A 251,199-nucleotide genomic window follows, 5' to 3' on the forward strand; every position below is an offset into this window, starting at 1 on the left:
CGACAGAAAATGACCAGTTTTGCTGGATAATAGTGTTTAGCCAATGTTTTTGGTGTGAATACAGCCGACAATAAACAGTTTTGCTCGATAAAGAGACCGATGGACTTTTGACGCACACTTAACAACAGTCTAGCATTAAGTTTTGTGCAACTTAAGGGGGAACTTTAGAGTATTTCCCCCCCCCAAATTCCAAACCTTACATATAAACAACTTATACAACTTTAAGGCCTTTGACTTAAGGAAACAAAGTTGACTTTCTGGTCTGTGTAAAGGGTGAGTGTTGACATTTCATTTCCTCAGACGAGTCCGGGCTGAGAGTATCGTGCAAACTCATCTGACAGGAGCATGAAAGCAGAAAAAGGCAGGCAGCATGAACGCAAAATCCAAAACGGACCACCCACAGGTGAAGAACATACAAAACCCAAAACCAGTGAAGTTGGCACGTTGTGTAATTTGTAAATAAAAACAGAATACAATGATTTGCAAATACTTTTCAACTTATATTCAATTGAATAGACTGCAAAGACAAGATATTTAATGTTGGAACTGAGAAACGTAATTTTTTTTGCAAATAATCATTAACTTAGAATTTAATGGCAGCAACACATTGCAAACAAGTAGCTACAGGGGCATTTTTACCACCGTGTTACATGGCCTTTCCTTTTAACAACACTCATTAATTGTTTGGGAACTGAGAAGACCAATTTTTGAAGCTTTTCAGGTGAAATTCTTTCCCATTCATGCATGGTGAACAGCTTAAGTTGTTCAACATTCCGGGGTCTCCGTTGTGGTATTTTAAACTTCATATTGCGCCACACATTTTCAATGGGAGACAGGTCTGGACTACAGGCAGGCCAGTCTAGTACCCGCACTCTTTTACTATGAAGCCACGCTATTGTAACACGTGACTTGGCATTGTCTTGCTGAAATAAGCAGGGGCGTCCATGATACCGTTGCTTGGACGGCAACATATGTTGCTCCAAAACCTGTATGTACCTTTCAGCATTAATGGTGCCTTCACAGATGTGTAAGTTACCCATGTCTTGGGCACTAATTCACCCCCATACCATCACAGATGCTGGCTTTTGAACTTTGCGCCTATAACAATCCGGATGGTTCTTTTCCTCTTTGTTCTGGAGGACACGACGTCCGCAGTTCCAAAAAACAATTTGAAATGTGGACTCGTCAGACCACAGAACACTTTTCCACTTTGCATCAGTCCATTTAAGATGAGCTCGGGCCCAGCAAAGCCGGCGGCGTTTCTGGGTGTTGTTGATAAATGGCTTTTGCTTTGTATAGTACATTTTAACTTGCACTTACTGATGTAGCGACGAACTGTAGTTACTGACAGTGGGTTTCTGAAGTGTTCCATGTGGTGATATCCTCGCCCCATCCTTGTTTGTGAATGACTGAGCATTTCATGAAAGCTGCTTTTATACCCAATCATGGCACCCACCTGTCCCCAATTAGCCTGTTCACCTGTGGGATGTTCCAAATAAGTGTTTGATGAGCATTCCTCAACTTTCTCAGTCTTTTTTGCCGCTTATGCCAGCTTTTTTGAAACATATTGCAGGCATCAAATTCCAACTGAGCTAATATTTGCAAAAAATAACGGTTTTCCAGTTCGAACGTTAAATATCTTGTCTGTGCAGTCTATTCAATTGAATATAAATTGAAAAGGATTTGCAAATCATTGTATTCTGTTTTTATTTACGATTTACACAATGTGCAACTTCACTGGTTTTCGGTTTTGTAGTAGACTTCCCCTACAGTACTTTTCTACTTTTTTAATTCACCTCCTGAGAAATGCCAAATATCGGAATGCTTTTATTTCTCTCATTTCCACAACATCAAATATTTATTTCACTTCTTTCAACATTGCCTTTTTTCCCATAACCAAGAAGCCTGAGAACGCTGACAAATAAATAAGTAAAATTTGGAGCAGGGAAGCTTTTCTCTGGAAAATAGCAGGGTTGAAAGAGTCCATCAGGAAATGGATGAAAAGTCCGAGTTGGACAGGAAACAAGGGCTAAACAGACAAATATTTGACAGAGTAGAGCTGATGATCTTGTAGATACTTTGCACAGCGTTTGAACTTGTCAGAGCAGGAAACTCAAGTGAGAGTGTTTCATGTCAGCATGTCAGTAGGCCGACTCACTGAGACACGTGTGTTCAATTACATCATGGAGGTCAGCCATGTGTTTTTTTTGTTTTGTTCCCTTTTCAAGTTACAAATGTGAGAAGAAACCGGTTGTAAAATCTGAAGATGCAAAACAATCAACTGCTAGCTGTTTTTTTTCACTGCTTGACTTTGTTTTTTTGGGCCTGGAAACATCCACTGCTGACTGCTAGTGAGGATGCCAAAGACAGCATCAAAAACAGCAAAGTTGTGGGCTGAAATTCAGAAAAAATAAGCTTTAAAGAGCGAAGTTTAGTAGAGCAGAAAGGAACATTTCTTGTCTTAGTTTGAAATATAGTTAAGAAACAACATGAACTGTGAGAAATGTTGACTGACTACACTTTAAAACATTTTATTATGTGCATATGCGCATCATAAAAATCCCCTCAACTCCCCCCAAAATGGATTAACTCACTGGAATAAAAAAGACAATATAACATACATCCATAAACGTGGACGCATGTGAAAAAGTGCAATATATTTATCTGTACAGTAACCTATTTATTTATTTATATATGCACCTTATTGCTTTTTTACCCTGCACTACCATGAGCTAATGAAATGAAATTTTGATCTTATCTGTACTGTAAAGTTCAAATTTGAATGACAATAAAAAGGAAGTCTAAATCTAAGTCTAAGTCTAATATATACAGTTTGTTCCTTTCCCACTTTTGGATAGCTGAATAGATAGCTTTATATTCAATATTTATTGTAACAATCTGATGTGCCAGGACGCAGAGACGGCAGGTGAAGTGCAGGTAAAAAATGTATTTCATGACAAAAACAAAGACACGTAACAGGGAAGTGCACAAAGCTCAAACAGGCGTAGGAAGCGCAAAACACAAAGCAACACGTTGCGGGTGAAAGCAAAAATGATAAGAAGCATCCTGATTGGCAACCAGGGACAGGTAAGACAGCCAGCGCTCAGACTAGAGGTACAAAAGTAAAACGAAGTGAATATATACAAAATACAAAAAAAAAAAACTAATCATAACCGCCATGTGAGATCATGACATCTATTTAGCTGAACAATAGAGGATAAGGCATTAATTGGAAGTTATTTTTGTAATTTGAAAACCCATAATTTACCTTGATGATTTGGAATACATGAGAAACTACAAATTAAAAAATACGTATTTCTTTGACCACATGGGTATTATCAATGATCAAGTACATTATACAACACAGCAGAGCCAATGGCTGTAGCTGTGCTAAGCAGTGTCAGTGAAGTCATTGTAAACAACAGCACAGTAAGGCATACTTGCCAACATTCCCGATTTTCCCGGGAGACTCCCAAATTTCAGTGCCCCTCCCGAATTTCTCCCAATTTCCACCCGGACAACAATATTGGGGGCATGCCTTAAAGGCACTGACTTTAGCGTGCTCTACAACCTGTCGTCACGTCCGCTTTCCCTCCATACAAACGGCTCAGTCACATAATATATGCGGCTTCAACACACACACACAAGTGAATGCAAGGCATACTTGATCAACAGCCATACAGGTCACACTGAGAACAAATACCCAGAACCCCTTGCAGCACTAACTCTTCCGGGACGCTACAATATACACCCCCGCTACCACCAAAACTCGCCCCCCCAACCCCGCCCACCTCAACCCCACCCCCCACCCCCATCTCCCGAATTCGGAGGTCTCAAGGTTGGCAAGCATGCAGTAAGGGCCTGATCTACTAAAGATTTGCATTAAAACACGTGTAAACTTGATCTACCTGTTAGGGCTGTGTGGTGTGGATCCCAAAAACGCAGAGGCGAAAACCAGAAAGCAATTGATCTTCCTCTTTATTGCGAGGGAACACAATAAGGTTGATAACAAAAGGCGATTTTGGCTAAAACTAGAGCAACATGGAAAATAGAAAGTGAACCACAAAAGAAACTAGGACGCTGGTCAGGTCCGTGTACCTTCCGTTCATTCTATCTCGAAATTCTGAAACACAAATCAAAAAATAAAATTAAGGCGGTTTTTCGATTTTTATTGGATATGGCAGAATTTAAAACAAACAAAAAGGGGTTGATTTTCATTAAAATGTTGCCATAAAATTGGATTTTGTGCGGTTGTCCTTTTAGGGATTTTAATTTAAACACATAAATCTAAAAAAAAAGTTCATCCAAAAATGCAAAAATGCATGGTTATCTGTGTGATGACAAATTGAACCGGAAGCAGTATTTTAGTTTTCCATTGCTTTTAGCATGTTTTTAGCATAACGGTAACATCTTTGTTCAGCAGGAGTCCTATTGTCATTAAAAAAAAAAAAGTCATAAAATAGTTGTCCAACTTTTGTTTCAGAAATGAAAATAGAAAAAATGGTCCGAAATGTGTTTTTTGATTTGCATTTCAAATAGAATGACCGGACCGGAAACATAATTTTTCCAGATAAACACAAAAATTCAATACATGTTCATCCAAAATGCAAAACTGCGCGGTTATCTGTGTGATGACAAATTGACCCGGAAAAATGCTTTTTCTTTGTTTTTAGCATGTTTTTAGCATAACGGTAACATCTTTGTTCAGCAGGAGTCCTATTGTCGTTTTAAAAAAGTGTCATTAAATAGTTGTCCAACTTTGTTTTCAGAAATGAAAATAGAAAAAATGGCACAAAATTTTGTTTTTTGATTTGCATTTATGAATTGGAAATAGAATGAATGGAAAGTACACAGACCCGTGTACCTTCCGTTCATTCCGGGCCATTTTTTCTAATTTCATTTCTGAAACAAAAGTGGACAATTATTTTAATGACACTTTTTTAAAACGACAATAGGACTCCTGCTGAACAAAGATTTTACCGTAATGCTAAAAACATGCTGAACGCACAGGAAAAGGTAAAATACTGCTTCCGGTTCAATTTGTCATCACACAGATTACCACGCATTTTTGCATTTTGGATGAACATATATTTGATTTTTGTGTTTATCTGGAAAAATAAAAATCCATAAAAGGAAAACAGCACAAAATCAAATTTTATGGCAATATTTGAATGAAAATCAACCCTTTTTTTGTTTGTTTAAAAATCTGTCATATATAAAAAAAAATAATCAAAAAACGGCCCTAACTTTGTTTTTTGATTTGCGTTTAACAAATACACGGTACACGGTACACGGACCAAAACGGATGTTTTTTTTGTAGTCTGACAACGGAAGTTTTATTTTCAAAGTAAAAGCGGGGATACCACGGTACCTGTGTGTCTGGCTAAATGTCTTTGGAGCCCTACACAGAACATATTTTAGACATGGCACAACGAGGTCTGACGTCTGCATATACAGACATCTACATGCACATATATCACGAAGGTGGAGGCAAAAAGGGATTCGATCGTGCATCATAGCACAGATTTTCTTACTTGCTGTCCTGTCTCTAAAATCACCACTTCCAGCTCTGGTGTTAGAATATGAAAGCACATCAATTTTGGTCTGCTTTTCAGTTTCAGTTTCTGTTGATATGTGTGTATTTATTTCTGCAGAAGTCTTGGAACTTGGCTAAAGTATTTTCTTTGCACGTTAGCCAGCGTAACAGGCACACGGTACTGTAGTAATTATCTCAGCTTTTCAAACATAATCAGGATTCCTACAAGGACGCTCCATTCATAACAACATAAGACTGTCATGGACATAATTGAATATAGGGATTTAATCACATAGGATGGTCTTCTGCTCTTCTTGGACTTTTATAAATCGCTTGACTCACTGGTGTCACCGCCTGCTGCCACCTTGTGGTTTGTATGCTCAGTTTTCCCTTGGTGCAGCAGACCTGGCTCTTACTTTTTGTCTTCCTCAGAGTTCCTGTGTCTTCCTGTGGGCGGAGCTGCAAGACGTGCACAGCTGTGTCTAATCTCACCAGCACTACTTAAGCAGCACCTGGCCAGCTTGATGGTACTCGGCTATTCCACTTCTTGACTCTGATCGTATGAAGACTCCTATGCTCCTTGTATTTTTGCTACGTTCCATCTTGGCTATTTCCAGTGCCATCCAGCTTGGTATGTACGTTGATAGTTTGCACGTCTTGCAACTTCGACCCAAAGTTTAGTTAGTTTGTATATTAGCTTTTGTTCTTTTTGTCATGGTGCTCTTTTTGTGTTCTCTTTTTTCGCACCGTCGCTTTTTGTTGTATTCTATTTTTGGATCATTGTTATGATCGCTCCTTTTGTTAAGTAAAGAACTATTTACTCACAAATCCATCTGCATCCTTGGGTTCCTCTGTTCCACATCTAATCGGATTGTGACAGAATAGCCGAGTCTATTATGGAACCCGCAGATGAGAATCAGATTCAGCTGGCCCTCAGGGCTCATGGCCAGCGAATAAGTGATCACGAACAAGCTTTGTTAAACCTGACCACACTTGTGCAGGAGATGCATACACGCCTGTTTGTCCCTCACCCGCTCCCAGACTCTGAGGCTGCTCAACCTGCAGCTTCTTCTTACCCCATGCCCTCAACATCGGGTTTTCCTATCCGGGAGCCCAGCATACCACATCCGCCCAGGTATGAGGGGGACTTTGGACAATGCAGATTTTTTTTATATCAATGCTCTTTAGTTTTTGCACAGCAGCCTCACACATACACAACAAACTCCGCCCGTGTGGCATATGTACTAAGTTTACTGGCTGGAAGAGCAGCTAGCTGGGCTATGGAGGTGTGTGAGAGTAAACCCGGACTTCGTTCCAGCTTACCCCTATTTTCCGCTGAATTGCGCAGCGTCTTTGATCACCCCGTGAGGGAACGGGAGGCAGGCAGCCGCCTCCTCGCTACACGCCAGGGGTCCTCCTCTGTCGCGGACCACTCAATCTCCTTCCGAATCCTGGGGGCGGAGAGTGGCTGGGGGGAGAGAGCTTTGCGGGGAATATTCCTGGCTAGCCTTAGCTCCCAGATCCAAGACGAGCTGGCTGCCCGCGACGAGACCCAGACCCTGGAGGAGCTCATCTCACTCGCCATCCGATTGGACAACCGCCTACGAGAGCGACACGCCCAGAAGGGTGTGGATCCTCCGTCCACCAGATGGCAGTCATCTACCTGGTCTACACGATCAACATCCAAGCCTCAGGTTTCGTCACTTCCGCCTTCTGACTGCAGTGCTCCGGAGGAGGGGCTAGAGGGGGCCATACCTATGCAGCTGGGTGGCAGTCGCCTGTCGTCTGCAGAGAGGAGTCGTCGGCTGAGATTGCGGCTGTGCCTGTACTGCGGAGCTGCGGACCATGTCGTTGTTCGCTGTCCTGCGCGGCCTACTAGGGGCCGTTCCGCGTCCACCCGAGACCTTCCGCAGGGAAGATTACCAACTTCGCTGCCTGCTCCTGTGGTGACGTCTGCTTCCTCACTCGTGGGAAGACTTCAAGTCGAAGGTACTCTGTCATGGGTGGGGGGTTCTTGTCCTATTAAGGCACTTATTGACTCAGGGGCTGATGAAAACATTATTGACAGTGGTCTTGTGGAATCTCTAAGGATTCCTACTGTGGGGATTGATCGTATTAAGAATGTTAGCTCACTTGACGGGCGTCACCTGGCTAATATTACTCATCAGACACATGCCACATCCCTCCTTATTTCTGGTAATCACCGTGAGTAGGTTAAATTGTTTATAATGCCTTCTCGTTCGGCGCCCTTAGTTCTTGGACTTCCATGGTTGCGACGTCACAGTCCAAGCATTGATTGGACCACTTGTAAAATTACCAATTGGAGTATTTTTTGTCATAGCCACTGTTTGCGCTCCGCTTCGTCTCCGGCTAACCTTGTCACTCTTCCTACTCTTCAGCCCCCTGATCTCGCGCTGATTCCTGAGGAATATCATTCCTTTAGTGAGGTTTTTTGTAAAGATCGGGCTACGACGCTACCCCCCCACCGCCCGTATGACTGTGCCATTGACCTTCTTCCAGGGTCGCCACTACCTTCTTCGCGGCTGTATAATATTTCGCGTCCCGAACAGCAGGCTATGGAGGAATACATTTCCTCTTCTCTCACCGCCGGACACATTCGTCCCTCTTCCGCTCCTGTGGCGGCGGGGTTTTTCTTTGTCAAAAAGAAGGATGGTGGGTTACGACCCTGTATTGACTACCGAGCTCTGAACAAAATTACAATTAAAAATAAATACCCTCTTCCACTACTGGATTCTTCGTTTGCTCCTTTGCATGGGGCAGTAGTATTTACTAAATTGGATCTACGCAATGCGTATCACCTCGTGCGAATTCGTGAAGGTGATGAATGGAAGACTGCTTTTAACACCCCTCTTGGCCACTTTGAGTATTGCGTCATGCCGTTCGGCCTCACTAATGCTCCCGGGGTGTTCCAGTGTTTAATCAATGATGTGCTCCGTGATATAATAGGCCGTTTCGTGGTAGTCTACTTGGATGATATACTTATTTTTTCACGCTCCATTGATTTACATCATCAGCATGTCCGTTTGGTTTTGCAGAGACTTTTGGAGAACCGATTATTTGTCAAATCCCAAAAGTGCACCTTTCATTCTCCCACAGTGTCGTTTTTGGGGTTGATTGTGGAGAGGGGGCAGGTTAAGCCAGACCCAGCTAAGATCCAAGCGGTTGTAGACTGGCCTACGCCGTCCTCCAGGAAGCTGCTGCAAAGGTTTCTGGGGTTTGCTAATTTTTACCGACGTTTTATTAGAGATTTCAGCAAAGTAGCCCAACCTTTAAATAAATTAACGTCCTCCAAGGTTCTTTTCGTGTGGTCTTCGGAGGCTGACCAGGCTTTTCGACGCCTTAAATGCCTCTTTACCTCAGCTCCTGTGTTAGTTCACGCTAATCCTGATCTCCCATTTTTTGTTGAGGTGGACGCATCTGACACTGGGGTAGGGGCTGTTTTGTCCCAGCACTCCAGTTTTGATCAGAAGCTGCACCCCTGCGCCTTCTTCTCCAAACGCCTTTCGCCTGCAGAGAGGAACTATGACATCGGGAACCGAGAGCTTCTTGCAGTGGTCCTCGCCCTTCAAGAATGGAGGCACTGGCTTGAGGGTGCCAAACACCCCTTTATCATTTATACCGATCATCGTAACCTAGCCTACCTCCGCTCTGCCCAACGCCTCAATCCCCGCCAGGCTCGGTGGTCCCTGTTCCTTACAAGGTTTGACTTTTGTATGACTTTTCGCCCGGGCTCACTCAATGGTAAACCTGATGCCTTGTCGAGAATGTTCTCTCCTCCTACAGAAGACACTCCCCCAGAGACTATCCTTCCTCAGTCCCGGATTCTGGGCGCAGTACAGTGGGAGGTGGAGAGACGGGTGTCGGAGGCTATCAAGGACTCCCCATCCCCTGCTGGATGTCCTCCTGGTCGCCTTTTTGTACCGAGAACCCTCCGTCCAGAGGTCTTGTCGTGGGCTCACACTTCCAAGATTGCTTGCCACCCAGGTGCCAGACGCACTGAGTTCCTGCTTACTCAGCGGTTCTGGTGGCCTACCGTTCACACTGATACTAAGAAGTTTGTGGCTGCATGCCCCGTCTGCGCCAGAAGCAAAGCTTCCCATCAAGCTCCCGCGGGGTTGCTGCAGCCCCTTCCCATCCCCTCTCGCCCATGGTCGCACATTGCTCTGGACTTTGTCACAGGTCTACCCATTTCCAGGGGGTTTTCTGTCATCCTCACCATAGTTGACAGATTTTCTAAATTCACACATTTTATCCCTCTCCGTAGACTTCCCTCCTCCCTGGAGACCGCCAAGCTTCTAGTAAACCATGTGGTTCGACTTCATGGGATCCCCATCGATGTGGTGTCGGACAGAGGTCCTCAATTTTCATCCGCTACATGGAAAGCTTTCTGCAACTTGTTAGGAGCCACTGTCAGTTTGTCATCAGGGTACCACCCACAATCGAATGGACAATCGGAAAGAGCCAATCAGGACCTAGGGGCGGCCCTGAGATGCGTGTGTCACCAGCATCCATCATTGTGGTCTACCTATCTCCCATGGGTGGAGTATGCCCGTAACACCCTAATCTGTTCATCTACCGGCTTGTCCCCTTTCCATGTGGTGCATGGCTTCCAACCTCCTATCTTCTCCTCTCAAGAGATCGAGTCCACTGTTCCCTCCGTGACTGCCTTCCTGCGCCGTGTGCACCATGTGTGGCGTGATACACGCGCTGCCTTGTCGCGGACAGCCAAACGGAACCAGACCATGGCTAATCGCCATCGCAGACCATCTCCCGACTACAAACCTGGCCACAGGGTTTGGCTATCATCAAAAGACATTACATTACCAGGAGAGTCGAAGAAACTGGCACCTAAATTCATCGGACCATATGAGGTGGAGCGGATGATAACTCCCGTCACAGCTCGACTCAAGGTACCCAAGTCCTTCAAATCATATCCTGTTTACCATGTTTCCCGCCTAAAGCCCGTCGAGTCGAGCGACCTTTGTCCTCCATCCGTGTCTCCCCCTGCTCCTCAGCAGGTGGAGGGTCATCCAGCCTTCACTGTCAACACCATTCTGGACGCTAGGAGACGAGGCAGGGGTGTGCAGTTTCTGATCGACTGGGAGGGTTACCCCCCAGAGGATCGTTCCTGGATTTCACGTTCCCTTATAATTGATAAATCCCTAATTTCTGATTTTTATCATAGATTTCCCGGTAAACCAGGAGGTCCGCCAGGTGGCGTCCGTTGATTAGGGGGGGGATACTGTCACCGCCTGCTGTCACCTTGTGGTTTGTATGCTCAGTTTTCCCTTGGTGCAGCAGACCTGGCTCTTACTTTTTGTCTTCCTCAGAGTTCCTGTGTCTTCCTCTGGGCGGAGCTGCAAGACGTGCACAGCTGTGTTTAATCTCACCAGCACTACTTAAGCAGCACCTGGCCAGCTGGATGGTACTCGGCTATTCCACTTCTTGACTCTGATCGTATGAAGACTCCTATGCTCCTTGTATTTTTGCTACGTTCCATCTTGGCTATTTCCAGTGCCATCCAGCTTGGTATGTACGTTGATAGTTTGCACGTCTTGCAACTTCGACCCAAAGTTTAGTTAGTTTGTATATTAGCTTTTGTTCTTTTTGTCACGGTGCTCTTTTTGTGTTCTCTTTTTTCGCACCGTCGCTTTTTGTTATATTCTATTTTTGGATCATTGTTATGATCGCTCCTTTTGTTAAGTAAAGAACTATTTACTCACAAATCCATCTGCATCCTTGGGTTCCTCTGTTCCACATCTAATCGGATTGTGACAACTGGAACATGACTTCCTTTTTTAGCGCTGGAACACACTGGATTTGGTATTAAGTTTCGGGAGATAATTAGAGGACTTTATGATAATATTTATAATTTTGTCTTACGAGCGTAACAGTTTGGAGCATGACAACATGAATGTGAAGGGAAATGGTGACAGCTGGTGGTATATGCAAAGACCTCATCTAAATAGGGTGCTTTGCACCAGTTTTATCAATTGTGCACACAGACTTAGTAGATCATCCGCAACACAATCACACACACACACAATCTTATAGTTTGCGTACACTATTTGGCTCTAATTGGAATCAGCCTTTGTAGTTCAGGGCCTAAGTGTAACACGCATGAGTAATACCAACAGCTGAGTACCGTATTTTCCAAACCATAGGGCACACCGGATTATAAGGCGCACTCCTGATGAGCGGGTCTAGTCGGGTCTTTTTTCATACAAAAGGTGCATCGGATTACAGAGCGCATTAAAAGGGTCATATTATAAAAAAAAAATTCTAAATGGAAAACACTTCCTTGTGGTCTACATAACATGTAATGGTGGTTCTTTGGTCAAAATGTTGCATAGATGATGTTTTACAGATCATCTTCAAGCCGCTTTCTGACAGTCGCTTCAGGATGCGCCGTTTTGTGGGCGGTCTTATTTACGTGGCTCCCGTTCGACAGCGTCTTTTCCCCGTCATTATTGTTGTAGCGGTGTAGCGTGCAAGGACGGGAGTGGAAGAAGTGTCAAAAGATGGAGCTAACTGTTTTAATGACATTCAGACTTGACTTCAATCAGTAACGGAGCAGCATCTCCTCATCCGTGGCTCATTAGTGCAATAACAACGCCGGAAATGTATCCCGTGAAAAACCGTCCGACCGGAACTCTCTAATAACTAAAGTTCCTTGGGTGAATAATTTAAACTCACTACACCGGTATGTTTTAGCGCTTTCATGGCAAGTTTACTGACAGATTTAAGTAAGAACTTTACACTACTTTTATATTAGAATTGGCAACAGCGGAGGATGAATGTCCCATAACAAAGAGATAGAGAAAAAGAAGAAGCTTACGGACTACAAAGGCGGACTTGTGCACTTTTAAGGATTTATGCAGATCCCAAATACAGATCAGCAGGTACCAGAAGGTAAGAGAAGTTGCTTTTGCATTATATTGCGAAACAAAACGCCAGATAAAATATCTTACCTTATACACACACCATAAAAATACTCGTATGTTGAAGCACAGTGCAATCCATCAAGAAGCGTGGCTTCATAGCTTACCAAAGTCATACTAAAACATTTTGATAGATTTTTGAGCGCCGTGTGCAATGTTCTATATCAGGGGTAGGGAACCTATGGCTCTCGAGCAGTGACGTGCGGTGAGGTTCATGGCTGGTGAGGCACTGACTTCATCACAGTCAGATTTACAAACATATGAACCCTAAAGAGTATCTTATTCACCATTTGATTGGCAGCAGTTAACGGGTTATGTTTAAAAGCTCATCCCAGCATTCTTCCCTGCTTGGCACTCAGCATCAAGGGTTGGAATTGGGGGTTAAATGACCAAAAATTATTCCCGGGCGCGGCGCCGCTGCTGCCCACTGCTCCCCTCACCTCCCAGGGGTTGAACAAGGGGATGGATCAAATGCAGAGGACAAATTTCACCACACCTAGTGTGTGTGTGACAATCATTGGTACTTTGACTTAACTTTAACTTTACACATACAAACTATAGCACACAAAAAAGCACATATAATTAAAAAAAAGGTTATTATGGTCTTACCTTTACTTATAAGTGCGGGAACAGTGGTGTTCGTGTTGGAGGAGTTGTGAATGAATAAAATATGAAATCCGTGCTGCAGTCTGCAGGTGTACCTAATGTTGTGTCCCTGCAGTCGTTCACGGCTCCTCCGGCGCGAGCATTGTTGTTTTTGAACTTTTTGGCTTCTTGTTAAGTGACTTTTTTTGGGTGGATTCGGTCTTGGAGGGTTCGGGTGTGGGCCTTGGTTGGTGTGGCGCTCCCGTCGGGGGGTGCATTCTGCGGCGGGGGTGCATTATCCACCAGGAGGCGGGATTACTGCGAGCCTCAGCCAGTGCGTCTTCGCAGCAGTTTTATGATTGCTCAGCACAAGAAATACTTTACACACATACAGTTGTTGACAAAATACACTGTACATTATATACCTCAGCTAACTAAACTATGGAAATGTATAATATAATTCACATAGCAACACGGTCTCACTGCACAGCAGGCCAGCAGTTAGCCGAGTCATTGCGCAATCCATGGTGAGGCACAACTGAGTGACGTGCCTCAACTGGCTGCTGATCACCGCACCGTCTCTTCTCAGTATTTGAACGGCAAATGTGAAAATTCAGCGATTTTGAATAAAAATAATCTAAAACTGGTGAAGTTAAATGGAAAATAACTTTATAGTATAATCACTGAATACATATAACAATTTAATAATTTTTTTTTCTTTTTACATTTTTTTTCTTTCCATGACCACCTCCAGTGACCGCACGTCACTGCTCTCGAGCCAGATGTGGCTCTTTTGATGACTGCATCTGGCTCTCAGATTAATCTTACCTGACATTGCTTAACACAATAAGTAATTAATAATTCCGCTGGTAATCACAATAACATTGGAAATATAAAACATTCTCATGCATTTTAATCCATCCATCTGTTTTCAACCGCACCTGTTCTAGAAGTCGCATTAATTTATTTATTGATGGTTAGCTTCAGAATAACAATGTTATTAAAAAGAATAAGAGACTTATTATACTCTAAAAATGTTGGTCTCACTTAAAAATGCACGCATTTAGTTGTATTCAGTGTTAAAAAATAGTATATGGCTCTCACGGAAATACGTTTTAAAATATTTGGCTGTCATGGCTCTCTTAGCCAAAAAGGTTCCCGACCCCTGTTCTATATTTTCAATGGAACATATACAATTTTACTTGAGTCATATTGCAGTCTACACGTATCTCTTATGTGAGACTTCCATCATATTGCAGTCCACATGTATCTCTTATGTGTGACTGCCATTATATTGCAGTCCATGTGTATCTCTTATGTGTGACTGCCATCTACCAGTCACACTTATTATTTCACCATGTTCCAAATAAAATAGCTTCGAGGTCGGTAAGCACAACCAAAATGATTCCGTACATCAGGCGCACTGTTGAGTTTTGAGAAAATGAAAGGATTTTAAGTGCACCTTGTAGTCCGAAAAATACGGTAACTATACCAATATTTTAAAGTACTGTGCATGCAGACGTAAAAAAAAAAGCTGCTGATGCCGACCACTCATGATACTCATGATGCAGTAACTGCCATTTTGTGGACTTAACAAAAACTACGACAGGAGGTTGTGTATATTTTTTTTAGAGAACCTGGTTGTTATTTGCTTCTTTTGACCACGTGCATTGCTGCTATTGGAGACTCTGTGGTTCACTAAATAGTGCTGAAACCACAAGAGAGTTGGCATTTTTTCAACTCTAATTTAACACCACTCGCTGGGGAAAGCATATTTTTGTCCATTAATGGTCATATTTTAATACAATGATATAAAAAAAGTGTGGTTGTATTGGTTGATTACATCAAATGTTGTTCGATATGAACTGATAAATGGACTTGATGGTTATCATCTTGCGTGAGTGTGGACAAATACCTAGAAGCTGGCGGCGAAGGGTTTCCTCACAGTGTTGAAGTGTGGGAGGTGAAGGGCTGAGAGGCTTCAGGCAGTGTGGGAGTCACACCGCTGACTCACAGTGATGACCTCATACTTGTTACATGTCAACAAAGATGGAATTATTTTGATAGAATATTTCTTTTCACCGCACAGTCTGCTAAACGTCCACTCGTGTCTGTGTTGTTTAGACATACCATTTGGTTGGGTTCACAGTCAATCGACTTTCATTACCGTCTTGCGGACAGGAAGCGTGGCTAAAAGGGATCGTTGTTTGAAGGGATTTGATGGATGTTTTGGTAATAGGAATGGAAAATTGTTTAAAAAATATATTTTGTATGAAAAGTTAATAGAATAAAATAAACAACTTTACTTTGGTTTTTCAAGATTGCTTATGATTTAGTTGAATGTTTATCTTGTATGACCTGACTGGGAATCAAACCATGGATGCTGGAACAAAAGACTGATGATATTTAAGCCAGGGTCCCCAAACTTTTTTACTCAGGGGCCAAATTGGGTTAAAAAAATTTGGGTTTATATGTATGTACCGTATATACTGTACACTGAACAAAAATATAAACGTAACAGTTTTGTTCTTGCTCCCATTTTTCATGAGATGAACTCGAAGATCTAAAACTTTTACTATGTACACAAAAGACCTATTCCAATGTCAAGTCACCACATGACCATTGCTGGGGAAATACTATACAGAAACACATTTACGCACTACTTTACATTGAAGCGCCTCAACTGTGTACAAAACGGGTTATCTTCTGGCGGATTTAAAAATAAATAAACCCGCATCAGCAATTAAAACATATCTTATGTGGTACTGTCAAAATTTAAATTACAAAAAACTAGAGATGTCCGATAACATTGGCCTGCCGATATTATCGGCCGAAAAATGCGTTAAAATGTAATATCGGAAATTATCGGTATCGTTTTTTAAATTATCGGTATCGGTATCGTTTCTTAATTTTTTTTATTTTTTTTTATTTATTTTTTATTAAATCAACATAAAAAACACAAGATACACTTACAATTAGTGCACCAACCGAAAAAATCTCCCTCCCCCATTTACACTCATTCACACTCATTCACACAAAAGGGTTGTTTCTTTCTGTTATTAATATTCTGGTTCCTACATTATATATCAATACAGATCAATACAGTCTGCAAGGGATACAGTCCGTAAGCACACATGATTGTGCGTGCTGCTGGTCCACTAATAGTACTAACCTTCAACAGTTAATTTTACTAATTTTCATTAATTACTAGTTTCTATGTAACTGTTTTTATATTGTTTTACTTTATTTTTTATTCAAGAAAATGTTTTTAATTTATTTATCTTATTTTATTTTATTAATTTTTTTTAAAAGTACCTTATCTTCACCATACCGGGTTGTCCAAATTAGGCATAATAATGTGTTAATTCCACGACTGCATATATCGGTTGATAGCGGTATCGGTTGATATCGGTATCGGTAATTAAAGAGTTGGACAATATCGGAATATCGGATAACGGCAAAAAGCCATTATCGGACATCCCTACAAAAAACATATTAAACGTGAAAAAATTAAGAAATAAAATATTTGAACTCACAATTTGGGGGTTGGCCGACATCGTCTCTCAAAAGATGTAGTTTCTCTTTAAATATCTTCTTGAAAATGGCCTTGCAAATATATATCTGCCACCTAATCAACGTTTTGTTCTCCTTCTTAGTGGGTTGAAAAAGTGAGTATCAGTGATTTCTCTGCTAGTTCGGTATGGCTACGGCGCAACACTTCCTGCCTCAGTAAATTGAAATTGCAACTTGTGATTGGTGACTCACTTTGGAATGACAATTGAGTATCCAATCACAGTCTCGTTAACATTATTCTACCTAGATAGGCTATTGACAATAACTTGTGATCTGATTGGCTATTGCAATTATTTATCAACTGTATGACAAGCGGTAGAAAACGGATGTATGTATGTATGTGCCCGTTCACTTATAGTGCACAGACGCCCGCATTGTTGATTCTAGGGACGGCGTGGCGAAGTTGGGAGAGTGGCCGTGCCAGCAATCTGAGGGTTACTGGTTCAATGCCCACCTTCTACCATCCTCGTCACGTCCGTTGTGTCCTTGAGCAAGACACTTCACCCTTGCTCCTGATGGGTCGTGGTTAGCGCCTTGCATGGCAGCTCCTGCCATCAGTGTGTGAATGCATGTGTGAATGGGTGAATGTGGAAATAGTGTCAAAGAGCTTTGAGTTCCTCAAAAAAAAGTAAGAAAAACGCTATACAAGTATAACCCATTTACCATTTACCATTCTGAAGGCCTCGGGCAGATTTCGTACAGCATGGCAACATAAGCTAGCTGAATTCTGATTGGATAAAAACTCTAAACTAAAAACAACAGCACTGGAAGGAGTATAATATGACATGAAGAGAATACAAATACTTTTAGATATTTAGGGAAAGTAAATTAAAAAATTACTTTTATCTTTAATTTCGATCATGATTTCTGGATATGTTCGGCCAGCAGAGAAGGCCTTACTGGCCCTGACCGCCCATCACTGATCTTTTCCAACCTCATGAAGGACAGAGCATCTATTATCTAAGTTGAGTGAGAGGGAGGGCTGGGATTCTTCCAGCGCATTAGGACGGCCCGCCTTGCAAGCAAGCTAAGAAAAGCCACAAGATTGGCAAAATAGATCGGCAATCAAAATGTTTGGAGGTACCACTCTGAAAAACGCCACTATGGGTGAGGGATTAATATGGACTGAGGTGACAGCTGAGAGTGAAAGTAACATCCGTCCATCCATTTTCTACCGCTTGTCCATTTCGGGGTCGTGGAGAGTGCTGCAGCCTATCTCAGATGTACACCCTGGACAAGTCAACACCTCATCGCAGGGCCAACACAGATAGACAGACAACATTCACATTCACACACTGGGGCCAATTTAGTGTTGCCAATCAACCTATGCCAAGGTGCATGTCTTTGGAGGTGGGAGGAAGCCGGAGTACCCAGAGGGAACCCACGCAGTCACGGGGAGAACATGCAAACTCCACACAGAAAGACCCCAAGCCTGGGGATCAATCTTAGGACCTTTGTATCATGAGGCAAATGCACCAAGCCCTGTCCACCGTGCTGCCCGTGACAGAAACACATATTTCCAAAACTGGGACAGGGCAGGGCAGGTCAAAACATATGGGTAAGATCGGTTATTCCTTGATGACAAGCTATTGCAAATTGGATCCAGTCCAGGGAAAATGCGAGTCAGTTTGCTTTTGGACCAGTGGACTACGGAGGAGTGGACTTGTTTCAAAACCTGGTCCCAGGTATCTTTCTCTATTTTTAGTGCCTAAGGCCATGTTGCATGCAAATCACCAGTCACTGTGAGGCATGTACTGATGTCTGTTTATAGTTTGGAGATATTGCCCTTGGAATATGGATTTAGCTTAAGTAAATAATCTGTCAGGCTTGCAGGTGGAATATTGGGAAAACCAGGGAAGTGCTTTCGTACAAAGTGCCTAATTTGCAATTATCGGTAGAACTGATTTCTATGAAGGCCAAATTTGTGGGCTAATTGATCGAAGGATGCAAATGTTTCATAATGTAAAGCTCACTAATGTATCGAATCCAAGAAGGCTCCCAGGCTACAAAGGCCATATCTATAACAAAGGGTGTAAATTAAGGGTTTAGTTCGTAGGCGACGAGAGAGGCACAGAGTGGAGTCAAAATGTCTTTTAAATTGAACCCAAATTTTAAGATAATTTTTAACAATTGCATTATCAGACTGAGCTAACAGTGACAAAGTCTGAGAAAAGCACATAAGAGACTTTAGGGTAGAAGAGTTGCAATTTGCAGCCTTGGTGGTGGTTTGTTGCTAACATAGCACCATTGTAGCATGCTACGGATGTTAACACCTCAATAGTAAATAAAACGTTTGGCAGAGACAACCCACCTAAGTCCCTGGCAAACTGCAAAGTGTTTTTCCGAATTCAAGGAGTATTTTTGTTCTAAATAAACTTTTAGATGGAGCAGTCAAGATCATGGAAAAAATGTTTTGGGATAAATATAGGTAAGCATTGAAAAAGGTACAAACATTTAGGGAGAAGATTCATTTTGATGCAATTAATTATTTCAGCGAGAGACAAGGGGAGAAAAGACCAACCCAAAACATCCTCATTCATCCTGCTCAATACTGGTAAAAGGTTTTTCGATATTAAGCTTATAACCTGATAACTTCCCAAACTTGTCCAGTAATGTCATCAGTGAAGGAATAGACTTACCAGGGTCAAACATTAACAATAAATAGGTCATTCGCATACAGTGACAGCTTATGCATCTGTCCTCCCCTCAAAATATCAGGCATTTGGCTGGACCTAATGGCCACTGCCAAGGGTCCAATGGCGATAGCGAATAATAGGGGAGACAGTGGGTAGCCCTGGCGAGTTCCACGAGAAAAAGGGAAATAATCTGAACAGTCATTGTTTGCTCGGACTCTAGCAAGAGGTGATGTATACAGAAGCTTGACCCATAATATAAATTTACGACTAAAGCCAAATTTTTGTAATGTTAAAAAATAGATAATTCCATTCCACTCGATCAAAGGCCTTGTTGGCATCCATTGAGATGATAACTTCTGGGATGCAAGATGTCGAAGTGGAATATAAAATATTTAGAAGGAGCCTGACATTGTCAAAAGGACTGTCTTTCCCTGATAAACCCAGTTTGGTCTGTAGAAATAATAGAGGACACAACAGTTTCCATTTGAGCTGCAAGAATCTTAGCTAAGAGTTGTACATCGGCACACAGTAAAGAGATAGGGCGATAGTTACAGCATAGCAGAAGATCTTTATCTTTTTTTAGCAAATAAGATATGGTAGCCTGGCACAGCGAGGGAGGAAGGTTATCTGTTTGGAGGGATTCATTGTACATGTTCAATAAAAGTGGGGACAGTTTGTCAACAAAGGTCTTATACAATTCAGCAGGACATCCGTCAGGGCCTGGACATTCTTTTGTAGGCAGAATAGGAAATTACCTGCCCACATAGATAAACCTTGGATGCCTCCGAAATTGTCGATGCGGAGACCTCTTCACTCACGTTGGTTGAGGTGAACAAGTCGATACTGTTATTAATAGACGTAATAAAATCTGACTCACAGAGCAAAAGGGGAATGAAGCACTAGGGAGAGCGGGACATTGACCTGCCTGGGAAAGAGATGTCGACAACAACTGTTGCATGATTAGAAATAACAATTGGACCATAGGAGCAAGAGCAGACAGAAGGTATTAGTCTATTGTCAATGAGAAATAAGTCTTTCCAAGAGAAGGTACCGTGTACAGGGGAGAAAAAGGAAAACTGCTTGGCATTAGGATTAAGTAAGCGCCAGGTGACTGAAATGCCATACTACTCCATAGAGGTCTGGATGACTCGGACTGATTTTGAAGGGTGGAGATTTCTAGTAGAAGAGCGGTCTAAGGACAGGTCAAGGCAGCAATTAAAATCACCTCCAAGCACAAGATGGGTAGGGTTTAGGGATGTCCGATAATGGCTTGATATCCGATATTCCGATATTGTCCAACGCTTAATTACCGATACCGATATCAACCGATATCGATATATGCGGTCGTGGAATTAACACATTGTTATGCCTAATTTGGACAACCAGGTATGGTGAAGATAAGGTCCTTTTTAAAAAAATTTATAAAATAAAATAAGATAAATAAATAAATAAAAAATTCTTGAATAAAAAATAAAGTAAAACAATATAAAAACAGTTACATAGAAACTAGTAATTAATGAAAATGAGTAAAATTAACTGTTAAAGGTTAGTACTATTAGTGGACCTACAGCACGCACAATCATATGTGCTTACGGACTGTATCCCTGCAGACTGTATTGATATATATTGATATATAATGTAGGAACCAGAATATTAATAACAGAAAGAAACAACCCTTTTGTGTGTATGAGTGTGAATGAGTGTAAATGGGGGAGGGAGGTTTTTTGGGTTGGTGTACAAAATGTAAGTGTATCTTGTGTTTTTTATGTTGATTTAATTAAAAAAAACAAAAAAAAACCGATACCGTTAATAAAAAAATCGATACCGATAATTTCCGATATTACATTTTAAAGCATTTATCGGCCGATAATATCGGCAGGCCGATAATATCGGTAGGCGGATATTATCGGACATCTCTAGTAGAGTTTAAGTTCAGACGGAAAAAAAAAACTTTTTGAAAAATTATTCGTTATCCCAGTTAGGACCATAATTATTAGCTAGAGTCAAATTGTTGCCACCAATGCTTCCCGTGACAATGACATATCTGCCGTTTGGATCCGATATAACTGTCGACATTGAAAATGGAACAGATTTATGTATGAGAATAGCCGCCCCTCTTGTCCTACTTGAGAAGGTGGAATGGTAAAGTTGGTCAACCCAGTCCCTTTGAAGCCGTGCTTGGTCAGAAGGCCTAAGATGGGTTTCTTGGAGACAGACAATTTTAATCTTCATTTTTTTGCAAATAAGTAATTCATGAATTGTTTGCTGGTCTAGCGAGTAAACGTCGCCGCTAAAGGCACCCCTCTCCCCCGATAATTAAGTTTGACATTGCTCGACAAGATGTGTATATGAATATTTAGTAGTGGCACACCAAAAGATAAGATAAGTCTCACGAACACGCACTAGAAAACACACACAAACAAAAAAGACAAAAAATCCTTCCCCACATCCCTTTTCCCCTTAGCTTAAACCGAGGCACAGCAGTAAGTTATACCTGAACAGCCAGGGTGTCAGTACAGCACCCAGCATATTCACTACTTCCTACATCCCTAACTCTGCTCTCGCATATGAAAAGCACTGTAAACAATATGCTAAAATAAATAAAATAACAAATAAAAATTGTGATAAATGTAGTACAAAATAATTCAATACAATTACAATTATACATGTACATATATATACACATATATACTACTCAGTGGCCTAGTGGTTAGAGTGTCCGCCCTGAGATCGGTAGGCTGTGAGTTCAAACCCTGGCCGAGTCATACCAAAGACTATAAAAATGGGACCCATTATCTCCCTGCTTGGCACTCAGCATCAAGGGTTGGAATTGGGGGTTAAATCACCAAAAATGATTACCGGGCGCAGCCACCGCTGCTGCCCACTGCTCCCCTCACCTCCCAGGGGTGATCGAGGGTGATGGGTCAAATGCAGAGAATAATTTCGCCACATCAAGTGTGTGTGTGTGACAATCATTGGTACTTTAACTTTAACTTAACATATTGGAAAGAGAATTAGAACCATATCTGAAATTAGCTGAAAGCAGGTATACGAAATAAATGCTGCGACAATCACGCAGCGCATATATCAAGTTTCAACAATGCCAAATTTGGCTGATAGTTGTAGTAACCAAAACGTAGGAAAAGTAGAACAGGAAAATAAATAAACCAAAACTGGTAAAAATTAAAATACCAACTTGTCAGAATACGTCCTCAGACTTCTTCTGTCCAGGTGAGATGCATGATTTATGATCTACAATAAACTTCCAGGGAGCAAGGAAACGACAAAACACCTTGCTAGTCAATCATGTCGAAATTGTACACAGGTTTGTGATCACGTCGGTGCTATAAATAGTTTGTCTGCGTTAGCGCTTATAATAACAATATCACTAATACTTGGTTAATATTCATATCAGGAGAGACGAGGCGAGAAAAGACCAACGCAAAAAATCCTCATTCATCCTGCTTAATAGTGGTAAAAAAGTTTTGGGATATTCAGCTTATAACCTGATAATTACCCAAACTTGTCCAGTAATGTCATCAGTGGAGGAATAGACCTGCCTGGGTCAGACATGACATTCAGTGACAGCTTATGCATCTGTCCTCCCCTCAAAATACCAGGTAGAACGTAGAAAGTAGAACAGGAAAATAAATCAAACAAAACAAGTAAAAATTAAAGTACTACGTCCGTAGTCTTAACTTAAGTCTAAAAAATAAAATGTATTGCAAAAAACACACTCACTGCAATTGTAATCCTAAGTGAAAAATCAAAGTGTACGATATGCCAACAAAAGTGCAGAATTTTAGAGCTAGATGAAATATCTGCTTACTGAATGTTCAGACTTTGGACAAATTTGTCAGCCTACGAGGTCGACAGGAGTCACCTCCTCTCCCCGCCAGGCATGGTGATGCGTAGTCGAGCAGGGTAAAGCAAAGCCGGTCTGTATCCTCGTTTGTAGAGTTCATTCATGGATGTTTTGAACTCGGTGCGTAGTTTGAGAACATTTGGGGTGTAGTCAGGCCCGGCCCTGACCAATCTGGCGCCCTAGGCAAGATTTTAGGTGGCGCCCCCCCCCCACATCGGCAGTGAAGTGTATATACTCACAAGAAACCGAATAGCTTTGTCTTTGACCTTTTTTTTTTACTTACAACTATACCTAATATATAAAGGGGTGGACAAGTGACTACTACCTGCAGGGCAAACATTAGCTAACCAGAAGGCAATAACAATGTAAACAAAAAACACCTGCTTAAAAGATCTAATACAAATGTCCCTGAGGAATGTAAGGTGGGAGTACAGTAATTACCTAACGTTACATTATTATTTTCCATAATAATTTAGCCCCCTCCACAATATTAACCCGACGTTAAAACAGAACTAGCTATTTATTGATTAGCAATTGCCGAATCATGTAATATTAGCTTAATGCTAAAAAGCCAGGTTACTATCACATTCTGTAACAGACAAATAATTTCATGTAGGCTAACGTTACCTACCTGCTACCTCTGTCTTTTCTCGTTTCTACTCCTCTTCTTTTCTCTTTTTTTCTTCCCTGCACCTGACAGTTTTGGCCGTTTTGACATCTTGTGTTGATTTTTTGATGTGGTGACGTCCAAAAAGACTCATGATACGGGAAGGGAGGGGGCGCACCGTGCGCGCGGGGGGGGGGCGTAATGTTGTAACAAATAATATTTCTATTAAATAGGCTTTACTTTGCATTTTAATTAACGTGGGATTATTTTTTGTATTTAGAAATAATAGTACCAACTTTTTTTTTTTTTTCTCCAACATTTGTGGCACTGGCGTGGCGCCCCCTGATGGACGGCGCCCTTAGCATTTGCCTATACGGCCTATGCCACGGGCCGGCCCTAGGTGTAGTCATCACAGAAGCGGATCTTGTGGTCGTTGTAAGTTCTCTCCTCTTGCGAGCCTCGCGTATAACCAGGTCCTTAACTTGATGGCGATGGAAACGAAGTATGACAGGCCGAGGGCGCTCACCTGTGGCCGGCTTGGGAGTGAGGCTACGGTGCGCCCTATCAATCTCAGGCGGCGAAGCCAGCGATTCCCTGCCAAAAACATCGACCATTAAATTGGCAAAAAACACAGACGGTTGAGTACCCTCGACTGTTTCTACTTTGTCCCTCCAGGTCGTTCACTTTTGCTTGAAGAAGCTCGCTTTGCTTACGTGCAGCGCAGCAGGCGTCCTCAAGCTGCCAAATATGTTGTTCCACGCCGGTGGCTGTTGTTTCTACACAGCTAATACGCCGGCTGTGGTCTGAAACAGTAGTATGAAGTGTGTCCAGGGTTAGAGCCAAAGAGTCAAACAAAGTTTTAAAGTCCGCCGCAAGAGCAGCACGCAGCTCTGCTAACATCGAGCTAATCTCTATCTTTGTTATGCTAGCATGTGGCGGCGGATCCTTTTCAACCGATTTTGTCTTCGCCTTTGACATGACGTTCCAAAGTCTCACACAAAGTGCAAAAAGATATTACCTCGCTGTACTTCAAATTACTAAATTGACAAGGTTTAAAAATGACTATGAAACGTTTGCTACTCAGCGTGGTCCATACCGGAAGTCTAAATATTTATTTTTTAACTTGGTTACGTCCCCTGGGCTGCATTGCGGATGCTGGCGGGCCGTAGTTTGGGGATCCCTGATTTAAGCCATTACACTACCAGAAAACACAAACCCGTCACCGATCCGTGGATCGATTGGTACCGGGCCGCACAAGAAATTAAAAAAAAAAAAAAAAAATATATATATATATATATATATAATTTTTTTTTTTTTTTTAATTAATTCAACATAAAAACACAAGATACACTTACAATTAGTGCACCAACCCAAAAAACACAGGTTTGTGATCACGTCGGTGCTATAAATAGTTTGTCTGCTTTAGCGCTTCTCGTAACAATATCACTAATACTTGGTTAATATTCATATCATTCACACAAAAGGGTTGTTTCTTTCTGTTATTAATATTTCTGGTTCCTACATTATATATGTCATGTCTGTGATCATGTTTTGTTTAAGTTATGTCCTGTTTGGTTTTTGGACTCTTTTTAGTTCCTGTTTGGTCACCATAGCAACCCATTAGTTCCACCTGTTTCACGTTTGCACTCACGCACCTGTTGCTAATTATGTTCACAACTATTTAAGCCGATAGTTGCCAGGAAGTCAGCCTGGCGACATTAACTCTGATACCTCTGTTACGTCTACTACCCATACTACCTCATGTTTATCATAGTTCATGCTGTTCGTTCTGGTCACAGTAAGTGTTATTTATTTCATGTCCATAGTTTTTGCCTTTGTGCTGGTTTTGTTTTCATAGCTAATTTGATCTCCGCCTTGAGCGCGCCTTTTGTTTGTTCTTTTGTTAGTGTTAAAATAAATGATGTATTTACCTTCAAGCCATGTCCAGTCAAGTTCGTTGAGGTCATGACAATATATCAATACAGTATGCAGGGATACAATCCGTAAGCACACATGATTGTATTTTATGACAAAAAAACAACAACAAAAAATACCATAGTCCCTCACAAGTTATTAAACTGAACTTGGGGGCCAACAGATATAGCCCACATGATGAAAAAGAGAGGACCTAAAATGGAACCTCAAGGAACACTACTAGTACAACTAAATACATTGAACAACTGACTACTGACAGCATCTGAATTAAAAAAGCTACAGCAACACATTACGATAAATGTGTAACTGCCAAGAAAGAGAGGACCTAGAGGGGTGCCTTAAGGAACACCTTAGTTATGTAAATCACAAGTTTGGACTCCAGTGTACTATGTTTGCTAGCAAGGATTAAATGTCAATGCAAATATATGCTAATGTATTTACAGTGGTCCAAGTTCCTTTATACCAGTGTTTCTAAACTATAGGGTCCATTCTTGTGCCGGGAGCGCCCCCAAATAATGTTTTTTTTCTCAGCCGTGGTCTGTATAGACTGCATCGATACTCAGTTGTAATACACCTTTCTACCACTTTTGGCAGTAATGACAATATCAAACAAATAGAAGAAGCCTAGAGCTAAAGTCATGGAAAAGTTTCTAAAGCGCAAAAAATATGACTAAAGTGGTAAAGCTGTATTTTCATTTGCACTTTCATTTTATTACAGTTTATTTAGAAAACATTTGTATTATTAATTTAGTTTATGTCATTTGGCACGACATAATTGCATGTAAATGTATTTTGTGTTAGTTATTTATCAGTCTTTTTTTATGTTGTATGTTTGGTTAGTACTTATTTTTCTAATCAAACTGACCTAAGCCTAAGGTTTATGCGTAAAATAAATTATATCCCATTGATTTGTTATATATTGTAATAATTACAAAATAATATAATATAATATAATATAATATATCAGCATATATTATATACTGTATATATAATGTTATATTTTATATTGCTACTATTGTACATTTTAAGTCTACTTTTTACCTTTTGTTTTCGCCCTCTTTTTGTGCCCTTGTGTGCATTATCCTTTCCATCCTCATCCTTTCCATCCTTTGTAACTGAGCTACTGTGTGGAACAATTTCCCTTGTGGATCATTAAAGTTTGTCTAAGTCTAAGTCTAAGTTTCATATCATTTCACTAGGTTATGTGGCATCTGAGCCAAGGATGTCGTTGTGGCTTGTGCAGCCCTTTGAGACACTCGTGATTTCCGGCTACATAAATATCAATCAATCAATCAATCAATGTTTATTTATATAGCCCTAAATCACAAGTGTCTCAAAGGGCTGCACAAGCCACAACGACATCCTCGGTACAGAGCCCACATAAGGGCAAGGAAAAACTCACCCCAGTGGGACGTCGATGTGAATGACTATGAGAAACCTTGGAGAGGACCGCATATGTGGGTAACCCCCCCCCCCCTCTAGGGAGACCGAATGCAATGGATGTCGAGTGGGTCTAACATAATATTGTGAGAGTACAGTCCATAGTGGATCCAGCATAACAGTAAGCGGAGACGGGTCGGCAGCGCAGAGATGTTCCCAACCGATACACAGGCGAGTGGTCCACCCCGGGTCCCGACCCCGGACAGCCAGCACCCCATCCATGGCCACCGGATCTGTGTGTCTCCCCTTCCACAAGGGATAGGGGGGAGCAGAGGATAAAATAAAATAAACGGCAGATCAACTGGTCTAAAAAAAGGGGGCTATTCAAAGGCTAGAGTATACAAATGAGTTTTGAGATGGGACTTAAATGTTTCTACTGAGGTAGCATCTCTAACTGTTACCGGGAGGGCATTCCATAGTACTGGACCCCGAATAGAAAACGCTCTACAGCCCGCAGACTTTTTTTGGGCTCTGGGAATCACTAATAAGCCGGAGTTCTTTGAACGCAGATTTCTTGCCGGGACATATGGTACAATGCAATCGGCAAGATAGGACGGAGCTAGACCGTGTAGTATTTTATACGTAAGTAGTAAAACCTTAAAGTCGCATCTTAAGTGCACAGGAAGCCAGTGCAGGTGAGCCAGTATAGGCGTAATATGATCAAACTTTCTTGTTCTTGTCAAAAGTCTAGCAGCCGCATTTTGTACCAACTGTAATCTTTTAATGCTAGACATAGGGAGACCCGAAAATAATACGTTACAGTAATCGAGACGAGACGTAACGAACGCATGAATAATGATCTCAGCGTCGCTAGTGGACAAAATGGAACGAATTTTAGCGATATTACGGAGACGAAAGAAGGCCGTTTTAGTAAGACTCTTAATGTGTGACTCGAAGGAGAGAGTTGGGTCGAAGATAATACCCAGATTCTTTACTGAGTCGCTTTGTGTAATTGTTTGGTTGTCAAATGTTAAGGTGGTATTATCAAATAAATGTCGGTGTTTAGCAGGACCGATAATCAGCATTTCCGTTTTCTTAGTGTTGAGTTGCAAGAAGTTAGAGGACATCCATTGTTTAATTTCATTAAGACACGCCTCCAGCTGACTACAATCCGGCGTGTTGGTCAGCTTTAGGGGCATGTAGAGTTGGGTGTCATCAGCATAACAATGAAAGCTAACACCGTATTTGCGTATGATGTCGCCTAGCGGCAACATGTAAATACTAAAGAGTGCAGGGCCAAGAACCGAACCCTGGGGGACTCCGCACGTTACCTTAACATAGTCCGAGGTCACATTGTTATGGGAGACGCACTGCATCCTGTCAGTAAGATAAGAGTTAAACCACGACAAGGCTAAGTCTGACATACCAATACGTATTTTGATACGCTCCAACAAAATGTTATGATCGACGGTATCGAAAGCAGCGCTAAGATCAAGAAGTAGCAACATAGATGACGCATCAGAATCCATCGTTAGCAGTAGATCATTAGTCATTTTTGCGAGGGCTGTCTCCGTAGAGTGATTTGCCTTGAAACCGGATTGAAAAGGTTCACAGAGATTGTTAGACATTAAGTGTTCATTTAGCTGCTGTGCGACAATTTTTTCGAGGATTTTCGAGATAAACGGAAGGTGGGACACCGGCCGGTAGTTTACCATGAGGTCAGGATCGAGGTTAGGTCTTTTGAGCAAAGGATGAATAACCGCTTTTTTGAATGCTAGTGGAACAGTGCCAGAGGAAAGTGATAAGTTTATAATATTTAGCACTGATGGACCTAATAATACAAAAAGCTCCTTAATAAGTTCCCCAGGAAATGGGTCAAGTAAACATGTTGTTTGCTTTGTCCCCTTAACACATCTTAACAATTCCTCTAATGTTATTTCATCAAAGAGAGAGAAACTATTTTGGAGGGCGGTATCCTTCGTAGATACAGTCGTATCTGTGTTAATAGAACCCAGTTGTAGCTGCGATGCATTGTCTTTAATCTCAATTTTCTTATTAAAGAAATTCATAAAATCATCTGCTGAGTGGGTGGAGCTACTGGGAGGAGTCCCTTGTTGGGTTAGCGATGCTACTGTACTAAACAAAAATTTCGGATCAATTTTGTTGAGGTGGATGAGATTTGAGTAATATTTAGCTTTAGCTAGGGTAAGCATGTGTTTATAAGTTATTAAACTATCACTCCATGCTTGATGGAAAACCTCAAGTTTAGTAGCACGCCATTTGCGTTCCAGCTTTCTACATGATAATTTATGGGCTCTAGTTTCTTCTGTAAACCATGGGGTGCGCCTTTTAGGGGCTCTTTTAAGCTTTAGCGGTGCTATACTATCAATGGTGTCGCGCAGGGCGTCGTTAAAGTTGTTAGTGAGGTTATCAATAGAGCCGACATAATTTGGGAATGGTGCCATTACCGAAGGCAGCAGGCCAGCAAGAGTCATCGTTGTGGCAGCATTAATGTTGCGGCTGCTATAGTAGTTATTATTATTAGTTTGTTGACAATGAGTCAGAACTTCAAATTTTATAAGGTAATGATCGGACATTACTTTAGTATACGGGAGTATCGTAACTTTGGAGGTGGTGACACCCCTGACCAGCACTAGATCTATCGTATTACCGTTGCGATGCGTAGGTTCATTTATTATTTGTGTAAGACCACAGCTATCAATTATAGTCTGGAGCGCCACGCACTGAGGGTCCGATGGGGTATTCATATGGATATTAAAGTCCCCCATTATGATTATATTGTCGGCGTGCGTCACTAAATCAGCAACGAACTCTGAAAATTCACTGATGAAGTCCGAATTGGGTCCTGGGGGGCGGTAGATAACAGCGAGGTGGAGAGGCAGCGGTGTGACAAACCTCATAGTAAGCACCTCAAACGAGTTATATTTATTATTTAGGTTCAGGGTAAGATTAAAGTTTTTGTTGTGTATGAGTGCGACTCCCCCACCCCTTTTAATGGGACGGGCAATATGCGCTCCCGCATAGCCAGGAGGAGACGCCTCACCCAGCGCAAAGAAATCGTCTGGTTTGAGCCAGGTCTCGGCGAGACCAATGACGTCAAGATAATTGTCTCTAATGACCTCATTAACTAATAACATTTTGGAAGATAATGATCTTATGTTTAAGAAGCCCATATTATAGGTAGTGGGCTGTTTTGAGGAGTTTTTGTTGAAATTATCCGTAGTAGCAATATTAATAATGTTGTGTTTATTATGTGTAGTGCACTTTAAATAATTTCGACCATATCTAGGAATTGATATGACGGGAATTTTCCGATTGTTTGCTTGATGTTGTGATAAACCGAACGCATCATAACTTGCCACCTCAGTAGAGTGCATGTCTACTTCTGACACAGAAAAAACATTTTTTGAGTTGTGTATTGTTCTAAAATAGTTGCTATGTGTGCAGGTATTATCCAGCCTGGCGCTGGCTAGTTCTATTTTAACAAACTTCTCACCCGGACTAGCGCTTCTTTGAGGATTAGCCTTTCGCTTTGTTGTTAGCCCCGCTCGGCATCCCCGCTTCTGCTTCCGCTCACACCGCTTACGTGTCTTCCGTTGACGGTCCCCGCTGGCACTTAACTCCGCTGCTTCAGAGGCCGCTGGATGTAGCCGGCGAAGTAATCCCATGCTAGCGAGGAGGTCGAAAGTACACGCATCTTTCAGCCTATAACGGCCCGATCTATCCACATCCAGAATCGTCTGTCGGTCGTATCTGATCACGAAGTGTCCACGCTGTGAGCCAGCCATGAAATAGACAGAATTGACGGGTATTTTTGCCAAATCGCTCTACACTTCCAAGAGCGTCTGCAAGCCGCTGCCATCAGGGCGCCGCCATCTAAAAAATAAACTTGGATTGATTGATTGATTGATTGATAGGTTGTAAACTATAGGTATGTTAAATGTAATTATTCAATACGAATAAAATTAAGTGTATGATTACTAGTTCAGTGTTAATATTTGAGTGGGCTCCGGGGCCCTCTGTAGTGGACAAGTTTGTCCCTGATGTCAAAAAGGTTAAGAACCGCTGCTCTATACAACAGGAGCATTGTAATGTTTTTATTAGTTTACTGCAAAAATGTTTGTCTCTAAAGTATGAAACTAAACTCTGGGATCGATGCGGTGTAATTGCGGGGATTTGGAGTTTAAATGAAAAAGCGTCAGTCTGAGGAGCCATTTTCTACATGGCGCTGGTGTTTTACTAGTCTCCATTTAATAGCAGAAAACTGTGGCTTGTACAAACTCCGTTTCCATATGAGTTGGGAAATTGTGTTAGATGTAAATATAAACGGAATACAATGATTTGCAAATCCTTTTCAACCCATATTCAGTTGAATATGCTACAAAGACAACATATTTGATAGTCAAACTGATAAATGTTTTTTTTTGCAAATAATCATTAACTTTAGAATTTGATGCCAGCAACACGTGACAAAGAAGTTGGGAAAGGTGGCAATAAATACTGATGAAGTTGAGAAATGCTCATCAAACACTTATTTGGAACATCCCACAGGTGTGCAGGCTAATTGGGAACAGGTGGGTGCCATGATTGGGTATAAAAACAGCTTCCCAAAAATGCTCAGTCTTTCACAAGAAAGGATGGGGCGAGGTACCCCTTTGTCCACAACTGCGTGAGCAAATAGTCAAACAGTTTAAGAACAACATTTCTCAAAGTTCAATTGCAAGAAATTTAGGGATTTCAACATCTACGGTCCATAATATCATCAAAAGGTTCAGAGAATCTGGAGAAATCACTCCACGTAAGCGGCATGGCCGGAAACCAACATTGAATGACCGTGACCTTCGATCCCTCAGACGGCACTGTATCAAAAACCGACATCAAACTCTAAAGGATATCACCACATGGGCTCAGGAACACTTCAGAAAACCACTGTCACTAAATACAGTTTGTCGCTACATCTGTAAGTGCAAGTTAAAGCTCTACTATGCAAAGCGAAAGCCATTTATCAACAACATCCAAAAACGCCGCCGGCTTCTCTGGGCCTGAGATCATCTAAGATGGACTCATGCAAAGTGGAAAAAGTGCTGTGTGGTCTGACGAGTCCACATTTCAAATTGTTTTTGGAAATATTTGACATCGTGTCATCCGGACCAAAGGGGAAGCGAACCATCCAGACTGTTATTGACACAAAGTTCAAAAGCCAGCATCTGTGATGGTATGGGGGTGCATTAGTGCCCAAGGCATGGGTAACTTACACATCTGTGAAGGCACCATTAATGCTGAAAGGTACATACAGCTTTTGGAACAACATATGCTGCCATCTAAGCACCGTTTTTTTCATGGACGCCCCTGCAAATTTCAGCAAGACAATGCCAAGCCACATTCAGCACGTGTTACAACAGCGTGGCTTCGTAAAAAAAGAGTTCAGGCACTTTCCTGGTCCGCCTGCAGTCCAGACCTGTCTCCCATCGAAAATGTGTAGCGCATTATGAAGCGCAAAATACGACAGCGGAGACCCTGGACTGTTGAACGATTGAAACTCTACATAAAACAAGAATGGGAAAGAATTCCACTTTCAAAGCTTCAACAATTAGTTTCCTCAGTTCCCAATCGTTTATTGAGTGTTGTTAAAAGAAAAGGTGATGTAACACAGTGGTGAACGTGCCCTTTCCCAACTACTTTGGCACGTGTTGCAGCCATGAAATTCTAAGTTAATTATTATTTGCAAAAAAAAATAAAAAATTATGAGTTTGAACATCAAATATGTTGTCTTTGTAGTGCATTCAATTGAATATGGGTTGAAAAGGATTTGCAAATCATTGTATTCCGTTTATATTTACATCTAAAACAATTTCCCAACTCATATGGAAACGGGGTTTGTAAAAGTGCAGGTAATATGTCCCCCTTAAATGTCACACTACTGTGACATTTAAGGAAACAGTGTTTACTGTGCATTTCAGGCAGAGGAACACACAATAATGCACAATGCAGTCAGTCATTAGACTGTTGAGTTTATCCCCTGCTGGGAAACAACATTTTCCTTTTTGTTTCTTTCCCACGTTGTTTTTGCTAAAAACACTTTTCTACTGCCTAGGCACTCATTATTAAGTAACAATGTGCCTACATCGTGTACATAGTTACTTACTGTTGCTGCACACACTTGTATGCAGAGTTTAAACCACAGATATCAAACTGAAGGCCCAGGGGCCACATCTGGCCCACCACATCAATTTGTGTGGCCACCGAAAGCGTGGAGATAATGTGTTAATAAAGTACCTTATCTTTTCTTAATAAATGTATAACAAAAATAAATGTACTGTGTGCAATTACATATATATATTACACTTTGATCATCTCTAATGATAAAACAAAATATTATATCATTATACATTTCAAAACAATGTTTTTGCTCAAATAAAGATAAATACTTAAATATCTGCTTGACTTATGATTTCAATCCAACAAATTGTTCATGCAAACATTTTACAGTAACATTTTTTTCCCCCAGTAAAATCCACTTTCAATATAGAGTAATAATAATACACTATAACAACACAACACAACACAACACATATAAGAACACCGCAGAGGCCACCACAGTGTATATGTTTTTGTTTTTGTTGTTGTTGTTGTTTTACTTTCGTGGCTGTGTGTAAAAGTGGCTGATTGCATTAGCTCTGCTCTTTTAATGTCTTTAATGTCCTTTGTGTTCTTTGATGTTTCCCTCTTACGCACATGTTTATGTGTGCTATGGATATGAGTTTTTTTTTTCTTTGGCCTCAGTCTGGACCCCCTCTGCAGGGGCACAGGCTAAGACTGGTTTTATTTTTTTATTTTAACGTAAAGAAAATAGTGGTACCGTTTTTCCATTCCATTTAATTTAATTGCATTGACTTATTTATTTTATATGCTGTATAAAAAAAAAAGCAAATATTACTGTAAAATTGTGGCGACTTAGCTGCCAGTTTTTAACAGCCCAATCTAAAGATTTTGTTTTGTACAGCGTACATAAAAAAATACATAATAATCCAATACATAGACAATTATATGCATGTTTTATTTATACACATTTATATTCATACTGTGTATCAGGGGTGTCAAACTCAGTTTAGATCGGGGGCCACATGGAGAAAAATCTACTCCCAAGTGGGCAGGACTGGTAAAATCACGGCACGATAACTTAAAAATAAAGACAACTTCATAATGTTTTCTTTGTTTAAAAATAGAACAAGCACATTCTGAAAATGTACAAATCATAATGTTGTTGTTTTTTTTCACTTACATGTTGAGGTTTATAGTATTCTATCTTTATTTGTCGTTATTAACACTTTATGATTAAATTACGTGATAATGTTCATCAGTCAACTCATTGGTGTTCATTTTCAATCTATCAAGAGAAATTAATAATATAAAAATCTAATTACAGGATGTTATTTATGTAGTTTGATAATTTTCCTCCACTAATGTACTAACATCATGTGTTTTTTTTTTTTTTTTACATATGTGTATATTCTACAAAGATACAAAGAATTGCTATTGCGACATCTAGTGGACACATTTAGAACAGCAGTTTCTTTCATTCCAAAAATTCTGCTTATTTTTATCCCGCGGGCCAGATAAAACCTGTTAGCGGGCCTGCGTTTGACACCCTTACTGTATATTATTCACTGTTAAAATCAGCCCTCTGAGGGCAACCATACCTGCGATGTGGCCCTCAGGGAAAACGAGTTTGACACGCCTGGTTTAAACAATTCAGTGAATCCATCCATCCATCCATCCATCCATTTTCTACCGCTTGTCCCTTTCGCGGGGGGTGCTGGAGCCTATCTCAGCTGCATTCGGTCGGAAGGCGGGCTACACCCTGGACAAGTGGCCACCTCTTCACAGGGCCAACACAGATAGACAGACAACATTCACACTCACATTCACACACTAGGGCCAATTTAGTGTTGCCAATCAACCTATCCCCAGGTGCATGTCTTTGGAGATGGGAGGAAGCCGGAGTACCCGGAGGGAACCCACGCAGTCACGGGGAGAACATGCAAACTCCATACAGAAAGATCCCGAGCCCGGGATTTAACTCAGGACCATCGTATTGTGAGGCACATGCACTAACCCCTATTCCACCTTGCTGCCCACATTGAATCCTACACATGCAAAGAACTCATTCATCAGTGGTGATCCACAAACAACACCATTGAATTAGCAATTTTCTACCAAGGCCTCCATGTGGCTGCTGTGCAAAAATGAATAGGTGAAAATGTATCAATTTAAAGGCTCAGTGGTGTGAAAGTTTCCTCCATAGTCCCGGGTTTTAGTATGTTTTCTTACCTCACACTGCCAGATGGATTTTTTTTCACCAAGCCACAAATCCGTCTGGGAAAGAGCCAATAGAAACTGTTTGGAAAAGAGCAAGCGCTTTTAGAGAACGTGAATCGACGCCAAAGTCAGGAGACACATTAAAACAATCTTTCTCGTATGAAAAATGTTGTCTGCTGTCATGGCTTATAAACATTTAGCTGACCTTGTCTTCCAACCACAATAGTATTGGTGCAAAAAAACATGGCACACTGGAACTTTCTCCCAGAAGTGCTCTGATGATTTGTGGACGTTATGTCTCCTTTGTCCTCCACAGTTGGGATTTATAGCCAAGGCTGCGATGGGTTCCATGATTACCTCGCTAAGCTGCACTGTACATGAGTGTGGTGTGAGGAGCATCCGTCTTGTGGAGGTGCACACAGAGACCATGACCTCGTAACTGCTTTGTGCATGCTTTCTGTCAAAAAAGGCCTTCAGTGCTTTTTTTAATGAAGAAATATTGCCTAGCTATGATAAAATCGCTCTATTTAATTTTGTATTGTCATTGATCAGTAAAAATAAGAAATATACGAAAATATAAACTGTGTATCGCGACAGATTTTTTAGGGTTTGTAGTTTTGTTATTGCGACAACCACAATTGTACTTAAGTAAGGAAACTGTTTTGTTTGGTTTTACTAGAAAACATATACAAACCCCGTTTCCATATGAGTTGGGAAATTGTGTTAGATGTAAATATAAACGGAATACAATGATTTGCAAATCATTTTCAACCCATATTCAGTTGAATATGCTACAAAGACAACATATTTGATGTTCAAACTGATAAAAAAAATTGTTTTTGCAAATAATCATTAACTTTAGAATTTGATGCCAGCAACACGTGACAAAGAAGTTGGGAAAGGTGGCAATAAATACTGATAAAGTTGAGGAATGCTCATCAAACACTTATTCGGAACATCCCACAGGTGAACAGGCAAATTGGGAACAGGTAAGTGCCATGCTTGGGTATAAGAGTAGATTCCATGAAATGCTCAGTCATTCACAAACAAGGATGGGGCGAGAGTCACCACTTTGTCAACAAATGCGTGAGCAAATTGTTGAACAGTTTAAGAAAAACCTTTCTCAACCAGCTATTGCAAGGAATTTAGGGATTTCACCATCTACGGTCCGTAATATCATCAAAGGGTTCAGAGAATCTGGAGAAATCACTGCGTGTAAGCAGCTAAGCCCGTGACCTTCGATCCCTCAGGCTGTACTGCATCAACAAGCGACATCAGTGCGTAAAGGATATCACTACATGGGCTCTGGAACACTTCAGAAACCCACTGTCAGTAACTACAGTTGGTCGCTACATCTGTAAGTGCAAGTTAAAACTCTCCTATGCAAGGCGAAAACCGTTTATCAACAACACCTAGAAACGCCGTCGGCTTCGCTGGGCCTGAGCTCATCTAAGATGGACTGATACAAAGTGGACAAGTGTTCCGTGGTCTGACGAGTCCACATTTCAAATTGTTTTTGGAAACTGTGGACGTCCTGTCCTCCGGACCAAAGAGGAAAAGAACCATCCGGATTGTTATAGGCGCAAAGTTGAAAAGCCAGCATCTGGGATGGTATGGGGGTGTATTAGTGCCCAAGACATGGGTAACTTACACATCTGTGAAGGCGCCATTAATGCTGAAAGGTACATACAGGTTTTGGAGCAACATATGCTGCCATCCAAGCAACGTTACCATGGACGCCCCTGCTTATTTCAGCAAGACAATGCCAAGCCACGTGTTACATCAACGTGGCTTCATAGTAAAAGAGTGCGGTACTAGACTGGCCTGCCTGTAGTCCAGACCTGTCTCCCATTGAAAATGTGTGGCGAATTATGAAGCCTAAAATACCACAACGGAGACCCCCGGACTGTTGAACAACTTAAGCTGTACATCTAGCAAGAATGGGAAAGAATTCCACCTGAGAAGCTTAAAAAATGTGTCTCCTCAGTTCCCAAACATTTACTGAGTGTTGTTAAAAGAAAAGGTGATGTAACACAGTGGTGAACATGCCCTTTCCCAACTACTTTGGCACGTGTTGCAGCCATGAAATTCTAAGTTAATTATTATTTGCAAAAAAAAATAAAGTTTATAAGTTTGAACATCAAATATCTTGTCTTTGTAGTGCATTCAATTGAATATGGGTTGAAAAGGATTTGCAAATCATTGTATTCCGTTTGTATTTATATCTAACACAATTTCCCAACTCATATGGAAACGGGGTTTGTACAATAAATAGTCTGTTCCAGGGTCAAATTGTTGCCATCATTAAACCATTGTTAACTCTAAACCAGGCCTGGGCAATTATTTTGACTCAGGGGGCCAAAGTTAGAGAAACAAATTTGTCTGGGGGGCCGGTATATCTGATTTTTAGGAACACTAATACAAAACCTCACAATAATGTATGTTTGAATGCTAAAACGTTATGACAGCCTGAAAAAACGGAATGGAATTTTAATTTTTTTACTGAATGAGACACCCAGAATGTACATGAAAATAAAGAATGTGGGATTTACAATATTAACTATGAACGATAAAACACTGAATATTGACAATGTAAGAACGTCACACCCCTCTCCATCGACAAATTTTACAATCAAGCGAAACGCAACAAAAATGTAACAAACTCAGCGAAATATCAACGTGAAGGGTAAAAAATAAACCCACCTACAAAGTGATATATCTGATATATCACTAAGCTTTAGAACTTTCTTGTAAAAATCTCTTTCCGGGTCTGTCCCTGACACCCGCATTTCAGGCTGGCCGCTCTGGAAACACTCTGTGGAAACGCTCCCCACCCACACTGCTTGGTGCCTCGTCTGAGCTGCTGTGACTTAGATTACAATCGTAACTGATTAGTAACTAATTTGATTACCATAGTAACTAGTATATCATGCAAAAGGGCAGATTCCAACCATTGAAATACTTTGCATAGTTCAAGACTATACGGCCATTTATAAAAACATCACAGCACATCATAATGGCAGCTACAGTTTCCATCTTAAAGATCTAAAAAAATTATTTGGGAATGTCCGGCGGGCCAGATTGAAAGGCCCTAATTTGCCTAGGTCTGAATATCTTTTTAAACATTCTTAACTGTCAAATATGTGTTCAACTATGCTAACAGGGGTTAAATTGGGGCCCCGAGCAGACTTGTATTTGGAGCCCACCCTTTTACAAATTTCTTTCTTACTTTTTTTTCATTTATCTCCAACAATACATGAGATAAGCTCCAGCACCCCCGCGGCCGCGTAAGGGACAAGTGGTAGAAAATGGATGGCTGGAATACATGTCTTGTACTAAACCAAATTCTTTGGAAAAATATTTTTTTGTGCAAAATATCAAATGTAACATAATTAAAACAAACATTTGAAAACCTTTCAGACACAATTTTAATTGGGGATGTAACCTACAACTACACTAACGCTGTAAATGTGCGCCGCAGGGCAAGTAAAACTCTTCTCGGAAATTATATTCTTATTAGTAACGGAATACGCTTGCAGTAAAATTTCCTATAAAGTGCCATACATATTTTCCTGGTGCCTGAGCATTGCTGTAATATTCTATCATTTTAATTTTCTTGATTAATTGCTTTTTTTGGTGGTATTTTTGGCCCGGTTAGAGCAACTTGTAAAAGTACGTGAATCATTAGAGCAGGCTCTAATTTCAAGAAGTCTTTCCAGGAGTGATGTTATTTGACAAAACTCAATTTTCTCATTGGGTGTGTTAATGTGAAACATATTTTCTAAAACGAAGACCACATCAAAGGCGTCCCTCCATATGATTCGATTAGGATTCTTTTGTCCCTTGCAGGTATGTGCTCGCTATTATCTACTGTTGTTCACACGTGTGTGGATTTATAGCGACAACCACTGCAGGTTCCATGATTACCTTGTGAAGCTGCGTGAGTATAACATCCATCACGTGGCGGTGCGAGCAGAGACCATGACCTCATAACTGTGATGTGTGGTGAGGTTCATGGCCGCTGAGGCACTTACTCCTTTGTAGGTGGGTTTTTTTCCCTCCAGGTTGCTCATTGAAAGAATAACAAGAAAACGAAGAGAGTAATTCTCTTGAAGTAAAAACTATTTTTCAAAAACATTTGTACAACCTTGGGAAAAAATGATGGAATCACCAGACTTAGATGATGTTCATTTAGATCAGGGCAGCTTATTTGCCAAATGTTACTATTAAATTTACATTGTTTTTTACATCATTACATTTTTAATGGAAAAACAGTACAAATACTTTTTTTTATTCTGGCAACTTAGCTGCCAGTTGTCAAGGCGTGGACTTTGGTGCGGTTTGTTTTCCCGTGGTGCAAAGCAACTGGACCAGACACGACGTGAAGGTAATGACATCTTTTAATTTTAACTCAAAAGCTCCAAAAAGGGTATAAACAAAAGGCGCTTACAGCGGAGGTACAAAACTTGGCTATGAAAACAAAAACTAGCACAAAGGCATAACTATGGACAAAAAAACGAAAACACTTACTGTGACAAGAAACGAGCATGGAAAAGAGCAGCATGGATCATCAGCATAAATAACAAGGGTGTGTAGAGAGTGATGTCGCCAGGCTGACTGCCTGGCAACTACAGGCTTAAATAGTGATGAGGTGATTGACAACAGGTGCATGAGTCCAACACGTGAAACTAATGGGTCGCTATGGTGACAAAAGAAACAAGAGTGCACAAAGAGTCCAAAAACCAAACCGAACATAACCAAAACAAAACATGATCACACAGACATGACACCAGTTTTTCTACCGTAAAAACAAATGTACTGTCTTTCCATTTACACAATATACACCGTTAAAAACAAGAACCGTAGATTTTACAGTCAAAAACCGGCAGCTCAGTCATCATAATTTTAAAACAAAAAACAGTATATGTATTACATATACTGTAATATTGTACTTGGTAATTGTTATATATTGTATATATTATATAAAACATAATATATATCATACACTGTATATATAATATGTAAATATTACATGTTATATTTTATTTTGCTACTACGGTACATTTTTAGTCTACTTAATATCCATTATCCTTTCCATCCTTACACTTTCCATCCTTTGTAACTGAGCTACTGTGTGGAACAATTTCCCTTGTGGATCATTAAAGTTTGTCTAAGTATTAGTTTTTTCCCAATTTACAGTAATATGCTGTAAAGAACTACATGACATTTATTGTCATTTTTATGAATTTGATGGATAGTTTGCTGTAAAGTTAAGTATTTTTATTTAGACAAAAACATGTTTGGAAATTATGATAGTATACTGTAATAGTTGTTGCAATATTGGATACTATTAAAGTTTAAAAGGCATGCAATTACAAGCAGTACATATATTTTTTCTGTCAAAATTAAAAAAATCTATTACATTTAGTGAGAAAATATTAAGTACTATATTGGCACATAACTTTTCCAGGTGGGGGCCACGTCTGGCCCCCGGGCCTTGAGTTTGACACCTGTGACTTAGATGTTTAATTTTGTAGAAAAAGAGGCAGATAACAGACATGATACAAACATCGTATTATTTCAAATGGCATCCTGTCCATGTCCTGGCTTTAGGAAACACTAAAATAATCAAGAAAATAAAATGCTCCAATGCGAAAAAAGTTAATTGAAACAAAGGAGAGGATTATCAAACTTCTTCAAGAAGGTAAATCATCACACAATGTTGCAAAATATGATGATTGTTCACAGTCAGCTGTGTCTAAAAGCTGGACCAAGTACAAATAAATGGAATGGTTGTAAAAGGCAAGCTGTGACGACCGGGTCACATAGTGATACGGGGGTCATTCTACCAAGATGCAGACGGACTTTGGACACAGCGTGAAGGTAGGAAATTATTTATTTTGACAATAAATCGGGTAGGAACAAACAAAAACGTGCTCATACGTGGAAGGCAAAAACTAAGGGGGCTAGCGTGGGAGCTAAAAAACAAAAGGAGCTTAGCGTGAAAGCTAGCATAAACAAAAGAGCCTAGCGTGGAAGCTAGTATGTAAATAGCAGGACTCAATACCGTCATCAACTGTTGCATGAAGCAAATTAGGAAGCCAGACTGACTGACCGGAAAAGGCAGTATTAAATAGCGCTCTGATCGGTGCTCGGGAAACAGGTGAGGGTCACGAACACCAATCAGAGACAGGTGAAAACAATAAGCACCCATGGTAACTGAAAACAAACCCAGGGGTGCACAAAACAGGAACTGAGGGAGTCCAAAAACCAAACAGATCATGATCTGGGCAGCGGATCATAACACAACCAAGGAAAACATCACAAACATAATGTTATGATCCGCTGCCCGGATCATCAGCACCTTGATTTTGTTTGTTTCTGTTGCCATGACTGCAGATTGCGCTCAGCTGCCTCTGGTTAGTGTTCGAGACACTCACCTGTTGTCCGGGCACTAATCAGAGGGCTATTTAGTCTTTGCCCTGGCCTCACTCGGTCTGGCTTCCTACTGTGACGACCGGGTCGCATCGTGGTGCGTGGTTGCTCTCCCAGAAATGCAGATGGCTTCAGACACAGCGTGCAGGTAGGAAAATGATTTATTAAGTAATAAATCAGACAGAACAAAGAAAAACGTGCTCATAGCACTTAAGACAAAAAACAAAGGGGCTAGCGTGGGAGCTAGCAAGAAAAATAGCCGAGAGTGTAAACTAGCAGGAATAGAAATAGTCGTCAACTGTTGCATCAAGCAAATTAGGCACCCACCTCCCATGTCAAACACTGCCATTAATTTGAAACTGTAAACAAGAGAAGCAAGACTATAAAGAAAAGAGAAGGTAATGGGGAAAAAGGAAACGTTGAAAATAAAAACCTGTGAGACACACAAAAACAATAACAGTGTACAAAAATATGAAGATTGGCATTGAAAACAAGTCAGGATACGAAAAAATGTCCGCCCCAAATTTTGTATTTCTGAGGTGTTTTTATTTATTTGTTGCCAAATTTTTCTACAATGTGAATTTTTTTTCCCCCGATACCCAATCTTACTGGTTGTGTTTTGACTCCATAGTCTGCAACACGCCCACTAATAATACACACAATGTTATAGTTTGCACACACTGTTTAGCGCGTGGTATTAGCATTATTGGTACAAAACCCAAAACCAGTGAAGTTGGCAGGTTGTGTAAATCGTATATAAAAACAGAATACGATGATTTGAAAATCCTTTTCAACTTATATTCAATTGAATAGACTGCAAAGACAAGATACTTAACATTCGAATTGGAAAACTATGTTTTGCAAATATTAGCTCATTTGGAATTTGATGCCTGCAACATGTTTCAAAAAAACTGGCACAAGTGGCAAAAAAGACTGAGAAAGTTGAGGAATGCGCATCAAACACTTATTTGGAACATCCCACAGGTGAACGGGCTAATTGGGAACAGGTGGGTGACATGATTGGGTATAAAAGCAGCTTCCATGAAATGCTCAGTCATTCACAAACAAGGATGGGGCGAAGGTCACCACTTTGTGAACAAATGCGTGAGCAAATTGTTTAAGAACAACATTTCTCAACCAGCTATTGCAAGGAATTTAGGGATTTCACCATCTACGGTCCGTAATATCAAAAAGTTCAGAGAATCTGAAGAAATCACTGCACGTAAGCGTAATAAACATTGAATGCCCGTGACCTTTGATCTCTCATCAAAAACCGACATCAGTGTGTAAGGGACATCACCACATAGGCTCAGGAACACTTAGTTGCTACATCTGTTAAAGTTAAAACTCTACTATGCAAAGTCAAAGCCATTAATCAACAACACCCAGAAACGCTTCGCTGGGCCCGAGCTCATCTAAGATGGACTGAGGCAAAGTGGAAAAGTGTTCTGTGGTCTGACGAGTCCACATTTCAAATTGTTTTTGGAAACTGTGTGGCACAATATGAAGCCTAAAATACCACAATGGAGACCCCGGGCTGTTGAACAACTTAAGCTGTACATCAAGCAAGAATGGGACAGAATTTCACCTGAAAAGCTTCAAAAATTGGTCTCCTCAGTTCCCAAACGTTTACTGAGTGTTGTTAAAGGAAAGGCCATGTAACACAGTGGTAAAAATGCCCCTGTGCCAACTTTTTTGCAATGTGTTGCTTCCTTTAAATTCTGAGCTAATGATTATTTGCAAAAGAAACCTAACATTAAATATCTTGTCTTTGCAGTCTATTCAATTGAATATAGGTTGAAAAGGATTTGCAAATCATTGTATTCTGTTTTTATTTACGAATTACACAACGTGCCAACTTCACTGGTTTTGTAAATTAGGCCCTTTGGTGTAGGAAGAATAACCTGAACACCACAACCACCAAGGAGCTGGTTATTGACTTCAGGAGGACTGACACAAACAGTCTGCCATTATACATCAGAGGGGACCGCGTTGAGGAGGGCCTAACCTGGAGCATCAACACTGTGAAACTGCAGAAAAAGGCCCGACAGAGACTTTACTTCATCAGGCAGCTGAGGAAGGACTGCAGTAGTCCTTCCACCAGTGTACAGTAGAAAACATTTAACATACTGTATATGTTTGCTTCATCAGCTGTACAGTGTCTACTTAAAGTTAAAGTACCACTGATAGTCACACACACCCACTAGGTGTGGTGAAATTATCCTCTGCATTTGACCCATCCCCATATTCACCCCCTGGGAAGTGAGGGAGCAGTGAGCAGCAGCGGTGGCCACGCTCAGGAATCATTTTGGTGATTTAACCCTCAATTCCAACTGTTGATGCTGAGTGCCAAGCAGGGAGGCAATTGGTCCCATTTTTTTGTAGTCTTTGGTATGACTCGGGCGGGGTTTGAACTCACGACCTCCCAGTCTCAGGGCGGACACTCTAACCACAAGGCCACTGAGCTGGTGTTATGTTGCCAACTACCAGTTACAAATCTCGCGACTTTTTCCGGTGTTATTGGAGACTTTTTTGTGTCTTGGAGGGTCTGATTTGAAAGCACGCAGTAGTTCCTCAATAAGCGGTGACGAGTGCTGCCGGACAGCTGCTGCTGCACGAGCAGAGCATAGACCCTCACAGGGCAAGAACTGCAGCGGTTCGCCATGCGCAAATCATTTGTCATTTGGAGTTTAGACTTTTTCATTTGTACTCGGAAGTCTTAATTTTCCAGTTCCGAGCCGGAAGTTTCGACTGGATTTTTAGATGTAAATGTTTATTTACTGTCACACTTGAATAAATCACAAAATTGTATTTGCCTACTGTACACAGCCTCGGCCACTTACTCACCTCGTCTCTGTGTGTGTGTCTTCGTGTGATAAAAGTTAAAACATCTAGCGAGCTAGCACTGTCATGATCCGTAGCCGGATCATGTTTTGTTTAGTTATGTTCTGTTAGTTTTGGACTCCCTTAGTTCCTGTATTGTGCACTTCTGGGTTTGTTTAGGTTACAATGGGTACTAATTGGTTTCACCTGCCTCTGATTAGTGTTCGGCGCGTTCACCTGCTGCCGAGCACTAATCAGAGAGCTATTTATTCACCTCTCTCGCCGCACTCGTCCTGGCTTCTCGTCCTGAATAACGTTGGTTATTCCTGTGATTCTTGATTCTTGTTCCTGCGCTAAGCTTCGCCATAGCTTCCCATGCTATCGGCCCGCTTTTCTGTTTATTCTTGTCTTTGTCTGTTTGTATATACGGTGTATGATTTATGAGAAATAAATCATCTCCTACCTTCACGCTTTCGTCCGGAGTTGTCCGTTCTGCATCTGGGAGGAACGACCCCGCATAAAGATGCGACCCCAACGTGACAGAAAGAAGCCAGCCCACAGTTCCTCCGCAACGGGCATCGAGGAGATGGACACAGGTACGTGGATGTTATTGAAGGCGATGGAGACGAAGACGCTCCGCTATTCCCCTGAGGACGCCGCCACACAGCAGTACCGGACGCGTCAGCGAAGACGGAAGCCGTCCAAAAGGGCTTCGCTTCGCTGTCAGGACGCGCCTCTCCCTCTGACTCCTCCTCCGGAACACAGCACGCCCCAACCCGTCTCGACTGCGCCGATGTACGGCAACCCGATCCATTATTTGGCCAAACAGTTCACAGACTGGGCTAAAAGCCAAATGGAAAACCGCGTCGAGGACGCCACTGCGCCGTCCCCCTCTGATGTTGTCACTCTACCGGTATTTGGTAATGACATCAGAGGGCAAGAATTGTCTTTTTCTACTGAGTCGTTCTGTTTGCCTCCCGCTGGGGACACTCCGTCTGCTACAGCAGACTACCGGAACAATTTTTTTCAGTCACCTCCGCCCCCAGTAACTCTGACTCCGCCCCTAAGGACTCTAGCCCCACCCACGTCACAGACTTTTTCCTCCTGTCCTCCCACACAATCTCAGGTGGGGGGGGGGGGGAGAAACTTTCTGGACAATTTAACGGGGAGTAGTCTACCCCCCTCCTGACCTATCTCCACCCACCCCTAAAGACTGATCCAGACCGCAAGGAGCGCGTCTGGTGTCCGCTTTTTGAAGGGTGGGGCTAGTGCCAGGAGCTGTGCGCCATGCCAAGACGCAACCCCCAGCTAGGCCACCTCCGCCAAGCTCATGGCTAACCTCAGCCCAGGTGGGCCTGAAGATGCCATCCTTTCCAGCATCTGAACCTGCTGTTCCAAGGCTAGCACCTGAACTTGCTGCTCCAAGGCTAGCACCTGAACCTCCTACTCCAAGGCTAGCAACCCTTCGTGCTCCAAGGCTAGCATCCCTTCCTGCTCCAAGGCTAGCAACCCTTCCTGCACCACGGCTAGCACCAGTCGCTGCACCACGGCTAGCACCAGTCGCTGCACCACGGCAAGCAACGTCTGCTGCTTCCACGCCTGCGTCGTCGACGTCTGCTGCTTCCACGCCTGCCTCGTCGACGTCTGCTGCTTCCACGCCTGCCTCGTCGACGTCTGCTGCTTCCACGCCTGCCTCGTCGACGTCTGCTGCTTCCACGCCTGCCTCGTCGACATCTGCTGCTTCCACGCCTGCCCCGACGACGTCTGCTGCTTCCACGCCTGCCCCGACGACGTCTGCTGCTCCCACGCCTGCCTCGCCGACATCTGCTGCTTCCACGCCTGCCTCGCCGACGACGCGCCTACCTCCCCGTCGGCCACGGATGTGGCCGTTCCCTGGTCGCCGCCACCTTACTCACCCTCACTGGTTGCGGGGACAATTGGTCTGGCGACCCACCGCCAAGTCCCCCCTCTGCCCTCCCATGACTCTTGATCTTGCCTTGTTTTTGTTGGACATCTGGAATCTGTCCTTAAAGGAGGGGGTACTGTCATAATCCGTGGCCGGATCATGTTTTGTTTAGTTATGTTTTGTTAGTTTTGGACTCTGTGAGTTCCTGTTTTGTGCACTTCTGGGTTTGGTTTAGGTTACCATGGGTACTAATTGGTTTCACCAGCCTTTGATTAGTGTTCGGCACATTCACCTGCTGCCGAGCACTAATCAGAGAGCTATTTCACCTCTCTCGCCACACTCGTCCTGGCTTCTTTGTTTGCTCCACGCAACAAGTTACGTTGGTTATTCCTGTGATTCTGGATTCTTGTTCCTGCGCTAAGCTTTGCCATATCTTGCCATGCATAGCAGCCCACTTTTCTGTTTATTCTTGTTTTTGTCTGCTTGTATCTACGGTGTATGATTTATGAGAAATAAATCATCTCCTACCTTCACGCTTTCGTCCGGAGTTGTCCGTTCTGCATCTGGGAGGAACGACCCCGCATAAAGATGTGACCCCAACGTGCCAAGCACGTCATGTCAGTGCAGAGAGGAGACACACGCCTACAGACTACAAATGAAATGCACATGTGCAAAGCTGCCATTTGTTCCGCCTTTGTTTACAGCGTGAGATGTAAATGTAAATATTTCTTCACTCTTTTGTCAAGCAACGTCATAATTACATCGTAGGGTTGTACGGTATACCGGTATTAGTAAGGTACCGCGATACTAATGAATCATATTCGGTACTATACCGCCTCTAAAAAGTACCGCTCCCACAGCTGCTGTACTGATATCAATATTTTGGTACAGGTACCAAAATATTGGTATCAGTACAACAAACATAATAAAACATTACTTACTGTTCAAAATCTGCTCTCACTGGAATGCCGACTGTTAAGATGTTGATATATTTCACATTTAGATGAAGAATGACTCATAATCTTTGCGAAGAAAAAAGTGGGCTGGAACGAAGCATCTTTTTTGCCATTAAAATGGCTGCCAAAGTGTACCAACTTCTCAGTTTTTGTCCATGTTATGTTACTATCCAGGTGAGAGACATGATTTATAATCTAGAACTAACTTTCACAAGCTGTGAGGCGAGAAAGCAGCTAACCAGCTGATGATGTCAATACAGCAGCATAAGGACACTAGATGTAGGTCCTTAGCGTTAGCGCTTATACTTGGTTAATATTCAGGTCCCAAAATGTAAATGTAGCATTGTTGGCGCTTTTTGGATGGTTATTTATTGGATTTTATAGTCAAAATAGACACCTTAGACCAGGGATTGGCAACCCAAATTGTTGAAAGAGCCATAATGGACCAACAATACAAAAAAAAATCTGTCTGGAGCCGCAAAAAATTCAAAGCCTTCTGTAAGTGATATAATGAAGACAACACGTGAACACGTGATATAAGTGTCTATATTAGTTATATTAGCCTACTATCAAAATGACTGTGTCGCAGGCTGACACAAATCTTTGTTGAAAGAAATGTTGAACTTTAATATTTATTCTACCCATTTTTACAACATTAGAAACCATTAGTAAAACGTAGGTTTCTCAGCGGGTGAGATAACTCCTGGAAATTACTGGCTCAGAAATGCCAAAGGTATAGATGTGTGTGTGTCCAAGTTAAAGGAAATGGGCTAGATTTATAGCTATGCATCTATGCAAGCTGGGTTACGTTTGCTGTGGTTTATAATGGCACACAAACCACTATCAGAAATGCAGGCAATATTACATACAGATAATATGTCATGAGACATATAGATATAAATTAAATACAAAGAGGACATAAGTAAAGGAAATTAAATGAGCATGCACTGACCAAATATGCTTGATAAGCACTCCATACAAGTCAATAACACCAACAAAGCTCACCTTTGTGCCTTCACACACAGCATAAAATGTTTGGTGGACAAAATGAGACAAAGAATGAGTGGCATAGAACATGTCTTTCTCTGGCATGGTTGAAGAAAGTTATACATGTAAACAAACTACGGTGAGTTCAAGGGCCGCCGAAATTAGTAGGAAAAAACGGCGCTCGCCGAATACTCTCATCAGAGAATCATGTTGAATATAAACCGTGGGATTTCTAACAATTGGGGAGGTTTGTGTCATGTTGTCCTCCTACAGAAACCCCATGAAAAACAAACATATATTTTTCCCCCCATCTTTTTCTATTTTCATACATTTTTGAAAAAGCTCCAGGGAGCCACTAGGGCGGCCCTAAAGAGCCGCAGGTTGCAGACCCTCGCCTTAGACGCGATGACGTTCTGGCTCCGATTGACTCCATTGTAAACTGACTTTTATTTACGTTTATTTACGAGTTAGAATACATTAAAAAACAACAACAACGTGACAAGCACGTCATGTCAGTGTAGAGAGGAGACACACGCCTACAGACTACAAATAAAATGCACATGTGCAAAGCTGCCATTTGTTCCGCCTTTGTTTACAGCGTGAGATGTAAATGTAATATTTTTTCACTCTTATGTCAAGCAACGTCATAATTACATCGTAAGGTTGTACGATATATCGGTATTAGTAAGCTATCGCGATACAAATGAATCATATTCGGTACTATACCGCCTCTAAAAAGTACCGCTCCCACAGCTGCTGTACTGATACCAATATTTTGGTACCGGTACCAAAATATTGGTATCAGTACAACAAACACAATAAAACATCACTTACTGTTCAAAGTCTGCTCTCACTGGAATGCCGACTGTTAAGATGTTGATATATCTGGTGTAACAATGGGAAGATAGATCACGTCACTGCTCTCCTGATGTTGAACTATTAACTATAAAATGCAGGCCATTTTATTTACCCAGGGAATTCAGTGCTATGATCTTCACAGTAGTGTACATTCCCCCCAGTGCTAACACCAAAGAAGCTTTGAATGCTTTGTACTGCTCCATCAATGAACTGCAAACTACACACCCAGAGGGAGTTTTCATTGTGGCAGGGGATTTTAATCAAGCAAACATGAAAACAGTTTCCCCTCATTTCCATCAATATGTGAATTTTGCAACCAGGGGTGGAAGCAAGCTGGACTTGGTTTATAGTAATATTAAACAGGCGTATAAATCTGCACCACGCCCCCACCTCGGCTCGGCTCCGTTCTGGCTCCGATTGACTCCATTGTAAACTGACTTTTATTTACGTTTATTTACGAGTTAGAATACATTAAAAACATTTTTTTAATTGTCTCTCACAAAGATTGGGAATGATAGGCAAACCCCCCCCAAAAAAATAAAAACAATTGCAGTTCCCCTTTAAGCGAATGGAGGCATCATAAACACTTGTGTCAATTACTGAAGATGTGAAAGAGTAGACTTCATGCACTATTTCCCTGCTGAGTATTCATGATCTAATAATATTGTTAGTCTAATGGATATGTAGGAGCTTATTTGGAAGCTTATAATAACACTCTGGATTTAAGTTATTTATGACTGTCTTCATTTCATTGCTTCTGTTAGTGCAACTTGTCATTTTTTTCAAATGGAAAAGGGTTTAACGTATCAAAGTTTCCCATTCGCACATTACTTTCACTGCTGTTCTGCAGGAGCAAGACAATATAGCGTTTCATTAGCGTCGGCAAAGTGGCTTTTTTGCATTCCAGCAGGTATAGTGGTCTCACTTTGCTGCAACAAGGAAGAACTTGTACTCAAGTGTTGTTCCAAGCTGAAAAGAAATGTCAGCATATTTCTCCAAACAACCTTAGAGCACAGTTGAAGGACGTAGTAAGTGCAGAGCAGCAGTTAGTTTTGCTCAAGTAGTAGCTTTTCTGAAGAAACACACATTTTTTAACGTCATGTGCATGGAGAAGAGGGGATTCTTGGTGTGTAATTGCAGAGAGGACAAGAAATACATCAGTTTGTTCCATAAACAGAATCAGCAAATCTTGTGTGCAGACGCTGCATTTCTACCCCTTAACTAGAGCTGCTGCAGAAGTGCACCCGTGCAGTAAAAGGGCAAGTGGAATAACCACCTTCAGCTATACACCATGCCTCTTCATTTTAATCAATAGACTAAGTATTACTAAGAAATTTAAGGGAAAAATAAAAACATGTTCAAATGTTAACACAAGTATTTTTAAAAAGTTATTTTCCCAAGAAAAAAGCCTTAAAAGGACTGGTTGTCTTTCATTCGGGGTGTAGAGATACAAACCCCGTTTCCATATGAGTTGGGAAATTGTGTTATACGGAATACAATGATTTGCAAATCATTTTCAACCCACATTCAGTTGAATATGCTACAAAGACAACATATTTGATGTTCAAACTGATAAACATTTTTTTTTTTTTTTAAATAATCATTAACTTTAGAATTTGATGCCAGCAACACGTGACAAGGAAGTTGGGAAAGGTGGCAATAAATACTGATAAAGTTGAGGAATGCTCATCAAACATTTATTTGGAACATCCCACAGGTGAACAGGCACATTGGGAACAGGTGGGTGCCATGATTGGGTATAAAAGTAGATTCCATGAAATGCTCAGTCATTCACAAACAAAGATGGGGCGAGGGTCACCACTTTGGCAATAAATGCGTGAGCAAATTGTTGAACAGTTTAAGAAAAACATTTCTCAACCAGCTATTGCAAGGAATTGAGGGATTTCACCATCTACGGTCCGTAATATCATCAAAGGGTTCAGAGAATCTGGAGAAATCACTGCACGTAAGCAGCTAAGCCTGTGACCTTCGATCCCTCAGGCTGTACTGCATCAACAAGCGACATCAGTGTGTAAAGGATATCACCACATGGGCTCAGAAACCCACTGTCAGTAACTACAGTTGGTCGCTACATCTATAAGTGCAAGTTAAAACTCTCCTATGCAAGGCGACAACCGTTTATCAACAACACCCAGAAACGCAGTCGGCTTCGCTGGGCCTGAGCTCATCTAAGATGGACTGATGCATAGTGGAAAAGTGTTCTGTGGTATGACAAGTCCACATTTCAAATTGTTTTTGGAAACTGTGGACGTCGTGTCCTCCGGACCAAAGAGGAAAAGAACCATCCGGATTGTTATCGGCGCAAAGTTGAAAAGCCAGCATCTGTGATGGTATGGGGGTGTATTAGTGCCCAAGACATGAGTAACTCACACATCTGTGAAGGCGCCATTAATGCTGAAAATTACATACAGGTTTTGGAGCAACATATGTTGCCATCCAAGCAACGTTACCATGGACGCCGCTGCTTATTTCAGCAAGACAATGCCAAGCCACGTGTTACATCAATGTGGCTTCATAGTAAAAGAGTGCGGGTACTAGCCTGGCCTGCCTGTAGTCTAGACCTGTTTCCCATTGAAAATGTGTGGCGAAGCCTAAAATACCACAACGGAGACCCCCGGACTGTTGAACAACTTAAGCTGTACATCAAGCAAGAATGGGAAAGAATTCCACCTGAGAAGCTTCAAAAATGTCTCTCCTCAGTTCCCAAACGTTTACTGAGTGTTGTTAAAAGGAAAGGCCATGTAACATAGTGGTGAACATGCCCTTTCCCAACTACTTTGGCACGTGTTGTAGCCATGAAATTCTAAGTTAATTATTATTTGCAAAAAAAAAATAAAGTTTATGAGTTTGAACATCAAATATCTTGTCTTTGTAGTGCATTCAATTTAATATGGGTTGAAAATGATTTGCAAATCATTGTATTCCGTATATATTTACATCCAACACAGTTTCCCAACTCATATGGAAACATGCAAACCAAGAGGCGGCGCTTCACAACATTTCACCAAGTGATTCAGAGCTTTTCTCCCGCTCACTCACACGCACCAGTGACCCGGGGACATGGACCCGCTGCTTGACAAAGTGTCTTAAAGGTTGAAAGCAAACTTGTGTTAGTCATGCTAATCATTAAAATAATGGTGGTCAATAAAGCGCAGTCATCCAAAAGGGCAGGGGCGTAGCACCAAATTCTGGGCCCCCATACAGAAAACTCTTAAAGGGCCCACCATCCTACCCTAAATCCAACGTCGCCGCCCGATTCACAAACACTTTGTTTCTTTACATGTATGTTTACATGCACTAAAAAAAAAACTACTGTATTAGATAATTAAACCATATCTAGATACCCCCCCCTAAATATTTTGCTGTTGTTTAAAAAAATAAAATTTTAGTTTTTCTAACAAAATAATACCAACACATTCAATATAAAGTGACCACATTATGAATTTTTGAAATAATACAATAGTTATTATTGAACTAAATATGATTTTAAATCGTTCAAGCTTTCTTTTACTTCAGAGTGTCAAGTTTTAGATTCATTTTTAATTATCCTCAATGAGTAATACGAATCATAATTATACAAAATTATTAGAGATGTCCGATAATGGCTTTTTTGCCGGTATCAGATATTCCGATATTGTCCAACTCTTAATTATCGATTCCGATATCAACCGATACCGATATACACAGTCGTGGAATTAACACATTATTATGCCTAATTTTATTGTGATGCCCCGCTGGATGCATTAAACAATGTAACTTTACCATGAATTGAGTAACGTGGACCCCGACTTAAACAAGTTGAAAAACGTATTCGGGTGTTACCATTTAGTGGTCAATTGTACGGAATATGTACTGTACTGTGCAATCTACTAATACAAGTTTCAATCAATCAATCAAAAACAAGGTTTTCCAAAATAAGAAAACAACTTCAACTCAAGTTATGGAAAAAACTGCCAACAAAGTGCATTATTTTTTTTAACATGCCTCAAAACAGCAGCTTAGAATTTGGGACATGCTCTCCCTGAGATAATCCTACACACACAGTGCATTATTTTTTATTTTTTTTAAACATGCCTCAAAACAACAGCTACAAAAACAATGAAGGCACACAGCTTCAGTCCAGAGTATACTAGAGCATACTTACCAACCTTGAGACCTCCGAATTCAGGAGATGGAGGGGTGGGGGGGCGGCGGCGGGGTTGAGGTGGGGGGGCAGGGTTGAGGTGGGCGGGGTTGGGGCGGGAGGGGTTTGGTGGTAGCGGGGGTGTATATTGTAGCGTCCTGGAAGAGTTAGTGCTGCAAGGGGTTCTGGGTATTTGTTCTGTAGTGTTTATATTGTGTTACGGTGCGGATGTTCTCCCAAAATGTGTTTATCATTCTTGTTTGGTGTGGGTTTACAGTGTGGCGCATATTGGTAACAGTGTTAAAGTTGTTTATACGGCCACCCTCAGTGTGACCTGTATGGCTGTTAATCAAGTATGTGTGTGTAAAAGCCGCAGATATTACGTGACTGGGCCGGCACGCCGTTTGTACGGAGGAAAAGTGGACGTGACGACAGGTTGTAGAGGACGCTAAAGGCAGTGCCTTTAAGGCACGCCCCCAATAATGTCGTCCGAGTGGAAATCGGGAGAATGGTTGCCCCGGGAGATTTTCCGGAGGGGCACTGAAATTCGGGAGTCTCCCGGGAAAATAGGTAGGTTGAAACCGATACCGATAATTTCCGATACTACATTTTAAAGCATTTATCGGCCGATAATATCAGCAGGCCGATATCGGACATCTCTGAAAATTATTATTATTATTAGTCTGTCTTTGAAATTTTCACTGATGATGATGATATCACAATATTCTAATAAGTATTGTAATTAAGTGGTAGTTTCAATGTATTGTGTATTGTGACATTGTAACAGCCCTATCAATAATATAGCACAACAATAAACACACCACGTTTCCTTTTAAAATACAATCCATGATTTATTACAGAAAGTGATATCCAAAGTATCTTATGTTACATTTTTTCTTTTTTACACCTCTTTTTTTTAAACATGTATAAAGGAACAAAGCAAAACGTATTAAAACACGTTATGTCACATTCTGTCGCTCCATTAAAATGTACGGCATGAACTTGCTCAAGCACAAACCTAACAGGAAGCTGAATGTTTTTCGGAGATTATAACCTAAATTGTGCTATTAGGAACACCTTTCTTTCACTGTGCACACGTCGAAACTCCAATTCAAAACAACTATGTCAATTTATGCCTTAATTCTTAGGACCTCATGCGATACAGCATATAAAAATAACCCAAACTCTGTAAAATTATGTCCCTCCAGGAAACATACCATATTGTCTGGGCCTCCAAAATTCCTCAGGAGTGGAAAAAGAGTGAGTGTGATATGTGTAAGATGAAGTAGGTGAAGTCAGCGCTGCTTTAAAAACAGATGCTAAAATCATGCAGACGGGACTGTACAAGGAGAACAACATGCATAGATTTCCAATGTTCACATAGCAGGGAACCTTAACTAGTTTCCTAACGGTTAAAATCTCTCTCGTGAAAAACAGACTTTTAAATGATGTGTAAGTATTAGACAGAATATTGTGACAGAAACCAATGTTATTGTTTTTTTTGTTTTTTACATATGTCAGATGGAATTCTAGAAGTTACTTTGTAGTGTATGACTACGCAAGGAAAAGAACCAAACGTGATTTAAGTGTGCGCACCTTTGCATATGCACCGCAGTGCAAAAATATGTTTGAGAAAGATAATTCTTTTGATTGTATTGTAGGAAATATGATTGGAAAGTCGAACATTCAGAGGACACCTGAGAAATGCAGACAGGAGACCTGAGGGTGAATACAAGAACCAAACAGAAATACATAATGAAATATATACTGTACATTGAAGAGCAACATAAATAGGTTATACATGGAAAGAAATCTACGATACAGACTTCGTTTTTTGTTTGTACAACGATATTTTTCAACCGTTTCTTTGACTTGTGCAAATTGAGGTTCACGTTCAACTTTCTATCATTGCCCATATAATAATGTTATTATGGTACACATTTCAACATGACAAAGTGCAAACTCAGCATACATGTAAAGCCGTCTCATTTCAAGTCAAAAATGGAAATGATTAACTCTGAATTTTAAAGCAGTAATAACACAATAACCTTTACTGCTAACCTCTAACACAGTGGTTCTCAACCTTTTTTCAGTGATGTACCCCCTGTGAATTTTTTTTAAATTCAAGTACCCCCTAATCAGAGCAAAGCATTTTTGGTTGAAAAAAAGAGATAAAGAAGTAAAATACAGCACTATGTCATCAGTTTCTGATTTATTAAATTGTATAACAGTGCAAAATATTGCTCATTTGTAGTGGTCTTTCTTGAACTATTTGGAAAAAAAGATAGGTTTTTATTTATATTTATAAAGGATTTTTTGATTGTTGCTATTTTTAGAATATTTAAAAAAAATCTCACGTACCCCTTGGCATACCTTCAAGTACCCCCAGGGGTACGCGTACCCCCATTTGAGAACCACTGCTCTAACATATTGTATTAACCCAAATATAAGATGCTATTTTTTTCCTGAGAAAAAAGTCAGACTTGTATTCAGGCTCTAGAGCAGTGGTTCTTAACCTTGTTGGAGGTACCGAACCCCACCAGTTTCATATGCGCATTCACCGAACCCTTCTTTAGTGAAAAAAAATAAATACATTTTTTTCAAATTCAAGACAAAGTTATATGTTTTTGGTAACACTTTAGTATGGGGAACATATTCTAAGTAACAAAGACTTAATTTAGAGTTATTTGGACACTAGGGGAACATCCATCCATCCATCCATCTTCTTCCGCTTATCCGAGGTCGGGTCGCGGGGGCAGCAGCCTAAGCAGAGAAGCCCAGACTTCCCTCTCCCCAGCCACTTCGTCCAGCTATTCCCGGGGGATCCCGAGGCGTTCCCAGGCCAGCCGGGAGACATAGTCTTCCCAACGTATCCTGGGTCTTCCCCGTGGCCTCCTACCGGTCGGACGTGCCCTAAACATCTCCCTAGGGAGACGTTCGGGTGGCATCCTGACCAGATGCCCGAACCACCTCATCTGGCTCCTCTCAATGTGGAGGAGCAGCAGCTTTACTTTGAGTTCCTCCCGGAAGACGGAGCTTCTCACCCTATCTCTAAGGGAGAGCCCCGCCACCCTCATTTCGGTCGCTTGTACCTGTGATCTTGTCCTTTCGGTCATAACCCACAGCTCATGACCATAGGTGAGGATGGGAACGTAGATCGACCGGTAAATTGAGAGCTTTGCCTTCCGGCTCAGCTCCTTCTTCACCACAACGGATCGATACAGCGTCCGCATTACTGAAGACGCCGCACCGATCCGCCTGTCGATCTCACGATCCACTCTTCCCTCACTCGTGAACAAGACTCCGAGGTACTTGAACTCCTCCACTTGGGGCAGGGTCTCCTCCGCAACCTGGAGATGGCACTCCACCCTTTTCCGGGCTAGAACCATGGACTCGGACTTGGAGGTGCTGATTCTCATCCCAGTCGCTTCACACTCAGCTGCGAACCGATCCAGCGACAGCTGAAGATCCTGGCCAGATGAAGCCATCAGGACCACATCATCTGCAAAAAGCAGAGACCTAATCCTGCAGCCACCAAACCGGATCCCCTCAACGCCTTGACTGCGCCTAGAAATTCTGTCCATAAAAGTTATGAACAGAATCGGTGACAAAGGGCAGCCTTGGCGGAGTCCAACCCTCACTGGAAACGTGTCCGACTTACTGCCGGCAATGCGGACCAAGCTCTGACACTGATTATACAGGGAGCGGACCGCCAATATCAGACAGTCCCATACCCCATACTCTCTGAGCACTCCCCACAGGACTTCCCGAGGGACACGGTCGAATGCCTTCTCCAAGTCCACAAAGCACATGTAGACTGGTTGGGCAAACTTCCATGCACCCTCAAGGACCCTGCCGAGAGTATAGAGCTGGTCCACAGTTCCATGACCAGGACGAAAACCACACTGTTCCTCCTGAATCCGAGGTTCGACTATCCGGCGTAACCTCCTCTCCTGTACACCTGAATAGACCTTACCGGGAAGGCTGCGGAGTGTGATTCTAAGTAATAAAGACTTAATTTAGAGTTATTTGGTTAGGGTTAGGGTTAGAGGGTTAGGGTTATAATAAGGCCATGCCGAATAAGGCATTAATAAGTACTTAATAATGACTAGTTAAGAGCCAATATGTTACTAATTTGCATGTTAATAAGCAACTAATTAATGGTGAATATGTTCCCCATACTAAAGTGTTACCATGTTTTTTTACTGGTGCATAAAATGAACCGTGCATGAACATCACCTTGTTCAAACAACAAAACCAACACAGTGCATAAACTCACAACCAATTACACACCTGCAAACCAGTCAACTGTTGCCGTATCCGTAATACGCCGATAGGGAGAAGTTTGTATTTACACGATGAGTCGGGTGTGTTTTGACCTCCGCCGAACCCCTGAGGCCGACTCACCGAACCCCTAGGGTTCGATCAAACCCAGGTTAAGAACCACTGCTCTAGAGCAAAGATATTCAATTTAATTGTTTTGGGGGCCACATTTCCAGAAAGCTCAGGACCCTGGGAGTTTTATTTTGTTTATTCTGGTGAACCAACATCCTTTATAGGAGACATTTGGTTGTTCATTTCACAATTAAAGGAGTGCTCTACTGTTTCTAAGGACCTTCTGCAAAAAAGCTAGGATGGCACTATAATGTTTTAAGTGTTTGCTGCAAATTTGTGAGTCTCTAGCAGCGTTTTTGAACTGAACTTGTGGGCCACCAGTTGAATAGCCCAATTGATGAAAAAGAGGACTAAAAATGGAACTTTGAGGAATAGGTATAGAAAGAAATCCTACAAATGACTACTGACTGCATGTGAAATAAAGGAGCTGCAGCAATACTTTAGTTACTTAAATCACATTACGAAAAAAAATTGTAACTGCCAAAAAGTAGAGGACTTAAAGGGGTGCCTTGAGGATCGCCTCCATTATGGCAATCGCAAGTTTAGACCGCAAGGTTCTGTGTTTGCTGGCAAGGTTAAAATGTCAATGCACAGTTCTTCCAATGTGTTTACAGTGGTCCTAGTTCCTCTATACCACAGGAAAACTCTTGAACTGAAATTGGGGGCCGATATGGTGTCATTTCCGGGCCGGATTTGGCCCCGACGACACCAATTGAATAGCCCTGCTCTAGAGATTTACAGCTGGCGCCAAACCCCATTTTTCCAAGGCAAGTCAGAGCTTTTCTTCTCTCCACTTACACACGGCCGCTTCAAATAATTGTCACAAAAGTTGGGAAAGTTAGCGAACAGAAGATGCGTTATGATGCTAATTTTAGGAAAATTGTCTTCAATGTTCTTCAATAGCTAAGAAAGATTATATATATTTTTTTATTGTTGCAATCTACCATTATCGTTATTTCACAGATATTAAAAGCAGGATTTTGGAAAAAAATATTTTTTTTTGGGGGGGGGTTTCTTACAAAAATTGTCTTATACTCACAGTCATCTTCTATGCGGGTCAAGGCGTTACTATGTCTCTTTTCAGTGCTAAGAGAAAAGAACAACATGTGTTTATCAAGCTGTCTGGAAGATATGTTGCCCTGCATTAAGACTTCACACACATACTTTCCCAACATGCATTTTACTTAGCCATCTTGTACTGAGCAGCCTAGACACCATGTGATGATGATTTAACTTAAGAACCGAATCATTCCTCAATATTTTTGGTTGATTTCTGAATTGTTTGACTGAAGAAAAATTGTTCCACTGTATTGAGTGGTTTTCCTGTTCGTCCAGCGGTTTTTCTTGTGTTTATTCATTTTTTATTGAAGTTTATAATTATTTAACCATTATTTTATAATTACATTATACCTGTATATTAGGGGTGTCCCCATCTATTATTGACATCGGATATTGGACTGATATCAGAAAAACAAACAAGGATTATATCGGCTTGTATCTAAAATCTGATATAAGCAGATACAGAAACATTATATATATTTTTAATTTAAAGATAAATGTATATACAAGAGATACAAGCAGTCCTATTTGTGCAAAGGTGGACAGCCAGTTAACAGTTAAATGTCATCCAATAGGCAACATTCTTGTATTCTAATAATAAGTCATTTACAAAAGGTAAACATGGCATGCTATAGACTACTAGGAGTTAGCAGCTACACAATAGCTAAGCACACAATAGCACACAAGCTAGACATATGTAATAAGTGTCCTTAATTGAACAATATTGCAATCCAACACAGCACAATTGTCAATATAAATAAGTATCAAATCTTTATAGTTGCATATCACTTACACATACAAAGTCTCCAAAGCAGAAGCCTATTAGAAAAGTAGCAAGCGTGTCCGCATGATTCAATTTATTGCTTATGACCTTAATTTTGAATTATTTTGGCTACTAGGTGTCGTCAAAAGCTAATTAGCACTCCACTACAACTAAAAGGGGAACTGCACGTTTTTGGAATTTTGTCTATCGTTCACAATCATTTTAAGAGACAAGTGGACGGATGTATCTTTTAGATTGCACTCAAACTCGTAAATAAAAGTAATCTTACAGTGAAGCCGATGGGAGGTCCTCTGTTCCGCCCACAAAGTCTTCTAAAAAAAAAACATACAAAAAGCGCCGAAAATAATGCATTTACATTTTGTGCCTTGACTATTAACCAACTATTAGTGATATTGTTATTATAAGCGCTGACGCAAACGATCTATTTATAGTGGCGCCGTAATCAGAGATAGCTAACAAGCTTGTGAGCTGCTTTCTCGCCTCAGAGCTCGTGGAAGTTTATTCTAGTTCATAAATAATGCAAATGTCTCTCACCTTGATAGTAGAAGAATGAAGACAAAAAACGACAAGTTGGACAAGTTTGCATCAAATTTAGACTCGGAAATGGTGAGAAAGACACGAAAAGGCGCTTGTTTCCTCCCCTCTTTTTTCTTTGCGAGGATTAAGAGTCATTCCTCACAGTCGGCATCCCAATGACAGCAGACACTGTACAGTAGGTGATGTTTTATTATGTTTGTTGGCTCTCATGAAGTCTGCAGTCAGTACTAATCAGTGATGTTGTCGAAGAAAAAGGCAAACGTTGTGATGCATTTTGCCGCCATATGCTTGAAATGATCCAACTACGTAAATATTACATGATATTATGAATGTGCCTTCTACTACATTACACATATACCTACAGTACGTGTATATAAAACATTGATGAAAAAAAAAAGTAATTTATATTGGGTTTCACAATGTAAAGCGCTTTGTTTCACTTGAGAAAAGCGCTATATACCGGTAAATATAATTCAATTAAAAAAATAAAAAAAAATTGATGGAAGTGTATCGATGTTTTTTTCAAGCGCTTTATCGGCGGGATAGAGCGACTCCCATAGGCTCCATTGTAAGCAGACTTTTTGATCACATTTATTTATTAGTGAGAATGCATAAAAACAGAAAAACATGTGTGCTTGTCCTACATAAGGATTATGAATGATAAACTAAATTTCCAAAAAAGTGCAGTTCCACTTTAAAGACAGCAAAAGTCCATTCTATAAAAATGTGACTCACAATTTAACTATTCATTCATAAAAACTGATTTTTTTAAAACTTGTGTTAGATTAAACACAGGAAGTGAACAAACACGTGTTAGCAATTGCTATGAAAAGGAAAATGGGTCGGATTAAATAAGATCTGCTTCTTTTCGGAATGAGAAACTGGAAATATGTGATATGTACCACATTGGAACTGTATCCATCCATCCATCCATCCATTATCAGCTGCATTCGTGCGGAAGGCGGGGTACACCCTGGACAAGTCGCCACCTCATCACAGGGCCAACACAGATAGACAGACAATGTATGTTCGAAATAAACTAAAACCCTAATCGTTACTCTCTTATAAGCTTAACTTAATTATTGTGGCCACTAGGTTCCGCCAAAAACAATTACCAGTCCATCCATCGGCCTCAACTTAAACATAGCATAAGTCTAATCCGTACAGTTTATAATGTTTAAAAAAACAAAGGCTGTTAAGGATGTAACAATAAACGGTTAATGAAACTCCAGACGGTTAGTATAATTGTTTTTAAATTTAAATTATTAACAAAACGTGATTGATAACTGCACTTTGATGAACTCACCGACTGGCACCAGCTCGCTGGCTTGAATACCAACATGAAAACAAGAGACATTAACATCTTTCGCCATTAACTAACAACATTCCTCAAACTAAACTTATACAAACACATTTTTGTCTGAGCAACTAAGCTATTCAGTTGTGTAAATTGAACCTACAAGCTGTGTAGGGGAGGAGAGGAATACAAGAAAGTGTTTTTACAGTTCGTTAAAAACCACTGAATAGAGTATAAGACGTCACAACACCTGCCAGAAACTATATATAATTTTTTTCCATTTTAATTCCAATAAATCTTAATTGTGCTATAGTACAAACCAATATTTAAAACAATAAAAGCTTAGTCATTAAAACAGATACAATACTAAGACTAAAGCACTATTAGTGAATGAAGCATAAGAAACACAAATCATGCAATTTTTTTTTTTTTTAGGGTTCTAACCCATAACCTTTTTATTCTGGTAATAAAAAAATAACCTGGTGAAAATATTTCAGAGTGTGTCTAAGCACTTTTTGAGCAGATTCAATAATACCACGATAATAACGATAATTTTGGTCACTATAATATGAACTTTTTCAATCATCACAACCCTACTTTTTCACACCTATTATTGTTTTCCGAGTAATTTCACCTGTTCAATAATTTTCTAAAATTGCACACTACAAAATAACAAATGTATGAGTCATGCTGATATCGTATCGCAAGTGTAGGGAACCGATGGCTCTCGAGCCAGATGTGGCTCTTTTGATGACTGCCTAAATCTTAGCTGACATTGCTTAACACGATACGTAATGGATAATTCCGCTGGTAATCACAGTGTCAAAAATAACGTTCAAAATATAAAACATTCTCATGCATTTTAATCCATCCAACCGTTTCCTACCGCACCTGTTCAAGAAGTCGCATTAATGGTAAACGTATTTGATCTATTATTGGTTAGCTTCAGAATAGCAATGTTATTAAAAAGAATAAGAGACTTATTATACTCTAAAAATGTAGGTCTTACTTAAAAATGCACACATTTAGTTGTATTTAGTGCTAAAAAATATATTATATGGCTCTCATACATTTTAAAATATTTGGCTTTGTTGGCTCTCTCAGCCAAAAAGGTTCCCTACCCTTGTGACGTATCGGATCAATATCGGTACCTTATCGCAGTGTTTTTCAACCACTGTGCCACGGCACACTATTGTGCCATGAGATATTGTTTGGTGTGCCGTGGGAGATTATGTATTTTCACCTAATTGGATTACAAATATTTTTTGCAAACCAGTAATTATAAACCGCAAATGTGCCGTTGTTGAGTATCTGTGCTGTCTAGAGCTCGGCACAGTAACCGTGTAATACTCTTCCATATCAGTAGGTGGCAGCAGGTAGCTAATTGATTTGTAGATGACCGGAACGACAATGAAAAGGTATCTAACGCTTAAACCAAAAATAAACAAAAGGCGAGTGCCGCTAAGAAAAGGCATTGCAGCTTAGGGGTGGCTATGCAAAATGAAGCTAAAACTGAACTGGCTGCAAAGTAAACAAAAACAGAATGCTGGACGACAGCAAAGACTTAAAGCGTGTGGAGCAGACAGCGTCCACAAAATACATCCGTACATGACATGACATCCATCCATCCATCCATCTTCTTCTGCTTATCCGAGCAGCCTAAGCAGGGAAACCCAGATTTCCCTCTCCCCAGCCACTTCGTCCAGCTCTTCCCGGGGGATCCCGAGGCGTTCCCAGGCCAGCCGGGAGACATAGTCTTCCCAACGTGTCCTGGGTCTTCCCCGTGGCCTCCTACCGGTCGGACGCGCCCTAAACACCTCCCTAGGGAGGCGTTCGGGAGGCATCCTGACCAGATGCCCGAACCACCTCATCTGGCTCCTCTCGATGTGGAGGAGCAGCGGCTTTACTTTGAGTTCCTCCCGGATGACAGAGCTTCTCACCCTATCTCTAAGGGAGAGCCCCGCCACCCGGCGGAGGAAACTCATTTCGGCCGCTTGTACCCGTGATCTTGTCCTTTCGGTCATAACCTAAAGCTCATGACCATAGGTGAGGATGGGAACGTAGATCGACCGGTAAATTGAGAGCTTTGCCTTCCGGCTCAGCTCCTCCTTCTTCACCACAACGAATCGATACAGCGTCCGCAATACTGAAGACGCTGACATGACAATCAACATCAAAATAGGAGCGCAAGACAAGAACTAAAACACTACACACAGGAAAACGCCAAAAACTCAAGATAAGTCACGGCGTGATGTGACAGTACGCCTACTTTGAGACAAGAGCTATAGTGATGCATGCTTGGTTATGGTTTGAATTCATATCCAACAATTGCGAGAACGACTTTTTATTGTTAATATCGGCTGCTTTGTTTCATTTTTTAATGTTTTCTGCTGGTGGTGCCTCGGGATTTTTTCAATGAAAAAAATGTGCCTTGGCTCAGAAAAGGTTGAAAACACTGCATTATCGGATGTGAAAAAGTTATGGACACCCCTATTATATAATTTATTTAATTACCATGATTAACTGTTTGCATATTATTTCATTGTGTGTTTTGTCAAAAAACCCACAGCTGTTTATATAAATACAAATCTCACGTATGTTTGAGTTTTGAAGATATGATTGGGACTTTTGGTGTGGAATGTGTTGTTCATTCACGCTGCCGTACGGAATTGTCGCTGTTGGGCAAGAGCCACACCGTGTCTTTCAGTTGAAGCAGCCACACTTCACAGCAATTACCATCAGAATGTGGCTTTCAACCGCAGCTGACCTAATATTCTCATCCGCCCCTTGGAACCTGTAAGTGCTTCTTTGCGTGTGAGTGAGCAACAGCGGTTGGATGTTCTTTGTGCAGCGAACATCCAAGCCACAGGTATGTCCAAATCATGCTTCAGACCTTCCAACAACAAATGGAAAACAGGCTATGGGTACAGAGAGAAAAGAGAGAGAAAAGGAAGCAGATTTGTGGCTCCTGCGTGCAAGCGTCACTCATAATGGGAGTCACGTTTCGGCGAACACTGTTGTTTCGGAGCCATTAGACCGGAGTAGGTACCCGACTGTGGGTGACTCACGTCAAAAGCAAACCCACTCAGGAGAAAGTTCTACACCAGAACAAGTAGATAAGAGAGGCTTTCTCGCACTTGAAAGCGCACGTGCAGCACAAACAGGCACACGTGATGTCGGCGCATAACTGTACAGTAGGCACGATCATGTTCGCACTCTGCAAACTCAAGCTCAGCTGTGGCACAACAAACACACACTGACACACACACCAGGCACCAAGAAGGAACACAACAACACTGACATGCACATTCTGCAGGCTTCCTCGGACAAGTCTCCATGATCACTGCTGCTGTTTAACACCAATAGCATCAGCATGCTTCATGGGGGCGATGTACTCTATTCGGGAACCGCCAGGGTTCTGATGACGAAAAGAAAACGACCAAAAAAAAACATGCAGCTGACTGCAGGATTCCGAGCAGACGAGAGCTAGCTGCCACACAGAAAGAGAGAGAGAGACAGTGCAAGATGGCTGACGAAGTGAACCGCTTCATCTGCATAGTAAACATTACAACTGTAATACAGCAGTGAGGCCATGACACAGCACACAGCAGAGGGAGGGGTTGTGTGGGGCTGTGTCAGCACGGGAACAGATGGCGAGGGAGGGGTCGGGGTGACGGCTCATGCTGAAGCAGCTTTGGAGTGTCATTAGCGAAGAGAGTGTCTTTGGTGAATCCGCTCAAATTCAAGGAGAGAAGCAGACAAAAGGAGGGAGGGAGGAGTCGAGGACTGCGTGGCGTTGAGAGGGGGAGATGTGAGGGGAGGGGAGGGGGGTAGAAAGTTAAGGCCACTCGTGGTGAAAACGCCGTCCGTTCTTCTTCCGCTCCTTCTGCAGGTGCTCCAGCTCGGCCTCGTACATCATCTCCTGCATCAGGTACTTCTCCCTGCGCATGCGGTCACACAGGTCCTTGGGCATGTCCGGGATGAGGTACGCAATGAAGGATTTGATGCCAAACACCAGGTGCTGGGGAAAGCAGTGTTGCAATATGAAGTTATACTCTCCTCTAATTGTAAATGTATTCTTCTTTTACAGTGGTCCCCAACCAGTACCGGTACCGGTCCGTGACGCATATGCTCCCGGGCCGCACAGAAACAATAAGTAATTTATAAAGTAAAGCATTTTCTCCCGCTTAAGTTTCGCCTGTCCAACTAAAAACACCAATAAGCTTGTTAAAAGATGTATATTACAACTCCTTTGTTATAGCACATGGGACAGTGCACATTAATGGACATATAAAATGTTAATGTGCCAGATTGTAGCTACAGGCTAATTTATCATGCTCATTTTTTTTGCTGTTTTTTTCTGCCAGCCGGTCCGTGAAAATAATGCATACATTAAACCGGTCCCTGGTGGAAAAAAGTTTGGGGAACCCTGACTTAGAGTACCGTATTTTCCGCACTATAAGGCGCACCTAAAAACCTCCAATTTTCTCAAAAGCTGACAGTGCGCTTTATAATCCGGTGCGCCTTATACATGGACCAATATTGAGCCACAACAGGTCTCGCAACTACGGTAAGCAGCCGCCGACTTAATTTTCCCTCGAGAAGAAGAAGCGCGCGGTGCATGCTGGGATATATGACTGCACGAGGCGTGCCGTTTCATTTCCATTTCTGTGTTTATGTAAAGACCCCAAAATGGCTCCTATTAAGAGACACGCTTACGACGCAGAGTTTAAACCATGGATGTCAAACTCTGGCCCGCGGGCCAAATTTGGCTCAACCGTGTAATTTCACTTGGCCTTTGAGGCGATATCAAATTAACACTAGAGCTGGCCCGCCGATTATATTCAGCGGCAGTGCTGCGGTAACACCGCATTCACCGCTAATTCTCATACTTGCCAACCCTCCCGGGAGACTCTCAAATTTCAGTGCCCCTCCCAAAAGTCGTCACGTCCGCTTATTCACACAGTCCAGCAAATGCTGGCCCAGTCACATAATGTATGCAACTTCAGCACGCACGCACACGTGAATGCAACGCATACTTGGCTAACAGCAATACAGGTTTACACTGACGGTGCCCGTATAAATAACTTTAACACTGTTAGAAATATGCGCCACAATGTGAATCCACACCAAACAAGAATGACAAACACATTTCGGGAGAACATCCGCACAGTAACACAACATAAACACAACAAAACAAATACCCAGAATCCCATGCAGCCCTAACTCTTCCGGGCAAGCAATATACACCCCCGCGACCACCAAACCCCGCCCCCCCAACCACACCCACCTCAACCGACGCACGGGGGGTTAAAGTTATTTATGCGAGCACCGTCAGTGTAAACTGTATCGCTGTTGGCCAAGTATGCATTGCATTTACGTGTGTGTGCGTGCTGAAGTCGCACATATTTTGTGATCAAGCCGGCACGTTGTTGGAATGGATGAAAAGCAAACGTGACGACAGCTCGTGGAGGACGATAAACGCAGTCACTTTAAAGCACGCCCCCAAGACTGTGGTCCGGGTGGACGAGATATAATGACTGATGAACAACTTCGTTCAATAATGAAGGTTGCCTCAGCTCAAAGCCTGAGCCCCGACATTAATGAACTAGCATCCAAGAAAAGATGGCAGGTATCTGGCTTGGGCACATCAGATTAGATCAGTGTGTTGCAAACTGAGCAGTTTAAAGTCCTGAATGGTTGGTTTATTCATTGTTATTTTATTTTCTAATTTATTAGCCTGTGGAAAAAGTTAATGTTGATATTTACCTCAGAAGGCTGCAAATAGAAAAGAGGCATTACAATTTTATTGAAATTGTATTTGATATGCCATTGATATTTTTTAATTATTATTATTTGAAACTCGATTTTGCATGTCACTATAAAGTTATACAAGCCTTGCTTGTTCAATATTCAATGCAAAACTTGTTTGTGTCCCTATTAAAAGGTTAATTTGTTCAATCTTGGCCCGCGGCTTTGTTCAGTTTTAAATTTTGGCCCACTCTGTATTTGAGTTTGACACCCCTGGTTTAAACTCAAGGCGATCAGTCACGCAGTAGAACGCGGGAATAGAGCAGCAGCGAGAGAATTTAACATTAACGAATCAATGGTGCGGAAGTGGAGGAAGCAACAAGATGACCTGCGCCAAGTAAAGAAGACTAGACAGAGTTTCCGAGGTAACAAAGCGAGCTGGCCACAGTTGCCTGGGCTGATAAATCAGTCTCAACTGTGGTTCGAGCTTTCAGGACGGCAGGAATTGTCACTGAACTGCTAGACAACAGCAGCGACACTGACTCCATTAATGACGACTTCGACGGATGCCGTATCCGCCCAACTGTTTAATTCGGACACCGAAGGAGAAGAATTCGAGGGATTCGTGGATGAGGAATAACTTCATAAAGTGAGCTTTACATGTTTATTTTGTGTGTTGTGTTGTGTGACAATAACGTTTGAGCAACGTTAAATTATTGATATATTGTTATTGCTTTGCACTATTTCGAGTGTTACTATATTGTGATTGCACTAACGTTTGATTTACCGTAACAGTATCAGACTGTTTGTTTCTTACGTGTTTATTGAATCGAGGAAAAGTTCCCCTCCACTATGTGATATAAATGTTGCACTACATGTTATACCTTGCTGTTGTTAAAAGATAAACGGAATATCATGTCACTGACTTTACCTCGGGTAAAATAATAAAACAGCTGTTTATTCATTTTGGGAGTGAACGGAGTTGTCAGAACGCTGGTTTGTAATCTACTAATAAAGTTTGACTGACCTATCTGACTTTTTTGTTGACATTCCCGTTAGCGCAGCTCCATCCAATGGATGCATAACGTAACCCCAGCCTCTACTGTAGCGTCTATTCTATGCGCTTTATAATGCGGTGCGCCTTATATATGAACAAAGTTTTTAAATAGGCCATTCATTGAAGATGCACCTTATAATCCGGTGCGCCTTATAGTGCAGAAAATACGGTACATGGGACAGTGCACATTAATGGACATATAAAATGTTAATGTGCCAGATTGTAGCCACAGGCTAATTTTTCATGCTAATTTTTTTGCTGTTTTTATCTGCCACATGTAGAAAGCCGGTCCGTGAAAATATTGCATACATTAAACCGGTCCCTAGTGGGAAAAAGTTTGGGCAACCCTGACTTAGAGTACTGTACGTAGGTGACCAAAGTATAAAAAAAAAATCTTATTTTTTTTGTGCTGTGAAAGCAAGCTGCTTTAGCTTTAATTTAAACAACTTGTGTTTTTAACTTTATATTTGCATTTTTTCTATTTTAATGTAAACATACTGGCTTTTTTGGGGGTTAAAACCCCTCAATATTTTGACAAGAACAAGAAAGTTTGATCATATTACGCCTATACTGGCTCACCTGCACTGGCTTCCTGTACACGTAAGATGCGACTTTAAGGTTTTACTACTTACGTATAAAATACTAAGTGGTCTAGCTCCATCCTATCTTGCTGATTGTATTGTACCATATGTTCCGGCAAGAAATCTGCATTTCTAAGAAGTCCGGCTATAGTCTGCGGGCTATAGAGCATTTTCTATTCGGGCTCCAGTACTCTGGAATGCCCTCACGGTAACAGTTAGAGATGCTACCTCAGTAGAAGCATTTAAAAGTCCCATCTTAAGACTAATTTTTAAATACGCTAGTATAATGGGACATAAGTAGGGGATTTTATTTTTTTATGTTTCATTGCCATGCATGTCTTAGTGTTTTTATTGTTGTGGATTTTAATTGCATGTTTTTATTGTTGTGGAATTTGATTGTATTTTTTGCATGTTTTTACACTTTGTGGACTTTGATTGTATTTTAATTGCATGTTTTTACTCCTTGTGGACTTTGCTGGTATTTTAAGACGTTGCCCCTTTTAGCTTGTTGCCCCTGACAACCAAAGTGCCAATCGAACGGCACCTGAGATCAGACTCACCTGTGGAGCATTAAAACTGCACACATTTAAAGGAGAGAGCGACCGAGAGAGGGGGACGGAAAAAAGAGCGACCGGAGAGTATCGACAGGCTTTGCCAAGAACGTCCGGGTGGACATATATACTGGCTGTAGATACTTTTGCGACTCACAAAGGTGGTCGTTTGGGCTTTGCGTTTATTAATTTATGTAGGCTATCATTTTGCTAGCTTTTACTGTCACTTTGTGTTCCTGTGACTCCAGCACCAGCTTGGCCAGACAGACGGACAGCAGCAGCCAGTGTTTGCAGCACAATGGCACCGGAGACAACGGAGGAATGACCCGACTCTGTGTCACGTACGGCTGCTACCGCAAGTAGCTCTCCTGTGTTGTAATCATAAAATAAGTAATGTCTAAGAGTGTTCTCATTCATCCAGGTCATTGTCATCTCAGGGCATTCAATCGATCGCAACTGGACTGTTTGGTTTGTCTTAGAAGACGTTTCGCCGCTCATCCGAGTAGGCTTCATCAGTTCGTGCTTATAGACTTAGATTGGTCAGATCTAGTCCAGCGGCTGGTGCCAAAACCCAAAATATTTATACTCCAAACCCAGGAGGGTGTACCTGGGCAAGCATGGTTTTGTCCTATCGTAGTGAGAAAAAACAACTGTTTTAATGCAAACGAGCAATCTTAACTATCAAAGCCAATGACAGTCGTTGAAGTGTAATTTCCCCTTGTTTGCATTGAGGTATTGTGTGGCAGAACGATCGCTGTGGATCGACTAATACCAGTCCAAAATAGTCAGAATCCCCACGTAAGTGTTCCATTCAGTTGTAAACAAATGGCACACATGGCATACTGGTCATCTTCTGTGACCAGAATGTTTCTAACTCCTGTTATTTGTTGGAGGCTAAATTGCAGTCTGTTTGGAACGGTTGAAAGGACAGTGTTGTATGTGGGAAACAGACCACCTCCTCTTTTCAGAGATGGTTTTTCAACCTTGACACAGACAGCTTCCTTCACTCCTCTTTCGTACCATCCGTCCTCCCTGTCCAGAATCTGTACATTTTTGTTCTCAAAGGAGGGCTGTTTCTCCCCGAGGTACAGGTAGACAGCTGAGTCTTTGCTGTGCCATGCGTCTGCTTAGTGGTTGTTTTGTTTCCCCAATATATATGATATATAATATATATCATTACAATGGATACCATACACCAGATTGTTTTTGTGGGTGTGGGGTGTCAGGTCTTTAGGATGCACCAGTCTCTGTCTCAGGGTGTTGCCTAATTTGAAGTGTACTGGGAATTATTCTGAGTTTCTCAGATAGACTTGATACATATGGAAAGACAATATTTTTGTGTCTGTCTCCTTTTTCTTCCTCATCCACTCTGTTCTTGTTATTTCTGGAACTGGAAGCACTTTTCACAATGATTAAATGAGTAATCAAACAAGAGTCAAAGTCTTTCGTATTCATTTTGATATGCTGGCATGTTTACAGTTAAAAGATCGCAAACTAAATATTATATAATTTTCACATGAAACTAATCTGGCTGTGAGGAGGCTAATTATACAAATCATATTTATATTGGGGTTAATCAGACTCACCCACGTCTTCTAAAGTTTTACGTATTATTGCAGCAAGTATCTTTTCAAACGGGGTGCAGCACTACTTTATCTCTGGTCCGCTCGTCTGTTTTGGCCATGCACATCCATCTTCTTCGTCACCTTCTTCCTGGCGTTTTTTTATTCCAGCCTGTGTGCGGTTATCGGAGCACACAGTTTTGACAGGCTTTCAATCTCAACCCTCTTTTGTACGCTCAAAACACGACTTCTACTGAATTCTGATTGGCCTGAGTGTTCAGATCTCAGGCGCACGAATTTCAGTATGATTTGTGTATTTATAAGGGGGTGCCTTGGCGTGGCCTGGCTGTGCTCAGCCACGCAGACATCTGCAATCTTTTCCAGCGTGATTGTGATGTAACAAAGAAATGTGCTTGTATTAGTGCGTGCACACACTTTATTACATCTGAATTCTTTCTTGCGTATGCTGTTGGCTGGATTTGAAGATATGCCAATTGTTTTGTCAGAAATCCACACAACACTTAATACACGAGACCACTGGCCTTTAAAGGGCTAAACAACACAAATATTACAATTCATTTCAAGCAGAAGTAGTTTTAAACTATTTTGTTGTTTGAATTGGAAAAAATATATATACAGTACAGGCCAAAAGTTTGGACACACCTTCTCATTCAATGCGTTTTCTTTATTTTCATGACTATTTATATTGTAGATTGTCACTGAAGGCATCAAAACTATGAATGAACACATGTAGAGTTATGTACTTAACAAAAAAAGGTGACAACTGAAAACATGTTTTATATTCTAGTTTCTTCAAAATAGCCACCCTTTGCTCTGATTACTTTTTTTCCACACTCTTGGCATTCTCTCGATGAGGTTCAAGAGGTAGTCACCTGAAAGGGTTTTCACTTCACAGGTGTGCTTGAAGCTCATCGAGAGAATGCCAAGAGTGTGCAAAGCAGTAATCAGAGCAAAGGGTGGCTATTTTGAAGAAACGAGAATATAAAACATGTTTTCATTTATTTCACCCTTTTTTGTTAAGTACATAACTCCACATGTGTTCATTCATAGTTTTGATGCCTTCAGTGACAATCTACAATTTAAATAGTCATGAAAATAAAGATAATGCATTGGGTAAGGAGAAGGTGTGTCCAAACTAATGGCTTGTACTGTATATGAATATAATGGCATTTATAATATAATATATAAAACATTTTTACAGCAGTTTTTCGAAAACTGACATTTTTGTCATTGGGGTCAAGTGGGTCCAGTTGAACACAAATTTTAAAACATATGTTTATTGTAAAAGCTATAGTAAAAAAATTAAAAGGCTTTAAACAGACCCTCTGTTATAAAGAAAAATATATAAATATGAAGAGTGAACAGACCTCAAAGACGATTATGAAGGCCAGCCTGGCAGCCAGGACGTGCCAGAACTGCAGAGTGAACTCGTAGGGCACCGTGCTCCAGGGCGGGGCTCTGTAATCTCGGTACCTGCAGTATTTGGACTGACTGCTGTTCTTCAGCTCGCTCATGTCAAACACTGACAGGCTGCTGTTCATGTAGCCTCGGAAACATCTGCAGAGTTCAAAGTTGTTTAGCGTACCAGCAATCCTAAGTCAATCAATATTTCACATCCTTTTTTTTGGAAAATAAGCTTACTCGTCGTCATGGTGGTACCCCTTGTCCACGCAGGGGCCATATTTGAAGGCATAAACAAAGCGGGGAATGTAGTCCGAGGTGATAGCGATAACAAAGGCGTTGGTTATGACGGCCAGAACACCGATACCTTCAAGGATCCCATGCCAGATACCTGTAAGGAATGCCATAAACATGTGGTTCTCAAACGCTTCACACCATGGACAACCTGAAAACATTGTTTTTGCTTCCCATGATGAGTTAGCCTTGAACATACGGATTGCACTTGGTTCACAGTTCAACTTCAGCAAATATTTGGTGAATAAATTAGTATTTGTATTATTATTTTCTTGTATTCCAAGAATAGACAATCTACAAAATGTAAACATTATAGGCTACGGACTACTAGGAGCTAGCAGGTACACAACAGCTAAGCAGCACACAATAACTCAAGCTAGACATACTGTATGTAAAAAGAGTCCTTAATTGAATAATATCGCAATCTAAAACATAACTTACTATACTATATATATATATATATATATATATATATATATATATATATATATATATATATATATATATATATACACACACACACACACACTATACTAAATAGTTATAGTTGCATATTACTTACACATTAAAAGTCAGACGTTTATCAGAAAGTATCCAGTAACAAACGTGTTTGCATCGTTTAAGTCACTTCTTTATGAATTTAACTTAATGCATTAGTGTGGTCACTGACTGTCACCCCAAAAAAAACAAAATACCACCCTACTTTAACTTAAAAACAGCACAAGTCCATTACAAACAGTTTAGAATAAATAGGTTAGTGTTTTTATACCTATTATTGTTCTTTAGGTCATTTCACTTGATCAGACCTTTTCTAACATTCCACACTATAAAAATATGTACTATGATTCGTATCGGATCAATATCTGCCAATACTGAAAGCTCCAATATCATTATTGTATCGAAAGTAAAAAAGATGTATCAGGACACGCCTTTTATATAATTATTTTTTTAATATTATTATTTACTATTTAAATATTATTTAATAATTTTTTAATCCTGATTCTGTTTTTTGTACTCTGGTTGGAAATTGTAGAAACACTGTTGTCACGTGGTTGAGTTTTTGAGAAACATGATTGTGATTTTTGCCACATAATGCAATATATATGTATATATTTCGAATACAAGTGTATTTTTATGACAACAAAAAAGCCCCTGGAGTCCACCTATTACCAATGGTACAGTGTTAATACCACAATTTGAATGGTGTATGGCCTTAAAACAAATTGAATTCAATATCTTTTTGTTGGTTATTTTAGAAAGTGCATATTCATTTCATGAACTGCCATTGTTACATGAAATGTCAAAAGTTTATTTTAAACTCCAAATTATGGCTTTCAACACAGAGAAAAATCCAGAATCACAAATAAATATGATATAAATAGAACATTCCATAGAACAAGTCAAAACCGTATTCATATTATCGAAAAGTACCATATAAAGCCCCGTTATATAAACATAAACATACACAGGCATAAACAGCTCTATCGCTATGTTTATAATATAATGACACATGTTTAATAGTTTCCAGAATTAATTTTAGGCTTGCTTACACACTTACATTCCCACATTTTTTCCTCGTCCTTGTCTTCAGTTAACATAAATATGCCAGACTGAGAATTAACACAACCAATAAATACTGGGATATTAAACACATAATTATAGATGATCTCTTAAGAATGGGATTTTTTCTCTCTATTGCTCAGTAAAGTTCACTGAAAAGAACCATACATCCTTTTAGTTTTTTGTGAGACTTATTATGATCATGAAATCTGAAAAGCAATTTCTAAATGTTCAAGGGTGACTGTTCAGTCATTGCGTTTCAATGCAGTTGTGTGTCGCTCACTTTGGCGCAAGTTCAACTCGTCCAGAACGCTGCTGCCCGAATAACCCCCAGACCTCCTCCATGACCTCGCCCTGCCATACATGTCTGACCTCTTACACATCAATATTCCTCCCCGACACCTCAGATCTTCCTCCTCCATCAACCTGACCGTGGGACCGAGTCTCCAGCTGCGCTTCACCTCGCCTCTGGAACTCCCTCCCCCCCAACATCTGGAACATTGACTCCATAATCACTCCTAAAACTGTTTAAACAGGCCTATGCCTGACACAAGTGTCGTTTTTTAATTGTTGCTTTGCCTACATTTTTATTTTCTATGCTGCTTTTATGTTTTTATGAGTTGTACGGCGACCTTGAGTGCCTTGAAAGGGGCCTTTAAAAATACATGTGTTATTGTTATTAGAGATGTCCGATAATGGCTTTTTTGCCGATATCCGATATTCCGATATTGTCCAACTCTTAATTACCGATTCCGATATCAACCGATACTGTCACGACATGGACTATGGCGGCGCAAATTACTGCACGGATTGCTTTCCCGGAATGCAAACGAACTTGACTGGCCATGGCTTGCAGGTAAAGACATCATTTATTTTAATACTAACAAAAAGAACAAGCACAAGGCGGAGAACAAACTTCGCTATGAAAACAATAAACTAGCACAAAGGCAAAACTATGAACATAAAACAAACAACACTTACTGTGGCATGAGCGGAGCATGGAAATTAACATCAGCATGAAAACTATGAACAGGCATGAATAATGACAATGTTGCCACGACGACCAACTGAAAATGACAGGCTTAAATAGTAGTGACATGATTGCCGACAGGTGTGTGAGTCCGAACGTGAAAACAGGTGCAACTAATGGGTTGTCATGGAAACAAAAACAATCAAGAGGGCACAAACAGGAACTAAAAAGAGTCCAAAAACCAAACAGAACCTAACCAAACAAAATATGATCAAAAGACATGATACCGATATATTGTGGAATTAACACATTATTATGCCTAATTTTGTTGTGATGCCCCGCTGGATGCATTAAACAATGTAACAAGGTTTTCCAAAATAAATCGACTCAAGTTATGGAAAAAAAATGCCAACATGGCACTGCCATATTTATTATTGAAGTCACAAAGTGCATTATTTTTTTTAACATGCCTCAAAACAGCAGCTTGGAATTTGGGACATGCTCTCCCTGAGAGAGCATGAGGAGGTTGAGGGGGGGTGTATATTGTAGCATCCCGGAAGAGTTAGTGCTGCAAGGGGTTCATAATAGAATGATAAATGACACAATATGTTACTGCATACATCAGCAGACTAATTAGTGGCCTTTGTTCGCTTACTTACTACTAAAAGACAAGTTGTCTAGTATGTTCACTATTTTATTTAAGGACAAAATTGTTCTTCGATTGCAATAAGAAACATATCTTTTAATGTACTGTGAGGTTTTTTGTTAAAATAAAGCCAATAATGCCATTTTTTTGTGGTACTCCTCATTTATTAAAGTACCTAAAAGTATCAAAATACATTTTGGTACCGGTACCGGTACTAAAATATTGGTATCAACACTAGTTTGCTGGTATAGAAGCTGTGTGGGTTCATGTGCACGTACCCCAGAGGTGTGGACTCGAGTCACATGACTTGGACTCGAGTCAGACTCGAGTCATGAATTTGATGACTTTAGACTCGACTTGACAAAATGTAAAGAGACTTGCAACTCGACTTAGACTTTAACATCAATGACTTGTGACTTCACTTGGACTTGAGCCTTTTGACTTGACATGACTTGCTACTTTCCCAAAACCCAACAATTAAAAAGTTATTTGGGAGCGCTCCGTATTTTTCATTTTCTTCGTCTGTGTCTATCAGCGTGTTGTTCCTGTCAGCTGGTGTGCTCGCAGTACAATAGCCAATCAAATTGGATCTACGTTGTTTTCATCACACAGCATTCATCCAATCAAATTGCAGGACAACCACCGAACAAGAGTTGTCAAACAACGCGCCAGTGAGAAACAATTATGCCAAAGTTGGTTTCGTTCGGGTATAAAAACTACGACTTGGTCAACAAAAAACGAATTGCCGTATGCAAATCACGCAGTTCGAATATTACAGACGGAGACGTAACAACTGGGTATTTGTTCTGGGTATTTGTTCTGGGTATTTGTTCTGTTGTGTTTATGTTGTGTTACGGTGCGGATGTTCTCCCGAAATGTGTTTGTCATTCTTGTTTGGTGTGGGTTCATAGTGTGGCGCATATTTGTAACAGTGTTAAAGTTGTTTATACGGCCACCCTCAGTGTGACCTGTATGGCTGTTGACCAAGTATGCAGCATTCACTTGTGTGTGTGAAAAGCCGTAGATATTATGTGACTGAGCCGGCACGCAAAGGAAGTGCCTTTAAGGTTTACTGGCGCTCTGTACTTCTCCCTACGTCCGTGTACACAGCAGCGTTTTAAAACGTCATACACTATAGACATCCCTAATTGTTATGATTACTTCTTTACACCTTAATTGTGCTATTTCTGTTCCTCCCACTTTAAGTGTGCATCCTTAGTTATTTTGTGCTCACTCCTTTTTTGAGTACTCTTTTTGTCATTATTCTTGTTTATTTTTCTCCGGCTAAGTTGATCCTGACACAACTGAGGTGTGCACTCAATGCACCAGCGTTGTCTGAGGAGCTGCACTGGCAAATAGACCCCTCTAACCAGTGATTGTCCACAGGTGTGTCTGATAATCACTAAACATAGACAGGTGTGTTAATTAGTGCGCCAGACTGGCTGTGATGTAGCAGAGGAAGCACACAGGAAGCGGAAAAAAACCGGGAAGAAGAAGCTCTGACACAGAAATAAACACAGGGAATTAATATACTAGGGGCCTGATCCACTAAACTGCAAACAGTCTTACTAGATCACACGCAACACGCCCACTAATAGTACGCACAATGTTGTAGTTTGCACACACTGTTTAGCGCCTGGTATTCGGATCTGAGGAGATCTTACTACCGGTAAATACTACAATGATGCCAACAATCTAACACTCTAAAATATTATAGAAATAGTCACTCCACTGGACAACAGACTAATGGAGTCATAGCATATCAGGAGCAAGAACATGTGCTATGCAAATAACGGCGTTTCAGTACACAGCAGGGGTGTCAAACGTACGGCCTGCGGGCCGGATTAGGCCCGCCAACAGGTTTTATCCAGCCAACGGGATGAGTTTGCTAAGTATAAAAATGAGGCAAAATTTTTGAATGAAAGAAACTGCTGTTGATTTTGATATTATTTTTTTATCTTGATAGATTGAAAATGAACACCAATGAGTTGACTGATGAACATTATCACATAATTTTTTCAGAAAGTATAAATAATAACAAATAAAGATCGAATACTATTAACCGCAACATGTAAGTGTAAAAAAAACCAACAATATTATGCTTTGTACATTTTCAGAATGTGCTTGTTCTATTTTCAAACAGAGAAAACAATCTGAAGTTGTCTTTATTTTTAAGTTAAGTTAAGTTAAGTACCGTGACTTTACCAGTTCGGCCCACTTGGGAGTAGATTTTTCTCCATGTGGCCCCCAACCTAAAATTAGTTTGACACCCCAGTGGAATAGGAAAGAAGTCCAACAATGTAAGGGGTTTTAAAAATAAGCTTAAAGAGATACTACACTTAAGTCTGTTTCCCCCCCTTTATTCTTTATTGTATATAATAACTGTTTTATACACAGCATTTAACAAGCATATCCTTTGAACTAGAGTTTCACTTCAACAGCATGTTGACTTTTTGCTTCGATGTTGTTATTGTCATGTGAGATGCACTGCAGGAAGGCTCGGGGCTACTGTGTAGCAACTAATAGGGCTCCATTTAAAATAATAAACACATTTGTGGCAAAAGTAGAAGGATGAAGGTGGGAATGTCACACATCAGGCTGACCTATATCAGTGGCTCGGGCTGGCATGGGTCTCCTCCACTGGGTGACAAACTTGTAGGCGTCAAGGCGAATCTCGATTATGTTGTTGAGCAAGGCGAGGAGAGGCGCCAACGGGAACGCTGCTACAAAGATGGTGGTGAACCCAAACTGCAGGACTGAGAGGAGAAGACTACAGTTAATGGTTTTCAAAATAATACACAATGTACTTTATTACTACAGACTATTGTTTTTTCAATCGTGTTTTCTTTTCCCGCTGATGCTCCCTCTCCTTTTTCAGTAAACCATCTGCCTATACCTGGGTTCAGCAACCTGCAGCTCTTTAGTGCCGCTCTAGTGGCTCCCTGGAGCATTTTTAAAAAATGATTGAAAATGGAAAAAGATGAGGGGAACATTTTTTGTTTTGTTTTAGTATGTTTTTGTTTGAAGACAAACATGACACAAACCTTCCCAATTGTTAGAAAGCCCACTGTTTAATATGTTTGTGTGTATGCTTTACTGATGAGAGTAGTTGGTGAACATCGTTTTGTCCTACTAATTTCAGTGGTTCCTGAACTCACCATAGTGTGGACTGTGACGCAACAGTTTGTTGACATGTAAAATCTTCCACTCCTTCTTTGTCTCATTTTGTCCACCAAAAGTGTTATGCTGTGCGTGAATGCACAAAGGTGATCTTTGTTGATTTTATTGACTTGTTGGAGTGCTAATCAGGCATATTTGGTCAGTGCATGACCGCAAGCTAATCGATGCTAACATGCTATTTAGGCTAGCTGTATGTACATATTGCATCATTATACCTCATTTGTAAGTATATTTGAGCTCATTTAATATTCTTTACTTTTATCCTCTTTGTATATAATTTAGTTTTGCATGTCTCATGACACATTATCTGTATGTAATATTGGCTGTGTTTGTGATTGTTGTTTGTGTGCCATGTTGTTCCAGACCACAGCAAACATTACCTAGCTTGCCGAAGATTGTAATAAATCTATTAAAAGAACACAGCCTGTCGTTTCCTTTAACTTGGACACACACATCTATACCTTTGGCCATTAAAAGCCAGTCTTTTCCAGGAGTTATCTCACCTTCTGAGTAGCCTTTGATTTACTAATGGTTTCTAATGTTGTAAAAAAGTTGTAGAATAAATATTACATTTCTGCCAAAGAAGATTTGCTTCAGCCTGCGATACATAGTCATTTTGATAGTCATGTGTTGCCTTCATTAAAAGACTTATATACGGCTTTTCATTTTTTGCGGCTCCAGACAGATTAGTTTTTTTGTATTTTTCGTCCAGTATGGCTTTTTCAACGTTTTGGGTTGTCGACCCCTGGCCTATACTGAAGTTTCCTATAGGAAACACCATAAATATGCATCGTATATGCATTTTCTTGCATGCCTGGCCATCTGAAGATTGAATACATTAACACATAAGTACAAAGATTCACCCATTTCAAGGTACTCGTCCACCAGGCCGTGCGTGTTCATGGGCTGCAGATTCCAGTCTTTATCCCACTGTGGGAGCTGATTTTTACTTTCCACGTTCTGGCCTCCACCAACAGCACCCCCTCCTTTCTTGATCTTCCTACGGGACCACCAGTTCTGCAGCAAACTGAGAGTACAGCAAGGGGTTATCAATTCGAAGCAATGCATTAAACACTGCAAGACTTGCATGTCAAATTCTGAAAATATTGCAACAAATTATTACTTACGGATAACCAAGCTCCATGAAGTTGTTCCAGATTTGCTTGAAAAACATGATGACGCCCATTTGCAGGCACAGATCAATCAAGCAGCCACTTGGATGACACTTAAAACATATTGAAAAAAATATTATTAGATTAACTTACAATATTTCACACCGCACACTTTATTTAATATCCGTTAAATTATGACAAAAAAAAAATCCTCATCCTTTTAACCAGGTGTCTATTCAATAAACGAATAATTCATTTAGTCTAAGCTACTCGTTGTAAAATACATATTAGGAAAAAACACTGCACTGAGTCACAGGTGAAATAATCACCCACTTAAGATGACGTATGCTCGCACTCACCTCCTCCAGTCGCCATCGATTAAAGAGTTTGTTGTATTTTCCAGGCCTGCCAGCAAACCTTAACAGATTGGAAGTGACAACTTTAGCTGACGATTTCAATTAGAAAAAACACATATGAACAAATACTAAATTAGGTCAAATATGTAAAAATGTCAGAGGAGGAAAACTGCTCGTTATTATTGCAAATCTCCTGATACCATAGGACTGTATCGGTAAATGCTGTAGAAAAAGTCCAATATTTCAGAAAAAAAACGTTTTTTTTGCATTAGCATTTTGCATTTTTCTTCTAAAATATTGTTAGTATGGTTATGGTTTTAGTGTCAATTTATTTCGAACATGCATACAATTACAATACGATTTATCACGTTTCCTGTTTCTCATTACAACATGACCGGAAAGAAGTAGGAAGAAGCAGATTTTATTTAATCTTACCCCTTTGTGTTTTAAAGTTAAAAAAAAGTTAAAGTACACACTAGGTATGGCGAAATTATTCTCTGCATTTGACCCATCACCCTTGATCACCCACTGGGAGGTGAGGGGAGCAGTGGGCAGCAGCGCTGGCCACGCCCGGGAATAATTTTTGGTGATTTAACCCCCAATTCCAACCCTTTATGCTGAGTGCCAAGCAGGGAGGTAATGGGTCCCATTTTTATAGTCTTTGGTATGACTCGGCTGGGGTTTGAACTCACAACCTACCGATCTCAAGGCGGACACTCTAACCACTAGGCCACTGAGTAGAGCCATTTCTAATGTGTTTGTACTCAATCGGCATCACAACAGTTAATAAATAAATAAATAGACAAATGAGTAAGTAAATAAATATCAGATACAAAAATACACAATAAATAAAGTTTTAACAAATTAGTTAAGTAAATTATGATTCACATGATGACATTAATAGGATAATCAAATTTTTCAGTAAGGTTGAAGATGTTTTTAAGGATTTGTCATAAATAAACAGTTTGAGTTTGAACAGTTTCTTAAACTGGATCATATTAGTGCATTTGCTTAATACATTCGATAATTTATTTCCACATACTGATATGCTGAATATCTTAAGTGTTGGAGGTGCATACAAATGTTTTAAGTTACATTTTTCTCTAAGGTTATATTTCTTCTCTTTTGTTGAGAATAATTGTTGTACATTCTTGGTTAGCAGGTTATAGTTTGCTTTTTACATAATTGTAGCTTTTTTTAAATGCACCAAATTATTGAATTTTAATATTTTTGATTAAATAAATAAAGGGTTTGACCGTTGCCCATATTAAAAGTTATGTATTATTCTAACTGACCTCTTTTGTAAGACTGATAGTGAATGAAGTGTACTTTTGTAGTTGTTTCTCCATATTTCTACACAATAACTCAGATATGTCAACACTAGCGAGCAGTAGAGACTGTAAAGTAATGGTATCCAATATGGTATCTAAGTATGACCTTGAATTACACACGTCTGAATGTCAATTCATACAATTGCCTACATTTCTACATACAATAGCCTTAAAAGAGAACTTAAATGTTTATTATATCAATAAATCATGTTTCTTTATGGTTTTATTCAAAGACAGAAATGTCTTTATCTAATACATAAACGAGTGAAAAATCACGCTTTTTCACTATGTTGTCTTTGAGTACCTCGAAAGACATTAAATAAATGTCATGGGTTTAGGATTGCTGTTAACGACTGTTTTAGTAATTTAGTTATCTATTAGTTAATTTGATTAAATCGAATAATGGGATGAAAAACACATTTCACTGCTTTTGACCTGCTCGGTGGACTTGTGGTTCGAGTGTCCGCCGTGAGACTGGAAAGTCGTGAGTTCAAACCTCGGCCGAGTCATACCAAAGACTATAAAAATGGGACCCATTACCTCCCTGTTTGGCACTCAGCATCAAGGGTTGGAATTGGGGGTTAAATCACCAAATGATTCCAGAGTACGGCCACCGCTGCTGCTCACTGCTCACTGCTCCCCTCACCTCCCAGGGGGTTGAACATGGGGATGGGTCAAATGCAGAGAATAATTTCACCACACCTAGTGTGTGTGTGACTATTGTTGGGACTTTAACTTTAAACTTTAACTTCAATGCTTATTTAAGGGAAATAGTTGAAAAAAACTAAATGTTTTCTGCTTGCCATATCCTTTACTCTTTTTTAATAATAAATGGGGGGGTTAAATCACCAAATGATTCCAGAGTACGGCCACCGCTGCTGCTCACTGCTCACTGCTCCCCTCACCTCCCAGGGGGTTGAACATGGGGATGGGTCAAATGCAGAGAATAATTTCACCACACCTAGTGTGTGTGTGACTATTGTTGGGACTTTAACTTTAAACTTTAACTTCAATGCTTATTTAAGGGAAATAGTTGAAAAAAACTAAATGTTTTCTGCTTGCCATATCCTTTACTCTTTTTTAATAATAAATGTACATCATCAACATTGAAATAGCACTTTAACATTGTGCATTAATTTAAAAAAAACACACACAAAAAACCCTGTCCTCTGTTTGCCGCGACACAGACCACAGCACCCACACATCACCGCTCTCACATGTGCTCTATTGCAGCGACCGTGCGGAAACTATGTCTGCGTACTTCCGAAAGCTCCATGCAGTTTGGATTTCATACATTTTTAATAAACAATTAATCAAAGCAACAGAATAGAGATCAAAGCTTTTTTTCACTAATCAAATTAATCGATTAATCGTTGCAGCCCTATATACAGTATGTGTTTTTATAATTTTGTCTTTTCATGCAGCTGAGATAGGCTCCAGCACCCCCCGGGACCCCGAAAGGGACAATCGGTAGAAAATGGATGGATGGATGACAAAATGTTTATATATGATAGTTTGCATGATCCCAAAAAATTGAGTTTGCATGTTCTCCCTTGTGTTGGGTTTTACAAATTACGGCCCGCGTCCAAAATCCAGATCGCGGGAAGCCCCAAGTTAAAACAATTTTTTTGTTTTGTTTTTTTTCATTATTATTTTTTTAATCTGTCCTTTCTAATCCATTGTCTACCGCTTGTTACTCTCGGTGTCTCCTAGCCGCTCAGGCAAATTATATTGTCTAAAAAGGCATTTCCCCATTGATAACGTGACATCATCAAGTGCGCGCTTTTTCAGTCAATTAGTGCGTGAGGAATAAATATATATACACATATATATGTATGTGTGGGAAAAAAATCACAAGACTACTTCATCTCTACAGGCCTGTTTCATGAGGGGTTCCCTCAATCATCAGGAGAAATCTCCTGATGATTGAGGGAACCCCTCATGAAACAGGCCTGTAGAGATGAAGTAGTCTTGTGATTTTTTTCCCACACATACATATATTGCGCTCTACTACGGTATCGAGCACTATTTTTTGGATAACCTTATTAAGACATATATACACATATATATATATATATATATATATATATATATATATATATATATATATATATATATATATATATATATATATGTGTATCAGTGGTTCTTAACCTTGTTGGAGGTACTGAACCCCACCAGTTTCATATGCGCATTCACCGAACCCTTCTTTAGTGAAAAATAATATGGTTTTTTTTACTGTTTTTATGTCCAGCACCCTCGAAAAGGATTGCTTTGCAAAGACTGGGGGTATCCATAATTCGCCGATAGGGAGAAGTCTTTATTTACACGATGAGTCGGGTGTGTCTTGACCTCCGCGGCGGAGGCTCAGCCGAACCCCTGAGGCCGACTCACCGAACCCCTAGGGTTTGATCGAACCTAGGTTAAGAACCACTGATATATATATATATATATATATTAGGGGTGTAACGGTACACAAACATTTCGGTTCGGTACGTACCTCGGTTTAGAGGTCACGGTTCGGTTCATTTTCGGTACAGTAAGAAAACAACAAAATATACATTTTTTGGTTATGTATTTACCAAATTTGTAAACAATGGCAAAACATACATATACACACAGGGTTCATTGCCAGGGTTAATGTGGTCAACATATATAAAATAAAAACTAAATAAGATAAGGCTCAGAATGGTTTCTTAACAAAACTTTTCTACATATAAAGTGCTTTTTTTGATTGATTGATTGAGACTTTTATTAGTAGATTGCACAGTACAGTACATATTCCGTACAATTGACCACTAAATGGTAACACCCGAATAAGTTTTTCAACTTGTTTAAATTGGGGTCCACGTTAATCAACATTAATCTGCCTCAAATTGGTGCTCAGATTAAATAAAATGACAAAACTTTTCTTCTACATATAAAAAGTGCAACATTAAACAGTTTCAAGTCAACTCAGCCTCAGATTAACTTTTCTTTCCCCCCCACCAGCCTGGCTAACTTGGCAGTAAGAGGTGGGAGCTGATTGCTCTTTTTTATCTTTGTTGAAGCGATGTTCACTTGGGGGTGGTGACGTTTCAAATGGGTTAGCATGTTTGACGTGTTGGCAGAAGCATGCCTTACCGCTGCTGAACAATGTCGGCAAACCTCCGTCCTCCGTACCGCGCAGCCGAAGTGTTCCCAAACGGGAGATCTTAACGAGTCTTCCAGCTCTGGCTCTTACATGTTGTCGTAGCACGGTCATTGTTAGCATGCCGTGTGTTGTGCCTCAGTGTGCATTGTTTACACAACGTGCGCTACGCTACTTAATATGTCCGTGTGGAAACTCGTTCAGTACACCTTCGAACCGAACCGGAACCCCCGTACCGAAACGGTTCGATACAAATCACGTACCGTTACACCCCTAATATTGACTGGTGATTAGTCCAGGTTGTAACCCTGCCTCTGGACAACTGGGATAGGCTCTAGCTCACCCGTGACCCTAATGAGGTGGTAAGTAGTATAGAAAATTAATGAATGAATAAACTTCCAGTAATACTGAAAACAAGTGTGCAGCTTTTCCAAAATTGCTAAGCCTGCGAAAGGCTCCATGGAAAGCTTCTGAAGTTTCCAGAAGTTAATCGTAAATGTTTTACCACAACTTTAGTGTGAATTTCTGCCTCTGGAGTGATTTCTGAAATGTTGGCACATATTCTGACATTTTGAAACCAAACACTCCCCGCAATCCGTAATTTTAGTGTTTGGGATCATGACGAGTGGCCTACCTTCCCAGGAAGAACGCGATGTAAAACGTGGAACTGTTCAGATTTACAAACTGAAAGAGGAACATCTTGAGAGCAAAGCTGTTCTCCCACTCAGACTCAGTCCGTGGATGCTCTGCATGGGCAGATAAGGAGATTGAGAGGCGAAAAGCTAAACATCTTGGTAAAGGGCTTTTCGACATTGTTGTGAATGTGGACTCTGCTCACCTAAATTGGTCAGCAGATAGGCCACCTTTTCATACACCTGACATAACACAACATGAAGAGAATCAATAAGGTAAAATGTAGCTGTGGATTGACAGTTTCCGGAACTTCTAAAAACAAACTCATGGAACATTTGCTGGACTTGAATGTGCAAACATGGCGAAGCAGACACCCACCACGTTGAGAGACATGATGATCATGAAGTTGATGCAGACGCCAGTGCCAGAGGTGGCAAACTGCCAGTTCTTCTTCACAAAATGCCAGTTGAAGGAGGCAAATTTCTCCATGGCGATGAGACGGAAAACCACCACTGCAAACACGGCGGTCAGGACCAGAGAAATCTACACAGATATTGCCGCTTTAGAGTGAATCTTTATAGTGTACATAGGCTAAATAGTGTACATGTGCTGAATACAAAGAGAAAAAGCAATCCAAAGTAAGCATAATGCTACTGTAGCTGATGCATATTATTACCAGCAGGGGGGGATACAATGCCACAACTGGCACATGAGATGATTCCAGTTGTGAGACACATAATAACATCATCACTGTGACTGTAGGAGTGTAAATCCCCATAGGGCAGATTATTGAGAGATCAAAGGGGTTTACCATGAAGAATATTCCGGACACAGACACCATGAGCCGGCTGAGTTTGTCTGAGAAGGGCTGGAAAGGCTCGGGTTTGCCAGATATGGGGTTTACTCTCTCCACTCTGGAATATTTGGCTTCGAACTGAGGCCTCAGCTCCTCCTGATGCACAAAAAGACACATTTCAGTTATGAATTTATGAAATGCAGTACCCTGATCTATAGTAACAGCCAGCACATGATGTAATCCAGTGTTTTTCAACCGTGAGATATTGTCTGGTGTGCCGTCGGAAATTATGCAACTTCACCGACTTGGTCCAAAAAATATTGTTTGCAAATCAATAATTATAATCTGCAAATAATGTGCCGTTGCTTAGTGTCTGTGCTGTGTAGAACAAGGCAGGGTAACCACGTAATACTCCATGTCAGTAGGTGGCAGCAGGTAGTTAATTGCTTTGTAAAAGTCGGAATGTGTCAAGTGAGACGAGGATGGTTTGTTCTGATCCCAATATGCAGACCACAGCGGGAGGCAGCGTGCAGGTAAAAAGGTATGTAATGCTTAAACCAAAAATTAACGAAAGGGACAGGAAAAGGCAATGGCTATGCAAAACGAAAGTAAAACCGAACTGGCTACAAAGTAAACGGAAACAAAATGCTGGACGACAGCAAAAACTTACGGCGTCCACAAAGTACATGACATGACAATCAACAATGTCCACACAAAGAAGGATAGCATCCGCAGAACTTAAATAGTCTTGCTTGCTAAAACAAAGCAGGTGCGGGGGATAGCGCTCAAAGGAAGACATGAAACTGCTACAGGAAAATACTAACAATACAGGAAGGGCCACCAAAAAAACAGCGCAAGACAAGAACCAAAGCACTACACACAGGAAAACACAAACAAACTCAAAATAAGACATGACAAACTGGTGGAGTTTCATTTTGTAACGTTTTCTGCTAGTGGTGTGTCTCCGTATTTTTTAATGATTTTTATTTGATGCTGATGCTGACTTACCTCCTCCTCCTCCCAGTCAATGAGATCCCAGTCGTAAGTCAGCTCCGCTCTCCTCCTTTTCCAAAACTCCAGGAAGACGGTGGCTGCAGGTATCCATCACATCATTAATCACACATTTGAGGAGCAACAAACACATTTGAGGGATGATTATGATTATGAGCACATCCTGATGATACGAAAGCTTGTGTAAACATGCGACACTCATCAAAGTCCTCAGCTCACACTGCTTCAGTCTGTGGTTTAAAGCGACGTCCATTGGGTTTTATGAGGAACAATCACAATAAATCTCCTTAGATTTTCAGTCTGGAGGCATTTTTGCTTTTGTGATACGAGCAGCAAACGATGCTGCTGCTGCTGCTGCTGATGATGATGTCTTCTGTTTTTTGTTATGAATTTCCATGGGTTCAGGATTAGTCAGTACACAACACCAGAAAAAAAAAGAGACTTTGGCTTGATGAGGTTTGACTGAAAGGATCTTTTAAGGAGTTCAAGGGAATTATTTAGTCATCAATGCAGAGATAATATACTGCATTCTAAACAGACTTGGCTATAATATGAGGTACTTGCTCATTATAATAGGATCCAATGCTTATATAAATATTTCATCTCTACGCAGATAATTATACTCATTTTTTTTAATTAACAACACGGGAAAGGTATTCATTAACGATTGTTGCAGTTTGCAATGTGTACATGTACAGTAGAGAGACGTTACAAATTCACAAAATACCCTTATTATGGGTTTATCGCTCATTTGTTCTTGATTATCGAAGTTTAACGCACGGCTGTGCTGATGCTGCTGTTTTGTATTGGGACTTGCTGGAAATCCCTCGCTTTTTGTTTGTTTTTTGTAGATGTTATTTTGGCCAGGGCTCCCCTTTAGTGCAGTGTTTTTTTCCCCTTGTTTGTAAACACACCCAAATACTTTCAAACTATGTATCTCTGTGGCATTGGACTTTATAAAACATTTTTGTAATTACATTTTCCTTCAGTTCAGTTCATCTCATTTTATTCGGGACATGCAAACCAGATTACATTTGCGCACACGACAGGATTAACAGTTTTCATTTCAACATGTCGAAAAGGAGTAGAAAGAAGCAGAGCTTATTAAATCCCACTGCCTCTCCACATCACAACACAACTGCTGGAAGTCCCAACTTATTGACCCATTCAGCAAAGAGTTCCTAACTTTTCCTCTTATCTTTCTTCCCAAGTGATTTCCTAAGAGGAGTCCATTCAAATTCATGACGTGTTCTTAAACGGCCAAATTGTTCCCACCTGCTGTTCCAATGCCAAATGGTTAGCGCGTACATGTCTATCATAATTTGCATTTAAACACACCCTTATTTCCCCAATATGCATAGGTAAACGCCCTTAATTCCGTAATTTGCATAGGTAAACGCCCTTAATTCCCCATTTATGGGCACAATTCTGGCGGAAAAGCCGAACATCAAACACACGGAGAAAACACAAACAGATGACAGAAGACAAATTCGTATTATCCCGCGGGGGGAATACATAATGTCAAATAAGTTTAAGAAAGGGGGGACTGCTGAGGATAGTCCAAAGCGTTCAAATAAATATTCGGCACTTCGAGCAAATAGGTCTACATGGTGGTGAAATATGCGCTCCATCCCCAGGGCACGATCTGCGGCATCTTGCAGTAGCAGCAAAAGCATTGCCATTGTGTGCGTGCATGCGTGCGTGTGTGTGTGTGTGTGTGCGTGTGTGTGTGTGTGTGTGTGTGTGTTTATGTGTGTGTGTGTGCGTGCACACAGTATTTTGAAATGTCTACATATTGCTCATTTTGCTATATGTCTGTCTGTCTGTCTTATCGATATCTATCCATCTATCTATCTATCTATCTATCTATGATATTAATTTAACATTAGACAATCGAAGTAAGGGAACTTGTCACACTTAGGAACAAATAGGCCACCCTAAAAGTGCTCTGGAGTTGTTACCTACGAACAAATCCCAGCTAAGAAAACATTGGTGAATACAAAAATCTCCTTAAAAACTTCGTAAGTGAGCCTAAGAACAAAATTTGTTCTTAAGAACGGTTGCTGAATGGGGCCCAGTGAGGGCCATCAATTACCATGAATTGATTTTACATGGGGGCTTCACGGTGGCAGAGGGGTTAGTGCATCTGCCTCACAATACAAAGGTCCTGAGTAGTCTTGGGTTCAATCCCGGGCTCGGGATCTTTCTGTGTGGAGTTTGCATGTCCTCCCCGTGACTGCGTGGGTTCCCTCCGGGTACTCCGGCTTCCTCCCACTTCCAAAGACATGCACCAGGGGATAAGTTGATTGGCAACACTAAAAATTGGCCCTAGTGTGTGGATGTGAGTGTGAATGTTGTCTGTCTATCTGTGTTGGCCCTGCGATGAGGTGGCGACTTGTCCAGGGTGTACCCCGCCTTCCGCCCGATTGTAGCTGAGATAGGCTCCAGCGCCCCCCGCGACCCCAAAGGGAATAAGCGGTAGAAAATGGATGGATGGATGGATGATTTACATGGACCCCGACTTAAACAAGTTGAAAAACGTATTCGGGTTTGGTTTTACAATTGACCATTTAGTGGTCAATTGTACGGAATATGTACTGTACTGTGCAATCTACTAATAAAAGTTTCAATCAATCAATCAAAAACCTTCTTCATGCCAAATAGTGAGCCCATATTTAGCTCTACTGTATTAAGTGTTGCAGCAGCTTGCCAAATAGTGACCCAACTCTACCTGTCATTATTACTCCGAATCAACAATTATCATGGTTCTAAACCAGAGATATTAAATTTTTTGTTTTGGGGGCCACATTTCCAGAAAGCTAAGGAAGGAGGGGCCGGACTTCTCCCTTCACTATTAATCTCATTTTGTATATTCTGAAGAACCAGCTTCATCTACATAAACATTTGATTTTGGTCTCTTTATTTTGTTACAAGAGCGCTCCGCAAAAAAAGCTGGTTAAAGATCATCTGTATGACAGCACTCATGTTTTTAAGAATCTGCTACAAAAATGTGAGTCTTAAGCAACTTTTTTGAAGTGCACTCGCGTGCCAGTCGTATAGCCCAGGGGTCGGCAACCCAAAATGTTGAAAGAGCCATATTGGACCAAAAATACAAAAACAAATCTGTCTGGAGCCGCAAAAAAATTAAAAGCCATATTACATACAGATAGTGTGTCAGATATAAATTGAACTAAGGGGACTTATAGGAAACTAAATGACCTCAAATATACCTACAAATGAGGCATAATGATGCAATATGTACATATAGCTAGCCTAAATAGCATGTTAGCATCGATTAGCTTGCAGTCATGCAGTAACCAAATATGTCTGATTAGCACTCCACACAAGTCAATAACATCAACAAAACTCACCTTTCATGCACAACATTAAGTTTGGTGGACAAAATGAGACAGGAAAAGAAGTGGCATAAAACACGTCCTAGAAAGTCGGAGAAAGTTATACATGTAAACAAACTACAGTGAGTTCAAGGACCACCAAAATTAGTAGGACAAAACGGCGCTTGCCAAATACTCGAATCAGTGAAGCATGTTTAATATAAACAGTGTGCTTTGTAACAATTAGGGAGGTTTGTGTCATGTTTGTCCTCCTACAGAAACCATATTAAAACAAAAAATAGATTTTTTTTCCCCTCATCTTTTTCCATTTTTCATACATTTTTGAAAAAGCTCCAGAGAGCCACTAGGGCGGCGCTAGAGCCGCGGGTTTCCGACCACTGGTATAGCCCAAAGGATGTAAAAGACAGGACCTAAAAGGGAACCTTAAGGAACACTACTAGTATAGCTAAAGAAGGTGAACAAATGATTACTGACTCTGTCTGAAGTAAGCAAGCTACAGCAACACCAGTTACATAAAAAAACTGGAGAGGACTTAAAAGGGTGCCTTGAGGAACGCCTCAGTTATGTAAATCACAAGTTATATAAATTACATTTGTAAAGTTACAAAAGATTTAAAGTTAGTACTATTTGCGGATGATACAACAGCGTTTTGTTCAGGAGAGAACACACAGAAGCTAATATAAATAATAACAGAAGAAATGAACAAATTAAAAATATGGTTTGACAAACACAGACGGTCCTTTAGCCTCAGTAAAACTAAAATAATGCTATTCGGTAACAGTAGAAGGGAAAGGCAAACACAATTACAAATAGACGGAATATAAATTGAAAGAGTAAATGAAACCAAATGTCCTGGTATAATGATTGATGATCAAATGAAATGGAAATCTTATGTAAAAAATATTCAACATAAAGTAGCAAGAAACACGTCAATAATGAATAAAGCAAAACATGTTCTAGACCAAAAATCACTTCATATTCTCTACTGCTCGCTAGTGTTACCATATCTGAGTTATTGTGCAGAAATATGGGGAAATAACTACAAAAGTACACTTCATTCATTAACCGTGTTACAAAAAAGATCAGTTAGAATAATACATAATGTTGGATATATACTGTAGAACATTCTTGCCCCAAGTGGAGGAGTTCAAGTACCTCGGAGTCTTGTTCACGAGTGAGGGAAGAGTGGATCGTGAGATCGACAGGCGGATCGGTGCGGCGTCTTCAGTAATGCGGACGCTGTATCGATCCGTTGTGGTGAAGAAGGAGCTGAGCCGGAAGGCAAAGCTCTCAATTTACCGGTCGATCTACGTTCCCATCCTCACCTATGGTCATGAGCTTTGGGTTATGACCGAAAGGACAAGATCACGGGTACAAGCGGCCGAAATGAGTTTCCTCCGCCGGGTGGCGGGGCTCTCCCTTAGAGATAGGGTGAGAAGCTCTGCCATCCGGGAGGAGCTCAAAGTAAAGCCGCTGCTCCTCCACATCGAGAGGAGCCAGATGAGGTGGTTCGGGCATCTGGTCAGGATGCCACCCGAACGCCTCCCTAGGGAGGTGTTTAGGGCACGTCCGACTGGTAGGAGGCCGCGGGGAAGACCCAGGACACGTTGGGAAGACTATGTCTCCCGGCTGGCCTGGGAACGCCTCAGGGTCCCACAGGAAGAGCTGGACGAAGTGGCTGGGGAGAGGGAAGTCTGGGCTTCCCTGCTTAAGCTGCTGCCCCCGCGACCCGACCTCGGATAAGCGGAAGAAGATGGATGGATGGATGGATGGCATTCAAACCCTTTATTCATTGAATCGAAAATACTGAAATTCCACAACATGCAAACAGCTAAAATGATGTACAAAGCAAACTATAACCTGCTAACCAAGAATGTACAACAATTCTTCTCAACAAAAGAGGAGAAATATAATCTTAGAGAAAAATGTAATTTAAAACATTTGTACACAAGTACAACACTTAAAACCTTCAGTATATCAGTATGTGGAATTAAATTATGAAATGGATTAAGCAAAGAAATCAAACAATGTACTAATATGATCCACTTCAAGAAACTCTTCAAACTTAAAGTGTTTACAAAATACAAAGAAGAAGAACCATGATAAACATTCTGAATTGATTTCAATCATCCATTCATTTTCTAGATAAACTTACTTATCTCACCATATGAAATATAATTTACATCACTATGTATAATTTTTTTATTTTTAATGTTATTAATTATGGAGTATATTGTGAATAAATTGAGAACAGGAAGTAAACAAAAGTGTTAGCAACTGCTATGTAAGGGGTAGGATTAAATAAACTCTGCTTCTTCCTACTCCTTTTCGAACATGTTGAAAAGAGAAACTGGAAATTGTGATGTATCATGTTGTATGCATGCATGTTCCAAATAAACACAAACTCAACTCAACTCAAGTTTGGACCCCAGTATTCGATGTTCGCTAGCAAGGTTAAATATATATAATCATAAATGTGCAGTGATCTGCCAATGTGTTTACAGTGGCCAAAGTTCCTCTATACAACAAGAGCACTCTAGTGTTTTTAGGCTTTTGCTGCAAAAATGTTTGTCTCCCAAGTTTTGAACTGAACTCGAGGACCGGTATGTGTCATTCCTGGGACGGATTTGGTCCACAGGCCGCCAGTTAAATAACCCTGATTTAAACCCTTATTAGGGTTACGTGTAGTGGTACCAGTGTTTCGGACTGGTTGACTGATTTTACTACAACTCTCACCATGAAGATCCAACTAGAATACTAAAACACATTGAAATTACAGCGTTAATTAAATTTCAATATTATCCATTATCTGGATGCAGATCTTGTATTGGATCCAATGCACATAATGTTGTGGTGAGTGTAAGAAAATTATTATTTTTTCCTCCAAAAGCCACCAAAAACACAACTCTACAATGAGAAAAACTGACTGCTGTAAAAGATGCTTAAGTTTAAAGGCCTAATGAAACTCACTACTACCGACCATGCAGTCTGATAGTTTATACATCAATGATGAAATCTTAACATTGCAACACATGCCAATACGGCCGGGTTAGCTTACTAAAGTACAATCTTAAATTTTGCGCGAAATATCCTGCTGAAAACGTCTCGGTATGATGACGCCTGCGCGCGACGTCACGGATTGTAGAGGACATTTTGGGACAGCATGGTGGCCAGCTATTAAGTCGTCTGTTTTCATCGCAAAATTCCACAGTATTCTGGACATCTGTGTTGGTGAATCTTTTGCAATTTGTTCAATGAACAATGGAGACAGCAAAGAAGAAAGCTGTAGGTGGGAAGCGGTGTATTGCGGCCGGCATGCAGCAACACAAACACAGCCGGTGTTTCATTGTTTACATTCCCGAAAGATGACAATCAAGCTTTACCATTGGCCTGTGGAGAACTGGGACAACAGAGACTCTTACCAGGAGGACTTTGAGTTGGATACGCAGACGCGGTACCGTGAGTATGCAGCTGCGCCTTCCAAACATTTTATCGCTTGCCCGTACGTGCGTGCCGCTATGTGCATGTCACGTACGTAACTTTGGGGACTTTGGGAAAATATATGTGCTGTATGAACTTTGGGGAGGTGAACGGTACTTTGGGCTGTGGGATTGAGTGTGTTGTGCAGGTGTTTGAGTTGTATTGGCGGGTTATATGGACGGGAGGGGGGAGGTGTTTGTTATGCGGGATTAATTTGTGGCATATTAAATATAAGCCTGGTTGTGTTGTGGCTAATAGAGTATATATATATGTCTTGTGTTTATTTACTGTTTTAGTCATTCCCAGCTGAATATCAGGTCCCACCCGCCTCTCACAGCATCTTCCCTATCTGAATCGCTCCCACTGCCCTCTAGTCCTTCACTCTCACTTTCCTCAAAAACAAATCTTTCATCCTCGCTCAAATTAATGGGGAAATCGTCACTTTCTCGGTCCGAATCGCTCTCGCTGCTGGTGGCCATGATTGTAAACAATGTGCAGATATGAGGAGCTCCACAACCTGTGACGTCACGCGCATATCGTCTGCTACTTCCGGTACAGGCAAGGCTTTTTTATCAGCGAACCTTATCGTCGATGTTCTCTACTAAATCCTTTCAGCAAAAATATGGCAATATCGCGAAATGATCAAGTATGACACATAGAATGGACCTGCTATCCCAGTTTAAATAAGAAAATCGCATATCCGTAAGCCTTTAATATATTGTAACTGGACCCTATTTTGTTTAAAGAGACACAAAAGAAGCTTAGATTGGCTCCCCTGGGCACCGCGATGTTTATATACCGGGATATAAATACACGCACGCACACAAAACCTCAAGTGCACTCTTGGTGCAGCGCTGCCTGTAGTCTATTCGCCACAAGCCTTAGTGCAAGATTCTGTGCTACAGACCACAGTCAGTGAGCCCAGACCACTCTCTAGGCTCTCCGGTTTACCTCAGTCTTCATTTAGCCCAAACATAGAACACTATGTGCCAAGTGTTCCCTCTAGGCACAGGTTGTTATTTGTCACCCTGGCAGTAAGATGGATGAGGGCCAGAAGCTGCAGTAACTTTCACACTCTACATGACAATGATGTTATAGCCGAGAAAGCTGCAATATACCATCACCATCATCATCATCGCCCTGTTTCGACCTGACGGTTGAAGGATGAACAGATTGTGTAAAAGAGGATGCGTCCTAAAAATGTTGAAAACAGCCTGTACCTACCCCAGATTGCCATGAAGATAGCGAAGAAAACAGTGCCACCATTGTCGAACAAATGGGTCACCTAAGAACACAACACAGGTTCAGTTCAATATGTTTACTCATTGATCACAATTTAATAAGATGTGATTTGTGTGCAATGTCCTGAATACAAAATGAATGTATAGTATTGAAGCGCATTGGAGTAAAACAGCACTTCTGTCATTTATTTTGCCCAATTTTCCCTATATTTGGTCTATGACAGGGGTGTCGAACTTGATTTCCTCGAAGGCCACATCGCAGTCATGGCCGCCCTCAGAGGGCCGCTTGTAACAGTAAATGTAAGAATATAAAAGTTTAATCGCCTCATTATATTATTGCACAATTGCCTATGCATTTGGTTATTTGATTTGTGTACGTACAAATTGATGGATAACTTGCTTTGAAATCTTAAGTCCAGGTGACAAGCAGATATTTAAGTATTTATTGTTATTTTTACAAACTATAATACGGTATAAAAAATTAGGGGTGCTAAAAAAATGATTTTATCACATATGAATTGCGATTGTAAATTGATTAATCCTTTTCAAAAAACAAATATATTTATTTTTTTGGACAAATTATGAAAAAAAAAAACATACTTACTTGGTACGCATATACACTGTATTGCCAAATGTATTTGGCCACCTGCCTTGACTCACATATGAACTTGAAGTGCCATCCCATTCCTAATCCATAGGGTTCAATATGGTGTCGGTCCACCTTTTGCAGCTATTACAGCTTCAACTCTTCTGGGAAGGCTGTCCACAAAAGCGCATTGGTGAGGTCACACACCGATGTTGGTCGAGAAGGCCTGGCTCTCAGTCTCCGTTCTAATTCATCCCAAAGGTGTTCTATCGGGTTCAGGTCAGGACTCTCTGCAGGCCAGTCAAGTTCATCCACACCAGACTCTGTCATCCATGTCTTTATGGACCTTGCTTTGTGCACTGGTGCACAGTCATGTTGGAAGAGGAAGGGTCCCGTTCCAAACTGTTCCAACAAAGTTGGGAGCATGGAATTGTCCAAAATGTTTTGGTATCCTGGAGCATTCAAAGTTCCTTTCACTGGAATTAAGGGGCCAAGCCCAACTCCTAAAAAACAACCCCACACCATAATTCCTCTTCCACCAAATTCACACTTGGCACAATGCAGTCCGAAATATAGCGTTCTCCTGGCAACCTCCAAACCCAGACTCGTCCATCAGATTGCCAGATGGAAGAGCGTAATTCATCACTCCAGAGAAGGCGTCTCCATTGCTCTAGAGTCCAGTGGCGACATGTTTTACACCACTGCATCCCACGCTTTGCATTGGACTTGGTTATGTGTGGCTTAGATGCAGCTGCTCGGCCATGGAAACCCATTCCATGAAGCTCTCTGCGTACTGTACGTGGGCTAATTGGAGGGTCACATGAAGTTTGAAGCTCTGTAGCAACTGACTGTGCAGAAAGTCTTTGCATTATGCGCTTCAGCATCCGCTGACCCCTCTCTGTCAGTTTACGTGGCCTACCACTTGGTGGCTGAGTTGCTGTTGTTCCCAAATTCTTCCATTTTTCTTATAATAAAGCCGACAGTTGACTTTGGAATATTTAGGAGCAAGGACATTTCTCGACTAGATTTGTTGCACAGGTGGCATCCTATGACAGTTCCACGCTGGAAATCACTGAGCTCCTGAGAGAGGCCCATTCTTTCACAAATGTTTGTAGAAACTGTCTCCATGCCTAAGTGCTTGATTTTATACACCTGTGGCCGGGCCAAGTGATTAGGACACCTGATTCTTATCATTTGGATGGGTGGCCAAATACTTTTGGCAATATAGTGTATGTCATATGTCAGCAACCAAAAAGAGGTTTTGTGACCTGTAAGCTGTTTTGTTAAGGTGTTATCATTATTATACCAAATAATACATTGCAAAAATCAGTTTGAATCGAGAATTGTGTTGAATCGAGTATCGATTATGAATCAAATCCTCACCCCAAGAACCGGAATCAAATGGCGAGGTGCCCAAAGATTCACACCGATAACAATTGAATATTTGTTGCATGAGCAGATAACATCAAAGTTTAAAACATATGAAATTTCCTGTATTGCAAAATGTATTTTCTGTCAAAATGGAAACAATGAAAACATTTAGTAAGAAAGATAAAGTATCAACATTATTCCCTGGCCCCCGGGCCTAGAGTTTGACATGTGTGCTCTATGAGAAGGTCAACATATTAAAATGAGCTCCAAGTGTGATGCAGTGCATCCCTGCAGTAATGCAAACTGCAACCACAGTAACAATAAATATATTGTAATATTGACAGGCTAAGACTGGAATGCTGTAGAAAAATTACCCTTCATTTGGTTATTTTGGCACCGCGTAGGCTTGTTAACAGAATTGTAGGACATTACACCCTTGCAACATTAGTCTTGCACTTGCACATAAAATTGGTCCCCTACGGTACACTGCTCTACATCCCATCTGCAGGAGACAAATGCACCGAAACTAAAGAATGACACTAAAATGGAGCGTTATTATGCATGGAAAGGAAGATATTGTGTAGCACTGCATTAGATCTCATTAGATTGTGCAAGTTTTGAGTAGATTTAGGGCCAGAAAACAGAGGATGGTCATCAATATAATCCAGAATTGCTGCTAACCTTTGCATAGACACAACTGTCACTTAGCGTCCACGGCTCGCAGGTTTCCTCGCACATCGGACACATGATAGTCGTGTTGGCTTCACAAATCTCTCTACTAGAAGGACAATAATTGAAGATTGTCAGTCAGAAGAAACAACAGTGCTTATGCTGCCGTGCAGGCGGTGTCAGCTGACCTGACTTGGCTGGAGTCCATGGTGAAGAGTCCGTAGAGGAAGACAAACAGGCCAACCAGAGCAGCAGGGATCAACATGCCCGTGTACCAGCCCAACCATGCAAAGTAAAGGCCGATTTTCTCTCCAAAGTAGCGTCTGACCGAGACAAAGCATGCAATGTCCAATATTACAGCTGTGGCTTGTTGGTAAAAAAAAACAAAAAAACAAACAAAAACAATTTGGAGGGAAAATGTGGGTGTCAGGGCGCGGTGACCTCATGGATCAACTACAAGGCCAGAGATTGGAATATGATCCTTTTATGGGAACCAATAATGCTTATGGGGTTTCTACAACATTGGCTATCTAAGGTTGTTCTTAATTGTAACATAGCGCAGCTCACATGCTTTAATTATGTTTGCCTAATACAGTCGTGGTCAAAAGTTTACATACACTTGTAAAGAACATAATGTCATGGCTGTCTTGAGTTTCCAATAATTTCTATAACTCTTATTCTTTTGTGATAGAGCGATTGGAGCACATACTTGTTGGTCACAAAAAACAATCATTAAGTTTGGTTCTTTTATGAATTTATTATATTTTTGTTTCATCTGACCACAGAACTTTCCTCCAGAAGGTCTTATCTTTGTCTATGTGATGTCAGATGAAACACAAATTGAGCTGTTTGGCCACAATACCCAGCAATATGTTTGGGGGAGAAAAGGTGAGGCCTTTAATCCCAGGAACACCATTCCTACCGTCAAGCATGGTGGTGGTAGTATTATGCTCTGGGCATGTTTTGCTGCCAATGGAACTAGTGCTTTACAGAGAGTACCGTATTTTTCGGACTATAAGTCGCACCGGCCGAAAATGCATAATAAAGAAGGAAAAAACATACCGGTATATAAGTCGCATTTTTTGGGGAAATGTATTAAAACCCAACACCAAGAACATACATTTGAAAGGCAATTTAAAATAAATAAAGAATAGTGAACAACAGGCTGAATAAGTGTACGTTATATGAGGCATAAATAACCAACTGAGAACGTGCCTGGTATGTTAACGGAACAAATTATGGTAAGAGTCATTCAAATAACTATAACATATAGAACATGCTATACGTTTACCAAACAATCTGTCACTCCTAATCGCTAAATCCCATGAAATCTTATACGTTTAGTCTCTGACGTGAATGAGCTAAATAATATTATTTGATATTTTAATGTAATGTGTTAATAAGTTCACACATCAGTCGCTCCTGAGTATAAGTCGCACCCCCGGCCAAACTATGAAAAAAACTGCGACTTATAGTTCGAAAAATACGGTAAATGGGACAATGAAAAGGGAGGATTACCTCCAAATTCTTCAGGAAACCTAAAATCATCAGCCCGGAGGTTGGGTCTTGGGTGCAGTTGGGTGTTCCAACAGGACAATGACCCCAAACACACGTCAAAAGTGGTAAAGGAATGGCTAACTCAGGCTAGAATTAAGGTTTTAGAATGGCCTTCCCAAAGTTCTGACTTAAACGTGTGGACAATGCTGAAGAAACAAGTCCATGTCTGAAAACCAACAAATTTAGCTGAACTGCACCAATTTTGTCAAGAGGAGTGGTCAAAAATTCAACCAGAAGCTTGTGGATGGCTACCAAAAGAGCCTTATTGCAGTGAAACTTGCCAAGGGACATGTAACCAAATATTAACATTGCTGTATGTATACTTTTGACCAAGCAGATTTGGTCACATTTACAGTAGACCCATAATAAATTCATAAAAGAAGCAAACTTCATGAATGTTTTTTGTGACCAACAAGTATGTGCTCCAATCACTCTATCACAAAGAAATAAGAGTTGGAGAAATGATTGGAAACTCAAGACAGCCATGACATTATGTTCTTTACAAGTGTATGTCAACTTTTGACCACGATTGTATGTACAAGCCATTGACCTTTTAAAAGGCCACTCATTTGAATATTAGAACATTTTGAATTCAAGAAAATTATTTTAAAAATAGAATATTTGTCAGTACCTATTTTTTACTTATATGATACTTATAAATTGTCCATTATTTTAATCACATGGTTCTATTGAGAAGTTGAAGTTCACTTTTAAACATTCACACAAAGCGCCAACATTTTGGAAACAAATGCCATACTAATAAATCTATCTCTGGCAGCATAGGAGAAAGTTATGTATAACTTTTCTATCTCATTGCCCATACATGTGGTGCATTCAAAGACCCTCAATTAAAGTTACAAACAGAAATGTCATCAGGTTTTAAAGACAGTGGGAGGCTTAATCCCCAGGAGATGCACCAATAATAATATAATCACAATAATAATGAGGACTCAAAGGATTATTATTATCCATCAATGCATCCATTTTCTACCGCTTGTCCCTCTCAGGGTCGCACAGGTGGCTGGAGCATATCCCAGCTGCATTCGGAAGGCGGGGTACACCCTGGACAAGTCGCTACCTCATCACAGGGCCAACACAGATAGACAGACAACATTCACACTCACATTCACACACTAGGGCCAATTTAGTGTTGCCAATCAACCTATCCCCAGGTGCATGTCTTTGGAGGTGGGAGGAAGCCGGAGTACCCGGAGGGAACCCACGCAGTCACGGGGAGAACATGTAAACTCCACAGAACCCAGAACTTTCTTATGGTGAAGCACCAGCACTAACCCCTGTTAGCCCCCCCACCCCCTCTTATCCACTCATGATAATTCTACTGTACATGAATCAGATAATCTCTGCATTACACTCTGAATTATTTAAAAAAATAATAAGTAAAAAATGACAAGTTATATCAATATTTAGAATAATATAAGGCCACTTTATATTGAATTTGTTTGAACTTTTTTGTAAAAAAAAAACAACAAGTAATTACTTAGGGGTGTTTATCCAGATATGTTTTAGATATGTTAATCCCATCTTAAAAAAGTAAAAAAAACGCATTCAGGTTTTTACACGTGTTTTAAAAAGCTGGTTTCGACCAAATCCATGCACTATATATTTTTTGTGTGTGTATGTGGCGGCGACTTTGGGTTTAGGGTGGGATGGGGGCCCTTCAGGATTCTTGTGTAGGGGGCCTACAATTTGGTGCTATGCCGCTGAGTGTACAAGGTCTATTTTGAAGATCTACTGTACTTGTCAAAAGTAAGATTGCACTGTACTTTATATATATAGATATACTGTAATATTGTACATGGTAATTGGGATTTGTTATATATTGTATATATTATATACAAATATAATATAATAATATATCAGTATATATTATATATTGTATATATAATATGTAAATATTACATATATGTTATATTTTATATTGCTACTATGGTACATTTATAGTCTACTTTATACCTGCATTATCCTTTCCATCCTTACCCTTTCCGTCCTTTGTAACTGAGCTACTGTGTGGAACAATTTCCCTTGAGGCTCAATAAACTTTGTCTAAGTCTAAGTCAAAGTCTATAAGTTTAAGTTACCAGACATGGTTACTTGTCGAATAAAGGGCTAACGTGAACATTTATTAAACATTATGAGGCAAAGGTATCACAAATCAAATCCAACTTTATTTATAAAGCGCTTTTCATACATAAAAGAAATGCAACGCAAAGTATTTTACAAAGTTAAAAACAATACCCCGATGACCCTGATCCCCCATTATCACGTACGCACGCACGGACACAAATACCAAACACAAACACACACATACTGGTTATCATTTGGAATGGGGACCAAGTTTTTGATCATTACTTGTGGGGACCACCTTTTCTACAGGTTGTGGAGGCATAAACATTTTTTTGTCAAATGGCAACTGGCCAGTTAGCTCATACACATCTTTAAATCTCTGGATTGATGAAGTAATGTGCTGATCATTCTTACTGGGGACCATGGGGAAAAAAAGAGTTAATATGGTTCATGGGGACCAAATTTTAATAATTTAGCATAATTCACACAAATTTGTACGTGACTACTGAGGACCATTTAAAAAAAAAAAAGTTCAAATTAAATATGACATGATCCTCAGAATACGGCGCTACAGCTGTCCTCTTATAGGAAGTTTCACCACTTAAATGTTAAAGCAAATCCTGCATCTTCTGTGACATTACTGAAAACTGCTATTTAGCAGTAATGAGCAGAGCAGCGAGTGCAGTACCAGCTACAGCCCGATGAGGGGGTTGCTGTGCAAATGTTTCACACTCAAACTAACCAGTAAATATGTTTTATGGGCCAAACCTTAAAAATCACTTAGGCATCTTCAGAATGGATCTGACCATCATTTAAAAAGGTCTCCCTTTAGGGGACCTGTTTTTTTGTCCCCATACCGTCAGAGGTCATCATTCATTTCATTTTTTCTTTTTTTTAAATTCCTTTCATGAAAATGCATACAGGTAAAAGCCAGTAAATTAGAATATTTTGAAAAACTTGATTTATTTCAGTAACTGCATTCAAAAGGTGTAACTTGTACATTATATTTATTCATTGCACACATACTGATGCATTCAAATGTTTATTTCATTTAATTTTGATGATTTGAAGTGGCAACAAATGAAAATCCAAAATTCCGTGTGTCACAAAATTAGAATATTGTGTAAGGGTTAAATTTTGAAGACACCTGGTGCCACAAACTAATCAGCTGATTAACTCAAAACACCTGCAAAGGGCTTTAAATGGTCTCTCAGTCCAGTTCTGAAGCCTACACAAACATGGGGAAGACTTCAGATTTGACAGCTGTCCAAAAGGCAACCATCGACACATTGCACAAGGAGGGAAAGACACAAAAGGTTATTGCTGAAGAGGCTGGCTGTTCTCAGAGCTCTGTGTCCAAACACATTAATGGAGAGGCAAAGGGAAGGAAAAACTGTGGTCAGAAAAAGTGTACAAGCGATAGGGATCACCGTGCCCTGGTCAAGATTGTGGAAAAAAAAACCATTCAAAAATGTGGGGGAGATTCAGAAGGAGTGGACAGCTGCTGGAGTCAGTGCTTCAAGATCCACCACCAAGAGACGCTTGAAAGACATGGGTTTCAACTGCCGCATACCTCGTGTCAAGCCACTGTTGACCAAGAAACAGCGCGAAAAGCGTCTCACCTGGGCTAAGGAAAAAAAGAGCTGGACTACTGCTGAGTGGTCCAAAGTCATGTTTTCTGACGAAAGCAAATTTTGCATTTCCTTTGGAAATTGAGGTCCCAGAGTCTGGAGGAAGACAGGAGAGGCACAGGATCCACGTTGCCTGAAGTCTAGTGTAAAGTTTCCACCATCAGTGATGGTTTGGGGTGCCATGTCATCTGCTGGTGTCGGCCCACTCTGTTTCCTGAGATCCAGGGTCAACGCAGCCGTCTACCAGCAAGTTTTAGAGCACTTCATGCTTCCTGCTGCTGACCTGCTCTATGGAGATGGAGATTTCAAGTTCCAACAGGACTTGGCGCCTGCACACAGCGCAAAATCTACCCGTGCCTGGTTTACGGACCATGGTATTTCTGTTCTAAATTGGCCCGCCAACTCCCCTGACCTTAGCCCCATAGAAAATCTGTGGGGTATTGTGAAAAGGAAGATGCAGAATGCCAGACCCAAAAACGCAGAAGAGTTGAAGGCCACTATCAGAGCAACCTGGGCTCTCATAACACCTGAGCAGTGCCAGAAACTCATCGACTCCATGCCACGCCGCATTAACGCAGTAATTGAGGCAAAAGGAGCTCCAACCAAGTATTGAGTATTGTACATGCTCATATTTTTCATTTTCATACTTTTCAGTTGGCCAACATTTCTAAAAATCCCTTTTTTGTATTAGCCTTAAGTAATATTCTAATTTTGTGACACACGGAATTTTGGATTTTCATTTGTTGCCACTTCAAATCATCAAAATTAAATGAAATAAACATTTGAATGCATCAGTCTGTGTGCAATGAATAAATATAATGTACAAGTTACACCTTTTGAATGCAATTACTGAAATAAATCAAGTTTTTCAAAATATTCTAATTTACTGGCTTTTACCTGTATATACAAGCCATATACAGTTGACACTTTCATTGTTTTTTTGTTTCTTATACATTTCCATGATCAGAAAGGAGCAGATGGAAGAATCCATCCATCCATCCATCCATTTTCTACCGCTTATTCCCTTCGGGGTCGCGGGGGGCGCTGGAGCCTATCTCAGCTACAATCGGGCGGAAGGCGGGGTACACCCTGGACAAGTCGCCACCTCATGGCAGGGCCAGATGGAAGAATACTATTCTTATATTTATCTGCCCCCTTTTTAACACACATTATTTAGATGACTTTATCACTGTTCCCTCCACCAACACCCGAACTCAAACATACTTTTAATTTTCGTTTAAGCATTTTCAAAATGAAATGTTCCAATCAAAATCAAAAATCAGTTTCAGTCACAGTTTCAGTTTCAGTCACAGTTTCAGTCACAGTTTCAGTTTCAGTTTCAGTTTACTCAGTCACCTAAAGGTGACTGTGTAAACAGAGCGATGTCCCCATTAAGTAAGCATTGCCAGAACAAACCCACCCACACACACACACACACACACACACACACACACAACTATATGAACAAATAAATGCATGTCTGAGTACAGACATGTGAGTAAACACTATCACATGAGCCATCTGGTATTGACACATTATTGTTTTTTAAAATTGTACTAACCCTTTTAAAATGTCTGGTTTTTGCACTGTAACAGTATACTGTTATATTACCATAATTATCTCAGAGACACTATATGGATTTAAGTGAGGAGTGGGGTAAGGTGCACCAAATTATGATTACTGGGAATAGATAGAATAGAATAGAATAGAATAGAATAGAATAGAAAGTACTTTATTGATCCCTGGGGGAAATTCAGCACCACATTTCGCTCACAATAAAGAGTAATAATAATCCATCCATCCATTTTCTACCGCTTATTCCCTTAAATAATATAATGTATATAATATATTATATATATAATATATAAATAATATAAATATATTCTACATATACTCTACATTTAAGTGCAGTCAAGGAACATATGCATTATACAGTCTGATGGCTGTCGGTATGAAGGACTCAGTCACAGAATCTCAGTCACACTGTGTTCCTTTAGTTTAAGGAATGAAACTTGTCCATTGCGAACACTGCAGATGCCTGTAGTTTACACTTCACTCTCAAACTGCCTTGCAGCAGTTTATTGTGCCATTCACAAATGTAGGACACACAGTGTTGTTCAGGTAGAAGAAGAAAAAAAGATGAGGCGGTGAAAACAGGTAAACTAGGTTACGCTTTGTCTCAAACTTCGTATGTATTCAAAGCCAAGCTCATTATTCAAAAGCACCAAAAGTACCTGATGAGGTCCAGAGGCTGGTACTTGTACCAGATCCCCCAGCGAGCCCAGCGCTCATAAAGGAGGTGTCTGTGGTTCTGGGCACCATGCGTCTTGATGGGATGTCTGCTCTTGTATCCACCCTAAAAAGATGAAAATGCATAGCCAAGCACATTAGTCGGCACTTGTGAAGTTTCTAAAAATTAATTTTGAACTCCTTACCTCATGTGGAGGGAAGGCAGCCTCATAGGTGTTGTTGCCCAATAATCGGTTGATTCCTGCCGTGCAATAAAGCATTCAGCTTAGGTTATGTGAGCAAGACCTACTGCGCTACAGTAGTGATTTACTGGCATATGCAAGTCTTTAACACATGAGAGCTGCTGAAACAATATGAATTTTTAAATAGCTGCCCGCCCTTGAAAATAACCCGCCGGCCAAGCTTTTGATTTGCACCTGTGTCATGATTTATGCCAGTTGCAAAATGCAGAAGTGAGTGTGATGCTTCAAATACAAAAGAGGGTGGATACTGTACTGTATGAATCACATCAGGGGTGAATTAAAAAGAATAATGCCTGAATTTGCATTTTATCCCCCTGGATGCATACAGGAAAAGCAGAAGGAGGGATGGATGACGCACAGGAGAATGGTCAACAGTATTAAATATTTATGTGAAATCCATTGAAGCTCCTCAAGGAGAGCTTTTGATTAGCAAAACCTGTTGGTCGTCGGACAATAGGAGGCGGCTTTCCAGCAAAGGAGCTTGCGGGATGTTTTAGGAAAAGACAGGGTTATAGGACTCTCACACTAACCAGATCCTATCAGGGTACGTTGTAAATGCACAAATCTTTCAACAAAGAGAGACGAAATGTCTGTTCACAAATTTAAAACATTTGGATGCATGCACAACACAGGGGTGTAAAACTCATTTTAGCTCAGGGGCCACATGGAGGAACATCTGTACACACGCGGGCCGGACTATTAAAATCATGGCATTAAAACTAAAAAAATGAAGACAACCTCAGATTGTTTTCTTTGTCTTACTTTGGGCAAAAATAGAACAAACACATTCTGGAAATATTACAATAAAAATGTAGAAAAAAAGACCGGCAGCGGTAAAGTTTAGCTCCATGACGTAAAGAAGAAAGTGAATGAATGTTTATAACTGAATACATAATACAAATGTGTTTTCTTCTGTATTATTTTTTTAATGAATTAAGTCACATTTATGACAACCTTTTTCCAAAACACAATATATAATGTGAGATATAACAAGATAATGCACACATGTATTATTTGTTTCCAAAACGGTTACAAAAAAGTAGAACCCCAAAAATGTACTGTGGGACCCCATTTTTATGACTTGATGGGGTCCCTGGGACCTAATTTTGAAAATTCCTAGCACCAACATTGATGGAGTATTGGTGCGTGCAAAACAGCAGCAGGTGGCTGTGGCCTGCAGGCCGGATATAATATTAATCAAATATCATCCCAGGGGCCATAGATCATTCATTCGCGGGCCAGATTCGGCCCGCGGGCCTTGACTTTGACACCCCTGCTTTAAAATATCAGTATGTAGAATTAAATTATGGAATGGTTAAAGCAAAGAAGTCAAACAAAGCACTAATATGATTTAGTTTAAGAAACTGTTCAAACTCAAGGTTGTTACAAAGTACAAAGGATAACTTTATAAATATTTTAATCCTTATTGAAAATGAGATCATCTTATTCATCTCAGTATGTTAATTACAACTTATTTAACTATTTATTTTGTTGAGAATTTATTTTGTATTTGTTATGGAGTTAAATTGTGTACAAATTGAGAACAGGAAGTGAACAAATGTGCTATACAATGGAAAAAGGGTAGGTTTAAATCAGCTCTGCTTCTTCCTACTACTTTTCAGACATCTTGTAAAGAGAAACTGGGAATTTGTGATGTATCATGTAACTGTAAGCATCATTCAAAATAAACTTAAACCATAAACCACCATATACCATTGATAATATACTGTATTGTTGTCATGTAGCCGAATAAAGTAACCTAACTATTAGAAACACAGCATAGCAGGAAGGTGGAAAAGATCAGCAGGACTCCTCTTCCTCCTATCAGGGAGATCACAAAAAGCCGCTGCCTGACCAGGACTGTTTTCACTGCTGGACTCTAGAAAGAGGTTCCACAGCCTCCGTAGCAGAACCTCCAGGTTCTGTAACAGCTTCTTCCCTCAGACCATAAGAGTCTTGAACGCATTATCATAATACCCTCAATTCCCTCCAAAAATGGATTAACTCGCTGGACTATAAAGACAATATAAAATACATCTGTAAACGTGGATGCAAATGCAAAAGTGCAATGTATTTATCTGTACAGTAATCTATTTATTTATATCTGCACCTTATTGCTCTTTTATCCTGCACTACAAAGAGCTAATGCAACAACATTTTGTTCTTATCTGTACTGTAAAGTTCAAATTTGAATGATAATAAAAGAAGTCTTAGTCTAAGTCTACACTATTGCACACTACAACTACTGTAGAAGCACATTTTCAATTCTTATTAGTAGGCTGTGGAGGGGGGCGTAGCCTGCGGGCCTGCAGCGAAGCGGGGTGTGCCAGGACCGGCCTCAAAATCAGCGACAGGTGCGTAGATGGCCCACCTGGGCCTGGTTATCTAATCACCTGTCGCTCTGTTATAAGCAGCAGCCAGGAGGAGAGACATGGGGGAGTGGGAGTTGAAGCTGGAGGGAAGCTGGAGTGAGAGCACGAGCGTGACGGACACAAATAAACACTTGCTGAAAAGCAACACAGAGACGATATTAAGGACAATAAATCTATATTGTGAACTTGAACCGGCCTCTCGTGTCGGTGATTGGTGGTCTGGAGAACCCACTGGGGGGGGCAACCTCCACATTGGCACGGAACGACCCTGAGAAATCATCATAATGATGCTCGATGCTGAACGGTCTGGACCTAGCTCATAAAATGTATTCTCACAGCGACATAGAATGCTAATAAGTAAAGATAGTGACTAAATATCACTGAAGGGAACACGCCATATAATTTGTGTTGCAATTTAAGCCGTATCAAAATGACAATACCTAAGTGTAGACAAGGGACAGCACTCGGGTCCATAATGGCACCGGTGACGGCGTAGACCGGGGTGTCAATCGTACGGCCCGAACAGGTTTTATCCGGCCCGCGGGAAGAGTTTGCTAAGTATAAAAATGAACCAAATTTTTTGAATGAAAGAAACTGCTATTCTAAATGTGTCGCACTAAATGCAATTATTTGTATCTTTGTAGATCATGCTACATATCTAAAAAAAAGTCGAGAAAAATTAGCAAACTACATAAATAACATACTGTAATTTGATTTTGATATACTTTTTTTATCTTGATAGATTGAAATTTAACACCAATGAGTTGACTGATGAACATTATGACATAATTTTTTTTCAGAAAGTATAAATAACAAATAAAGATAGAACACTATTAACCGCAACATGTAAGTGTAAAAAAAAAAAAGCCAACAACATTATGATTTGTACATTTTCAGAATGTGCTTGTTCTATTTTTAAACAAAGAAAACAATCTGAAGTTGTCTTTATTTTTAAGTTATCGTGCCGTGATTTTACCAGTCCGGCCCACTTGGGAGTAGATTTTTCTCCATGTGGTCCCCTGTCTAAAATGAGTTTGACACCCCTGGCATAGACGGTAGTAGCGAGACCGAAAAAAGAAGTCATTATTGGTGCCTCAGCAAGTGGTGTACTGTAAGTAGGAAAACTCAGTCTGACACTCTTTGTGAACTTAAATGCAACGAGCTGCAATGCTTGCCAGAACAATGCAGAGCACTTCCTTATTATGCACGGCGCATTCACAAACCCTGAAATTGTGAGCATAAACATTACAACACAAACAATACGTTTTTCGCACATACTCTGTTTTCTGTATTGTTGTATTATATTTAGTGCAATAATTATGACAATGTGCTGTGAATTTTATTTCTTATTTTTGAATGTATGATTGAGTTACTGTTATACATTATTGATGTCATTGAACCAATTCAAAGTACTATTCTGTTCAACTTAAATGTCACAACATTCTTTTTCTGTTTAATACTAACATTTCTGCTGGTTGTCATACCCATTTTTGGCTTTCCATCCTCATACTTTGTGCGCTGCAGGACATGGTGGACTATTCTGCTTCGGGTAGAGTTGGAGAAGAAGGTCTCTCTGTTGTTGATGGTGAAGCTGTGTGGTAATGAATGGCACAATCCATCAACTATTGACCTTTTGATTAGGTGTCAATATCATCCAATTAGCACAGTCTTCAAACTCAATGTATGCTGCAAAGGTTATTTTCATCTCAACATGAAGGTTCACAAGACAAACAGGAGGTGGAAATAATATGACTTATAGTCACAATTTTTCATCAGACACATCTGCACAATATTATGTGATCCAATGCAAGAAAAGTATTCAAAGTTGCACCTCTACAACTATAATGATACACAGTTCTATCTGAAAGAAATGAATAAAACACTAAGGGCCTGATTTACTAAGATCCAAATACCTTACGCTAAACTATGATAAAATAGCGTGTATCAATAGTGGGCGTATTGTGTGTGCAATTGAAAAGTGGTGCAGACAGCCTTATTTAAAAGAGGATTTGGCATGTACTATTTGGAGGATGACCACGGAGACACTGATATTTACTGCACATCCAGTTTATCATGCTCCTACCTGTGGCACTTTGCTATGTTTTCAAACAAACATGGGACATCTACAACTTGTTATGGGCATTTTAAAGGCCTACTGAAACCCACTACTACCGACCACGCAGTCTGATAGTTTATATATCAATGATGAAATCTTAACATTACAACACATGCCAATACGGCCGGGTTAGCTTACTAAAGTACAACTTTAAATTTTGCGCCGAAATATCCTGCTGAAAACGTTTCGGTATGATGACGCCTGCGCGTGATGTCACGGATTGTAGAGGACATTTTGGGACAGCATGGTGGCCAGCTATTAAGTCGTCTGTTTTCATCGCAAAATTCCACAGTATTCTGGACATATGTGTGGGTGAATCTTTTGCAATTTGTTCAATGAACAATGGAGACAGCAAAGAAGAAAGCTGTAGGAGGGAAGCGGTGTATTGCGGCCGGCATGCAGCAACACAAACACAGCCGGTGTTTCATTGTTTACATTCCTGGAAGATGACAGTCAAGCTTTACCATTGGCCTCTGGAGAACTGGGACAACAGAGACTCTTACCAGGAGGACTTTGAGTTGGACACGCAGACACGGTACCGTGAGTACGCAGCTGTGGCTTTCAAACATTTGATCGCTTGCCCGTACGTGCGTTCCGCTATGTGCATGTCACGTACGTAACTTTGGGGACTTTGGGGAAATATATGTGCTGTATGAACTTTGGGGAGGTGAACGGTACTTCGGGCTGTGGGATTGAGTGTGTTGTGCAGGTGTTTGAGTTGTATTGGCGGGTTATATGGACAGGAGGGGGGAGGTGTTTGTTATGCGGGATTAATTTGTGGCATATTAAATATAAGCCTGGTTGTGTTGTGGCTAATAGAGTATATATATGTCTTGTGTTTATTTACTGTTTTAGTCATTCCCAGCTGAATATCAGGTCCCACCCGCCTCTCACAGCATCTTCCCTATCTGAATCGCTCCCACTGCCCTCTAGTCCTTCACTCTCACTTTCCTCATCCACGAATCTTTCATCCTCGCTCAAATTAATGGGGAAATCGTCGCTTTCTCGATCCGAATCGCTCTCGCTGCTGGTGGCCATGATTGTAAACAATGTGCGGATGTGAGGAGCTCCACAACCTGTGACGTCACGCGCATATCGTCTGCTACTTCTGGTACAGGCAAGGCTTTTTTATCAGCGACCAAAAGTTACGAACTTTATCGTCGATGTTCTCTACTAAATCCTTTCAGCAAAAATATGGCAATATCGCGAAATGATCAAGTATGACACATAGAATGGACCTGTTATCCCCGTTTAAATAAGAAAATCGCATTTCAGTAGGCCTTTAAAAGCAATTGTGGATCTACATTGACACCATGTTTTGTTTGTTTTTTTCCAACCACTGAAAGCGCATGGGAGGACGGCTGAACAACTGTGCTCAAGACGCAAAAAAGGCAAACTTCAATAATGTTTTATTGTGTACTATATATGTTAGTAATACATATTCTATGTGGAAAAAATGAACGTCTTTAAAAAAATAATAAATGACACCAAAACGCATCAATTGAATTTGCTTTAATCAGCCCCTTAAGTTATCCAGCAGCTATTAAATTATAAAATGATGTTGCTGAATAGGCACATTTTCTAATATGTTTTAATTCTGACTGTCCCAATATGCTGAGTGTTGAGACAAAACACGTAGGACGCAGGATTCTCTGTCCATCGTGTGTCTTTGCAGCGCGAGCACTCCTCTCCTACAGTGTGTGTAATTGTGTCAGTTTGCGCGTCCTTTTCAAACGTGTTAAATAAAACGCAAAATTGTGCTCCTAAAACATTGATTGTTAATAAATCTCATTGCTATGCCGTATAATTTATTTGCATTTTCTCCTCCCAGTATTGTGGCCGTTTTGATGATCAGCATATATTATGCATATTAATGAAGACAGAGATGCTTTGCATGTGCTATCAAGTTTGCATGTGTTTTATTATTACATCTTTGGTACAAACCCCAAAACCAGTGAAGTTGGCACATTGTGTAAATCGTAAATAAAAACAGAATACAATGATTTGCAAATCATTTTCAACCTATGTTCAATTAAATAGACTGCAAAGACAAGATATTTAATGTTCGAACTGGAAAACGTTTTTTTAGTAAGTATTAGCTCATTTGGAATTTGATGCCTGCAACATGTTTCAAAAAAGCTGGCACAAGTGGCAAAAAAGACTGAGAAAGTTGAGGAATGCTCATCAAACACTTATTTGGAACATCCCACAGGTGAACAGGCTGATTGAGAACTGGTGAGTGCCATGATTGGGTATAAAAGCAGCTTCCATGAAATGCTCAGTCATTCACAAACAAGGATTGGGTGAGGGTCACCACTTTGTGAACAAATGCGTGAGCAAATTGTCGAACAGTTTAAGAACAACATTTCTCAACGAGCTATTGCAAGGAATTTAGGGATTTCACCATCTACGATCCGTAATATCATCAAAAGGTTCAGAGAATCTGGAGAAATCACTGCACGTAAGCGATTATATTACGGACCTTTGATCCCTCAGGCGGTACTGCATCAAAAAGCGACATCAGTGTGTAAAGGATATCACCACATGGGCTTAGGAACACTTCATAAAACCACTGTCAGTAACTACAGTTCGTCGCTACATCTATAAGTGTAAGTTAAAACTCTACTATGCAAAGCGGAAGACATTTATCAACAAAAACCCAGAAACGCAGCCGGCTTCATTCTAAGTTAATGATTCTTTGAAAAAAAAAATGTCAGTTTCTCAAAAACATTAAATATTTTGTCTTTGCAGTCTATTCAAATGAATATAAGTTGAAAATGATTTGCAAATCATTGCAGTCTGTTTTTATTTACGAATTACACGACGTACCAACTTCACTCACTGGTTTTGGGTTATGTAAATAAGGCAAGTTGTTTTGCAATTAATATAGGTTTACTATTACAGTTGCATCTTAGTTGTACCTTGCAGTGTGATGCCGTTCAGTTTTATTGTACACCATTGTGGAATTGAAATACCATAAATGCTGAAATTATAGCTGGGGTGTTTCCTGAGCTAACTGGTAGCAGGTGATGCATGAGGGATGTGATATCTTTAAAACTCATTATACGTAACTTAACTTCATAACTTGAATAATAATTTGGAGTGCATGAGAAAGCAAAATCAACATTTTGAGGCACATGCAGAGGTAGATAAAACTGCTGGATGCTGACCACTCATGATACTTTCAATGCAGCTTCTTGTGGAGTTACAAACCCTGTTTCCATATGAGTTGGAAAATTGTGTTGGATGTAAATATAAACGGAATACAAGGATTTGCAAATCCTTTTCAACCCATATTCAATTGAATATGCTACAAAGACAAGATATTTGATGTTCAAACTCATAAACTTTTTTTTTTTTGCAAATAATAATTAACTTAGAATTTCATGGCTGCAGCACGTGCCAAAGTAGTTGGGAAAGGGCATGTTCACCACTGTGTTACATGGCCTTTCCTTTTAACAACACTCAGTAAACGTTTGGGAACTGAGGAGACACCTTTTTTAAGCTTCTCATGTGGAATTATTTCCCATTCTTGCTTGATGTACAGCTTAAGTTGTTCAACAGTCTAGGGGTCTCCGTTGTGGTATTTTAGGCTTCATAATGCGCCACACATTTTCAATGGGAGACAGGTCTGGACTACAGGCAGGCCAGTCTAGTACCCGCACTCTTTTACTATGAAGCCACATTGATGTAACATGTGGCTTGGCATTGTCTTGCTGAAATAAGCAGGGGCGTCCATGGTAACGTTGCTTGGATGGCAACATATATTGCTCTGAAACCTATATGTACCTTTCAGCATTAATGGTGCCTTCACAGATGTGTAAGTTACCCATGTATTGGGCACTAATACACCCCATACCATCACAGATGCTGGCTTTTCAACTTTGCGCCTCTAACAATCCGGATGGTTCTTTTCCTCTTTGGTCCGGAGGACACGACGTCCACAGTTTCCAAAAACAATTTGAAATGTGGACTCGTCAGACCACAGAACACTTTTCCACTTTGTATCAGTCCATCTTAGATGAGCTCAGGCCAAGCGAAGCCAACGGCGTTTCTGGGTGTTGTTGATAAACGGTTTTCGTCTTGCATAGGAGTTTTAACTTGCACTTACAGATGTAGGGACCAACTGTAGTTACTGACAGTGGGTTTCTGAAGTGTTCCTGAGCCCATGTGGTGATATCCTTTACACACTGATGTCGCTTGTTGATGCAGTACAGCCTGGGGGATCGAAGGTCACGGGCTTAGCTGCTTACGTGCAGTGATTTCTCCAGATTCTCTGAACCCTTTGAGGATATTAAGAACTGTAGATGGTGAAATCCCTAAATTCCTTGCAATAGCTGGTTGAGAATGTGTTTTCTTAAATTGTTCAACAATTTGCTCACGCATTTGTTGACAAAGTGGTGACCCTCGCCCCATCCTTATTTGTAAAATGACTGAGCATTTCATGGAATTTCCTTTTATACCCAGTCATGGCACCACCTGTTCCCAATTTGCCTGTTCACCTGTGGGATGTTCCAAATAAGTGTTTGATGAGCATTCCTCAACTTTATCAGTATTTATTGCCACCTTTCCCAACTTCTTTGTCACGTGTTGCTGGCATCAAATTCTAATGTTAATGATTATTTGCAAAAAAAAAAAAAGTTTATCAGTTTGAACATCAAATATGTTGTCTTTGTAGCATATTCAACTGAATATCGGTTGAAAATGATTTGCAAATCATTGTATTCCGTTTATATTTACATCTAACACAATTTCCCAATTCATATGGAAACGGGGTTTGTAATATGAACTTCATCGAAGGCTGCCTACAGTCACAGACATTATTTTTGAATGTTTTCTAACTTGGTCTTAATTGGAAAATCGAACTCAGGGGTGTCAAACGTAAGGCCCGTGGGCCGGATCAGGCCGGCAAACAGGTTTTATCCGGCCCGCGGGATGAGTTTGCTAAGTATAAAAATTAGCCGAAATTTTTGAATGAAAGAAACTGCTGTTCTATTTTTTTTTACATATGTAGATTATGCTACATATGTAAAAAAAACAACAACAAAAAACATGATGTTAGAACATCAGTTGAGGAAAACGATCAAACTACATAAATAACATCCTTCAATTTGATTTGTATATTATTTTTTTATCTTGATAGATTGAAAATTAACACCAATGTATTGACTGATGAACATTATCATATAATATATTCAGAAAGTACAAATAACGACAAATAAAGGCAGACTACTATAAACCGCAACATGTAAGTGTAAAAAAACAACAACAATATGATTTGTACACTTTCAGAATGTGCTTGTTCTATTTTTAAAGAAAGATCTGAAGTTGTCTTTATTTTTAAGTTATCGTGCCGTGATTTTACCAGTCTGGCCCACTTAGGAGTATATTTTTCTCCATGTGACCTCCAATCTGAAATGAGTTTGACACCCCTGCTCTAACTGTTATTTGCTTGTAGACCATAGGAAAGTGAGCGGTTAACTGAATATAGGCATTCAATTGAGAATTGTGTGTATATCTCTTGAAGATTGTGCAGCTATGCCTTCAGTAGTCATAAGAACATAAATCGGGCCGTAATCGTGCAAACATATTTGGCCGTCAGTATGCAAAAAACAAGGAGTGATCATGTCTGTATAATTCATGCAAGTGTGACGTGATGACTTACTGATGCGTACGTGCCCTACTGAAGGGAGCAGTGTAGCAGTCGGTCTCTTCCAGGTCAGGCAGAGCCTCTTTGTCCAGCTTCATGGGATTTCTGGGAAGCCAGCTCTTTATCTGACGACATCTCAGATGAAAGCGGCTGCACAGATGGAGCGCACCATGCAGGGTGAGATTAACAGCACGGATTAACATGAAGATTGTCTACTCTGACATTATTAAGTGGACCTGTGACTTTTACTTTTAACACCAATCCACATTACATTCTCAGGGCATTCAATCGATCTGAACTGGACTGTTCCGTTAGTTTTACAAGACGTTTCGCCTCTCGTCCAAGAAGGGTTTATCAGTTCATGCTCATACACTTAGAATAGTCGGATGTAGTCTAGGTCTTATCTAAGTGTATGAGCGTGAACTGATGAGAGACAAAACGTCTTCTAAGACAAACTGAACAGTCAGTCCAGTTGCGATCAATTGAATGCCCTGAGAATACAATGACTTCGATGAATGAGAACACCCATAGACAATCTACATTACAGACACGTATGTGTCCATTGTGCATCTCTTTTATATCATTATCTCATTGACAGATAACTAGATTGTTTCAAATAAATCCCTTGATGTGCTCAAGTATGGTGAACAGTCAGGGACCGTGAGGCCTTCTCTTACTGACCACTGACCAAACACTCATTAGAACTACTGACCTACCGGTACATAACTTCAATTTTAGTATTTGTTCCATGAAATTGTATTCTTTATTTCCAACTGACTTTTGTCTTAATTTCATAGTTTGTCTTTTGGCTGCTCTGCTTCCAGTACGTGTACAGTATGTGAGGGTTAGATAGTGTTTATAATGTAATCTGCCCAGGGCCTTCAGAATCAAGAGTGCAGGCGGAGGGACTTAAAATATATTAGCAATGGGACTGTGTCTTTAACCAATCAGATTTCAGATTTGCCTCACAGGACAAGCAAGCTAGTCCACTGTAAAGTCAGCATTTTTCTGTCCTGTAATTGGTTGATGAAATCAAAACTGTTCGACAAGCCATGTTTAAAACGGAATATAGTCTGTTGCGTTTTGTCTGTAATCAATCAGCATCTTTAGTGAGAAAGATGTATTTAAATTACATTTGTTTACGCTTTTGTCATGTAACTAAATATTGATTTAGAACTGCTCTAGACAAGGTTGTGTAGAGTAGAGGTCTGAAACAGGGGGTCCGCGACCCCCACAAGGTCCGCAAAGGTACTGCAGGCTAAGCGTGATATTTATAGTTGATTTTTGAAAAAAAAAGTTTTATATTACCCCCTGCAATATCTTTAATTGAGCGAACACACTGTCATGTACTGTAGTTAAATATGAATTAAAAAAAACACAACATGAATGAATAATTATATTATATTATTTAAGCGTTTAAAATCTATTTGTCTGCTAGCGATTGGCGCCCTAGTTGCCAGCTAGCGATTAACTCCCTAGTTGTCAGCCATTGATTGGCGCACTAATTGTCAGCTAGCAATTAGCACAATAGTTGTCAGCTCGCTATTAGCGCTCTAGTTACTAGCTAACAATTAGCACTCTAGTTATCAGCTCGCAATAAGTGTGCTAGCAATTGCCATGCTAGTTGTCAGCTAGCGATTACAGTGCTTAGCGCTCCAGTTGCTAACTAGCTAGTAACGGCACAATACTGTTATTTGAATATCGTTAGTATTGCACAATCACAAAGCACCTTTAGGACCAGTTTGATGTAAAATACAATCATAATTTCACATAAGATACTGTATATTTCCATCAGTTTGGAGGTCCTCGGCCTGGAAAAAGGTGTCGAGGTTTGGAGTGTTCTAAATCCTTTAAGACCAAACGGTTACATTTACGCATGTTACATTTGACCAAGCGCCAAATTTACAAGCAGGTGTCACTAGTGATCCCGAGTGGAAGTTCCGTAACAATTTATTGGATTCAATGTATTCTTTAAAAATGATGTTATTAATCCCCAAACCGCAGAATGCCTCTCTCTCTGTGATGCCACAACTCCTTATTTTGGATTTTTTTTCTATTTTTTATATATATATATATATATATATATATATATATATATATATATATATATATATATATATATATATATATATATATTATTGACGGTTTGTTTGTATAATTGCTATGTGATAGAGGTTAGTATAAAGGAAGTGGATTATGTCGGTTACTGAAGGTCCAGGTACGCCACTGTGTGAGCCACATGAACTGTACATTGACCCAACAATGCTGCTGTCTTGATATTGATCAGATGACTACAAATGTGTGCACACACATGGTTTATGTCTGCTCTGGGGAGAACAAGTACTGTGGAGAAAGTATCAATATAAAAGCAGCAAGCGATAATTGCCTGCACATGGTCCATTTGTTTAGCCCTACGGGGATGTGAGTTAGAGACAGACCATTAGTAAACACTGAGCGCTTGTTTACTTCTCTGTGTTCACTTAAGTACAACAGCTTTGTGAAAGACTGTAAGCAAAACCTAATGGCCATAATTCCTCATGAAAACCAAAGAAACTCCTGCACAAAACTCAAACAAGAAATCTTATTTTCCAGCAGAACAAACATTTCTGCCACAACATGAGAGTTTTATTGGTTTTAGATAGCAACATTTCACTGGTTGTCTTATTTTTACACTTCTACGGCTATTTAAGAAGTACAGTTGAATCTCTTTGAAGCCTACAAAAATCACACTGAACTGAACTGGTGGTTGCCGCCACGACTGGCGTAGACCACAATACGACCTGATTGGACACCTCAGCAGTGGAGGCACACATCACGGCCCTTTGGGACTCGCTATCCCAGTCCTCCCCTGAGATGCAGGCAAGGCATTGCTGGCGGTGTGAGTTGAAGACAAACAGAACGCTAACTCTAATTCATTTCTATCGCTTTGAACAATATACAATACACTAAACAGGCTATATAGCAGGGGTCCCCAAACTACAGTAGGGATGGTGTTCCTGGGGTTCAATACCTTACCTTTTCTCCTCCAAACATATTGCTGGGTATTGTGGCTAAACAACTCCATTTTTGTTTCATCTGACCACAGAATTTTCCTCCAGAAGGTCTTAACTTTGTCCATGTGATGTCAAATGAAACAAAAATGGAGCTGTTTGGCCACAATACTCAGCAATATGTTTGGAGGAGAAAATGTGAGGCCTTTAATCCCAGGAACACAATTCCTACTGTCAAGCATGGTGGTGGTAGTAATATGCTCTGGGCCTGTTTTGCTGGCAATGGAACCGGTGCTTTACAGAGAGTAAATGGGACAATGAAAAAGGAGGATTACCTCCAAATTCTTCAGGGACAACCTAAAATCATCAGCCCGGAGGTTGGATCTTGGGCGAAGTTGGGTGCTCCAACAGGACAATGACCCCAAATACACGTCAAAAATGGTAAAGGAATGGCTAAATCAGGCTAGAATTAAGGTTTTAGAATGGCCTTCCCAAAGTTCTGACTTAAACGTGTGGACAATGCTGAAGAAACAAGTCCATGTCAGAAAACCAACACATTTAGCTGAACTGCACCAATTTTGTCAAGAGGAGTGGTCAAATATTCAACCAGAAGCTTGCCAGAAGCTTGTGGATGGCTACCAAAAGTGCCTTATTGCAGTGAAACTTGCCAAGGGACATGTAACCAAATATTAACATTGCTGTATGTATACTTTTGACCCAGCAGATTTGCTCACATTTTCAGTAGACCCATAATAAATTCATAAAAGAACCAAACTTCATGAATGTTTTTTGTGACCAACAAGTATGTGCTCCAATCACTCTATCACAAAAAAATAAGAGTTGTAGAAATGATTGGAAACTCAAAACAGCCGTGAAATTATGTTCTTTACAAGTGTATGTAAACTTTTGACCACGACTGTAGGTGTGAAAAGAGCTTTATAAATAAAGTTTGATCAATGATTGAGCAATGGAGGCACAGATCACGGCCCATTTGGACTCGCTATCCCAGTCCTCCCCTGAGATGCAGGCAAGGCATTGCTGGAGGTGTGAGTTGAAGACGAACGGAACGCTAACTCTAATTAGTTTCTAACGCTTTGAACAATATGCTGCTAAATTGTCATTAAACAGGATAGATAGAAAAGTGTCATGTCGGCAGCAAATCTACTGAAATGTATCCACAAGTTGCTCTGAAATGTTTGTCCTGACATATTTTTCTGAACAAAAGGGAAAAAGCTGCTTTGGTTGGTGATGGTTTATTTGTCACTGCAATGTTTCTGTCTGCCGTGAGAAAGAAATGTGGAGTCCTGTGTGGAGCTCGGACATCAATTGAACATCATTTCAAAGCCTGACTACAGTCTTCTAAAAATAGTATGCAACAAAGCCAGCGCAGTGCCTTAGTTTTTATTAAAAGAGCTAGTTTATGGTAAAAGTACCACCAATGTGGGTGAGAGTATTGTTCTATCAACAATGGGTTTGACATGTTTATTTTAATCGTTTTTGACATAGTCAGACTTAATTCAATCATTCTTGAGACAAAATAACATTTTAAAATGCTACTTTTCCAACAGTTTGTATGATTATGTTCAACAGATTAAGCAAGTGTATTCATAGTAGAGATGTCTGATAATATCGGCCTGCCGATATTATCGATCGATAAATGCGTTAAAATGTAACATCAGAAATTATCAGTATCGGGTTTTTTTTATTGGTATCGGTTTTTTTTTTTTTTAAGTTAAATCAACATAAAAAAAAACTAATACACTTACAATTAGTGCACCAACCCAAAAAACCTCCCTCCCCCATTTACACTCATTCACACTCATTCACACAAAAGGGTTGTTTCTTTCTGTTATTAATATTCTGGTTCCTACATTATATATCAATATATATCAATACAGTCTGCAAGGGATACAGTCCGTAAGCACACATGATTGTGCGTGCTGCTAGTCCACTAATAGTACTAACCTTTAACAGTTAATTTTACTCATTTTCATTAATTACTAGTTTTTATGACACTGCTTTTATATTGTTTTACTTTCTTTTTTTATTCAAGAAAATGTTTTTAATTTATGTATCTTATTTTATTAATTTTTTTGAAAAGTACCTTATCTTCACCATACCTGGTTGTCCAAATTAGGCATAATAATGTGTTAATTCCACGATTGCATATATCGGTAATTAAAGAGTTGGACAATATCGGAATATCGAATATCAGCAAAAAGCCATTATCAGACATCCCTAATTAATAGGGATGTTAAAGATAACGTGTTAACACATGCAATTAATCACAAATAGTTATTGCAGTAATTATGTACAAACTCAGATTATAATCACCCAAATGATTTTCCTTAACCGCAGACGGTTACCTGAAAGGCGACACAGGTGGCTATAAGGTCAGTGATCAGGTCGATGCATATATCAATGCAAGGTTGAACGAGGAGACTGACTGGTGCGCTTGCTGGAAAATATTTCTAATGGACTTTAGTTAATACTGTTACCTCGTTTTGAGAAAACAAATGAGGTGAAAACAAGTAAAACAAACCTGTATTGCATTTCTATCAAAATACCGTGTCCTTTTTTTGAGTTAATTGAAATTATGCAAGCAAGGAATTTATAGTGATTAGTCATAACTCAAAACACCCCATTAAAAAATATATGGTTTAACAGCACAATGTTTTAAGGATGAGACAAAACCCCAATATACAATACAAATTCAAAATACAACACGTATACAAGATGAGGTTCAAGGCAGGCGAGGCACTTTGGAGTTTGTTTTTTTAATAAATTGTTATACAGTAAGCTCTCATCAATGTTAATATAGGCTGCTCATTGGGAGGATAACAAGGAAAAAGAAGAAAATGACAAAGTTTCATAAAAATGGTATTGAATACTTCTTAGTAACATTTATTTACTTTCACAAAATAAAATACAAAAATGGTGCTCTTTTTACTAAATGTGAATTACATCTTTCAGGAAAAGCTCTTATAAATGTTAAGTCTGATTACCTTCCATTTGGGCTAAAAGTCCAGTTTTTAGACGTTTCTGAACTTTTATATACAGTTGTGGTCAAAAGTTGACATACACTTGTAAATAACATAATGTCATGGCTGTCTTGAGTTTCCAATCATTTCTGCAACTCTATTTTTTTTGTGATAGAGTGATTGGAGCACATACTTGTTGGTCACAAAAAACATTCATGAAGTTTGGTTCTTTTATGAATTTATTATGGGTCGACTGAAAATGTGAGCAAATCTGCTTGGTCAAAAGTATACATACAGCAATGTTAATATTTGGTTACATGTCCCTTGGCAAGTTTCACTGCAATAAGGCGCTTTTGGTAGCCATCCACAAGCGTCTGGTTGAATTTTTGACCACTCCTCTTGACAAAATTGGTGCAGTTCAGCTAAATGTGTTGGTTTTCTGACATGGACTTGTTTCTTCAGCATTGTCCACATGTTTAATTCAGGACTTTGGGAAGGCCATTCTAAATCCTTAATTGTAGCCTGATTTAGCCATTCCTTTACCACTTTTGACGTGTGTTTGGGGTCATTGTCCTGTTGGAACACCCAACTGCACCCAACAAGTATGTGCTCCAATCACTCTATCACAACAAAATAAGATTTGTGGAAATTATTGGAAACTCAAGACAGCCATGACATTATGTTCTTCACAAGTGTACAGTATGTAAACTTTTGACCACGACTGTATATTCCTTCATCTTGGCCGTCTCATTCCTTCATTCATTCACTCATTCTTTCAGTCATTCAGCAGAGCATTGAAACATCATTATTGTATTTTGTTTGTGGAAATGTTTGTTTTTAAACAAAAGCCACTGGCTTCTTCTTTGAAAAAAATGGTATTGTAGTAACAAGCGCCTGCTACTGTATCTCACGTACAAGTAGGGATGATGTTTGATAAGAAATTATCGAGTTTGAGCCTATTATCGAATCCTCTTTTTGAACCAATTCCTTATCAATTCTCGTATGGAGTCCAGATAGGTTGTTGTATATGGAAAAAAAAACACAATATTTGGTTTAGCAAAAGCTCACTTTTATTATATAAGAAAAAAATAAAATCTAATAAATAAATAAATATTGACTGTTACCCCCCTAAAAAAATAAAATAAAATAAATAAATATTGACTGTTGTTACCCAAAGTATATTAAGTAGGATTTTAAAGAAAAACAAATATATACAGTAACACAAAAACAACCGGTCTCTGTGATCACTAAAGGTGTATAAATAATAATATAGTGTTAAATAAAATCAGTCCCTTGGGCACAAAACTGAAAATAATACAGCTCTCCAAAAAGTGCACTTCTGCTGCTATTTGACATAACTGTTTGTTATGAAGCTTTGACATTTTTGCACTTCATTTCTTTATTGAAAGAAAATTCTATGAAGAGAAAAGTTGTTTGCAAATGTGGTTATAATGCTAAAAAATGAAAAGTTAAAGCTAAAAAAAGAAATACACTTTATTGAGTTAACATTATTTCTTTATAGGGGGAAAGATGTGATGTTATGAGCTAGGGAATATAACAACTACACTACCCAGCATACAACGGGAGTGACGAGCATGCGCGGTGGCCCCGAAAAGTGTTGTTGCATGTCGTCACGCCGGCACCTAAGAATGAGGTTATGAGCACGCTGTGAAAGTAAACGTCAAGAACGCAGCCAACACGCCTCGTCTGCATTATTTATAATTAGACAGACAACACATATACAGTGTGATTTTGTTTTGTTTACAAGGAAAGAAAAACAAAAGTTAAAAAAGGGAGATCATGTCATATATGTTGTATATATATATGTATGTGCTGCGGTTGCTTTAAGAACGTTGCGACAGCTGCCGTAAAGGAGGTGCGTTGCTAGCCTGGTTGCTATGTTTCCGGTTGGTCGTAAAAGTGTTCGTCATGTGTCTGTACCCTGCTCAAATCTCTCAGTAAAGTTATTCATTGGATTATACCTTTTGTTTTGAACTTTATTACACCTCGGAGCGCTTTTTCCGGTCCATTGTTTTTCCTGCTTTCGCTATCTGCGCCTAATGACTGAGCTACGTGACGTCATTTCTTGTGATGTCAGACGGAGCATTTCTGGTCGGGACGGGATTCGTTCCCAGGTATTCGAATAAAGAACCAACTCTTTTCTTTACTATAGTGGTCTCGATAACGGGTACCGGTTCTCAAAAGGGGATTCGAGTCCGAGGACTCGGTTCTTTTCTTATCGAACAACTGGGAAAATCGGTTTCGAGTATCATCCTTACGTACGAGTCTTGTATAAATAGAGTATGGCCAACACGGTTTCAGGTGACCTCCTCAATGATTGGTCAAAAGGCACTCAGGTGACTATAGGGTGCCATGACCGCTACTACCTTTAAGCTGATGCTATGTGTTCGCGGCACTCCCTCGTTAAAAATATCCTGTTGTACAGTATGGGGCTGCTCCACCCGCGAGATCCGGAAAGAAGAAAGTATGGGAAGTGAAATCTCGCCATTAACACTGGAGAGCCACCGATTACAGCGTCTTGCGTCGGCAACCCAAAATGTTGAAAGAGCCATATTGGACCAAAAATACAAGAAAGTAATCTGTCTGGAGCTGCAAAAAATTAAAAGACTTGTATAAGTGTTATAATGAAGGCAACACATGCTGTAAGTGTCTAAATAACTATATTATCCTACTATCAAAATGACTATGTGTCGCAGGCTGACGCAAATCTTCGTTGACAGAAATGGTGAAATGTAATATTTATTCTATGCATTTTTACAATATCGGAAAACATTAGTAAAACTTTTCAGAGGGTGAGATAACTCCAGGAAATGACTGTTTTAAAATGACCAAAGGTATAGATGTGTGTGTCCAAGTTAAAGAAAACGGCAGGCTGCCTTCTTCTAATTGATTTATTACAATCTTTGCAAGCTGGCTAACGTTTGCTGTGGTCTGGAACAACATGGCACACAAACAACTATCAGAAATGCAGCCAATCTTACATACAGATAATGTGTCATGAAACATGGAAAAATAAACTAAATACACAGAGGACATAAGTAAAGGAAATTAAATGAGCTCAAATATACCTACAAAGGCATAATGATGCAATATGTACATACAACGAACCTAAATAGCATGTTAGTATCGATTAGCTTGCAGTCATGCATTGACCAAATATGCCTGATTAGCACTTAATAACATCAACAGAGCTCACCTTTGAGCATTCATGCACTGTATAAAATGTTTGGTGGATAAAATGAGACAAAGAAGACGTGGCATAAAACACGTATTTTCTGTGGCAGTGTCGGAGAAAGTTATACATGTAAACAAACTGTTGAGTCACAGTCAACACAACTACGGTGAGTTCAAGGGCCCCGGAAATTAGTAGAACAAAACGCAGTACAGAACACACAAAAGCTAATACAAATGACATGAAGAAATTAACAAATAAAAGAGATGGTTTGATAAAAACAGACTATCTTTGACTCAGTAAAACTAAAATAATAATTCAATACCAGTAGATGAGAAAGTCAAACACAAATGGACAAAAATGAGAAGAGTAAAGGGAACCACATTTTGGGTGTAATAGCTGAGAAAATGAACTGGAAATCTCATACACAATATACAACATAAAGTGGCAAGAAATATGTCAATAATGAACAAAGCAAAATATGTTCTGAACCAAAAATCACTCTAAATTCTCTATTGCTCGCCAGTGCAACCATAACTGAGTTATTGTGAAGAAATATGGGGAAATAACTACAAGAGCACACTTACTTAACAAAAAAGAAAAATCAGTTAGAACTAGATGAGGCAATTTCTGAAGGAAATGCATGTGGATGCTCCAATGCTGAAGTTGAACTGAAATGCTGACAGAATGTAGTATGAATGTAAGAATAGGTTGAATGTTGGAATGATTTGAATGTTGGAATGGTTTGAATGTTGAATAGTTTGAATTTCCAGGAAAACGGAATTTGGTTTGGAACTTGGGAAAGTGCTAGTTGGATGATTGGAATGTGTTGATGTTGGAATGGTTTGAATAGGTTGAAAAATGTGCAAATCGTGGAAGTTTAAAAAATGGAAAATTTATTTTGAATGGGGAACATTTCCCTGAAAACTGGGAAGTCTTGGAAATCTGGGACTTTTTTAGAATTATTGAAGGCTGAATATTTGGAAGTTGGAACAATTTGAATCGGACGAAAAATGTGGGAATTGTGAAACTTTGAAAAATGTCCCATTCATTTCAATGGGAATTTCATGGAATTTTTCGGAAAAAGCGGGAATTCTTTGGAAAATGTCAAAAGACTTCAATGTTTTGAATGAGTTCAAATGGTTGGTTTTGGAATTTTTCAAATCGGTCAAGAAATGTTGAAGTAGTAACATTTTTATATGAGAAATAATATTAAAGAATTCCAGGAATTTTGGGAAAACCGGGAATTTTTCCAGTTAAAAAAACAACTTAGTTTTTTGTCCTAATTAAGACGAATGTTTAAAATGGGTTGAAAAATGTGGAAGGAAAAAGGGTGAAAAAAGGTTTTGAAAAAACGGGGATTGGAAAAATGATAGTTTGAATGTCCAGGGTGAGTGGAATAAGTTGAAGGTGGAATGGTTTGAATCGGTTGAAAAATGTGGAAGTTTGAAAAATGGCCACTTCATTTTGAATGGGGAAAATGTCCCGGAAAACATGGAAATCTGGGATTTTTTGGAATTTGTCAAGGGAAAACCCGTGATTCCCGAATAGGCTGAACAGTTTGAATTTGGAACGGTTTGAATCGGATGAAAAATGTGGAAGGCAGAGCGCGCCAAATTCTGGAGAAGAAGAAAAAGAATAAATGGATGAATTTTGGTGTAGAAAACCATGTGTGAATGCTTTGGAGCATTCACACAATTATACATAATGAGTGATACATACATTGATTACAAGTACATTTGACATACTTCACACAAGAGTCACCATTTCTCTGTGATTGTTGGTCCAAAGCTAATGAAGATTTTGGCAAAATAGAGGGTATTAAGCTATTTTTTGGTCGTTCTGTGTTTTTTTTTTAATGTTTATTGTGCCGTCGAGTGTGTGTTAGAGTGCCAGCTGGTCACTAAACACTGCATGAATGTAGCAAAATAAGTGTTTGATCGTATGTTTAGGAGCTGGAATATATTTAGAAATATAGATATAGACGTATTATTTTGGTTTATTTCATCAGAAAAACTATCGTCTAAACTACAGCAATTGGCTGTATGCGAACACAGCCGCACACGTCATGGCGCCTGTTGTTTATTTGGTCATACTCTCTTCATACACAAGTCTGCACCGCCCCAATTCATACTGAATTGCCTCGCAGTATGATTTTTCTGTATTTAGAGTTCGATTAGCAAGAATAATGATGTGACACGTACATTAAAGACATTACACAGACTGTAGATTCTACACTGTGGAAAGCAATGGTGTAAAAAAAAATTCTACAAACATTTTATGTTTCTACAAGCGTTATATCAATGCTTGCGCACCAAAGATAAGATGTATGGCTCTTTGAAAGAGACGGATTTTTAAGAGAGCCATTCAAAATTAGCTTGTTATTACAGTTATTGTTTTAAATTAAGGAAACAATCAATGGTAGCAATTAAAAGATCGAAATGTACACACATTTTTACACTACAGGTGGGAATTACTCTATTCTGAAATATTGCTGTTATGTTGTTTTTGTGTTTTTATTGTAAACATTCTATACTGTAAGGTGGTGCCATATCCCCATGCTTTGCAGTGACATCGATATTTTACATTTTCCCTGACCTAAAAAACTTTGTAGCACAGAACATTTTAATGATACAGAAAAAAATACAAAAATAATAGTTAAGAATGAAATGTTGTTGTGCAAATAAAAAGTATAAATACAACTAGAATACAAATTACAACATAATAACAATGCGAAGACACTATTGTATGTGTGTATGCTTGAGCTACTTTACATATCAGAAAAATTAACCAGAAAACAAAATAAAAATAAAAAAGTATATATTTTAATTAAAAAAAGCAAATCCAAATGCTGCTTTGTTTTCTTTGACTAATGGTGGGCAATTGCTGACGCTGTATCTCAGGGGTGTCAAACGTACGGCCCGAAGGCCGGATCAGGCCCGCGAACAGGTTTTATCCGGCCCGCGGGATGAGTTTGCTAAGTATAAAAATAAACCTGACATTTTTTAACGCAAGAAACAGCTGTTCTAAATGTGTCCACTGGATGTCGCAATAGCAATTCTTTGTATGTCGCAATAGCAATTCTTTGTATCTTTGTAGATAATGCTACATATGTACAAAATAAACCACATGATGTTAGTACATCAGTCGAGGAAAATGATCAAACTACATAAATAACATACTGTAATTTGATTCTGATATAATTTTTTTTATCTTGATAGATTGAAAATTAACACCAACGTTGACTGGTGAACATTATCAGATAATTTATTCAGAAAATATACACAACGACAAATAAAGATAGAGTACTATTAACTGCAACATGCAAGCGTAAAAAAACAACAACATTATGATTTGTACAATTTCAGAATGTGCTTGTTCTATTTTTAAAACAAAGAAAACAATCTGAAGTTGTCTTTATTTTTAAGTTATCGTGCCGTGACTTTACCAGTCCGGCCCACTTGGGGGTAGATTTTTCTTCATGTGCCCCCCCCCCCATCTAAAATGAGTTTGACACCCCTGCTGTATCTGCATGTGCATAAAAAACATCTCCCAAAAGACTCGAATCGTTTGCGAACATCATATCTCTATTGCGCACTAAAGCAGACAGGAGATACTTGCTTACGCGATAAATTTGTACAACATATTTATTCAGTGTATTTAGTGCACATGGCGCACTGTACACAAATTGATAAGTTTGCATACGCACTAAGCAGCCTCATATAAGCTTCATTCTATATGATTTTTACTTACAAAAATGTTTTAAAAAATGTAGTGTAATTAGGGATGTCCGTTAATGGCTTTTTGCCGATATCCGATATTCCGATATTGTCCAACTCTTTAATTACCGATACCGATATCAACCGATACCAATATCAACCGATACCGATATATACAGTCGTGGAATTAACACATTATTATGCCTAATTTGGACAACCAGGTATGGTGAAGATAAGGTCCTTTTTAAAAAAAATTAATAAAATAAAATAAGATAAAAAATTAAAAACATTTTCTTGAACAAAAAAGAAAGTAAAACAATAAAAAACAGTTACATAGAAACTAGTAATGAATGAAAATGAGTAAAATTAACTGTTAAAGGTTATATTAGTGGACCAGCAGCACGCACAATCATGTGTGCTTACGGACTGTATCCCTTGCAGACTGTATTGATATATATTGATATATAATGTAGGAACCAGAATATTAATAACAGAAAGAAAAAACCCTTTTGTGTGAATGAGTGTGAATGGGGGAGGGAGGTTTTTTGGGTTGGTGCACTAATTTTAAGTGTATCTTGTGTTTTTTATGTTGATTTAATACAAATAAATAAATAAATAAATACGTAAATAAAACCGATACCGATAATAAAATAACCGATACCGATAATTTCCGATATTACATTTTCAAGCATTTGTCGGCCGATAATATCGGACATCTCTAATTGTAATCAAACAGAAAAAATATTTACAGCATGCACAAATAATAATATTTGTTTTATGAATTATTATTATTTTAATTCAAAACATTTGAAGCTCTGCCTCACCTGCCCACACAGACATGCTTTACATACCTACTCGAGCCCTGCCTGTTTTCACAGCATTCCATTCCCACATCTGCAAAATAGAAAATACACATACCTGCCCAAGGTTTTGCTTTTCCAGTCTGTAAAGTAGCATTTTTTCCTTCCACAGGAAAAGAGAGACACATTAAAGAAGCTTCCAGCCAGTGAAAGAAAATGATGCTCTACACTGGAATCGCTTCTCCAACATCTGTTACCTGAAAGGCATCCGGATGTTCATCTGCTCGGCGTATTTGCAAAGTGTGTCCCAGGGAGCATGGATCTTCACAAACATGATGTCGTTGTTTGTCAGGGAAGGCTTTTAAAACCACAAAGACAGCAATGTAAGAGGCATTGGAAACAGACTTGAACATAAGGTAATGCGCTGAAGGATGAGCCAATAACAAGTTTTGTTGAAGTGTGAAGTTGTTGGAGGGTCCGAGAATCATAACGGCACCACACATGTACACCATCCTCCATGAATCAAGGTGCAGCTACAGTATAGCTTACAAAACAGACATACTCCACACGTTTGGCTGATCCTTGTTACTAACTGAGGCTTGTTGGAGATCTGCGTGCCACTGTGTGAAATTATAAATGTAATGAAGGTGATTGCAGAGTAGGGGAGAACGAGGTTAATTGTCACACGTTTTACTCAAGTGAGAATTGCTCATCATCGAAACAGCTTTCAATATTCATTCCGGCATTAAATTGCAGTTTTAAGGTGTTGGCTAGAAATTTGTATCCCTTTCATTTCCCAACTGAGCGTAACAAAGGGTAATAATGATTGTCCCGGACTATGGGGTTGGTATAGTCACTCGTGGATGTGGTGTACCGATACAACTTTTTCACTTCCGATATGACACTGATAATGAAGCCTTGACTATTGGCCGATACCGATATTAACCAGATGCGAGCTCAGCACAAATAATAGTACATACATGATAACTCTTTGATATTTGTTTATATTGGCAAATGTGTTGTTTTAGACTGCAATATTGTTCATTTAAGGCAGGGGTGTCAAACTCAAATACAGAGTGGGCCAAAATTTAAAACTGAACAAAGCCGCGGGCCAAGGTTGAACAAATTAACCTTTTTGATAGGGACCCAAACAGGTTTTGCATTAAATATTGAACAAGCAAGGCTTACATAACTTTATAGTGACATGCAAAATCGAGTTTCAAATAATAATAATAATAATAAAAAAATATCAATGGCATATCAAATACAATTTAAATAAAAATGTAATGCCTCTTTTCTATTTGCAGCCTTCTGAGGTAAATATCAACATTAACTTTTTCCACAGGCTAATAAATTTGAAAATAAAATCACAATGAATAAACCAACCATTCAGGACTTTACACTGCTCAGTTTGCAACACACTGATCTAATCTGATGTGCCCAAGCCAGATACCTGCCATCTTTTCTTGGATGCGAGTTCATTAATGTCGGGGCTCAGGCTTTGAGCTGAGGCATCCCTCATTATCGAACGAAGGTGTTCATCAGTCATTATATCTCATATTCCACAGTATTAGGGACGTGCCTTACAGGCACTGCTTTTAACATCCTCTACGAGCTGACGTCACGTCCGCTTTTCATCCCTTCTAACAACGTGCCCGCCCAGTCACAAGATATGAGCGGCTCCTGTACGCACACACACGTAAATGCGAAGCATACTTCATCAACAGCGATACAGTTTACACTGAGAGTGGCCGTATAAGCAACTTTAACATTGTTAGAAATATACACCATACTGTGAATCCACACCAAACAAGAATGACAAACACATTTTGGGAGAACATCCGCACAGTAATACAAAATCAGAATCAGAATCAGAATCAGCTTTATTGTCATTACGCAAGGTAACGAGATTGAGGATTAATAATTAATAAACACAACAGAACAAATACCCAGAACCCTTTGCAGCACGAACTCTTCTGGGACGCTACAATATACACCCCCGCCACCTTTAAGGCATTCCTTCTTAAATAGTGGAGCGGGCCCCTCTGGAGGGTGCGCAGTGCTATGCCAGGGGACCCCGGGGAACATGCGTTATCAATATCATGCAGAATCATGGTACTGATAGCCATTGACGCACTTTAAATCTTTTCTGTGACAGACTAAAGTTAGTTTGTTGTAAGTTGATCGATATTTTTTCTTTTTTTTTAATGTTAAGGATGCAATATTATGCAGCGGTGTACTTATAGCAATTTTATACACAAATGATACTTTTTATAGTCGGGGGCGGCAAAATTATTTCTTCCCTAGTGGGCCGTAGCAGAACATTTTTGAGAAGCACTGAATTAAGGACATTTGTTATGTATGTCTATCTTGTGTGCTTAGCTGTCGTGTATGGTAGTTGCTAGTGGTTGGTGGACTATAGCCGACCATGTTTACATTTTGTACATTACTTCACTAAAACCCAAGAAAAGGTCAAACGTGTGCTTATTGAAAGACAATTAGCTGTTAACCTGATGTCCAGCCTTGCACAAGTAAAATTTTTAGATGCAAGCTGACATCATGACTCCCTCTCCATGTGAGACAGGCCCCTTCTTTGGCTATTTTTAAGACCCTTCATAAAACCCATTTTTATTCACTGGCTTTTAACCCAGCATGAGACTTTGAACTGTTTTTAGCTTTTAACTTTTTTAACTGTTTTTAACTTCTAAACTGTTTTTATCTAACAAACTGTTCTTAGGGTAATTTATATTTGCTTTTTAAATGTGTATTTTTATTTCTGTTTTAAATGTCATTTTTTAGTCTGTCCTTTGCCTCCATTTCTTTGTGGTGTACAGCCCTTTGTTTTTCAACTGTGCTTGTCTTTAAAGGGCTTTATAAATAAAGTTGGTATGGTATGGTATCATCTTCAGCAGTTTTTTCTGATGATATTAGACCCGATATCCGATATTAATATCAGATCGGGACACCCATCAATCAATCAATGTTTATTTATATAGCCCTAAATCACAAGTGTCTCAAAGGGTTATCACAATCTTATTTTAATGGGAAAATACCTAAAAAAGCAAGAAGTTGGAACTAAATTGGAAAGATTAATTGCATTGACAAGTTGACATATACAAAACTTAATGCATCCTTGCACAAAATAGCCTACTGTATATGTAATATGCATGAAAATATTAGTATATCACAACCAACCCCAACTAGACTTTCTTGCAAGCATCAAGGCTAACAACCATGTCAACTATACTTTGCTAGCTAATAGCAATCTAAACTATAGCTTACCCTCCACACTTTTTAAGGGTAACAATTGGTCTGTTATAATAATCGCTGTGTAAAAATCGAGAAGTAAAATACTGAGGAGCCAAATATTTATAATTTGACATGAAAAATGCAAGTTCAACTTTCTGACTCCAGAAAAGACTATACAAGTGAGCGCTGATCCCAATTCTGTCAATTTCTATACATCTATTTAAGTGTGACAGCTAACCCTGTTCTCTCCTAAAGTAGTACAAAATATACGCAACACAACACCATTCATTCACATCCCATTTAGTACATACTCCCCTAATATGGCTCTTAATGAATGATCTTATTGTACAGATAACCAATCCCAGGAGTAGTTCTGTTAGGTACCAATCGTATATATGGAAACACTGGTATCTGTGCCTTTTATAGAATATATAGACGCATTTTTAAAGTATATATATATATACATATATATATTTATATAGCTCCCTGTATGATCAGTGTCAGAGCTTGGTCCGCATTGCCGGCAGTAAGTCGGACACGTTTCCAGTGAGGGTTGGACTCCGCCAAGGCTGCCCTTTGTCACGGATTCTGTTCATAACTTTTATGGACAGAATTTCTAGGCGCAGTCAAGGCGTTGAGGGGATCTGGTTTGGTGGCTGCAAAATTAGGTCTCTGCTTTTTGCAGATGATGTGGACCTGATGGCGTCATCTGGCCAGGATCTTCAGCTCTCACTGGATCGGTTCGCAGCTGAGTGTGAAGCGACTGGGATGAGAATCAGCACCTCCAAGTCCGAGTCCATGGTTCTCGCCCGGAAAAGGGTGGAGTGCCATCTCCAGGTTGGGGAGGCTATCTTGCCCCAAGTGGAAGAGTTCAAGTACCTCGGTGTCTTGTTCACAAGTGAGGGAAGAGTGGATCGTGAGATTGACAGGCGGATCGGTGCGGCGTCTTCAGTAATGCGGACGCTGTATCAATCCGTTGTGGTGAAGAAGGAGCTGAGCCATAAGGCAAAGCTCTCAATTTACCGGTCGATCTACGTTCCCATCCTCACCTATGGGCATGTGCTTTGGGTTATGACCGAAAGGACAAGATCACGGGTACAAGCGGCCGAAATGAGTTTCCTCCGCCGGGTGGCGGCCTTAGAGATAGGGTGAGAAGCTCTGTCACCCGGGGGGAGCTCAAAGTAAAGCCGCTGTTCCTCCACATTGAGAGGAGCCAGGTGAGGTGGTTCGGGCATCTGGTCAGGATGCCACCCGAACGCCTCCCTAGGGAGGTGTTTAGGGCAAGTCCGACCGGTAGAAGGCCACGGGGAAGACCCAGGACACGTTGGGAAGACTATGTCTCCCGGCTGGCCTGGGAACGCCTCGAGATCCCCCGGGAAGAGCTGGACGAAGTGGCTGGGGAGAGGGAAGTCTGGGCTTCCTTGCTTAGACTGCTGCACCCGCGACCCGACCTCGGATAAGCGGAAGAAGATGGATGGAGATATATATATATATATATATATATATATATATATATATACATATATATATATATATATATATATATATATATATATATATATATATATATACATATGTTTTTATTGCTGCATGTATTCATTTATTAGATGCCTTTTATTGAATATGCACAACCACTGTTTTTCAGATTATGTGATAATGCCTTTTATACTGTATTTTGTTTGTTTTATGTACTGCATGTGATTGTATGTCTACTTGGACGTTGTAGTCTGCACTAAAAGTTGGATTGAATAACGGTTGAGAATGTTTTTCACCTCCTTTTCCAGCATTAAGCCCTCAGCACGTAAATTCTTCTCAAAGGTGCACCTCTTTTCCACCTGTGGACTGGACTTTTTGTAAACCAGGATGTAGTCGATGCGCTTTTTCCCATCTCTGAAGAAGAGACCAGTTTCATCCGATGGATTTCTCCCCTACGGAGGTGATGAAGAAGGTGATGCTGAAAAAGCTATGCAACAACGCTGGATCACAGGGAATGTGAGGGTGTGAGACCTTGAGGGAATATGTGCGGGCCCCTCCATGAGCCCGTGTGCTGGGTTTTCGGGGCAGAAGTGACTTGTCTACTCTGGTTTCACATGTGGAGACCTCGGACTCTTCCGTGTAGTGATCCTTGCCAACCTCTGCTGGACAAAGACACAGACACACACACAGTAAGTGCAATCAAGGACACAGCTATTGAACCGATAAACGTATCGTGCAGGGTCTTTCCTCCTTGCACGGCTCAATTTTTTTCCTTAGTCTATGTAGCAACAGTATGGCATTGGCCATGAACAAAACAATAACAAAGCTTAAGGGACACCTTAATGTCATCCCCTATATCAGGGGTTGGCAACCCAACATGTTGAAAGAGCCATATTGGACCAAAAACACAAAAAACGAATCTGTCTGGAGCCCCAAAAAGTTAAAAGCCTTATGTAAGTGTTATAATGAAGGCAACACATGAAGTAAATGTCTCAGAGGGTTCGATAACTCCTGGAAATTACTGGCTTAAAACTGCCAAAGGTATAGATGTGTTTGTCCAAGTTAAAGGAAACGCCAGGCTATCTCCTTCTAATGGATTTATTACAATCTTTGCAAGCTGGGTAACGTTTGCTGTGGTCTGGAACAATATGGTAACATTTGCTGTGGTCTGGAACAACATGGCACACCATCAAAAATGCAGCCAATATTACGTACAGATAATGTGTCATGTGACATGCAAATATAAATTAAACACACAGAGGGCATAAGTAAAGAAAATTAAATGAACTCAAATATACCTATAATTGAGGCATAATGATGCAATATGTACACAGAGCTAGCCTAAATAGAATTTGAGCAAGGATTATTAGCACTCCACGCAAGTCAATAACATCAACAAAGCTCACCTTTGTACATTCACGTACAGCATAAAACGTTTGGTGGACAAAATGAGACAAAGAAGGAGTGGCATAAAACACGTCTTTCTGTGGCAGCGTTGGAGAAAGTTGTACATTCAAACCAACTACGGTGAGTTCAAGGACCGCCAAAATTAGTAGGGCAAAACGGCGCTGGCCAAATACTCTCATCAGTGAAGCATAAACTCAAACATATTAAACAGTGGGCTTTCTAACAATTAGGAAGGTTTGTGTCATGTTTTTCCTCCTACAGAAACATTATTAAAATAACAAATATATTTTTCCCCCATCTTTGAAAAAGCTCCAGGGAGCCACTAGGGCGTTGCTAAAGAGCACCATGCGGCTCGAGAGAACATGAAAATGTAATGATAATAACAATAAATGTATAATAAAATATAATGAATGCTGAAGATACTGCAATATTAAAATGTTTGTATTTGTGTGATTAAAAATGTTGTGAAAAAAAATTGCAATGCACTAAAGTTTTTAATTTGTTCTTAATGAATTACTTTAATGAGTGACTTTTACTGTCAGGTCAGCATTGGCCTTACTTTGAAATGTAAAAAAGATGCATCAACTAAATACATTTTAAGAGATACAAAAAAGAAAAGGTAAAAATATATGACAAGTAATTTTGTCTGGAAGAAAATGTGAATACAATAACAATATGCAATGCAGACAATTCATGTTAATGACCCTAACGATTATTCTTGTTCAGGTGTTTTCCCCCCTCACTTTTATCCAAACACTGAGATGAACACAAAAGAAACAAGGAGCAACAACAGAACCTTGCAAACTAAACATTCACAGCTGTAACCTTGTGTTTTTACCCCACTTTTATTATGTCCTATATGCAGCATCCTGTATAGAATACTGTAAGTACAAACCCTGTTTCCATATGAGTTGGGAAATTGTGTCAGATGTAAATATAAACGGAATACAATGATTTGCAAATCATTTTCAACCCATATTCAGTTGAATATGCTACAAAGACAAGATATTTGATGTTCAAACTCATAAACTTAATTTTTTTTTTGCAAATAATAATTAACTTAGAATTTCATGGCTGCAACACGTGCCAAAGTAGTTGGGAAAGGGCATTTTCACCACTGTGTTACATGGCCTTTCCTTTTAACAACACTCAATAAACGATTGAGAACTGAGGAAACTAATTGTTGAAGCTTTGAAAGTGGAATTCTTTCCCATTCTTGTTTTATGTAGAGCTTCAGTCGTTCAACAGTCCGGGATCTCCGCTGTCGTATTTTACCCTTCATAATGCGCCACACATTTTCGATGGGAGACAGGTCTGCACTGCAGGCGAGCCAGGAAAGTACCCGCACTCTTTTTTTACGAAGCCACGCTGTTGTAACACGTGCTGAATGTGGCTTGGCATTGTCTTGCTGAAATAAGCAGGGGCGTCCATGAAAAAGACGGCGCTTAGATTGCAGCATATGTTGTTCCAAAACCTGTATGTACCTTTCAGCATTAATGGTGCCTTCACAGATGTGTAAGTTACCCATGCTTTGGGCACTAATGCACCCCCATACCATCACAGATGCTGGCTTTTGAACTTTGCGTCGATAACAGTCTGGATGGTTCGCTTCCCCTTTGGTCCGGATGACACGATGTCGAAAATTTCCAAAAACAATTTGAAATGTGGACTTGTCAGACCACAGAACACTTTTCCACTTTGCATTAGTCCATCTTAGATGATCTCGGGCCCAGAGAGGCTGGCGGCGTTTCTGGATGTTGTTGATAAATGGCGTTTGCTTTGCATAGTAGAGCTTTAACTTGCACTTACAGATGTAGCGACGAACTGTATTTAGTGACAGTGGTTTTCTGAAGTGTTCCTGAGCCCATGTGGTGATATCCGTTAGAGATTGATGTCGGTTTTTGATACAGTGCCGTCTGAGGGATCAAAGGTCACGGTCATTCGATGTTGGTTTCCGGCCATGCCGCTTACGTGGAGTGATTTCTCCAGATTCTCTGAACCTTTTGATGATATTATGGACCGTAGATGTTGAAATCCCTACATTTCTTGCAATTGCACTTTGAGAAACGTTGTTCTTAAACTGTTTGAATATTTGCTCACGCAGTTGTGGACAAAGGGGTGTACCTCGCCCCATCCTTTCTTGTGAAAGACTGAGCAATTTTTGGGAAGCTGTTTTTATACCCAATCATGGCACCCACCTGTTCCCAATTAGCCTGCACACATGTGGGATGTTCCAAATAAGTGTTTGATGAGCATTCCTCAACTTTATCAGTATTTATTGCCACCTTTCCCAACTTCTTTGTCACGTGTTGCTGGCATCAAATTCTAAAGTTAATGATTATTTGCAAAAAAATTAATGTTTATCAGTTTGAACATCAAATATGTTGTCTTTGTAGCATATTCAACTGAATATGGGTTGAAAATGATTTGCAAATCATTGTATTCCGTTTATATTTACATCTAACACAATTTCCCAACTCAAATGGAAACAGGGTTTGTAGATGTGAAGATAAAGACGGCCATAATGGCAGAAACTATAGATCCACATAAATAGAATTTTTAATAAGAGTGGTTGCAGACCTAAGTAGCCATCCATTTAATTGAAGGTTGTAAAAGTCAACAATTGTAAAATTACACTTCACATGTGCTTACAACGAGGGGTCATTTTCAAGTGTTTGGGTCACAAAGAGTGATTAGAGGGAGAACAATTGCAAAGTTGACAGTGGGTTGTGATTAGCGAGAGTGAACACAAACATAGCTTGTGGAAATGCTGCTATAGAGCTTGCAATTTAATCTTGTTAAGAATGGTGTATCTTTTGGTGTTACTGTGACAACCCCTAGAAGGCAGGCTTTTAAAGCAAACACACACACACACACACACACACACACACACACACACACACACACACACACACACACACACACGCACCTACGCACACACACACACACACACACACACACACACATACTCATGTATTTGTTACCTTCTTGAGACCTCCGAAAAATGCCTACCTCTTTAGGACCACCCTTTCTAGATATATAAAGATGTGTATTTACAACAATAATAATATGTACATACTATGCAAATATAGAAAAGCTTGAAAAATTTGTGTGGAATTTCACAAGAAAAAGTTCACAATTTTCACAAGAAAGTCGAAATTTTACTCAACGCAAGTCCAAATTTTACAAGACAGACTAAACATTTGTGCAATATTAAGATACAATTTGGAATTTTACTCAATAACTGTCGCAATTTTATGAGAAAAGCTTAAAATGTTGGCAATTTTATGAAAAGAGTCGTAATTTTACTCGACAAAAGTCACAATTTTATAAGAAAACGTTGGCAATATTATAATAATAATCGGAATTTTACTTGGTAAAATGATGACAAAAGTCATCATTTTACTCCAAAAATGTCACTATTTTACAAGAACAACCAAAAAATTGGCAATGTTGCGATAAAAGTCAGAATTTCATACGACAAATGTCACCATTTTGCATTAAAAAGTAATAATTTTGCATAAAAAAGTAATAATTTTACGAGAATATATTGCAATATTACAGAAAGAAAGAACATGAGAAATTGTTCGCAATTTTATAAAAAAAAAATTGACACATTGTGAGAAAAAGACTGCTTTTAGTTAATTTATTTTGTATATTATTTTTTGTTTGTAATTGGTTTTACTCTTCATTATTTACTTTAAGTTATTACAGTTATGTACATATTGATTTAATTTTTTTAATACATTTTGGCCAAAGGGGTGCATTTCAATTTCTTACACACACTTGTTGTTACATATGTTGGCCAGAGGGGGAGCACTTGAAATTTTTACACACACTTGTTATTTCATATGTTGACCAGAGGGGGAGCCCTTTTTAAACCGACACACAGTCAATTTGAAAAATCCATCCTTTTTGGGACCACCCTAATTTTGATAGATGTCACCACCAGGGGGTGCAAATGAGACATTCTCTATTAGATGCAATGGTTTTCCATATTGGGACCATGATTTATGTCCTGACTTGTTCACCGGTCCTCATATGGAAGGTACTTTTCCTTGTTGATGTCTCAAGAAGGGTACAAAAAACAAGAACACACACACACACACACACACACACACACACACACACACACACACACACACACACACACACACACACATACATACATACATACACACACACACACACACACACACACACACACACACACACACACACACACACACAACGATAGTTACTGTTAACTGCTCCCAGGGATGACATGGACACACTGACCTGGAGGGAGGAGGCTGCAGGAGGTGCTGATGCTCTGACTCAGAACCTCATCCTGGGCTTTGGGCTCCGGGCTCAGTGGCACAGACAGGAAGTGGTTGAGGTTGATAGGATGGGTCTGACTCTGGGCTAAGCAGGGCAGACTGCGGCGGGACGGCTTCAGGCTCTTCTCCTTCAGGATCTCACTGATGCTCGTGTGCATGCCTGGAAGAAGACATAACATTGGCATGTTTGTTAGTGAATGACTGGAATTACAAAAACACCTTGCGACTGAATGCTATGAAACTTTGTAGAGTGTGGCATGGCATGTAAGACCAATTGTGCGAATCTGAATTTACACAATTGGTCTGCTGAGATAGGCTCCAGCTAACCCGTGACTTTAGTGAGGATAAACGGTATGTAACATGAATGGATAGTTGTTACATTTACCGCCTATTACATTTTTATAATGATTTTTTTACGAAACCCAAAACCAGTGAGGTTGGCACGTTGTGTAATTCGTAAATAAAAACAGAATACAATGATTTGCAAATCCTTTTCAACTTATATTCAATTGAATAGACTGCAAAGACAAGATATTTAATGTTCGAACTGAGAAACTTTATTTTTTTTATGCAAATAATCATTAACTTCGAATTTAATGGCAGCAACACATTGCAAATAAGTTGGCACAGGGGCATTTTACCACTGTGTTAGATGGCCTTTCCTTTTAACAACACTCAGTAAACGTTTGGGAACTGAGGAGACCAATTTTTGAGGCTTTTAAGGTGGAATTATTTCCCATTCTTGCTTGATGTACAGGTTTGGACTACAGGCAGGCCTAGACTACCCGCACTCTTTTACTATAAAGCCACGCTGTTGTAACATGTGGCTTGGCATTGTCTTGCTGAAATAAGCAGGGGCGTCCATGATAACGTTGCTTGGATGGCAACATATGTTGCTCCAAAACCTGTATGTACCTTTCAGCATTAATGGTGCCTTCACAGATGTGTAAGTTACCCATGCCTTGAGCACTAATACACCCCCATACTATCACAGATGCTGGCTTTTCAACTTTGCGCCTAGAACAGTCCGGATGGTTCTTTTCCTCTTTGGTCCAAAGGACACGACGTCCACAGTTCCCAAAAACAATTTGAAATGTGGACTCGTCAGAACACAGAACACTTTTTTACTTTGCATCAGTCCATCTTAGAAGAGCTCAGGCCAAACGTAGCCGGCGGCGTTTCTGGGTTTTGTTGATAAATGGCTTTGGCTTTTTTCCAAATGAGCTAATATTTGCAAAACATAAGAAAGTTTTCCAGTTTGAATGTTAAGTATCTTGTATTTGCAGTGTATTCAATTGAATATAGGTTGAAAAGGATTTGCAAATCATTGTATTCTGTTTTTATTTACGATTTACACAATGTGCCAACTTCACTGGTTTCGGGGTTTGTAAATGTGATTTTCTTTTAATGCTGTGTTTCCTAATGTTTGAGCCAAGGCACTTTTTTTTTACATTAGAACTACTTCGCGACACACCACCAAACAAATTATTTATGCATGAAAACAGGTGGATACCTGTGGATACCTTCTGCTATCCACTAAAACATCATTAGATATCACTGTACAGTCATTACTACCAGTATATGTTTCTGGCATAAAGAGCTGAGTCAAAATGTATTATTTCTCGCGAATATATACTTTTCTGCACAGTTAGGTGAAATTGGATAACTTCCCAACAGCATACCTGCTAATCTCTCACAGTACATTAATGCGCCACAGCACTGTGGTTGGGAATTACCCTTTTAAATGGGCTCTATTCCGCTATTTGTTATGTATTTCTGGAATGCGTCTGAGTACGCTATTTTGAAAAACATATTTATTTTTACAGGGTTTTTACTATTAATATTATATAGAATAAGAACAAGTAATTGCTGAGATATGAAAAGGGGCATGGGGTTAAATATATTCATTTAATAAATCATTTTCACACATGTTGGATTGTGCAAATACAAACTTGTTATATACCATACCAGAAGTCAAACCCCGGCCGAGTCATACCAAAGACTAAAAAAATGGGACCCATTACCTCCCTGCTTGGCAGTCAGCATCAAGGGTTGGAATTGGGGGTTAAATCACCAAAATGACTCCTGAGCGTGGCCATCGCTGTTGCTTACTGCTCCCCTCACCTCCCAGGGGGGTGAACATGGGGATGGGTCAAATGCAGAGAATTATTAGACCACACCTAGTGTTTGTGTGACTATCGTTGGGACTTTAACTTATTTCACATCAGTATGCACTGTCGAGGCTTTTGACCGCATATATTGATCATTTATGTTTTGCACATTGCGTAAATTTGCATTCGGCGATAATTGTATACAATTAAGTAAGATGCTTTATACAAGGCCTATGGCGTCAGTCAAAACCAATATTCATATTTCAGAACAATGTTCATTAAAAAGAGGTGAAAAACAGGGATGTTCTGCATCTGGATTAATTTTTACTTTGATTATTGAACCCTTGAACTGCAAAATTGAGAAACGGAAATAAAATTCATGGTACTGTATAAAAATTGGTTCTCAGTATAATACGCTACTGATGTACTGTGATGACATAATTCTCTACCTGTCACATGTTGACTCCTGTCTGCACTATAAATAAGGCACTCACTGAATGTGACTGTTTATCAGGGTATAAAGTTGATTGGGAAAAATGTGACATCCAACCACTTAATAAACGTTGCAAAAAACTGCAAGTTCAGAACTCCAACATTAAGTGGAAAAAGGCAGAAATCATATATTGAGTACTGCATATTACACACAATCTTTATACAAGCAGAGATCTAAATCTTCAACATTTAAGAAATAAGATATCATTTAAATTGCAACAAAAAAGTTTGTTTCAGAAAATACATACAATGATATCCCATTTTATGGTGTGGAAAGAAGGCTAGATGTTCACATTTAACATTGTCTAGTTCACAAGATAAAGGAGGTCAATAACTACGAAACTTTATATCTCCTTTGGTTGTAAAAAAAGCAATTATTAACATTTTCTGTAAATAAGGACTGGATCAACATAGAAATAAATCTGTTAATGAATTTGGACATGTGGGGAGTTTATATTATATATATATATATATATATATATATATATATATATATATATATATATATATATGTCTTAATAAGGTTATCCAAAAAATAGTGCTCGATACCGTAGTAGAGCGCAATATATGTATGTGTGGGAAAAAAAATCACAAGACTATTTGGGTACCCCCCCTCATGAAACAGGCCTGTAGAGATGAAATAGTCTTGTGATTTTTTTTTCACACACATATATATATATATATATATATATATATATATATATATATATATATATATATATATATATATATATAGTATATATACAGTATATGTTAGGAAAAAACACAGAGGCTATTTCATCCTTTACAAGCCTGTTTTGGAAAGGCAAACCCCCTGAAGAGAAACCTGCGAAACAGGCTTGTAAAGATGAAATGTTTAGCTGTAAAAAACACACACTTTTTTTATAGCTGTAAAAATATTTTATCTACAACGGCCCCAAGACACATTTTTTTCTCTCAACGTGGCCCGCCCAGTCAAAACAATGGCCCGGGCCTGGTCAAGAGGGCTCTCATAAAGTTGATAAATGTAGTTTGAAAGTCGTAAACAGGTTTTTAATGCTCTAGCTACAAAAATATTCATTCATCGTGGCCATGTCCGGAACTAATCGACAGCAATAAACGAGGGACGAATGTAATGCCTTCTACTGCCCCGTTCTTGTCAAAGTGCACATTACTAATAGCAAAAAATGACACACATGTGAATGTAATGTGATCCACCCTGACATTTCTGCCATTAACAATGATATTTGTGTTTTTAAATTGCAAAGGTTACTTTCACTGCATTACATGGGGTGTCGCTAATAAATGACTCCTACCTTTGCGCACACGAGTGGGGAATAATATTACAAACACCTTTTAATATTATTCTTCACTCCAGTACAGCTACTACAACCCCAGTGATAAGTATAAAGATCAATTATGACTTTCTGACAGTGTCAACAAGCACAGAAAATCAAAGTGTCATACTGTAAAAGGAGACTTGAAGGCTGAGCTGGCTTATTGGCCTGTGTTACATTACAAACCCCGTTTCCATATGAGTTGGGAAATTGTGTTAGATGTAAATATAAACGGAATAAGATGATTTGCAAATCATTTTCAACCCATATTCAGTTGAATATGCTACAAAGACAACATATTTGATGTTCAAACTGATACACATGTTTTTTTCTTCTAAATAATCATTAACTTTAGAATTTGATGCCAGCAACACGTGACAAAGAAGTTGGGAAAGGTGGCAATAAATACTGATAAAGTTGAGGAATGCTCATCAAACACTTATTTGGAACATCCCACAGGTGAACAGGCAAATTGGGAACAGGTAGGTGCCATGATTGGGTATAAAAGTAGATTCCATGAAATGCTCAGTCATTCACAAACAAGGATGGGGCGAGGGTCACCACTTTGTCAACAAATGCGTGAGCAAATTGTTGAACAGTTTAAGAAAAACCTTTCTCAACCAGCTATTGCAAGGAATTTAGGGATTTCACCATCTACGGTCTGTAATATCATCAAAGGGTTCAGAGAATCTGGAGAAATCACTGCATGTAAGCAGCTAAGCCTGTCACCTTCGATCCCTCAGGCTGTACTGCATCAACAAGCGACATCAGTGTGTAAAGGATATCACCACATGGGCTCAGGAACACTTCAGAAACCCACTGTCAGTAACTACAGTTGGTCGCTACATCTGTAAGTGCAAGTTAAAACTCTCCTATGCAAGGCGAAAACCGTTTATCAACAACACCCAGAAACGCCGTCAACTTCACTGGGCCTGAGCTCATCTAAGATGGACTGATACAAAGTGGAAAAGTGTTCTGTGGTCTGATGAGTCCACATTTCAAATTGTTTTTGGAAACTGTGGACGTCGTGTCCTCCGGACCAAAGAGGAAAAGAACCATCCGGATTGTTACAGGCGCAAAGTTGAAAAGCCAGCATCTGTGATGGTATGGGGGTGTATTAGTGCCCAAGACATGGGTAAATTACACATCTGTGAAGGCGCCATTAATGCTGAAAGATACATACAGGTTTTGGAGCAAAATATGTTGCCATCAAAGCAACGTTACCATGGACACCCCTGCTTATTTCAGCAAGACAATGCCAAGCCACGTGTTACATCAATGTGGCTTCATAGTAAAAGAGTGCGGGTACTAGACTGGCCTACCTGTAGTCCAGACCTGTCTCCCATTGAAAATGTGTGGCGCATTATGAAGCCTAAAATACCACAACGGAGACCCCGGACTGTTGAACAACTTAAGCTGTACATCAAGCAAGAATGGGAAAGAGTTCCACCTGAGAAGCTTAAAAAATGTGTCTCCTCAGTTCCCAAACGTTTACTGAGTGTTGTTAAAAGGAAAGGCCATGTAACACACTGGTGAACATGCCCTTTCCCAACTACTTTGGCACGTGTTGCAGCCATGAAATTCTAAGTTAATTATTATTTGCAAAAAAAAAGAAAAAAGTTTGAGTTTGAACATCAAATATGTTGTCTTTGTAGTGCATTCAATTGAATATGGGTTGAAAAGGATTTGCAAATCATTGTATTCCGTTTATATTTACATCTAACACAATTTCCCAACTCATATGGAAACGGGGTTTGTACATATAAGGGTGTCTAATAGCTGACGTGTGTGTGTGTCTGTGTGTGTGTGTGCGTGTGTGTCTGTATGTGTGCACGTATGTATAAGTGAACGCAAAATAATGAATTAAAGCACTTCATCAGCAAATGCAATCATAGTTTACTGCCCCACTTATAAATCAAATTGACAAACATTTGAATATACATTTAGTGAATGTTAACATATGCTGAACACACAACTAAAGAGATATTTTGCTTCTGTTTTGGTTTGTTTGATGCATAGCACTTGCTGAATTTCTCTAAACTTTGCAGAAGAGAGCAACATGGACTATCAACTGGGACAGGTATAAAATGAAACCCCCATTTTTTCCCTATTTGTTTAACATTTTTTGGATTATGGACTATGCTATTAACCAAAATTGCCATTATGGTGCCATTTCATAGACAAACACAAGGGTCATAGTCACTTTTAAAAGATCCCAAAAACATTTTGTGCCATTCAGTTCATTTTGACAATGTTGACTAAACATATGTGAAATGCAATATGTGCAATTGTGTGGCACTACTTTTCTCATTCAAATCATAAAGCAATATTTCTCACATTTTACAGTTTTGCTACTAAAAATGTAGTTTATTCAATTAAAAAAAGGCAAATATATGTAATCATACATTCAGCCAATGCAATCATAGTTTACTGCCCCACATATAAATCAAATTGACAAACATTTGAATATACATTTAGGGAATGTTAACATATGCTGAACACACAACTAAATAAATATTTAGATTCTGTTTTGGTTTGTTTGATGCATAGCACTTGCTGAATTTCTCTAAACTTTGCAGAAGAGAGCAACATGGAGTAACAACTGGGATAAAATGAAAACCCATTTTTTTCCCTATTTGTTTAACTTTTTTGGATTATGGACTATGCAACTATTAACCAGAATGGGTCAAGACTTGGACTTTGGCGTGGTTTGTTTTCCCATGGTGCAAAGGATTTGGAATGGACATGGCGTGAAGTTAAATACATGATTTAATAATAGATTATAAAAAGTATAAACAAAAGGCGCGCACAAGGCGGGGAACAAACTTGCCTAATAAAACAAAACTTGCACAAAAGCAGAACTATGAAGAAAAGGAATAAACAAAAGGCGCTCACAGCGGAGGTACAAAACAGTGACTTGAATAAACAAAAAACTTACGTGGCAAGAAAAGAGCAGCATGAACTATGACCTGGACAGAGTAAGCAGCGTGTCAAGAGTGCAGAGCATGAATGTGATGTCGCCAGGCCGACCAACAGAAAATGAAAAGCTTAAATAACACAGACATGATTAACAACAGGTGCGTGAGTGCAAATGAATCAGGTGCGTGACATGAGGACAGGTGAAAACTAATGGGTTGTGATGGAACCAAAAACGGGGAGTGAAAAAACAGGAACTGACAAAATCCAAAAAGCACATGGCCAAACAAAACATGATCACACAGACATGACAGAATGGCCATTATGGTGCCATTTCATAGACAAACACAAGGGTCATAGTCACTTTTAAAAGATCCCAAAAATATTTTGTGCCATTCAGTTCATTTTGACAATGTTGACTAAACATACAGTATGTGAAATGCAATATGTGCAATTGTGTGGTACTACTATTCCCATTCAAATCATACAGCAATATTTCTCACATTTTACAGTTTTGCTACTAAAAATGTAGTTTATTCAATTAAAAAAAGGCAAATATGAGATAGGCTCCAGCACCCCCGCTACCACAAAAGGGACAAGCGGTAGAAAATGGATGGATGGATATGCAATCATACAGTAGGAGGGCAGCGGGCCGGTGCTTAACCGGAGCTAGGGGGCTATAGCCCTGTCAGAATTTTTTTTTAACCCCAGTTCAGCCCTCTCCCAGCCTTTAAATTGTTAAAAATCAGCAAACTATTATTAAAATGTGATATATATTTCTATATTAAGTAGTTTTAAAGGCTTACTACGCTTAAGTGGCCTAGTAGTTAGAGTGTCCGCCCTGAGATCGGTAGGTCGTGAGTTCAAACCCTGGCCGAGTCATACCGAGTCATACATAAACAGCACTTAGAAGATCCAGAAGTTAAATGGAATGACGTGAAGGGTGTTGGGCTTATGGAGAAATGTTCTCCATCCTTTTATGAGAAACTGTGATGTTGATGATAATGTCGTCCTTCACGGAAGAGGTGCATTAAAAGCATCCGCAGTCCTCTTCCATCACATCACAGGGCTAACACGAGCGGACCGTCCACAAAAATGAACTCCACTTACACGTCAATGCAGCTTAACAAAAATGTAATAACATTAATGCCTGTCAAGGGTGTTTTCACGGTCAGTGTGGCTACAAAAGGACACGCGTATTTTTGACATATTGTTAAATTGAAGATGAGAGCCACCGATGAATGGCCAAGAGAGTGTGCAGGGGCCAATAACCAGAGGTGGGTAGAGTAGCCAGAAATTGTACTTAAGTAAGAGTACTGTTACTTTAGAGATTTATTACTCAAGTAAAAGTAAGGAGTAGTCACCCAAATATTTACTTGAGTAAAAGTAAAAAGTATGTTGTGAAAAAACTACTCAAGTACTGAGTAACTGATGAGTAACATACACACTCATATCATATATATATATATATATATATATATATATATATATATATATATATATATATATATATATATATATATATATATATATACTGTATATATATATATATATATATATATATATATATATATATATATATATATATACATACATATACATTGATATATACAGTATATAATTTATATGTATTTATGTTGCTGTTTTTGTTTACATGTTAAAGGTGTTTTAATGAATATACATGCATGTTTAACATATAGATTCCTTTCTTTCATGAAGACTAGAATATAAGTTGGTGTATTACCTGATTCTGATGACTTGCGTTGATTGTAATCAGACAGTAGTGATGATAACGTCCACGTTTTCAAATGGAGGAGAAGAAAAGTTCCTCCTTTCTGTCTAATACTACATGAAAGTGGTGGGTTTTTGGCATCTTATTTGTCCAGCTTCCATATTCGTTTTTATACACTTTACAAGAAATATATTGGCGTCAAACTCCTTAGCTTGCTAGCTTGTTTGCGCTGGCTTTCGGAGACTCTTGTTTTGAAAGCGCAGGCGCGATGGAGCGGCACTTTTATTGTGAAGACAGGAACGTCCTCATGTGCGGTCAGTCTTTAGGCTTTTGACGGGATGTACGGTTGAAATAAAAAAGTATCTTTTTTCCTTCACACTTTTGATTGATTGATTGGAACTTTTATTATTAGATTGCACAGTACAGTACACATTCCGTACAATTGACCACTAAATGGTAACACCCCAATACGTTTTTCAACTTGTTTAAGTCAGGTCATGTGACCACCTGGCTCTGTTTGATTGGTCCAACGTCACCAGTGACTGCATCTGATTGGTGGAACGAAGTGAAACGTCACCAGTAAGGCAGGCACTTTGAAGGTCTGTCTGACAGACCAAAACAAACAAAGCGTGCATTAACAGATCGATAAAAATTAGTAGCGAGTAGCGAGCTGAATGTAGATAAAAGTAGCGGAGTAAAAGTAGCGTTCCTTCTCTATAAATATACTTAAGTAAAAGTAAAAGTATGTTGCATTAAAACTACTCTTAGAAGTACAATTTATCCCAAAAGTTACTCAAGTAGATGTAACGGAGTAAATGTAGCGCGTTACTACCCACCTCTGCCAATAACCATAATGGAGGTCCAGCAATGGAAGCAGGTACCAGTAACCAAAACCTTTACATTATGGCAATGTAGCTCCTGACATATTCATGAGACCTCGCTCTATCTTTATAATGAGAACACTGCATTCTTTCACCTCCAGTGAGTGAGTTCTGTCTGTGACCTTCTCGGTATATTCAGCTGCATTGATAATTCACATTCTGCATCCCGAGAGAATCCGCCGCAAGCACTGTAACTCATTCTCATAGCACTGACGTCCGTGGGATTCCCTAGTGTTGTACATGAGAATGGAGCCAGTTAAGCCTGTGAGCACAAGAACCAAGGGACCCTTTGTTAATACAGATGATTTTCTCTGTAGCGCTCTGATATGAAAACAGTGACACTGAGATGGTCTGATAAAAACTTCATGATGAACATTTCAGAAATACTGCATGCTTTTGACCTTGTACTGATGAGCATCTATTGAACAAAACATTTGATTCATGATGAATTGTTGACCATGACTTTTAACCACAATCAGTTTCAACCTCAACAACTCTAAGGCCATGTCTACACTAAGTCGTTTAACCCCTTAAACCAGTGGTTCTTAACCTTGTTGGAGGTACCGAACTCCACCAGTTTCAGATGCGCATTCACCGAACCCTTCTTTTTTCAAATTCAAGAAAAAGTCATATATTTTTTTACTGGTTCACAAAATGAACCGCGCATGAACATCACCTTGTTCAAAGAACAAAACCAACACAGTGCATGAACTCACAACAAATTACACACTTTACACACATGACCATGAATTGATTAACGTGGACCTTAAACAAGTTGAAAAACTTATTCGGGTGTTACCATTTAGTGGTCAATTGTACGGAGTATGTACTGTACTGTGTAAACTGTACTGTGTATTCTCTTCCTTTGTGTCATGTCTGTATTATCATGTTTTGTTTTAAGTCATGTTTTGTTTAGTTTCTGTCTTTTCACTCCCTTGTCTGGTCACCATAGCAACCATTAGTTTTCACCTGTCACGTCACGCACCTGTTTCACGTTTTGAGTCACGCACCTGTTTTCGTTAATCATGTCCATAGTATTTAAGTTAATTCATTTTCTGTTGTTCGGCCTGACGACATCCCCGTATTATACACCTGTCACACTCTGTCCACCTCTGCGCACTTGTCCATGCCAAGTAAGTTTTGTTTATTATTGCCATAGTTAGTGTTTTATGTTGTTCATAGTTTTTTGCCCCCGTGCAAGTCTTTTGTTTTCGTTAGTCAAGTTTGTACATCCGCCTTGAGCGCGCCTTTTGTTCTTTTGAGTGTTATTAAAAATGTATTTACCTTCACGCCATGACCAGTCCAATTCACTTGCACCTCGGGAGAACAAACCAAGCCATAGTCCAAGTCCTGACAGATGTCGTCAGCTGAAAAGTTCTCCCGCAAGATTGGACGAAGGAACGTGGGAGGTCCTGCGCGCCATGGAAGCTGAGACGCTCCGCTATTCCCCCAAGGAGCGCAAGGATCTCATGTGGGGTCCGACCGGCAAACTGGTGCCGATCAGCTCCGTTTGGCCCGGGGACGTTGGCGCGTCATCCCAGCCACGGAAGCGCCGCCAAAGGCGAGGGACGCCAGGAAGGACTTCCGCGAGCCAGCGGGACACGCCGCTCTCACAAGCCCCGCCCCCTCCGGGCGGAAGCAAGCAACAGTCTGATATTCCCCAGGATGACATCACAGCCCAGGATTTTTTTTTTAACTCTTTTTCTTTTGAACACCCGCCTCCAACAAAAGACACTAATGGCATGACTTTGATAAAACATTATCAAAACATGTTTTTAGAGATTAGGTCTAATCAGTCCAAGCCACGTCCCAAATTTCATGCCCCGCCCCCCAAGACTCATGCCCCGCCCCCCAAGACTCAAGTCCCGCCCCCGTCACAATTTTTTTCTTTTTTTCCGCCCACACAACCCCAGGTGGGGGATAAAAAAACAAAACATTGTGGACAACTTAAAGGGGAAATTTCAGCCCTCCTCCAGACCTCCCTCCGCCCACCCCTAGAGAGAGTTCCAGACCGCAGGGAGCGCGTCTGGTATCCGCCCCTTGAGGGGGGGGCTGGGGTCGGGAGCTGTGTTGGTGGGGTGGCTCGGCATCACCATGCCAAACCACAGCCTCCAGCACGGCCGCCACCACCAGTCTTCCGACCTGTCAAGCCACAGCCTCCAGCACGACCGCCCTCACCAGTCTTCCGACCTGCCAAGCCGCAACCCCCAGCTAGGCCACCTCCACCTGCACCGAGGCTAGCACCAGCTCCACCATGCCAAGCTCCGCTACCAGCTCCACGACGCCAAGCTCCGGTACCAGCTCCACGACGCCAAGTGCCGCCAGTCGCAGCTCCACGACGCCAAGTGCCGCCAGTCGCAGCTCCACGACGCCAAGTGCCGCCAGTCGCAGCTCCACGACGCCAAGTGCCGCCAGTCGCAGCTCCACGACGCCAAGTGCCGCCAGTCGCAGCTCCACGACGCCAAGTGCCGCCAGTCGCAGCTCCACGACGCCAAGTGCCGCCAGTCGCAGCTCCACGACGCCAAGTGCCGCCAGTCGCAGCTCCACGACGCCAAGTGCCGCCAGTCGCAGCTCCACGACGCCAAGACCCGCCATGCCAAGACCAAGACCAAGACCCGCCATGCCAAGACCAAGACCAAGACCCGCCATGCCAAGACCAAGACCAAGACCCGCCATGCCAAGACCAAGACCAAGACCCGCCATGCCAAGACCAAGACCAAGACCCGCCATGCCAAGACCAAGACCAAGACCCGCCATGCCAAGACCAAGACCCGCCATGCCAAGACCAAGACCAAGACCCGCCATGCCAAGACCAAGACCAAGACCCGCCATGCCAAGACCAAGACCCGCCATGCCAAGACCCGCCATGCCAAGACCAAGACCCGCCATGCCAAGACCAAGACCCGCCATGCCAAGACCAAGACCCGCCATGCCAAGACCAAGACCCGCCATGCCAAGACCAAGACACGCCATGCCAAGACCAAGACACGCCATGCCAAGACCAAGACACGCCATGCCAAGACCAAGACACGCCATGCCAAGACCAAGACACGCCATGCCAAGACCAAGACACGCCATGCCAAGACCAAGACTCGCCATGCCAAGACCAAGACCCACACCAAGACCAAGACCAAGACCCACACCAAGACCAAGACCCGCCATGCCAAGACCCACACCCACACCAAGACCAAGACCCACGCCGAGCTTCGCCGCTGGACGCGTCACGCCGAGCTTCGCCACCTGACTTGCCACGCCGAGCTGCCACGCCTGCCAAGTTGACGACGCGCCTGCCTCCTCGTCGGCCACGGATATGGCCGCTACCTGGTCGCCCGCCACGCCAAGTGCGCCCACCTCCCAGTCGGCCACGAATGTGGCCATTCCCTGGGCGCCCGCCTCGCCTGCTGCAGCGGCGTTCCACTCGCCGCCACCTAACTCTGCCCCGGTGGATACGGGGACACGTGGTCTGGCGACCCACCGCCATGTCCCCCTCCCGCCCTCCCATGACTTTTTGTTAAGTTTTTTCTTGGACATCTAGTATCTGTCCTTAAGGGAGGGGCTCTGTCATGTCTGTATTATCATGTTTTGTTTTAAGTCATGTTTTGTTTAGTTTCTGTCTTTTCACTCCCTTGTCTGGTCACCATAGCAACCATTAGTTTTCACCTGTCACGTCACGCACCTGTTTCACGTTTTGAGTCACGCACCTGTTTTCGTTAATCATGTCCATAGTATTTAAGTTAATTCATTTTCTGTTGTTCGGCCTGACGACATCCCCGTATTATACACCTGTCACACTCTGTCCACCTCTGCGCACTTGTCCATGCCAAGTAAGTTTTGTTTATTATTGCCATAGTTAGTGTTTTATGTTGTTCATAGTTTTTTGCCCCCGTGCAAGTCTTTTGTTTTCGTTAGTCAAGTTTGTACATCCGCCTTGAGCGCGCCTTTTGTTCTTTTGAGTGTTATTAAAAATGTATTTACCTTCACGCCATGACCAGTCCAATTCACTTGCACCTCGGGAGAACAAACCAAGCCATAGTCCAAGTCCTGACACTTTGCAATCTGCTAGTAAAAGTTTCAATCGATCACTCAACCTGCAAATCATATGGAAATTAGAGGGAACATTGTTTGGGGGTATCCATAATACGCTGATAGGGAGACGTTTTTATTTACATGATAAGTCGGATGTGTCTTTACCTCCGTGGCGGAGGCTCCGCCGAACCCCTGAGGCCAACTCACCGAACCCCTAGGGTTCGATCGAACCCAGGTTAAGAACCACTGCCTTAAACGAATAATCATTCAGCCTAAGCCTCGTTTCAGCCACAATAAACCATCGTTTAAGGTCCCCCTCCTCGGACAAATTTTTACACGGGTAAGTCAGCCATGTAATTCTTGAATCTCTTAGCTCTTAGCTTTGTATGGACTCATTGATCGTTTACAAAGTGAGTTCGGAGAGGAAGTGACGCCAGAAAGACCGTATCCACACAGGAAGTGACGCCAGAAAGAACGCGCCACAGCCAGCTTCATAACAACCGAAGCTAAAAAGATGGAGGCTAGTCATCCAGACATGCCCGTGTTTCTCCTTATTCTATATGTACAGACGCTTGTGGAAATCACACATTAATACCTTAAGTGAAGAAAACGCGCGATTGCAGCTCTTTCGGGTACAAAACTTCTCAGACAGCAAGAGAACTTTCGCAGTTGTGAGTCTATTTACCGAAAAACTTGGTCCCTTCCTACCGTGGATGTGATACAGGCAGTGTGTGGCTACAAATATTGCTTTATGGATGTGACTGTGAAATGGCAAGGCAGTGTGCGTGATGCCGCATCTTCGCTAAATTATATATATATATATATATATATATATATATATATATATATATATATATATATATATATATATATATATATATATATATATATATATATATATATTAGGGATGTCCGATAATGGCTTTTCGCCGATATCCGATATTCCGATATTGTCCAACTCTTTAATTACCGATACCGATATCAACCGATACCGATATATACAGTCGTGGAATTAACACATTATTATGACTAATTTGGACAACCAGGTATGGTGAAGATAAGGTACTTTAAAAAAAAATTCATTAAATAGAATAAGATAAATAAATTAAAAACATTTTCTTGAATAAAAAAGAAAGTAAAACAATATAAAAACTGTTACATTGAAACTAGTAATTAATGAAAATTGTAAAATTAACTGTTAAAGGTTAGTACTATTAGTGGACCAGCAGCACGCACAATCATGTGTGCTTACGGACTGTATCCCTTGCAGACTGTATTGATATAAATTGATATATAATGTAGGAACCAGAATATTAATAACAGAAAGAAACAACCCTTTTGTGTGAATGGGGGAGGAAGATTTTTGGGTTGGTGCACTAATTGTAAGTGTATCTTGTGTTTTTTATGTTGATTTAATAAAAAAGAAAAAGAAAAAAAGAAAAAAAACGATACCGATAATATAAAACCGATACCGATAATTTCCGATATTACATTTAACGCATTTATCGGACATCTCTAATATATATATATATATATATATATATATATATATATATATATATATATATATATATATATATTTAGATCCCTAGATTAATTGTTGTAAAATGTTCTTTATCGCATTGTCTAATTTCTCATGTCCAATAAAGATTTGATTCATGTATGATGTCTCAGGTGTGATTCACTACAATAGGGCCCCACAGCACACTGGATTCTAGTTCATTGAAATACCACAACACTGGATATTGTTCAAAGGAGATACATTTTAATTTAAAAACTTGCACACAAAACACAGCAAACAAATGTAAAATGCAAAGCACACTATTTACAATATAGCTCTTTTAAATAACTTCACAGTGAAGTAAAGTCATCTACTGGAGAGCTTGGAGCAGATGGACGCTTAGGTGGAATTTTTATTTTTTTTTTTTCTTCCGTGCATGCGTACTAGGTTGCGTTGCGCTGGCGGACGGAGGGGGTCTTAAACGGTGGCATTGTTGTGTGTGGACACGGATAAGGTTAGGTGTAATTTACCCTGGATAAGCTTATCCGGCTTAGTGTAGACGGGGCCGAAAACTAATTTGACTAAGGCCCCTTCTACACTAGGTTATCCAGGGTAAATCCCACTTAACCTTATCCTAAAACCTTAATTCTAACCTGATTTAGCCATTCCTATACCACTTTTGACATGTGTTTGGGGTCATTGTCTTGTTGGAACACCCAACAGCGCCCAAGACCCAACCTCCGGGCTGATGATTTTAGGTTGTCCTGAAGAATTTGGAGGTAATCCTCCTTTTTCATTGTCCCATTTACTGTCTGTACAGCACCAGTTCCACTGGCAGCAAAAGAGGCCCAGAGCATAATACTACCACCACCATGCTTGACTGTAGGGTGGTGTTCCTGGGATTAAAGGCCTCACCTTTTCTCCTCCAAACAAATTGCTGGGTATTGTGGCCAAACAGCTCAATTTTTGTTTCATCTGACATCACATGGACAAAGTTCCTGGAGTAAAGTTCTGTGGTCAGATGAAACAAAAATGGAGCTGTTTGGCCACAATACCCAGCAATATGTTTGGAGGAGAACTTGTGGACAATGCTGAAGAAACAAGTCCATGTCAGAAAACCAACAAATTTAGCTGAACTGCACCAATTTTGTCAAGAGGAGTGTTCAAACATTCCACCAGAAGTTTGCCAGAAGCTTGTGGATGGCTACCAAAAGCACCTTATTGCAGTGAAACTTGCCAAGGGATATTTAACCAAATATTAACATTGCTGTATGTATACTTTTGACCTAGCAGATTTGGTCACATTTTCAGTAGACCCATAATAAAATTCATAAAAGAACCAAACTTCATGAATGTTTTTTGTGACCAACTGTCACGACGTGGACCGTGGAGTGTTTGTTTTCCCGAGATGCAAGAATGGTTGGAGTGGACATGGCGTGGAGGTAAATACATTATTTAATTTTACTATAAAAAAAGGAACAAACAAAAAGCGCGCACAAGGTGGAAATGCAAACTTGACTATGAAAACCAAACTAGCACAAAGGCAGAACTATGGACATAAAAACGAAAACACTTACTGTGACGTGAAAAAGCATGAAAACTATGGCATGGAATACAAGCATGAATGACAAGGGTAACAGCGGTAAACAGAGTTAATGGCGCCAGGCCGACCAACAGAAAAAGACAGGCTTAAATAACATTGACATGATTAGTGACAGGTGTGTGAATCCAAATGTGGAACAGGTGAAACTAATGGTTGCTATGGTGACAAAACAAGGGAGTGAAAAGCAGGAACCAAAAAGAGTCCAAAAACCAAACAGCACATGGCCAAACAAGAACACGATCAAAAGACATGACACCAACAAGTATGTGCTCCAATCACTTTATTACAGACATTATGTTCTTTACAAATGTATGTAAACTTTTGACCACGACTGTATGTATGCCCACCTCGCTGTGATGTCAAAACATAGCCAAAATTGAAAGCCCTGCAAAAAGAGGCATCCAAAAATGCGTGCAAGCTCACGCCAAAACCTTATGATTTGACGCGTTGGCATTGTTTAACAAGAGTATCCAACATTGAAACAAAATGTATAAGTCAAAAAAGACAAAATTCATCATGAATCGTGATTTAGATTGTTTTCCATAATCACCCAGCTCTATTACAAATCACATCAAAATCCCCAACAGTTACCTGTGGACAAATCAATAGACACCACCCATAACACAATAATTTGTACAAAAAGGCATACCCTCAAATAAACGCCTAAGTAAATTAAAGCTGCAAGCAGCAATGGACGGGACCGACCTTGACGACATATAAAATCCAAACCGAAAGAGTAATTAAAACTCTTTGGTCAACTTTTAATCTGAAGGGTTCAATCTCTCTCCTGTGCTAGTTTGAAGCAGACACGACAAAAGGAGATAATGTTTGAAAAAAGGTGACCGGTTTTTACAAAACTTTTGTTTTGAAGGGTGAATTGCAAACTTCCTGTTGATTTTTGCTGGGGGTTGTCAGTATAGGAAATGTAGGTCTAAGTGAGATCGACATAAAGGTTTTTGTTTCATGTCTCTACGACATTCCTGCTGGAAGTTACAGGCAGTCGTGTCTGAGTTTTCCTCCTAGGAGCAGTTGTGTCTGTGTCTTTTTCCTAGGGGGCGCTAGAGCGCAATTTTGAGTTTTGGGGTTGGGTTTTTTTAATTGGTCGCAATTTTTGCCAGTCCTGATGTGTGTGTCCAGTTTGGTGAGTTTTGAAGCATGTTAAGGGGGTCAAATTACAGCTCAAAGAGGCAAAAGTGACTGTTTTTACTAAAATTTTGTTTTGAAGGGGAAATTGCCAACTTCCTGTTGATTTTTGCTGAAGGATGTCAATGTATGAAATCTAGGTCTAAGTCAGACCTACATAGAGATTTTTGTTTCATGTCTCTACGACATTTCTACCGGAAGTTACAAGCAGTTTTGTCTGTGTTTTTTCCTAAGGGGCGCAAGAGCACAATATTGAGTTTTGGGGTTTTTAAAAAAAAAAATTTAGTAGATGGCAATTTTCGCCAGTCCTGATGTGTGTGTCAAATATGGTGAGTTTTGAAGCATGTTAAGAGGGTCAAATTAGAGCTCAAAGAGGCGGCGGAATAATAATAATAAAAAAACGCACAAAATATAATAGGGTCCTCTGTCCCAAAGGGACATTGCGGTCCCTAATAAACACAGGTCGAAAACTGTTCAGGAAAGAAGTTATCTCAATAATGAAGCTCTGTTATTGACTGGCAACCAGCCCAGGGAATACTCAGCCAATTGCCCAAACTCAGCAATCAATGTTCCATGTTATTGCTGAGCTGCTGGTTTTCCATCTCATATTCAATACAAAGTCATATTGTGGCAATTATTGTACATCCTTTATTACCTGCAGCAATGCAGCAATGACATGCCTAATGGCGGCTTGGGATGAGAATAGGAGCCAGAAATGTCATCTTGTAACAAATTCGACTGAATTGGCACAGAATAATAAAAGTCTGCTTGTTTGAAAAAGAAGACTGTGCTTACTTTCTTTCCATGCAACTCCCCCTCAATAAACACACCAAATAGTCTCAGAGGGGCTGCAGTGAAATCTGCTCCAGGTGGTCAAATATTCTGCAAGGCTCTGCATGTCTGAGATGACACATCAGAGCCAAACAGAGTTAATGGACCTGCAGCAGAGAGGCTCGGTGATCCCAGAAGGATTCGCAAAGTTAAAATAGAGCCACAAATTGGACTGGGTTGGTGTTGTGTGAAATTGACATCATGGAAATTTTAGAACTTGTGTACATAACATAAAGCTGGCCTAATACAGAGGTTGTACAAATGAATAACGCTTTTGCCTCTTATACAAACATGTGAACACTGCTGTCCTGAAGACATTGCGTCATATACGCACAAGAAAATCCTGTGTTTAATCACGGTGAGGGCCGCATAAATTAATCCTGTGTGTGCTTACACTGAGATAATGAGTCCACATCGGAAGGAACAAAGCTGAAAGGCAGGAATTCTTAAATTAAAAAAAAAAGATATCAAGAGATTAGGAGGACGTGAGTTGATGTGGGAATAAACACCACAAAACCAGTAGGACACACGTGTGGGATTAAAAAAAAACAACTATCCACACATCCGAGGGCAGGCTGGACGAAGGTCGTGATCCGGGATTTGGATCTTCTCTGGCCAGCCTGCGCATGTCAGTCTTGTGACGCGAGATTTAAAGGATTAATTTTTAGGCGGGGGAATGACAATGTGTGTAGGAAATAACAACGGTGCATTTTAACGGAAGCATTTTTTGTGTGAAGATGGATTGTCCTGGATGTGCTCTTTATTCTTTTGTCTGCCATAAAATAACGAGCCAAATTCACAACATCATTTGTAACTGTTTTTGTGAGATTTGTCTAATTCAGCAGTGTTACACATGCCCTCAGTAACAGTAAATATATATGAACATAAATGAATAAGTATTCGCCTCATGACATTACTAGACATTTGCATGTAGATTTTTATTGAAAAAACGGTACCACTGTTTTTTACGAGAAAAATCAGGCAACGATGCCAGTTTCTTTTCATAAAATCTACAGTTGTTGTTTTGACAGTGTGAAAATGGAAAAAATGGTACCACATATATTTTTGCAGTAAAAGTCTGGCGACTGAGTTGCCAGACACTTTTACAGTGTATAATTTGATGGATAACTTGCCTTAAAATCATAAATCAAGCAGTTATTTAAGTGTTTATTTTTATTTTAACAAAAAAATTGGAAGGTATGACAATATAATATGTGTTGCAATATTAGATAATACTGAAGTTAAAAAGAGGTATGCCATTTCGTTGAGTACATTATTTTTTTTCTGTCAATATAGAAAAATCAATATATATATATATATATACAGTCGTGGTCAAAAGTTTACATACACTTGTAAAGAACATAATGTCATGGCTGTCTTGAGTTTCCAATCATTTCTACAACTCTTATTTTTTTATGATAGAGTGTTTGGAGCACATATTTGGTTGTCACAAAAAACATTCATGAAGTTTGTTTCTTTTATGAATTTATTATGGGTCTACTGAAAATGTGAGCAAATCTGCTGGGTCAAAAGTATACATACAGCAATGTTAATATTTGGTTACATGTCCCTTGGCAAGTTTCACTGCAATAAGGCGCTTTTGGTAGCCATCCCCAAGCCAGTATTGTGGCCAAACAGCAACATTTTTGTTTCATCTGACCACAGAACTTTCCTCCAGAAGGTCTTATTTTTGTCCATGTGATGTCAGATGAAACAAAAATGGAGCTGTTTGGCCACAATACCCAGCAATATGTTTGGAGGAGAAAAGGTGAGGCCTTTAATCCCAGGAACACCATGCCCACCGTCAAGCACGGTGGTGGTAGTATTATGCTCTGGGCCTGTTTTGCTGCCAATGGAACTGGTGCTTTACAGAGAGTAAATGGGACAATGAAAAAGGAAGATTACCTCCAAATTATTCAGGAAACCTAAAATCATCAGCCCGGAGGTTGGATCTTGGGTGCAGTTGGGTGTTCCAACAGGACAACGACCCCAAACACACGTCAAAAGTGGTAAAGGAATGGCTAAATCAGCCTAGAATTAAGGTTTTAGAATGGCCTTCCCAAAGTCCTGACTTAAACGTGTGGACAATGCTGAAGAAACAAGTCCATGTCAGAAAACCAGCAAATTTAGCTGAACTGCACCAATTTTGTCAAGAGGAGTGGTCAAAAATTCAACCAGAAGCTTGCTAGAAGCTTGTGGATGGCTACCATAAGCGCTTTATTGCAGTGAAACTTGCCAAGGGACATGTAACCAAATATTAACATTGCTGTATGTAAACTTTTAAATTTATAAAAGAACCAAACTTCATGACTGTTTTTGTGACCAACAAGTATGTGCTCCAATCACTCTATCACAAAAAAATAGGAGTTGTAGAAATTATTGTAAACTCAAGACAGCCATGACATTATGTTCTTTACAAGTGTATGTAAACTTTTGACCAAAAAAAGATAAAGTACTTTATTGATGTGTAAAATTTACAGGCTTTCGTGGGCCGTATGAAATGATATGGTGGGTCTCTGGACTTTGAGTTAGACACCTGCGTAAGCATTCAGAAATAAACCAGCAAAACGACTCAATGTTAGAAATAAATAAAACTGCCAAGAGGGCTAAAAACAAGTTTCCTTTATGTGCTGTGACTGAAAGAGGCATTAGGCATCAAGATATTATGAAGCAAAGAGAATTCAGGTCAGTGGGATGATTCCCATCATGTCTCTGTATCCATACCTTAAATTATTCATGATCTCAAACCACTTTAAGAGTCTCAGTTTTCAACAGAGGAACAGCCATCGCCCACATTAGATGGACAGCCTTTGCCCGTGTGCATTTTCCTCACCAAAAAAAGACTCTGGGATCTTTCAATCATGACTGCCTTTCTGCAGAATCCTACAAATACTGCCAATTCTGAGATTGTTCAACTTAGAGGCTGTATCATTGGCCAAGGAGATATTCATTAGATATTGGCACATATTCCTCTTGACTTTGAATGGATGTGAGTGAGACAGAATGTTGCTGTACCTTGGTAAAGTGCCAATGTAAGTGGAAATGTATTAAAAGGGCGTATCTGTTGGCCTCGGCGTTTATCTGTGTGGTGCATTTATGGAGAAAACTCCCCTAAAGCAGCAGTTCAAACCAGAACACTGACGTTGTGGCTGCACTTTAAGGCGAGCTACAAACCCAAGTTGATTATCACGTTATTGTCGCCATAAATACATCAAGCAACAGTAAAAGTGGTCCCAGCCGTAAACAGCGGGCAATAAAAGATAACACATGGGCACTTTCTCAGAGAAGTTGGACCAAGGCACTGCAGCAGCTTGTTGGGAAAAAGCAAGACCTGGCTCTTGTGCAAAAGTCTTTTCTCAGCAATGAGCGGGTGTTTCATCCCCTGCATGGTTCCATATCAAAGAACACCCAAACAGAGTGGGATTCACAACGAGCAATAGGACGACTACCATCGGCCTAGAACAGGGGTCGGCAACCTTTACCAGTCAAAGAGCCATTTTGACCAGTTTCACAAATTATAGAAAACAATGGGAGCCGCATAATTTTTGAAATTTTATATGAAATAACATTGCATATAAAACATTTTTTTTGCTTTGTGCTATGTATAAACCAGGGGTATCAGACACGCTGCCCACACCTTTATATGGAATTTTTAAGCTGGTGCGGCACGCGGGTTTTGAATGAAAAGCACTTATCAGCGTCATGCGTGCCGTGATGATAGAGCATATAGCGCCCAATACAACCAGCGTGCCTGATCAGCCACATGTTGTATGGTGCTTCTGCTTGCTCACACAGGTGACAGCAAGGCATACTTGGTCAACAACCACACAGGTTACACTGACGGTGGCGGTATAAAAAAAAACTTTAACACCCTTACTAATAATGCGCCACACTGTGAACCCACACCAAACAAGAATGACAAACACATTTTGGGAGAACCTCTGCACCGTAACACAACATAAACACAACAGGAAAAATACCCAGAATCCCATGCAGCCCTAACTCTTCCGGGATACATTATACACCCCCGCTACCAAACCCCGCCCACCTCAACCGACGCACAGAGGGGGGGGTTGATGTGTGAGGGAGCAGGCTTAGGTTGGGGGCGGGGTTTGGTGGTAGCAGGGGTGTATAATGTAGCCCGGAAGAGTCAGGGCTGCATGGGATTCTGGGTGTTTGTTCTGTTGTGTTTATGTTGTGTTAAGGTGCAGATGTTCTCCCGAAATGTGTTTGTCATTCTTGTTTGGTTTTGGTTCAAAGTGTGGCGCATTATTAGTAAGAGTGTTAAAGTTGTTTTATATGATCACTGTCAGTGTAACCTGTGTGGCTGTTGACCAAGTATGCATTGCTGACACATAAAGCAGAAGATGTATATTGTCCAACAAGTGTTGGGCTGGCACGCTGTTAATACAGATTGTAGAGGGTGTCAAATGTTGTACCATCACGGCACGCCCTTATTATAGCTTTAAGGGTGAAAATCGGTGAATATTAATCCCGGGAGTTTTCTGCGAGAGGCACTGAAATCTGGAAGTCTCACGGGAAAATTGGGGGGTTCAGCAAGTAAGCTGCTGAGCCGCATCAGAGTGATCAAAGAGCCGCATGCGGCTCCGGAGCCGCAGGTTGCCGACCCATGGCCTAGAATAACACTGGATATTCAACACATACCAATCATTACTGAGGACAAGGTAAATGATCTTAATGGGCAAAACACAGGTAGATCGAAGAAACTTACAGCCCAATGCAACCTTTTCCTCTGTAACCATAATCAATAATGACAGCAAGTTACTTACTAAGTAAATTATAAGTACAGAATACCGACAGGAATAAATACAGTAGATTACTTGAAAAAACAACAACTAAACGATTAAAAAAACAAAAGAATGTGTTATACTTGTATAGCGCTTTTCTACCTTCAAAGCACTCAAAGCGTTTTGACACTATTTCCACATTCACCCATTCACACACACCTTCACACACATTCACACACTGCCACACCCATCAGGAGCAAGGGTGAAATGTCTTGCTCGAGGATACGTGGGCTTTGTACCGAGGATGTCGTTGTGGCTTGTGCAGCCCTTTGAGACACTTGTGATTTAGGGCTATATAAATAAACATTGATTGATTGATTGATTGATTGATACAACGGACGTGACTAGGTTGGTAGAAGCTGGAGATCGAACCAGGAAACTCTCAGGTTGCTGGCACAGCCACTCTACTACGTGACCTACATGACCTACTATTTACTGATAGCTCCCACTTAAAGTAACAATAGTACCTAGCCACTTGTCCATAGCTGCTCCAGGACTACTTGATATTAGACAACTGGAAATGTAATACTCTTGCCCTTAACTAACCGCAAATAGGACAGAGAGTTAATTGGAAGCAGGTAAAAATTGGATCCAGTTGGTTTCTAAGATTGGAGTGTATGAAGATGTAGAAAATAAAACTTAGTTATTTTTAACCATATGGTTATTTATCAACAAATACATTGCACAGCACAGCAGCGACAGAACCAATGTTGTATTTAGGGATCTGATGTTTCATTGGTAACCGATCGATATTGGCTAAATTGCCAATTTAGGTCGTTTAATGCTGATCACAATTGATGATACCCTCTGGCTGACACTGTATTCATTTTTAGTCCCCCGGCTGTCAAGCGGCTTACAGACAATGATGCATCTCCATACACAGTGTGGAGCCGTTCTGCTAAGCTAATAACGTTGACCTCATCGTAGCGAATAAACTGCATTTCTTTGCATCTTAAGTGTTATTATCAAGTACTGTTATTTATTATTCCATAAAATAGTTTAATTAATTTCTTAAATGTATCTTGATTAAAAAGTGCATCTTCCAGTTCATGGCTATTTAAAGACATACTTTCAGAGGATATGTATTTATTTACAGCGTGTTTTAAAGAGATAGAATTTAAAAAATTATTTCTGGGTACATTATATTGATCAACTAAATCATTGAACGGTTTAAAAGAGTTGTTATTAATAATATGATGAGGTTTAGTAATACCTCTGTCTTTCCATGTTGTCCATTTAACCATTTGTATTAATTATGATATTAGGATTGTACCAAAACTGTTGATTTACAGATGTCATTGACTTGATTCCTAGTATTTTCTGACAGTTTTAGAATGTTAAAGGTGGCTTCTATTGGGCTCTGCCTCAATTCATTAGATATTTTTTTAATATAATATAAACTCCCCACATCAATGTCCAAATGCATTAACATATTTTTTTCTATGTCGATCCAGTCCTTATCTGCAGAAGAATGAAATAAGTGGCTTGCTTGTTCACAACCGAAGGAGATATAATAATGTAAGAAGTTTGGTAATTGTAGTCCTCCTTTATCTTGTGTACAAGACAACCTTAAGTATGAACATCTGGCCTTCTTTCCACACCATATAAAATGTGATATCATTGTATGTATTTTCTTAAACCAACTTTTATTAATTAGGACAGGCATCATTTTCAGTATATAATTAACTGCTGGCAGTATACTCATTTTTACTATGTTCACCCGACCCCAAAGTGATATTTGGAGACGTGACCAACGTTCCATTTTGGATTCTATCTTATTTTTTAAATGTTTAAGATTTAGATCTCTGCTTGTATAAAGGTTTGGTGTAATGTGTAGTCCTAGATGTATGATTTCTGCCTCTTTCCATTTAATTTTGGAGTTCTGAACTTGTGATTTCTTGCAGTGTTTATTAAGTGGTAATATTTCACATTTGTCCCAATTGACTTTATACCCTGATAAACAGCCATATTCAGTGATGACATTAATGATATAGTGAAGAGAGGAGTTAACATGTGACAGGTAGAGAATTATGTCGTCACAATACATCGATAGCTTATTATACTGAGAGCCAATTTTTATACCATGAATATTATTTTCACTTCTTATTTTTGCAGCTAAGGGTTCAATAACCAAATTAAATAATAATCCAGATGCAGGACATCCCTGTTTTACTCCTCTTTTTAACGAAAAAGGTTCTGAAATATGATTATTGGTTTTGACTGATGTCATGGGCCTTGTATAAAGCATCTTAATCCATTGTATAAAATTATCTCCAAATCCAAATTTACGTAATGTGCAAAACATAAATGACCAGTTTATGCGGTCGAATGCCTTCTCCGCATCAACAGTACATACTGCTGTGGGATATGGGAGACTTCTAGCATAGTAAATAACATTAAACAATTTCCTTGTATTGTCTGAAGATTGTCGACCTTCCATGAAGCCAGTTTGGTCAGTATGAATTAATTTTCCTATTACATTTGATAATCGTGTGGCTAAGATTTTTGCCAAGATTCAAAAGGATTCTCTATTCATTCAATACATAGGATTTCAGCACGATCTACCCCAGTCTGCTGACATGCAAGCAGAGTAGTAGATTTTTGTAAAAAGCTTTTATAATTGTAAAGGACAATGTTTTATCAACTGATTGCAATAATGTAAATTTGTTTTAACTATTAAATGAACCAAAAATATGACTTATTTTATCTTTGTGAAAATATTGGACACAGTGTGTTGTCAAGCTTATGAGATACGATGCAAGTGTAAGCCACTGTGACACTATTGTTCTTTTTTCTTTTTTTTATAAATGTCTAATGATAATGTCAATGAGGGATTTTTAATCACTGCTATTTTGAAATTGTAACTAATATTGATACTGTTGTTGATAATATTCATTTATGTTTCACTACTTTTGGATTGGTCTAAGTCGTGTTTGTGTCTCCTCTCAATTGCTCTGTTTATTGCAGTTCTGAGTGTTGCTGGGTCGGGTTTGGTTTTGGAATTGGATTGCATTGTTATGGTATTGCTGTGTATTGTTTTGTTGGATTAATTAATTAAAAATAAAAATATTTAAAAAAAAATTTAAAATAAAAATCGATTTTTTTAAAATGAGAATCGATTCTGAATCGCACAACGTGAGAATCGTGTTTCGAATTCGAATCGATTTTTTCCCACACCCCTACTGACCGCCAAGCTAGCTTTAAACCACACCAAGAGATAAGTGCTTAGTAAAGTTTAAAAAGTGCAGATGGAACCATGAAAGTAGTGCAGAAAGTAGGCAGCAATTGACAGAAAAAAAGTCAATTAATAAGACTCTAGAAAGAAAATAATACAACCAATGTTGGTGTGTGAGCATTGTCACAGTCAGGAAACAAGATGTAAGAGGAAGACGGATCGATCCATAAATTGATGGTGTCGATATCAAGGGTAGTTAGCCTTAGTATATGATTGATATTAGAGGGATTGGGTCAATATTTCTATGTCCTCAAAATAGTTTCTTTGTTTTTGTTAACATTTACAAACTCATGGAATAATTTGCTGGACAGAAGAGGACTTTGAGAGCAAAAACCCATCCATCCATCCATTTTCTACCACTTGTCCCTTTCGTGGTTGCGGGGGTCGCTGGAGCCTATCTCAGCTGCATTCGGGCAGAAGGCGTGGTACACCCTGGACAAGTCGCCACCTCATCACAGGGCCGACACAGATAGACAGACAACATTTACACTCACATTCACACACTAGGGCCAATTTAGTGTTGCCAATCAACCTATCCCCAGGTGCATGTCTCTGGAGGTGGGAGGAAGCCGGAGTACCCGGAGGGAACCCACGCAGTCATACAGAAAGTCTCCATACAGAAAGATCCCGAGCGCAGGATCGAACCCAGGACTTTCGTATTGTGAGGCAGACGTACTAACCCCTGTCCCACCGTACTGCCAGATAGCAAAAACAAAAATATTTAAACGGATAATATATAGTAGTTTTTCCTTCTTTTTTTTAAATTATTGTGTATAATTGACTTTGTTTTGCTCAAACAATTGTATGTAATAAAATAAAATAAGTAATTAGTTTAAATATTGTGTTGATATTGTTAAACTGTCATTAGCATTCCCCATAAGTACAGGGAAACATGTTGAGTTAATACATGTGATCAGTATTGGTATTGGCCGATCTCACTCATGGATGATCGTATCGGCAGCATAAAGCCCTGATGGGAACATCTCTAGTTGTACTAGCGATAAAGAGTAGACTGTTTAACCAGCATTAACAACGCTGATGAGTTCAACAATATGCCAAGACAACAAGTTTCACTTAAACAGCTGAGTAGCAAAATCGCAATTCAAAAGCATATGACAGTTAAAACAAAAACGCTGTTGGATACTGACCACTCATAATACTTCAAATGTAGCTGCTGCCTACTTGTGGAGTTCATTAAAAAATACATTTAACAATATTTCCAAGGCACTATGCCCTGGTCCATACTGGCCCAAACTGCGCAGCAAGCCATTCGCCTCCAAAGTAACATCACTGATACCACTAGACCATGGGTCAAATTTGGCCCGCCGCGTAATTTCACTTGGCCCTTGAGGCGATATCAAATTAACATAAGAGCTGGCCCGCCGATTATATTCAGCGGCGGTACCGCGGTAACACCACATTCACCGCTAATTCTCATACTTGCCAACCCTCCCGGGAGGGAGGGGGGGGGGGGGGTATATTGCAGCCCGGAAGAGTTAGGGCTGCATGGGATTCTGGGTATTTGTTTTGTTGTATTTATGTTGTGTCACGGTGCGGGTATTCTCCCGAAATGTGTTTGTCATTCTTGTTTGGTGTGGATTCACAGTGTGGCGCATATTTCTAACAATGTTAAAGTTATTTATACGGGTACCCTCAGTGTAACCTGTATCGCTGTTAACCAAGTATGTGTGTTAAAAGTTGTTATTGTGTATTTTTATAATTTGTTTCAACAATATTCATGTGAATGAGAGGTAATGGTGACACTAGGATCTCAACAGATGTCTAAACAACAGCTAACTACTGACAGTAGGGGGCAGTGTAGGTCTGTTTCACCGTGGGAGTCTCCTGTACACTGACATACTTCCGCCCAAACTTCACAATAGGGATGGGCGATACCACATTTTTAGGATTCGATACGATACCGATACTTTTTCTTGCATTTTCATCGATACCGATACCGATACCATTAATTTCTTATTGGCAATTTTTGTCAGTCAAAAATATTATTACTATTGTTATTATTTAAGACAAATCACAAGACAAAAACAGACCATTTATACCACATTTATTATGGTCAATATATAATAAAAGTACAATTAAAATAAATAACATAAATATGTAAAATAAATTGGTGGAAGAGGGGTTAGTGCATCTGCCTCACAATACGAAGGTCCTGAGTAGTCTTGGGTTCAATCCCGGGCTCGGGATCTTTCTGTGTGGAGTTTGCATGTCCTCCCCGTGACTGCGTGGGTTCCCTCCGGGTACTCCGGCTTCCTCCCACTTCCAAAGACATGCACCTGGGGATAAGTTGATTGGCAACACTAAATTGGCCCTAGTGTGTGGATGTGAGTGTGAATGTTGTCTGTCTATCTGTGTTGGCCCTGCGATGAGGTGGCGACTTGTCCAGGGTGTACCCCGCCTTCCGCCCGATTGTAGCTGAGATAGGCTCCAGCGCCCCCCGCGACCCCAAAGGGAATAAGCGGTAGAAAATGGATGGATGGATGGATAAACAAAAATATACACATTTTCACTACCTGGATACACTTGGCTTTTTTGCAGACTTTCGTGCAGGGTCTTCTGCCGGGCTGCGGGTGGCGGTGCAGGTTCTTTCACAGCAGCGTGAGCCTGTCTTTTTACCAGCTCACTGTGGCTCTCAGGGTGTGTGGTCTTCATATGTTTAAATAAATTGCTGGTGTTACTGCTGTGTGGCACTTGTTTGTCACACAGTTCGCACCGTGCCGTGGTTTTGTCTACTGGTGAAAAATAACACCACACCACGCTTCGTTTCTTGTCTGCCATTATCGCGTCTCTGGCTTTTCCATTCCTCCGGCTCCCGCATCCGTGGCCGTGCTGACCTCGTGGCCTGGCTGCATCGCTGTCGGCTGGCTGTGTGTGTGTTGCACGTTGACGACGCTCATTCGCTGTCTCCTGTGACGTGACTGGTCCAGCTTTATACTCTGCCAGGTACAGGGGTGTCCCAGCACATAGTAAGTTATAAGTAAGTAATCAAAAACATCTGAAAGTGATGCTTGCACCCCCCACACGCCGTTTTTTGGTTTATATCGATACTTTTTTCAGAAAAGTGATGCCAAATGAGTAGCGTGTGAGTATCGATATATCGATACCACAGGATCGATACGCACATCCCTACTTCACAATCCTGTGGAATTTGGGAAAGCGACAACACGTTTCAAATTGTGATCCTTGTGTCCATATTGCAGGTCAGTAATTACCTTAAAGCAGCTATATTTGAAACACAAATAATTTTGTGATAAAGTGCAGTCACTGAGCTTTAGTTTGATGTGAGGATGATGACGGTTGGTGTTCGTTTTGGGACATTGTGATGTAGTGCAAAGTGGGCTGCTGCAGTTTATTTTTCTATTAATATTTTTCTAATCACTTCTGTAAAAGTGACAAGTGCAATGAGCCTAAAGGTGTACAATATGAGTTCGTTTTTGTATTATGACTATATATATTGTTTATTGGTCCAGTTCTGCCAATGTTGTTAGCATTAGCCACTGTCTGCTTTCTGTGTGCACTGTAGTGGTGCAGCTACTCACACGTGGGCTTTGCCAAAGCTATGTAGTGACACTACAATGATATGGACACTGTAGAAACAGTATTATGCTGGAAATAAAAATGAGAGATATTGATGAAGAGAACAAATTATGTAAAATGAGAATGGTGTTATGTGTTATGTATTGTGAATTTGAATAATGACAGAATGATTGTGATATTGATTATTATTGTGATAATATAAAAATATGAACATTGAAAAGACAATGGGAAAAAAACAAAAGAAAGAGACAGAATATATTTTTGTGGTTCAATAAAAACACAATCCTGTGGAATTTGGGAAAGCGACAACACGTTTCAATTTGTGATCCTTGTGTCCATATTGCAGGATAACTATAAGCTGTAACCAGGTACCCAAGCCGGGACCTGTAACATATGCATTGCATTTACGTGTGTGTGCGTACAGAAGTCGCACATATTTTGTGATCGGGCCAGCACGTTGTTGGAATGTATGAAAAGCAGACATGACGACAGCTCGTGGAGGACATTAAAAGCAGTGCTTGTAAGGCACACCCCCAAGACTGTGGAATACGAGATATAATGACTGATGAACACCTTTGTTCGATAATAAGGGTTGCTTCAGTTCAAAGCCTGAGCCCCGACATTAATGAACTAGTATCCAAGAAAAGATGCCAGGTATCTGGCTTGGGCATATCAGATTAGATCAGTGTGTTGCAAACTGAGCAGTTTAAAGTCCTGAATGGTTGGTTTATTCATTGTTATTTTATTTTCAAATGTATTAGCCTGTGGAAAAAGTTAATGTTGATATTTACCTCAGAAGGCTGCAAATAGAAACGAGGCATTACATTTTTATTTAAATTGTATTTGATATGCCATTGATATTTTTTAATTATTATTATTATTATTTGAAACTCGATTTTGCATGTCACTATAAAGTTATATAAGCCTTGCTTGTTCAATATTCAATGCAAAACTTGTGTGGGTCCCTATTAAAAGGTGAATTTGTTCAACCTTGGCCCGCGGCTTTGTTCAGTTTTAAATTTTGGCCCACTCTGTATTTGAGTTTGACACCCCTGCACTAGACAGACACAAGTGGGTGTCATTAGTGGTCCACATGCAGTGTGACTGTGATTGCACCCCAGAGCGGACGCCACTTTTTAGCAGAGGTTTAGAACAGGTCAGGCCCTATTAGACAACCCTGGCACAACCTCTGGATTGCATCATTTGAGCCGATTAAGCGTGTTCCTTTAGGCTAAACCTTATTATTTGTCATCATCTTAAAGGGGAAATGCACTTTTTCTTTTTTTTTGCCTATTCACAATGCTTATGAGACAAGACAACATTTTTTTTTTTTTTGCATTCTAATTTGTAATAATCGGCTCGTTCTCAGTGGCTGGCAAAGCAGCCAATGGGAGCGATCCATTCTGACGCCAAGTCACTTTAAAAATGCATCCAAAAACCACCAACAATACTTAATTTACGTTTTGTAAACTGTATAATAACCAAGCTGTAGTGATATTGTTATTGTAAGACCGAACACCGAGGAACTCTTTTTCTAGCACAGTAACACATTGTCTTGCGACGGCATGCTCAACATTAACCGCAAGCCAGCTACGGCAGAAGGTAAGCTACAATATGCGTCAGCAGCTGAATGGCTTTTGAGTTTGTAATGCAAACCACAATGCGATAGGACACCAATCTGTACTGACTGAAAACATGAACAAACATATTGCAGCATCTGTAATGTATTAGCCCACATTTCATGTTTTGTTTGTACAAAGCTAGCTCGACAGTGTATGTAGTTGTACTAACAATAGCATGAGGTCCTGCATGTATCATGATCAATATTATAGTTACTCACTCGATGGACAGTTGTGCGTTTAGTCCAGCTGGCCGGGGAAGTTTTGTTCCTGTTTAGTTTGGGTAACCACTCCATTTATGTCTGCACACCTTGGCTCCAAGCTCTACATTTGCAGCAACAGGTTACGCCAACCTCACTCTCTCGGCTTCCGTCTGCTCCAACGTTCCAGCCTTTCTTCGTGGTTGCTTCTATAAGCAGCAGTTCATCCTCCGTATATTCAGCTTCAAAAAGTTTAGGCTGTGAATCCTCATTTGTCCAAAATTGGTCGTCTTCGTTGTTTATTACCAAGTATGCCATGATTTCAACACACTCACGTTTGTGTGTGTGTGTGTGTGTGTGTGTGTGTATATATATATATATATATATATATACACACTCACGTTTGTGTGTGTGTGTGTGTGTGTGTGTGTATATATATATATATATATATATATATATATATATATATATATATATATATATATATATATATATATATATATATATATATATATATATATATATATATATACATATATAATATATATAATGTGGGTGTGAATGTTGTCTGTCTTACTGTGTTGGCCCTGTGATGAGGTGGCGACTTGTCCAGGGTGTACCCCGCCTTCCGTCCGATTGTAGCTGAGATAGGCTCCAGCACCCCCCGCAACCCCGAAGGGAATAAGCGGTAGAAAATGGATGGATGGATGGATGGATATATATATATATATATATATATATATATATATATATATATATATATATATATATATATATATATATATATATACATATATACACATATATATACACACACACACACACACACACACACACACATATATATATACACATATATATGTACATACATATATACATACATACATTAAAAAAAAAAAAATATATATATATATATATACATACATATATATACATTTATACACATACATACATACATATATGTTTGTGCATATATATATATATATATATATATATATATATATATATATATGTATGTATATATATATATATATACATAAACATATATATATACAGTATATATACATACACATATACTTCATACATACAAAAGTATATGTAAATGTTCATATATATATATATATATTTATATATACATAGTATACATATAAACTATATATACTTTCAGTGTGTATATAAAACATTGATATGATTTTTTTAAAAACTCTCTCATAATGATTATGAACGATAAGCAAAATTCCCAAAAAAGTAAAGTTCCCCTTTAAAGCTAGCATTGTTTGTGATTTTCATGAAATGATGTGGTTAAATGCAAACTGGATGGAAAACTCGTTTGCATTATTGTTCCTGCACTCTCCATAAGCAGTTGTGATTTGTGACTATTTTGAGCTGCAAAGTGTTAAAACTGATGATTTCCCACTTGTGAAGAAAAAAAGACGCTCTTTGTTGAGTCATTACCTGGCAATGTAGCACATAAAGAAAAGAACCATAATCTAACAAACACAAGCAATGCTAATGTCCTACAGTAGTTTGTTTAAATAACAATTAGAGGATAGTCATCAGTCCAATGTCCTCATATGAATGTCTGCATCTACAAAACCATCTGCCTGATTGCATAAGAGCATGGGTGGCCTGCTGTGGACTGTGCAGACTAAGGTTTAAACATACGCGCACGCACACGCACGGACACACACACCTGTTTATGGACTAATGGCCATTTACAAACAGGACAATATCCTAATAAAGAGCTGCTTGAGCAAGGTAAGTGTTTTTATCAGAACATTAACAATTGTCAATATTAAATAATGCAAAATATATTCTGAATGAAAATTCAGAATATACTGAATACTGTACTGTACTGTTCTCTGTGTAGAGATATGGGGGTAAAAAGTAAACTTCATGCACTATCAGTACTGCAGAAGAGATGAGTTAGGATAATCTACAAGACTGAGTATGGGGAACATACAAATTCCTTGTTTATTAAATCTAAAATATTGAAATGGACACATTTAGTCTGCTTTCAAACCGCAAAAAAACCTACATCAGCTTTCACACGGCACTGTCAATAAATGTTTTATTTTGCCCTCGCTACTTGTTTTTAGCGTGTGCAGCTAGACAGTTAGTTAACAGCATTAAGAAACAGAAGCTAAGTTTTGTTGATGATTGATGTTCCTTCTTTGAAATTGTTTTTCTTCCTCAGTTTTGTTTCTTTATACGTATTCCTTTATTTAGGGTTTGTAAGACTCAAAATATAAACATTACAAAAGTATAAAGTCAATTGGCTATTTTAACATAAATAATGTCCATTAAGTATGTTACATACATAAAATAGAATGTTTAGGGTTGATACACACAGCAAGCATTGCACTCATTTTGTTTAACACATTTAAACCTAAGGTGTAGCTTGATCATCCTCTGCTGGTCAAATTCAGCGCTAAATGTATTTAACCAGTTTCGATCGCCAGAGTGAAACAGCCAAAAACAACACGACCACGAATACAAAATACATCACAAAGTCAGCAATTTAGATACATTCATAATTTGTTGTCTGGTCGCTGTTAAAAATCATATTTTTGCGATTTATTTTGATTTTTTTCATGGTCGATATTGCCATCTTCTTCTATTTACCCACTGCCGCTTCATTGTGACACATATGCTTCGCTGTTGCCCCCTGTGGGGTGGCAGGAGTACTGCATACATGAGCAACCCTGTTTTGAATGGTTTCATCAAGCCTATTTGGGTGTTTTTCGGCTTTGGTGGGCCGTACATGGCCCGTGGTCCGCCAGTTGAATAGGCCGGATCTAAGGTGTTCAGTAGTTTTGAGCTACAGCTCCTTGAATTCAAAACCAATCCAGGTGTGCTTTCTGTGCTCATCTATCACCCTCCAATAAAGACTTAATTCAGGACTTTAGATAGATAGATAGATAGATAGATAGATAGATAGATAGACAGATAGATAGATAGATAGATAGATAGATAGATAGATAGATAGATAGATAGATAGATAGATAGATAGATAGATAGATAGATAGATAGATAGATAGATAGATAGATGGATAGATAGATAGATAGATAGATGGATAGTACTTTATTGATTCCTTCAGGAGAGGTCCCTCAGGAAAATTCTTTGTGGCAGACATTGCCCTAAAGTGTAATTGTTTTTTCATTTTTGGTGATTTTAACATTCATGTGTGCTGCCCCACTAAGCCAGTGTTTTTCAACTGGTCCAAAAATTTTTTTTGCAAATCAATAATTATAATCTGCAAATAATGTGCCGTTGCTTGGTGTCTGTGCTGTGTACAACTCGGCAGGGTAACCACGTAATACTCCATGTCAGTAGGTGGCAGCAGGTAGTTAGCTCTGTAAAAGTCGGAATGTGTCGAGTGAGACGAGGATGGTTTGTTGTGATCCCAATATGCAGACCACAGCGGGAGGCAGCGTGCAGGTAAAAAGGTATGTAATGCTTAAACCAAAAATGAACAAAAGGGACAGGAAAAGGCAAAGGCTATGCAAAACAAAAGTAAAACTGAACTGGCTACAAAGTAAACAAAAACAAAATGCTGGACGACAGCAAAAACTTCCGGCGTCCACAAAGTACATCCGTACATGACATGACATTCAAAGTCCACACAAGGAAGGATAGCATCCACACAACTTAAATAGTCTTGCTTGCTAAAATAAAGCAGGTGCGGGGAATAGTGCTCAAAGGAAGACATGAAACTGCTACAGGAAAACACCAACAAAACAGGAAGGGTCACCAAAATAACAGCGCAAGACAAGAACTACACACAGAAAACACAAACAAACTCAAAATAAGACACGACAACCTGGTGGAGTTTCATTTTTTAACGTTTTCTGCTAGTGGTGTGCCTCCGTATTTTTTTATGAAAAAAATGTGCCTTGCTTTAAAAAGGTTGAAACACTGCACTGAGCCTCTGGTCAATGACTTTTTAGCGGTTTTAGATTGTTTCAATCTCACACAGGCTGTATCAGGCCCGACGCACAAGAAGGGGCACACTTCAGACCTAGTTTTATCCCGTGGTCTAAATGTTTGTGTAAGGGAAATATGTGACGTTCAGTATTATTTGATACCACACACTGCCATGCCCCCAAAGCAACTTGTGCGTGCCCCATAGTTTATGGTGCACAATTATTGCATCTACTGCATTGTCTCTTTTTCTGCCGCATTTGATGTTTCTTTTTTTAAAGGCAGAGAGTGTGTAGTGCACAGTAACTGACATCACTCTTTTATTCAACTTGCAGTGACATTTTAGACATAGATGCTCCTTTCACAAAGAGGCAGTCTAAGCCTGCTGGTAAACCGTGGCTAAATAACTGCACTTGTGCTCTAAGGGAGAGCAGACTTGAAATATTTTAAAGATTGTTTATCTAATTATTAGAAAGCTGTTAAGTCTGCAAAAACAAAATACATGTCCAACCTTCTGTCAAATAATAGTCATAGACGGCAGATTATTTAATGTAATAATTATTAATCCAATTGAATCCACTGGAGTCATCCTAGCTGCCTTTTTGCGTGATCAGTTTTCTTTTTTTTCCATTGAAAAAATGTCTGCCTGTTGATCTGTAACTACTTTTTTATTTGGGGCCAACACCATCTGATACTTGTGTGTACCCAGCTGTCCTTAAAGGCTTTAGACCTATATTGCTGTCTGAATTATCCCAAATAATTTAAAACCCACTGACTGTCCTGTTGATATTCTCCCTGCAAGGCTCCTAAGATATGTGGTTGACACTGTTGGGCCTTTCATTCTAAAATTGATAAATGCCTCTATTTCCTCTGGGTGTGTTCCAGGCACATTTAAACATGTTGCTGTTCAGCATCTCTTAATACAGCACAACCAAGACCCTTCTGTCCTGTCGAACTACAAGCCCATTTCAAAACTTCCATTCTTTTCTAAGATGCTGGAGTGTCTATGCCCAGCAGAAATCACATATTGACTCAAACAATATTTCTGGAAAAATCCAGTCTGATTTTAAATCCTCCCATAGCCCAGACAGTGGACTTTTAAACATGACTTCACTATAAAAGTGGGTGACATTGTTATCACCAGGAAGGATGAGGTCACCTACCTAGGTTCCATTCTAGAGGCTAATCTTTCCTGTGATAAAATGGCAACCAAGGTAATCAAAAAGGTCAACCAACGAACGAGATTTCTCTATAGAATCTCCTCTCTGGTCAACAAAAGCACCATGAGGATTCTGGCGGGAACTCTCGTTCAACCCTTTTTCGATTACGCATGCACCTCCTGGTATCCTAGCTCCTCCAAAACCCTCAAATCTAAACTCCAAACATCCCAGAACAAACTAGTCAGATTACTTCTAGACCTCCACCCCAGATCCCACCTCACTCCTAACCACTTCTCCAAAGTGGGCTGGCTCAAGGTGTCGGACAGAGTAAAACAACTTGCACTGAGCCTAGTCTATAATATCTGCTACACCTCCCTGATACCGAAGTACATGTCAAACTACTTCCTTAACGTAAATGACCGCCATAACCACAACACCAGGGGGAGCTCCACTAACCACGTTAAACCCAGATTCCGATCTAACAAAGGTCTTAACTCATTCTCTTTCTATGCCACATCAATGTGGAATGCACTCCCAACAGGTATAAAAGAAAGGGCATCTCTACCCTCCTTCAAAACCATAATAAAAGTACACCTCCAGGCAACTTCAACCCTAAACTAACACCCTCCCCGGATTGTTAATAATCAAATGTAAACACATGTAGATACTTTTCTTATGCCTTCTGATCTCTCTCTCTCTCTCTCTCTCTCTATGTCCACTACTTGCTGTACATATCCTACCAAGTCAGACCTACACTGTTTCAATATCCATTTCTCTGTTCTCAATTGTTGATGACTGATGATAACAACCAAACCTACCCCCCCCCCCGCCTCCACACCCCGAATTGTAAATAATTTAAATAATTCAATGTATACACCCTGATGATTATCTTGTGTGATGACTGTATTATGATGATAGTATATATGATAGTATATATCTGTATCATGAATCAATTTAAGTGGACCCCGACTTAAACAAGTTGAAAAACTTATTCGGGTGTTACCATTGTAAGGAATGTGTACTTCACTGTGCAACCTACTAATAAAAGTCTCAATCAATCAATCAATCAATCAAGTGTAATGATCGGTTTTTAATATCAGGTGGCTCAGCCATGCTTGTGCTTTTAGATTTGACTGCAGCTTTTGACACTGTAGACCACAAAATGTGTTTGTCCCGCCTAGAGACAAGTGTAGGACTTAAAGGCACCGCAAAACATTGGTTTAAGTCGTACTTCAACCGTCTTTGTCTGTTACATTTCAGCCATTTGCATCCAAACAAGTCCCCCTTGGCTGTGGAGTGCCCCAAGGTTAAATTTTAGGTCCTGTCTTGTTCTGACTGTATTTGTTGCCACTAGGTTTCATTTTTAAAAAGCACAATATTTATTTTCATTGTTGTCTATGAATGTTCTCATTCATCCAGGTCATTGTCATGTCAGGGCATTCAATCGATCACAACTGGACTGTTTGGTTTGTCTTAGAAGACGTGTCGCCGGTCATCCGAGTTGACTTCATCAGTTCGTGCTCAAAGACTTGGATTGGTCAGATCTAGTCCAGCGGCTGGTGCCAAAACCCGCATTATTTATACTCCAAACCCAGGAGGGTGTACCTGGGCAAGCATGGTTTTGTCCTATCATAGTGATAAAAAACAACTGTTTTAATGCAAACGAGCAATCCTAACCGTCAAAGCCAATGACAGTCGTTGAAGTGTATTTTCCCCTCATTAGCATTGAGGTATTGTGTGGCAGAACGATCGATGTGGATCGACTACTACCAGTCCAAAATAGGCAAAATCCCCAATGTAAGCATTCCATTCAGTTGTAAACAAATGGCACACATGGCAATCTAATCACTCTCTGTGACCAGAATGTTTCTAACTCCTGTTATTTGTTGGAGGCTAAATTGCAAAGTATTTTAGAAATGGTTGAAAGAACAGTGTTGTATGTGGGAGACAGGTGGTGTCGCAGACCAGCTCCTCTGTTCAGGGATGGTTTTTCAACCTTGACATTTATGGCTTCTCTTACTCCTCTTTTGTACTATCCGTACTCCCTGTCCAGAATTTGTACATTTTAGTTCTCAAAGGAGTGTGGTTTCTCCCTGAGGTGCAGGTAGACAGCTGAGTCTTGGCCTGAAGAGTTTGCCCATCTTTGCTGTGCCATGCGTCGGCTTAGTGGTTGTTTTGTTTTCCCAATATATGAATCAGTGCATTCATCATTACAATGGATAACATACACCAGGTTGTTTTTGTGAATGTGGGGTGTCCGGTCTTTAGGATGCACCAGTCTCTATGTTGGGCTGTTGCCTGGTTTGAAGTGTACTGGGATGTTGTGTTGGTGAAAAATTCTTCTGAGTTTTCCAAATAGACCTGATACATATGTGATGACAATATTTTGGCGCCTGTCACCTTTTTCTTCATCATCCACTCTGTTCTTGTTATTTCTGGAACAGGATGCACTATTCACAAACGACCAGCTGGGGTAACCACAGGTTTTGAGGGCTTCCCTCAAATATACCTTCCCTTAAGAAGAAAATCAGATTCATACAAAGTCTTGCGAAACTGCCTACATGATGTAAAAATTGGGTTGTCTATCAATTATCTTAATTAAATGAAAAGAAAACGGAAGTTGTGAATTTTGGGGACACAGACCTCATTGGCGTCAATAGTGCTTTAGGCCCTCTCTTAGACAATTGCCGCCCTTGTGTCAAAATCCTTGGTGTTTTTATTGATGGCTCTTTTAAATTTGACAAACAAGCTTTTTCCAGCTCAGAACTCTTGCTAGGGTGAAGCCATACCAGCTCACAATCCAGTTTCAAAAGGTTTTGCATCTGCTAATTACCTCACACTCTGCAATTTTGGGCTTGACCAGTCTTCTATTTACAGACTGCAACTGGTTCAAAATGTTGCCGGTCGGTTGTGGGTTTTTTTACCTTATTTTTGTGGACTTCACAGGGAAAAAGCATTACGAACATATTACCTAGCTACCTGTTGAATTTAGGATCCATTTTAAGGTTTCATTGTGTGTTTTAAAATGTTTAAATGGGTTAGCTCCTCTATATTTATCAGACTTGCTGTCTCTGTATTCTCCTGTTGGATCACTGAGATCATGTGACCAGTCTATTCTGACAAAGAACTGTCAATGAAACATCAAACTTTTGGTGTTGCTAGCGTCATTTATTAAACAGGCGTCATTCTGCATTCCACACGTATCTCTTATGTATGACTGGCATCTACTGGTCAGACTTATCATTACTCCATGTACCAAATAAAATTGCTTCCAGTTCGGTAAGCACAACTAGAAAGTACATCATTAGGCACACCGGGTTATAAGGCCCACTGTCGTTTTTGAGAAAATGAAAGTATTTTAAGTGCGCTTTATAGTCGGAAATATACATATATACATTGCAGAACGTTTGCAGACATTAGAAACATGAACCTAATTATCTGACTTTTGACCTCAGCTATTTTTGTCCATCAGGTGCTTTATTGCACAACCTGTGTTGTACGTAACTCAAAATAAATAATGTTGTTCCTTCTACACACGGCAATAATTTAAAAACTTGAGCAGAAAATCTGGCCCACCAATGTATCTTTTATTGTCGTGGCAGAGTGACATCAAATCAGAAATCTTGACTGCTGAAGTGTAACAATTTAACCACAGCAAAAAAGCAGAAAGCTTAATGCTAGGATAATGTTTCGGTACATTGAGTGAGATAGATTGCGTAATAGGGATCTCGCACATATATAGCACAACAATCTCAAAAGTTTTGTAGAAAAAAAACTTAAAGAAATATTTATATGGGATTGTAGTCTCTGCCTAGATATACAGTACAAACAAAAGAACCTGTGCCTAATTGGATGTCATTCTAAGTAAATAATGACACTGCATTCAAATAGGATTATAATCTGATAATCTTAAATATAATGCAAGGATCTTTCTGCGCATCAATGAATGCGATTGTCATGACATTGATCATGAAATAATAACATTACATTTCTACTGCAATCATTAGGTTTCATTATGCAACATAATCAACATTTGGGCACAAATATGACTCAGAGCCATCTGCTTATGCTTTAAAATACATTTGGGTGGATTTCAACGGTTTAACTGATGAATCACAATTTATATTCACCATCAGCATAGTGAAAGATATTGCCTTTCTTACTCTGTGTTACTCCATTATTTTTCAGTTTAAACCAAGCAAAGTTTCCTGCTTGCATCTTAAATTACCCTTCATGTAATTATAAAAAAACAACATACAACCATAATGTTCAAAAGCACAATATCAATGTCTCCTAAAAGATTAAACTAACAATGATGTTAAAACTAGGGCTGTCTTTGACTAAATATTTTCATAGTCCAATCTGATTTGCTAGATTTTGTCCGTAGACGACGATCAGTCGAATCAATGGCATTGTTTTTTTAAGAGAGAAAGACATGCTTACCAGTGGGGTGAAAAAAAGCATTTAGTCAGCCACCAATTGTGCAAGGTCTCCCACTTAAAAAGATGGGAGAGGCCTGTAATTTTCATCATAGGTACACTTCAACTATGAGAGACAGAATGGGGGGACAGAATCCAGGAAATCCTATTGTAGGATTTTTTATTAATTAATTGGTAAATTTCTCTGTAAAATAAGTATTTGGTCACCTACAAACAAGCAAGATTTCTGGCTTTCACAGACCTGTAACTTCTTCTTTAAGAAGCTCCTTTGTCCTCCACTCCTTACCTGTATTAATGCTACTCGTTTGGCCTCGTGGTCAGTATAAAAGACACCTGTCCACAACCTCAGTCACACTACAAACTCCACTATGGCCAAGACCAAAGAGCTGTCAAAGGACACCAGAAGCAAAATTGTAGACCTGCACCAGGCTGGGAAGACTGAATCTGCAATAGGTAAGCAGCTTGGCGTGAAGAAATCAACAGTGGAAGCAATTATTAGAAAAGGGAAGACATACAAGACCACTGATAATCTCCTTCGATCTGGGTCTCCACGCAAGATCTTACCCGTGGGGTCAAAATGATCACAAGAACGGTGAGCAAAAGTCCCAGAATCACACGGGGGACCTAATGAATGACCTACAGAGAGCTGAGACCAAAGTGACAAAGGCTACCATCAGTAACACACTAAGCCGACAGGGACTCAAATCCTGCAATGCCAGATGTTTTAAGCCAGTACATGTCCAGGCCGTCTGAAGTTTGCTAGAGAGCATTTGGATGATCCAGATGAGTATTGGGAGAATGGCATGTGGTCAGATTAAACCAAAATATAAATTTTTGGTAAAAACTCAACTTGTCGTGTTTGGAGGAGAAGGAATGCTGAGTTGCATCCAAAGAACACCATACCTACTGTGAAGCATGAAGGCAGAAACATCATGTTTTGGGGCTGTTTTTCTGCAAAGGGACAAGAACGACTGATCCATCCATCCATCCATTTTCTACCGCTTATTCCCTTTGGGGTCGCGGGGGGCGCTGGAGCCTATCTCAGCTACAATCGGGCGGAAGGCGGGGTACACCCTGGACAAGTCGCCACCTCATCGCAGGGCGAACGACTGATCCGTCTAAAGAAAAGAATGACTCGTGAGATTTTGAGTGAAAACCTCCTTCCATCAGCAAGGGCATTGAAGATGAAACGTGGCTGGGTCTTTCAGCATGACAATGATCCCAAACACACCGCCCGGGCAACAAAGGAGTGGCTTCTTAAGAAGCATTTCAAGGTCCTAGAGTGGCCTTGCCAGTCTCCAGATCTCAACCCCATAGAAAATCTTTGGAGGGAGTTGAAAGTCTGTGTTGCTCAGCGACAGCCCCAAAATATCACTGCTCTAGAGGAGATCTGCATGGAGGAATGGGCAAAAATACCAGCAACAGTGTGTGAAAACCTTTAGAGAAAACGTTTGACCTCTCACATTACCAACAAAGGGTATACAACAAAGTATTGAGATGAACTTTTGTTGTTAACCAAATACTTATTTTCCACGATACTTTGCAAATAAATTCTTTAAAAAATCAGACAATGGGATTTTCTGGATTGTTTTTCTTCTCATTTTGTCTCTCATAGTTGAGGTATACCTATGATGAAAATTACAGGCCTCTCATCTTTTTAAGTGGGAGAACCTGCACAACTGGTGACTGACTAAATGCTTGTTTGACCCACTGTGTATGCAGTGCTGTATACTGACTGCTCACTCGGTGTCAGTAATGGCACAAAGATGTAGAACTGTAGCCGCTACAATGATTCTTTAAAAGTTAATCAAATATATTTATCTTAACAAGAGGCTAAACCACACTGATGAACACGGCAGAGATTGAATAGTTAAAGGGGAACTGTATTTTTTTTCAAATGCGGCCTATCATTCACAATCCCTATGTAATACAAGAACGTATAGGTTTTTCTCTTTTTATACAGACTGTGATTAGACTATTACTCATGCTGCAACTTTGAGTTATTTTGCAGTCGTACTTAGTATAAACAACCGTCACTGAATCATCAGTGTGTTTAATTGCACAAAAATCGGGACATCCTTTTAGTGAGAACGTTCGGCTAAAACCTAATCATACTAAAACCGGGCTGTATTACAACCGAGGTACAGCTGTACTAGGGTTGTACGGTATACGGTATTAGTATAGTACCGCGATACTAATGAATCATATTCGGTACTATACCGCCTCTGAAAAGTACTACCGGTCACCTTGCCCCAAGTAGATTAATAATTCATTTTCTACCACTTGTCCTTAATAATTTTGACAAAATAATAGAAATGACAAATGACACAATATGCATACCTGCCAACTACTCCGGTTTTCCCGTAATTCGTACGGTTTTCATCAACCTATTCCGGGTTACGGTTGCAGTGATAAAAAAATACGTTTTTTCATTAATTAAAAAATAAAAAGGGTGAAAACTACGCGAATTGCACCTTGTGCAGACAAGATTTTTCGATCGGACACGGAGGAATTAGCGATGTAAAAGACCACGTTGGGACAAAAAAACACAAGTCTAATGCCGTTGCTAGCGATACAAGTGGAAAACTTTCAACGTTTTTCGTCGCCCAAACAGATTCTTTGGATGTGATAAATGCCGAAGTTCTATTTACGGAGGCAATAATTGAGCATGGATTTCCAATCGCACTGGCTGATCACATGGGACAGTTAAATGTTTGTAATGCAACCTTTAAAAATCATTACGCGGTGATCGCGGTCCCAAAAATAAACTTTTCTTGCATGATAATGTCCAGAAAAATTTGCTTTATATTACTATAGAGTCCTTTTAACGTATGAGTTTGATGGTTTATCACAAACCTTAAATGAAAGAAGTCCTTTGTTCTCCTGCACCATGCATGCGCTTTGGCCTTGCTTCGTGTTTGGTGCGCAATCCTGTCGGCTGTATTTCACAGCACGACATACTGTTAAAAGTGTTTATACTATTTATGCTTTCAAGTCCAAGTTGAAGAAATCTTGTTAAATGTTGACAGCATAACTACCAAAATACAGAAGTATGTCCTTAATATTTTTGCAGTGCTATTTCTGTTGAAAAGTTAAAATGATTACATTAGAGATGTGATGTACCACTTTTCAAGTGTCTGATGGCTTAAATTAATTTTCATTAATTTTTCATATTTTGAATTCTTTTGAAAGGCTTACAAAAAAACTACATTTGAATTGTAATTCCATGCTATTGACAGGACTATTAATTTTAATGAAGTTAGCTTACCATGTTTACAGTATGATAATTGTGATAGAAATGTGAATTTTAGGCACAGAATATTTTTTACAATTGAACAAGGCAGTAGATTATACAAGCTTGGACAGAAAGTTAATAATGACACCAATTTTTTTTTAAATGGAATTGTTTAGTACTGTTTTACCATTTGTTTACTGTAAAAAGTGTTTATACTGTTTATACTTTCAATTAACAAATTGAAGTCTTGTGAAAGGTTGACAGGATAACTGGTATTGACTGTCAAAATAATTTCAAACTATTGAAGTTAGCTTACAGAATAAACATGCCAATCAACCCATATGATTTTTGCTGTAATATTTTTGTTTTGAAAAGTCACTGTGACTGATAGAAAAGTGATGGTTTTAGCAACATTTTAACCTGTCTGAATGCTAATAATCATTTTGCGTCGGGGGGCGAAGCCCTGAACCCTCCACCAGGACTTTGTCCTGGACCTACCGGGGCCTGCGGCCCTTGGACCCTGGCTACTAGGTTTTTCTGATTTCAAAAGTTGGCAGGTATGAATATGTTACTGCATACGCCAGCAGACTAAATTAGGAGCCTTTGTTTGCTTATTTACTAATAAAAGACAAGTTGTCTTGTATGTTCACTATTTTATTTAAGGACAAATTTGCAATAAGAAACATATGTTTAATGTACCCTAAGATTTTTTTATTAAAATAAAGCCAACAATGCAATTTTTTGTAGTCCCCTTTATTTAGAAAAGTATCGAAAAGTACCGAAAAGTAGCAAAATAATTTTGGTACCGGTACCAAAATATTGGTATCGGGACAACACTACGCTGTACTATACTTTACTCTTTTTTAGGTTATGTTACAAAATATAGTTTCTTAATTTAATTAAGACTTATTTGCAGTTTGTATTTTTTAGGAATACTGTACACTGACTATACTGAAGGTGTTTTATAATATGTCCACCGTTTAAAAGAGCTAAATAAGGTTTAAACGCATTATTAGAAACAGTTCTCTGTATGATGCAGTGCATTTCTACACCACTATCTATATTTATCACATTTTAAGCAAATTTTTTTTTTTTTATACAGTTCTTGTATTGAAACTTGATGGAATGTGCAGGTGTACCTAACAAAGTGTCTGCAAATATAGACTGAACAACAGGAGGGACATGTTGCAGGTTAACAATAACAATGTAACTTACAGAGATGATGATAAGACGAGAACACATACGCCTTTCTTTTTTTATAATTACCGTAGTTGTAATTTGTAATATACAGCAAGTACGAGGTGGCTAACAATGTAGCTAATAGGAGTACTCTATTGTGCCCATAGAACCCTCTAAAAACACATCCACAAACCACCAACAATACTCCATTTACACCTCCTGACCTGAATATTAACTAAGTATTAGCGATATTGGTGTTATAAGCGCTAACACAGAGGAACTTTTTTTTAGCAGTGCCGTGTTAACAGAGGTATTTAGCTTATGCAGCTATTGAGAGACTGAGCCAGTGAGCTGCTGCATCGCCTCTGAGTTGGTAAAAGTTAATTCTAGATTCTAAATCATGGCTGTCACTTGTGTAATAGGAGGTTGTGTCCGTAAACTGAGAAGTTGGTGAACTTTGACATTCAACCCTGAGATGGTATGAAATGCATCCCACTGAGAGCAAACATTGTACATTAATGATTGTTTTATCATGTTTCTATTTCTTGTGTAGCACTTAGCAATAGTGCTACTTTCTGGATCTGCTCATCACTGACAGAATAATTGTATCTAAGTTATCACAACACTTTGTGTTGCCATGAGTTCCCAGGGAGTAGATAAAAGCTGTCTTTGATCCTACCAAGCAAAAGGCTTGTTAAACTCCACTGTGTAGGATGGTAAGTGACATGCAGGTGTCGGTTTCTTTGATGTATTGTAATCCACAGTAAGATTTTGTCTTGACCCGAGATCTACAAAGCGGAGAGGAAGCAGGATCTGACTCCTCTTCAGGCACCTTTTCTTTGAACTGCTTTGTGACCAAAGGCAGCGGCTGTTTACGACCCCCTTCCTTTAGAAACAGCTGTTGCCATGTAATCAGGGAAAGTCCAAATAAAAGAGGAGGCATACAATCTTTTGTCAGAGCGTTGTGGGAGACTGTACAAGAGTACAGCCCAGACGTTTCTCCTCAATTGAGCTAAATTGAATTATGTCTCTGTTTAATTCCTTGCTTCTTTGTCTGTTTAATAGATGTCATCAGTGTTTGAACCTGACAATCACTCAGCTTCTAAAACGTGTACCTCATCCTCCATATATTCAGTCTCAAAAATATAAGGTTCTGCATCATCATCTAGTCCCAAAGTAGTCGTCGTTTTATCTCAGGAAGTCTGCCATGATTAGTATTAGTTGTTGTTATTGAAGGTAATAGCAAACATTGTGATGCATCTGAGGAATTAAAGTCGCGATTTACAACTTCCTCACAGTAACATTTTTCAAAGCAAAAAATATAACAAGAACACCACCGGCTCGCTTACGTTACCATTAGGGGTTTAACAGAACACATTTGTTTGACAATTAGACTTAGACTTGGACAAACTTTAATGAGCCACAACAACAATTGTCTATATTTTTCACAATTACAAAGTTTATGTTATAAAAAAATTTACCGGCCCGAATAAAGTGATTGGTGTTTACGGCTGTCACTCACCCTGTCTCATCAACACGTATGCGCAGAGAGTGCGTGCACACATACAAAAGCAGTCCAAAAGAAGCAACGAACAATTTGCAGTCATGCTGTTGTTTTGATAGAATATGCATTTAAGTTTTCAAATTGCTATTATTTTTCAAATTGCTATTATTAGCTGACAACATCTAAAGCTAATGCGCATGCACGTGTTATGTACGTACGTAATTACGTATTAGAAGCCGTAAGAGGGCGAGATATACTGTGTAAAATACAGTGGAAAGTTGGCGCCCCCTAAGCATCTGTGTAACTGTTGCAAACAGTCCCTTTAAAGGGGAACTGCACTTCTTTTGGAATTTTGCCTATTGTTTACAATCATTATGAAAGACATGACGGATGGATTTCTTTTAATGCATTCTAAATATTAAATAAATGCAATCAAAATGCGCTTAGAATGGAGCCTAAGGGAGCCGTTCAATTGTGCCTATGGAAACCCTAAAAAAACATCCAAACACTTCCATTATGTTTTTATATACACGATGTAAGTATATATGTAATGTAGTAACGGGCACATTTATAACAACATTTAATATTTACATATTTTGATCATTTTAAGCAAACGTGGAGCAATAATTTAAAAAAACACATCACAAGGTTTGCTTCTTTTTTTTCATCACTGATTTTTCTGCTCACTGCAGACTTCATGAGAGCCAACAAACATAATAAAACATCACTTATTGTACAATGTCTGCTGTCATAAGGATGCCGACTGCTAGGATGTTGATATATTCCCATTTAGATGAAAAATGTCTCATAATCCTCGCAAAGAAACATAGTGGGGGGGGGGGGGGGACACAAGCGCTTTCCGTGTTGTTCTCAGCAGCTCAAGGTCCTAAATGGCTGTCAAAGTGTACCAACTTGTCTGATTATCTCCTCAGTCATCTACTTTTCAGATGAGAGGCATGATTTATGATCTATAATAAACCTACAGGAAGCAGGGAAGTGAGGAAACAGCAGACCACTCGATGATGTAAACATAGCGACACATGGTAGTGATCACGTCGGCGCTATAAATAGTTTGTCTGTGTTAGCGCTTATAATAACAATATCACTAATACCTGGTTAATATTCAAGTCACGAAATGTGAATGGAGTATTGTTGGCGCTTTTTGAATGGTTATTTATTGGGTTTCATAGGCGGAATAGTGGAGCTCCAATTGGCTTCGCTGTAAGCAGACTTTATTTACGTTTATTTAATATTTAGAATGCTTTTTTTTTTTTAAATCCATCCGTCGTCATGTCTTTTATAATGATTAGGAACGATAGGCAAAATTCCAAAAAAAGTGTAGTTCCCCTTTAATGCCTTGCCGTATGCTTAAAGTGACCTAAATACATATATAATACATGTTATTATTAATGTTCCTTTTACCACATTACATATGTACTTACAGCAGGTATATAAAAGCGTTGATGGAGGTTTTTGGATGCTTTTGTAGAATGCTTTATGGGCACAATATGACGTAATGACTCCCATTACTTTCATCGTTAGCTGACTTTGCGTTTATTTACGAGTTTGAATGCATACAGAAAATAAAAACATGTGGTTGTCTCACATAAAATAGGCAAAATGTAAAAAAAAGTTAAGTGAGGTCCTTAAGTCTGGCACAGCGTCGAGAAGACATCAAACTTGACTATAAAGACCAAGTGAAAGTGGTAACAAAGTTTCCGAATGTGAACGTGTGGAAGGATTGTTGCCTTTTATTACCGTATTATTCGGACTATAAGTCGCAGTTTTTTTCATAGTTTATGAAAGTTGCATAATGTTTTTTTCCTTCTTTATTATGCATCTTCGGCAGGTGCGACTTATACTCCGGTGCGACTCATACACCGAAAAATACGGTACTTAGCTACGGCACGCCCCCCCATGTACAGAAGAAAAATCCTCCCGAAACTATTAGTAAAATATTCTGGAGTGTAGATAAAATTGTTTTTAGAGAGTAGATGTGGGAAGCCAAATCAGACTCCCCCAAATTGAATCACGGGCAGCACGGTGAAACAGGGGTTAGTGCATGTGCCTCACAATACGAAGGTCCTGAGTAGTCCTGAGTTCAATCCCAGGCTCGGGATCTTTCTGTGTGGAGTTTGCATGTTCTCCCCGTGACTGCGTGGGTTCCCTCCGGGTACTCCGGCTTCCTCCCACCTCCAAATACGTGCACCTGGGGATAGGTTGATTGGCAACACTAAATTGGCCCTAGTGTGTGAATGTGAGTGTGAAAGTTGTCTGTCTCTCTGTGTTGGCCCTGTATCGAGGTGGTGACTTGTCCAGGGTGTACACCACCTTCCGCCCGAATGCAGCTGAGATAGGCTCCAGCACCCCCCGCGACCCCAAATGGGACAAGCGGTAGAAAATGGATGGATGGATGGATATACCCGTCGCAGTCACAGTGGAGATCGTAAGCAGCACCAAGTTCCTGGGGGTGCAGAAAACTGACAATATGACCTGGTCTCTACACACCGGAGGTCTTGTAAAAAGAGCTCAGCAGCGCATGCACTTTTTGCGTCGGATGATTATTTACTTTTTACTTTTTAAATTCGATCTCAATTCTGTACACTGCTGCTGGAATTTAAATTTTCCTGAGGGAACTCTCCTGAAGGAATCAATAAAGTACTATCTATCTATCTATATATCTATCTATCTATATATCTAAAAGAGCACAGCTCCCTCCCCCCATTCTCACCACATTGTACAGAGGCACTACAGAGAGCCTACTGACCAATTGCATCTCTGTCTGGACTGGAGCCTGCAATGTCTCAGACTGGAAGTCTCTGCAGAGAGTGGTGAGGACGGCGGAAAAGATCATCAGGACTCCTCTTCCTCCTATCCTGGTAAACGCAAAAAGCCTCTGCCTGACCAGGGCTCGGAAAATCTGCAGAGACTCCTCCCGCTCCCACCAAGGACTGTTTTCACTGCTGGACTGTAGAAAGAGGTTCCGCAGCCTCCGTAGCAGAACCTCCAGGTTCTGTAACAGCTTCTTCCCGCAGGCCATAAGACTCTTGAACGCATCATAATAATCCCCTCAATTCCCCCACAAAAACAGATTAACTCGCTGGAATATAAAGACAATATAACATACATCCATAAACGTGGATGCATATGCAAAAGTGCAATATATTTATCTGTACAGTAATCTATTTATTTATATCTGCACCTTATTGCTCTTTTATCCTGCACTACAAAGAGCTAATGCAACAAAATTTTGTTCTTATCTGTACTGTAAAGTTCAAATTTGAATGACAATAAAAGGAATTCTAAGTCTAAGTCAGTCACAAACATGTTTTAATACTAAGTTAAAAAGTTAAAGTTAAAGTACCAATGATTGTCACACACACACTAGGTGTGGTGAAATTTGTCTTCTGCATTTGACCCATCGCCCTATTCACCCCCTGTGGGGTGAGGGGAGCGGTAGCAGTGCCGCGCCCGGGAATTTTTTTTGGTGATTTAACCCCCAATTCCAACCCTTGATGCTGAGTGCCAAGCAGGGAGGTAATGGGTTCCATTTTTATAGTCTTTGGTATGACTCGGCCAGGGTTTGAACTCACAACCTACCGATCTCAGGGCGGACACTCTAACCACTAGGCCACTAGTGGTTAAAGTGTCTTTTTAGTTCTTCATACTAAGTATGAATAACCCTTGCTTTTTGAAATGAACATTTCTACAATTTAACAAGCAAAGGTCACAACTATTAGGCAAGCGGTCCTTGTTAGTAATGTTACATGATGTTCTTCATCTGGGCTGTGTAACCTTATTTTAATGACTGTAAAGCATTATGACAATGTGAACAAGGGGATGGGTCAAATGCAGAGGACAAATTTCACCAAACATAGTGTGTGTATGACAACCATTGGTACTTTAACTTTAACTTAACTTAACTATAGTGATGGTGGAGCTCTATTAAAGGAAATAAAATCATATTTGCTGTAGAATTTTCTGCAGGAGGCCCTTAAATGCCCTGATGTGATGTTGTTTATGCCTCGGTGTGAGTGCAGCATATCTGACATCTACTTAGCTGTGAGCTAAAATTATTTGGTCATTGATTTAATCGGGCACTTAGCACTCAACTATTGAGAGGGGCCATCAGAGGTCCGAGTTAGCTTTTAACTCATCAAGTCCTGTACTGTCTCCTGTTTTTAATGACTCAAAAATGTGTGTCAGACCTTGCCTTCCAAAATAAAGCATTAAGTATTAATAGTTGATTGTATCTACAAAGCCCGTTTCCATATGAGTTGGGAAATTGTGTTAGATGTAAATATAAACGGAATACAATGATTTGCAAATCACTGTCAACACATATTCAGTTGAATATGCTACAAAGACAACATATTTGATGTTCAAACTGATAAACATTTATTTTTTTGCAAATAATCATTAACTTTAGAATTTGATGCCAGCAACACGTGACAAAGAAGTTGAGAAAGGTGGCAATAAATACTGATAAAGTTGAGGAATGCTCATCAAACACTTATTTGGAACATCCCACAGGTGTGCAGGCTAATTGGGAACAGGTGGGTGCCATGATTGGGTATAAAAACAGCTTCCCAAAAAATGCTCAGTCTTTCACAAGAAAGGATGGGGCGAGGTACACCCCTTTGTCCACAACTGCGTGAGAAAATAGTCAAACAGTTTAAGAACAACGTCTCTCAAAGTGCAATTGCAAGAAATTTAGGGATTTCAACATCTACGGTCCATAATATCATCAAAAGGTTCAGAGAATCTGGAGAAATCGTAAGCGGCATGGCCGGAAACCAACATTGAATGACCGTGACCTTCGATCCCTCAGACGGCACTGTATCAAAAACCGACATCAATCTCTAAAGGATATCACCACATGGGCTCAGGAACACTTTAGAAAACCACTGTCACTAAATACAGTTCATCGCTACATCTGTAAGTTCAAGTTAAAGCTCTACTACGCAAAGCGAAAGCCATTTATCAACAACATCCAGAAACGCAGCCGGCTTCTCTGGGCCCGTGCAAAGTGGAAAAGTGTTCTGCAGTCTTACGAGTCCACATTTCAAATTGTTTTTGGAAATATTCGACATCGTGTCATCCGGACCAAAGGGGAAGCGAACCATCCAGACTGTTATTGACGCAAAGTTCAAAAGCCAGCATCTGTGATGGTATTGGGGTGCATTAGTGCCCAAGGCATGGGTAACTTACACATCTGTGAAGGCACCATTAATGCTGAAAGGTACATACAGGTTTTGGAACAACATATGCTGCCATCTACGTCTTTTTCATGGACGCCCCTGCTTATTTCAGCAAGACAATGCCAAGTCACATTCAGCACGTGTTACAGCAGCGTGGCTTCGTAAAAAAAGAGCGCGGGTACTTTCCTGGCTCGCCTGCAGTCCAGACCTGTCTCCCATTGAAAATGTGTGGCGCATTATGAAGCGTAAAATACGACAGCGGAGACCCCGGACTGTTGAACGACTGAAGCTCTTCATAAAACAAGAATGGGAAAGAATTTCACTTTCAAAGCTTCAACAATTAGTTTCCTCAGTTCCCAATCGTTTATTGAGTGTTGTTAAAAGAAAAGGTGATGTAACACAGTGGTGAACATGCCCTTTCCCAACTACTTTGGCACGTGTTGCAGCCATGAAATTCTAAGTTAATTATTATTTGCAAAAAATAAATAAAGTTTATGAGTTTGAACATCAAATATCTTGTCTTCGTAGTGCATTCAATTGAATATGGATTGAAAAGGATTTGCAAATCATTGTATTCCGTTTATATTTACATCTAACACAATTTCCCAACTCATATGGAAACAGGGTTTGTATTTAATTGTGTATAATTATTATACATGATTGCATCCGCTAAAGAGAGTGCTTTGATGTAGGATCATGCAAGTTCAGTTCAGTTCATCCATCCATACATTCATTTTCTACCGCTTGTCCCTTTTGGGGTAGTGGGGGGTGCTGGAGCCTATCTCAGCTGCATTCGGGCGGAAGGCAGGGTACACCCTGGACAAGTCGCCATCTCATCGCAGGGCCAACACAGATAGACAGACAACATTCACAGTCACATTCACACACTAGGGCCCATTTAGTGTTGCCAATCAACCTATCCCCAGGTGCATGTCTTTGGAGGTGGGAGGAAGCCGGGGTACCCGGAGGGAACCCATGCAGTCACGGGGAGAACATGCAAACTCCACACAGGAAGATCCCGAGCCCAGGATCGAACCCAGGATCTTCATACTGTGAGGCACATGTACTAACCCCTGCCCCAGTTCAGTTCAGTTTCAGTTTATTTGGAACATCCATACGATACAGTGTAATGTATCACACAATTCCAGTTGTGTCATTACAGCACCTCCGAAAAGGAGTAGGAAGAAGCTGAGCTTATTTAATCCTACCCCTTTTCATACAACAGCAATGTTATCCAATTCCCCTGTTCTCTGTAACAGAACAGTGAACAAATAAATAATAAATAAATAATATACCATAGTAAGCATACAAATATCAAATACATAAATAATCTTTGTCTCAATAAAATAATATTAAAAAAAAAAAAAATTTAAAAGGGAAAAAAAAAAAATGTTCAAGATGTTCATCATAATTCTTGTTTTTTGTACTTTGTGAACACTTGTAGTTTGAACAGTCTCTTAAACTGAATCGTATTGGTGCTTTGAGGTTCCGCCTCCGAAGCAGAACCTCTAGGTTCTGTAACAGCTTCTTCCCTCAGGCCGTAAGACTCTTGAACGCATCATAATTAAATGAAATTATCCCCTCAACTCTCCCCAAAATGGATTAACTCGCTGGAATAAAAAAGACAATATAACATACATCCATAAACGTGGACGCATGTGAAAAAGTGCAATATATTTATCTGTACAGTAATCTATTTATTTATTTATATATATTTATTTATTTTATATGTACATATTTTTATTATAATTCATATATATTTATTATTTATATATGCACCTTATTGCTTTTTTATCCTGCACTACCATGAGCTTATGTAACGAAATTTCGTTCTTATCTGTGCTGTAAAGTTCAAATTTGAATGACAATAAAAAGGAAGTGTAAGTCTAAGTCTAAGTCTAAGTCTTTGTTTGATTTCTTTGGTTAATCCATTCCATAATTGCATGGACTATAGATCTAGTTCCATAAAATGTATGTCAGAAGAATACACTGAAAAACAAATAGCAGGATTTCACAGCATTACAGTATGTTTCATAGTAAAATACTGTAATCAAAATTTACTGTAGAATTATAACAATTGACTGTAATTTATAATTCACAGCAAACCAGAATTTACAGTATGATGCAAGATATTGAATTTTTTTGTTAACAGTACATTTTTTTATGTTTCCCTTCATTTCTCAATGACTAATTCATCACTTTTAATGATAAACTATATGCAGGATATCTAGGTGTAACACAGTGCGAATTGTGTGGTCTTGCTGCAGGACTTTAGTGCCGTACACCTGCAAAGTAATATGTGGTGAAAAGCATGACGGGAACCTTTTACGGCCATTTCTACAAGCTTTTCTTGTTATTAAAGTTCAATATTTGGAACTGACCTTTAAGCACAGCATGAACAGCAACATACAAACTCAACAGGTATAGATTTTCCTTTGTCCCACTGGCAATCAAAGCACTTAACAACGGAAAACTATTGTAATAACCGGATGCAATAATAAGGAGTGCAATATTGGGATAGTGCAATACGGGAGGTGTGCAATACAGGGGGAGTGTAATGTGTGATCTCGTAACTAACTGATATACCTGCGCACTGTTCACTGTCGTCACTGTATTGTCAGATGAACTGTATGTATGTATGTATATATGTATGTAAAACGCTGTGTCTTGATGTCCAAGACAAATTTCTCCTCGGAGACAATGAAGCTAATTATTATTATTATGATTGCAAGTGCACTTCAGCTCAAACTATCATGAGATCGGGACAGGGGCTGTTATTTTGTCGAAATTTTATTTCATTTCAAATAAAGCACACGTTATTGTCCTTATTGAGACAAATGCTTGGACCATTTTAAAATAATTTTTAATATTTTTTAATAGGACACAGATTATTATAAATATGGGTTCTAGCACTGAAAAATATCAAGCAGGATTTTCAGATTCTAAGTCTTCTCCACGCTATTTTCATGTAATTAAAATCATTGGGAAAAATATCCAAATCCATTGCTATGTTTTATAAAGTAAGACACATGCTGAATAAGCATTATTATTTTATTTTTCCATATCTAACACATTGTGTGGAAGTTTGGAGAAATGTTTATAAAACAAACATAGACCCAATAATTAAACTTCCAAAAAGGGTAATTAAAATAATACACAAAGCATGCTACTATGAACCTACCAATCCATTATTCATAAGTTCTAATGTGTTAAAATTTTCCGATATTGTGTTTTTAAAAACAATGGAAATTATGTTTTGAGTAACAACAGCCTTCCTGCTTGTATTCTTAGGTTATTTAAATTAAGAGGAGAAAACTATAATTTACGGGGGGTATTGATTTTTGAAATATGTAAAGTAAGAAGGAATATAAAATACAAATGTATTTCAGTTTTAGGAGTTAAATGGTGGAACAAGCTCAGTGATGAGTTGAAGACATGTCGTTCTTTGTTAAGGTTTAAGAAAGCCTTGAAAGGTGAAATAATGGAAAATTATAAAATATAGCAACGATTACTTTCATCCCATTGATTTTTTTGAACGTTGATATTCCAGGCAATCTAATTTTCAGTGAATGTATAGGATAGTTCAATATAAGCCTTGGCTTCAAGGCTATTCCTTTTTCGGTTATTCTTTTTCTTTGTGTGTGTGTGTATGTGTATGATTGTTAATATGTATAATCTGTGCTGATAAATTGATCACACAAAATGGTTGATTATATCAGTCTTTTTCAACCACTGTGCCACGGCACACTAGTGTGCCGTGAGATACAGTCTGGTGTGTCGTGGGAGATTATCTAGTTTCACCTATTTGGATTAAAGATATTTTTTGCAAACCAGTAATTATAGTCTTCAAATTATGTGTTGTTGTTGAGTGTCGGTGCTGTCTAGAGCTCGGCAGAGTAACCGTGTAATACTTTTCCATATCAGTAGGTGGCAGCCGGTAGTTAATTGCTTTGTAGATGTCGGAAACAGCGGGAGGCAGTGTGCAGGTAAAAAGATATCTAATGCTTAAACCAAAAATAAACAAAAGGCTAAAAAAACGCATTGAAGCTTAGGGAAGGCTATGCAGAACGAAACTAAAACTGAACTGGCTACAAAGTAAAGAAAAACAGAATGCTGGACGACAGCAAAGACTTACTGTGGAGCAAAGACGCCGTCCGAACATGACATGACAATCAACAATGTCCCCACAAAGAAGGATAAAAACAACTGAAATATTCTTGATTGCTAAAACAAAGTAGATGCGGGAAATATCGCTCAAAGGAAGACATGAAACTGCTCCAGGAAAAATACCAAAAAAAGAGAAAAAAACACCCTAATAGGAGCGCAAGACAAGAACTAAAACACTACATAAGGAAAAGAGCAAAAAACTCAAAATAAGTCACGGCGTAGTGTGACAGGTCGTGACAGTACACCTACTTTGAGACAAGAGCTATAGTGATGCATGCTTGGTTATGGTTTAAATTCATATCCAACAATTGCGACAACGACTTTTTACTGTCAACTGAGTTTCATTTTTTTAATGATTCCTGCTGGTGGTGTGCCTCCGGATTTTTTCAACGCAAAAAATGTGCCCTGGCTCAAAACAGGTTGAAATATGACCGAAATAAACTAATTTCATTCATTCGTTTCAGAGATCTGTTGACTTTGTTAGAAGAGAGAGAGAGAGAGAAAAAAAAAACTTCATTGTTAAATGAATATATAAAAATAGCTCATGTGTGCCTCAGAGAAATGTAACTCACAATGATGAGCTCTTCGAGGATTATGCTGTCCTGCGGGCTTTTGTTTGCACTGATTGCATTGTGCACAAAAGGTCATGCGTTTTCGTGAGTATGGCATGCAACAATGTACCGACTGGAATGGTAAAATGATGTGTTAACTGTACAAATAAAACCAACTAGTGTAGGAGCATTCCATAAATGGAGCCTTTTCAAGTTTATGTTCAACAACCAGCACAGAAGAGTGGAAAAAGTATCCAAAAAAACAAAAAAAAAACTCTATAAATCTGCAAAGGACGCACATTGGCCACACTGCCAACCCACCTTTCTGCTGCTTGAAGGACTGGATGGAGCCTGAGTGATGCACCATTGCGGCGATCTCCTGCTTCCCCGCCTGTATCAAATTCCTTGCGTGGAGATGCGAGCTCGCCACATGCACGTCAAACTACACCGAGAGGCTGTGGAGCTGTTCTGCCGGCTTCCATCCTGCCTGTTACAGCAGTCGGACGGACCATCCGCAAAGCGCAACAACACCTGTCTAAGCTCCGCATGCCCCCCCTCCCTCCCTCCACCTCCTCATCTACCATCCACGGCTGTTGTCATGGTGACGCGAAGAGGGAGGAAGACGGAAAGGGGGCATGGACGGTAGATCCCGGGATGGACACTTTGGCCCCGCCATTCTTTTACTCCGAATAAGCTGCAGGGAAACTAACACCACTCGCAGTTCTCAGCGACAATGACGCATATTGATCGGCGTATCGATCACTTAGCACCTTTAAGCTACAATGGAGGCGACGTGACCACTTGCACCACACACCTAATAAACTGATACAGTGTCGACCTAAACCCTAAAAGTCGGAGACATAGGCGTGGCCACTCAATTAGGTACACCTGATATCAAAAACTCTGCTTTTAAAAAGATTATGTATTTAATATTTGCATGCTTACTATGGTAAATTATTTATTTATTATTTATTTGTTCACTGTTCTGTTACAGAGAACAAGGAAAGTGGATACAATAGCTATGGAGGGGGGGGGGGGGGGGGGGGGGGGGTACTGGGATGACAGGGGATGCAAAACAATAAAACATTTTTTTTAAATGCAATACATTTTCATAACGTAGTCACTACTGCCTAGTTTCTGTTATATTCTTATTTTTACTGTTATATTTGTATTCTTATTGTTGCTTTTTATTTTTATTCTTATTGTTATATTTTCTATTTTATTTCCATTTATACCCCCATTATTTACTTTTTACTTTTTAAATTTGTTCTCAATTCTGTACACTCCATCCATCCATCCATCTTCTTCCGCTTATCCGAGGTCGGGTCGCGGGGGCAGCAGCCTAAGCAGGGAAGCCCAGACTTCCCTCTCCCCAGCCACTTCGTCCAGCTCTTCCCGGGGGAATCCCGAGGCGTTCCCAGGCCAGCCGGGAGACATAGTCTTCCCAACATGTCCTGGGTCTTCCCCGTGGCCTCCTACCGGTCGGATGTGCCCTAAACACCTCCCAAGGGAGGCGTTCGGGTGGCATCCTGAACAGATGCCCGAACCACCTCATCTGGCTCCTCTCGATGTGGAGGAGCAGCGGCGGAGGAAACTCATTTCGGCCGCTTGTACCCGTGATCTTGTCCTTTCGGTCATAACCCAAAGCTCATGACCATAGGTGAGGATGGGAACGTAGATCGACCGGTAAATTGAGAGCTTTGCCTTCCGGCTCAGCTCCTTCTTCTTCACCACAACGGACCGATACAGCGTCCGCATTACTGAAGACGCCGCACCGATCCGCCTGTCGATCTCACGATCCACTCTTCCCTCACTCGTGAACAAGACTCCGAGGTACTTGAACTCCTCCACTTGGGGCAGGGTCTCCTCCGCAACCCGGAGATGGCACTCCACCCTTTTCCGGGCGACATTCTGTACACTGCTGCTGGAATTTAAATTTTCCTAAGGGAACTCTCCTGAAGGAATCAATAATGTACTATCTATCTATCTATCTATCTATCTATCTATGGTATGAAAAGGGGTAGGATTAAATAAGCTCTGCTTCTTCCTACTCCTTTTCGGACGTGCTGTAATGAAACAACTGGAATTGTGTGATGCATTACATTGTATTGTATGCATGTTCAAAATAAACTGAAACTGAACTGAACTGACATTCATTCATTATTGTGGTTTGTTGTGGTGTAGACAGGGGCGCCGAAAAGGGGGGGGGGGGGTAAAGGAGACGGATTCTAGGGGCCCATGATGGAGGGGGGCCCAGAGAGGCCCCTAATGATGATGAAATTATAATACAGAAAAAATAATGACAGTTGGGGGCCCTGTAAAGATTCTTTTCATGGGGCCCAAAATCCTTAGCGGCGCCCCTGGGTGTAGAATTGGTTATAGAGGCGGTTTTTCAGTGCAATTCTATACCACTGCAAAATACAATGGCAAAATAAAATATTTAATGAATTAATTAAAAGAAATGAAGACAAAAAAATCCACATTACATGCTTTTACTATAAGGGTATAGCAAATATTTAATTCGTTCATTTCATTTATTCATTTATTTCAGGCAATGACATTAAAAAAAAAGTACAAGGTAGACAACATATATATTAATATAAATTAATATAATGCAAAAGGTAATGTACAGTATGTAAGCATGATGATCCAGTATTTTTTTTTAGAAATACTGTACACTAGGGCTGTGAATCTTTGGGTGTCCCACGATTCAATTCAATATCGATTCTTGGGGTCACGATTCGATTCAAAATCGATGTTTTTTTTTTCAATTCAACACGATTCTCGATTCCAAAGCGATTCTCTATTCATTCAATACATAGGATTTCAGTAGAATCTACCCCAGTCTGCTGACATGCAAGCAGAGTAGTAGATTTTTGTAAAAAGCTTTTATAATTGTAAAGGACAATGTTTTATTGCAATAATGTAAATTTGTTTTAACTATTAAATGAACCAAAAATATGACTTATTTTATCTTTGTGAAAATATTGGACACAGTGTGTTGTCAAGCTTATGAGATGCGATGCAAGTGTAAGCCACTGTGACACTATTGTTCATTTTTTTATTGTTTTTACACATGTCTAATGATAATGTCAATGAGGGATTTTGAATCACTGCTATGTTGAAATTGTAACTAATATTGATACTGTTGTTGATAATATTCATTTTTGTTTCACTATTTTTGGTTTGTTCTGTGTCGTGTTTGTGTCTCCTCTCAATTGCTCTGTTTATTGCAGTTCTGAGTGTTGCTGGGTTGAGTTTGGTTTTAGCATTGGATTGCATTGTTATGGTATTGCTGTGTATTGTTTTGTTGGATTGATTAATTAAAAAAAATATATAAATTAAAAATAAATAAATACATTTTAAAAAATCGATTTTTAAAAAATGAGAATTGATTCTGAATCGCATAACGTGAGAATCGCGATTCGAAATCGATTTTTTCCCACACCCCTACTGTACACTGATTATACTGAAGAAGTTTCTAATACGTCCACCCTTTAAAAGAACTAAATAAGGTATAAACGCAATATTAGAAACAGTTCTCTGTATGATGCAGTACATTTATACACCACTATCTATGATTAACACATTTTAAGTAAATGTATCCTTTTTTATACAGTTCTTGTATTGAAACTTGATGGAATGTGCAGGTGTACCTAACAAAGTGTCTGCAAATATAGACTGAACAACAGGAGGGACATGTTGCAGGTTAACAATAACAATGTAACTTAAAGAGATGACGATAAGACGAGAACACATACGCCTTTCTTTTTTTATAACTAATTCTAATTCGTAATATACAGCAAGTACGAGGTGTCTAACAATGTAGCTAATGGGAGTACTCTATTGCGCCCATAGAACCCTCTAAAAACACATCCAAAAACCAAGGTGTAAATGGTAAATGGGTCGTACTTGTATAGCGCTTTTCTACCTTTTTAAGGAACTCAAAGCGCTTTAATACTATTTTCCACATTCACCCATTCACACACACACATTCACACACTGATGGAAACTCCATTTACACCTTGTGACCTAAATATTAATTCATAACTTTCAAAGATAAACTATAAGCTGGATATGTAAGTGTACCACAATGCAAACTGTGGGGTCTTGCTGCAGGAGTTTAGTGCCGTACACCTGCAGAGTAATACACTATATTGCCAAAAGTATTTGGCCACCCATCCAAATGATCAGAATCAGATGTCTTAATCACTTGGCTCGGCCACAGGTGTATAAAATCAAGCACTTAGGTATAGAGACTGTTTCTACAAACATTTGTGAAAGAATGGTCCGCTCTCAGGAGCTCAGTGATTTCCAGCGTGGAACAGTCACAGGATGCCACCTGTGCAACAAATCCAGTCGTGAAATTTCCTCGCTCCTAAATATTCCAAAGTCAACTGTCGGCTTCATTAAAAGAAAATGGAAGAGTTTGGGAACAACAGCAACTCAGCCACGAAGTGGTAGGCCACGTAAACTGACAGAGAGGAGTCAGCAGAGGAATTATGGTGTGGGGGTTGTTTTTTAGGAGTTGGGCTTGGCCTCTTAGTTCCAGTGAAAGGAACTTTGAATGCTTCAGGATACCAAAACATTTTGGACAATTCCATGCTCCCAACCTTGTGAGAACAATTTGGAAAGGGCCCCTTCCTCTTCCAACATGACTGTGCACCAGTGCACAAAGCAAGGTCCATAAAGACATGGATGACAGAGTCTGGTGTAGATTAACTTGACTGGCCTGCACAGAGTCCTGACCTGAACCCGATAGAACACCTTTGGGATGAATTAGAACGGAGACTGAGAGACAGGCCTTCTTGACCAACATCAGTGTTGGACCTCACCAATGTGCTTTGGAAGAATGGTCGAAAAATTCCTATAAACACACTCCGCAACCTTGTGGACAGCCTTCCCAGAAGAGTTGAAGCTGTAATAGCTGCAAAAGGTGGACTGATATAATATTGAACCCTATGGGTTAGGAATAGGATGGCACTTCAAGTTCATATGTGATTCAAGGCAGGTGGCCAAATACTTTTGGCAATATAGTGTATGTACAAAATAATACAATCCATTCATCCATCCATTTCCTACCGCTTGTCCCTTTTTGGGGTCGCGGGGGGTGCTGGAGCCTATCTCAGCTGCATTCGGGTGGAAGTCGGGGTACACCCTGGGGCAATAATACAATCATAATAATAATTTGTTTTGTCCAAAAATGAAGTGGGTGTGCTCTATAGCCCGAAAATTACATGCATCCTATTTCATTCTAATTCAGTTCTTTTTTATTGAAAATAAATCACATACTTTTAATACCTTGTAATAAGGTTTTTGGCATCCATTCCCATGCAAGTTACAAAATATGGTTGCATACTAGGGGTGTGACCAGTGTCACAAGATCTCGCAAGAATAAGAGAAAAGCTTTGTCACGGGCACACGGGGGAAAAGCCTCACCGGGACCAACAAAAGACCAAACCACAGGAACCCTACTGTGGTTGACAATGCACACAACATGGTAGTGACCATGCGGAAGGCGGTAGATACCATGACAACCACACATCAAGTGCGATGTCCACACTACAAACTGGCCTCTGCGCTGCCTGCGTCCCCTGCTCGCTTGGGTAGGTAAGATGCAGGGCTGCCCTCCTTCCTTGGAGTCCAACATCCACTGGGGTGTTTGAGTCCAAGAAAAAGCAGCCATCACAAAACTCAATCCTAGATGCCGAGACGTTATGAGACAGGGCTTTAAGATATTGATTTAATGTAACATAACATATTTTTAGGTGTAGTTTCAACTTATGGAAAGACGTTAAACAGTTAAAACCTCACTCTTAGGTCATACATGCAGAGCCATAAAACATTCAAAGTAGAGATGTCCGATAATATCGGACTGCCGATATCATCGGCCGATAAATGCTTTAAAATGTAATATCGGAAATTATCGGTATCGGTTTCTAAAAGTAAATTTTATGACTTTTTAAAATGCCGCACGTAGGAAGAAGTACAGAGCGCCAATAAATCTTAAAGGCACTGCCTTTGCTTGCCGGACAAATCACATAATATCTACGGCTTTTGACACACTCACAAGTGAATGTAATGCATACTTGATCAATAGCCATACAGGTCACACCGAGGGTGGCCGTATAAACAACTTTAACACTGTTACAAATATGCGCTACACTGTGAACCCACACCAAACAAGAATGACAAACACATTTCGGGAGAACATCCGCACCGTACCACAACATAAACACAACAGAACAAATACCCAGAACCCCTTGCAGCACTAACTCTTCGGGGACGCTACAATATACACACCCCACTACCCCCTACTACCCCACCTCAACCCCGCCCCCCTCAACCTCCTAATGCTCTCTCAGGGAGAGCATGTCCCAAATTCCAAGCTGCTGTTTTGATGCATGTTAAAAAAAAAATAATGCACTTTGTGACTTCAATAATAAATATGGCAGTGCCATGTTGGCATTTTTTTCCATAACTTGAGTTGAAGTTGTTGTCTTATTTTGGAAAACCTTGTTACATTGTTTAATGCATCCAGCGGGGCATCACAACAAAATTAGGCATAATAATGTGTTAATTCCACGACTGTATATATCGGTATCGGTAATTAAGAGTTGGACAATATCGGAATATCGGATATCGGCAAAAAAGCCATTATCGGACATCTCTAATTCAAAGTGTACCGGCATTGAATAAAAAAGTCTGTTTGATTTTTACATTTTAACAGAAGTGTAGATAGAACATGTTAAAAGAGAAAGTAAGCATATATTACCAGTAAATGAACAAGTAGACTAATGATTCATTTTCTACCCCTTGTCCTTAATAATTTTGACAAAATAATAGAATGGAAAATGACATAATATGTTACTGCATATGTCATCAGCTAAATTAGGGGTCTTTGTTTGCTTACTTACTACTAAAAGACAAATTGTCTTGTATGTCGACCCTTCAATATAGCTACAAACCGTGTTTCCATATGAGTTGGGAAATTGTGTTAGATGTAAATATAAACGGAATACAATGATTTGCAAATAATTTTCAACCCATATTCATTTATCAACAACACCCAGAAACACCATCGGCTTCGCTGGGCCTGAGCTCATCTAAGATGGACTGATACAAAGTGGAAAAGTGTTCTGTGGTCTGACGAGTCCACATTTCAAATTGTTTTTGGAAACTGTGGATGTCGTGTCCTCCGGACCAAAGAGGAAAAGAACCATCCGGATTGTTATAGGCGCAAAGTTGATAAGCCAGCATCTGTGATGGTATGGGGGTGTATTAGTGCCTAAGACATGGGTAACTTACACATCTGTGAAGGCGCCATTAATGCTGAAAGGTACATACAGGGTTTGGAGCAACATATGTTGCCATCCAAGCAACGTTACCATGGACGCCCCCTGCTTATTTCAATGCCAAGCCACGTGTTACATCAACGTGGCTTCATAGTAAAAGAGTGCGGGTACTAGACTGGCCTGCCTGTAGTCCAGACCTGTCTCCCATTGAAAATGTGTAGCTCATTATGAAGCCTAAAATACCACAACGGAGACCCCCGGACTGTTGAACAACTTAAGCTGTACATCAAGCAAGAATGGGAAAGAATTTCACCTGAGAAGCTTAAAAAATGTGTCTCCTCAGTTCCCAAACGTTTACTGAGTGTTGTTAAAAGGAAAGGCCATGTAACACAGTGGTGAACATGCCCTTTCCCAACTACTTTGGCACGTGTTGCAGCCATGAAATTCTAAGTTAATTATTATTTGCAAAAAAAAAAATAAAGTTTATGAGTTTGAACATCAAATATCTTGTCTTTGTAGTGCATTCAATTGAATATGGGTTGAAAAGGATTTGCAAATCATTGTATTCCATTTATATTTACATCTAACAATTTCCCAACTCATATGGAAACGGGGTTTGTAAATAAGGTATAACCACAGCTCTCTGTATGATGCAGTGCATTTCTACACCATTATCTAGAATGAACACATTCTAAGTAAATATATCCTTTTTGATTCAGTTCTAGTATTGAAACTTGATTAAATGTTTAAGTGTACCCATAGGCGCTGGTCTCGTGGGTGCTCGGGCCCCGAAGCACCCACGATGCCGAGCACCCTCGTGGGATTAATGGCAATTTTTAATCTTTAAAATCATTTTTGAAAATTCAATATTGTTGTGAATTTTGTGGCGAGTTTGGTCCGTTTTACATAATAAAAAAGTCACAAATCATATAGTCTATAAATAACAAAGTCTAACAAAAATTTCATTGTGGCCGATAATGATCTAATGACACTCATCTTGACTTTGAACACACTGCAAACGAGCGAATGAAGCGCATACTTAGTCACACTAAGGGTGGCAGTATGAACAACACCAACACTGTCATAAACATGTGTCATATAGTGAAACCACACTAAACGACAACGACAAACACATGTTGGAAGAATATTTGCACCGCAACACAACATAAACATGACAGAACAAATTCCCAGAATTGCCTGCAGCACCAACTCTTCCGCGACGCTACAATATAAACAAACGCCATTGGTGGATCTACACCTTACATCCACTGTAATGATACCACGTACAATAGCGTATCTAGTCAATACTACTATGATTACATCATACTTGCCAACCCTCCCGGATTTTCCGGGAGACTCCCGAAATTCAGTGCCTCTCCCGAAAACCTCCCGGGACAAATTTTCTCCCGAAAATCTCCCGAAATTCAGGCGGAGCTGGAGGCCACGCCCCCTCCAGCTCCATGCGGACCTGAGTCCGCTTTCCAACAATATAAACAGTGTGCCTGCCCAATGACGTTATAACTGTAGAATGATGGAGGGCGAGTTCTTGGTTTCTTATGTGGGTTTATTGTAATGCAGTTTCATTAACGTCCTCCCAGCGCGGCAACAACACACAACAACAGCAGTCACGTTTTCGTCTACCGCAAAGCAGTTTGTCTGCCATAAACAGCAATGTTGTGACACTCTTAAACAGGACAATACTGCCATCTAGTGCATTTGATGAAAGCACTTTTTGTGCGTGCCACACAGCAATGCATCATTAGAGAGGGTGTTCAGCATGGTTAGAAAAATAGTGACAGAGAATAGAACAAGGATGGACAATTCAACCCTTAACTCAATAATGAGTAGATGAGTGTTATGTGTGTGTATATGTGTAAATAAATGAACACTGAAATTCAAGTATTTATTATACACATATATATATATATAAATATATATACATATATATATATATATAATTGGCTAGAATTCACTGAAAGTCAAGTATTTCTTATATATATATATATATATATATATATCAGTGACGTGCGGTGAGGTTGATGGCTGGTGAGGCACTGACTTCATCACAGTCAGATTTACAAACATATGAACCCTAAAGAGTATCTTATTCACCATTTGATTGGCAGCAGTTAACGGGTTATGTTTAAAAGCTCATACTCAGCATCAAGGGTTAGAATTGGGGGTTAAATCACCAAAAACTATTCCCGGGCGCGGCGCCGCTGCTGCCCACTGCTCCCCTCACCTCCCAGGGGGTGATCAAGGGATGGGTCAAATGCAGAGGACACATTTCACCACACCTCGTGTGTGTGACAATCATTGGTACTTTAACTTAACTTTAACTTTACACATACAAACTGTAGCACACAAAAAAGCACATTTAATTAAAAAAAGGTTATTATGGTCTTACCTTTACTTATAAATGAAGCCGCTGTTGTACTGGATTAATGCAACCCCTGACGGGAGTGTTATATCAACTAAAGCCCTCACTTAAACTTTCCACGTGCAAGATTGAATCTATTTAAAAAAGTGTAACCGAGGGTTTATAAATGTCGCCTATACTGTATGAAACTACAAAATAACAAACACGGAGGCTCCAGTTTCAGAGGTGGGTAGTAACGCGCTACATTTACTCCGTTACATCTACTTGAGTAACTTTTGGGATAAATTGTACTTCTAAGAGTAGTTTTAATGCAACGTACTTTTACTTTTACTTGAGTATATTTATAGAGAAGAAACGCTACTTTAACTCCGCTACTTTTATCTACATTCAGCTCGCTACTCGCTACTAATTTTTATCGATCTGTTAATGCACGCTTTGTTTGTTTTGGTCTGTCAGACAGACCTTCATAGTGCCTGCGTTTCAACAAATTTAGTCACTGGTGACGTTCACTCCGTTCCACCAATCAGATGCAATCACTGGTGACGTTGGACCAATCAAACAGAGCCAGGTGGTCACATGACCTGACTTAAACAAGTTGAAAAACGTATTCGGGTGTTACCATTTAGTGGTCAATCGTACGAAATATGTACTGTACTGTGCAATCTACTAATAAAAGTTCCAATCAATCAATCAAAAGTGTGAAGGAAAAAAGACCTTTTTTTATTTCAACCGTTCATCCCGTCCTGTCTTCACAATAAAAGTGCCGCTCCATCGCGCCTGCGCTTTCAAAATAAGAGTCTCCGAAAGCCAGCACAAACAAGCTAGCAAGCTACGGAGTTTGCCGCCAATGTATTTCTTGTAAAGTGTATAAAAACGAATATGGAAGCTGGACAAATAAGAAGCCAAAAACCAACCACTTTCATGTGGTATTAGACAGAAAGGAGGAACTTTTTTTCTCCTCCATTTGAAAACGTGGACGATCATTATCATCACTACTGTCTGATTACAATCAATGCAAGTCATCAGAATCAGGTAATACACCAACTTATATTCTTGTCTTCATGAAAGAAAGGAATCTATATGTGTTAAACATGCATGTATATTCATTAAAACACCTTTAACATGTAAACAAAAACGGCAAAATAAATAAATATAAATTATATACAGTATATATCAATGTATGTGTATATATATATATATATATATATGTATATATATATATATATATATATGTGTGTATATATATATATATATATATATATATATATATATATATATATATATATATGTGTGTGTGTGTGTATATATATATACGTATATATATATATGTGTGTGTGTGTATATATATATATATATATATATATATATATATATATATATATGTGTGTGTATATGTTACTCATCAGTTACTCAGTACTTGAGTAGCTTTTTCACAACATACTTTTTACTTTTACTCAAGTAAATATTTGGGTGACTACTCCTTACTTTTACTTGAGTAATAAATCTCTAAAGTAACAGTACTCTTACTTGAGTACAATTTCTGGCTACTCTACCCACCTCTGTCCAGTTTACACGAGGACCACTTTATTTACATTCTTTCAAAAACTTCCGCTCCACTCCAACATGTCATCACTTCCGCTCTAGCGCCTTCAAAATAAGAGCTCAAGGCATATACTGTATAACAGCGCATAACAGGAACTTAACATCACAAAGAGGAAAGCCCACAAAAATAGGTTACAAAAATTATTTAATAAGAAGCCAAAAAGTGCAAAAACAATAATGTTCGTGTTGGAGGAGTTGTGAATTAGGTACACCTGCAGTCTGCAGGTGTACCTAATGTTGTGGCCCTGCAGTCATTCACAACTCCTCCAACACGAACATTATTGTTTTTGCACTTTTTGGCTTCTTATGAAATAACTTTTTTAAATAGATTCAATCTTGCACGTGGAAAGTTTAAGTGTGGGCTTTAGTTGATATAACACTCCCGTCAAGGGTTGCAATCTACGGCGGGGGTGCAGGAGGCGGGATTACTGGAGCCTCAGCCAGTGCGTCTTTTGCAGCTGTTTTATGATCGCTCAGCACAAGAAATACGTTACACAACTATGGAAATGTATAATATAGTTCATATAGCAATACGGTCTCACTGCACAGCAGGCCAGCAGTTAGCCGAGTCATTGCGCAATCCATGGTGAGGCACAACTGAGTGACGTGCCTCAACTGGCTGCTGTTCACCGCACCGTCTCTTCTCAGTATTTGAACGGCAAATGTGAAAATTCAGCGATTTTGAATAAAAATAATCTAAAACTGGTGAAGTTAAATGGAAAATAACTTTATAGTATAATCACTGGATACATATAACAATTTAATAAAAATGTTTTCTTTTTACATTTTTTTTCTTTCCATGATGGCAGGTGAGGCCCTGCCTCACCTGCCTCTAGGGACTGCACGTCACTGATATATATATATATATATATATATATATATATATATATATATATATATATATATATATATATATATATATATATATATATATATATATATGTGAAATACTTGACTTGGTGAATTCTAGCTGTAAATATACTCCTCCCCTCTTAACCACGCCCCCAACCACGCCCCCTCCCCCAACCACGCCACCCGCCCCTCACCCCACCCCCCACCTCCCGAAATCGGAGGTCTCAAGGTTGCCAAGTATGTGTTAACATCACAAAATCTTCTTTTTTTTTTTTTTTTTAATTATATTATGTTTATAAACTCAGTAAATATGTCCCTGGACACATGAGGACTTTGAATATAACCAATGTATGATCCTGTAACTACTTGGAATCGGATTGATACCCAAATTTGTGGTATTATTAAAACTAATGTTAAGTATCAAACAACAGAATAATAAGTGATTATTACATTTTAACAGAAGTGTAAATGGGCAGCACGGTGGAACAGGGGTTAGTGCATCTGCCTCACAATACGAAGGTCCTGAGTAATCTTGGGTTCAATCCCGGGCTCGGGATCTTTCTGTGTGGAGTTTGCATGTTCTCCCCGTGACTGTGTGGGTTCCCTCCGGGTACTCCGGCTTCCTCCCACCTCCAAAGACATGCACCTGGGGATAGGTTGATTGGCAACACTAAATTGGCCCTAGTGTGTGAATGTGAGTGTGAATGTTGTCTGTCTATCTGTGTTGGCCCTGCGATGAGGTGGCGACTTGTCCAGGGTGTACCCCGCCTTCTGCCCGATTGTAGCTGATATAGGCTCCAGCGCCCCCCGCGACCCCAAAGGAAATAAGCGGTAGAAAATGAATGGATGGATGGATGTTTGTTTACTTACAACTAAAAGACAAGTTGTCTTGTATGTTCACTATTTCATTTAAGGACTACATTGCAATAACAAACATATGTTTAATGTACCGTAAGATTTTTTTGTTACAATAAAGACAATAATTACATTTTTTGTGGTCCCCTTTATTTAGAAAAGTACCAAAAAGTACCGAAATACTTTTTAAACCGGTACCGGTACCACAATATTGGTATCGGGACAACACTAATACACACACAACGAGCACCCACTGGCATAAATGTAGATCGGCGCCTATGGGTGTCCCTAACAAAGTGGCTGCCAACACAGACTGAACAACAGGAGGGACATGTTTCAGGTGAACAATAACAATGCAACTTAAAGTGATGTCACACACTGCAATTTCCTCCCACTCCAGCCTGAACCACCTGCTTGGGCACCCCGACGTGCGAGTGAAAACTCTAACAATTCAACAATCGATAGACACACAGCTGCAGGAAATTTTGGGGCTAATTGTTATACATCAGTCATGAAAGCTGCTACAGTGCTGGAGCCCAGTGGTGCAGCTGCTAACCCATTATTAGAACTAATGATTCAGTCTGGCTTTACCTCTATAAAGGGAGAGAAGCAGACACACAAGTGCACTTCATTTTTGTGCTAATTAACAAGCCACAAAGTACAGAATAGGATATATATTGCCTTCTTTAAGTATGTAGACAGGAATATGAATATGTGATTATTTTTTATTATCGTCTCGCCTTGGTTTGCACAGTAGCGAGTAAATCTTTACTCTGCAAGGTCAAATCAAACACAAGGAGCTCCAATCAGGACATTACGTCTCCATATAGGAGCAGACCCCAGGATCTTATCAGTGGGGGAGACAATAACAAAATGTACTTTTGCATTTTGGAGAATAACCTGGTAAGTGCCAAATAAATGCAAATACCATCTGCTCTTCTCCTCCCTCAGCGTGAGGATGTTAGTAATGCCGACTTGTGGCTGGGCTGACGGCCAGTGTTGCAACAACACACCATTTAAAACTAGACACCGACAGCATTTCTTGTGCTTGGCCCGTTAATAAGTAATGAAGCAGCTCTTATAGGGTCAGTCTCATTTAAAATGGTATCTCTTACTTCCATGCATGTTCAGATGTAGGTCAGATGACACCACTGCAGGGGGAAAAAGGCTTCAACAAAACAAAACAATGCCACCTAGAGGTGGATGTGAGAACCTGCTCAGATAGTATTGTTTGCATTATTTACACTTAGCTCTGTGGTTCTTAACCTGGGTTCGATCGAACCCTAGGGGTTTGGTGAGTCGGCCTCAGGGGTTCAGCGGAGGTCAAAACACACCCGACTCATCGTGTAAATACAAACTTCTCCCTATCGGCGTATTACGGATACGGCATCAGCAGAAGTCAGACTGATTTGCAGGTGTGTAATTTGTTGTGAGTTTATGCACTGTGTTGGTTTTGTTCTTTGAACAAGGTGATGTTCATGCACAGTTCATTTTGTGCACCAGTAAAAAAACATGGTAACACTTTAGTATGGGGAACATATTCACCATTAATTAGTTGCTTATTAACATGCAAATTAGTAACATATTGGCTCTTAACTAGTCATTATTAAGTACTTATTAATGTCTTATTCGGCATGGCCTTATTATAACCCTAACCCTCTAACCCTAACCCTAACCAAATAACTCAAAATTAAGTCTTTGTTACGGTACTTAGAATATGTTTCTCTAGTGTCCAAAAAACTCTAAATTAAGTCTTTGTTACTTAGAATATGTTCCCCATACTAAAGTGTTACCAAAAACATATAACTTTGTCTTGAATTTGGAAAAAAAAAAAACATTTTATTTTTCACTAAAGAAGGGTTCGGTGAATGTGCATATGAAACTGGTGGGGTTCGGTACCTCCAACAAGGTTAAGAACCACTGACTTAGCTGTATACATGGCCCTGCGATGAGGTGGCGACTTGTCCAGGGTGTACACCGCCTTCCACCTGAATGCAGCTGAGATAGGCTACAGCAGCCCCCGCGACCCCAAAAGGGACAAGCGGTAGAAAATGGATGGATGGATGTATACATGGAGCCAGTGTTTATTTGAGAATAGTTACTTCCAATGTATTAAAATATCAACTTAAATTAATTAGTAGAACACAATTGTTTTTTGACTATCATGCCTTACAAGTAAAATTAAAGTTCTAAAAATCTAACTGAATTAAAATATATATGTATGTATTGATATGGGGGTTGGTTCTTCTGTACAATGGCATTCGATAGATATACAGGAATAGATGATAATGATATATAATATATAAATAAGTGTGACTTTAAAATGTAGCAATACTTTCAATAAACTTTATTAAGAAAAAGTACAATTATAAGCTCAGGTTTCACTCAGGGAAAAGGACACCCCTGCCATGCAGAGTCCGATGACAAGTCAGCTATTTAACAATGCGACTGTCGTGACTAATTGGATTGACGCAGGCTCAGGTCTGATCAACATGTAGCTGGCCGCCTACACCTGAGGGTGTATCGTGATTAAAGGCCCAAACACCTTGTGATCTAAGCCAGTGGTTCTTAACCTTTTTGGAGGTACCGAACCCCACCAGTTTCATATGTGCATTCACCGAACCCTTCTTTAGTGAAAAATAAAATGTTTATTTTTTTCAAATTCAAGACAAATGTATATGTTTTTGGTAACACTTTAGTATGGGGAACATATTCTAAGGAACAAAGACTTAATTTAGAGTTTTTTGGACACTAGGGGAACATATTCTAAATAACAAAGACCTAATTTAGAGTTTTTTGGACACTAGGCGAACATATTCTAAGTAACAAAGACTTAATTTAGAGTTTTTTGGACACTAGGGGTACATATTCTAAGTAATAAAGACCTAATTTAGAGTTTTGTGGACACTAGGGGAACATATTCTAAGTAACAAAGACTTAATTTAGAGTTATTTGGTTAGGGTTAGGGTTAGAGGGTTAGGGTTATAATAAGGCCATGCCGAATAAGACATTAATAAGTACTTAATAATGACTAGTTAAGAGCCAATATGTTACTAATTTGCACGTTAATAAGCAACTAATTAATGGTGAATATGTTCCCCATACTAAAGTGTTACCATGTTTTTTACTGGTGCACAAAATGAACCGTGCATGAACATCACCTTGTTCAAACAACAAAACCAACACAGTGCATAAACTCACAACAAAATACACACCTGCAAATCAGTGTGACTTCTGCTGTTGCCATATCCGTAATACGCCGATAGGGAGAAGTTTTTATTTACACGATGAGTCGGGTGTGTTTTGACCTCCGCCGAACCCCTGAGCCCGACTCACTGAACCCCTAGGGTTCGATCGAACCCAGGTTAAGAACCACAGAGCTAAGTGTAAATAATGCAAACAATACTATCTGAGCAGGTTCTCACATCCACCTCTAGGTGGCATTGTTTTGTTTTGTTGATCTAAAGGAACACTACTGACGATGCGTCCACATTTATGTCGAGAAGTGACACCCCCATCCACACCCCACACCCAATTCACCACCAAGACAACACTCTCACTCTGCACAAAGGAAATGTACATCTTGTCATGTTTCATAATACAGTATATACATTGTCAAAATTACCTAAAAGTAAAAGACAAAAAAAAAATTATTTATAGACAAGAAAGTAATTGAGACTTTTCATCCTATTCTTACAAAATGTTAAGTTAATTTTAAACATGCTTAGCAAAGTTACACTGTAGTGTAGGGGTGTCAAACTCAAATACAGAGTGGGCCAAAATTTAAAACTGAACAAAGCTGCGGGCCAAGGTTGAACAAATTAACCTTTTAATAGGGACCCAAACAAGTTTTGATTGAATATTGAACAAGCAAGGCTTATGTAACTTTATTGTGACATGCAAAATCGAGTTTCAAATAATAATAATAATAATTAAAAAATATCAACTTAACTTTTTCCACAGGCTAATAAATTTGAAAATAAAATAACAATGAATAAACCAACCATTCAGGACTTTAAACTGCTCAGTTTGCAACACACTGATCTAATCTGATGTGCCCAAGCCAGATACCTGCCATCTTTTCTTGGATGCTAGTTCATTAATGTCGGGGCTCAGGCTTTGAGCTGAGGCAACCTTCATTATCGAACGAAGGAGTTCATCAGTCATTATATCTCGTAGTCCACCCGGACCACGATCTTGGGGGCGTGCCTTAGAGGCACTGCCTTTAACGTCCTCTACGAGCTGTCGTTACGGCCGCTTTTCATCCATTCTAACAACGTGCCGGCCCAGTCACAAGATATGTGCGGCTTCTGTACGCACACACACGTGAATGTAAGGCATACTTGATCAACATCGATACAGGTTACACTAAGGGTGGCCGTATAACCAACTTTAACACTGTTAGAAATATACGCCACACTGTGAATCCATGCCAAACAAGAATGACAAACACATTTCGGGACAACATTCGCACTGTAACACAACATAAACACAACAGAACAAATACCCAGAACCCTTCGCAGCACTAACTCTTCCGACACACACTCACACACACACACACACACACACACACACACACATACACACACACACACACACACAAACACACCTTGTAGAGTCCCGGAAGAGTTAGTGCTGCAAAGGGTTCTGGGTATTTGTTCTGTTGTGTTTATGTTGTGTTACGGTGCGGATGTTCTCCCGAAATGTGTTTGTCATTCTTGTTTGGTGTGGGTTCACAGTGTGGCGTATATTTCTAACAGTGTTAAAGTTGTTTATACGGCCACCCTCAGTGTAACCTGTATCACTGTTGATCAAGTATGTGTTGAATTCACTTGTGTGTGTGTGCAGAAGCCGCACATATTATGTGACTGGGCCGGCACTCGTTGGACTGGATGAAAAGCGGACATGGTGATTTTCGGGAGAGGCACTGAAATTTGTGAGTCTCCCGGGAGGGTTGGCAAGTATGAAAATTAGCGGTGAATGCGGTGTTACCTCGGCACCGCCACTGTATATAATCGGCGGGCCAGCTTTATTGTTAATTTGATATCGCCTCAAGGGCCAAGTGAAATTACACGGCGGGTCAATTTTGGCCCGCGGGCCAGAGTTTGACACCCATGCTGTATTGCATCACGCGTTTACACTTGTGTAATTCAACATGTCCCAAAAGTAGTAGGAAGAAGCAGAGCCTATTTAATTAATGTTACCACTTCTTTGTGTCACAGCAGTTACTGATACTTTGTTCAATCCAGTGTGCAGGTAACCTGACTCTCGCCAGATCCTTGTAGTTCGCTGAGCTCCACACAAGGATCTGGGATCGAAGGCAATGCAAACTCCTTCAAGATAGTAAAAAATAATGAACCAATCAGGATCGTCGGGCGGGATTACATAGATGTGACGTAGCGGCTAAGCGACTGTTTGATTCAAACAACAATGGCGGCACAACGAGGGGTCGTGTGCTGACATTGATTGTGCTATTGCAACTGTTTTGTCTAATCTATCGAATATTAATTCTTTAAAAGATGAACAGAGAACGATTTTGAAGGCATTTATTAACTTTTCGCTCTGTCGTTATCCAATATGTCGGCTGTTCTGTTTTGGATTTCCCAGCGTCACTCTCAGGTTGATTTCCATGTGAGTGGTTAAAGTAGCACGTCATTCAAGATAACGGACAAGTGGTTTATCCAATCACATACAATGATTTTTTACAAGGCCCCGCCTTCTGAAATACATCTCCTCTTGAGAAGTCCCAGATCCTTGTGTGGAGCTCAGTGAACTACAAGGATCTGGCGAGAGTCAGGTTAGTGTGCAGTAGTAGACAACTCACATATTTACTTGGCTACTCGGAAAAAAAACAAATTTTTATAGTGATTGTTATTAATATTTCCTTAATGTTATCTCTTTCAAAATACAATATTGTGTACAGTAAATAGAAACATAATTTGCTGTAGTGTGCAGTGGAACTTGCTCAGTGGCACTCACATTGCTGTAAAACAGTCCAGTTTGAACATTTGGTACTAAAAACCTCACATTGACATATGTATGCACTTCAGTAATTAATCCGTATGATTTTGGCGCCAATAAACCATAATCATGAGGTGGCAAACTGACTAAAATGTGTAAATCTATTTAGAACATTGTATTTAAAGAGGAATTGCACTTTTTGGGGAATTGTGCCTATTCCTTATGAGAGACTAGAACCCATGTTTTTCTTTTGTTAATGCATTCTAACTTGTAAATAAACGTTAATAAAAGTCTGCTTACAATGGAGCCAATCGGAGCCATGACGTCATTGTATCTCTTTAATTTATTATGACTATAAAACCAAATAAATAACCATCCAGAAAGCGGCAAAAATATTCCATTTTGTGACAGAATATTAACCATGTATTAGCCATACTGTTGTTATAAGTGCTAACGTTAATGACCTATATTTAACAGTGCATTGAACATAGAGAGGCAACTTCCTTATGCTTACATACAAACCCCGTTTCCATATGAGTTGGGAAATTGTGTTAGATGTAAATATAAACGAAATACAATGATTTGCAAATCATTGTCAACCCATATTCAGTTGAATATGCTACAAAGACAACATATTTGATGTTCAAACTGATAAACTTATTTTTTTTTGCAAATAATCATTAACTTTAGAATTTGATGCCAGCAACACGTGACAAAGAAGTTGGGAAAGGTGGCAATAAATACTGATAAAGTTGAGGAATGCTCATCAAACACTTATTTGGAACATCCCACAGGTGAACAGGCAAATTGGGAACAGGTGGGTGCCATGATTGGGTATAAAAGTAGATTCCATGATTCCAAACAAGGATGGGGCGAGGGTCACCACTATGTCAACAAATGCGTGAGCAAATTGTTGAACAGTTCAAGAAAAACCTTTCTCAACCAGCTATTGCAAGGAATTTAGGGATTTCACCATCTACGGTCCGTAATATCATCAAAGGGTTCAGAGAATCTGGAGAAATCACTGCACGTAAGCAGCTAAGCCCGTGACCTTCGATCCCTCAGGCTGTACTGCATCAACAAGCGACATCAGTGTGTAAAGGATATCACCACATGGGCTCAGGAACACTTCAGAAACCCACTGTCAGTAACTACAGTTGGTCGCTACATCTGTAAGTGCAAGTTAAAACTCTCCTATGCAAGGCAAAAACCGTTTATCAACAACACCCAGAAACGCCGTCGGCTTCGCTGGGCCTGAGCTCATCTAAGATGGACTGATACAAAGTGGGAAAAGTGTTCTGTGGTCTGACGAGTCCACATTTCAAATTGTTTTTGGAAACTGTGGACGTCGTGTCCTCCGGACCAAAGAGGAAAAGAACCATCCGGATTGTTATAGGCGCAAAGTTGAAAAGCTAGCATCTGTGATGGTATGGGGGTGTATTAGTGCCCAAGATATGGGTAACTTACACATCTGTGAAGGTGCCATTAATGCTGAAAGGTACATACAGGTTTTGGAGCAACATATGTTGCCATCCAAGCAATGTTACCATGGACGCCCCTGCTTATTTCAGCAAGACAATGCCAAGCCACGTGTTACATCAACGTGGCTTCATAGTAAAAGAGTGCGGGTACTAGACTGGCCTGCCTGTAGTCCAGACCTGTCTCCCATTGAAAATGTGTGGCGCATTATGAAGCCTAAATTACCACAACAGAGACCCCCGGACTGTTGAACAACTTAAGCTGTACATCAACCAAGAATGGGAAAGAATTCCACCTGAGAAGCTTGACAAATGTGTCTCCTCAGTTCCCAAACATTTACTGAGTGTTGTTAAAAGGAAAGGCCATGTAACACAGTGGTGAACATGCCCTTTCCCAACTACTTTGGCACGTGTTGCAGCCATGAAATTCTAAGTTAATTATTATTTGCAAAAAAAAATAAAGTTTATGAGTTTGAACATCAAATATCTTGTTTTTGTAGTGCATTCAATTGAATATGGGTTGAAAATGTATTTGCAAATCATTGTATTCCGTTTATATTTACATCTAACACAATTTCCCAACTCATATGGAAACGAGGTTTGTAGTATTCTGTATCGCTGTTATCCATCCATCCATTTTCTACCGGTTGTCAGAGTCACGGTGGTGCTGGAGCCTATCCCAGCTGCACTTGGGCAGACGCCAGCGTACACCTGGACAAGTCGCAGGACCAATACAGACAGACAGACAAGCTTTAACACTAACATTCCCACATTATATAGTATACTGCATGCAATTCCAAACTTACTCTATTTATTGTGTGTGTATATTAATATACTATATCTATATTAATTATGAAAGTTGCTTTCTGTATATAAAAGGTTATGACATCCTTGTGAGTCAATCAGTGTAACAATGTATGTATAACAAAGATAAGTGTGTAATGTATGTTCTATTCCAGGGATATTCTAATAAATTGTTTTGGGGGGCGGACTTCTCCCTTCACTATTTTGTATAGAAATAGACCGATATAGTTTTTTCAGGGCTAATACCGTTACCAATTATTCGTAGTCAAGGAGTACATATTTGGAGCCGATATTCATTTGCAGTCAAAAATATTGTATAATGCGTAATACGGCGCTAATGTTGTAGTTAATTTAGCACCAAACAACATCAGGCGATTTCATAAAATGTCTAATGCGGGTCAGAAGAGAATCAATATTTGCATTTCAAAATATGGGAAATTTCCTGGGAAAATTGGCAAAATTATGAGATTTCCAATATCTCGCCATTTACTCAATTGTATTGCAGTTTATGGCTTTCATACATTGTAAGGTTTCCTCATGAGGAACTGTGAAATATAGGGAACATTTGAATAAAAACAATTCTGGGCTCCTTCATGTTGCTTATAGTTAAGACATTTTTCAAGCTGGCTGACATCATTTCTTCCTGGAAGTTACAAAATGTATGAGAATGCTGCCTCTTCTTCTTTAATTACACAACATGTCTCCTATTTGTCAAAATACTTACACAATGTTTCGATTTTTGGCAGAGATATCTTTTCTGTCATCATGTCCATCCCATCTCTGTCGCATTGTTATTTGATACGTTTACGGAACATGAAACTCGCCGCGCTCCTTTGATGAACCCACACTCCTAATGCTGCGGACGGCGGCTTGGTTGTTGCAGTAGCAAAAACAACAAAACTGAACTGGTAAGAGGTCGGTAAGGAAGGACAAAAACTGGATTCCCCCCAAAATTGAAGTTTTGAAAGCTAAGCAGAAGAGACAGTGTACAAGCGACTAATACTGCACAAGGAAGAGAAAGGGAGGGAGGGGGACTGCAGTGGGGAAAAAAGGTTATAAGTTATAACTATCTACTTTAATTTTTTTTTTTTTTAATGCTAAATGCTGGTATCGTATGTGTACATATTGTATCTGCTGATGTAGTTCTGTTGTAGTTGTAAAAAAAACAAGAACAAAAAAAATTATACCGTTGAAGAGATCGACACAATTGCGCGCGACCAGTCTTCCTCTCAGGGAATAAAACACACTGTCCAAGTTCTTTTGGATGACATATACAGTATGTTGAGTAAGAAGGACCACCAAGACAGAAAAGAACTTGGCCAAATTTTACTAAGGCTTTAGGAGACCAGCCCTTACAGTGGGACAATAGCAGCAGCATGAAGCGGTCTAAAATCAAACGAAAAGAGTCAGCTTATTTAGTGCAAAAACAGCTCCTCCCGCCCAGAAAGAAATATAGCTGTTGTTTCAAAACAGATAAGGCTTTCTCCACAGGAAGGGAGTATGTTAGTGGTTAGAGCAGGGGTGGGCAATTAATTTTTACCGGGGGCCGCATGAGCAACCCGAGCACTGCTGGAGGGCCACATCGACAATATTTCAATTAAATTTTGCTCAATATTATTTTTGATATACCGTAAAATAAATAATAATAATAATAATAATAATAATAATAATAATAATAATAATACTGTCATTTAACCTAACTTAACTTTATACCAAAAGCAGATTGCTTTTGATGGTTTTATTTTTAACACTGTCTTACACTACACTTCCTGATGTATAACACAATGCAACAATGTCAATTTCTGCACAGGGTTGATTTAAAGTTTATCCTGCATCCTCTTTAAAAGTCCAACATTTTTCCCCGTCAGATTTGGACAACCATCTGTTGTCACACCTGCCAGCTTGTCTTATTTCAGTCCTAACGTGCTCCAGTCTGCAGGTGTACCTAATGTTGTGGCCCAGCAGCGACTGCAGCACGGATTTCATATTTCATTCATTCACAACTCCTCCAACACGAACATTATTCTTTTTGCACTTTTGGCTTCTTATTAAATAACTTTTTTAAATAGATTCAATCTTGCACGTGGAAACTTTAAGTGTAGGCTTTAGTTTTGCAGGGCTTTAGATCCATCCTCTTTAAAAGTCCAACATTTTTCCCCGTCAAATTTGGACAACCATCTGTTGTCACACCTGCCAGCTTGTCCCATTTCAGTCCTAACATGTCCAAACACTCAGTTACCTATGTGAACAAGTCATTACCTGTGGTTGTCCCTTTTAATTGACTGCATGGCTGCCAGCTCCTCCGTGATTTGAAAGTCAGCAGTTATCCCACGTAAGAAGATGAGCAGCTGGGCGGTGTTACGTACATCACAGCTCTCATCCAAAGCCAGCGAAAAACAGTCAAAGTCGGCCGTTCTGTTCTTCAGCTGAAGCTCCAAATTTCCGGGCATATCAGCGCAACAGAGTCCAATAAGCACTCCTTAATAAACTCTCCGTCAGAAAACGCCTTACTTTTTCTGGCGATTTTGTGAGAAATGATGAAACAACTCCTCCAACACGAACATTGTTCTTTTTGCACTTTTGCTTCTTATTAAATAACTTTTTTAAATAGATTCAATCTTGCACGTGGACACTTTAAGTGTGGGCTTTAGGTGATATAACACTCAAGTCAGGGGGTGCATTCTACGCCGGGGGTGCATTATCCGGCACAACACCTGGCATATCAGCCCAACAGAGTCCAATAAGCACTCCTTAATAAACTCTCAGTCAGAGAACGCCTTACTTTTTATGGCGATTTTGTGAAAAATGACAAAACTTGTCCCGACGGCTGCATTCTGGGGGTGTGAAATTTGGCAAAAAGTCATTGTTGGGTTTGCAGTTTTACCATCAACGCATCAGCCTCCCTCGTGTTTCGTCGTGTAGTGGCGATTCAAATTATATTCTTTAAACACAGCAACCTGTGTACCACAAATTAAGCACACGGCTTTACCTTTAATTTCTGTAAAGAAATACTTGGCAGTCCATGTCTTGTTGAAAACACAGCATTCGTCATCAACTTTTCTCTTTTTAGCGTCTCGGGTGTAAACTGTGCATCACTTGTCGCTGTGCACCTTCACTCACAGGTTACACCCGGACATACGTCCATAAATAACACTTTTCAAAATAAAAGCAGCACAGTTGTATTGCGCGCACGACATAGATGTTTTTTAAACTTTATTTTGTAATTTGTGATTGCCGCTGTTCACATTCACTCACAATCACACACGCGCATACGTCCACACGGAAGTAATACAAATAACGCTTTTCAAAACAAAAGCAGCACCGTTGTATTGCACACTCGACATAGATAGTTTTTTAAATGTATTTTGTAATTTATGATTGGCCTCACGCGGGCCGGACAGGGACGCACAAAGGGCCGGATGTGGCCCGCGGCATACTTGCCAACCTTGAGACCTCCGATTTCGGGAGGTGGGGGGTGGGGCGAGGGCGTGGTTGAGGGCGTGGCTAAGAGGGGAGGAGTATATTTACAGCTACAATTCACCAAGTCAAGTATTTCATATATATATATATAAATACAAGTCAAGTATTTCATGTATGTATATATATATATATATATATATATATATATATATATATATATATATATATATATATATATATATATATATATATATATATATATAAATACAAGTCAAGTATTTCATATATATATATGTATGTGTGGGAAAAAAATCACAAGACTACTTCATCTCTACAGGCCTGTTTCATGAGGGGTTCCCTCAATCATCAGGAGATTTTAATGGAAGCATTCACATACCATGGTTTATATAGGGCACAGAGTGGGTGGGTACAGGCTGGCGTAGGGGCGTGGTGATTGGCTCATGTGTTACCTAGGAGGTGTTTCCGTCTGTGGCGGCATGCTGATACAATTTCGCTGCGCTTGTTGAGGGATGACAGGTCTGGACGGTATATAATAAACAGTTTCTCTTTCAAGCATAGGTTGCATCTTTTATTACCACTATTGTAAGGTGTGCTGGATGCGAGAATTTGCCATGTTATTGAATATTCAACATTATTGTCTTTGAGGTCCCAAATGTGTTTGCTGAGTTCTGTGGTATTCCGCAGGTTTTGGTTCCTGAAAGAAGCCTTGTGATTGTTCCATCTGGTTTTAAACTCTCCCTCGGTTAATCCTACATATGTGTCGGATGTGTTAATGTCCTTGCGTGTTACCTTAGATTGGTAAACAACTGATGTTTGTAAGCACCCCCCGTTGAGAGGGCAATCAGGTTTCTTGCGGCAGTTGCAGCCTTTGTTGGTTTTGGGGTCGCTCTGTCCGGGGGCCGACGGCTCATTTGCAATTGTTTTGTTGTGGTTTGAGATAATTTGTCGTATATTGTTCATACAGCTGTAGCTCAATTTAATGTTGTTCTTGTTGAATACTTTTCTTAGGGTGTTGCCTTTGGGGAAGTGTTTGTCAATCAGAGTGAGGAATTTGTGGCCAATGTTAGTTGAGACGTTTTTGCTGTATGGGGGGTTGTACCAGATGATGTTGTTTCGTTTTCTGTTCTTTTTTGGTTGGTTTCCTGGCGTGGGTTGATAGGTGAGGGTGAAATTGTATCCGCTTTCATCAAGTGCTTTTTGGTACGGGGGGGTTGCTTGGTCAAATTCAGCTTTGCTAGATGACAGCATCGAAAAGTATTCAACAAGAACAACATTAAATTGAGCTACAGCTGTATGAACAATATACGACAAATTATCTCAAACCACAACAAAACAATTGCAAATGAGCCGTCGGCCCCCGGACAGAGCGACCCCAAAACCAACAAAGGCTGCAACTGCCGCAAGAAACCTGATTGCCCTCTCAACGGGGGGTGCTTACAAACATCAGTTGTTTACCAATCTAAAGTAACACGCAAGGACATTAACACATCCGACACATATGTAGGATTAACCGAGGGAGAGTTTAAAACCAGATGGAACAATCACAAGGCTTCTTTCAGGAACCAAAACCTGCGGAATACCACAGAACTGAGCAAACACATTTGGGACCTCAAAGACAATAATGTTGAATATTCAATAACATGGCAAATTCTCGCATCCAGCACACCTTACAATAGTGGTAATAAAAGATGCAACCTATGCTTGAAAGAGAAACTGTTTATTATATACCGTCCAGACCTGTCATCCCTCAACAAGCGCAGCGAAATTGTATCAGCATGCCGCCACAGACGGAAACACCTCCTAGGTAACACATGAGCCAATCACCACGCCCCTACGCCAGCCTGTACCCACCCACTCTGTGCCCTATATAAACCATGGTATGTGAATGCTTCCATTAAAATCTCCTGATGATTGAGGGAACCCCTCATGAAACAGGCCTGTAGAGATGAAGTAGTCTTGTGATTTTTTTCCCACACATACATATATTGCGCTCTACTACGGTATGGAGCACTATTTTTTGGATAACCTTATTAAGACATATATATATATATATATATATATATATATATATATATATATATATATATATATATATATATATATATATATATATATATATATATATATATTAAGAAATACTTGACTTTCAGTGAATTCTAGCTATATATATATATATATATATATATATATATATATATATATATATATATATATAAATTAAAGAAATACTTGAATTTCAGTGTTCATGTATTTACTCTTATACACACATAACACTCATCTACTCATTGTTGAGTTAAGGGTTGAATTGTCCATCCTTGTTCTATTCTCTGTCACTATTTTTCTAACCATGCTGAACACCCTTTCGCAGGTACCCAGAAAGGTTTCGAGTACCACCAAAAAAACTGAATCTCTGAACACAGTATAAAAATCTGTGTTAAAAGTGTACAAATACTGTTTGTATAATAAGCATGTTATTGTTTACAAATGAGGGTTAAGAGTTCAGTACTAAAAAAAAAAAAGAATGTGGCTTAAGTACAGTTTTTTAATTGAGCTCCTGCATTTTTTGGTTGGGTTGTTTATTTATTTTGAGTAACTTCTACATTTCTAAAAGGGGAGGAATGTAATAGAGTGATCTATGTTTGTCTGTTGCCATCTCCTGGTGAATGTTGGCTATAGCGTACTGGGGTTACTTTTTGGTTGGCCAACGATTTACGTGGTGTTGCGCACCTGACGTCAAGTGTGTGAGTCTGTTCTGAAGTCTACAGTAAAGAGACGTACTTCATCACCTCGCCTGGTTATTGCCTCCAACTCAATATATTACAACAACATTGCTGTTTACGGCAGACAAACTGCTTTACAGTACAATAAAACATGACTGCTGTTGTTGTGTGTTGTTACTGCGCTGGGAGGACGTTAATGAAACTGCTTAACAATAAACCACATAAGAAGCCAAGAACTCGCCCTCGATCATTCTACAGTTATAACGTGTTTGGGCAGGCACGCTGTTTATATTGTGGGAAAGCGGACGTGAAAACAGGCTGTTGACACGTCACTCAGGTCCGCATGGAGCTGGAGAGGGCGTGGCTTCCAGCTCCGCCTGAATTTCGGGAGATTTTCGGGAGAAAATTTGTCCCGGGAGGTTTTCGGGAGAGGCGCTGAATTTCGGGAGTCTCACGGAAAATCCGGGAGGGTTGGCAAGTATGACTATGGGGCCAGTATGGTGTCCCTTCCAGGCCAGATTTGAATAGACCAGTTTCAATAGCTCTGCTCTATTCATTTGATATCATTACTCATTGTAGCTAGAGCAGAGGTGTCAAACTCAAGGACCGGGGGCCAGATCTGGCCCGCGACATCATTTTATCTGGCCCGCAAACACCTGGAAATGATATGTGTCAATAAAGTACTTCATATTTTCATTTTGACAGAAAAAATATGTACTGCCTGAAATTGCATACCTTTTAAACTTTAATAGTATCCAATATTGCAACAAATATTACAGTATATTATCATACTTTGCAATTGTTTTTTGTCTAAATAAAAATGAATACTTAAATATCTGCTTGACTTATGATTTTACAGCAAATGACCCATCAAATTAATAAAATTGATAATACATTTTACGGTGTTCTTTACAGCATAAAGCTGTAAATTGAAAAAAACTAAAACATTTTTGCTTTAAAATTCTGCTGACTAAGCTGCCATATTTTTACAGTAAAATCTTGTTTTTAACAGTGTATTATTGTAAATGTAAAAATTATACATTTGTTTTTACCGTAGACAAACTGGCAGTTAAGTTGCCAGAATAAAAAAGGAATTTATACTGTTTTTCCATCAACAATATAATGTTGTAAAAACCAATGTAAATGTAATGATAACATTCTGGTAGTTAAGCAGACAGCTTTTTCTGTAACCCCCCCCCCCCCCCCCCCCCCAAAAAAAAACAAAAAACAAAAACAAAACAGTGGTACTGTTTTTCCATTTACCGTAAAATATTGTAAAAAAAAAAAAAAAATTAAATCACAATATTTTACAGTAGAATTTTGTAAATGTAAAGTTTTACTGTAAAATCGACAGTCTACCTAAAACAATTTATACAATTAATAATGAAATCCAGAGGCAAAGTCATACATTATTCGCTGTTACAAGCGGCCCTCTGATGGCAGCCATAACTGCGATGTGGCCCTCAATGAAAACCAGTTTGACAACCCTGAGCTAGAGTATCGTATGATTTGGTAAATATTGTAATCAAATTTGTGGCTACTTGTGCGCTGAATCAAATTATGGACTCAAATTGAAGTTACACTGTAAAAAAAAATTCTATTTTTATGGTTAATTTACTCTAAATTTCTACTGTAATTTTTCTATTTTTTTTAAATAGTTTATAAAACTGTAGAATTGAAGACATTATCTGTAAATAAACAATCCGCCTGTTATTTTAAGTAATATGCCAGTAATGACAAACTATGTATATTTCAATTTTTTTTTACAGACAAATACCAAATTAATTATACATGGCATTTTCTGTTTTCTTAAATTACTTTCAAATTCATGTAAAATTACAGTAATTATCTTTCATTAAATATGTAGCTTGTTATATAAAAGTCTATTTCCATACTAACAATCTAACAGTTTTATATGTAATTTTAAGGTAAATCTTATTTTTTTGTATTTTTACATTCAAGTTGAAAAATATATGTAGCCTGTTATATAAAGGTTTATGCTCATACTAACAATTTAACATTTTTATCTGTAATATGATGGTAATTATCTTCAATTAAATTTGTAGCTCGTTATATTAAAGTGTACATCCATACTAACAATCCTAACAGTTTTATTTGTAATTTTAGGGTAAATCTGAGTTTTTTTTTAGTTTGTGTATTTTTACATTCAAATCTGTAATTAGATATGTAGCTTGTTATGTAGAGGTGTATGCCCATATGTACAATCTAACATTTTTCTCTGTAGTGTAAAGGTAAATCTTATTAGTTTACTGGTACTTATATAGTGTGTACCAAGCCACCTGGTGATGTCATAGTACATACATTCCAATGAATCCGACAAAACTAAAATGAGTAAAAGCAGGTCCCTCAAGTTTTGTCCTACTAATTTTGGCAGTCCTTGAACTCACCGGAGTTTGTTTACATGTACAATTTTCTTGTTTTATGCCACTCTTTCTTTGTGTCATTTTGTCCACTAAACTAGTGGACAAACTAATGCACAAATGTGAGCATTGTTGATGTTATTGACTTGTGTGGAGTGCATGACTTCAAGCGAATCAATGCTAACATGCTATATAGGATAGCTTTATGTACATATAGCATCATTATGCCTCATCCATCCATCCATTTTCTACCACTTGTCCCTTTTGGGGTCGCGGAGGGTCGCTGGCGCCTATCTCAGCTGCATTCGGGCGGTAGACGGCGTACACACTGGACAAGTCGCCACCTCATCGCAGATTATGCCTCACTTGTATGTATATTTGAGCTCATTTAATTTCCTATGTCCTCTGTCTATTTCATTTATATCTGCATTTCTCGTGACATATACTGTATGTATGTAATATTGGCTGCATTTCTGATAGTTGTTTGTGTGCCATGTTGTTCCAGACCACAGCAAACATTACCCAGCTTGCGTAGATTGTTATAAATCCATTCAAAGAAGACAGCGCGCCATTTTCTTTAACTTGGTCCTTTGGCCATTCTAAAAGCCAGTAATATCTAAACATTATCTCACCCTCTAAGAAGCCTCTGTTTTACTAATGTTTTCCAATTTTGTAAAACTGGGTCGAATAAATATTATATTTCAACATTTCTGTCAACAAAGATTTGTGTCAGCCTGCGACACAGTCATTTTGATAGTAGGCTAATATAGCTAATATAGACACTTACATCATGTGTTGCTTACTTAACACCTAAAAGAAAATAATTCAAGAAGACCCTCAATCAATTCAATAAAGTCTAGAATTCTTAAATCATTTTTAAATTCTAGTTCAGTTTAACAAAGGGTCAGAACCTTTCTTTAGACTTTAGAAGGTAAGTGTCAATGTCTCCCTTAACAAAATGTCACATTAAAGCCTATACTAAATAAATGAACACAGTGCATGTGGTGCTGCAAGGTGCAAACTCACCGGAGTGTTCCTCGCTCTGTGTGTCTCCAGAGAGGAAGGTGTGGGCTGGCGAGGAGCTCCAGGAGGCTGAGTGGCTGACAGCAGGACTGTCAGGAACATTGCTGAAGGCTGCAGAGGAGCAGGAAGCCCGACTGTCCAGCAGGGGCACTGCCATGCAACTGCACTGACGGCATGATGTTCCTGCACAGCAACACACTTTATTAGTATTATTGGCCATAGTTTAGGCTTTTTTAGTTAGTTAATTTGAGCAGCTGGGTTGACATCAAACATGTGAATCGAAAAATAAAAAACAAGTGGAAAAAGAAAGAAAAAAGCAACACAATGCTCAAAAGGAGTAGGCTGAAGCATGTTGCTTATTTATGCCCACCCCTGACTTACATAGTCCCGTTTCCTGTGACTACAGTTGGTTTACATTCATAGATTTTTCAGTCAATACACGTTTAACAAATCACTAGATCTAAATATAATACATATATGTACAAAACCCAAAACCAGTGAATTTGGCACGTTGTGTAATTCGTAAATAAAAACACAATACAATGATTTGCTAAGCTTACATTCAATTGAATAGACTGCAAAGACAAGATATTTAATGTTCAAACTGAGGAACTAAAATTAGTTTTGGCAAATAATCATTAACTTAGAATCTGATGACCGCAACACTTTGCAAAAAAGTTGGCACAGGGGCATTTTTACCACTGTGTTACATGGCCTTTCCTTTTAACAACACTCAGTTAACGTTTGGGAACTGAGGAGACCGATTTTTGAAGCTTTTCAGGTGGAATTATTTCCCATTCTTGCTTGATGTACAGCTTAAGTTGTTCAACAGTTCCGGGTTTCCGTTGTCGTAATTGACGCTTCATATTGTGCCACAAATTTTCAATGGGAGACAGGTCTGGACTACAGGCAGGCCAGTCTAGTAACCGCACTCTTTTACTATGAAGCCACGCTGTTGTAACACGTGGCTTGGGATTGTCTTGCTGAAATAAGCAGGGGCGTCCATGATAACGTTGCTTGGATGGCAACATATGTTGCTCCAAAACCTGTATGTACCTTTCAGCGTTAATGGTGCCTTCACAGATGTGTAAGTTATCCATGCCTTGGGCACTAATACACCCTCATACCATCACACATACTGGCTTTTGAACTTTGCACCTATAACAATCCAGATGGTTCTTTTCCTCTTTAGTCCGGAGGACACGACATCCACAGTTTCCAAAAACAATTTGAAATGTGGACTTGTCAGACCACAGAACACTTTTCCACTTTGCATCGGTCCATCTTAGACGAGCTCAGGCCCAGCAAAGCCGGCGGCGTTTCTGGGTGTTGTTGATAAATGGCTTTTGCTTTGCATAGCAGAGTTTTAACTTGCACTTACAGATGTAGCGACAAACTGTAGTTACTGACAGTGGTTTTCTGAAGTGTTCCTGAGCCCATGTGGTGATAACCTTTACACGCTGATGTCGCTTTTTGATGCAGTACTGCCTAAGGTATCGAAGGTCTGTGATATCATCGCTTACGTGCGGTGATTTCTCCAGATTCTCTGAACCATTTGATGATATTACAGACCGTAGATGGTGAAATCCCTAAATTCCTCGCAATAGCTCGTTGAGAAATGTTGTTCTTAAACTGTTCGACAATTTCCTCACGCATTTGTTCACAAAGTGGTGACCCTCGCCCCATCCTTGTTTGCGAATGACTGAGGATTTCATGGAAGCTGCTTGTATACCCAATCATGGCACCCACCTGTTCCCAATTAACCTGTTCACCTGTGGGATGTTCCAAATAAGTGTTTGATGAGCATTCCGCAACTTTCTCAGTCTTTTTTGCCACTTGTGCCAGCTTTTTTGAAACATGTTGCAGGCATCAAATTCCAAATGAGCTAATATTTGCAAAAATAACAAAGTTTTTCAGTTCGAACGTTAAGTGTCTTGTCTTTGCAGTCTATTCAATTGAATATAAATTGAAAAGGATTTGCAAATCCTTGTATTTTGTTTGTATTTACGATTTACACAACATGCCAACTTCACTGGTTTTGGGGTTTGTTCAAACATACACACGCAGAGAGCATATATATAGAGTATATTCATGATAACACACGTAAACGCAAAAGGAGATAATCTTCTCAGTATTTATGCAGAAGTTCAAGTCCATGTCCATAATTGCTCCTTACATCTTACACTAGGCGATAGTCAATATTTATGATTCATGTGCTTCATGTTGTTTTTTTATTTATTTTTTATTTTAAAAGTGTCAGAATTTACATCGTATTTAATTCAAGGTCATGTTGTGTAGACACAGCAGATAAGGACAACAAAAGTTAAACTTTGCGTCTATAGAATATGATAACTGCTGTCATGTTACAGCACCTGTGCATATTTAAAAAGGAATTTATAATTCTTTTTGGCTCCCTTGAGGCATGACTCTTTCAGGCAGTAATATAAGACTGTCATTGTTAAACTGTACAATCAGGTCGTTGCATAATTCATGAAACTTTCCATTGGAAAGAATATAATAAAATGATATATAAAATGTCAGGTTAGCCTGTGATAGTAAGTTTTTACTGGAAATGTGCATATTAGTTTGCATACATTCTGAATGAATGAGCTTATTCCCATTTTTTGCCTTTGTCCAATAAAAAGTATATGTCCAAAGTTAGTGGAGGTTTTTTTTTATTCAATGCTTCAGATGAACATTGGAGATACATTATTTTCATTGGATAGCTACAATACTAGAGCTGTTCTGATCAGAGTTTTATTCTGCTGATTCTGACACAATCATCCATGAGTAAGATCAGCCAATACCAATTTGGTATTTATTTGCTGTGATGGAGGCGATTATTATTCAATCAATCAATCAATGTTTATTTATATAGCCCTAAATCACAAGTGTCTCAAAGGGCTGCACAAGCCACAACGACATCCTCGGTACAGAGCCCACATAAGGGCAAGGAAAAACTCACCCCAGTGGGACGTCGATGTGAATGACTATGAGAAACCTTGGAGAGGACCCCATATGTGGGTAACCCCCCCCCCCCTCTAGGGGAGACCGAATGCAATGGATGTCGAGTGGGTCTGACATAATATTGTGAGAGTCCAGTCCATAGTGGATCCAACATAATAGTAAGAGTCCAGTCCATAGTGGGGCCAGCAGGACACCATCCCGAGCGGAGACGAGTCAGCAGCGCAGAGATGTTCCCAACCGATGCACAGATTATTACCCTAGGGGAGCAGCTCCACACTGTATACGGAAACAAGTAAGCTTGTCAGCCAGGGGATAAAAAATAACTACAGTTTCAGCCAGAGGGGATCAACGTTGGAGATCGTCATTAAAAGGCATTAATAGACAATGGTAATCAGGTATTTCACCAAAGTTAGCCAAATGATCGGTACATCCCTAAACAACACTGTCCAATCCAAAGGGTCTGACTTTGAATATAGTTGACTATTGGTTGCATTAAGTGGAACAGTTGAATAATAACCATTGAACCAGGAAAGGAAATGATTGTTACATAAGCAAGCAATACAGTATGACAACTGAACAGTGGCGGCTGCTGGTCTTTCAAGTAGGGAAAGTTCATTTTCAGCTTCAAATAAATAAATAATGATAAATGGGTTATACTTGTATAGCGCTTTTCTACCTTCAAGGTACTCAAAGCGCTTTGACAGTATTTCCACATTCACCCATTCACACACACATTCACACACTGATGGCGGGAGCTGCCATGCAAGGCGCTAACCAGCAGCCATCAGGAGCAAGGGGTGAAGTGTCTTGCCCAAGGACACAACGGACGTGACTAGGATGGTAGAAGGTGGGGATTGAAGCCCAGTAACCAGCAACTCTCCGATTGCTGGCACAGCCACTCTACCAACTTCGCCATGCCGTCCCTAAATAACAGATAATGAATGATACAAAGATGCTCAATTTAACAAAGAAAACGTCACTTGTAGAATTGTAAAATTCCATATCAACTCAGAACAACGGAATGAAACTTAAAAAATGCTCTGAGAGTCGCTGATTCGCTCATTTTCCTGTCAATGAAAAAGGAATTCTGCTTCGGACAGATCATCTAGTCATCATGTGGAACCTCAGCGTCCAGGCCAGCCGAGGCCAAGCCCACTTCTAATTTACTTCCAGAGATGCTTGACGTCTGTCGGCAGGACAAAGCTGGCCATTCATCCAATTTTTGTTTAGCTTGGCTGCAATGGAACTACCCACTCAATGCTCCCGAATGGACGCTCAGCTTCAACACTGTCTAATGCACTGTGACGCTACCACAATGAATGAGAAGAAAAGTTGCGTCAGTTGTCGCACAAAGTAGCTCATTCTGAACAAAGGTTAAAGGCGTTCGGCCACATACTTAGTCAATAAAATGTTAACACTAAAGTACATATTTGACCACTTCATTTGAAAATGTAAGGACCGTAAGGCTTTGTTAATTCCAACAATATAGGCTCAAGCCACCCCGGCGACCCCGAGAGGGACAAACGGTAGAAAACAGATGGATGGATATCTATTAAAACACCACCAGATGACGGTATTGATCTGAAAACATCTTCCTGTTCCCACTCTGGTATGTTAAAATGTGAGTAGTTTTACAATATTGTCATTTTATTATATGATGCGGTGTTAAATTAATACCTCTCAGACAATGTCAATGAAAATTGAGCGTTAATATTTTTTTAAGTAAAAATTTTTGATACGGGATCTCTGGTGTATCTTACCTACTGACCAGGAAGTATTTATGGTCCGTCATGTTGACGTTATGCTCAGAGAAAGTGAATTTCTACAACAATATTGATAGCCGCATACTTGCCAACCCTTCCGAATATTCCAGAAGACTCCCGAATTTCAGTGCCTCTCCCGAAAATCTCCCGGGACAACCATTCTCCCGAATTTCTACCGATTTCCAGCCGGACTTAAGGCACTTTCCCTCCAGGTCCGTGCGGACCTGAGTGAGAACAGCCTGTCGTCACGTCCGCTTTTCCTTCATATAAACAGCGTGCCGGCCCAGTCATGTTATAACATCTACGGCTTTAGGAGAGTGCACAACTGCACACACAACAAGAAGGAGGCGAAGCAGAAGAACGAAGAAGAGACAGTCATGGCGACGACGAGTGACAGAGAATAGAACAAGGATGGACAATTCAACTCTAAACTCACTCCTTTACTGCAAATTAAATTTCACAGATGCTGCCCATACCTATGCTCCTTCAAAGGCTGTGCTACTGGCTGCAAAGCATTAGACTTTCAAATACAACAATGGGTAGATGAGTGTTATGTGTGTACATGTGTAAATAAATGAAGACTGAAATTCAAGTATTTATCTTATATATATATATATATATATATATATATATATATATATATATATATATATATATATATATATATATATATATATATATATTAGGGCTGCAACAACTAATCGATTAAATCGATTAAAATCGTTTATAAAAATAGTTGACGATTAATTTAGTCATCGATTCGTTGGATCTATGCTATGCGCATGCGCAGAGGCAATTTAAAAAAAAAAAAGTTTATATAAACCTTTATTTATAAACTGCAACATGTACAAACAGCTGAGAAACAATCAAAATAAGTATGGTGCCAGTATGCTGTTTTTTTTCCCAATAAAATACTGGAAAGGATAGAAATGTAGTTTGTCTCTTTTATCCGATTATTAATAGATTAATCAAAGTAATAATCGATAGATTAATCGATTATCAAATTAATCGTTAGTTGCAGCCCTAATATATATATATATATATATATATACCGTATTTTCCACACTATAAGGCGCACCTAAAAACCACACATTTTCTCAAAAGCTGACAGTGCGCCTTATAACCCGGTGCGCTTTATATATGGATAAATATTAAGATTCATTTTCATAAAGTTTCGGTCTCGTAACTACGGTAAACAGCCGCCATCTTTTTTCCCGGTAGAACAGGAAGCGCTTCTTCTTCTACGCAAGCAACCGCCAAGGTAAGCACCCGCCCCCATAGAACAGGAAGCGCTTCTTCTTCTACTGTAAGCAACCACCCGCCCGCGTAGAAGAAGAAAAAGCGCGCGGATATTACCGTACGTTTCATTTCCTTTGTGTGTTTACATCTGTAAAGACCACAAAATGGCTCCTACTAAACGACAGGGATCCGGTTCATGAAAAGACGCAATCTCTCCATCCGCACACGGATTACTATTTCACAGCAACTGATATTCCTGTGAACCGCACTGTGGATACAACGGGAGCACGTACGGTGAATATTCGCACCACAGGGAATGAGAAGTCATCCTTCACTGTGGTTCTAGCTTGCCATGCTAATGGCCAGAAACTTCCACCCATGGTGATATTCAAAAGGAAGACCTTGCCAAAAGAGACCTTTCCAGCCGGCGTCATCATAAAAGCTAACTCAAAGGGATGGATGAAGAAAAGATGAGCGAGTGGTTAAGGTAAGTTTAAGTTTACGCGAAGAGGCCGGGTGGCTTTTTTCACGCAGCTTCGTCCATGTTGATATACGATTCCATGCGCGCCCACATCACGCTGGTTTTAATATATTATTAAAGTTTGACTGACCTATTTGACTGTTTTTTTGACATTCCTTTAGCGCAGTTAGATGCGGCTTACAACACGGGGCGGCTTATAGGTGGACAAAGTTTTGAAATATGCCGTTCATTGAAGGCGCGGCTTATAACCCAGGGCGCCTTATGGTGCGGAAAATACGGTATATATATATATAGAATTGACTGAAAGTCAAGTATTTATTTTATTTATATATATATATATATATACATATGTATATATATATATATATATATATATATATATATATATATATATATATATATATATATATATATATATATATATATATATATATATATATATATATATATATATATATGTATATACATATGCATATATATATATATATATATATATTATATAAATAATATATATTTATATATATATATATATAAATAAAATAAATACTTTCAGTGAATTTCAGTCAATATACTCCTCCCCCTTAACCCCGAACCCGCCCCCCTTAACACCCCCCCACCAAATCTCCCGAATTCGGAGGTCTCAAGGTTGGCAAGTATGTTGATAGCTGCATTGGGTATCAGAATCAAAATCAGAAATGCTTTATTAATCCCCGAGGGGAAATTGAGATTTTCAGCACAATCCCATTCAAGATCAGACAAACATTACAGGGAGACAGAACAGGATCGCTGACGGGTCTGCCAACTTCGGGCGCCCCTTACAAAAAAGGTGGGAAACAGGTAAATGCTTGGGGAGGGGAGTGAGAAACAAAAAAATTCAGGGTAAGCCTGGGCCCCTGGAGAGGGGGTCCCGACTGAGGCCAAGGGGGGAAAAAACTAACTCATAGCCATAGCACACATAAGCATGTGTTAAGAGGGAAACATCAAACATCAAAGAACACAAAGGCCATTAAAGACATTAAAAAGAGCAGAGCTGATGCAACCAGACATTTCTACATACAGCTACAAAAGTAAAAATAAAAAACAAAAAAATACATATACACTGTGGTGGCCTCTGTGGTGTTCCATGCCATCGTCTGCTGGGGTGGGTGGAGCATGGCCAGAGACAGGAGCAGACCCAACAAAGCAACCAAGAGAGCCGACTCCACCCTCGGCCGCCCACTAACTCTCGGCCAGTGTCCAGTCTGCATGGATGAGCGAGGATGCGTGTAAGGAGACCGAGGTGTCCGATACACGCTCATTCAGCCAAGACACTGTGAAGCTTGTCCGTCCCGGCCCTCAGAGCTAGCTCCGCAGCCCTGTCTCTTCATCCGCATCTCCTCTCCTCCAGTCTCTCCAAACGGACTCTGGTGTGGCAGAGACCCAGCAGCTGGTCTCCATGGCCAAAAGGCTCCTGGGAGGCAGATCCAGAAATTCACAAAAAAGCACCGCAGAAGTCACGAAAGTGCCACCCCTTGTCACACAGTCCCAAAGGGTCCCAAACCAAAAGGCAAAAACAAAACCCAGATGAAAAGAAGAGGGAAACAACAGGAACACAAAAGGATGACACAAGAGCACAGAGCTCCTGCCAACAAACAGCCACTAAAGCGGCGCCATCTTGGAAAAAAACATTTTTAAATGAAGACATTTTAAGCAAATATTGTTGAACATTTATTTAGATGCTACACAATACACACAATGTGTAATGTTCATATTGTTGTTACTCAGCCAGTGTTTGTGGGTCTGATGGACCCGTTGCATTTTGTGGCTTTGAATGCCTCACAATCAAACACTTTTATGTTAAAGTGTAACAACAATCAAACACTTTTATGTTAAAGTGTGTGATTGTGAGGCATTAAAAGCGACAAAATGCAACGGGTCCATCAGACCCACAAACACTGGCTGAGTAACAACAATATGAACATTGCATGGAAATTTCTCTGCCAGTTTCTGCATCCCACAAGGATTCTTCTTTTGTGTTTCTGCACCTGTGCTTCCCACACAAGGTTGCAACATTGTTTGTCAACACTGTCTGCTCTCATTTTCTCGCACATTTTGACCCTTTGATGTTCTGTGTACCTACTCTCAGTCCTCCTCCTGTCTCGGCCTGTCGTGTGTGTGTGTGTGTGTGTGTGTGTGTGTGTGTGTGTGTGTGTGTGTGTGTGTGTGTGTGTGTGTGTGTGTGTGTGTGTGTGTGTGTGTGTGGTACACATAACATACATTTCCACACTTGTACTAGCCCCGGGTATATGGTGTGTGTTCATTAAATATGTATATGTTTTTGTTTTTTTTCATGTATATATTCATTTCACACCATATTCATTGCACTTCTACATTTTTTATATTTTTATATATTTGCACATTGTTTTTCTAGCATGCACACATCGCACTGTATGGAATGGCCTCAATCTCGTTACCTTGCGTAATGACAATAAAGCTGATTCTGATTCTGATTCTGATTCTGATAAATGTTCTTCACAGAAAATGAGCCAAAGCCAAGTCTCAGTTTAAAAAATTAATTCATTGTATCATTATTCTTTTAATAAAAATCGAAAACGGGTCCCACAGACCCGAACACCACACAAGGCCAGAAATCTCTGGATTTCTGACCAGCCAGAGATTTACTGTATATTCAGTGAGGGTTGGTCTGCATGTGGCTTTATTAGAACCAACAGGAAGTACCACGGGCTGCACTCAGTGTCTAAACATGTTGACTCACTGATGAATATCCATGCACAGGTTGGACTGTGGCCTATACGCATCACATCGATGGAGCCCCGAAAAGAGCCAGTGGCCGGACAGGCTGGTGCTCTTATTGGTATTGTGAATTGTGTTCATGATAGCTGCAGAAATCATTAACAGGCCAGCCTGAAGGAACAGAGAGGAAGCTTAAGCATTTTCCCCCCTGAATAAGCATATTTAGTCAACTCCCTTCGGGGCTTGGCATGCCATTAATGAAGATTATTGCACTAACACTGACTGACAAAGTGCAGATGGAGATTCTTAATCTTTTGGCAAGTGCCCAGACGGACAAGGTATGTGCCGATAGAGTGCGTTTGCCTGACGTTACTGCACTCAGAGAGTGAAAAACTGTCATTAAAGATTTCAAAAAGCATGGAGACATTAGGTTAGATCGATAGATGAGCGAGTACTTCCTGGATTAACTTCCTGCCTCACTGATTATTTATTTAGATTCATTGAGGAGACATTGCAAGATCACCAACTTCCTCTCCTAAAAAAAATGTGCCATGCATCATGTGACCTTAACAGATGTCATTGTTGTGATTGATGTGCACTGCATGTTAGTCTGAGTGCACCAAGGAATCTTCATCCCCCAGCAGTGGTAATACAATAAAAGGGGCATTCCCATCTATCATCTCATACATAAATATTATGTAAAAGGGGGTGTGTACAGTATGCAACCCTTCAATGCAGTGTGTGCATTACTCTTAGAGCCTGTATGTACAAACCCCGTTTCCATATGAGTTGGGAAATTGTGTTAGATGTAAATATAAACGGAATACAATGATTTGCAAATCATTTTCAACCCATATTCAATTGAATATGCTACAAAGACAACATATTTGATGTTCAAACTGATAAACTTTTTTTTTTTGCAAATACTCATTAACTTTAGAATTTGATGCCAGATACACGTGACAAAAAAGTTGGGAAAGGTGGCAATAAATACTGATAAAGTTGAGGAATGCTCATCAAACACTTATTTGGAACATCCCACAGGCGTGCAGGCTAATTGGGAACAGGTGGGTGCCATGATTGGGTATAAAAACAGCTTTCCAAAAAATTATCAGTCTTTCACAAGAAAGGATGGGGCGAGGTACACCCCTTTGTCCACAACTGCGTGAGCAAATAGTCAAACAGTTTAAGAACAACGTTTCTCAAAGTACAATTGCAAGAAATTTAGGGATTTCAACATCTACAGTCCATAATATCATCAAAAGGTTCAGAGAATCTGGAGAAATCACTCCACGTAAGCGGCATGGCCGGAAACCAACATTGAATGACCGTGACCTTCAAACCCTCAGATGGCACTGTATCAAAAACTGACATAAATCTCTAAAGGATATCACCACATGGGCTCAGGAACACTTCAGAAAACCACTGTCACTAAATACAGTTTGTCGCTACATCTGTAAGTGCAAGTTAAAGCTCTGCTATGCAAAGCGAAAGCCATTTATCAACAACATCCAGAAACGCCGCCGGCTTCTCTGGGCCCGAGATCATCCAAGATGGACTCATGCAAAGTGGAAAAGTGTTCTGTGGTCTGACGAGTCCACATTTCAAATTGTTTTTGGAAATATTCGACATGGTGTCATCCGGACCAAAGGGGAAGCGAACCATCCAGACTGTTATCGACGCAAAGTTCAAAAGCCAGCATCTGTGATGGTATGGGGGTGCATTAGTGCCCAAGGCATGGGTAACTTACACATCTGTGAAGGCACGATTAATGCTGAAAGGTACATACAGGTTTTGGAACAACATATGCCGCCGGCTTTGCTGGGCCTGAGCTCATCTAAGATGGACCGATGCAAAGTGGAAAAGTGTTCTGTGGTCTGACGAGTCCACATTTCAAATTGTTTTTGGAAACTGTGGACGTCGTGTCCTCCGGACTAAAGAGGAAAAGAACCATCTGGATTGTTATAGGTGCAAAGTTCAAAAGCCAGTATGTGTGATGGTATGGGGGTGTATTAGTGCCCAAGGCATGGATAACTTACACATCTGTGAAGGCACCATTAATGCTGAAAGGTACATACAGGTTTTGGAGCAACATATGTTGCCATCCAGGCAACGTTATCATGGACGCCTCTGCTTATTTCAGCAAGACAATCCCAAGCCACATGTTACAACAGCGTAGCTTCATAGTAAAAGAGTGCGGGTACTAGACTGGCCTGCCTGTAGTCCAGACCTGTCTCCCATCGAAAATGTGTGGCGCATTATGAAGCGTAAAATACGACAGCGGAGACCCCGGACTGTTGAACGACTGAAGCTCTACATAAAACAAGAATGGGAAATAATTCCACTTTCAAAGCTTCAACAATTAGTTTCCTCAGTTCCCAATCGTTTATTGAGCGTTGTTAAAAGAAAAGGTGATGCAACACAGTGGTGAACATGCCCTCTCCCAACTACTTTGGCACGTGTTGCAGCCATGAAATTCTAAGTTAGTTATTATTTGCAAAAAATAAATAAAGTTTATGAGTTTGAACACCGTAGTTTGAGTTGGCCCTAGTGTGTGAATGTGAGTGTGAATGTTGTCTGTCTATCTGTGTTGGCCCTGCGATGAGGTGGCGACTTGTCCAGGGTGTACTCCGCCTTCCGCCCGATTGTAGCTGAGATAGGCTCCAGCACCCCCGCGACCCCGAAGGGAATAAGCGGTAGAAAATGGATGGACGGATGGATGGAGTTTGAACACCAAATATCTTGTCTTTGTAGTGTATTCAATTGAATATGGGTTGAAAAGGATTTGCAAATCATTGTATTCCGGTTATATTTAAATCTAACACAATTTCCCAACTCATATGGAAATGGGGTTTGTACCTCAACAGCTCTTTATCAGTTTGTATTAGTGATTGCTAAAATGCATAAATATTTTCCATCAAATCTGTAGACGTGAGCTGGCAAGAAATGCAGACCCACTATTGATTTGAAAGCATTCAAAAGTATTCAGATATTTTCAGTAGTTATCTTGCAGTCTTTACACTAAATCCCCCAAAATCTCATTTGTTTTACAAATTAAATGACAATTTATCATAAGTACATTGTCTTCCACCGCTCACTCAAGAGGCGATAGTAAAAAAATTAAACTTGGTTGTGCTTTGGAGTAGTCAGTGTACAGCTTTTTTGGAAATAAGTCAACACATTATTGTCTGAATAACTGGCAACACAAGTGAGTTCAGAGTAAACATACTATATTCAAATAAATATTCATGCGTACTTACAGCATGTACAGTATGTAAAACCTTGTTGGAATTTTTTTAAGAGGGCTTTACAGGCGGAATAGATGAAACCTTATTAACTGCATGGTTAACCAGCGGTTTTTCCACTTTTGAGAACGCACAGAAAAGGTAAAGACATAAACTATATTGCCAAAAGTTTTTGGCCACCCATCCAAATGAACATAATCAGGGGTCCTAATCACTTGGCCCAGCCACAGGTGTATAAAATCAAGCACCTAGGCATGGATACTAGTTCTACAAACATTTTTGAAAGAATGGGCCGCTCTCAGGAGCTCAGTGATTTCCAGCATGGAACTGTCATAGGATGCCACCTGTGCAACAAATCCAGTCGTAAAATGTCCTTGCTCCTAAATATTCCAAAGTCAACTGTCGGCTTTATTATAAGAAAATGGAAGAGTTTGGGAACAACAGCAACTCAGCCACGAAGTGGTAGGCCACGTAAACTGACAGAGAGGGGTCAGCGGATGCTTAAGCGCATAGTGCAAAGAGGTTGCCGATTTTCTGCACAGTCAGTTGCTACAGAGCTCCAGACTTCATGTGACCTTCCAATTAGCCCACGTACAGTACGCAGAGAGCTTCAAGGAATGGGTTTCCGTGGCCGAGCAGCTGCATCTAAGCCATACATCACCAAGTTCAATGCAAAGAGTGGGATGCAGTGGTGTAAAGCATGTCGCCATTGGACTCTAGAGCAGTGGAGACGCGTTCTCTAGGGTGATGAATCACGCTTTTCCATCTGGCAATCTGATGGACGAGTCTGGGTTTGGAGGTTGCCAGAAGAACAGTACATTTCGGACGGCATTTTGCCAAGTGTGAAATTTGGTGGAGAAGGAATTATGGTGTGGGGTTGTTTTTCAAGAGTTGGGCTTGGCCCCTTAGTTCCAGTGAAAGGAACTTTGAATGCTCCAGGATACCAAAACATTTTGGACAATTCCATGCTACCAACCTTGTGGGAACAGTTTGGAGCGGGCCCCTTCCTCTTCCAACATGATCGTGCACAATTGCACAGAGCAAGGTTTATAAAGACATGGATGACAGCGTCTGGTGTGGATGAACTTGACTGACCTGCACAGAGTCCTGACCTGAACCCGATAGAACACCTTTGGGATGAATTAGAATGGAGACTGAGAGCCAGGCCTTCTCGACCAACATCAGTGTGTGACCTCACCAATGCGCTTTTGGAAGAATGGCTGAACATTTCGATAAACACACTCCGCAACCTTGTGGACATCCTTCCCAGAAGAGCTGTAATAGTTGCAAAAGGTGGACCGACAACATTATGAACCCTATGGGTTAGGAATGGTATGGCACTTCAAGTTCATCTATGAGTCAAGTCAGGTGGCCAAATTCGTTTGGCAATATAGTGTACATTCTTGTTTCACATAAGGATTGTGGATTATGGGCGAAAGAAATAAATAAAAGTGCACTTTTTCTCCTAAAGTATTAATTTGTCTTTTGAAAATGTACATTGTTTAAATATATATCTTGAAGACGAACATTACAGCCACGTTTTTGTTTTCCCCAGGCACGGTCAAAAATTAGACTTCATGAACTGTACATACTGTAGATTCACGGGTCACAACATTAGGTACACCTAGTGTGGCGCACAATGCTCCATAAAAAATAACTTTCTTTTACTAACATTTATCTCACTGCATGTCGCATGTCGGGGTTATTGTGCGCATGCCAGTATTAGATGAAAACCTTTTTCTTGTGTTTCCTCAAACCAAGAAGTAATGTCACAATGTCGCTATCTTTTTCTGTCTGAGTTTTGCAGATAATCCAGTGGTTCTTAACCTTGTTGGAGGTACCGAACCCCACCAGTTTCATATGCGCATTCACCGAACCCTTCTTTAGTGAAAAATAAAATGTTTTTTTTTTCGAATTCAAGACAAAGTTATATGTTTTTTTACTGGTGCACAAAATGAACTGTGCATGCACATCACCTTGTTCAAAGAACAAAACCAACACAGTGCATGAACTCTCAACAAATTACACACCTGCAAATCAGATGGAAAATTAGAGGGAACATTGTTCAGGGGTATCCATAATACGCCAATAGGGAGAAGTTTTATTTACACGAACCCAGGTTAAGAACCACTGAGCTAATCGAATTTCAGACTCGTCGATGTGATATAACAGTCCGGTGTAAAATATTTTGGACAAATAAACAGAAGTATTTATTTTATAGACATCAGAGCAGGCGAGACGGCATGAGACGAGAAGGAATAACACGCAAGGTTCGAGGATGCCCACATATGTACGTCCATCAATCTGTGATGTTACAAATCACCCATTGTTAAAATAACACAGCGTTCAAAGACATCCAAAGCTACATGCAAGCTCACGCTCAAATGTAGAAACCTCATGATTTGACGCTTTGGAATTGTTTGTTCCATCATAGTAACATTTGTAAGTCAGAAAAGAAGAAAATCATCATTAGTCCCATTTTAGGGTGCTTCTCAAATTAAAAAGATTGTCTAAATCTCTTTAAAGGGCCAATGGGTCATTATTTAGTAACTATATAATGCTTGATCCTGCACCTATATGAAGCAAAGAAAAATAACAAATAAATATATTGAAAGAGACTGATAAACAAATAAGGTCAGGTTAAAAGCCCACACACTCCATTAATCGTTCCAATTATTGCCATAAATGCCCTGGGAGGGTTAATTAATGTGCTTTTGATGCGTGAAAGAAAACAATTAACTCTGCTTCCAGCTTTGTCTCAAGATAAATAAACAAAGTCCCATTAGGTATCGTAACATGACCACAGTCTTGCTTGACATGTTCATGCAACGTTTGCCTTTGGGCAAGATAATACAGTATATAGAACAACTAATGGTCGCTGTAGCATGCATGCATTAGAGAGCTCATTAAAGTGAATGCCAGTGGACATCTTGCCTGTCACGCTCACTTTTCTGCGGCTCACCACAGATATTTCCGCACATACTGTAAGACATAATGAGTTGCTCATTACCCCGCAGACTTTTATTTTGGAATTTTTTGATTATACACACAGTCATTTGCAAAAAAAACAATATGGCATCTTTTGCATTTGCTATTCGAACATTCATCTAAACTCCATAAAGAAATCCATACTAAAAGGATTTATTTTTCAACCATCCAATTCCAGCTCAGCTTTAAAGCATGACAGCTTTCTCCAAGATGAAATACCTGCTCAGTGCTTCAGCAATCAACTTAAGATGTTCACAACATCGTGGAGGAGATGCTTTTTAGTGACTGGGTGACATAAATTTCCTGCGGTGCAACTCATCATTTTGATATTTACAGTAAATAGGCAAACACACATTGATTAATTGCATTATATTCATATGTGTTCATATATTCAGAGTTTTAAACGTTATCAAACATTTGTGCAGTGCAATTAAACAGGAGGCGGTCATGGTCAACAACTTGCACTGAGCCTAGTCTATAAAATCCGCTACACCTCCCTGATACCGAAGTACATGTCAAACTACTCCCATAACGTAAATGACCGCCACAACCACAACACCAGGGGGAGTTCCACAAACCACGTTAAACCCTGATTCCGATCTTCTATGCCACATGAATATGGAATGCACTCCCAACAGGTGTAAAAGAAAGTGCATCTCTATCCTCCTTCAAAACCGCACTAAAAGAACACCTCCAGGCAACTCAACCCTTGACTAACACCCTCCCCCCTCCACGTCCCACCTCCCCGGAATATAAATAACCAAATGTAAATAATCAAATGTATGTCTAATGTATATACTTGTTCTTATGCTATCTGAACTCACTATGTTCTCTGCTCGCTGTACATATCCTACCAAGTCAGACCTACACTGTTTCAATGCCCATTTCTCTGATGATGCAATTGTTGATGACTGAAGTGCTGATATCAACCAAACCCTCCTCGTCCCACCCCCCGGATTGTAAATAATGTAAATAATTCAATGTATATACTCTGATGATTAACTTGTGTGATGAGTCTGACTGTATTATGATGATAGTATACATTTGTACCATGAATTGATTTACGTGGACCCCGACTTAAACAAGTTGAAAAACGTATTCGGGTGTTACCATTTAGTGGTCAATTGTACGGAATATGTACTGAACTGTGCAATCTACTAAAAAAAGTTTCAATCAATCAATCAATAAATGGTCACCGCTATAGGTGGGGGAAATAATCGATTTTTAGATGCATCGCAATTCGGACATGGACGATGATAAAAATTGATTATTAAACATCAATATTTGATAATTGTTTTATTTATTGTAAATAAAGTAATGCAGACAGTTCCAAAAGACAGCTCCTTTATTTTAGGGCACTTATGTTGCAGTTTTGCACACATTTCCATTAATTTAGTTTGAATTAATTTAACTGTTTCTTATTACAAATGCACTGTTTTTTTTATTTTATATATTGCAAAGTGGTTAACGCTTATTTAGTGAAACGAAAAGAAATGTAAAACTGCATCAATATATATAAATTATAGATACATCAATAATCGATTTTTCATCAAATCGTAGCTCCTGAATCGTAATCGAATCATGAGGTGACCAAATATTCCCACTCCAGTTAACACATGAGTTTGTTTATTTGTAATATTGTAACTACAAAAACACACAAAAAAGGCACTACAATTGTGTATAATGACTGAAATATACTATATGCTGTTAAACTTCTACTGCAAATAATGGCCAAGACTCATCTTTCTACATCAGTTACATGTGTTTACACTTCAGTACTTTGAACTTTTAACAAGAACGACATGTTTTAATTGGAAACTGGGAGATGATCAATAATGATGATGCACAACATACAAGATATAATGTAAAACATGAACTTTAATACACCAAACTTACTTTCTACGTCAAATATGACATTTCTGAGTAACTTACCTGAGGAGCCGTCAGCATCCTGACATAATTTCCCCTCCATGATGGATACATCAACGTAAAATCCCCATCAATACATTCATGATTGACAGTATGTACACCTGAAGAGCTGCATAATCTCACGAGCCTGACGTTCCCTTTTGGTGCCGCACTTTGAAATAAACGTGGACACTACAGCCAGGATGGAGGGGAGGAGTCGGGAGTGTTGATGGGTGAAAACCAGCTCCAACATTAAACTGTCAGGCTACAGAATACTGATTTGATGGGACTATTTTATGGAGCATCACTCATATGCCTGAAAAAAGGCTTGGAAGTCACTCCTCCATCACTCAACCAATTACAACAAGAGGACAATATATTTTCGAAAATGGACTTGAGTTGAATTTGGGGGAGTAAATCAACACATGTTTGAAGGGCCATAATTTGTTCCATTGGATTAATGCAATTTTATCTGATTAAAGTACCAGTTCAAGTATTTTATACCAAAAAGAATAAGTAGTTTAATACAGTATTAAACCTGCTCAGTGGTTAGAGTGTCCGCCCCGTGAGTTCAAACCGAGTCATACCAAAGACTATAAAAATGGGACCCATTACCTCCCTGCTTGGCACTCAGCATCAAGGGTTGGAATTGGGGGTTAAATCACCAAAATGATTCCCGAGCGCGGCCACTGCTGCTGCTCACTGCTGCTGCTCACTGCTCCCCACATACACACCTTTTATTTATTCAATCAAAAATACTGAAATTTCACGACATAGTGAATTTGCAAACAGCTAAAATTATACACAAAGCAAACTATAATATGCTACCCAAGAATATACAACAATTCTTCTCAAAAAAAGAGGAAAAAAATGTAATTTAAAACATTTGTATGCACGTACAACACTTAAAACCTTCAGTATATCAGAATGTGGAATTAAATTATGGAATGGATTAAGCAAAGCAATCAAACAATGTACTAATATGATGCACTTTAAGAAACTCTTCAAACTTAAAGTGTTTACAAAGTACAAAGAAGAAGAACCGCGATAAACATTCTGAATTTATTTCGTCCATCCATCCGTTCATTTTCAAAATAATCTTACTCATCTCACCATATGAAATGTAACTTACTTCACTGAATATTATTTATTTATTTATTTATTTTTATTGTGATTACTTATGGAGTATATTGTGAATAAATTGAGAACAGGAAGTGAACAAAAGTTTTAGCAACTGTTATGTAAATGAAAAGGGGTAGGATTAAATAAGCTCTGCTTCTTCCTACTCCTTTTCGAACATGTTGAAAAGAAAAACTGGAAATTGTGATGTATCATGTTGTATGCTTGCATGTTCGAAATAAACTCAAACTCAACTCAAACTCAACTCACCTCCCACGGGGTGAACAAGGGGATGGGTCAAATGCAGAGGTTAATTTCACCACACCGAGTGTGTGCATGTGACTATCAGTGGTACTTTAACTTTAACTTTATTTTGTGTAAACATTGGTTAACGTTGTGACGTTCTAAAATATGACTGATATTGTATGAACTTGTAGAAGGCATGACAAAATAACTTTATACAGTTAATGTATTCATTTTGAGTTGAGTTGATGATACATCACAACTTCCAGTTTCTCTATTCAACATGTTCGCAAAGGAGTAGGAAGAAGCAGAGCTTATTTAATCCAACCCCTTTTCTTTGACATAGCAGTTGCTGGTTTTAAATGCAGAGAAAACAAAGTGTATGTTCTTTACCACATCAAAAACTGTAAGATCAGCACTGTGTGAGAACATTTTAACATAAATGGGCAACAAATTGTGTTAGTATCTTCTTTTAAATATTTAGGATTTTTAATTGATGACTACTTGAGTTTTAAGGAGCACATTCAGTATGTTGTGAGAAAAACTGAAACTTTTACTAGGATTTTATTATAGAAACAAGTCTTGCTTTTCTTTTACTGTGAAACAAAAATTGGTGGAAACAATCTTTTTACCTGTTATTGACTATGGAGATGTGTTGTACATGAATGCTACTGCTGGTTGTCTCCACAAGCTGGATAGTGTGTACCACGGTGCACTGAGACTCATCACCAACTGCGCTCCCCTTACTCACCATTGTGTGTTATACCCGAGGGTTAACGGGACATCTTTATGTGCTCGACGCCTCAATCATTGGTATGTGTTCATCTACAAACCCCATTTCCATATGAGTTGGGAAATTATGTTAGATGTAAATATAAACGAAATACAATGATTTGCAAATCATTTCCAACCCATATTAAGTTGAATATGCTACAAAGACAACATATTTGAAGTTCAAACTGATAAAGAAAATTTTTTGTTGCAAATAATCATTAACTTTAGAATTTGATGCCAGCAACACGTGACAAAGAAGTTGGGAAAGGTGGCAATAAATACTGATAAAGTTGAGGAATGCTCATCAAACACTTATTTGGAACATCCCACAGGTGTGCAGGCTAATTGGGAACAGGTGGGTGCCATGATTGGGTATAAAAACAGCTTCCCAAAAAATACTCAGTCTTTCACAGGAAAAGATGGGGCGAGGTACACCCCTTTGTCCACAACTGCGTGAGCAAATAGTCAAACAGTTCAAGAACAACGTTTCTCAAAGTGCAATTGCAAGAAATTTTGGGATTTCAACATCTACGGTCCATAATATCATCAAAAGGTTCAGAGAATCTGGAGAAATCACTCCACGTAAGCGGCATGGCCGGAAACCAACAATGAATGACCGTGACCTTCGATCCCTCAGACGGCACTGTATCAAAAACCGACATCAATCTCTAAAGGATATCACCACATGGGCTCAGGAACACTTCAGAAAACCACTGTCACTAAATACAGTTTGTCGCTACATCTGTAAGTGCAAGTTAAAGCTCTACTATGCAAAGCGAAAGCCATTTATCAACAACATCCAAAAACGCCGCCGGCTTCTCTGGGCCCGAGATCATCTAAGATGGACTCATGCAAAGTGGAAAAGTGTTCTGTGGTCTGACGAGTCCACATTTCAAATTGTTTTTGGAAATATTCGACATCGTGTCATCCGGACCAAAGGGGAAGCGAACCATCCAGACTGTTATCGACGCAAAGTTCAAAAGCCAGCATCTGTGATGGTATGGGGGTGCATTAGTGCCCAAGGCATGGGTAACTTACACATCTGTGAAGGCACCATTAATGCTGAAAGTTACATACAGGTTTTGGAACAACATATGCTGCCATCTAAGTGCCGTCTTTTTCATGGACGCCCCTGCTTATTTCAGCAAGACAATGCCAAGCCACATTCAGCACGTGTTACAACAGCGTGGCTTCGTAAAAAAGAGTGCGGGTACTTTCCTGGCTCGCCTGCAGTCCAGACATGTCTCCCATCGAAAATATGTGGCGCATTATGAAGCGTAAAATACGACAGCGGAGACCCCGGACTGTTGAACGACTGAAGCTCTACATAAAACAAGAATGGGAAAGAATTCCACTTTCAAAGATTCAACAATTAGTTTCCTCAGTTCCCAATCGTTTATTGACTGTTGTTAAAAGAAAAGGTGATGTAACACAGTGGTGAACATGCCCTTTCCCAACTACTATGGCACGTGTTGCAGCCATGAAATTCTAAGTTAATTATTATTTGCAAAAAATAAATAAAGTTTATGAGTTTGAACATCAAATATCTTGTCTTTGTAGTGCATTCAATTGAATATGGGTTGAAAAGGATTTGCAAATTATTGTATTCCGTTTATATTTACATCTAACACAATTTCCCAACTCATATGGAAACTGGGTTTGTACAAAACCATTCTGGGTACCACTCCATCTCAACTATTGTGTCTTTTAACAAAGAAACAAGGAAGTCACAGTCTTCGTTCAATGGATGTTCTGCAATTTGTCGTCCCCAAAGTAAGAACTGAACTGGGCAAGAAAGCATTTAGGTTTTCAGCACCAAAGGCTTGGAATAATCTACAATCGAATCTTCAACTTCAAACCCTTGTTACATTAAATTAGTTTAAAGCTTCTGTGAAAGGATTGCAGTCTACCTTGTCTGTATGCACATGTGTCAGTGAGCAAGTTTTAATGTTGTAAATTTGATGTTTTATGTGTTGTTTACTGTTTTTAATGTAACCTTGCTGCTGCCCTCTTGGCCAGGTCTCCCTTGGAAAAGAGATATTTGATCTCAATGGGATTTTACCTGGTTAGATAAAGGCTAAATAAAAAATAAAAGTTGCTAAAACTTTTGTTCACTACCCTGTTCTCAATTTATTCACAATATACTCCATAAGTCAGTGGTTCTCAAATGGGGGTACGCGTACCCCTGGGGGCACTTGAAGGTATGCCAAAGGGTACGTGAGATTTTTTTTAAATATTCTAAAAATTGCAACAATTCAAAAATCCTTTATAAATATATTTATTGAATAATACTTCAACAAAATATGAATGTAAGTTCATAAACCGAACATCAAATCAAGTAGGCTATTCCATTCATTACCATAAACCCAGAGTTTCCCCCATGCCATGATGGTTTGACCCTCACTAAAATGTCTGTCAAAAAGAACTGTGAAAAGAAATGCAACAATGCAATATTCAGTGTTGACAGCTAGATTTTTTTGTGGATATGTTCCATAAATATTGATGTTAAAGATTTCTTTTTTTGTGAAGAAATTTTTAGAATTAAGTTCATGAATCCAGATGGATCTCTATTACAATCCCCAAAGAGGGCACTTTAAGTTGATGATTACTTCTATGTGTAGAAATCTTTATTTATAATTGAATCACTTGTTTATTTTTCAACACATTTTTAGTTATTAGAATATCTTTTTTTCCAAATAGTTCAAGAAAGACCACTACAAATGAGCAATATTTTTGCACTGTTATACAATTTAATAAATCAGAAACTGATGACATGGTGCTGTATTTTACTTCTGTATCTCTTTTTTTCAACCAAAAATTAATTTCTTAATTAATTAATATTATTTTCATAATACAGTCATCACACAAGATAATCATCACAGTATATAAATTGAATTATTTACATTATTTACAATCCGGGGTGTGGGATATGGAGGGAGGGGGGGTTAAGTTTGGTTGATATCAACACTTCAGTCATCAACAATTGCATCATCAGAGAAATTGACATTGAAACAGTGTAGGTCTGACTTGGTAGGATATGTACAGCAAGTATTGGACACAGAGAGAGAGATCAGAAATTATAAGAAAAAGTGACTACATTTGATTGTTTACATTTGATTATTTACAATACGAAGAGGTATGATGAGGAAGGGAGGGTGTTAGTTTAGGGTTGAAGTTGCCTGGAGGTGTTCTTTTAGTGCGGTTTTGAAGGAGGATAAAGATGTCCTTTCTTTTACACCTGTTGGGAGTGCATTCCAGATTGATGTGGCATAGAAAGAGAATGAGTTAAGACCTTTGTTAGATCGGAATCTGGGTTTAACGTGGTTAGTGG

The 251,199-nt window shown here is 39.6% G+C and overlaps 2 protein-coding genes across 7 annotated transcripts in view; both read right to left on the minus strand.

The window, feature by feature from the left end:
• Nucleotides 1-49,504, minus strand: part of fibina (fin bud initiation factor a) — a 100,297-nt gene extending 50,793 nt beyond the window's left edge. Inside the window, exons 1-4 of one of the 6 annotated variants that reach the window (XR_012050644.1) lie at nucleotides 49,361-49,504; nucleotides 35,432-35,497; nucleotides 24,478-24,567; nucleotides 23,975-24,358 (exon numbers count right to left, since the gene is read on the minus strand). The gene's annotated coding sequence lies outside the window, so the exon portion shown is untranslated. Of the gene's footprint in view, nucleotides 1-1,320; nucleotides 1,368-23,974; nucleotides 24,359-24,477; nucleotides 24,568-35,431; nucleotides 35,498-49,360 lie in introns of those variants that run through there. The other 5 variants (XR_012050645.1, XM_061969706.2, XM_061969702.2 and 2 more) reach the window with 5 other exon arrangements.
• An 8,031-nt stretch (nucleotides 49,505-57,535) lies between these two features.
• On the minus strand, nucleotides 57,536-198,084 carry ano3 (anoctamin 3). The gene is made up of 25 exons (XM_061969683.2): nucleotides 197,938-198,084; nucleotides 140,243-140,443; nucleotides 135,089-135,219; nucleotides 134,854-135,009; nucleotides 130,090-130,190; nucleotides 129,951-129,995; nucleotides 116,165-116,299; nucleotides 109,868-109,974; nucleotides 105,955-106,010; nucleotides 105,754-105,875; nucleotides 98,435-98,569; nucleotides 98,259-98,355; nucleotides 95,604-95,664; nucleotides 87,541-87,623; nucleotides 86,548-86,688; nucleotides 86,115-86,279; nucleotides 85,942-85,978; nucleotides 85,738-85,849; nucleotides 80,646-80,703; nucleotides 80,302-80,399; nucleotides 80,038-80,201; nucleotides 78,598-78,750; nucleotides 72,765-72,915; nucleotides 72,491-72,680; nucleotides 57,536-65,621 (listed from the first exon to the last, which is right to left on the minus strand). The coding sequence occupies exons 1-25, from the start codon at nucleotides 197,981-197,983 to the stop codon at nucleotides 65,439-65,441; spliced, it is 2,928 nt and encodes a 975-aa protein (XP_061825667.1). The 5' UTR covers nucleotides 197,984-198,084; the 3' UTR covers nucleotides 57,536-65,438.
• Between the last annotated feature and the right edge of the window lie 53,115 nt (nucleotides 198,085-251,199).

The sequence above is a fragment of the Nerophis lumbriciformis genome, linkage group LG10 (assembly GCF_033978685.3).
Source record: "Nerophis lumbriciformis linkage group LG10, RoL_Nlum_v2.1, whole genome shotgun sequence".
In the NCBI taxonomy this organism is placed as follows: Eukaryota; Metazoa; Chordata; class Actinopteri; order Syngnathiformes; family Syngnathidae; genus Nerophis; species Nerophis lumbriciformis.

What these genes read in the sequence shown, in the direction of transcription:
- ano3 (XM_061969683.2), bottom strand. Translation starts at nt 197,983, where the DNA reads ATGGTGCATCACTCAGGCTCCATCCAGTCCTTCAAGCAGCAGAAAG. An exon ending in GGATGGAAAGCCAAAAATGG is followed by an intron (nt 106,011 to 109,867) that starts GTATGACAACCA and finishes ATTGCACGGCAG; the next exon opens with GAATCAACCGATTATTGGGC. An exon ending in TGTCCGGAATATTCTTCATG is followed by an intron (nt 86,280 to 86,547) that starts GTAAACCCCTTT and finishes ATATCTGTGTAG; the next exon opens with ATTTCTCTGGTCCTGACCGC.